Below are 243,793 nucleotides of genomic sequence, written 5' to 3'. Positions count from 1 at the left end.
TACTGCCTCAAGCAAAAAAGGACTGCCCTGAGCCAGCAAGACCCAGAGTGATTGACCCCAACACGTTGCTCTGACCTTCACTGCCTCCCTGTGTATACCTACGTGACCTTTGTCTCACACTTTCTTTATATAAACCTAGAAGTAGCTTCAGCACTTTTTTGTCTAAATGTTTTTATTTGAAACAAATAGTTGCACTGAGCAAGAGCTTACTTTCCCCACTCCAAATTAAAACAGAGTGTAATAGGGGCAAACGTCATTTGGCAGGATAGTTCCAGTACGTGAACATCCTTCTACTCACTGTGTCTGGGGCAACTTTATTCATCAGCAGTCATTCTTACACAAAATATTAACCCCAAAGTACCAATGTCACACAAAAGGAAGTGGTCTTAATTTCATATGTGGGGCTGTATGTTCTATAAGTGCCAAAAGGTAGAAGCACAAACACAACCCACTCTTTAAAAAAAACTAAATAGTTCAAAGAATTTTCCATCCTCCCCCTTACTCCCATAATAAAAGGTAGTGCTGGGTTCTGACACCCAGATTTGGTTTTTATCCTGGCCATTTACAAAGTATTTCCCCATCTGACTTGCATTATTAGGGTTATGGATAAAAGTTCATTCACTTTGAAGAGAGGTGTGTCTACTCCTTCCTCCTCTTCTTGCCTTCATGCTCATGTTCCTTGGGGGGGCTGCTATCCGAGGGTCTTTTAGAGCCACTGTGCTGTTTGGCCTCTTCCAACAACTTGTCCAAACCAAAAGGATCTTCCTCAAACTGAACTGGTCCTTCTCGGCCTCTTTGCCTACGGTCTGAACTAGAAAACTCCTTATTGGGAACAAATCTGTTGGTCTTTATTCTGGCTTCTAGGTCATCACCATACATGTCCTTGTCCAGATTTTTACTGGGCCTGTAAATATTTTGGGCCATATCTTTACCACCTCTCCAGGCTTGATCATAAATGTCGTAAATTTCATCTTCTCCACCTGCAAAACCACTGTCCATACCCTTGGACTGGTTGAAGAGCCTTGGTCATACTGAACTTCATTGGACATCCGCGGATTGGGCACACCACTAGCGATGACTTCACTGATATCTCAATTTTCATTTATCTGTAGTTTTGACCTCTTATCAGGAACTGCCCTGGAAAGATTCTGGTCGTGCTGTCCTCTTTTCACCTGTCATGCCGGATTTCATCCTTCTCACGTGCCTCCCCATCCTCTTTTTCCACATGGGTTTTAATCCCAGCTCTTCTCTCTCTAGCTTTCTGGACCATTTCTCTAAGTTTCTCTTCATGTTTCTCCTTTTCTTTTTGTGCCGTCCTTCTCTCTACTTGAGCACGTATTTCTACAGCTTCATGAGCCTTCCGATCAGCAATATAGAGGGCTTCGGCCAGCTTAGCAAAGTTCTCATTGATGTGAACTGTCTGCAGGCCTCTTCCATCAGCAGCCAGACATTTGTCTAATGGAATTGTATACCCCTTTACATCTTTCCAATTTGAAATACAAGGAGGAATCTTCCATTCTTGTTGCTCCTTCACAGTCATCTTTCGGCTAGGAGAATACATGACAGGTGCAGGAGGAGAAGGTGGTCCTCGGGGAATTTTCTTATTCATCTTGAACCTTGGAGGCTCCACTGGATCTTTCTGCATTTCCACCATCCGAGTAACTCTCTGTTTAGCTCCAGAGTTGAAAGCCACTCCTTGCTGAGATGGTGTGTATCAAATATACTGAGCAGGAGCCAGTTTATCAGCAGCTCAAACTGGCATGGCTGCAGCAACCTTCTGTGATACAGATTTTTCTAAGGCTACTCTTGTCTTTTCTGTTATCTCTTTAATGGCTTCTTCATCAGGTCTTTGCAGATCTGGATCATCTGCATTCATGACTTCCTTGGGAACCAGGTCAGTACCCTTGCTATAAATGACCTTGTCTTTTGACTGTCCTTGCTGAGCAATTGCATCATATTTAATTTTTCCTTCAGCATCCACCTGAATGGCCAGTGTATTTGACATTTTTTTCTTTCATCGCATATCCAGTGGATACTGGGCCTCATGGATCTCTGGAAAAGCATCTCCATTTTGGATGCTAATAATTGAGGTATCCAGCCTTTCCTGTATCTGTATTGGGGAAGTTATCTTCAGGACAAGACCAGTGAAGTCTGTCTTGATCTCTGGGATCTTGCTTTTTCTTCAGCCTTAAGCTGGTCCTGAGATAGCTAAGTCAGTGCAGGTAAAAAGCTGGTGAGGCCATCTTCTTCTGCTTAAGCTTCAGCACTTTAAAGACAGTGTTTGAGACACCAGCCTGCTGTCTTCCCGGTGTCGGCCCCACAGAAATCCTTTCTCGTTTCACCACCACTTGTATCTTTGCCTTTGGATTTTGTCACTGGAGAGTGGCTGAACTTGATCTGTCTGGGGCCCCTGGAGCCAGGTGCTCTTGCACCCCTGCACCTTGCTTAAAATAAAAGAAAACTAAAACTTGGAGGATCCCTGGGTGGCTCAGTTGTTTAGTGCCTGCCTTCAGCCCAGGGCATGATCCTAGAGTCCTGGAATCGAGTCCCACATCGGGCTCCTTGCATGGAGCCTGCTTCTCCCTCTGTCTGTGTCTCTGACTCACTCTCTCTCTGTCTCTCGTAAATAAATAAATAAAATCTTTAAAAAAAAAATAAAAAATAACATAAAAATAAAGGGCACCTGAGGATCCAGGCACTCCTAACTTCAACCTCATATTCTTGTTCCCTCATCCACTGTGAGTTAGCCACAGTATCCAAGTACTTTCCTGCCTTGGGGCCTTTGCAGTTGCTGTCCCTCTGCTAGTAATGCTCTTCCCCAGCTCTTAAGACAGATCCTTCAGATGTCAGTTCAATGTAACCTTCACAGAGAAGACTTCCCTGACCAGCCTTCAAGAGGAGGCCTCCTTTTCACACCCCTACTACCAGATCCCTGTTTATTTCTCTCCTAATATTTCTCACATCTAAAGTGATTGTGGGGGATCCCTGGGTGGCTCAGCGGTTTCGCACCTGCCTTTGGCCCAGGGCGCGATCCTGGAGTCCCGGGATCGAGTCCCACGTTCTCCCTCTGCCTGTGTCTCTGCCTCTCTCTCTCTCTCTCTCTCTCTCTCTATCATAAATAAAAATACATTTTTAAAAAATAATAAAAATAAAGTGATTGTGTTGGGGTGCCTGGGTGGCTCAGTCAGTTAAGCGTCTGCCTTTGGCTTAGATCACAATCTCAGGGTCCTGGGATCAAGTCCCACATCAGACTCCATGCTCAGCGGGGAGCTTCTCCCTTACCCCTCTCCCCTGCTCATGCTCTCTCTCTCTCTCTCTCAAATACATAAAATCTTTAAAAAAATATAAATAGGGATGCCTGGGTGGCTCAGTGGTTGAGCGTCTGCCTTTGGCTCAGGGTGTGATCCCAGAGTCCCAGGATCGAGTCCCATGTTGGGCTCCCTGCATGGAGCCTGCTTCTCCCTCTGCCTATGTTTCTGCCTCTCTGTGTCTCTCATGAATAAATAAATAAAAATCGTTAAAAAATATATAAATAAAGTGATTGTGTTGTGGGGGCACCTGGGTGGCTCAGCCTGTAAAGTGTCTGACTCTTGGTTTCAGCTCAGGTCATGATCTCAGGGTTGTGATATCAAGCCCCATGTTGGACTCTGTGCTCAATGGGGAGTCTGCTTGGAATTCTCTCCCTCTCCCACTACAACCCCCCCCCCCCCCCACCACCTCTCGTGCCTAAATAAAGTAATTGTGTTCAGGACACCTGGCTGGTTCGGTACAGAGCTTGCATCTCTTGATCTCAGAGTGGTGAGTTGGAGCTCCACGTTGGGTATAGAGATTACTCAAATAATCTTTAAAAAAAAAGTGTCTTCATTTTGATCTTGTTTACTTGCTCATTGAGGTCTTCCTTCAATTGTCAGTTCTTCAAGAGTAGGAATCCTACTGCCTTTTTCATTGCTATGTTCCTGACACCCGGAACAGTGCCTTAGTACCTAGTAGATGCTTAAGAAACACTTGCTACATAATGATTGTGCATCAGTTTGAATAAGGGTTACTATTTTAGCTCCAGATGTGTTGTCAAAAGTAGATTCTTTTTCTGATATGAGAGAGGCTTGTAATCTAGGCAGACTCACAAAGTATCTATAAAGCACAGGCAGATTTTTAATATCATTTTCCAAGACTAGGAAGAAAGGGGAAATCACTCAGCCAAAAAGGGGAAGTGGAGGGTTGGAATGTCTCACCACCGAGGAAGAGGAGGATGGGTGGAGTCAGGGCTGCCCTGCCCATGAAGTACATTCATGTGAACGCTGAAGACAGTATACTGACACTTCTCCTTGCCAGCACTATGCATCAGCATGCGTATGATCACATTCTAGGGTTGAGTCCCCTCTGACATCTATAGTGTGAACTCATATACCCAGGAGTTATTCACTGGCAAGCATAGTGGAGGGAGGAGATGAGACCTTCAGTGAACCATGTTATATGAACCCCATTGGCTTTAATGTAATCATGTAGGAGCTGCTAGAGGGAACCTTTTTTTTTTTAAGGAATGTGATTTTTTTTTTTAATTTATTTGAGACAGAGAGTGAGCACACACACAAGGGGAGAGGGCCAGAATTTCAAGCACACTCCCTGCTGAGCCGGGAGCCCTAAAAGGGCTCAATCTCACAACCCTGAGATCATGACCTGATCTGAAACCAAGGGGTGGTCACTTTACCAACTGGGCCACCAGGCATCCCCAGAGGCAACATTTTGAAAAGTATCCTTACTATAGAATAATTCAGTATAACAAAGGATTACCTAATATAATGGTATCTTATCCACTTGGAATAAACCTATCAGTACACCAGCCCCCAGCCACACATATTCTTTCTGGGTGTAGAGGCCACTTTTTGTCAACAGGATTGAACAATGGGATGTAGGAAGGGCCCACAGTGACCCCTTGCCTGAATACAGAAAGACCCATCAGAGGACCCACCTCAAAACATCCCTGAATGACCTATAGATGGGCTACCAACAACCAGGCACTTACCAAAAGAGGCAACATCCTGTCGGCGCCACACCTCCTCACCTTTCCTCTTTAAAAACATCCCCCACCCACTGTCTCAGGTGTAGGTCTCTTCTCTGCTCCCTTGTAGGGGTATTTAGCTAGCTCCTTTGTTCTGCCTCAGGTGAATTCATTCACCTCCCAGCTACCAGCTTACGCCTGATGGAAGTTGCCCAGCATTTGGGCCGGGGCTAGGGTGAAAGACCACCCCAGGTGGTGAGTGTGATGGTCACCTTCTCAGTAAGAATGTTCCTTCTCTTTCTCCCTATCCACTATCTAGACTGTCTGCTGATTGGATCTGGCAATGATCCATTGAGTAGAGCCTGACCCTCAAATTTCAGGAGAGTGAAGGATAGTGTGCACCCTTTTTAAAAGATTTCTTTATATATATTTATATTTTTTAGATTTTAGTTATTTATTCATGAGAGACACACACACACACACACACACAGAGGCAGAGATACAGGCAGAGGAGAAGCAGGCTCCACGCAGGGAGCCTGACGTGGGATTCCATCCCGGGACTCCAGAATCCCGCCCTGGGCCGAAGGCAGGCACTTAACTGCTGAGCCATCCAGGGATCCCCAAGATTTATTTATTTGAGAGAGCATGTGCAAGAGTGGGGGTGGGGGCTGAGGGAGAAGAATCTCAGGCAGACTCTAGACTGAGCACAGAGCCCAACGTGGGGCTTGATCCCATGACCATGAGATCATGACCTGAGCCCAAACCAAGAGTCAGATGCTTAACCCACTGAGCCACCCAGGTGCCCCCCATGTGCACTCTTGCTGTGGGAGCAAGTGGCACCAGGATCAGGAATCTTAAAATGGAGACCTCCCTTTCTGGGCATAATCTTCCCCGAGGGATGCCATATTAAATTACTACAAACTGAGTGTCTTAAAACAATAAACTTAATTATTCACAGTTCTGGAGTCTGAAAGTCCAAAATGAGGCTACCTGCACAGCATGGGCCCCCAGAAGTTTCTGAGGAAGGCTTCTACCTGGCCTTTTACATCATCTGGTGTCCCCCAACATTCCTTGGCTCTCCATCTTTCCTCTGTGTATGTCTCTATATGGCTTCTCCTCTTATAGGACACTGGTCCTTGGGGTTAGGGCCCACCCTAATCCAGTATTATATCTGGAAAGATCATATTCCTTTTTTTTTTTTAAAGATTGTATATATTCATTTGAGAGAGAGAACGAGAGCAGGGGGAAGGGCAGGGGCAGAGGCAGAAGCAGACTCTCCCCTCCACCCCCAACAGGGAGCCTGACTCAGGGCTCCATCCCAGAACCCTGATATCACAACCTGAGCCGAAGGCAGACACTTAACCTACTGAGTCAATCAGGCCAGGCACCCCTGGAAAGATCTTATTTCTAAATAAAGTCACATTCTGAGATTTGGGATGGGAGGGGCATGAGTTTTGGGTGGACACTGTCCAAACCATTAGACTGTTTATAATCATGTATTTGGTGTGTTGCTGTTCACACTCTTGCTCTAATTGGTTATTGGCAAGTTAGCAAGCCCTAATGTGTGGATCCTAAATATGATTACGGTACATACTGGCCCTTGCCACCTCACCATTGGACTATAGGTTTAACGCTAGTATTTTGACACTGTTAGGATGTGAGCTGGCCTTCAGTGGGTTGCAAGCAGCATTTAATAGCTGATATCAATAAGAAGCTGTGACAAGGGTGCCTATGTGGCTCAGCTGGTGGAGCATGCAACTGGTGGTCTTGAGGTCATGAATTCAAGCCCCATGTTTTCTTTTTTTTTAATTTTTCTTTATTTATGAGTCATAGAGAGAGAGAGAGAGAGGCAGAGACACAGGCAGAGGGAGAAGCAGGCTCCATGCACCGGGAGCCTGACGTGGGATTCGATCCCGGGTCTCCAGGATCACGCCCTGGGCCAAAGGCAGGCGCTAAACCGCTGCGCCACCCAGGGATCCCTCAAGCCCCATGTTGAGAGGAGACTTTATTTAAAAAAATAAGAAGCTGTGTCCAGAACTGAGATATAATTTACAAACATACTTGCTCTACAGTTCACACCCTGTTACGCATATGCTTTACAACAGACCTGATTAGTACCAGAATCATAACAAATAAGCATATTCCTTAAGTTTTTGATAATGTTGAAGTGTATCCAATCACCAGGGTTATATCAAGACTCCCATAAAATGTCCATGGCACAGAGTCTTGCCAAGCAGGAAGACAGAGACATAGCTCCATCCATTGCATTTTTTTTTTTTAGATTAAAAAAAAATGTTTTGTTTTGTTTTTAAGTAAGCTCCACGCCTAGTGCAGAGCCCAGTTCAGGACTTGAACTCATAACCCTGAGATCATGACCTGAGCTGAGATCAAAGATCAGATGCTTAACTTACTGAGCTACCCAGGTACCTCTTTTTTTTTTATTTTTTTTTATTTTTATTTTTTTTTAATTTTATTTTTATTTATTTATGATAGTCACAGAGAGAGAGGGAGAGAGAGAGAGAGAGAGAGAGGCAGAGACACAGGCAGAGGGAGAAGCAGGCTCCATGCACCGGGAGCCCGACGTGGGATTTGATCCCGGGTCTCCAGGATCACGCCCTGGGCCAAAGGCAGGCGCCAAACCACTGCGCCACCCAGGGATCCCTTTTTTTTTTTTTTTTAAAGTAATTTCTACATCCAGTGTGGGATTCAAACTCACAACCCTGAGATCAAGAGCCACATGCTCTACTGACTGAGCCAACCAAGTGCCCCTGTAGGAATATATCGGCTGTTTGAATAGCTCTAGGGTGTCAAGATAGTTGGTTATTATGTAATTTAGACCAGTTATTTTGCCAGAACACTGTTCCATTTTCTATTTATTTCACCCGGGGCTATGTTTAGGTGTTTCCTTAGTAACCCATTAAACTTTTTTTACCATTCCTGCTGCTGTAGGATTATGAGGCATCAGATTTTCTTCTTCTGGCCTAGACCCATGCACTTACTGTAAAGTTTGTTTCCTAGTTTGATTCTGTGACTAGGGAGGTTCCATAGATACTAGTGTCTGTATGTGTGGCATCGTGGCTGTAGCATCTAGGTAACCCCCAGCCCTGAGAAGTACCCACTACAGCCATTTCTGTTCTCCTGGTGACCCAGTCCTGGCTTCAGCATATCCTATCTACCAGATTATCTTCTGCTAGCTCTTCAAATTGTGTGCCCCTTTAACCTTTAAAAAAATTTTTTTTAATTTAAATTGAATTTGCCAACATATAACACCCAGTGCTCATCCCATCCAAAAATATGGAACACGTCATGAATTTGTGTGTCATCCTTGTGTAGGAGCCATGCTAATCTTCCCTGTATCATTCCAATTTTAGTATATGTATGTGCTGCCGAAGGAAGCACAGATGCCCTTTTTTCTATTGTCAACTGACACAGAAAAGGCTGGCAGATTTGACAATGTTTTAGCATGTGCGGTTTTAGGACTACCTTTCTCCCTTCATCCTTTAATTGACAAATTTGTGCCCAACTGTCCATCTGTTTGGGGAACCCATCTAGCTACAGTGTTGTCAATTAACCATTTTCAATGTTATACTTCTAGTTCATTTATCTTTTCTTAAAAAAAGGATTTTTATTTATTCATTCATGAGACACACAGAGAGAGGCAGAGACACAGGCAGAGGGAGAAGCAGGCTCCCTGCAGGGAGCCCGACATGGGACTGGATCCTGGGACTCCAGAATCACGCCCTGAACCTAAGGCAGATGTTCAACCACTGAGCTACCCAGGCATCCCAATTTGTCTACTTTCTTTTTCTTTTTCTTTTTCTTTTTTTTTATGATAGTCACAGAGAGAGAGAGAGAGAGAGGCAGAGACACAGGCAGAGGGAGAAGCAGGCTCCATGCACCGGGAGCCCGACGTGGGATTCGATCCCAGGTCTCCAGGATAGCACCGTGGGCCAAAGGCAGGCGCCAAACCACTGCGCTACCCAGGGATCCCTATTTTTATTTTTATTTTTATTTATTTATTTTTTTTTTCTATTTTTTTTTCTACTTTCTAATTGTATTTTGCTTAGTGAGTTTTACCTTTCTAGGTGCTGAGACATCATCTCCTGTTATGTAAGATTGGCTAAACCTGATGTATGTTCTTCCATATTGGTTTTCTCCCTACTGATTGTTTATTAGACAATTATTATTTTATTATTTTTTCATTTGGGGCACCAAAGTATTAGGCCATTGGCTACTGCCCATCGGTCATAATTCAAAATAACTTCAGGATGTCCTTTGCATACGTTCTGACTTACTGGCAGTTATACTGATTTTATTTATTTATTTATTTATATTTTTTTTATACTGATTTTAATTCATCATATTGAGCTGCCTCACCTGCCCCTCTGCCTGCCAGGTTTCTCCTGTGGTTGCATTTAGGGCTGCAGCCTTCCACTCGTCTTGTGGTATGAGTGAGGAGGCACTCCTTTCCTCGGGCCATCACATGGCCTGTGCCCTCGTGTCAGCTCAGACCAGGAGGGTGGCGGTCCAGGTCTTCCCCACCCTCTCTGCTCATGGGGCAAATCTAGCAAAGGCCGAGATGCTGTCTTCTCAGTGGAGGACCTTGCTTTGTCCTTTTTCTTATGTATCATTTCCATTTAGGTGAATAGGACTTTGTGCTACCCACTTAGTTTGGTCAGCACTGAATCTAGCTCATACCAAGAGGAGTTACTTCGTTCTTATTTTGGGGCTATCATCAGTTCCACTATACCCTGTAATGCAAGGAATGTAACCAGTATTCCTTTTTGTTAGGTTAGATTTTTTTTTTTTTTTAGATTTTATTTTTAAGTAAGCTCTACGGTCAATGTGAGGCTTGAACTCAACCCTGAAATCAAGAGTCCCATGCTCCTCCGATTGAGCCAGTCAGGTGCCCTGTCCCCTTATTTCTATCGGGTTAATTTTCTGTATCAGAAAATTTCTTTGTCCAGTAGGCTGAAATAGTGCTATGCATGACCCTCAAAGTCTAACCCAGAGTGACCAGGCAACATGACCATGAGTCACTGAAATCTCGTTTTCTTTTTATTTTTTAAAGATGATATTTTCTGGATTGGTGCCTATTGGCCTATGTTGTATGACTTACATTTTATTTATTTAAAAAATTTTAAAAGTTTTATTTATTCATGAGAGACACAAAGAGAGGTAGAGACCTAGGTAGAGGGAGAAGCAGGCTCCTCAAGAGGAGCCTGACGTGGGACTTCATCCCAGGACTCCAGGATCGTGACCTGTGCCAAAGTCAGATATGCTCAACCACTGAGCCAAGTTCCCTCTTGTTTTCTTTAGTACAGGTGCTCAGGATGATGATGTTGTGCTGCCCTCTTTAATTCATCTAAGGACCTGTGTTGTTTGATCCTGTGGGAAGTCTTGGGCTTTTTCTCTACTGATTTGACATTTTGTAAAAGAATATTTAGCATGGAATCTGTTTTCCCCGATAGTCAAATAATCCTATCAATTTTAGGTTTTGGGTTTTTTTAAATCCTAGACTATGTCCTTTATGTATCTATTGATTCTGATGTGATGCTCCCTCTAATGACTAGATTTTACCTAAAATGTGAACTAAAAACCTTTTTTTAGGCTTCTTTTTTTTTTTTAAGATTTTATTTATTTATTCATGAGAGAGAGAGAGAGAGAGAGACAGAGACACAGGCGGAGGAAGAAGCAGGCTCCACACAGAGAGCCTGATGTGGGACTCAATCCAGGGTCTCCAGGATCATGCCCTGGGCTGCAGGCAGCGCTAAACCGCTGTGCCACCAGGGCTGCCCCTAAAAAACTTAAAAAAAAAAAATTCATTGGAGAGAAAGCGAGTATGAGCAGGGGTGAGGGACGGAGGCAGAGGGAGAAGCAGGCTCCCCGCTGAGCAGGGATCCTGATGTGGGGCTCAATCCCAGGCCTGAGATCATGATCTGAGCTGAAGGCAGACACTTAACTGACTGAGCCACCCAGGCATCCCTGAATATCTCAGGATTTTTTCTGTTCAACTTATTGTATGTTTTCTCTCTCTCTAATTATGATATCATGTATGTAATCATGTAAAAGAGAGTTTAACATTCTCAAATCCCTGCAAGTACAAGACTATTTTATTTCATGTCCCTGGACTAATTTCTGAAATATCTATCGTTTTCTTTGCACAAAGTGGCCTGGTGATCTGGAGGTACTGGTATTGCAAAAAAAAACATGTTATTAGGATCTGTGGAAGACGTGTGTTTTCTTGGATATGTAGAGACCTTTTCTGGAATTGGATGAGGGCTCCCCATACATTTATCTTGTAATTTTGTACATATGGTTTTATTTTGCGCATTATATTTTACTTTTATTTCTATTTCCGCTGTCCCTATGCATCTTCCTTCCAGCCACACCAATAACTTGTAGGGGCTCAGGTCTGCCTAATTATACCTTCTTTTCGAATCCTGTAAAAATGATTGCGATCTCATTATCTCATCCTCGGGTTCTGTAGTGTAGACGATGAATAAGCTTGGCCAATATCTGGGTAACCAAAAGAGAAAAACTATCTCCTCACATAACTCAATATCGAGAAAGGTTTCTTAATATTGTTGTCATGGAATGAGCGTGGATTTAGACGTCAGAAAGACCCTAAATTCTGTCCCTTTGGGCTGGCTATTGAACCTGAACACCTGCTTGGCTTTGGGAGATGTGAGCCTGCTGTGACCAGAAGGGGGCACTGTCCCAGTTTGCCCAGTAAAAGCTACAAGGGAGGAGGGAAGAGGGAGGAGGGAGGAGGGCAGGGTGTGTGTGTTTGGGGAGGGGGGCAGGCTCTCCCAAGCCTTCTCGGATCTGTGCCTGCTTCCTCTTCTGCTGAGAACACTGCGGAGCCTCTCTCCACCTGCTGAGGTCCTGTTCAGACTTCAGATTTCAGGTCAGAGGATCCCTCCTCTCGGCAGCCAGGCCGCTTCTCCATTTCGTCGCTACATACCACACCTCTACAGAGTACTCAGCGCCTGAGTGGCTTAGCTCCTTCATCTGAAAAATGAGGCTGGTCCTCATACCTAGGTCCTGTTACTACTTTGAAGAATGAATGAACAGACACATGAAAACAATGCCTGGCGAACAGAAAGCATTTGATAAATTATGATTAATTTATTGTTAATAATAATTTTCGTTTGTAATAATGATCATTTATTCATTTTATTAACACTTGCTCATTTTATTATTCTCTGCCTTCTCTGCCCTGGCTGAAGCTGGCTTCACCCTCTCTGTTCCCACAGCCCTGGCTCTCATAATGCTGAGTTGTAGTTTTGTTTTGCTTGTCTGCTAGGCTCTGAGCTGCTTAAGTGCAGAAGTGTGTCCTTTACCACTGGACACCAGCTCCTAGCACAGGGCCAGGCACTTTAGGACTTATGAGGCCAAGGCACGTATTAGGATCAAATTATGACTCAAGGGATGATGTAATAAGAAGAGAATTGGGGTCTGGAGCTCTAAGAGAATGGGCAGGCCTAGATCTATCTCCTGCCTCCTGGGCTACTTTCAAGGCCCTAGGCTTGGATTTAGATCAATGAATAGTTATTTACTAGTAGCTTATCAAACTGTAAGCTGCAAGAAAGAATGACAGATGAGGGGCGCCTGAGTGGCTCAGTCGGTGAAGCGTCTTCCTTCTGCTCTGGTCATGATCCTGGGGTCCTGGGATTGATTCCCACTGCAGGCTCCTTGTTCAGCAGGGAGCCTGCTTCTCCCTCTGTCTGCCACTCCTCCTGCTTGTGCTCTCTCTATGACAAAAAAATAAAATCTTAAAAAAATTTTTTTAAAAATTTCTTCATGAGAGACACAGAGAGAGCGAGAGGCAGAGACACAGGCAGAGGGATAAGCAGGCCCCATACAGGGAGCCCGATGTGGGACTCGATATCCCGGGTCTCCAGGATCACATCCTGGGCCAAAGGCTGTGCTAAACCGCTGAGCCACCCAGGCTGCCCAATAAAATCTTAAAAAAAAAAAAAAAAAAAAAAAAAAAAAAGAATGACAGATGAGATGTGACACCCTTAATGCAGAAGCAGCAGCCCATATTCCAGATTCACAGAGGATCTCAGGGAAAGAGCCCTTAGAAATGATTCAGTCTTGCTGACCCATTGGACAGAAAAAGGACACATCAATTGAACAGGACACTTACCCTTTTCTACAGTTACCTGAACATGTAGGGAAGATATCTAGGACTCAGACCTGAGATGCGGAGCCCCTGGCTTCGGATGGAGCTGCCACCAGTGCCAGCCTCCAAGTTGAAGGGCATCCCAAGGCCACCCAACCGCCGGTTTCTAGGATGCACAGTGAGGTTCCTCGTCCTTGTATTGGCTTTGACTGCCCCCTAGGGGACATTTTTCTTCAGACCCATGGGTGCATTCCTCCAAGAAAAAGGGTTGGGGCCCTGCCCAAGCCTCCTGGTTATCTTCTCTCCTCTGTCTCTGCTCACTCCCATGACAGACTCACCCTGTTGTGTGGCTTTACACACCATCCACACGCCAACTGCTTCCCAAACTGTATCCCCAGCCCTCACTACCCCCCCCCAAACTCCAGAGAGCCACTTGTCATCTCCGCTGGGAAGTCTAACCCTTATCTCAATCAGAATGTGTCCAAAGCTGAGATCCTCATCCTCCCCATCCCAGTTATGGCAACGCCATTATACCAGATGCCAGGCTGAAGCCCACGGTGCCATCCCTGACTCATCTTTCCTTCACACAGAAGTCCAACCTGTCAGCAAATCCAATTGGCTGCACCTTCAAAATATATCCAGAATCTGACCACCTCTTGCCATCCTGCTTCAGGCTACCATCATTTGTAGACTTATTAAAAATGGCCTCCTATCTGGTCCTCTAGTATTTGGTTCTGCTCAGTGGTTCTTGTCTCATTTGGAGAAAAAGCCAAAGTCCTGGGACGTCTGGGTGGCTCAGCGGTTGAACGTTTGTCTTAGGCTCGGGACGTGATCTTGGAGTCCCGGGATCAAGTCCCACATCAGGGTCCCTGCATGGAGCCTGCTTCTCCTCCCTCTGCCTATGTCTCTGCCTCTCTCTGTGTCTCTCATGAATAAATAAATAAAATCTTAAAAAAAAAAGCCAAAGTCCTGACAATGATGACTTATTGATCTAACTCATCTCCTGTCACTCTCCCCATCACTGCATTCACTCCATGCTGTTGTTGCCTGTATCGGGCATGCTCCTGCCTCAGGGCCTTTGCACTTGTTTTTCCTCCTGCCTAGCATGTTCTTCCTTCAAATAACTACATGACTGGCTCCCTCGACCTTCAGATCTTCACTCAAAAGAACCTTCTCCATGAGTCCTAAGATATCCTATCAAAACTTCAACATCTGACATTTCACATCTCCCCACCTTGCTTTATGTTTTTCCTTCTTAATATTTATCACTATTTAATACACCACACCTTCGCTCATTTATCCTCCATTGGAATATAAGTTCCCTAAGAGTAGAGTTTTTGTTTGTTTCCTGAAATATCTCCAATGTCTACAACAGAGGTTTGTGATATTTGAAAAAGGAAATTACATCCTTCCTTTGGTTTTTTAATTTTTAAATTCTTTTTAAAATTATGTCCAACGTAGAGCTTGAACTCACAACCCTGAGATCAAGAGTCGCATCCTTCACCGACTGAGCCAACCAGGCACCCCATGACAAACATTGGTCTAATAACAAATTTTGGAAAAACCTGAAATGGGCCAAGCCCTTTCTTTTATACACAGAGAAGTTAAACCCAGCAGATGAGAGGTCATGTGCTCAATACTACACATTTTTCTTATTTTCTGGATGCCTGCTCTGTGCCGGGCACTGTGCTATGACCCGGGGCTCCAGAGATCAACAAGACCGTTGTGGATCACAATTTTAGTGGGGCCAATGGATCATATACCCAAGAAAGAAGTAAGCCAAGTAACTGGAGTGAGTGCCGAGAGAATAAATTGGGGAAGATGGGACTGAGCGACAAGGGGTGATGGCACCGATTCAGACTGAGAGGTGGGCTAGGGAGTGGGATCTGAGGAGGGGACATGTGAGCCAAAACCCAAATGACCTGAAGAAGCCAGTCATGCAATGCTATGGGAGAAGAGCACTCCAGGTGGACAGAACTGTGAGTGAAAAGGCCCTGAGGTAGGGACTCCTGGTCCAGTGCTCCTTACCACTTGCTGCCTCTCTGGGGCCCTGAGAACCGCCCTGTGATTGTCCTGGGCCTCCCTCAAGCTCAGCGCTAAGCTGTCAGCTTACCCAGAGAACAGCAGTTCTCTGAGGCTGTGGGTCCCCCTCCCAGAAGCCTTGTGGGTTAACCGGATCTGAGTTTCCTGGTTCCCGTCTGGCAGGGGATGAGTGGACATTTTCACTGCCTTCGTTCCCCAGGCTCCAGCCTCAGCCCCCAATCTCCATGGCAACCCTAGACACAATCCTAATCTGAAGAAGGATCTGGAGCATAAAGACCACTATAAGGAGGCCAGAGGGCTGGTGGACTCACCTCCTCTTGCTCCTTGTGTCCTGCCAGCCCGTCTGCTGGGTCCCCACACCCTGGTCTCCCCAGGGACATCCAAACTGAGGATTCTGCAGGTCTGCGCCACTGCTGGGCACAGCGGGGCTATGGAGGCCTGTCCTCTGCAGCTGCTTCTGCTGGGGGCGGCTGCCTTGGCTGCATCTGCTCTGGAGACAGGTGAGCATGGGGGGGGGCTTGGGGGGGCTTGGCGGGGGCTTGGCTGGGGCAGGCAGGAGATTCGATCCTACCACCCTTAGAGACCGTTTCTCCATGATGGGCTGGGACCCCCTTGACTTGAGGAGGCTGGGAAGCCCTGTGCCTGATCTTGCTTGGTGCCCCCAAGTCCAGAATGTGTGCGTGTGCGTGTGTGTGTGTGGCAATGGACAACACCGTGGGTGTTGGGGTCAGACAGTCTGGGCTCACACTCTCACCACCTCTTCCTACGTTTCCACTCTTGACATCACCGCCTCAACTCTTGGAGTCTGTTTCCTCAGCAGCAAAGTGGGAATAAGGGACCTCACCCCTTAAGGGACTATTATTATTGTGCATATGAGATAAGCGTGCAAGTCCTTCTGCACCTGGCACATAGAAAGCGCTCAATTCACTCACTCTCCAAACCTCCCTCCACCCCCGTGGGCGTCCAGGGCAGCCCCTGGCTTTAGTAGGTCTGCGCAGATTTGAGAAAATGCCTCCACGTCCTAGGCCCTGATGGTGGATTTCTTCCCCAAAGACCCACATCCTGGCTGGTCCTCAAGACCCACAGGTGCCCCTACTATGTACCAGAAAAGCCACCTCCTCTTCTCCATCCTTACAGAAATTAGAGCTACTTGGATTATTTACACATTAACTCATTCAATCCTCACAACAACTCTGTAGTGTGAGAATGTTTTGGGATGTAAGTTACAGACACCAAAGTAATGAGGCTTAACCCATGAGGGACATTATTTCACTTAAGAGTGGCCATAGAGGATTCCAGAAATGGTTAATTTAGCAGCTCAACCATGTCAGTACTTCTCCATGAATCTCATGACCTCACCCATGCAAGACGGCTGCTACGGCGCTGGCCATCACATCCTCAGTCAACCACTTTTGAAAGCAGGAAGAAGGAGCCTCCTCCTCACATAGCTCTCTCTTTTCTTTCTTTTTTCCTCTTTTCCTTTTTTTATTCAGAGACGGAAACCTTCCCTTCAGTAAACCTCTTCAGTCTCATTGCCCAGAATCAGGTGGCATTCCAACAAGCCCTACAAACAGAATTAGGATGACAGAGCTTAGTTTAGGCACTCCCGGTACCAGGAGGGCTGGTACGCTGCTCTCCCACAGCTGAGAGATATTAGGGTTTTTATAGGCGCAATAGGGAAAGGCCTGGGGTGGGCAGGTGCCCAGTTCCGTCCACCCTCTCCTCCAACAAGATGCTAGCAACAGCTCACATTTCTGTGCCACTCATGAAACGCCACGCACCGGCCTAAGCACCGAACCCTTACCTGCCCACAGTCCTCCAGTTCCAGAATATGAAAAGCTCTGGAAGACCAGAAGTCCTTCTTAACTAATTTACTGGCAGCACCTGACGTGAGCTGAAGGAGGCTGTTTCTTGTCTGTATTTGTCCTGCTCGGGGTTATGTCCCTATTAGACTCGCTCTAGAAAATGGGCTTGATCACCAAGGGCTGCAAACATAATCTCCTGCACACACACCACGTTACCTTTCTAAAATCTGGAAGATTCTGAAACACGTCCGGGGGTCTTTCACGAAGAGGCTGGGGGCCTGACTTAAATCACTCCCCCCTCCCCCCAAAGTCCCGAGATGGCGCGAGCGTCCCATTTTGCCGACGGGGAAACTGAGGCCCGCGGCGGGAGAGTGGGGCGCGCAGGGCCGGGCGCCGGCGGCGCGGTTCCAGGGCCGGTCTCTCCCCCGCAGCCGACCTGGCGGCCCGGTGCGGGCGGACGTGGCAGGGGGCCGGGCTGCTGCTGCGCTCTCACGCCGCCTCGCGCTCCTCCTACTTCGTGGCCCGGGACGCCGACTGCGCGCTCTGGATGCGGGCGGCGGCCGCCGGCGACAGGATCCGCTTCCAGTTCCGCTTCTTCCTGGTGTACAGCTTGGCCGCGGCGGCCCCGGGGTCCCCGGCGCCCCCCGCCAACCCCGCCGCCCCCGCCGCCTCCGCCGCGCCCGCCGACCCCTGCGCCCCCGGCTCGTACGTGCAGTTCTACGAGGGCCCGCCGGGGGCGCCGCGGCCCCTGGGCGCCCGGGTGTGCGGCCGCAGCATCCCCGCCGCCGTCGCGTCCTCCGGGCCCGTCCTGGGCCTCCGCCTGCGCACCCGGGGCCGCCAGCCCCGCGTGGCCTTCGTGGGCGAGGCCACCTCCTTCCGGCTGGGTGGGTGCGGGCGGGGCGGGGCGGGGGGAGCTGGGGGCGGGGGCAGGGGCCGGGGAGGGCGGGGGGGGCGGAGGGACCCCCCACGAGCGCGCTCCTGGCAGCGAAGGTTCCAGAACCCCGAGCCCGGCCCGTGCGTCCGTGCGTCCGACTGACGGGCCGCGAGCGTGCCAGCCCCCACCAGCGCCTGACGCCCGCGCGCACGCTCACCCCGCACGCTCATTCACACCACCGTGCACACACCCTGCACGCTCATTCACCACCGCGCACACTCACCCTGCACGCTCGTTCACCACCGCGCACACTCACCCTGCACGCTCATTCACAACACCGCGCACACTCACCCCGCACGCTCATTCACACCACCGTGCACACTCACCCTGCACTCTCGTTCACCACCGCGCACACTCACCCCCCACGCTCATTCACCACCATGCACACTCACCCCGCACGCTCATTCACACCACCATGCACATTCACCCTGCACGCTCATTCACACCATCGCACACACTCACCATGCACTCACGCCACAGCACCTCTCGTACTACACCTACCCCACCTATGCGGCACACTCGTTCACACCACCTCACGCTCATATGCTGCGCACAACCTGCACTTATTCACACAACTCCACACTTGCACACCTGACACCCAATGCCCACACTCACACACTCACACGTCCTGCACCGTTTCACACAATCCCACACACTGCACACCCAACGCTCACACTGTACACAGCCCTCACAGCCTGCGCACCCTCGTTGACACACATACTCCCACTTCCACACCTGACACCCAACACACACACTCTCACACCGTGCACACCCATTCACATGACCCCACGTTCACAAACCTCACACCTCCACACCCCTACACACTGCACATACGCCACACACCCTTCACACTCATTCACGTGACCCTACACTCGCACACCCATACCCCGACACCCACATTCACACACATTCTGTATGTACATAGAAGCCACAACATTGCACTCATTTACACAACACACATGCCCATGTGCCTCACGCAGTGCAACACAACCCGCATACCTCACAGACTGCACTCACAGTTTGCATTACACACCTCATACACACAGCACCCCTTTGCACACTTAGATACAACTTACCCAGTCTCAGGTTCACACCGGGCTCTTCTGTCCTGGCTCGGCCCCGCAGGTGATTGCGGGGGGCGAGTGGCTGTAAGCCACGCACCCCCCCCCCCCCAAGCACGTTAAGGAAACAGAGGGTGATTAATCATCATTTAGCAAGTGTGCCCTTGCTCTTTGGATGCTGTCTGTTCCTCAGGGCCACGCCGTGCGTGTCTTCTCGTCCTCTATTTGTGGGTGAGACCCAGGCTCGGGGAGGGGAGGGGAGGGGAGGGGAGGTGCCCAGGCCGCCTGCTCTCTGGAGCAGCGGGGCCTTAGCGGCCGGAGCACGTCCTCTTGCCCAAATGGGTTTAAGGCTTTAGCTCCCGCAGGCGCCCGGCGAGCGGAGGCTCAGCCTGTGTCGCAGCAGGCGCCGTGTCCGGGGAAGGCGAGCAGGCGGCTGCCGAGACTCAGAGGACTCCAAACGCGCAGAGAAGCTTTACCGCCAACTCTGGCAAAACAGCCAGGACTGCGAGCGCCCAGAGCCCAGAGCAGGGCCGTCCGAGCACCCATGGGCTCCCCATGCCCCCCGCCTGCGGGCCCTGGGCAGCCCTTCAGCACTGAGCCGGTCGGGGAGCGCCCCCAGGCGCCCCATGGTCTCTTCGGACCAGGCTCACCTTTCTCCTTCCCGGGCCTGGCGCCTGGTCTGAATTTTGGATGTTATTTAATTATTCAATTTTTAGCGAGTGCGCGTGAGCAAGAAAGAGCAGGGGCGGGAAGCAGGGGCAGAGAGGGAATCCTTAGCAGGCTCCAGGCCCAGCATGCAGCCCGTTGTGAGGCTGCATCTCACGGCCCTGAGATCATGACCTGAGCCGAAATCAGCAGTCCAGCACTTACTGACTCAGCCATCCAGGTGCCCTGAATTCTGGATTTTATTTTTATTTTTTTAAAAGATTTTATTTTTTATTTATGAGAGACACAGGCAGAGGGAGAAGCAGGCTCCATGCAGGGAGCCCGATGTGGGACTCGATCCCGGGTCTCCAGGATCATGCCCTGGGCTGAAGACGGCACTAAACCGCTGAGCCACCCGGGCTGCCTGAATTCTGGATTTTAGATTTTCTCTCTCTCTCTCTCTTTACCATTAGTCTCTAGCTCTGGGAGGAACCATAAATCCTTAGGGCCAAGACCAGTGGTGCCGGGGTCTCCTTTCTGGCTCCTGTTGGCAGTAGGGTGCCCAGGGACCTATTATGTTTTGCAAACAGTTCTTACTGGTGGATTGAGAATGAACCCCGCCCTCTCTCCCTCTTTCTCTCTTTCCCTCCCTTTCTCCCTGTGGCCTTGCCTGCTTGCAAGAGGTAGCTGTCGGCCAGGGAGCCGGGGTGCTATGGCCACTTTGTGCTTAGCAGGATTGGACTCCCACAAGAAGGTGGCAGTGGCAAAGCCCTGTCACAGCTCTGGCTTCCTTAGATCAGATTTGTCATCTAAATGAAGAAGGGTCCATTTCATATCCTCCGGCCACACACACAGTCCCTGCCACTCACACCTGCAGGCACAGCCTGCCTGCTGCATGCACACCCTCTTACATGGACACACACATGTGACTCCCCATACACAACCACACTACTGTTTGTGTTTTCTCTCATATTCACTCTTAAGCTTACATACCTGCTATGTATTATTCATTTTCATTTGTAGACAAAAGAAACCCAACTCTGGTTGGTTTAGCCAAAGGAGAATGGGGAGGAACCCCTGGAACAGGATATCAAATTGTTGGTTCAGATACAGCTGGATCCAGCAGTTCGAGTAAGGGCACCTGGGCTCTCTCTTTGATCTCTGTCTTTGCACTGTGGGAGTCTGTTTGGCTTCCATCTCAGGCAGCTTCTTTTTCCACCTGGCAGTAAGGTGACCCTGCAGCTCCAAGACCACGGTCCCCCTTACAGCTCTCACCTTGACAAGATAGCTAGCTAGCATCTTTTCTTACGGTTCTAGCAAAAGTCCCAGGGCCAAATCTGATTGGTCATGTAGGTCATGTGTCCATTTCTGTGGCCAGAGATGGGGCGTTCTAATTCCATGCCGAAAGCAGATAATTGAGTGAATCCACGTTCTGCCGGGGTGAGGAGTGCTGCCGAGGGACGCAAACCAGGACAAGGAGGGCTGGAGCGCTGGGGACACTGGCGTGCCGTTCTCACGTGGAGCTTAGGGGCCTCCTGTAAGGTAATGAGTGCGGACCCGAAGGGAGAGAGCCATGCACTTACTGCTGGGAGGGGATGCCGGGCAGAGCTGATGGCAGGGCCAGGCCCCGAGCGAGGAGTTGCTGGGAGCGGCCAGGCTCGCTGGGACACAGCAGACACCCTCACACCCACTGTGCACCACAGGGTTCATGAGCGGGGGACTGAATTCCACTCTGCTACTTAGGTACAGGCTGTGTCGCCTTGGCAAGAGACCTGAGCTCTCCTGTAGTTTGTTTTTTTTTTTAAGATCTTATTTATTTATTCATGAGACACAGGGAGAGAGGCAGAGACACAGGCAGAGAGAGAAGCAGGCTCCATGCAGGGAGCCCGATGCGGGACTTGATCCTGGGTCTCCGGGATCACACCCTGAGCCGAAGGCAGGTGCTCAACTGCTGAGCCACCCAGGTGTCCCTCCCATAGGATTCTTGTGAGAACTTAAGGAGATGGGGTGTGAGCCAAGTGCTTAGGGCCGTGCCCAGCACAGAAGAGGAACTCCATAAATGTCAGCCATCAGCATCATCTGGTGACCATGCACCTGTCCACCGTGACACACCCACCCATGCTTCCATCCATACACGTGGAAGCAGCCCTGCTGCTCGAAGCTCCCACGTTCCCTCCCCCTAGGGCTGCACATCCCTCTGTGTCACAGACAGACTCAGGGTCCTCATCTCGTGCGTCCCCTCTTGGCCCCAGGATCCTGTGGTGCCTACTTCCGCTGTCAGAACGGCAGGTGCATCCCCCCGAGCCTGGTGTGCGATCGCTGGGGCGTGGACAACTGTGGCGACGGTAGTGACCAGGCTTCCTGGCCACCAGCCAACTGCAGAGGTCAGTGATGGGTGTGGCCCGGGGGGGGGCCCTCCTGAGCAGTGAGGAGGGGCAGGGCCTCAGTGGGGAGCCCAGAGGTGGAGCTGGGGTACAGAAATAGGCAGGGGAGAATAAGATGAAGCGGGTAGTGGGGAATCTGTGGAGGCTGGACTGAGGATCAGAGCCGGTTAGAACCAGAATGATGCTGGAGAGGATCTAATCCAGCTGTGGCCAAATGGTATGCTAGTGGTGGGAGCTCTTCCTAAGGGGCATTTTGCACAGAGGACCAAGACCTCCCAAGGAGAGATGCTCTATCTAACTGGACGTGGAGGCCCAGGCCCTAGCTGACTGCTGATGTCCCCAGGGGTGGGGACCTTCGAGTCTTACTTTGGAAATCATTCATCCAGTCTGACTCCCACATTTTACGTATGGGGAAACCGAGGCCTAGGGAGGCGAAATGACTTGCCCAAGGTCATAGAGTCCGGGAGGAGCATGACCAGGAATGACCTCTGTGGACAGGGGCCCCAAAAGATCCTTCCTGGGAATCTAAGAAGCCGCATCCTGCAAACAGGGCTGCCATGTACTGTTGAACAGACTGTTCACTGCAAAAACCCACCTGGCTGAAGGGTGCAGTCCAGCTTCCTGGGACCCCACACACTTGCCTCCTAAGCCATTCTCAGTCTCCTTTGCAGGTTCCTCATTATCTCCCTGGCACTCTGTGCTTCGTGCCTGAGGCCCCGTTGCCATACCCTCCTTTCCTCCAGCCTTCACCGCACCAGTTCCCTCCGTGGTCTCCTTCCTACTGCATTGCCAGCTGGACTCGTCTTTTTTTTTTTTTTTTTTTTTTAGATATTTATTTATTTATTTATTCATGAGAGACATAGAGAGAGAGAGAGGCAGAGACACAGGCAGAGGGAGAAGCGGGCTCCATGCAGGGAGTCCGACGTGGGACTCGATCCCAGGACCCCGGGATCACTCCCTGAGCTGAAGGCAGATGCTCAAGCACGGAGCCACCCAGGCGCCCAGACACATCCTCCTTCTTGGGGAGACGCTCCACTGGCAAACCGCAGGCGCCGGAGCTGGGCCGCGTGAGCTCGTGTCCTTCCCTAGGACTTCCTGCCCTGCGACCTGGGCAGGGGACTTAACCTCTCTGCCTCACTTCCCTTATGAGTAAGATGGAAATTCTGAGAGTAACAAGCCCAATTTTAGTATATGTGCTGCCGAAGTGAGCACTGAGAGTAACAAGCCCAGATGGGTTTAGGGAGGCTTTACTGAGCCCAAGTCAAGCCCTGGAAAGTTCCAAGTGTTACTCTCTTATTTCCCGCTGCAGGTCCCTCGCTGGCGCCCAGCCAGGCAGGGAGTACAGACGGCCCTCCGCCCAGGCCCCTGACGCTCTCCCCGGCTCTCGGGTCTGCAGGTCCCCTCCAGGTGGCCGCCGGGAGGAGCTCCCCTTGCAGGCCGGGCCCCCGAACAGCAGGATGCCGCAGCCCCTCCGGGAGGTAGATGTCTTTTGCTTCCCACCTGCTCCCACTCCTCCCACCAGGCAGACGCTCAACCGCTGAGCCACCCGGGCACCACTCTCCCTTTCCTTCTGCAGGTCCCCGGCTCCGGGCCGCGGCGCTGGTCTCCTCGCTGGTCCTGGCCTCTGCGGGCCTCCTCCTGGGCCTCCTCTGGTGCTGCTGTGCCTCCAGCCGGCTGGCCCGGCAGGCTGGCGCCCGTGGCCTCTGCCCCCACTGCAGCATCTGTCCGTGTCTTGGCCAGGTGGCTCCTGGGGGGCTGCAGCCCAGTGGCCCGGCCTTCCAGGGCCAGGGAGGACGTCCCTAGAGGCTGTGGCTTCAGAAAAAGACTGGGCTCTGGGGTCCGATGGACATAGGGTTGTGCCTCAGCCCCAGGAGGGCCGTCTGACCTTGGACAGGTCACGTAACCCTCAGACTTGGTCTGCTCCTCTGGAAAATGGGAAGATTCCTGCCTCCTGGGTATTGTGAAATACATGGGAGCTAACCGGCCTTGTAGCCTTGCTGGATCCGTCAAGGGTGGGGAGCAGGGGCCTTGCTTGGCTCCCAGAGCTCACCTGCCCTGCGCTGCCCCACCCCAGCCCAGCCGCAGGTTCCACCGAGTCAAGCCCCCGTCGAAGGCGCAGGACACGCTCTGGCGGGGATAGCACCGTTTATTAAGAAAGATCAAGACAAAGACCACAGGAGGGTCCCTTCTAGGACACAGAGGCCAGGCATCCTGGCCCCACATCTGTGGGCTGCTGGTGGGGAGGGTACGTGCCCCCAGTTGGGCCCTCAGGCTCCCACAGATGGGGCAGGGCTGTCATGTCCCCTTCCTGTCCCTCCCAGTCATGAGTCCTGGCATCCCCCACCCAAGGCACTAACTCTTGTCAACCACCAATGCCCTCCTCCCCCCATGTCCCCTGGGCCTTCACTTCCAGATCAGTGGGGGGGCTATGGGCTGGTGTGGGCGGGGAGACCCTCTCAGTGCTGGGCTCTGCCTGTAGCAGCTCCTGGTAAGAGTTGGGGTGGAGTTTCCCTGGCAGCCCTGAGGCCGGGGGGGCCCTGGGCTAGGTGTCGGGTGGGGGCGGGGGTGGGGGGGATGCAGGCCAGGAGGGCTCGGTGGGAGGGGGAGGCTGCCAGGGGCAGGTGGCCCAGCTGGCTGGGCAGGGGTGACAAGGGCTGGGACGTGGGCTGGCGGGGGTGTGGTTGCCCGCCCAGGGGTGAGCTGCCTTTTGTTCCACAGTTGGCACTAAAGAGCTTTCCCCACCCGGAGGAGGGTGGTAAAGGCCATGCTCCTTGCTCCAGGTAGCTGGTGAGGCACCAGGCTACAGGCCGCAGTTGGCTCTCGTAGGATTGAGGGCTGCCCGAGGGCTGCTGACCCGGACAGCCCAGCTCTAGGGGAAGGGGGGGCTCTCTACTGGTGGTGACAGTTCTGAGCCCACTCAACCACCGTGTCTGACCCCAAGTCCTGGCGGCCCTCTGAGGCACCGGCTCCCATCCAACCTGCCTTACCTACCAGCCTGCGGCTTTGCCCAGGTGCGTTTGTGTATGGGGGGTGGCGTGCCCACCCTCCAGTCCAGCCCAGGGCAGTAGCAGCAAAGCGTGGCATTGCCTCAGTTTCTTACAAAATATTCATAATAATATTAATAATAATAATATAGTCGACGCTGTGGGGCTGGGACACTGCCCGGGAGTCCGTCTGGGGCAGGCGGCTGCCTACGAGGGGCAGGGGCGAGTGTTGGCTCCCGCCTGGGCGCCGTGCTGCAGGTCCAGCGGCTGCGGGGGCGGGGCGCCGGGCCGGGCGGAGTGCAGCACCAGATTCTTGATACAGCCCGTGATGCCCGAGGAGAACCTGCCCCCGGTCAGCGTGGTCACGTCGGGAGCTCCGCCTGCAGGGAGCCCAGGGCGTGAGGAAGGGGCATGCTCTAGCCCCCCTCCCTCCCTTGCCCAGAGGATGGTGCCCTAGGCCAGCACCGAGCCGGGACTTACCGATGTAGACGCGGCCCTTGGTGTTGACTGCCACGTTAGGGCCTGGGGACTGGCCGCTGACCAGCTCCTCGCCGTCCACCTGGATGGAGCCTCTCCGGCCCTCTCTGTGATGGGACGGGGGCGGACCCCTCACCACCAATCCTGAGTCCCCTCCCTTTGCCTCAGATATGCCAGCTAGGAAAGCCTGGTCCTGCTCCGAGCCCTTTCCTTCCCCCACTGGATGCGATGTGGCCCGGTGTAGCTTCCCAGCTCTCATCCATCATCCCACTCGGGTGCTTGCCGGCCCCCCCCCATGGCATTTTGTCCCCCCACTGGAAGTCTGCATTCCGGCAGGTGGGCTCTCCGCCCACCGTGGTTCAAGTTCTGTCTCCAGAGCTCAAAGCCTGCCTCCCTGCATGTGGTGGGCGGCGATCTGTCCCACCCCAGAACTCTGTGCCCCCCGCCCTAGGGCCCGGGTGGACTCCCTTACCGCAGCGCAGTCACCCGATGCCACTCGCCATCGTCAATGGGGTCCTCAGAGACAAGGCGGGCCTCCCCACTGCCCAGCTGGTAGCTGCAGACATGCAGGCCCAAGACAGTGTGAGCTGGGGCAGACGGTGGTGGTGTGTGGGGCTGGGGTGCCGGGGGCTGCAGCTTCTTTCGGGAGGAGCCGCGGCACCGAGCAGAGGGGAGGCCACTGAAGGGGTGAGAAGGGCCAGGGATGGGGGGAGGAAGGGCCAGGTGCCCAGACCCACCTGAAGACCAGGTGCCCGTCCTGAAGCCCAAGACTGATGAAGTCCTTGCCACGGCCGGCCTCGCCCATGTCCTGCCAGGGAAGCACAGGGTCGCTGGGGTTCCTGGTCTGGGAGCCAAGGCCCCAGCCGCTGTGGCCTCACAGCCCTGGCCACCAGGAACCCTAAGACCGGGCCAGACGCCCACACTCACCACGCCCTGCCAGAGCAGGAGGCCGTTGGCCGTGCTGGTCCGAACCTCCAGCTCGATGGTCTCCGGCACCTCAGGCACACTGGGGAGTGGAGGGGGCAGGTGAGGGGGAAGAAGCTGCAGATTCCTGCTGCCCTCCCTGGATCCACAGGCTCCCCCAACACCCATCTCACCTCCTGGAGAAGATGCGGCCTGGGAGAGCTAGGAAGCCATCGTCGTGGAAATAGGCTCCGTACTGCCCAGGGGCATCTGTGGGACAATGTGGGGATGGTGAGGCACCTGCTCGCCTTCATGGAGCGGCCACTGCACGGGCTCTGGACCCCCACCTCCACCCCAACGTGTGCTACTATGGGGGCCCTGAGCCTGCAGTCTCTGGAGACCGCAGAGGGCTATGGACACAATTCAGGGGCCTGTGAACTTGGGTGGGGAGACACTGTAGCTCTACCTTCACTCACTTCTCATGAGGTGTAGCAGTTCCTTTCATTAGGGCATGTGGGCAGCAAACCCAAGGAGCAGTAGCAGGACCTATGATTTATTACTAACAGACTTCCTTTTTTTTTTTTTTTAAAGATTTTATTTATTCATGAGAGACACACATGGAGAGGCAGAGACACAGGCAGAGAGAGAGAAGCAGGCTCCATGCAGGGAGCCCTATGTGGACTTGATCCCAGGACTCCAGGACCACTCCCTGGGCTGAAGGCAGGCGCTAAACCGCTGAGCCAGCCAGGCGTCCCACTAACAGACTTCCTTATCACGCCGCAGTAGTTACCAACACTTCAGAGCTTGCCGAAATCGTGGTAGCTATTAGGGCCACCACGAGGTCTCGTTTACTGCGTTAATACAGAACTACATATGTTACAAATCAGGAAATTTTACATATTTTGAGAACCTTATTTCAGTATAACTGGTTTCCTCTAAAAGCCTATGTATTTTATTTTATATAGTCAGTAGGGTCCAGATAGGGTGACCAATCATCCCTCTTTGCTGAGTCCTGTCCTGGGTTAGCTCTGAAAGTCCATATTCCGAGAAACCCCTCAGTCCTGAGCAAACGGGGAGAGCTGGTCACCCAGGTCCGTGGCACATGAAAAGTTCAGAACGTTTGTATTCCCTCCATCTTGCAGTTGGGAAGACAGGCTGGGGTGGGGGTGGGGGTGGGGGGCTGGTGGTGAGCGGCCTGCCCACAAGTGGGAAGCCTGCATGACACCCCGGGCCTGTTGGCCCCCACGTCCATACTGTGTGTGGCTCCAGCATCCTCAGCCCTAACTGCTCAGGCCCATCCCGCAGGCCAGCACTGGTCCCTGCGGGCCTACGAGGGTAGGGGACATTTGGCCACCTTCCACCAGATGATGCTAACAGCTAACATTTACCAAGCGCCTACTATGTGCCAATCAACGTGCAGGGAGCTTTACAGCCAGCTGCAAGCATGCTTTCATTTAAATGGATCCTCATAGGGGCACCTGGGTGGCTCAGTGGTTGAGTGACTGCCCTTAGCTCAGGTTGCGATCCCAGGGTCCTGGGATCGAGTCCCACATCAGGCTCCCTGTGAAGAGCCGGCTTCTCCCTCTGCCTGTGTCTCTGTCTCTCTGTGTTGCTCATGAATAAATAAATAAAATCTTTAAAAAAAAAAAAAAACGAATTCTTAAAATAATCCTATGGTTTAGACATAATGTTAATAAAAGCTAACATTCTGTACCCACTGTGGACCATTGTTCTAGGCATTCCAAGTATATTAAATAATTGTACCGTGACACAAATTTTTATCCAGCTCTTGTGGAAAGGATGTTTCTTCTCTTTACCTTACACACAAGGAAACTGAGGCACAGAAGGGTAAGTGACTCACCCAAGGTCACACAGCTAGTGGGTGGGGGGATTTGAATCCGGAGTCCGCGCTCTTAGCCACCCTACCACTACCTCTCCTATTACATTAGTGAGAAATAAGAAGATACCTACAGAGCCGTCAGCCCAGTGCCTGCACATGTTCAATAAGCACTGATTTTTAAGAAATGATCACTGCTCTTAAACAGATTGTGGAATCCTTGAGAATGAAGGTCTTGCCTCATTCATCTTATATTTCCCGTTTTCAGGGTGAGGATGGGCACCCAATAGTTTGTCGACAAGCATGAATGTAGAGGAGGAAACTGAGGTCAGAGTGGCTCAGGACCCCACCCCGGGTCACCTGGCCTGTAAGTACACAGCGGGACCGGGCTGTGTATGGCTGGGCTCTGTTCTGTCCCTCTGAGCCCAGTGAGCCTCTCACGTGGCCTTGTCTTGCTCACAGGGGTACCTGGGAGAGGGGCCGAGACCGGAAGCCAGTGTGGCCATAGGAAGTACGTACCATTGCCCCCACTGCCTTCCAGATGCCAGTCAGACTCCACTGTGCCTGTGAGGAAAGGCAGCTGCAGACACTGGGCCAGGATGGCCAACCCCAGATGGCCCCCAGAGGCAGGTGGGGGGAAGCCAGGACGGTTACCTTGTTGGCAGCGCAGGCCAGAGAAGCCGGGGGGACAGAGGCAGCGGGTGCCCTGGCAGGTGCCCCCATGCAGGCAGGGCTCACGGAGCTGGCAGGGGTTCTCCTCGAGCTCACAGAGGTCTCCTGTGGGCCAGGGCGCAGTGAGTGGGCGTGGGCCGGAGTGGCTGCCCACCACCCCACGCCCCCCGCCGGGCCGGCTGGGCTCGCCCACCTTTGAAGCCATCGAGACACAGGCACTGGAACTCGTACTCGCCGGCAGGCATGCACGTGGCGCCGTTCTGGCAAGGCTGGCGCTCGCACGGGGAGCTGGTGTAGCACTGGCCGACGCCCCGGCTGCCCAGGAAGCTGTAGGTGAGGTCCAGCCGCTTCCCGTTCACAGACACCTGTGGGCACAGGGGGCGCTGAGGGGCCCTGGCCCAGCGGGGAGCAGGGCGCAGCGGAGGGTGGCTGGGAACCGGAGCTGGGGCGTGAGCGGTCACGGGGCGTCCCAGCCTAGGTGACGGAGGGACCCGAGCTGCGTGCCTCCCGGGCATCGGGGAGGTCCAGGGGTGCAGCCGGTCCTCTCCAGGAGGCGTCCTCATCCCCGAGTCACAGAGCAGGGACCTGAGGCCGCAGGGAAGCATCTGGCACCCCGCCCTCCCCTGCGGTCCTGGGGCTGCTCCTCACCTCGCCCACACAGCCGTGGAAGTGAGCGCTGACGTTGGTGGCCGGGGGCAGCCGCACGGAGGGCTCCACGCCCCCGAGGTAGAGGAGGGTGTGCAGGTTGAGGCCCTGGCTCTTGCCGGGCGAGGAGCGCAGCACCGGGCGTCTGCCGTTCACACGCAAGCTGCCGTCCTTGTTCAGACGCTCCGCCGACACTCGGTGCCAGTGGCCCAGGGCCAGCGGCTCGGGGCTCCGCAGCACAGCCAGCCCTGGGGGGATGCCGGGCAGGGATGGCACAGGCACGGAGGACCCCCGGTCCCCATACGGGGACTTGAGTGGACATGGTGTTCCGGGAGGAACCTGGGAGGGGTCTAGGGGACTTGCCTAAGGTCATGCATGGAGAGAAGGGACGTGAATGAACAGGGGACTTCAGTGGATCTGAGCCCTCCTTTGGGCACGGGGACCTAAAGCCCATCTGCTTTTGGTGTCTGGTGCTCACCTGACCCTAACTCGTAGCGGAACTCCAGGTGGCCGCCGACCATTGCCAGGGACACGAAGTCCTCCACGGGCCCGCTCTTCCCCCCGCTGAACAGCAGGATGCCGTCGGGTGCCAGCGGCTTGAACTCAACGTCCAGGCGCAGCTCGTGGTGTGTGTTGGTGAGGGCGGGCAGTGCCAGGTAGGAGCCGGTGCCCGACATGGAGGGGGTGGTCACCGTCACACCTGCAGCAGCCACAGCTCAGCCGGGGTAGTGGGGGGGTACTGACATCCCTGCCCGGCCCGCTTCAGGCCCAGCAGCTGCAGCTGCACAGGAGCCCCTGCCCTTGGGCACCGCAGACCAGGCTGGAGGTGTCTCTAGGAAGGAGGGGGCCTTCACGGACTCTCATGGGAGGGATTCAGACTGGGCAGAGGCTTGGTCAGGTGACTTTGGGGCCCTCTGGGTCTGGACTAAGTGTTGTTATTCACAGGGGACTTTGTGGCCTCAGGGTGCCCTGTCCAGCTTCCTCCAACTCCCGGGCTCCCTGGGGACTCAGGTCTGGCACCACTCACCTTCCTCACACCTCACCCCTGAGCGGCCCAGGTGGCAGCGGCAAGTGTAGCCTCGGCCATCAGGTCGGTTCACGCAGGTGGCATCGGGCCCACAGGCCTCTGGGGGACAGAGGGCAGCAAGAGGAACATTGAGGTGGCCCGGGAGAGGGTGGGGTCCTGATGCTACAGCCCCACCTATAGCACCCCAGGGGCCTTGGCCAGCCTGGGAGGACTACATTGGGAGACTGGGCAGGAGGAATGGATGGCGGAGGGGTAGGGGGCACCCAGGAGGCTGGGCAGGGGGCAGCATGGGAGGGAGGTGCATGAGTGGCCAGGGTAACAGTGTGGGGTGGTGGGTACCTGGGATGCAGGTCATGGGGTGAGTGCTTTGGTGAGGGATGAGAAGGTGGTGGGTACCTGGGGTAGTAAGAGGCTGGCGGGGGTCGGCGCCTGGGAGCAGTGATGGGGGTAGGATGAGTAACTGGGCACCAGTGATGGGGGTGAGAACTTGGGGGGCAGAGCTAGGGGGCAGAGTGGGTGTTAGGGTAGCAGTGATGGAGGTCAGTATCTGGGAGGAGTGGTGAGAACCTGGGCGAGTGAGATTGTGGGTGGACATGGAGGGGCAGCTACGGGCAGAGGCGAGCACCCAAGGGTGGCAGCGGTCACAAGGGTGGGTCACGCACCTGGGTGGCAGTGCAGGGCCTGCGAGTGCTCACAGCGACTCCCGGTGAAGCCAGCCGGGCAGATGCACACGTAGCTGCTGCTCTCTGAATCCTGACATTGGCCCCCGTTCTGTGAAGCCGGCCCCAGAAGTTAGGTGGAGAACACCCTGGCTCTCCCCTACTTCCCACGGGGGCTTCCCTGGCGGAGGGTAGCAGCCAGGGGCAGTTGGGTGGGCTGTGTGGTGCGGGGTTACCTGGCACGGCCGGTCCCTACAGGTGGGGCAGTGGGAGATGCCGTGGGCGGTCAGGTTGAGGTCGTGGAAGATGATCTCCTCGCCCTGGATGCGTAGCTCCCGGACGCAGCCTGCGCGGTGGGCAGCCACGATGAGAGGGGTGGCAGTGCCAGGGGCCTGCCCTGCCCCCCCTGCACCCTGGGGTGCTCTCCCAGGCCCCCATGGGCTCAGCCAGCCAGCCGGGGAGGTGGGACAGGGGCTCACCTATGAAGCCGCTGCTCAGCCCGGCCTTGGGGATGGCACCGTAGTCGGGGTAGCCACCCAGGTAGAGCTCCTCATTTAGGTCCAGGCCCTGGAACTTGCCCTGGGGAGTGGAGAAGCCGGGATGGGGAACAGGGGCTGGGCAGCGGTGGGCAGGTGGCTGGAAATGGGGGGGACTGGTGGGGCCTCACCTGAGAGGTCCCGTTGACGGGGGCCAGGCTGCCCACAATCAGGGAGCCCTGGGTAAGGCTGCGCAGCAGGGTCACGGTGTGGAACTGGCCCAGCGCCAGCGGTGTGGGGTGGCGGATGGTGGCCATGCCTGAGCCTGCGTCAAACCTGCTCCGTGGGGTGGGGCCAGGGCAGGAGAGAGCACACACTGGGCTAGTCAGAAGGGCTGGGCAGGGGGCCCGGCCTGGGGAAGGCGATGTCACCGTTTCCTACAGTTCTGATCTAGTTCCTGTCCTTGCCTTGTCCATCCCCAGCTCACCCCATCCTTGCCCCTTCCTCGGGTCTCCTCCTCCACCCCCCATCCCCAGAGTTTATCCAGAGCAGCCCCCGGGTGTTAACTGCTCTATGGCCCTAGAGATCACCTTGCTGCTTTCCTCCTTTATGGCTGCTCTTGCCCAACTAGGTTATGGATTTCCCCAAGGCCAGAACTTGATCTGTCTCTACCGGTGCATGGCACAGAGGAGGAGTCCAGTCCAGCAAATAATTTTTGAGCCAGTGAATGAATGAATCCTGTCTGCAGGAGTCCTACCCGGTAGACACGCGCTCAGGATCACCGAGCATCTCTGCCACGGTTCTGAGCAAGTCTGGGGCTGCTTCCTCCTTTACCCGGTCGGCACACTGTCCCCGCGCCACAGATCATGCGGTCACCAAGGGTGACGGCCGCATCTCCTCCTTCATTCAACTCAGGGCAGGGTGCTGTGTGCCTGACCAAAGCCCCGTGGTCCAGTCCTCTAGCCCCTTCCCTTGTGAACGGGGTGGGGGAGAGTCTCACCGGAACTCAGGCCTGCCCCCCACGAGGCCGAAGGAGATGAAGTCAGGCTGCCTGTTGGCCAGGTTGGTGGGGCTCCCCGGGCTCCGCTTCTGCCCGTTGTACAGCAGCATCCCTGGAGGGCACAGCCGTGTGAGGGCCTCCCACCAGCCACGGGCCCCCCGTCCGCCCCGCCCCAGGAGTGAGTGACCACAGCCGGGGAGCCTTCACTGTCTAGCTCCCGTCCCTCCCTCCACACACCCCCGAGCAGCCAGGGCCCTTCTCACTGTCTCCAGAGGCGCCCTACCCAGGGCTGGCTCCCGGTCCCTACAAACACATGGAATCTGCTTCATTCACACCGGAGGGCCTACCTGAGAGGACAGGGAGGCAGAGACTCACCCGAGTAGAGAAGGAGGCCTGGACAGTGAAAGTCAGAGCCGTAGGAAGATGGGGGAGAGAGAAAAAGAGAGAGGGAGAGAGAGAGAGAAAGAGAGAGAGGAGGAAAGGCTGAGAGATGGAGACAAAGGAGGAGGAGGAGGACAGAACCAACAGGAAGCCGGGCCAGGAGGCTGGCTGTGGGTGTACCCATCAGAGGTGGGAGGTACTGAGCAGTGGGGATAGAGACAGGAGGGGGTGTGAGAGATGGCCCCGATGGCAGGCCAGGGGTCCCGGGACAGGGAACTGGGGGAGATAGGTAGGACCGGGGGCCTCCAGGGCTCAGACAGTGGTGGCGGTTAGCCCAGGAGATCCCCACCCCACAGCGGCCCCTCCCCTGCTCACCATCAGCTGAGTCAGGCCGGAAGGTGATCTTGATCTCGAACTTCCTATAGGCATCTTTGATGGTGGGCAGCGGCAGGAAGGAGTGCGGGGTCTGCGTGAAGTAGGGGACCACCCGCTCTGCGGGCAGAGAACGCAGCTCGAACCCATGCCTCCCAGGCAGTGGGCAGGGCGCTGCCAAGTGCGGAGGCTGTCGTCTTACCCGGCACCTGCAGATGGGCGAAGGCTTTGACCTTGCCCTGGCGGTTAGTGGCGGTGCAGACATAGGTGCCGGCGTCCTGAGGCCGGACAGAGGGCAGCAGCAGCATGTTGTTTTCCAGGCGGCTGTCGGGTGGCAGGTTGCCGTCCAGCTGCAAACACAGCCGCACGTTGGAGCCTGGCCTCGGCCCGCACCTCTCCAGGGCCTGCCTCCCATCTCACCTCGGGCCCACCCATAAGCACTGCGGACGTGCTCTGTGCCAAACCCAGGCCAGGTCCTGGGGGCACCGAGATGGTGAAGACTCGGTCCCCGCCCCTCAGGCCCGCGGCGCCCCTGCCTGGCACTTACCTTGCTCCAGGTGATGTCAGGAGTCGGGTAGCCAGAGGCCATGCAGGGGAAGGCGGCTGCAGAACCAGCAGGCACACGGACCTCTGGGGGTGTTGAGATCTGGGGCAAGGCTAGGAGTGGGGAAGGAGACACAGGCCATCAATCTGATGACACCCACCGTTTCAGAGCCCAGACTGTGTCCTGACTCCTTCCATCCCCACAATAGCCCCCCGAAGGGAGGCACTGCATCCCCATTTCACAGATGAGGCTCACTGCTGCTTGCACACTCAGGGACAGGTCCATTGGACTCCACAGCCCGAGACGCTTCAACACATCCCGGTAGAACATTGTGTTGCCCCCTCAGGACCTGAGGAGGGGCACCAGGGCAGTATGCAGTGGTAAGTTTGGGGGCAAGTCATGCGGGTTGGGGTGAAAAGGAGCTTCCTTTAAAGACAACACAGATATGTGTCAGCCCTTGACAACTGCTCTTTGTCACTCTCCAGTGTCTGTGTTTATGTAGTCTCTGCCATCACACTGGGCTGTGGGTCTCCATCAGCATCTCCGGTGCTTTAGTGTGTGATGCCCCCCATCCCCGTGGAGGTCCCCGCCGGCCTTCACCTTGCACGAGCAGCAGCACGTGGGACTGGGTGGTGCCCGCAGAGTTGGTGGCGGTGCAGCGATACTGTCCTGCATCGGCCAGCTCCACGTGGGCGATCCTGACAATGCCTCCGCTCTGCACGATGCCGGGCCGCAGGCGTCCCCCAACTTTGCTCCATGTCACTTGAGGCTTGGGGTCACCCAGGGCCAGGCACTCGAACTCCACGGCATGGCCGACCACCACGGTCTGCACGGAGGTCCGGATGTTGATGAGCACCGAGGGCAGGGCTAGGGAGGAGGGAAGCAGGGGCAGAGTGAGGCCAGCCTGCCGCAGGCCTGGCCCGAGGAGGGGAGAACTGGGGCTCCTGGCGTCCATTTACTTTCTCGTGCATTCACTCATGAACATGCTCACTTGTCTGCTCTCTTTTGTAGGTTCACCCTCTTGGGTATCTGCTGTCCTTCATTGGTTGGTCTGAGCACCCACTTGCTCCACCCATCTCCTTTTCTCCCCTCCTTGCAATATTTGTCAAACCCCCTTATGCTATGCTAGACACAAGCAATAATTCTCTTTCTTCATAGAAATTTAAGGTGCTTCCTGGGGAACACCATCCCTGTACCCCTCATCTCTGTCTCCTGCTCTTAGGAAAGGCCTGAAGGCACCATCCTACCTTGGACAACCAGTTGGGCACTGGCCTGGGCCTGTCCCCACGGTCCATGGGCCTGGCAAATATATGTCCCTTGGCAACTCTGGTCCAAGTTCTGGATTCTGTAAAGAAAAAAATAATACAACATTAGTGAATACAAATAAGTGACAAGAATGCTTTCCAGTGGGGGCATCTGGGTGGCTCAGCAGGTTAAGCATTTGCTTTAGGCTCAGGTCATGGTCCCAGGGTCCTGGGATTGAGCCCTGCATGGGGCTCCCTGCTCAGTGGGGAGCCTGCTTCTCCTTCTCCCTCTGCCACTCCACCTGCTTGTGCTCTCTCGTTCTGTCAAGTAAAATCTTTTTTTTTTTTTTAATTTTTTTTTTAAATTTTTATTTATTTATGATAGGCACACAGTGAGAGAGAGAGAGAGGCAGAGACACAGGCAGAGGGAGAAGCAGGCTCCATGCACCGGGAGCCTGACGTGGGATTCGATCCCGGGTCTCCAGGATCGCGCCCCAGGCCAAAGGCAGGCGCTAAACCGCTGCGCCACCCAGGGATCCCTGTCAAGTAAAATCTTAAAAAGAAAAAAGAATGCTTTGCAATGGTAGGCAAGCTCAAAGCCATCAGAGGTTAGCACGTGGCATAAGCTTCTGGTCTCCCACTAACCATGTGAGGTAGGGAGAAGGTGAGGTAGACAGGCAGGCAGGCCGACTAATGTCACCACAACCATTTTTTTTTAAGATTTATTTATTTATTTATCAGAGAGAGAGAGAGGCAGAGACACAGGAGGAGGGAGAAGCAGGCTCCATGCTGGGAGCCCGACGTGGGACTCGATCCCGGGACTCCAGGATCACACCCTGGGCCAAAGGCAGGCGCTAAACCGCTGAGCCACCCAGGGATCCCCACCACAATCATTTTAGGTCAAGACCTTATGGTCAGATCTCAAGAACCCATAGTTACAGAACAGCAGAGCTGAGATCTGGGTCATGTGTATGTATTTGGCCTCAGAGCCTATTCCCTCTCCCCTACTGATAAGGATACAGATATGAGCCACTGTTTACTGAAAGCCTTCCATGTGCTTTAGTAATCCCATTAATCTCATTTGGTCTCACGTAATTCCTTGCAGGGCTAAGAGCATTCAGGCTCAGAGAATAGAAGTGACTTGTCCAAGGACATGGTTTCATGCTGAGCCCCACAGGACAGGTGTCCTAACACCCCCCTCTCCCTGGGCATCCCCACCCTATGCACCTTGGACTAGGGTGCTCAAATTCAGTCTGGCTGCCCTTCTCGACTCACCGGAGCACCCCATCCTGCACACTGTGGCCAGGAGGCAGCTGACCCCCTTCCTTGATCCAGCGGAGCTGGGTGCCCCGGTCACTGGGCACAGCACAGTGGAACTCGACGCTGGCCCCTATGCTCTTGGTCTCCAGCTGAGGTGTGACCTGAACGGTGGGCGTGGATCCTGCTGGGATGGCAGTTGCCAGGACAGAGCCAGAGGGGCCTGTGGGGACATGGGAGAGGTTCTCTGTGAGTGTGCCCGTGTGTGCACGCATGCATGAGAGTGATATCCATGATGCCTCCCCTCCCAGGACCCAGAAATTCCCCATCCTAATATCCAAGGGATGTTCTTTTCGTAGGACCCCCTTCTGCGCCTCCTGAGCCAGGGCTGCTCACCTTGAACAAACACCTGGGCGAAGGCCTCTGCCGAGCCCACCTTGTTGGTGACCTGGCAACGGTAGCGGCCCGAGTCCTCAGGGGCCACGGACTCAAAGCGCAGCAGCTCGTTCCTGGCGGTTGCCCTTGCAGGGAGGCTGCCACCCACACGGCTCCACTGGAAGGTGAGCGGGGGTGTCCCATGAGCCAGGCACTGGAGCTGCACTGTCTCCCCTGCCCGCACCGAAGTGTGCTCCGGGACTGTGGTGGCATACGGTGGGCCTGGGGTGGGGGGGACACAGAGTCAGGGCAGGGAAGATCAGTGGTCAGGTGGGAGCTGGTGCCTGACCCAGGCGACTTGCCAAAGGACCCGAGATGCCCAGCAGTGAAGCAGAGGACAGGATGAGGGGAGCCCGGGTCCTGGGAGGAGAGGTGGGTCTCAGACTAGGGCGGGCTCTGGGGGCCTGAGGTGCACGGGGCCCTCTGGATGGCATTCCTTGGGTTCTGTCCAGGGTGTAGCCTGCCTGGGCCTCAGACCTGCATGCAGGGCAGAGAGGGGAGCCCAAGGAGGGCGGATGAGCGCCTTACTCTCTACGTGCAGGGCGATGGTGGCCTCAGCGTGCCCGGCAGGGCTAGTGGCATTGCAGATGTACTGGCCCGAGTCCTGCTGGGCTACTCGGGGGATGATCAGTGTGTCACCTTGCAGCTGGTGCTGCCAGGGCAGCGGGGAACGCAGCTTGGACCAGTGGATGGTGGGCATGGGGCTGCCTGCAGAGTGGAATAAAAGACCACAGAGGTCAGTGGGCTGCCCTAGAGACTAGCTGGGCATGAGGCTGGTGTAGAAGTGATCGGGTGACCTTGTCCCTTCACGGGGGTCACTGAGTGGGCACCTCAGCCATCACTGGGTGGTGCCAGCAACAGAGTCCCCTCCCGGTGTATGATGCCATCTTCAGATCTCTTGTGTCTACAGTTCAGGCCCCAGGGCAGCACTGCTCTGCCTGCCTTGTGTGCCAGCCCCCGTCCACACCTGTGGCTGAGCAGCGCAGGGTGGCTGTGTGTCCAGCCTCTACGGTCAGCTCGGCTTCTTCAACTTGGACCTGGGGCGCCCCTGGGGCCACAGTGCCCGTGTCCACAATCACCTCCACCCGCTTCTGTGCTGTGCCCAGTGCATTCTGAGCGAGGCATACGTAGGTGCCTGCATCTGATGGTTTAGCTGATGAGATCTGGAAGAAAGCAAGGATGTTGGGTAAGTGGGCACAGACAAGCACCTCGGCATCAGCCCCCAGGTCTGGCTTGCTTTCACCTCTTCCCTCTACCCTTCCCTTTGCTTTTGGTTCTCCCATTGGGCTGCTTGAGGACTTACAAACTCAAGACATCCAGCCCATTAGTCTATCCCATCCACTTGTCCATCAACCCACCCACCCCTCCCCCATCGACCCACACATCCACCCACCCACCCATCTACTCACCATACATCCACCCACCTACCTGTCTACCCACCCATCCACCCATTCATTCAGCCACCCTTCCACCCACCCACCCTCTACTCACCTACCCATCCACCCATCTACCTACCTATCCACCCAACCACCCACTCCCCCATCTACCCACCCACCTACCCACCCATCCATCTATCCTTCCAGCCATTCTTTCTTCCTTCCCTGTCTTTTACCTTTTTTCTTCTTGCCCATCTTCCAATCTACCCACCAAACACTTATCCCATGCCCCTCTTTCTCTATCCATCCATTCATCACCCATCTGCCCATTCACGTCTCTTTCCTCTAAGCATGTGCTCCAGGATGGGCCCTGGCTAGACCCTCAGACCCAGAGATGAAAAGGCCCTGGCCTGTGGCCAGGGGAAGGCTTGCCTCACCTGCAACACCGTGTGGCTGTCCACGACCCCATACATCCGCTGCTCCACATTGTTGGGGGCGCCGATCCGAGTCCAGCGAGCTGAAGAGCGGGGCTCCCCAGCACTGACACACTCCAGGGTGACGGACTTGCCCACTTTCACCCGCACGGGGCCCTCGGGGAGCACAGACACAGTGGGGGGTCCTGTGCAGAGGAATGGCATCATTGATGCACCTGCGAGGCTCTGCCCACCACATGCACCTCACGGCCCCTGTCGCAGTAACTGCCCAGTGGGCACTATTCTGCATGGATGTGGAAACCGAGGCCAAGAGGGAGGACGCCCGAGAGGGAGGCGTTGGCTGAGGCGGGATGGAGATCTGGAGGTTGCAAGCTCAGAATCAGGGCTGGAAACAGGAAGGTGGAGCCTCCAGGGCTGAGGCCGCTCACCGTGCACGCTGAGGTTCACGACACTCTGGGCCACACCATAGGCGTTGGAGGCCACGCAGCGGTAAGTCCCGTGGTTGCTGGGCCGGGTGCCCACGATGGTGATGATGGAGCCGTTGGGGCTGATGTGAACATTGTCTGCGGAGTTGGCGCTGGTCAGTGAGGTGGTCCTTGTGCCTTGGTGTTGCCGTAGGCGTGGCTCTGCCCCACGTCCCCACCCCTCCAGCCTGGCTGTGTCCAGCTCACAGGGGCCCAGGCCTCCACCTTTGCCCATTCACTCCTGGGCATGATCACACCCTCACACCCGCCTCCAGGATCCTCCCCCCACCCCCCAGCTCACCCTCCAGTTCTTGGTTCCGAGTCTTCCACTCGAGGCTGATGGGGGCTGCCCCGTCATGGATGAGGCACTTGAAGCTGGCATCTTGGCCCTGCTGCACGGTGCTGCTGGGTGGGTCGATAGAGATGACGGGGCTCCTGAGGCCTGGGGGATGAGGCAGGCGGGGGGCTGGGCTCAGCAGGGCTGGCTCGGCTTGGCCTCCCCGCCTCAGCTCCACGGTCTCCCTCCTCCCCCTGCCCGTGGCATCTGCCACACTCACGGTAGGAGGACCCCGCACTGGGCAGGACAGTGACTGTAAAGGAAGCCTCCTGCTCAGGGCCCGAGCCTCCAACCACACGGCACACGTACTCGCCCGAGTCAGCTGGGGAGACGTGGTGCAGCCTCAGCCGGGAGCCGTGGGTCTGTGGGAGTTAGGAGGGGGCAGCTGTCAGGCCAAAGCACTGGGGCAGGGCAAGTCCCCAAGCCCACTGTGCCATGTTGGTTCTCCCTAAAGTCCCAGGAGCTCAGGGCTCCAGCGGGGAGGGATGAGGGAGTGTCATTTACTGGATCCTACATGTCTGACCGACCCACTTTGCAGAGGAGGAAGCTGCCCCGGGAACACTGTGGCAGCAGGGCTGGGATACCCAGGTCTCCCACTCTCATGCTGAGCAGCTCTGCTCCAAAAACTACACTATCCCCTGGGGTCCAGGAGGAGACTGGGGTCCACGTGAGGTTTGGGGTGCAGAAAGCAAATGTAAGTCGAGCCCTGCCTGCCCTGGAACGCTTCCCAGCAGGCCCCTGTACCTGGTGCCGGGCGGGGAGGCTGCCCCCACGCTTGTACCATGTGACCTGGGCGTGGGCCTGCCCGGGCACCACGCAGTTCAGGTCCAGGCTCTGTCCTTCGGCCACATGGGAGGAGGAGGCCTCGATGTAGATGGGCTGGGCCAGTCCTGGGGCTGGGGACACAGAGGGTGGGTAAGAAGGGTGAGGCTCTGGGGCATGGAGGCAGGGACTGAATTTGGTGGTAGTGACAAGACGCCATGGGCTCACGCCACCCAGACCCAGGGCTGGTCCCCAGTGGTGGGGGGAGGGGCTGGACGACCTCCAAGGAGCAGAGAGCCAGAGCCCTGCTGGAAGAGTCGGGAGGAGCAGGGCCAGGGAGAGGTCCCCAAGCTTCACCCCCTGCCCCTGTCACTTACCAGGAATGGGGCCTGGGCTGGACGGCTCAATTGTGACAAGGACAGAAGCCTCCAGGGTGCCTGAGCTGCTGGTCACTTGGCATGAGTACTCTCCAGAGTCAGCCGGGGACACCTGATTCAGCCTCAGCAGGGGTCCGTGGACCTGGCCAGTGTCAGGGCAAGGGTGGGGAGGGTGAGCTGGGGGCCTGGCAGCCATGGCCTTCAGATGCCCAAGCCCTCTGGTACGTGCACCCCAGGACCGTCACGTATAGTTGTGAAGGCTGCATCCTGTGCAGGGTGACCCCCTGAGACTTCAGACACCGTGGAGTACATTTATAACATTTTGTGGTAGGAAGAAGTCTAGCATCCTGAGTAACAGGTGCCTTTTTTTATTGCACCAAGGTGCTGAGAAGCTGGTGGCGGCTCTGCTGTGCCCAGCCTGTTCTCCACCTCCTGGATGTCAGTGACTTCCTGCTGCAATTCCCCCAAAGCCCTGGATGGTGGGGCCACCTTCCCTCCTGGCTAGTTTGAGGCAGGATTGTCGGGCAGGGGTGGGGTGGGGTGGGGAGGGCCCACATCCTGCTTTCTCCAAGCCCCTGTACCTGGTGCCGGGCAGGAAGGCTGCCCCCGCGCCTGTGCCATGTGACCTGGGCGTGGGCCTGTCCAGGGACCACACAGTTCAGATCCAGGGTCTGCCCCTCGGCTACGTGGGAGGAAGAGGTCTCGATGCGGATGGGCTGGGAGCCACCTGGGGCTGAGGCACAGGAAGAGATCAATGAGCTGTAATTCCCACCCCTTTGCCATCAGTCCTACCCCCGGGTGCCCAGATTTTCAGACCAGGGGCCAGACCGCATATGGAGAGATGGCTTCGATCCCCCCCACTGCCTATTCTTCTGAAGCCTGGGGCAGCTGGGCTGGCCTGGAGGAAATGGCAAGCCCCAGACCACGGCCCCACCACTATCTCCTCTTGTGCTCCCAGCACCTCCGGTGGCCAGGGCACAGGGCCAGGCACCTCCACATAGGTCACTCATTTTTCTCAAACTTGAGCGATGTGTGGCTAAGAACCCAGACTCTGGGGCCAGACTCCCTGGGTTCCAAACCCAACTCTGCCACTTATTAGTTGTATGACCTTCGGAGAACTACTTCACCTGCCTGAGTTTCAGTTCCCCATCTGTAAAATGGGGAGAACAACCATACTGACCTCCAACAGTTCTTGTGAGGACGAAATGGGTTAATATGGGTAAACAGAACAAGGCCCAGCACCTCGCAAGTGCTAGATCACATTTGTTACTTAGCACTTCATGTACTATCATGTCTGCTACAGCCACGTATTAATCACGTTATGTTACGTTTTCCTGTCAACTGAGTCGCTTAACAGAACCCTTAAATACTTGGCCCCATCGTAGGCAATGATTTCCCTGAAATCATGGTGGGTTTCATATGTGGCTGTTTTTCTCTGATATAACACCACTAATATGAAAGATTTTTACCAGGGCACTGCTCCAGAGCACCCTCCTGTACCCCCAAAAGCACGGTTCCAGCCTTTAGGGAGCTCATGGATTGTTGCAAGAGTTCTGCTAGCCCCACTGTACGGACAAGGAAGGTGAAGCATGGAGCCTCTTGTGCAACATCTCAGAGTGTGGACAGAGGAGCTGGGACTCAAGCCCACCTATGCCAGGCCGAGAACCCCAAGTCTGTTCTCGGGCCTTGGACATCCCAGTTCACCTGGCTCCCGACTCTGCCTGCTGGTCACTGCCACCCTCCCTACCCCCCTGCTGCCTTCCTGCTCCAGCCTCCCAGCCCCACCATAGAGACTCTCACCAGGAGCAGGAATAGCGCTGGAGCCAGAGGCCTCGATGTTGACCAGGACTGAGGCCTCCAGGGGGTCTGAGCTGCTCCCCACGCGGCACACGTACTCGCCCGAGTCAGCCGGGGACACCTGGTACAGCCGCAGCCGAGAGCCGTGGGCCTGAGCAGGGGCAGGACAGGGGAACAGGAGCAGAGCAAGAGAGAGTCAGAGGGTCAAGGTCTACCCTCTGACCTAGGCAGGCATGTGGCCTCCCTCCTGACTAGCTCTTGGGGGAGGGGCCTCTAACCGGCGCCCCCACATTCAGCAGCCCTCCCATCACTTCCAGCCCCCTGACTCCCATACCTGGTGGTGAGTGGGGAGGCTGCCCCCGCGCTTGTGCCACGTGACCTGGGCGTGGGCCTGCCCGGGCACCACACAGTTCAGGTCCACGGTCTGCCCTTCGGCCACATGGGAGGAGGAGGACTCAATTCTGATGGGTACAGCACCACCGGGGACTGTGGGCACAGAAGCAGATTTGGGTACAACCGGGTTGGTAAGAGCCTCAGCCACAGAAACCCCTGGGGCCCAAGGTAATAACAATGGTTAACACCTCTTAAGTGCGTATAGCGTGCCAGGCACTGTCAGAAGCACTGGGTGTGTGTGAACTCATTTAATCCTCACAGAATTCATAAACTTTCTGTGATCATGGAAACATTCTATATCTGCACCATCCACTACGGCGGCTACCAGCTGCGTGTGGCTCTGGAGCACTTGAAACGTGACGACGTGAGTGTTAAACTTCAACTGTAATTGCCATGTGCGGCCAGTGGCCACCGTCGTGGACAGTGCGAGGTCGGGATGACCGGCATCTCCGTGCTGCTGACGAGGAAATGAAGCTGAGGGAACCCAAGTCTCTTAGTGGTACAGGCAGGATTTGAGCCCAGGCATCTTTCTGCAGAGCCCTTGTCCCGGATTGCCACCGTCACGTGAGAGCTCTGACTGCTGACTCCCCAGGGAGCACTGTTCCCGGAGTCTCCTGGTCCCTTCCCGGGCCTTTGTCAGACTCACCGGAGGGGCTGCCGGCGCCGGGGGAGACGGAGACCATGATGGAGGTCTCCTGGGCATCGATGTTGTTGTTGGCACGGCACACGTACTCGCCCGAGTCAGCCACAGACATGTGGTGCAGCCGCAGGCGGGAGCCGTGGGCCTGGGGGCAGATGGGGAAGAAGGGGGACAGGGGTGAGCGGCCAGGAAGTCACCAGCCGGCCCAGGCCTCCTTCCAGGCCGCCCTCTGCCCACCCAGGGTGGGAGGGAGGACTTCACTTCCCGTTCTCTGCCCATGGAGGCTGTCCCTGCAGTGCCCGCCCCGGGGGCAGGGGCTCTGCCCTCACGGCCACGGCTCCAGTCTGTACCTGGTGTTGGGTGGGAAGGCTGCCGCCACGCTTGTACCACGTGATGGTGGCCTGGGGCTGCCCAGCCACCACACAGTTCAGATCCAGGGTCTGCCCTTCGACCACCGTGGGGGACGAGGACTCGATCCGGATGGGGGGGGAGACGCTGGGCACTGGAGACAGAGAAGGACGGGCCCCACAGCCGGAGTCAGGCAGCAGTGATGGCACCAGGGCCCTGTCCGCCTCCCCCTGCATCACCTGCCTGGACCCCCTGCCCTGTGCCCTCTCACCGTGGGAGGGGCCACTGCCCTCGATGGTAACAATGAGTGAGGTCTCCTGGGAGCCGCCACCGTTACTGACGTGACACACATATTCACCCGAGTCGGCCGGCGTCACCTGGGGGATCCGGAGTCGGGAGCCCACGATCTGAGGGAGAGCAAGTGTCGGTGGGTGGGGGCAGCACCTCCACATCTCAGGTGCCGCCGCCCTGGCCTCCAGGAGCCTCCCGGAGCCTCCCCTGCCTTGTCGGGGCTGGCCGCCACCAAGACGTCCTTCAGAACCCCTCGGTGGCCTCCCCACGGCCCAGCTGGCACGGACAGGCCTCTGTAGCCTCTGTCCTGTTCTCACCTGTTACCTGGCCCTAGAGCCTGCGGAGGCCATCCCTGGTGACTCGAGTGCCCTGCTCTGACTTCTATTACACTGCTGTCACAGGACATGTCTGCCCCATCCGCTAGCCTGTGAGCTCCCGGAGGGCGGGCACCTGTCTCATTCTACCTGGAATCCTTAGTGCCAGGCACACGCATTCGGCCTGGAGCAGATTCTCAGGGACATTCAGTGAGTGAGTAAATCATAGAATGTTCTGGTAAAATATGGGCTCCACTGAGGTCAGTAGTGCCCATCAAGTAAGAACGCTCAATGTTTGCTGAATGGCTGAATGAGCACAGGGAAGGGGTTGAGAGCCGCTCCTGAATCCCGTTAGAACCCGTGTGCCCAGTTTTTGCACCCACACCCAGTGCCTCCATACCTGGTGCCGGCTGGGAAGGCTGCCTCCACGCTTGTACCAGGTGATGGTGTGCGGGGCTTGGCTGGCCACCAGGCAGTTGAGGTCCAGGACATGTCCATTGGCCAGGGAGGCCGAGGAGGACTCGATGCGGACGGGGTACACCACACCCTGGGCTGGGAGGCCGAGACAGGAGACAGGGTGTGGGAGCTGCTGAGGTTGGAGCCACCCTCGAGGTCCCCCCACTGCTTGTCAGGACCGCCCCCCCAGATACTCACGGTGGGAGGGGCCATGGCGCTGCTGGATGCTGACCAGGACGGAGGCTTCTTGCGTCCCCGAGCTGCTCACCACGCGACACACGTACTCCCCAGAGTCGGAGGGGGTCACCTGGGGCAGGCGCAGCCTGGAGCCGTGCACCTGGGTGGGCAGGAGGGAGCCTGGCTCAGGGTCAGGCACCAGGGCTCCGGGCCAGGCTCCTGCTCCCTCCCCTGGCCCTGCTCCCAGCCCAGTCCAGCCAGCTGGCCTTGCGAGGCGCTCTTGCTGGAAAGACCAGCATTCATGGCCAGTCAATTCCCCTGCTCCAGTGTGGGACTGGGCCCAGTGAAAAGGAGTGGGCGGCCAACAGTTGTTGACGTGCTATGGGGCAGGTGAGGTAGGCAGTGGGAGCCCACTTGACGGAGGAGGGCACTGAGGATCGGGGAAGTCGAGTGACTGGCGTAGAGCCACACAGCAGGCACAGGGCAGAACAGTGTCTGAACTCAGGTACGCCTGAATTCAAAGCCTGGATGCCCTACTCTGTAGTCACGAGGGTCCTTCAGGCTCCCCCCTAGCTCTCTTGCTTCCTACCTGGTGCCGGGCGGGGAGGCTGCCCCCGCGTTTGTGCCACGTGACCTGGGCGTGGGCCTGCCCAGCAACCAGGCAGTTCAGATCCAGAGTCTGCCCTTCCGCCACGTGGGAGGACGATGATTCGATCCGGACAGGGGGGGTGACCCCCAACGCTGGGGACAGAGGGCAGAGGGTGAGTCCCTGGCTAGGAGGGGAGGGTGGGGGGTGGGTGTGTGTGTGAATGTAAGGGCTACTGGTCTCGTGGGGTCCTGCCAGTATCTCCCACGGCTGGGCCCCTAACCCTGCCCTACCCCCAGGACTGCTTACCGGGTACAGAGCCTGCAGGCTCAATGGTCACCAGGACAGAGGCCTCCAGGGGCACCGAGCCACCCACCACGCGGCACACATACTCGCCCGAGTCAACTGGGGACACCTGGTGTAGTCTCAGCAGTGAGCCGTGGGTCTGGCCAGAATGGAGGTGAGCTCAGAGGGGGCCCTCACGAGGCCCCTACACCTGTAACCTACAGCCCTGCCTCACTCTGACCCTTGGGGCCTGGCCATCCACTGTCTTGCTTAGGGAGAGACTTGTCCCAAGAGTAGGAGGTGGCCAGGAGGAGCCATGGAGAACTGGGCAAACATTAATTCCACTTTCTGTTGCTTCTAAGACACTTTTTAATGTCTCTGAAATCAAGATGTGTCTTACGGTGAATAATTTGTCTTATGGGGAATAATTTTACAGTTACAAATGGCAGCTTTTCTTCCTTAGAGGTACAAAGAATAATAGCACACCTTGCAATCGATAGCATCCTCAACTCTTTAAAACACAGTAATATTAATAACAGCTAACAGTACGGTAATAACAGTTGGGCAATTTCTACGTGCCAGAGCTCTGAGCACTTTGCAGGGATGTTAACTCACTTCACCCTTAAAACAATTATATAAGACAGATACCATTTTACAGATGTTGAAGCAATGGCACAGGAAGGCTAAGCAACTCGCTTAAGGTCACAAGCTAGTAAGTGGGGGAAATAGCATTCACACCTAGGTTGGCCAGCCCTAGAGTCTGGGTTCTAACCATGGTGCTAGACACCTGGACACCCTTGGACAATGGGGTCCAAGGCTTCCCTGACTCCGAGGAGCTTCCAGTCCTTCCCATCCTTGACCTCCACCACCCAGGGCCTCCCTCCTGTCTCCTTCTTGGCCTGCCCATCTTCTAGGCCTGTACCTGGTGTCGGGCGGGAAGGCTGCCCCCGCGCTTGTGCCACGTGACCTGGGCGTGGGCCTGGCCGGGCACCACGCAGTTCAGGTCCAGGGTCTGTCCTTCGGCCACGTGGGAGGAGGAGGACTCGATGCGGATGGGCTGGGAGCTACCCGGAGCTGGGGGAAAAGACGGTCACCGGTCACTCCAGTTCTCTACAGCTGTTCCCGCCTGGCCCTGCCTTCCGTCCCAGCCCAACCTGCTGGCCCCACTCACGGTAGGCGAAGTTGGCCCCCTGGGTCCTGGTTACTGTGACTGTGATGGAGCCCTCCATCCCGTTGCTGGCCCGGCAAACATACTCGCCTGCGTCGGCTGGCGAGGCCTGGAAGATGTACAGGCGGGAGCCGCGGACCTGGGCAGACAGGGGCAGGGATGTGAGATGGGGGCTTCCCGTAGCCCAGCAGACGCCCCTCTGCCCTGCTCCTCCGAGCTGGGAACTGCCAGCCGCTCAGCTCATGGGCGAGGACCCCCTCAACTCACTGCCCAGAGCTCGGCCTGGCCAGCCCCTCCCACCTTTCTGCCAGCACGCACCTGGTGCCGGGCGGGGAGGCTGCCCCCGCGCTTGTACCACGTGACCTGGGCGTGGGCCTGCCCTGCCACCACACAGCTCAGATCCAGGGTCTGCCCCTCGGCCACCGTGGGGGATGTGGACTCGATCCTGACAGGTGGGACAGGTCCTGGGGCTGTGGGGAAAGAAGCAGCGGTAGCAGGTGCCCCCAGAAGAGTGGGCAAGAACGGTCCACCTCTGAGCCAGACCGGCCTGGTCTTCTGAGCTCAGGCTCTCATACGTTTGGGGTTTGGTGGCCTGGGTTTGATGTCCTCAGCTGAGTCGCCCTGAGCAGAGGGCCAGGGCAGGGGCTGAGCCTTGTAGAAGGGAGCAAGGAAGTGGGGGAGAGGAGGGTAGCTGAGGCTGAGAGAGAGGAAGAGGAGACCGTTGCGTGGTCAGAGAAAAGTGATAGGAAGATGGCAGGTTGCTTAGAGAAGTGGAGTCGCCAGCTCCAGTGTGGGCCTCTGTCCCACCCTCCCGATGGCAGCAGGCGTCGCTAGGACCTCAGCCCCTTGGAAGGCCCTCCTGCTTGCCCTGTCCTGGGCAGTTACTCACCAGGGATGGAGCCCGCAGGGGAGCTGGTGGCCTTGATGTTGACCAGGACAGAGGCCTCCAGGGGCCTAGAGCCAAGGATCACGCGGCACACATACTCGCCCGAGTCGACCGGGGACACCTGGTGCAGCCGCAGCAGCGAGCCGTGGGTCTGAGGGCAAACAGAGAGGGTTGGAAGGGGGCCGGAGGGGGCCGGAGGGGCCCTGTCCACCCCTGCAGCAGGCTGGTCCCAGGGCCTGCCGTACCTGGTGCCGGGCGGGGAGGCTGCCCCCGCGCCTGTGCCACATGACCTGGGCGTGTGCCTGCCCGGGCACCACACAGTTCAGGTCCAGGGTCTGCCCCTCGGCCACGTGGGAGGAGGAGGACTCGATGCGGATGGGCTGGGAGCCGCCCGGAGCTGGGGCTCCCTCCGGAGCTGGTAGAGAGGAACTAGTGAGAGGCCTGGGCTCCTGAGCCCCAGTCCCGCAGCCCCGGGGCAGAGGCCGAGGCCCTAGCAGGGGAGGGCTGACGGGAAGCCTTTCTGAGCCTGGGACCCTGCTTTTCTATCTTGGCATGGCCAGTCAGGCCCCTCCTTCCCTCACCCACCTCTAACTTCGAATTCGAGGCCCATTTGTCCACCTATGACTTCCTGAGCTGTGATGAGCTACTACGGCCTGCAGGCAACCAAAGCAGGCCAGCGGATGCAGACAGTAATGTCACAACTCTCCTCTAGCCAGTGTCTGTCACCCGCTAACAACACATGGTAGTGGTATTGTCCCCATTTTACAGGTGAGGGCACTGAGGCCCTAAAATGTGGAAGTTCAACTAGTTCAAAGCTGGATACAGGGTAGAGGCAGGATTGAAATCCAGGTCAGCCTGACTCCCAGCTCAGTGTAATCCCGACTCTGCTGCCCCCCACCCCCCGACGCCGTCTGAAACAGCATCCTCATTGTCAGGCCCCAGGTAAGCCAGGTCAACCTCACCCTCACTCTCAGTACCCCTCAAGTGACCAGAGCCCGTCTAGAGCGCCCCCTCTTCCCCGAGGTTCCGGAAGAGACCACAGGCACCTCCCCTGGGAACAGTGGGGAGGTCCTAGGACGCGGCCCCGGCCCAGCCCCACGTGGCTCCTCACCTAGGGTGTAGCTAGAGCCCGAGTGGGTGCTGTGGAAGACAGAGACGATGATGGAGGCCTCCTTGGCGCCTGCCTCGTTCTCCACTCGGCATACGTATTCTCCAGAATCAGCTGGTGAGACCTGGGGAAGCCGTAACCGGGAGCCGTGCACCTGGGGCAGGGGGGGATAGAGGCGTGAGGGGACGAGGCCGGTCGTCGTCACGACTCCCTCTGAGCCGTGGTGAGTGGGTCATGGAGCTCCCCCTGGCTCCGCCCTGAGCTGCCCCACGACAGAAGAGGCGAGGGCCGGCAATAGGGCTGGCCGTCGCTGGTGGAGGGCGTCGGGGCTGTGTGAAGCATCTGCCCGGAAGGATCGGCCCCGGGTGCCCTCGTACCTGGCTGTGGGGGGGCAGGCTGCCTCCTCGCTTGTACCAGGTGATGGAGGTGTGGGCCAGCCCTGCCACCACACAGTTGAGGTCCAGGGTCTGGCCTTCGGTCACGGTGGGTGAGGAAGACTCGATTCTGACTGGCGGGGAGCTGGCGCCTGAAGCTGGGGCCAGAGCGGGGGCGCGGGGGTTGAGTCAGCTTTGGGGGAGCCCTGGTTTGCCCTCCCCACTCTTTCAGACCCCAGAGGCCCCGCACCTGGAAGCACAACCACTTGGATCCTGGCCTGTGCGGTGCCCGCGGGGCTGGTGGCCACGCAGAGGTAGAAGCCGGCGTCGGCGGCCGTGATGGCCGGGATGAGCAGCGTGGCGATCTCGGCGCGCTCGGACCGGGCCTGCCGCCCAGGGGCAAGGGTCAGCTGCCCGAGGGGGCGAGGCAGCCCGGCCAGGCCCGGCCCGCGAGGGGGGGTAGGGGCGCCTAAGGGGCAGAGGCGAGCACGGAGCCGAGGCCAGGGCCCCGCTGGACACGGAGGGCAGGGCCAGGCGGCGAAGCAAGAGGCCGGCAGCTGCTACCCACCAGCGCTACGCTTTGGGAAGTGAGGAAAACCAGGAGAGGAAGAGACGGGGCAGGAAACGGGGCGGGAAGGCGGCAGTGAAGGTGGCAGGTGCTGGGACTCTGCCCCGGAAAGATCTCCTCACCTGCGGGGGGAGGCTGCCCCCCTCCTTCCTCCAGGTGATGGTGGTGCTGGGCACACCTGCGGCCCTGCAGTACAGCCTCACGGTGCGGCCTTCGTGAACCTGAGTCCTCTCTGGGCTCACCTGGACCCTGGGCCCGCTGCCCCCTGCACACAGAACGCCGTGACAACCCCTCTCCGCGCTGCCAGGCGCCCCCGCGCTGCGCTCCACCCTCGGCCCTGTGCCCTCACCATGCACGTGGAGCACGGCCCTGGCCACGTGCTGCCCGGCGCTGTTATGGGCACGACACAGGTACTGGGCCTGATCCGAGGGCTCGATGTTTGGCAGACGCAGGATGCCGCCGTGGATCTGGGCCTTCTGAGGGATCTGGCCACCGGGGCCCCCTGATGGAGACAGGTGGGGTCAGCACCACTGGCACTGGCATCGCCAGAGCCTTGGCCCCCCACGTCCAGGAGCAGCGATCCCCAGGGGCCGTCCTGCCACGGCGTCACCTGTCCACTGGAGGGTGGGTGCGGGGCTCCCTGTGGCGCTGCAGCGGAACTCGGCCAGCTGCCCGGGCTGCACGGTGAGCTGCGGCGGATGGATGGAGACCACGGGGGCCGATGGGGTGCCCGAGGCTGACAGGGGCGGAGAGGGAGGAGGTGGTCAGGGTGGGGAGGGTCCCCCTTGCTGCTCTCTCTGCCTCTGCTCTAGCCTCCTATGGTCTGTTCACGGAGTGGCCACAGAGAGCTTTTAAAATGTCCATGGGCTCTTCATACGTCCCTACTCCAGGCCTGTCCGTGGCTCTCTAAGGCTTTTAGGATAAAATCTGAACTCTGCTGTGATCCACTTCTGGCCACATCTTCAACTTCCTCACCTACCCCCCCTTCCATAGCTCAAGCTACGTTGGCCCTGCGGGTCCTCCAACGCATCAAAACGCCCCTGCCTCAGGGCCTTTGCACATGCTGCTTCCTCTGCCAAGAACACTGCCAGTTCTTCCAGTGGCTGAGCACCTCCTCTTCCTTCAGCTCTCTGCCCAGATGTCAGCTCCTCAGAGAGGCCTTCCCTGACCACCCCGCTGTCTGTTCCTATCCCAGCCCTCATCACCATGTAGCATTATGTTGCTTCTTCATTTGCTCCCAGGCCTATTGTATCCGGATCAGAGCCCCCGCTTGTCCTCTCCCCCACTGCTTCAGAGCCTAGCCAGGACCTAGCACAGCGCAGAGGCTCACACACCGTCAGCCGACTGAAGAAATGGTCACGGTCCTGGTGGGCCAGCTGCGGAAATGAACCGCGTACCTTGCACATGCAGCGTGGCTGTGCCCTGGTCCATGGCAAACATGTTGGAGCCAGTGCACACGTAGGTGCCCGCGTCACTCGGCTGCACGTTCCGAATGGTCAGGATGCCGTTGAAGTCCATGGCCCGGGTTGGCAGTTTCCCGTTGTGCAGGCGGGTCCAAACCAGGGTGTAGGCCGGAGACTGTGGGTGAGGCAGGGAGGTGGACGGCGGGCGGGTCAGAGGTGAAGGCGGGAGACACCCACCGGAAGCCGAGCCTCCCTTCCTGATGCCCACGCCCTGCTCTGCCCACCTTGCTCTTGGCTGTGCAGATGAAGGTGACGTCGGCTCCGGGGCGCACGCTCTGGCTCCGCTGCTCCTCCACTGTCACTGTGATGGGCTTGCTCGGAGCTTCTGCGGGGACAGGAGGCGCCCCGTAAGCTGGGTGGTTCTCTCCTGTGGTTCTCTCTCTCTCCATCGCCCTGTCTGGGTGGTGCTGCCCTTCCAGGCTCGCTTAGATTCCACTCTGTTCCCTGGTGTCTCCCTCCTCGGGCACCCTGGCTCAACCCCATGGTCCACCTTCTTCCTGCTGACCCTGAGCAGCCGCGGGCTGTGATCAGAGAGCACTGTGCCACGAGTCCACCTGGCTCCACTTCAGGATCACAGAGCACAAAATTGCTCCTAATACTTCGTGCTTCATTGCAACTGGGCTTCTCTGTCTGGTTCGAGTTTCCATCCTCCCCAACGATTTCGCACCTCCTCCCACCCTCTCCACCCACCCGCACCCCCCTTCCACATCCACAGCCAAGAGCTTCAATTCACACTCGCTGGGCAAATCGAAACTACGAGGCAGGACTTGGCCCATCTTCCCAAGCCTGCTCCCTGCAGGATGGACCCTCCCCTCCCATCACCCCAGCCCCATTTTGTCCTTCCATCCCCTCCCAAGGACTCCCCCCACCCCGGGGCTGGGCACTCTCTTGCTACATCAGTCCCTTCTCTCTCTCTTTCTCTCCATGGATCATTCTAGAATTTTCTACCTTCAAAAACACTCCTTTGACCTCATGCTCCCCCCCGCTACTGCCCCATTTTTTGGCCTTCCTTCAGAGCCAAGACTGTTGAGAGTGCTGTCTATATTTGCTGTCTATACTTGGCCTTCCCCTCCATTCTTTGCCTCCGTCCAGTCTGGTTTCTACCCTTCCTCTCCACTGAAAATGGCTCTTGTCCAAGTGTGACCTCTGAGGGTAGCCCTCTGCCCACATCTGACCTCCCCAGGGTGTCTGGTGAGGCTGACCATGCCTCTCGGGAGCCCCCTCTCCTCACGACCCCCAACACATCACATCCCCTGCTCTCCTCTTATCTCACCGGCTGCACCTGCTTTGCCCCTTTTGCTGTCCTTTGGCTTCTACTTGACATGTCTGAGCAGGAGCTCCTGGGGGCTCCGTAGGCCCCGTCCTTGGGCCATACTCTCCCTGGGTAATTTCCTTCTGTTCCATGGCTTTAAACACCATCTCTGAGCCAACAGTTCTCGAATTCATTCCCTGCCAGGGCCTCTCTCCTGAATTCCAGACTCATCCCCAAATGCCTGCCTGCTGTACCTGCTTAGATGTTTTCTCAAACTTTAACTAGTCCCAAGCCAACGCTGTGATGCCCTCTGTAGCAGGTGTTGTGGGTGCCTTGCCCACATCCCCTGGCCCTGTCTCTCCAGGGCCCGCCTGTCTGACTTCTGTCAGCTGCTGCATTTCTAAGCCTGAGGTCTTTCTCAGGCAGCTGGAGACTACCGTGCCCACCCCTCAGGTGGTACAGTGTTCAGGGGGAACTGGTGCTCCTCAAATAGGCCTCATCACTTAGACCTGGGGTGGGGTGACTCCAAGGTAGATATTTTACTCTAGAGTTTCCCAGAATTTCTTTGGCTGCATTCAGCAATAAACACCCACGGTGGGAATGTGCTCGGGAACATGCCTGTTATGGGATGCCCTCTCTTTCCTGCCTCCCCTTCCCCTCCCAAATAAACCACTGGCATGTGGATCCTCATGCCAGACTCAGCTTTGGGGGAGCCCAAGTGAAAATATTCTATCTCATTTGCCTACTGCTGGAGTCCAGACCCGAGGGGATTAGCCTAGCCTCTCTTTCTCCCTCGGTGACGACAACCAAGTCCTGCTGAATCTGCCTCTAAAACTAGCCTCTGCCCCATTATCTCTCCATCTCTGTGGCCGGCACCCCTGTCTAAGCACCACCACCCCCTCCAGCAGAGGAACGTGCTCTCCGCCTGTGTCCACGGTCCAGCCCAGCACAGATGGGCGTGGGGAGGTGCAGGCGCAGGGACTCACCAGTGACCAGCAGCTCGGCCCGGCTGGTATTGGCGTGATGGAGGTTACGACAGGTGCAGATGTAGACGCCGGCATCTGAGGGCTGGACGCTGGGGAAGTGGAGCTCAGAGCCTGGTGGGAAGAGGATGGGAGCTTGTCAGTGCAGATGCATCCCTTCCCCCACGTGGCCCTGTGTGTAAGGATAGGATCCCAGTGAATAGGCCTGTGCCTCCCCTCCCAGCAGGGTGAGCTCACAGGGCTGAGGGGCTTGGGGCTATGGGTACCTTGGTGTCGCTGCTGGGTGCTGCCTGGCACGGGACGCCCATCCTCACGAGACCAGTAAAAGTAGTGAGGTGGGCTCCCACTGACCTGGCACCGCAGGGAGTGGGAGCCACCTTGGGGTACTATGCTCCGAGCTGGATGCACCTGGACCACCAGCGGGGCTGCATCTGCTGGAGAAAGGGCAGGAGAGGCCGCTCAGGCAGGCGGCTCCCACCGCATGGCATTGTGGCAGGTCTGTCTTCCCAAAGACTGGCAGGCCCCTCCCTCAGCCCTGTCTCCTCTCTTTGGCCTTAGTAGTCCTCCAACTTCCTAGGCTCACTGCTTTGCCCATCACCCTCACCCAGGGCCACAATCCCACTTACCCTGTGGCAGGCATCGGCCCCCCCGCACACTGGGGTTACCCACGTAACCGGGGGCACACCTGTAAGGTAGAACAAAGCCCAGCTCTGGCAGGCCCCTGAGCCCAGGGGACTCCACGCCTCACGGTGGGCTTGGGGAGCCAGAAGCCCGTGGGGAAGGGAGGCTCGCAACCCCGGTGGGACTTTATAGATCAAAGGGACCCCAACACACGGTCTCACTGAGCTGAGGAAGGGGAGCAGAGGGCAATGTCATCGGGTTGGGTAACAAGGCTAATAATAAGGCCTGTATTCTCCAGGGAAACATTCATTCCACAAGCATTTATTAAGCAACTATTATGCTAGGTTATGAAAATAGGACAGTGAACACCATGACACTCTTAGAGAACTCAGTTGTGGGGAAACCAACATGGAAACTGTAAATGAGAATGAGGGACAGTAGTTGCTCAATAAAAACATGCTGAATGAGTGCATGAGGCTGAGCTTAGAAGGCCAAACAGGAGTTAGCTGGGAAGGGGAAGTCTGAGGGTTGAGGAATGTTCCAGGTAGAGGGAACGTGGAAAGACCTGAACATTGGGAAGTCAAGAGGTTAAGCCCACCTATGGTAGGTCTGGGTGTCAAAAGTGGGATGAGCTTGGGCTTGGCTCAAGGATAATGGGGACTCCTGGAAGGGTGAGTTTGGGGCAGGGGAGGGATGTGATCCTGGCAGGGACCTTTCTGAGCAACAGCACCCAGGGCTCTTACCTAGGAGTCTAGCACATGCCCCACCCCCCCGCCCCGCCCACCATCCGTTCTATTTGCAAACTTACTGCTCACAGTACTGGCCAGCGTAGCCAAGTTCGCAGGCTGTGCAGCGATACCCACCAGCCCCCAGGCTCTCACAGGTGCGGGAGAACCTGGGATGGGGGAGGCAGAGGTCAGGCCACAGGACACCCACTCTCCACCCTACCCCCTCCGCTTCTTTGGTGCCCTCTGCTCCCCAGTGGGAGTTCCTCCTTGGGCCCTGAGTGAGGGCACCCACATGTTCTCCGGGTTGGTCAGTGGGCAGGCACAGGGCTGGCAGTCCTCAGGTGTCCCAGCTGTGGCATCTCCATAGTAGCCAGGTGCACAGAGCTCACAGAACTCCCCAGCGGCGTTGTGCTGGCACTGCTACAAGGCACAAGGGTGTCGGCCGCTCACCATTTGGCAACATTTACCAAAAACTGTACGATTCTATAATCCCTTGACCTGGAAATTCCAGGTTTGTAAGCCTACTTAAAGAAGTAATTGTAGAGTGGCACAAAGATCTCACTACAGGATGTTCACCTCAGTGATGTTTATAAAAGCAAAATGCTGGAAACAAACATAAACAGGGAGCTGGATAAATTAAAATGAACATCCACCCCCAGAGCTATCAAAAAGGATGATGTTGGGGTGCCTGGGTGGCTCAGTGGTTGAGTGTCTTTGACTCAGGTCGTGATCCTGGGGTCCTGGGATCGAGTCTCGCATTGCACTCCCTGCAGAGAGCCTGCTTCTCCCTCTATCTATGTATCTGCCTCTCTCTCTGTGTCTCTGAGTTAATAAATAAAAATCTTAAAAAAAAAAAGGATGATGTCAATATATCACTGTATATTAACTATACTGGAATTGAAATACAAATTTAATAAAAAATTTAAAAAGATTAATTTATTTCTTTGAGAAAGCAAGCACGAGCGAGTGCATGTGACCTGTGAGGGGGTGGGGGGGGGAGGAGAGAATGCCATGGAAGACTCTGTGCTGAGTGCGGAGCCCACCTTGGGGCTCAATTCCACAACCCTGAGACCACAACCTGAGCCAAAACCAAGAGTTGGGAGCTTAACTGACTGAGCCACCCGGGCGCACCAATAAAATATTTTTTTCAAGAGGATGATGTTGATTGCACTTGTCACATTTTTCTACCCAAATGCCTGTGACATCAGAGAAAAGTAAAGGCATACACTTGGGTGGGTGGGGGCAGAGCTTTGTAATTCATGCTTCATCATGAAAATATGTGTGGGTTGGGCAGCCCGGGTGGCTCAGCGGTTTAGTGACGCCTTCGGCCGAGGTGTGATCCTGGAGACCCGGGATCGAGTCCCATTTCAGGCTCCATGCATGATCCCTCTGCCTCTTCCTCCCTCTCCTTTCTGTGTTTCTCATGAATAAATAAATAAAATCTTTAAAAAAGAAAAGAAAATATGTGTGGGTTTTATGTTCTCCTCCAATGAGATCTGTGTTTATTTTATTAACAGCCCCTGTTCCTTGCTCTGGGTTTAGCTGTGGATCTGTCAACCACCCAGTCCCTGACCACACACCTGGGGGGAGCCTACGTGCGTGTGCACCTCTCTGAAAAGTTCCCAGACAAACACGCATTTAATGATCTGGGAAGATGTTCATGAACTTGTTAAGTAAATAAAGCTGATCATCAAACACAATGATGATATATTTATTTGTAAAACAAAAGGCATATTGATATGTGTAAATATTAGCCCAAGAAAAAAACAAAAGAGTTCCACTCACACTAATGCTGACAATGATTACCTTCAGGTGGTAGGATTATAGGGGATTTTTACTTTCTTTTTGGTTTGTCTCTGTAGCCTGATTCCTCCACAGACAACAAGTGTCACTCTGGTGATATGACATAGCAGGAACCAACGTTTTTTTTTTTTTTATAAAGAAAGATGTTATTCTAACATTCTGGCCGACCTACCATGTCTGCAGCACTACCTCCCCCCCACTCCACAGACTGCGGGTCCAGGAGCTTTGTCCCACCCCTGGGCCTCGGCCTACCTTGCCAAGCCCACCTCTCCCTGCCTCTCGGGCAGCCCCAGTGCCCCCCCCCCACCTGGCCAGAATAAACTGACCCCTGCCCCTGCCCTGCTTGCAGCTTACCGAACAGGCCCCCGTCTCTGGGTGGCACACGTCTGAGTGGCCGTTGCATTCACACAGCTCACAGTGTCCGAGGTAGAGCCCACTGCCAGTCCGCGTGTAGCCCGGGGCGCAGTCCTAGGGAGAGAGGAGGGCTGGTCTCTATCTCCACTGTGGTACTACAGACCAGAATCCTCTCCCTCCAGCATCTCTCCAGTCTAGGCTCCCATTGGCTCCAGGCTGGGAAATCCCAGGCCCAGCCCTCCCCCCACCCCAGCATCCTCTCTCTGTCTTCACTCTGGAAGCTGGGGACCCTGTCTGTCCCCATCCTGCCTGCCACCTCCAGCCACTCTGAAGTTACTAAAATTGCAGGTCACCCTTAACGGAGAACCCTTCTCCATTTTGCCCTTTTTGTTTCTGAAAATTCTTCTGGCAGGGTCTCTATTGAAAAACTTCACTCTCTGATGAAAAACCCAGGTTCAGGAGACCCAGATTTGGAATGAGCCCCTGGAGATTTTCACAACTGCCTTACATTCACTAAATGAAGTGAAAGAGGCAGCACACATACGATTGAGGATGTTTTTACACATTCTACGTGAGTAATCATGGGTTCTGGAAACAAAGAATTTCTATTCACTACCCCTCCTTTGAAACCCCTCCAGACCCTCCCACCCCAACCATTTCAAAGGGATGTTTATAAATCTGCGTTGCTTCGCTGCAGAAAATGTGCACACGGGATTATTCTGCTCACCCCAGGACTTCTCCTTCAAAATGTGCTAAATTTTATCACTTCAAAGGATGTGCAGTTCATCTATTTGGATTTGAAAGTTCTTGTGGCCACAGCAAAGGGGCACAGATGTAAGACTGCGGAGGTGTGCGCTTTCCACTGGGGGGTTCCTGAGTCCGGGTGCTGGCTGTTCCCCCACTTGACCTCCTGGCCGCCCACCTAGCCTTGCAGCCCGCCCCCTCCCCTCCCGCCGCCCCCCTTGCTCAGTTCCAAATTCACTCATCTGGTGTTGACTGGGTGCCTGCCGTGTGCCTAGAAACTCGGTGGTACGGTCTCCAGCCAAACCCTGAGGACGCTCTCTTATGTTCTCTGCGACTGACACCCTCTGCTCCCCCCCACCGCCCTCCCTCTAAATAGGACTCCTAATCTCTCCCCGGGGCAGAAGAATTTTCCAGAGGCCCAGCGCAGATCACAGCACTCCCTTCACAGCTTGGCATGCCCTGCTGAACGGAGCCTTGTTCTGGGCCCAAGGAAGTGGTCCCTGCCCCCCACCCACGCCCAGCTTTCCAGGGGTGACCCTTCTGCATTGCAGGCTACATACGTACCCTACATACATTCCTCCTTCTGAGTTTCTGCTAATCCTGCCCTCCTGCCCGGAATCCTACCCTGCTCCACAGTTTGCCTCCTTGAGGCAGGCCTATGCTCTGCTTTGGCCAAGGGTAACCTGTGTCTGGTATTGTCTCCCTGTCTCTGGGGGGCACTCTGGGAGCAAGAGCTGGGTCTTAGCTTGGGTGAATGTAGCTGTATGCCCTTGGGTAAGCACTCACCCTTCAGAGCCTCTACTTAAAAAGAATCTGTCAAAAGGGGATAATTACACACTTCTCGGGGGTGTCAGGAAGAATGAGATTCTGCACCGTACGCTAGTTATGGCAGTAATCACAGGTCATGGAAATGCCAGATGACCAGCTTGCTGCCCCGGCCGAACTAGAGCACAGGTGTCCGGGCTGGCCCCACCCACCTGGCAGGATAAGCCAATGTAGCCCGGAGGACACCGACACTCCTCCACCTCCAGGGCCCGGGGTCCCTCCGAGGGCCCCGGCTGGGCGACTTCCAGGCTGACTGAGTTGATGCTGGTTGCCAGGGGCATCGAGGAGAACGTGGCCCGGACCAGGAGCTCATCCAGGTCAGCCAGCGCCATCAGGAGGTGCTCACGGGTGGCCGGCTGCCCATCAGGCCGGCGCCAGAATTCCTGGGTGGGGGAAAGAGCAAGCATGGGTGCGGGGTGTTGGGCTTTGTGAGCTATTCGTGCAGCACCCCCTACCCGAACCCCCAGCCTCCAGGCACCGGCTGGGGACAGGCAGGGGTGGCTGGTGTCAAAGCAGGGTGGGGATGGGGGAGTGTCAGACACGGTACTGTCGGGCGCCTCTTACCTCTCGGAAAATGATCTCAAAGCTCTTCCTCTCAGAGCCCTGCAGCGCTGGCTGGGAGGCCACCAGCATGATGTTGTTGCCCTGGGGGAGATACCAGCAGGATTGGGGGGGACCGAGGGGCTCTCAGGGACACAGGAGTCCTCCACTGGTCCCAGCCTCTCCGTCACACCAGCCTCCCACCTCTCTGATTTCCCAAGCTCATGTGCCCAGAGCAAGCGGGTACATGCTCACTGCCGCCTTCTCCCAGCAGCTGGGCCTCTGCCCGGCTAGTGTCTAACTGGATGGTGGCAGTGGGGGGCATAGGCCTTAGCCCTCCAGCTCATGCCAGGCCGGCTGAGTGCTGGGCTGAAAGGACACCGAGGGTGCCCACGGGACTGGGATCCATGTGCTTACCGTGATCTGGACGTCAGGGTCAGAGAGCGGGCTGCCCTGCCCCGCTGCTGTGTAGGAGAGGGTATACCGCAGCTTCCCACCATAAGCCGCCACCTGCAAAGACGCAAGCCCTATAGTCATGGCCTGACTCTGCCTTCAGGGACCCTACAGGTGAGTGGGCGGAGCCCCTCAAGGCGCTTTTGCACCTGCGCTGTCCCCTCCATTCAACCAGAGGTCCTCGTGCATGGCCTCTGCTTGCCCAGGAGACAGGACACCTCTCAATCCCTTCAGAGCCTTGGGCCAGCTGGTGGTGACCCTGCGCAGCTTGATGACTCAGCAAACAAGCTCCAAGTCCCTTTCCATTGGGAGAAATTTCCCATACAGTAGACGGGGATCCTGACGGTGACCAGCACGAGGGCCTGCAGGCCGCAGAAGGCCCAAAGGCTCCGGTCGTGGGGGCAGGCCCGAGGGTGGGCCTTCCGAGGTCTTGTCTCTTGGGCAGCTGGGTTGTGTCTGCTTAGGATCCATTTGCCCGCTTTTTGCCAAACTGTGGCCTTGGTTTCCTTGAAAGAAAATTATGTCCTGCATGCGGGCCATGTGGTTTGAGGGCAGACACGAGCCAGGCCTGGCGAGTGTGCCATCTTCTACCGCTCTCTCTTCCACTCCTCAGGGATGGACACGAAAACCTGGCACTTCTGCTCTTTCCACTGGAACAAAGACACTTCCTTTTACTAGCCAGAGTGGAAGACAGAGAATGATGCCAATTGAGATAAAAGCAGCAGGGACCCGGGACCCAGCCATGCCTGATACCAGCATCCTTGGATTTTGTAGTTACAGGAGTCAGTAGATTCTCTGCTGCATACCAGCCAGCTGGACGTGAGTTTTTTTATTGCTCATAACTGGAAGAGTCCTTAGGCCTCCTGCTGGGGGCTTTCACATGGGCAGCCAAGGCCCTGGCTCTGCCCCAGAACTTTCTCTCCTCTGCCACCAGGGCAGATGTTCAGATCGGTATCACAGTATGTCAGGTCTAGCACATTTGTTCATTCAGTTGGTGAGCATTTATTAAATGCCTACTGACTACATGCCAGGCCGTGAGCTACACCAGTCCTGAGGATGTTCTCCATGAGATCAGAGTGAGGTAAGGAACTGTGAGGTGTAACCGGACAACGCCGAAGCAGTTTCCTGCTTGCTTTGGATGTCGGCAAGTCCGTTGCCACATCTAGGACCAAGCCACAGGCATGTGCAGCAGGGTGGTTCAGGGAACAGACTGTCAAGTGTAAGACTGGAGTTCAAGTCCAGCTGTACTGGCTGGACAGCCTTGGACAAGTCACTTACCCTCTCTGAGGGTAATGGAAGTGATAATAAAATGTGGAAAAGTACCTTGAAGAGGGTGCCCAGGTGGCTCAGTCAGCTAAGGGTCTGCCTTTAACTCAGGTCATGACCCCAGGGTCCTGAGATCGAGTCCCACATTGGGCTCCCTGCCATGCGGAGTCTGCTTCTCCCTCTGCCCCTCTCCCCTGCTTGCACTCCCTCTCTTTTACACGCACTCTCTCTCTCTCAAATAAATAAAATTTTCCTTTAAAAAACAAAGTAACTTGAAGGGTAGCACAAAGATTAAGTAACATAGGCTGTGTAAAATACTGCACTGAGCAGAGTGCCTGCGGGATGCACGGCCTACAAGCTTGCCAGCTTCTCGTGACCCCTGGCTCTGCCCTCGGCTTTAGCAAGTCTTTTTCATCCTCAGTTCCCCCTGGACCGTGTGGTCCTATCTGCTTCTCTGAATGTCATTTTACTGCATGTTATATGTATTCTTTTCTTTTTTAATATTTTATTTATTTATTCAAGAGAGGCATACAGAGAGAGGCGGAGACATAGGCAGAGGGAGAAGCAGGCTCCCTGCAGGGAGCACGATGTGGGACTCGATCCTGGGACTCTGGGATCACGCCCTGGGCCGAAGGCAGGCACCAAACCGCTGAGCCACCCAGGCGTCCCTGTTATGTGTATTCTTAAGAGGCATTCTGTCTTTTGGAACAACATAGAGCTGATGTCAATCCTAACGCTACGCCAACGGTAACAACAATGCTATTATTGACGATGCTGACAATGACAGGAGCCACAATCGGAGGAACAGTGAGCTGGGGAGGCCAGGGTCGTCTTCTGCCCACACACAACACAGCGCACAGGAAGTGCTAAATGAACGTTCCCTGAAGGAGTAGGTGCGGAGCCAAGGGCTAGGTCAGTGATCCGGACACAGGGTAAAGCCTCCTGGGTGAGACAGTCTCAGCTCCACGTGGGACCCAGGCAAGTCCCTTCCTCTTTCTGGGCCTTGGTCTACCCGTCTGGGTCTTTTTTTTTTTTTTTAAATTGATCTTCTTTTTTTTTTTTTAATTTTTTTATTTATGATAGTAACAGAGGGAGAGAGAGAGAGGCAGAGACACAGGCAGAGGGAGAAGCAGGCAGAGGGAGAAGCAGGCTCCATGCACCGGGAGCCCAACGTGGGACTCGATCCCGGGTCTTCAGGATCGCGCCCTGGGCCAAAGGCAGGCGCCAAACCGCTGCGCCACCCAGGTATCCCCCGTCTGGGTCTTAACAAATTTTTTTTTTTAATTTTGTTTACTTATGATAGTCATACAGAGAGAGAGAGGCAGAGACATAGGCAGAGGGAGAAGCAGGCTCCATGCACCGGGAACCCGACGTGGGATTTGATCCCGGGTCTCGAGGATCGCGCCCTGGGCCAAAGGCAGGCGCCAAACTGCTGCGCCACCCAGGGATCCCTCGTCTGGGTCTTAAAGGGCTTTGACAAAGGGCTCTTGAATATTCTAGGATTCGATGACACCCTGCTACCCCCCAAGTCCTTGTTACCTTGTTCCCCAGGAAGGCTTGGGGCAGCTGCCAATAATAGAGGCTCCCAGGAAGCCGAGAGAAGCCTTTGTAGGAGAGAGAGAACTAGGAGAGAGAAGGACAGGCAGTGACAGCTGCTGAGAGGGCTGGGGGTGGGGGGCGGGCAAGAGCACAGCTACAGCCCTGGCAGGGATACACACACATGCACACGCACGTAGACCCTCGAGGCAGGCCCAGAGGAGGAAGCCCCCCACCCAAAGCTCAAGTTCTGCTCTTGGGACAACTTGCTCCCCAACCCTGAACCCAGACACCACCTCAACTGCTCTCACTGAGCGTGGCTGAGTTGGCATCTCCTCGTGTCTGCCCTGTGCCTCCTGGGGACCCCACAACGATGGATACGGCGCACCAGAAAACATTTAGAAATTCCGTGGGTATTGTCTATTGGAAAATGTATGACTAGCACAAAGGACTTGGTACGGGGTTGATTTAAAGGGAAAGCTGAGAGGCCCCTGGCTGGCTCAGTCAGTGGAGCATGCGACTCTTGATCTTGGGGTTGTGGGTTCGAGCCCCATATTGGGTGTTAAGGTGACTTTAAAAATAAAATCTTAAAATAAAATACAGGTAACTAAGAGGTAACTAAGAGTCCAGGTAGTGGGCAGAAACAGTGGAATTTGTTGAGTTGGTTCAGAACCAACTGAAGTCTAGAAAACATGGCAGGTGGGGGTCTCCTGGCGGGTGCCTCGGCACATACCTGAGAGCCTGCTGAGGAAGGCCCAGAAGCTGAGGAGGAGGAAGAGAAGGAGGAGGAGGAAGAAAGTGGAGCTGCTTGCAGAGCAGCTGCAGGCTGTGGACGGGATAAGAGCCCCCCGGCGGGGGGGTGGGGGTGGGCAGCAAAGCTAGAAAGGAGCTCCCAGATCTCGGCATCCATCCGCCTCTGGGCCTCATCCAGCTGGGGGACCGGGAGAGAGGGAGGACAGAGGGAAGGAGCAGAGAGGGACAGAAAGACATCATGACGCTTCGCCTCCCCTCAGGCCACACGAGGCCCAGGGAGCCCCCTACTTCTGTGCTAGCTCTTCTCGAATACCTGGCCTTCTGGCCCTTGCATCTGAAGTTCTCTTGCTCCTCATGAACCTGAGGGAGGGGTCGTCCTGGGATGGGCCCAGATGCCCACGGGGAGACGGCCATACAGAGGATATGTCCTGGCCAGAGGCAGGTCGACAGCTCTGTCCAGCTCAGGCGAGCGCGGCTGGTGGCTGCCCAAGGGGCCTCTGTGGTTGGGGAGGCTGCTCCTTGGGCCTCACCTACAGGCATGCCCATGGTGCCAGCCCAAGCCCTTCACAGCTCTGGAACGTTTCCCCAGGGCAACCCTGGAGTGGCCTGGGCATTAGGCTGGGGCCTGGGTTGGGGGAAATGGTCTGGGAAGGTCAGGACCTCAGCTCAAGGCTCTTGCTTGAACTATACTCTCTGGTCTGAACGGGGCCCCAGACGCAGCCTGTCCCGGCCAGACCCGGAGTTACCTGTGATGGCCGCTGTGCCCGGCCCCTGCCCTTCGGGGGCCCCATGGTCCTCCCAGGTGTCATAGCTGTCCGCAACTGCTCCTCTGAGAGGGACGTGCGGTTCTGATGGGGGAGGGCACAGGCCAGCTCAGATCTCCCAGGGCCCCAGCGCTGGAGCCCGGGGGAGTGACCTCTCCCCATGGATACAGTGGCCAGAGAGGCCCACACTGGCTGGGGAGGAAGATGCACACTCCCCGCTCCGGGCTGGCACACAGGGGTTAACTCCAGGCTGCTGAAGGGGCATACGCACACACACAGAGAGTTAGTGGAGGTTGCTTGGGAGGCAGTGCTAGGGTAACCTGGTGGGCCAGGTATGGTCATGTGGTTTAGCATCGAGTCAGTTTCCCTGTCACCTCGGCCACCACTCTGGCCACAGACAGCAGGTGCCAGGACCAGACCACGGAGCAGATGGGACACACACCCTCTGAGCTCTAATTCCTGGCATTGCAGGGCTGGGGCACACCAGTGCCCTGACTGCGGGGCCATCAGGCACTACCTGGGTTCATGCAGACCCACATTTCCTTGGGCACTGGGCATTTCTCCATGCGGGACTGACAGCCTCCAAAAACACCACGACTGTGTCACATCCATTTCACACCACTCGGATCATGGGCCTACCTTGTGAGCCCGGCGCATCTGTGCAAAATATGCCTCCCTCTGCGGGGCATAGGGAAACGCCAAGAGAGGGAGTCAGGGAAAGAGGTCTGTGAACTGCAGGCCAGAGCAGTAGAGAGGCAGACAGGGAAGCCAGGAGTGGTGGAACCAGAGAGGGAGAAGGGACTAGAAAGAAGGTCAGCCTGGGGAGGAGGCTGCAATACTTGGGTCTGTCCACGGAAGGACAGGGCAGCTTGGGGACTGTCCCTCCTGTGTCCCTGACCTCCCTGGAATCCTGGGTGAGGGGACACAACTGCTTGAGCCCTGACCTCAGCCAGCAGGGGACTCCTATACCAAGACCATCTTTCCCTGGGTGCCACTGGGGGGCATGGACAGTTCGAGGAACATATTTGGGCAGGCTGCTCTGGAGTCTGCCCCTAAGATCCTGTACCCCACACCACCACCATCACCACCACCTCCCCACCAAACCGCGGCTCCTCCCTGACCAGTGCAGTATCCCAGGGCAGCCTCTGACTGTTTTCCCATGGGACATGGGGCAGTAGAGGTGATTTACAAGTACAAACACTTGGAGCAATGCCCGGGACAGTGAGGGCTCAATAACGATGACCTATAATCAGAATTAGTATCACACTAGACACGGAGCCAATAGCACAGACGAGAGAACGTTGAGGGAGCAAATGGATGAAATTGAAACTGTGCTGTGTCATTTGTCCCTGTGTTTCCAGGGCCTCACCCAGGACCTCTTTGTTGCATGAAAGCTAATAATCATTAACAGGAGGGCACTTCTCGTGTGCCAGGCACGGCTTCCCATCCTCCCAGCCACCCTGGAGCTGAGGTTTATCAAAAGGCAGTCAGCTGATAAATGGCAGAGCTGGGTTTAGACTGAAGCCTATCCGACCCCAAAGGTCACACGCTTATGCACAATGTGGCCGACGCCTGCTCTGAGGTCAACTTGTGTCTGAGTCCCCGCTGGCCTCGGGGCTCAGCAGGGCCTGGCTCGGAACCGGGGACCGGGGAGAGCCTGCCCGCCCTCACCGCGCATCACACCTTGTCTCCCTGGTACGGCTCCGGCAGCTGCCAGTAGAAGGACTCATGGCCAAGGTGGGCGAAGTTGCTAAAGGAGAGCTGGGCGCCCTCGGGCACAGGTTCCACCGAGAAGCCTCCGGTCAGGCGGCTGTTCCGCTGGGGGTTCACCAGGGCAAAGCCTTGGAAGTCCCCGGGGGCAAAGTGGGTGGAGATCTAGCAGCAGAGAGAGGACAGGGTGTCAGCGTGGGCTCAGGGGTGGGTCATGGGGTGAGGGTTGCTGAGAGCAGGGCTAGGACAGAAATAACAGGGCAATGGGGAGGCCACTGGGGAGAAGAAAGGGGTGCTGGGCTCTGTGCTGACACAAGCAATAACGGGGTCGGGGGGGTGGGTGCCTTCACAGGCATAGGGGACGCCAGCTTTCTGCCCAGCCCCAGGGGTGACTCGGAGAGGGGCGGCGCACACGCTCTTACCAGGTGGCGGGTGTAGGAGGAGCTGACACACTGCTGGGTGATGCCCATGCAGAAGCAGGGCAGGCAGCCGTCGGGGTTGCTGGCACTCAGGTAAAAGTGGTGGGGCCGGCAGTGACTGCACGTGAGGCCTTCCACCTGGGCCTGGGAGGACGGACAGAAGGGTGGGTGTGGGGCTCGGGCGGATCTCTGGTACCTCCAGCCTCCCAGCCACTTCCCGCAGTTCTTGGGGAGCCCCTGCAGCCCCCGTGCCTAGGCCCCGCTCCCATCAGAGGCTTCCTGATTTCCCACCGGGCTCTGAACAGTGGGGCAGAGATGGGGCCTCGGGATAGGTGGTGGGGGCTCCGGGACGGCCCCAAGGGTACGGTGAGAGGGAATAGCAGGGCAGCCACCATGGCTGTGGTTCGGGGACTCAGAGGCAGCAGGGGGTTGAGCTAACCTTGCAGTGGCACTGGCCAGCGGCGTCACACTGGCTGCTGACGCTGCCCTGGGGGTCACAGCCACAGCCGATAGGCTCTGGCAGTTGGCCGTCTCCTGAGGTAGAGGGAAGCCAGAGCTGGAAACCCAAACCGCCTCCACGCACCCTCACTTCCACCACCGTCTAGGCGTCTAACTCACCACCCAGGGAGGGAGTATTTATTTCTGACCACCTACCACACGGAGGCGTTATATCCATTCATAGCAGCTCTCTGGAGCCAGTGAGCTTTTTACTACACCCATTGTACAGATAAAGCAGCCGAGGCGCAGAAAGGTAAAGTCACTTGGTGCAGGTCGAAGGAGAACTGAGGCTCTGACCCAGATCCACCCCTGGGGGAGACAGGGGAGCCCAACCCCAAAGGCCTCCCCAACCCTACTCACTTTGGCATGGCTGGCCCTGGCTGGGGTTGCCATAGTAGCCTGGGGCACACCTAGGGAGAAAGCATGGGGTGAAGGGAGGGCAGAGCCTGGGGAGCCTGCTGTGAGCCCAGGACTGCCAGGGGCCCTTGTTGGACTCAGGCTGGAACCAGGCCTCACAGTGTGGGAAGGAATCAATCAGCCTAACTCGCCCATTTTACAGATAGGGAGATGGGGGGAGAGGGCAGGGACAGGCCTGAGGCCACCGAGCCAGTGAGTGAGCATGATCGGGCCCTGAACCCAGGACCTTTTGCAGGAATGAGGGGTTTTCTGGGAAAGCCCTGGCCTGGCCGGGGTGGGGGTGGGGGCAGAGGCTGGAGGTGAACTGCAGGCTTAGATCTCTGAGGTTTTAGGTTCTCGGGGAGGGGAGCTGATTGTCCTCTGGGGACCTGAGTGAGGGGAGAGTGGGAGCTTCTGGGGCAGCCCCTCCCGCACGCTCCCCATCTGCCCACCACCTGCCTCACCTCTCACAGTGACGCCCGCTGTGGCCTGGGGAGCACGCGTCACAGGTGGGGTGGCCGTCGGTGTCCAGAAAGCAAGTATGGGTAGCCCTGATGGGGGGGGGGGACAAATTTCTAGTTAGAAGGCCAGCAGCCCTTCCTTTAGGACCAGGGGAGCAGGGAGACAAAGAGTGGGCAAGCGAGATATGTGCCAGGCCCTGTGCTAAGAGTCTTCATTCAGCTCTCACACGGGTGGCCAAGCTGGGGTGTATCATTATCTCCATTTCACAGATGAGGAAGTTGAGGCCCAGTGACGGAAGCATATCTCACACAAAGTGACACAGGCCCCTGGTGGTGGGGAGGCCAGGATTTAACCACTGCCTCTCAGAAGGGACTGGGACGAAGGGAGTCTGGAAGGGGGCAGGGGATATTTCAGGAAAGGGCAGGTACAGGCAGGGGCTGGACGCACTGGCCACCAGCGGGGGCTCCATAGCATGGGCATGGCTGGCAGTCCTGCGGCGTCCCCCGCTGGGCGTCCCCGTAGTATCCTGGCTGGCACTGCTCACACTGAGGGCCCTCCGTGTGGTGTTGGCAGCCCTGGAGGGGCAGAGCGTAGGTTGAGGCTGGGCCCCTGCAGGCCACAGATCCCTGAGGTCGGAAGGAAGGAGGGCAGGACTCACCTGGCAGGTACCTGTTTCAGGCTCACAGACCTCCGTGTGGCCATGGCAGCTGCAACGCTCACAGGTGCCCAGGTAGAGTCCGCTGGGCATGCGTGTGTAGCCTGTGTCACAGTCCTAGGGGCAAGAAGGTGGCAGTAGGAGGACCCTCCTTGGCAGGGCCCATTCAGGGCAGTGCCCACGGGGTGGCGGGGCTGGTGTGGGCCTGGGGATGACGGCAGAGCTAAAGGGGGAGGAGCCGGGAAGCACTAAGGAGGTGGCTGGCGCACGGGTGGGCAGGGCTGCAGGCCTCACCTGGCAGGATGGGCCACGGTACCCGGGTGGGCAGGTACACTGCTCCACTTCCAGCGCGGGGTCCTGGCCGGTGTCCTCAGGCACAGCCACGTCCATGCTGATACCAGAGACCCTGGAAATGACAAGACCCACTATGAACAAGCACACGTTCTGGGCCAGGCATCCCTGGAGCTCCACGTGTGATCATGTCGTTAATTCTCCCATCAGCCCTGCTGTGATATTGTGGGGCCCCGTCTGGCTCCCCAGCTGGGGGTCCATCCTCCAGCTGCTGTAAGGGCCGAGGCGAATGCCTTACACCTGCAACTTTCTCTCCGGGGACTGAGCTTTCCTTTCCTGGGCAGAACATACCACCCTGCTCACCCTGGGGGTGACAAGGACAGGGTGACCGAGCATACAAAAGCCCCTTTGCTCTAAAGCAGAGCTCCCTGTGGGGTGAGGCTGAGGCTTGTCTTTATCTGAGACTGCTTCCTTGTCTGGCCACTTCCCCTTCCTTCGTCCGTCTGTCCTTCCCTCCCCCTCCCTCCCACGTTCTCACTGTGAGTGGTGTGCTGCCGCAATCCTCATCTCAGCTTTGCTTCTAGGGAGCCCGACCAAACAGAGGCCCCATGATCTTGATTTTACAGATGGGGAAAATGAGGCACCAAAGACCACACAGCCTGCATGTGGGAGAGCTGGCAGTCTGGCCACACCACATCGCACTGCTTAGACTGGAACCGCTGGCCCCAGCCCCTCTGTCCTCCCGCCCTGGCCCCAGACACCTGCTCTCGGCTGGCCGCTGGCTGAAGGACGCCTGGATCAGGAGGGTGTCGATGCCCGCCAGGGCCATCAGCAGGTGCTCCCGTGTGGCCGGCTGCCCATCAGGCCGTTGCCATGCTTGCTGCCAAGGAGAGGACACATGTGCTGTAAGCCCTGACGTCCTGAAATACTGACACCCCTGAGTGAGACAGGCAGGGCGCCCACCCCTCCCCAGCAAGGCTCCGGGGCGTGTTGCTCACCTCCCGGAAGGGCACGGTGAAGGTGCTGGGCTGGCCGGGGCTGGGCTCCTGGGAAGTGTGATGCTCCAAGACGATGCCATTGCCCTGCAGTACAACCAGGGGCTGCCCGTGCAGGGGCGTGGAGCCAGGCTGGGGCCTCTGGGTCACTGTGAAGCGCAGCTCTCCTCCATAGGAGGTCACCTGGGACACAGGGTAGACATGCTCAGCTGAGGTCCCGCATCCAGCCATGCCCCTGCACCAGCCACGTCTTCCACCTTTTCTCCGAAGGCACCATAATACTCTTGCTTCCCGGCCTTTGCCTGTGCTGTGCCTGCTGCCCAGAATGCCTTTTCTCCCGCCAGCCCCTGCCCACCTTGTCCCCACGAAAGCGTGAGGGGAGGCTCCAGAAGTAGGGTCCGGTCAGGAGGCTGTGGAAGGAAGAGAAGACCAGCTCCCCAGGCAGGGGTGATGAGATGCCCTCGCTGGTGGTGTGGGTGCCTGCGGCGTTGGTCAGACTGAACTGCCCGGGCTCCTCAGAAGCCCCCTGCACCTGTGAGAGGGAGAGAGACCGGCACGGTGGCTGGGGGCTGGGACCGGCTCATGGTCCACCCTGGGGCTCGGGGATCCCAGTTGTCTCCCCTCCCACCCACGTGGGTACCTGGGCACGTCTCCAGGAGGAGCTGGTACACTGGCGACTGACGCCCATGCAGAAGCACTTGAGGCAGCCATCAGGGTTACGAGTGCTCAGGTGGAAAGAGCCGGCGACACACTCATTGCACAGACGCCCCACCACGTTGTTCTGCAGGCACAGAGCTGGGAGCTGCAGGATGGCCCACGGGAGGGGCTGCCTGGAGCTTCCAGCTTAATCTGCCCACATTCTAGATGGGGACCCAAGGTCAGGAAAGCCACGGAAAGAGCACTTGTAAGCAGGGCTGCCACCATGGGAACAATTCCCAATTAATGGGAGCTTATGCAACCTATCTTTTTTCCCTTTTCTCTTTGGTTGGTGGGAGGCTCAGAAACACATGTAGATCTGAAATACAGTGGGACGCCTGGGTGGCTCAGTGGTTGAGCATCTGCCTTTAGCTCAGGACATGATTCTGGGGTCCTAGGACCGAGTCCCACATCGGGCTCCCTGCAGGAAGCCTGTATGTGTCTCTGCCTCTCTCTCTGACAAGGGGAATAAGTAAATAAATAAAATCTTAAAAAAAAAAGATCTGAAGTAAAGCAACTCGGTTAAAAGTTGCTGCTACTCTTTATGGAGTGTTTCATGCACTGTGCTGGCTACTATTCATCCATCGTCTCATTTAAGTCTTCTCAGTACTTTGAGAAGTATATGACACCTCCATGCTTCACATGAGAAAACGGAGGCTCAGGGATGGGAAATGATTTACACCAGGTCCCTCAGCTCACTAACCCACTTTGGGATTTAAGATGAGGAGTGCTTAACTCCAAAATCTGTCCAGTTCTTTTTTCCATTGACACCTGATTCTCCCACTCTTTTTTTTTTTTTTTAATTTTTATTTATTTATGATAGTCACAGAGAGAGAGAGAGAGGCAGAGACACAGGCAGAGGGAGAAGCAGGCTCCATGCACCGGGAGCCTGATGTGGGATTTGATCCCGGGTCTCCAGGATCATGCCCTGGGCCAAAGGCAGGCGCCAAACCACTGTGCCACCCAGGGATCCCTGATTCTCCCACTCTTAATGCAAATCATGTCCCGCCTCTGGGCCTCCGTTGCTCAACTGTAAATTGGGGCTGCTAATACCCATATGGTCACGTCAGTGTGAGAATATAAAAAGCAAAGGTACAACAACACAGATACAACAGTCACGCTAAGAATGACTGGCAAAGGATCCAGGACTTCAACCCAGGTTACCTGACTCCCCAGCTGAGGCTCCTTCCTGAGGGCAGGCCACCTCGGTGAGGGTAAGACAAGCCGGCCAGGCCCCGCAGCCTCTGGCTAGGCCACCACCCACCAGCCAAGGAGCCATGGAGAAGGTGGAGCCTCCTTCCTCCCTCTCTCAGCTGTGCCCACTGGAGGCCCCTGGGTGGTGGGGGGAGGGCATGCTTACCTTACACTGGCAGGCCTCCCCAGAGGTCCCCACACTGCCTCGCTCGTCACAGCGCACAATCTCCTGGTCTGAAAGCACAAAGTGGGTGTTGGCAAGGCAGGTGGGAATGGGATGAACCCAGTCTGGCCAGACAGGTGGCAGGATGGGATGGCTCCCCAAGGAATGAGGGGCTGGGGCTGGTCTCCAGGACTGGGGCCCAGTGGGCAGCCCAGGGAGGTGCTGAGGGACGGTGGCTGTGATACTCACTGGTGGGTTTGCACTTCCCGCCTGGCTGGATGGGGTTGCCCTCGTATCCAGGGGCACAGCTGGTGGAGAGAGGGAGGGTCGTCAGCAGTGCTTCCATGTCCCCACCCAGGACAGCACCTGCTTCCCCCAGTCCCCGCTGGCTCTCCCTCACCTCTCACAGCGGCGGCCTGTGTAGCCTGGGGCACATGCATCACATGTGGCCTGGCCATCCGTGTCCAGGAAGCAGGTGTCTGAGAATCTGTGGGTATCAAGTGGCAGGACATGGGGCAGGGCTGCAATGAGGGGCCAGGCCAGGGCTTACATTCCCACCTTGGGAAATGACTGTTGCCTACATGGCACAGTTTGCCATGAGACATGATGCCGTTTCTTTGCTCACCTCTTCCTTTTTTTGTTTTTAAGATTAAAAATTTTTTTTTAAATTTTATTTATTCATTCATGAGAGACACACAGAGAGAGGCAGAGATATAGGCAGAGGGAGAAGCAGGCTCCCTGCAGGGAGTCAAATGCAGGACTCGATCCTGGAACCCTGGGATCACGCCCTGGGCCGAAGGCAGATGCTCAGCCGCTGAGCCACCCAGGTGTCCCAAGATTTTTAAAATTTTTAAGTAATCTCTCCAGCCCAATATGGGGCTCGAACGTACAACCCTGAGATCAAGAGTTGCATGCTCTACTGACTGAGCCAGCCAGGCACCCCTGCTCACCTATTCTTGCTCTGCAGCCTCATAGCAACGCTAGAAAGACAGATGGGCCCATTATATGGGGAGGGAAGCTGAGGCCCAGAGAGGTCAAGAGGCACAGGACAATTTAGTGACCAGGTTAGGATTTGAACCTGCGTCTCCCACCTCCCTGCCCAGAGTATACCCTAGCCGCTGTACGACCCGCTCCCCCCAGCATATCCCCGCCTCCCCAACCCCGAGCTGGGTCTGACCTGCGGGAGGCATCAATGTATGGGCAAGGGCAGGGCCGGCAGGCAGTGGCTGTGGCCTTTGTGGCGTCCCCGAAGAAGCCAGCCTTGCATTTGTTGCACTGTGGCCCTTCTGTGTTGTGCTGGCAATTCTGGGGGGAAGGGGAAGGGGAAGGAGTGGTTCAGGTCCCACAGAGCAGTCCCTCTGCCCCCAGTGTAGAGCCACACTGGATTCTGAGGGTGGCCCTTTGAGGCTGGCCCAGCCTCCTCCATCATGCTGGAACTACTCCCTAGCTCTGCAGACAGGGGAGCATCCAGCTGCATCTGGATGGAGAATTCATCACCTCACACGGGCAGCCTGTTCCACAGAAGGCTCTAAATGCCTGCCTTACACTGACCTAAGCCTGCCTCCCTCTTCTAACCTGTACCCATTGGCCATTTCAGCCCTCCGGAATCGGTTTCTTCCCACCCTATGCAGCTCTTGAGGAACTGAAGATAGTAGTTTGCCCTGCTGGAGCCTTGTCTTCTGTCAACTTCATGATCCCAGCGCCCTCTACTATTCCTTAGAGAGATGATTTCCAGGCTTCTTCCCCTTGGGGCCGCCTTGCTAAGGACCATCCTTAACACAGTACTCTCCAGGACTGTTCTGGCCAGGGTGGAAGAGAGCAGGACCTTCACCTCCCTTATCTGGACGCTCTATCTCTGTTAATGCATCCAGAGGTCATGATAGTTTATCCAGCAGCCATGACAGTCATTCTAGAGGCTCATGCTAAGCTTATGGGCACCAAGAGGCTTCAGCCTGGGTTTCCCACCCTGTCTGTGCCCTCTACTCCAGTCCAAGTGCCAACTGGCACTACTCACCAGGCAGTGGCCATACACAGGGTCACAAGAGCTGGCGTGCCCATTACAGTTGCAGCCCGAGCAGGTGCCCAGGTAGGGCCCGCCAGGCACCCGGGTGAAATGGGCATCACAGCTCTCACAGGATAAGCCGGCATAGCCAATGGGGCATCTGTGGAGGCAGGATGAAGACAGTGGTTACAGGAACCGTGAGCCTTGCTGTTTCTCCCCTCACCTTGCTGGGGACCCTGTGGTTCCGTCAGGCACCTGCACTCCTCCACACTGTGGGCCCGACCGTGGCTGGTGGCGTGGGTGACGGTGGTGTCCATGGCAATGTCGCTCAGGCCCACGCTGGCCATCTTGGCATTGTACACGGTTTGGATGAGCACGGCCTCCAGGCTCTGCAGCACCTGCAACATCTCAGCCCGCTGTACCGGCCGGCCAGACTCGTGGACCCAGTGCTCCTGGATACGAACAGAGGTGTGTGGAGGCGTCACGCCTTAGCACCTGCCCAGACCATAGCCCCTTCCCCCCACAGCCCAGAGAGCCCAGGCACCACCTACCTCAGAGAACTGAATCTGGCGCTGGTTCAGAGTGCCGGGCTGTGTGGGCACGTGCCCTCGGGAGAGAAGGCGAAACCCGGCGCCCACAAGAACCACATCCGGCCGCTGCACTGGCTCCAGCATGCCACGCGCCAGCTCATAGCGCACCTTGTAGCGCAGGAAGCCGCCGTAGGAATCCACCTGGCCGAGACAAGGCAGATCAGGGAAGGGAAGCTGGGGCACACCCCATGCCTGCTCTGTGTCCACTTGGCCCTTCTCCGTCTTCCCTGTGTGCCTGGCACTCATGGCATGCCTGGCACAGGGCAGGGCCCAAGGAAGCAGAAATGGGTGGGACATGGCTCTGCCTTTGGGGTACTCGGTCCAATGGGTAGTAGAATAAAAGGTGCCCAGGGAGGCCAGAGGAGGGGCACTGACCCCATCCCAGGTGTGGGGGAATGGTCCAGGAACCCTTCCTTTTTTTTTTTTTTTTTTTTTTTATGATAGTCACACACAGAGAGAGAGAGAGGCAGAGACACAGGCAGAGGGAGAAGCAGGCTCCATGCACCGGGAGCCCGACGTGGGATTCGATCCTGGGTCTCCAGGATCGCGCCCTGGGCCAAAGGCAGGCGCCAAACCGCTGCGCCACCCAGGGTTCCCCAGGAACCCTTCCTAAAGGCGGAGTCCGCATTCCTTCTAACCTGAGGGTGGTGGCCAGGCATCCCGAATGAATGAGCCACTGCCCACCTTTCCCCCAGAGCTGAGTCTGTCCTGCTGCCTACCAGCTCCAGAGGGAGCGGAGCCCAGGGAGGTTCTGGGCATGTGAGGGGGGCTTGGCTCCTTCCCCACCCAGAGCAGCAGGCTGGTCGCTCACCTTATTGCCCAGGAACTGCTCGGGCAGAACCCAGAAAGAGTCATGCACCAGGAAGCGTCGAGACAGGTCGACCAGCTGGAACTCCTGCAGAGCAGGGTCGATCAGCAGCTGGGTGGAGGAGAGGGGTGGCATGCCGGGCTGCGCGGGCATCGTCACATTCACCCCTGCGGACAGCAAGAGGGAGGGATGAGCGCCACAGCACGAGCGGGCCGTTGACACCCACCTTGAGAGGTGGTCATCCAGAAAGACAGGAAAGTTCTGGGAGAAATATGATTGATTAAAGATTCTATTTATTTATTCAAGAGGGACACACAGAGAGAGCCAGAGACACAGGCAGAGGGAGAAGCAGGCTCCCTGCAGGGACCCTGATGCGGGACTTGATCCCAGGCCTCTAGGATCACGCCCCAGGCCAAAGGCAGGCGCTAAACCACTGAGTCACCCAGAGATCCCAAGAAATCTGATTTAAAGAGAACTTTAGTGTTTCCCACCCCCACCCCCACCCCTGCCAAAAAAAAAAGCAGTGTTTTCCTTTCCTACGGTTTTGGAGCAGCATTTCCCAAAGCACACTCTGGGGAAAGTCAGTGCTGAAGAATGACAGCTGGGAACCATTTGGGAACCACAGGGTCAAAAGAAAGGTCAAGGGGATGCTTTGTAGCAGGACTTCTCAGAGCCTTTTGTTGGAGGACAGCTCCATGGACTGTCAGGGTTGGAACGGCCCTCAGGGGGCGGTAGAGAGCTGCCCAGGGCTCAAGAACAGAGGCCGAGTCCTGGTTCTACCACCCTTCAGCTGTGTGAGTCTGAACAAAGGCCTCAGTTTCTTTATCTGCAAAATGGAAGTAATACTGGCTTGCTTCAGTTTATTGCGAAGATAAAATGAGCAAATTGATATGAAGTGCTTCAAACAGAGTGTGACACAAAAGGAGTGTTCAAAAACAGCTGTCATGATGAGGGTCATCTAGCCCAACCGCCCCCACACCCCCATGAGTGTGCACATGTGCACTCACGCGTGTGCACACACACACACATACACACACACACAGAGGACTTCTCTCTACAGCATGCTTCCAGGTCTCTAGGGCAGCACTAACCATCTAAGAAAATGTTTGTGAGGATGGACATGTCCTATACTTGCCTCTCCAATACGGTAGCCACTAGCCATATGTGGCTACCGGGTGCTCAAAATGTGGCTAGTGCAGCTGAGAAAGTGAATTAATTAAATTTTAAAAAGATTAATTAATTAATTAATTTGAGAGAGGGAGGGAAAGCCCGTGTGCATGGTGGGGAGGGGCAGGTGGAGAGGGAGAGAGAGAATCCAAACAGACTCCCTGCTGGGCATGGGGCCCGACATGGGGCTCGATCTCACAACCCTAGATCATGACCTGAGCCAAAACCAAGAGTCAGACACGTAACCACTTAACCGACTGAGCCACCCAGGGGTGCGAGTTAATTAATTTTAATTTAAATACCCACGTGTTGCTAGTGACTGCCACACTGAAAAAGCTCTAAGGGATGAGAGGCTCCTTACCTCCAAAGGCAGTCCCTTCCAACCCTGGACAGATTTGTCTCTTAGAAATTCCTTCCTTGTGCTAAGTCTACATCTGTGTGGTAACAGCTTCTCCCCTTCATCATAAATGTAAGCCCTGTAACCATGGAAGAGTCACACCCTCATCTGCAGGATGACCATACATAGCCCCCAAGCCTGGGTCACGCTCCCCCAGGCCTGCCCTCCTCCCTTCCTTCCAGGATGTTTTTGGGTCCCCTGTGTCCTAGTCACCATCCATGTCCAGGCCACCTGCTCAGCCTGGAATCCCTGCCTACCCTGAACCCTGATCGTTCTGACTCCGATTAGACAGGCCTGGGTTCCAGCTCTAAACAGCCTCTGCAGGGATGCCCCACAGTCTCTCGGAGGGCCTCAGGGTCCTCCTCTTAAAGGAGTAAAACCAACCCCAACCCTGCAAGGACCACCAGCTGCACGATGGCTGTGTGTTGGGCCACAGTGCTGAGAGTTTACTATGGAGGCAGCCGAGTCCCTTCCTTGCATCCTTTGTGATGCAGGAAGTGAGATGGGGTGCAGCTTGAAGAGAGGCGGGAAACAGGAGCTGGGACTCGAACCCAGATCGGTGTCATGCCTGGGCCCCTGCCCTTCTGTCTTTCAGAGCCAGAGAGAACGGAGGTTTGAGGAAAGAGGCCTAGAGAAGCGAAGAGCCCCATAGACGGTAACTGGTGTAGCTGGAGGTCAGCCCCAGGCTAAGAAGATGCCAGAGCCTGGCTCTGGGGACACGGGCACCTCTCAGTCTCTTCGGGATGAGGATAATGAGGATGATGGCAAGGACACCAGGGGATGTATACTGGGCACCTACCATGGGCTGAGCACTATTCTGAGTGTTAACCCTTAAAGTCCCTACAACAACGTGGGAGGTAGTTCTTCTTTTATCCCCATTTAGTAGATGAGAAAAAGGAGACACAAGGCAGTAACTTGACCAAAGGCACACAGGCAGTAAGGGAGCATCGTGATTTACACCAGGAATCTGACTCCAGAGGCACCCGGGTGGCTCAGGGGTTGAGCATCTGCCTTTGGGCTCAGGTCGTGATCCCGGGGTCGTGGGATCAAATCTTGCATCAGACTCCCCGCAGGGAGCCTGCTTCTCCCTCTGCCTGTGTCTCTGCCTCTCTGTGTCTCTCATGAATAAATAAGTAAAATCCTTAAAAAAAAAAGGAATCTGGCTCCAGAGCCCATTCTCTTTGTAACCCAAGCAGGCAGACATCAAGTCTGGATTTGGTTTTTCCTAAAATGTTTGTTTCCCCCTGAAATGCTATTCCTACACGGCTCAGCCTTTCTTCAGCAACCCTATGGCCATCCTTGAACCTGACCCCATCCACCCCACGCATACTGCTCTCCCTTATCTGTCCCCTCCCTGAGCCCACTGGAACCTGGTTACCACCCCGCAATGCCACCCCACACCCCCGCTCACCATGGCGCCTGCCCAACTGTCCACCCATCAACGCACCCTTGAAGTCATCGGGCTGGTCAAAGCGCAGCCGGATCTGGTCTCGGAAGCGGCGGCTGCTCTGGCACACGTTGGTGACCCCAAAGCAGAAGCAGGGCAGGCAGGAGGCGCTGTGCTCCAGGTAGAAGTGCCCATCGGGGCAGGGCCCTGCCGGGTGGCACAGGAGTATGCAGCCGGTCACCAGCAGGCAGCCTTGGCTCCACCACACGCCCAGGACCCATGTCTCCACCGGCCATACCTCGCTTTGGAATGAGCTCCAGGACACCGTCAGGAATGCCGAACACCATGCCCCGGGCATTCATGGCCTCACAGGTGTAGGCACCCTGGTCTGCCTCCTTCACGTCACGGATGGTCAGTGTGCCACGGCCCCCTTCGCTGGTCACTGTCACCCTGGAGAGCCCCGAGACAGAGGCAGGATCAGGTCGGGGCCACTGGCCCAGTGTCCCCCATACCCTAGGCCCTGCCCAGGCTTAGAACCATACCTGGGATGAGAGGGGATGTGGCCCCAGTTAAGCCTCCAGTTGATGATGGGGGTGGGGACGCCAATGGCCACACAGGTGAAGGTCACTGTCTGACCCCGGGAAACCTGGATGGACTCCTGGGGAGGGGTCACCACCTGGGGGGGCACTGGGGAGACCAGAGCAGGAGTGAGGGGTGTGAAGGGCAAAGGGAAGAGGGGCAGATGAGGGGAGCAGGACTAAGACTCTGGACAGGGGGACTGGAACCCACCCCGGGCCCAGGGCCCACAGCTTGCAGCCCCCCAACCCCAGCCCCTACTCACTGCAGCCAAATTCATCACTGCGGTCGGGACAGTCACTCTCCTCGTCACAGTGGAAGCTGGCCGGGATGCACGTGTTCGTGGAGACACAGCGGAACTGCGTGGGCCCGCACACATCCTCGGGGCGCTTGGCAGCTGGGGGACAGAGCCAGGCGGTGTGGGCAGCAGACACTGCCCTCAAGGAGGACCACCCAACTCCCAGGACACACAGCTGCCCTGATGAGACCCACCCACTGTCGCCACAACACTGCCCACTGTCACAGCCGGCCACCGAATGGCTCATCACATTACCCCGTGCCCCCCTCACTCCACCTGCATTCCCTAAAACAGAGGTATACCCGGCACATCATGGTCACCAAGGTCTACCCGCACTCGGCACCCTCAGAAACACAAGACCTTTGTCAAAGGCACAGGCCAAGTGGCCGGTATCCCTAGACACCAGGTAATGCCTGGTGCAGTTCTCTCTACCAGGAAGGCCTTGCAGGGGGCCTGTACCCCTCTGACTGGCCCAGGGGTGGCACCCGACCCGAGGCTACCACCAGTGGACTACCCAGAGGCAGTCTGGCACCAGGGCTGGGCCCCAGCTGGGCATCTCTAGGAGGTGATGACTGGCATTCCTCCTTGGGGAGATGGACTTTGAGACAGACACACGGACAAGGCCAGAGAAGGCCGAGCCTGAGGGGAGGCGACACACCCACAGGGAAGGAAGTGAGAGAGGCCAGGAGGCAGCCATCTATTGACCAGCTTGGGGCTTCTGGCCCAACACTCTATGAGTTCCCAAGGCCACTCAGCTTTCACATTCTCCATCCTGCTCTGCCATCAATGACTTGGTCTCCTTTGCCTTTTCCCCAGCTGAGAACGGCTTTTCAACTAAAGCCCTAAATTACTCCTCTTCCCCAAGGGGATGTCTCATCAGGCAAGCTCAGCCAGAGGAAGGACAACCTAAAACCCTCGTCAGTTTGTGGCATGCTGTCGCTTCCCTCCAGCACCAATAGGGGACAGGGAAGGTGGAGGAAGGAGGGGAGGAGCTGGACTCGAGGACAGAAGGAAGGCCACCATGTACCCAGACATGGGACCCGGGATCGCAGAGAAATAGTTTGAAGATCATCCTCAATCTCAGACTAATGATCCCCAGGGTTCCCCTATGGGACAGGACACTCGAGATGCTACGCAATAGGGTGTCTGGCTCTCCGGCCTCACCCATTTAACTGTCAGAACATCCTTAACGCTGGCTGAATGGATGGATGCCAGCTGGGCGGATGGGCAACAACCAGACGGTTGGTCAGACAGATGGATAGGAGAAAGGAAGGATGTGGGGTGGACGGGTGGACAGATGGAGGAAGAGCTGTGTGGACAGACAGCGGACGGACGGAGAGTTGGGTGAATGGATGGACGGACAGGTGAGCAATGGGGGACGGAATGGGGAGATGAGAAGAGCTGGGCAGATGCACGTGCAGAAACCTCAGAGCTAGCTCTACGTGAAGAAGCCCTACGCCCGCCGGGGAGAGGCTCTGACTCCCCCATCCGCCAGGAGTCACTTCACTAGCGGACACAGTGGTATCAAGCCCTCTCGGCTTGTCTGACCTTTACTTGAGCGTAAATAACAAAGAGAATGTTATCAATGGTGACAAAGTACAGAAAAGAAAAAGGAGACATTAGCCACGGGCAGTCTGGCCACACTGATTTCTGCAAAGTTTAGCTCAGAGCCAAGAGCCCTCACTGCTGGGGTGAGAGAGCGGGGGTGGGGGGAACCTTCTAGTCTGTCCCCAGGGCCTCTGAACTCAGCCAGGGAGTGCAGACAGTCCCAGGGGCAGGGCCGGGGCAGGGGGGCTGGGTCCGGGGGGGCCCCCCCGGCTCACTCACGGCAGTCCACCTCGTCGGTGCGGTCCTCACAGTCAAAGTCCCCATCACAGTGCCACAGCTTGAGGGCGCAGTGCCCGTTTCCACAGGGGAACTCATTGGGTTCACAGGGTGGGGTGGGGCCTAGGGGACGAGGCCAGGTTCAGCCAGCGGTCCTCCGCCCACCCCCTGGACGGCACCCCTGCCCTCTGCCCCCCTCCACCCCTGGCCAGCACCCCTGCCCTGCCAGTCCTCACCGCAGTCCAGCTCATCGCTGCCATCCTTACAGTCCTCCTGCCCATCACAGATGTAGTCTTTGGGGATGCAGTGTCCGCTGTGGCAGGTGGCCTCGTGAGGCCCACAGGGCAAAGGCCTGCTTGGACTGGGGAGCAGAAGCTGGGGAGTGGGGCTGCCTGGGAGCTGCCTTGTGGTGGTTGCCTCCGGCTGGGGCTCTACGGGTGGTGGTGGTGTCTCCACCAGGGCGGGGGGTATGGAGCTGAGCTCTGGGACTGGCTCCTCTGTGGACAGAGCCCCCCTGGTGTCAGCACAGGGTGGCAGTGTGTGGCTCCTCACCCCCCTGCTCTGCAGGCCCTCCCCATCCCTCCCTGCCACACACGGTGCCCCCACCCTTCCCATATCCCTGCCCACCTGCCTCAGAGCCCCCCCACCTGCACCAGACCCTCACGCTCCCAGTTGGCTTGGAGGCCTCGTGCACCCTGGCCCTGCTTGGTGTCTGCAGGGCCACTTGTAGCCCTGGATGACAGCCCCTCACCACAGTTGAGCTCGTCAGACATGTCCCTGCAGTCAGGCCTCCGGTCACAGCGATACTCCAGGGCCACGCACTCGTTGTGGCTGTGGCAGGCAAACTCGGCCTCGGTGCAGACTCTTGCGAACTGGGGCACTGTGGGGGTTGGAGGGGGTCAGAGGGGCAGGGGGCAGGGGGCGGACGGTGCGGGTGGTACGGGCAGTGTGTGGCTGGGAGCAGGCTCTGGTGCCCCGTGTCCGGCTTTCCAGCAGATTTCAGCGAGGCAAAGAAGCACACAGTGGACACATCACAGCACACATGGGACATGGGACATGTGGCGGTGGCCTCACCCATCCCTTCCGCAAACCCCACACACTGTTAACAAGCCACACGCGTGCAACCACCACATCACACACGTGCAGGCCACAGCCTGGCCCAGTGAGGATGAGGGAAAAGCAGAAGGGGCGGCTCGGCTCGAGCTCTGCCCAGCCATCTTGCCCTCATCCTTCCTTCTCCTCCATCCACGAACTTGTCCAGGTACCTGGCTGGGCCTAGCTCTGGCTTACACTCTCACCTGGTGTCACTGCGGCCGCCACAGCGGCCGGAGGGGGCGGGGGTGTCTGTGCTGGAAAGGAAGGTGTGATCAGCACCGTCCCCCTGGGACCTGGGAGCCGGGGGCTGCAAGGCTGAGCCAGGCCCATCCCACCATCCCTAGCCAGGAAGGCTCCCTAAAGGGTGGGGAGAAGAGAGCTGGGCCCCCAGCAATCTTCAGATCTGAGGCTGGGGAATGCCAAAAAGAACAAATGATCTTCAGGTGCATTCACTGGGTTTTTATGTGCAGAATGAGAGAGATGATAACTTCACTGTTTTTTTGTTTTGTTTTGTTTTGTTTTTGTTTTTTTTTTCTGATTGGGCTACACCATGGTAGGGAAAGAGTCTGCTCAGTTCTGGGTTCCCCCAAGTCAGGGACTGTGATGTGCTGGAGCTTTCCCAGAGGGAGAGACTGAGATGGAGTCGGGCCTGAGAAGTGGAGCCTGTGGGGGAGTGAACAGAGCCTGTCTGGTCTGGGAGTCAAAGCAGGAGACGGGGTGCCAGGCCTTCGTCTCTGATAGCTGTGTGACTGCGGGCCAGTTTCTTGATGTCTCTGAGCCTGAGTTTCTCATCTCATCTCATCACAGGTTCTGGCAGGACTGGCACAGACTTGGGGTTTGGTGTAAGTTCTGGCTTTTCCAGAACTGGAAAATTGTGTGAATTGGGACAAGCCACTTGTCCTTCCTGGGCCTCAGTCCCCTCATCTCTGCAACGGGAAGAATATCTACTTCATAGGGATGATGAAGGCTGAATGGGAGGCTGGATATAAGGCCCCCACTGAGTGCCTAGCATACGGTCAGCAGTCAGTAAACATTTGTTGGTTATTATCAAATGTAAGAGTGTTTGGATCTGAAAGTATTAGATGCAGAAAGGAATTATCACCTATTGTCAGTGTATAGAGGTCCAGAGAGAAAGAACAGAAATTGTGTCTAATTTGGCTCATGATAGAGGAAACAGATTACACTCAACCCAAGCCAGGACTGCATAGAGACCCATGGAGCAGACTCATGGAGTAGTGAGCCCCCCGCCCCTAGTGGTGTACAGGCCCCAAGCCAGAAGAGCCCATGGTGGGGATGGACACTGGAAGGGGACCCGTATGAGTCTGAGAAACGAGGAAGCGCCCCAGGCCCCAGGATGGGCTCACCTGTGCCCAGGCGACGGAACTGGAATCCCTGGGGAGAGGTGATGTAGGAGGCCACGGAGCCGCTGGAAATGACTGTGTGCAGCACCTCCTGAATCTGAGCCCCGTCCGCGTTCCCCTCAGAGCCCACATCCAGCTCCACAAAGACCCAGCCGTCCAGCTCCCTAGGGATGGGGATGGGGCAGGAGAGCAGGGTGAGGTAGATGCCTGCAGCCTCGGCTCCTCCCTCGTCCCCAGCCTGAAGCTCAGGCCTGATCTCCTCCTTCCCTGTTCCTGGAAAGCCTGGACCCGAGCGGGGCTGTTTAAAGTCTAATTGTCCTCCCAAATTCCTGAACTTCCACTCCATGTGTCCCTCTCTTACTTCCCCTCCTTGTCACCTCCCTCCACAGCATCCCCCACCCCTGTCCCTCACCGGCCCCCAGGGGACCCTTCTCACTTGATGAACACCACACTGACAACCTGGTCTCCGGGAATCTTCAAGTACTCCGACTCGAGCTGGAGAGCGACACAGCCCCGTCAGCCTCCAGATACCTTCACCTCACCCCAGTCCCGGCCCCCATGCTCGGGGATCCCGAGTCCCTTCACCTCACCGTGTCTACCACAGCCTCGGACACCTCCCGGAACTCCTCGGAGCCTGCATCCTCCAGCTGAGGACTGTAGTGGATGGAGCGAGTGAAGTTTACCAGGGCCCGGAAATAAACTGCAGAGAAGAGTGGGGTGTCACCGTGAGGGGTCCAGCCTGGTATGCGGTGGCTTCAGGCAGCTGGGCCAGTGGGTGGACATTCAGGGATGGTCTCTAGCGGCCTCTTGCCCAGGTTGACACCTGTGTGTCCACAGCCATGCCCAGCACTGCCCGTATGAGCACTTGTCGCGGCAGCCCTGGCAGACCTGCCCAGGATCAAAGCTGAGGCTCCCCACCCTTGAGTGAGGACCTTCAACCAACAGGGAAGTACCCTGAACCAGAAACTACGCGATGATGCAGAAGAGACCCCCAGTGGCACGGAGGAAGCTGGACAAGAAAGGTCGGCTTCCAGAAGAGGCTGGCCTGCAATAGGGATCTTCCACAAATGACCGAGCCATGCCTCCCTCCTCTTCCCTGGCTGGTTCTAGTCATCCCTCAAGGCTCGGCTCAGCCATCACCTCCTCCGAGCAGACCACTTGAACTTCCCTCCTTCCTCAACCCTGCCTGGGCTAGAGACCCCTCCTCTGGATCCTCCAGCCCCCAGGCTTCTTCCCTCATCAGAGCACCTCCCACCCTGCACTGCATAGATCCCGCCTGGTTATACAGATTCTGGTGAAAACCATGGGTTCTGAGGTCAGCCACACCACAGGCACTGACCTCACCTCTCTGAGCTTCGGTTTTCTTCTCAGTCAAATGAGGATATTAATTACATTTACCACACTGGGCAGCTACATGGAACAAATGACACCGCGCCTGCATGCACCATCTCCCCGTGCACTTAGAGATGCGGCACCTGGCACAGAGCAAGTGCTAGAGAATCAGACGCTGGTGTCACCTTTCTCTTCTGCGAGACTGTAAACCTGATGAGAGCAGCTCTGGTCCTCATTCACCCTACATCCCAGAGGTAGTGTAGTGCTTGGCCAGGTTGGTGTCTAATAAGTGACGGCTGAATGAATTCATACCAGATCGGTGTGAGCGTATACATACAACTGATTCTATATAAGATGTTTTATACACATTAAATCTCATAAGGTTCATGAGTTCATATAGCAGTTATAAATTCGAGTCGATATGAGCTGCAAACGAGTCATACACATACACATGCACGCACAAGCGCACACATACAGGGCTTAGAACCTGGGCTAAGAACCTGGGCCTGGCATGGAGTAGATGCTGAATCAACGTGTATCCTATGCTTACGGAATACACAGACTAGTATGTACGTGTGCATGTCCATCCAGATAGACACACGCACAGTTTCTTGAGCACCTATTATATGCAAGATTTTTCATGCATTAAATCTTATTCAGGGCACCTGGGTGGCTCAGTGGCTGAGCGTCTGCCTTTGGCTCAGGTGGTGATTCCGGGGTCCTGGAATCGAGTCCCACTGCTTGTTTCTCTGCCTCTCTCTGTGTGTCTCTCCTGAATAAATAAATAAAATCTTGAAAAAATCTTACAATATTCATGAATTTAGGTGTAAATTATCAACGCCAAGTTAATGAGTTACAAATGTCTAAATATGTGTAAGTGCTTAGAACAGGGCCTGGCACATAGTAGGTGCCATAAACATGAGCTTTCACTATATGAGAAGCAGTGTAGCTTAGTGGTTAAAAGCTTAGTTACTAGAGTAAAATCCCTACTTCTAGCCCTGTGACCTCATGCGAGGTACTCAACCTCCCTGAGCCTCGGTGTCAAATGGGGATAATAGCAGTGCCCACCCCAGAGGGTTCTCTTAAGGACTGAATAAGTTAGGAAATGTAAAGTACTTATAACAGGGCCAAGTGCATACTAGGGGCGGCCTGGGTTAGCTTTAGTGATTGTCTCTGGTCTTTACAACTTTTGATATTTCATTCATTCATTCATGAGAGACACAGAGAGAGGGAGAGGCAGAGACACCGGCGGAGTGAGGAGCAGGCTCCATGCAGGGAGCCCAACGCTGGACTCGATCCCAGGTCTCCAGGATCACGCCCTGGGCCGAAGGTGCCGTTAAACCGCTGAGCCACCCGGGCTGCCCTAACAAGTCTATATTGAGGGCCTACTACATTCTAGGTGGTGTTCTCAGGGCAGAGAATATGGCAATGAACTGTCCCATTCCTGTCCCCACAGAGATCACTTTCTAGTGGGGAGCAAGGAAATAAATGAACGAGGAATACATGGACCAGGGGGAGAGAGCCAGGGCTGCGGGAGAGGCCTGCTGGGGTAGGGGTAGGTTGCTCTTCCCCAGGGTGGCCAGGGAAGGACTCTCCTCAAATGGGATCCTCAAAGGAAGAGAGTGAGCCATGGAGAAGCATCTGGAAAAAGAGCATCTTCTGGACAGAGGGAACAGCAGCTGCAAAGTCCCTGAGGCAGAAGCGGGCTCAGAGAGGTGACCAATGACAGGGTGAGGCTGGTAAAGCAGGGAGCGGTACCGGCTGGGCCGGACTACAAAGCCAGTCCCCCTTCCACTTCATTCTGGCAGGCCCGCAGGTGCACACGCCCCCGAGCAAGGACCCTCTCCCTCTGTGGCTTGGGCTAAGCAAGCCCTGGGGTGTCAGGATGGGGCAGGAGTGGACTCCTACATTGAGAGAGGGTGCTTGTGACGGCAGCGCTGCCTGGGCTGGAACACAGGGACAGTGCTGGGCTGGGCTCCTGGGTGCCGGGTGGGTGGGGCTCTGTGGGCTGGAGCGTGGAGACCGTGAGCTCGGCCACAGAGGCCCCTTGTGAGCAGGCACAGAGGCCCATTGAGAGTCCCCCACCCCAGCCCCTGGCCTCAGCCCCATGGCCCAGCGCGGGCGAGGAGGCCGGGCCTCTGCCCAGGAATGTGCCCACTCCTGGGGGAGGGGGCTGGGGCTCCACAAAGCCCCTTTCTCCTAGGCCCTGGGAAGGGCTCGGACCCTGCAGCCTGACCCTACCCCGGCCTTCTCCCAGACCCAGGGTAGGTCAGGGCGAGCACCCTCCCTCTTCTACCCTGAACTGTCTCCCTGCGGCCAGTGTCTGAGGCTTAAGGCAGAAGGTAAAGCCCTATCTATTCCAAGAACCAGCCCCTGGGGCGGAGGGTACTGCAAGTGAGTGAAGCTCCCCAGGGTGGGTGTGCTCTCTGGGTGCCTACCCTGGCCAGTCCTCTCCCTGCTGGCCCTCATCTTGACCCCATCCAGACAGCTCACTTGAAGCCAGAGGCTGGAGGGACAGGAGGCCAGAGCTGTCTGCGCCCAGGTGGGTGTGGGAAACACACACCTGACTCTGCCCGGCCCTGGAGCAGAGCAGACCATCCCACCAACTCCCTGCTCAACAGAACTCCTCCGCCCCACACCCATGCCCCTCAAGCCCCAGCTCCAGGACCCCCTGGGTTCCTTGGGTGGGCCCAGCATCAGCCAGTCCTGAGGTGGGTACAAGTCATCTGCAGCCTCTAGGGCCTTGTTCCCTGAGGGATTGTTGCACTCATCCCTGAAGTGGGGGGACACTCAGGGTCCTGGCCCACTGTGTGTAGACTTGGATACCCAGATGGAGCCTGGCTGTGTCCTGGGCAGGGGCCGGCAGGGCCCCCAGACTCAAAAAGAAAGTGCCACAGAGCCTTGCGTGTGACAAAGTATAGGCTGGGGAGAAAGGGGAGAGGGAGAAAGGACAGGCAGGGAGAGCAGGGAGAGGGAAGTGGGAGGGAGACAGAGGGAGCCCCCCACCTAGGCCGCTTGGCCTCACTTACTGGGAGGAGACTCCTCACCAGCCACAGGACGGTAGCCCAGGGCCTGCAGGGTAGAGCCACAGAGAGAGTGGCCAGGAGGAACAGCAAGGGACGTAGAGGGTCCCCCAAGCAAGAGACGCAGAGATGAGACAAAGGAGAGAGACCTGGACCAAGGCAGGGGAGGAGGAGGAGGGGAGCATGAGAGACTAGACAGCTATCAGAGCAGGCCAGGCAAGAGATGCAAAGAAATTGGGCGAAAGGAGGTGGGTAGGGGTCCCAGAGATGGAGAGTCAGAGCCAGGGGCTGTCCATCAGGTTGGGGTATCTACACACAAAAGGCAGGGTAGTGGGACTGGGCTGGGGTGGAGGCTATAGGAGCCACAGCCCTGCCCGAGGAGAGGGTGGCACCGTCTCAGCGCCTGGACACTCCAGGGTGTGGGCCGCATCTCCGTCAGGATGGCCCTTGCTGGCCAGCACAGAGAGGGCACAGCTATGGGGCAAGACTGAAGTGGGCACACCAACACTCCGCATGCCTCCAGGCCTCAGCCTCGGCCCAGCTGCCTGGACCTGCCCCAAGGGCGGCAGGTGGGTGCCAGGGTCGGGCCTGGAAGGTCTGAGACTCCGTGTCTTCCCACGGATAGGCTCCACTCACAAGCACAGGCTTCTGCCCTGCCAGCAGGCCCTGCCCAGCTGCTGCTCCCCATTCCCCTCCCTCCCCTCCTTTGCCCCTCCTGCCCTCACAGCTGCATCTCACGGGGGAGGTGGGCTGGCAAAGACTCCTCAGAGAGGGCCGGCTGCCACGGTAGACAGCCTCAGAGGAAAGGCCATAGACATTTCCAAATGGACAGTATGGACTGGACCAGGGCCTCAGCAGGAGGCAGCTCTCCCACCCTCCCCCCTGCCCCACCCCTGATCCTGCAGCCCTGGAAGGACCTCCGTGTGGAAAAGCTTCAGGCAGGACCTGAGCCCCAGAGGCTGGGAGGTCACAGTCAGGACCAGGACACCTAGGGGGCAACCCTCCTGTCTGCACTTGCCCAGGCAGGACACTGCCCTCTGGCAGGTGGATGCCCCTGATGCATCAGTTAAAGGGGGGTGACCCCATCCCTGGGGAGGCGCAGGCCCACCACTGTGGGCGGCACTGGACACAGCGCGGGCGCCCAGTGGCCCCCCTGAGCTGAGCTCCACCCTTGGCCCAGACCACAGAGTGCTCAGCGCTGGCTTCCAGAGAAGGCATATGGAGCTGCTGGGCTTTGTCACCGGTAGTTCACTCTCTACTGGGGTGGGAAGAAGCGGGGACTCTGAGTCCTAGCACTGGCCTGGCTGCTGCTCCAACGTGCACAGAGTGCTGGCAGGGCAAGCAGCTGATGGAGGCCTGATTCTTTTCTCTCCACCAAGCACAGCTCTCTTCCCCAAACCAGGAACCCTTGGCTTCCCAGCAGGTGACCCAACCTAATGGCAGGGTCCCTTCTGGGTCCAGGGCAAGGCTACCTCCATCCCTTGCCAGCTCTGTTGGCCTGTGCAAATGTCCTATGCTGAAGAGCACCTCTACCTGCCCACCCCTGCCTGGGGTCCCCAGTTCTGCATCCCCAAGAAGGGCTCTAGGGAAGGACTTTATATTGAGCTGCCCTGGGAGATGAGAATTTTGCTTTGAATGCTGAGGGTCTGGCTTTCAGTACCTATTACAACTGGGTATTTCCAGCCTGCTGCCCCATGCCTTGTCCCTGTGGCAAAGTCACAGAGCCCGGCCATCCCCTACCTTGCAGGGACCTGCCAACCAGGCCACAAGACTGTCACTCAGGGAGTATGAGACCACCTGCATGGCAGATCTTCGAAGCCCTTGAGGCCCTCAGCCCTGGTGATGGGACCTCTGTGGGGGGAAGACCTCTGGGGCTTCTGCAGGGGTGAGGAGGGGGGCCTGTGCCCTCAGCAACTTACCCATCTGAAAGTCCCCACTGCCCAGGTCCCCGCTCCCCAGGCCATCTGCAAGCAGAAGAGAGATTTAGGCAGCAATAAGTATTTGTTGAGTATCTACTAGGAGTTGGGTGCTATTCGGGGCACCTGGCACATGGCGGGCAAGGTCATAAAGCAGAGAACTGTCGCCGCCACTCAAGCCTAAGGAGGCTGGCTTGTAAAAGACAGCTCGGAAGCCTCCATTGGAGACGGTGTGGGCCAAGGCCACACATTCTGGGGACTTGACCATCTGCCCTTGCTGGGGCGGGAGGGGCCTGGTCACACTGGCCACCAGGTGAGGCCAGGACGGGGTGCAGTAAGGGGCGGTAACTGTCCCCTACCGTGCCTTGTCTGCCATCTCCCAGATGTCGGTCCTAATCACCTGTGCTATGAGGACACAGCAGTGGCAGAGGAGTGGTCAGCATCCCAGAGTCGCATGGGTTGCAAGCAGAGGATCTTGGAGTCATTGGGACCATGGCCTAGGATGGCCATCTCTTGAGGCATCCCCTGGGGCAAGCTTCCTGAAGCCTCTTTAAGGACCAGTGGGAAGAATCCTATACCCCCTTACCTCTTCCACTCCCTACCACCAGAACCCTCTGCTCACCTCCAGAGGCATCGTCTGCCAGCAAGTCCTCGTCATCAGAGAGGTCTGAGTAGCTCCAGCCAGCCCGGCCCACCGTGACTGTCTCCGCATCCTCGGGCAGAGACAAGCCATCATACGCCCGCAGCCCGTGGGTCACCTGTGGGAGTTCACACAGCCGATGGTCACAATCTCCAGTCCCTTGCCCAAACCAGGACCCCTCCCCTCACTACAAGGGGGACCCAGAGTCCCACCCCAAATCCCTGTAGTGGTTAAGTCAGATGTGGTCTGGCTAAGAGAGTCAGGCTGGGGCTGAACCACTATTTTTGACTCCATTTCCCCAAAGCCCCATTAGCCCCTGGAGGCCTCAGAGACCAACCCTACAAATTCACAGAGTCTGAATGAATCCTCAAATGAACAGAGAATAAAATTAAAATCACTTTGGTAAGTGATGACAGACTTCTCTTCCTCTGGAGAAGGCAAAGGTTGTCCAAGACATGAGGCAGTATGTACTCACTATCATACGGGGACATGGGCAGGTACAGGGTGACCTGGGCCAGCAAAGATTGGGGGACACAGGGCAGGAAGGGCAGCCAGGGTCAGCATGGACAGGGTGAGTCCACCAAAGCTGCTGTCTCTAATGACAGCTTCCCACCGGGCCATCTTGGCCACCTCTCTCTGCCTTTGTCTGGCTTCCAAAGCTCCAAGCCACAGGAAATACATTCCACCCATGTTGGACAACTAGCTCTGGCACTTGTGGCCACACTGACAAGCTCATCTGTGCACACAGCAGAGGGGGTGGAGCCCAGGAGCTGGGCTGGATGGGGGCAGGACAGGCGTGGTGTCAACTCTGCATGACCTCGGGCTGATGCTGAGCCCAGCACAAGTTCCACCCCAGGCTCCCACTCCACAGAGGGCCTGCTGAGACCCTGCGCCCTGCAGGCCAGGGCAGAAGGGCCCCAGTGGCCAGGTCGGGGAATGGGTGGTGAACACCTCCCTCCCCTTCGACAAGATCAAGATGTTTCCAAAGGAGTTTTATCAGATAACCCAGAGGAAAACACCAACCCAGGGGAACCCTGGGGAACCTGAGGGAACCCCAGAGCCCCTAAGCACAGTGCGCATGGATTTGCTGTGGCCCCGTAGTGCACGTCCAGCCCCAGATAACCTGGCCTGCGTGTCTCAGGCCCTGCCCTGCCCTCAGCCCTCTCTGGGGAGCCCAGCCCAACCAGAAGGAAACGGTCTTGCTTTTGAAAACCAGACCCAACCCTCCCTGGCTAGACAAGGTGATGGCAGCAGGAAAGAGGCCCAAGGAGGAGAAGAAAAACAATGAGACGGCCAGTCTCTCTCCCTCCCTACACCGCCCAGCTTCACCCAGTCCACAACCCTGGGAGCCTCTGGCCATTTCTCGTGCCAGTCCCTCCACTGGAATGCCCTTCCTCCCTTTGTTTTTCTGGCTAAATCACCCTCCAAAACTCAGCTAAGTGTCACCTCCTCTAACTGCTCAGGAAGAAAAAGGCACAAGTTACTGATATTCACAGCGACACGGCTGAGGTCCAATCACACACGATGAGTGAAAGACGCCAGACACAGAAGGCTGCATACTGTGTGACCCCACTGATACGAAACTCTGGGGAGTGGCATGGGACAGTGTAATCGACAGTGACAGAAATGTCACTAGTTGCCTGGGACAAGGGATAGGGTAGGCTGACCCGGCAGGGACACAAGGGAACCTCTTGGAGTGACAGTTCCCTGGGTATATACATGTCATGATTGAACTGTAAACTTAAAATGGGTACATTTTATTGTGTGTGATTTGCACTTCAAGAAAGAGGACTAAAAAGAAAATCTAAATTAAATTAAATTAAATTAAATTAAATAATTAAATTAAATTAAAAAAGAAAGACAATGTTCTCTGGGAGACCTTGTCCTGACCCTTGGCTGTCACAGTGCCCTCTGTGCCCAGGCTGGGTTCTGGGCACTCCTGGGTCCACACTCTAATCACCTGTATCTCCACTAGAGCGGAAGCATCCTAAAGGCAGGGATGGGGATTAAGTCACCTCTAGGGATCCCTGGGTGGCGCAGCGGTTTGGCGCCTGCCCTTGGCCCAGGGTGCGATCCTGGAGACCCGGGATCGAATCCCACGTCGGGCTCCTGGTGCATGGAGCCTGCTTCTCCCTCTGCCTGTGTCTCTACCTCCCTCTCTCTCTCTCTCTCTGTGTGTGTGACTATCATAAATAAATTAAAAAAAAAAAGTCACCTCTACCCTCTCAGCAACCCATGTTCAATAAGTACTTGAATGAATGAATGAGTGAATGGTCAAAAATGCTATCACCCATATAATCTAGTTGCTTCCCGAACTCGATTTGCTTTGCGTACCACCTGCCCCTCCATAGTTTACATGCCACCTCCCTTCCTAGGCTGGGAGCTCCGGGGGCAGGGACTGGCTGCCATTTGGTCACCTTTGTGTCTGCAGGGCTACCAAGCCAACGTCTGCATTGCCTGCAACTTACCCCCTGCTGTGGCCTAATGCCCCTTCCCCTCCCATCCATGGGCAAACCCCCCTTCCTGTTCCTTTTCCTTCTCCACCCTCTCTCTGTACAAAGGCAAAGGCCCACCCCACTCCTAATTGGCTAGTGGACTTCTGGGCCATGCCCACAGGGTCTGTATCCAGGCGAGAACTTTAGGCTCCCCAGGAGCTGATGAGAAATACGGATTCCTGGGCCCCTTCTCATCCAGGTGGGAGGGATGCAGTGGCATGTGCTCAGAGAACTCTGACACTTGCTAGCTAAGAACCACAAGATCAATCCCTAAGAGGGGTTCTACTCCCTTCCCTGCTGCAGGTAGAGGGCAATATTTCCACTGGGTGGGAGGGAGTTCCAGAGCAGGCCCTGAGTGACCTAAGGAAAGTGCGAGGCTAAGACTGGCAGAGGGGCACAACATAGGGGCTGATGGGGTTAGAGGGGCAGGCTTGCATCCTCCCAACCTGCGGAGGGCTCTCCTCTGTGTCACTGCCACTCCCTCCTCCTCCCCGTGCAAGCCAGGCCATGGGGCATAGAGATTCCCAGCACCCCCTAGACACGGATGTCTGGAAAGGAAAACTCTGGTGGTGAGTAAGGTCCAGAGAGCTTCTCCCAGGCCTGGAGCCGGTGGGGGGAGGTGGTGGTGTCGGGACTGGACAGGAAATAGCAAAGTGAGACTCAACTTGGAAAAAATGTCAGGAACACACATCTGCAGTGAGAAGGGTGGGAGAATCCAGAGCACGTCGGCCCGGATAGAAGACCTCCCACCCCAGGGGCTCCAGGGAATGGGCCATCCACATGCCAGCCTGCCCTTGCTTACAGCCCCCTCCCCGCGGCCCAAGGCCCTGGGGTCAGATCAGGGCCTGTAGCAAGGGCCAACCCAGCAAGGGCAGAGACTTCGTTTGTGAAAAGCTGAAGATCAAAAGGTTCTAGCAGCTGTATTTCACATCTGGGAGGGGAGATGGAGCCAGACCGGAAAGAGGCTCCCAGAAAGAGCCCAAAGGAGCCTGAGACTTGACCATAGAAGGGAACTCTGATTCAGATCTGGAAAGTCCGGTATCTACTTGGAAATAGAAAGAACTAACATTTATTGAGCACTTGCTATATACGCCAGGCACCCCTTTAAGGATTTTTATGAATGCTAACCCAGGTTACAGGCAGGGATGGGGACATGGAGCAGTCAGGTCATCTGCCTGAAGATCTAGCAGGTGGCAGAGCTGGGATTTGACCTCTCTGGTCATTCGGTTCTAATGTCTAAGCTTTTGCCACTGAGTCGGAACCGGCTGAGGTCACTGAGAGTCACTCCGCAAAACCATTTAACCACAGTGCTGTTTCACAGTCTACAGAGCATTTCCTCAATCTTGGTGTCATTGGACCTTGACAATGACCCCCTGAGGTGGCTGAGCAGGTGTGAAAGGCCCCCTTTCACAGAGAAGGGAATAGCACCTCGCTTTCCCCATGTAACTTGCCCAAGGATCACAGGTGAGTGGCAGTGGAGCCAGGACAGACCCAGGACCTCCAGATTCTGCGCCTGCTGACCAGGAAAGAGGCAGGGCTGAGGCCGAGCCTCCAGGCTGGCCTTGAGGCCTAAGCAAGGGGGCAGGGCCAGAACGTCCAGGGCTGGCTGGTTCCCATCCCCAATCCAAGTAGCTCCCAGGATGGCCCTCGGATGCCTGAGCTGCCAGTGGCCTGAGCCTGTGCAATGTGTGCCTAATGTCCCAAGGAGGGCCACTGGTGGCTCCAAGGTCAAAGGCAGAAATAGAACCCAGGTTTCCTGCCCTCCAGCCATCTCCGGCAATGAGAAAGCCCGGCTTCCTCCCAGAGGAACGCAGTACTCAGGCAGGCGTTGGAGCCGGATGGCGGGGCCAAAGAGGAAGGGTCCAGAAGGCAGACCCGGGCCAGAAAGGAAGGAGCCAAGCAGAGAGGGGGATTTTCCAGACCTGGCAGGTTCCTGATGGGGGAAGTGGAAGCAGCTGACTCATACAAGGCAAGGCCAAAGGACTGTTTTTTCAAGCACTGGGAACAATTGCTTGGGGCAGGGGTGTGGGCACAGTGGCCCCTCAATGGGGGGTGGGGGGTGGGGGTGGAGGGGACCCAGACAGGCGGGATACCAGACAGACAGGGAACTTCTGGGAGACAGCTCCTTGAGGCTGGGTTGTATCGCCACTGGAGACGGGAACAGAAGGTAGAGAAAGTTTGGGGTGCAGGGGGAGGTGCAGCTATGGATATAGGATATCAGGTCTGGGGTTTTTGAAGGATTTCTTAAGTGAGGATCATGGGTCTTGCACAGGACATGTGTGCAGGTAAAGGTTTCCTGTGCTGCTAAAATCAAAGCTGTAGGAAAGTGGCAGGAGGGTGAGGACAACAGGGATGGGCCGACGCCACGGAGGGCTTTCTCCTTTCTCCTTTCCTCCTTGTCCTCAGCACTGTGTGGACCACCTCGATTAATCCTCATAGCAACTGGGGGGCAGGTAAGGTGGGGGTGCCACTGCAGGGCTATTAACCCTCGTCTGTAGCAAGGGAAATGCAAAGAGCTCTGAAAACCGAGAGTGTTTTCTTTTTTAAAATGAGTTTATAACAAGCTCATTTGGTGCCAAGTCCTGACCTGAACTGACAGGAAGCTATTAACATCCTATTTACTCCACTTAGGGGTGAGGAGTTGTATGTTTTGCTGCAGCAATATTACTGTGTTTCATTAGGGGCGTTGCCCCAGACTCCACCAAGTGTTCTCATGTGCTCTATTGTAACCTTTCTCCTATCTGGAAACTTCTGGATTCCAAAGCAGCTTCGCGGGTTTCAAGGTGCATTATCATTTCCATTTTGCAGACGAGAAGAGGGAGATCACAGGGATCACCTTGTGAACGAAGTTGAAAGCGTGTAAGGAGCCCAGCTTGATGCCTTATAGACTGTAAGTGCTCAGTAAGCGTTAGAATTAGTACCATGCAGGGGACGCAGAGTAGAGGTGAGGGGAGGGTACCGACAAGGGGTGATGTGGGGGGTGCGGGGCATGGGCTCAGGCCCGGGGTCAGCCTCCAGGTCTGGGATGAAGGGAAGGGCCTGGCACTGCTGCCTAAGCTCTGGGCGGGCTGGCGGGGTGGCTCCCAGGTCGGGGGTGACAACAAAGTTTGGTGCCAAAGCTCAAGTTAACTGCCTGCTCTGAGGTTGACTCTGGGACCACAGGGGGACTTTGGGCTGCTGCAGAGATGTTATTCATATATGACTCGGGCCGCCGGCCCATCACCCCCTCCTCATGGCCCAGGCCTGAGCTGAGCCCACCACTACCCCCGCAGCTGGGCAGGAAGGTCGGAGCACGGCAGTCCCCAGGGTGGCTGCAGCTGCCCAGGGCAGGGCTCCAGGCATCTGGGCTGGAGTGAGCTCACTCCATCAAAATCCAGAGACTGTGTGGGGGCGGGAGACAAACGAGCCCCTGCCTGCCCACCTGCCTCCTGCCAGCACAGACTTTGCCTCAGTGTCCCTTCCCCCATCTACGGTCCCCAAATCTTCAGAGAAGGACCCAGACCTCAAAAAGTTCCCACTCCCACTCTGTGACGATAGAGGCTCCCAGGTGACCCCATAACACATGCTCCCTGATTCTGCAATAACCCAGGCCCCCAGATACAGGGTCAAGGTGCCCTGCCCCACCCCCAGACTGCCCAGTGCCCTGTCTATGGGCAGCAGACGGCAAAGGGGAAGGAATCTGTCAGGGCAGCACTTTGTTGTGCAAACTGCCAGGGGCGGGTGAGCCCGACACAAAGGCCAAAGGCCTTTAATCCCCTGGCAGGCTAAGAGGGGCGCCGGGCCGGAAAGGAGGCGGCCACAGCCTCCTCTGGCATGCCTACGCTGCCCGTGCCACTCGGGAGGCCGGCCAGCTTCCCACACTCAAGCTTCCAAGGTGCAGGAGCTTCGCCAGCCCGCTGGCCAGAAAGAAGCATGACCCCCCCAAATAAGGAGAATAGTGGAGGCACAGCAAGCGCTCACTGGATGTGGGTGCCAAGATAAGGCTCTCACCAGGCTTACCTCGTGCAAACCCATAACCCCATAAACCAGATACGGGTCCCCGGCCAGCCGCGCTCCCACCATCCCCAGTTTACAGATGAGAAAAGAAGCTCAGAGAAGTGAACTCATCTCCCCGAGGTCACACAGCTAAGGCAGTGGGAATCCAGTTTGAAAGCAGGGCCCCCGCTTCTGCACTCTGCTAGCTTGGAGGCACAGCAGCCAGCAAGCCCCTGCTTCCCATCCCAAGGCCTGTGACCCGCAAAGTCTGTCCTCCATCCAGGGCCATGTCGGAGCACTGAGGGAAAGCAGAGGCCTGGGGTCTCTTGTCCCAGCTCTGCCCCAAACTCACCATGTGGCCTTGGACAAGCCCCTTGGCACCCCTCCCATTTAGCAAACTGCAGTGAGACCCCACTCTATGCACTAGGCTTCCACACCAGCCATCTCTGTTGATGTGAAAATACCAGGAGGGCCGAGATTTTTGTCTATGTTGATCATTGCTGCATCTTCAAGACAGAAAGCACATACTAGGTGCTCAATTAAGACCTGCGGACACAGACAGAATGCGAGAACGAACAAGCGAACCTGCTCAACAACCCCGAGGTGGGAATTAGCCTTTCTGACAGAAGAAGAAAATGAAGTTCAGAAAGATAGAGTGAGGACTTGCTCAAGATCGCATAGCAAAAGCTGCATTTCTGAGCCTCAGTTCCCCAGCATTAGAACTGAGGCCGGGGCCTGTGGGTGCCTCATTCGGTCAAGCATCTGCCTTCGGCTCAGGTCGTGATCTTGGGGTCCTGGAATGGAGCTCCCCGTAGAGCTCCCCGCTCAGCAAGGAGTCTGCTTTTCCCTCTCCCTCTCCCTCTCTCCCCCTGCTCATGTGTTCTCTCTCAACTAAATTAAAAAAAATTTTTTTTTTAATTATAAGGAGCACCTGAGTGGTTCAGTGGTTGAGCGTCTGCCTTTGGCTCAGGTCGTGACCCCGGGGTCCTGGGATCGAGTCCCACATCGGGCTCCCTGCAGTGAGCCTACTTCTCCCTCTGCCTGTGTCTCTGCCTCTCTCTCTCTGTGTCTCTCATGAATAAATAAATAAAATCTTTAAAAAAATTTTTTTAAATAAAACTGAGGCCATAATACCTTGTCCCAAGGGAAAAGGGAATCTGAATAACATCCTCCTTGAGATGGATAACACTCCCTCCACATCTCAGGTTCCTCAGTGATGAAACAGGTAGAGGTCCCTTGTTTGCCTCCTGCCCAGGGCTATTGGGAGAGGCAAGGGGAATAAAGGGTGATCTGCTTTGGAAAGGGTGACCAGAGAACTGGCTGGCCCTTTACCAGGTGGACCTGACCCTTTACCAGGTGGGCCTGACACGGTCTCTGCCTTCAAGGTCCCTATGCACACAGCTGCGGTTGCACCCGAGCAGGGCTGCCACCATCACCGTCAAGCAAGAGCACTTTATGAGTCTCAGAGATGCGGCCAGTGGGGCAGAGGGCAGACTTTACTGGGACAACCCTGATTCCAGGCCGCCTTGGCCACTACCTCGCTGGGCAGCCTCAGCTTCCTCCCCGGTAAGGAAAGGATAATCAATCCCACCTTCCCTAGAAGGTTCAATTCAAGTTGCTTTGATCTTTACTTCCCGTGCACCTACTATGTGCTGGGTCCTGGGGATAAAACGGGGAAGTTAACAGACATAGAGCTCTGTGTTCCCAAGGGAGATGCAGGATGAAATACAGTGCATGGAGGACTCTACAGAAGAGGGGCGGGGGCTGGGAGGGCCCAGAGGACAGTCCCCTCAGTGACCGAGGCAGGTGGGAGTTTGGGGAAGGTTTCTCCGGGGTAAAGGACAATTCAGCTGGGTCTGAAAGACCGTCTCACCTAAGTAGGGTGGAGAAGGGGCAGAGGGCGTACACCAGGGAGAAGGAAGGGGCACATGTGCCCAGGCCCAGAGGTGGGAAGAGGACACAGCACCGTCAATGGACCAGCCCTGAATGGCTTTTTCCACCCAAAGACCAGTGTCCCTTGACTATGCTGGTGTCACGGTGCTAGTCACAGCGCCCAAGTACCCCGGTCCCCCCAGAGTCCATGCACTCTCCTCCCGCCCCACAGACACCCCAAGAATGGGCCTCCCCTGGTGGTGGATGAGCTGCCTGCCAGCCTAGAGGGAAGAAGCAGGAAGTCACGGGGAAATGCCCCCGCCCCCACCCGTGTGCCAGGTGGGGGTGGCCCAGTGGGAACGGCTTCCGGGCTGGGCCGCCCAGCAAGAAGGTCCCCAGGGCTTGAACACTATCTGCCAAGCATGGCTGGTGCCAACAGCGCCTGCGGTGTTCACGTGCCTGCCTCCTGCCTGCAGCCTGGCGTGGTTCTCAGATTCTCTGGCACCCAGGAGGCCCTGCTGCCGCGGAGTGCTGGAGTGTCTGTGGGCCTTCCAGGCCCCACCGACCTGTTTGGGCTGGCCCATCCTCTCTGGGGTCGCCACCCATAGATTTCATGAATGAAGCCCCCAGCACAGTGCCAGGCCTACAGGAGGACAGGAGGGATCCCGTTCCACAAATTTTGGTTGAAATGAGACACTACTTACAACAATGACCACCTCCTGAACCTATTGGGTTAGGCCTTTCCATTAGTCTTGATTCATCAAAGGAGGAGAAGAAAAGCCCTTACAAAGGGTGACCAGGTCCTGTGTGACCTATACACATACACACACACCTCTCCAACCTCCTCCCCTCCTATGCTCTCCCCACTCCCTGTCACATTTATCTCAATAGCTTTCAACTACACCTCTCTCCCCTCAAGGCCTTTGCACCTGCTGCATCCTCCACCTGGGACACTGCTCCCAGATGTGCCCACTCCTCTTCTTCTTGTTTCTGCTCAAAGGCCACCTTTACAGAGACCCACCCTGGCCATATCCCAGGTCCAGCATCTATTCACTAGCCCTGTCACTTCCCTTGTCCTGCCTCCTAGCACCTCACCACCTACATTCTACCCACATTTACACATTTATCTGTTTATCATCAGTCACCCCCACTAGAACATCAGTGCCACAAAGGCAAGGGACTCTGTCCATTGTGCTCACTGTCGTACTACCTGGCACAGAGTAGCTGCCCAAAGACACTTTTTAAGTTAATGAAGAGGTGGAGTTTATAAATGAAGACTTGGAGTCTCGGGAAGACCACTTGCCCAGAGTCAAGAGCTGGAAGAGCCAAGACTAGGAGCCCGACCCCTCCCTGGTTCCCAAGCTCTGTACTGCCCGAGCCCTCTTCCTGCCATCTCTGACGCCTGAGCCTTCAGCCAGGGGGCCCATTTTTCCCGTCACTGAGCAGGGACCTGCTCCCAGGGATTGGGTGGGGGTCTAGGAGGTGAGCGGGGCCACAGCCCAAGCTCAAGGGCCTTGCACAAGGCAGCCCGGCCCCCAGGCTTCAGTGACCCTACTCCTGCTTGATCCCGTGGGCATCGGCAACAGGAAAAAACAGGCTGGAACGGCAGCTGCTTGCAGCCAAGGAGGCCAGCACCCCCTGCCCCCCAGGGCTTTCCTCATCTGCTTCCTGGACGGGGAGGAAGGGGCCGGCAGGGCCGAGCCCATGACTGAGGACAGGCCTGGTGGAGGGGGCACAGAGCTGGAAATAAAAGGAAGGGCCCCTTCCTTTTGAAGTGCCCCACCCCTTTTCCTCATGACTAATGTCCAATCCAAGACACAGTAAAGCTGGACGTGGCGGGAGGGTCCTGCAGACAAACACACCTGGGACAGGCTGGTGACACAAAGGTGAGCTGGTTCCCTAAGTCCTCAGCGTCCCGAACACCATGACGGGAGGAGGGGGAACGATTCACTGTTTCCCAAACGTGCATAACTTGGAACCCTTTCTTCATGCTCAGGGGACTAGGGTTCCACGGAGCACATACTGGGGGCACCCACACCGAACCTACCGCCTTCCCTGGGCGAGCAGCCAACGAGCTCTGCTTCAGCGAGGCTTTGGATGTGAGATAGGGCCCGTCAGCGACACCACCGCCGCCACCACCACTGCTGCCACGGCCACCACCGCTGCTACCACCGCTGGCACCACAGACACCATGGCCACAGGGGTTTTGAAAAAGGAGCTCTGAACACAGAAAGCCCCGAGGCCCCACGCAATGAAGGGCTGGTCGAGGAAAGGCAGGCCAGGTGACACCAGGGGTATCTTCTCTCCTCGGGGAGAAACACTGTCAGAGCCTGAGAAAAGCCAGACAGAAGCCGCCCTGTCCCTCCCTGCCAGCAGCCTGGCCTCTGGGGAGATGAGTCCTGTTGGAGGGGACAGAGGGCATGGCCCAGCACCTGGTCACGCTGGACCCCGAGGACCATGCAAAAGGTCACAGGGTCCCTGCACCCACGAGAGTGGGTGGGAGCTGAGGTCTCTGCGGGGAAGTTCAGCTGCTGGCGCTCCTCGGGCGGCAGAGTGGGCCGGGAGGGACTGAGAAGGGCTTCCAGCTCTCCCCACCGTCGGGGTAAGCCCCTTCCCCTCTCCAGGCCTCGGGCTCCCTCGGTCACATGAGGAAGCAGGCCTAGAACACTGCTTTCCAGGCTGTCCTCGGCACCTCGGGGACCACTTCAGACAGCAGGTGACTGGATGGGGGGACAGATAGAACTTGGGCCCCCTCCCCCAAATACTTGCTTCAGTGAAAACAAATCCACCTTTTTCCATTTTATATTAGGACCCTCCACATAATACATCCGGTGTGGCCCCTGGTTAGCTGGGTGCAGGCCGCTTTACCCCTCCATGCCTCTCCGTTTCTCATCTGTAAAATGGGCATGATAGTTCCTGTTAAGAGTATCTACCTCATGGGATTGTTGTAAGGATAAGACAAAAATGTAAAATGCTACAAATAGCACCAGCACCCAGTGAACGTCCGATGTTTGCTGTTATTTATCAAAATATTGCAAGATTTGGGCAGCCCCGGTGACGCAGCGGTTTGGCGTTGCCTGCAGCCCGGGGTGTGATCCTGGAGACCTGGGATCGAGTCCCACGTCGGACTCCCTGCAAGGAGCCTGCTTCTCCCTCTGCCTGTGTCTCTGCCTCTCAGTCTCTCTCTCTCTCTCTCTGAATAAAATAAATAAATCTTTTTAAAAAATATTGCAAGATTTAACCAAAATACTATTACTTGATTGGCATAAGGGTTTCACTGCTCATTAAGAAGTTTGAAAGCTCTCAACTAAAACGATCCCAAAGGTTCCCTCTGCCTTTGACATTTTAGGACACTGAAATCCCAAAACCTTAGGTTTGTAGAATTCTAGGCTATGCCTCCACCGGCAAAGAGGGCGAGGCTCGCAGAGGTAATCACGAAGTGAGATCCAAGCCTTAAGGAGTGGCCTGCAGGGAACTGCCCAGCACAGGGTCGCCATCATCCCCATCATCAATCATCATCATCATCATCATCATCATCATCATCATCATCATCTATTTATACTTCCCCTGACACCCTCTTCCAGAAAAACTCAAAGCCGCTTACAAAGATGTACACATAATAGCAGGAGAGAATGAACAAAACATACGTAAGAAAAGCTCACAAGAGCAAGCTGACAGTCTGGAGGGAGGTGAGTAGATAGACAGTATGTGCTGAATTCTGGAGGTCTGGGAAAGCAACAATTCATTTGGCTCTGAGCTTTCCAGTGGCCAATGGGAGGAAGGAAACCTGACCAGTCCTTGGATTCCATGTCCCAATGAGATCAAAACAAACCCGTTGCTTAGAGGAAGCACAACTATTCCTGATACCGAGAGCAGAGAATGTCTCAAGGGCAAGGTCTGTCTGGTGCCCTTCTTCCCCCTTGCCAGTGGAGCTGACATCCCATAGGGGTCCACGGACTGGGACCCCTTGAGGCTGAAGTCAGGGGCAGAGGCTACAGCCATCGAAGATCCAGGAGGCTGGAATAGTCGTCCAGAGCCTGCCCTCAGCATCCTTGGCCTGGGCAGGATTACCCATCCCTCCCCAAACGTGAACACAGCCAGTGCCCAAAATAGCCAGAGCACCAGAGGGTGCCAGGAGGCCCCGGGCAAGGGACATGGCTAGGCCTGCCCACAGCGGAGGGCCCAGTGGGCCAATGCACACACGTCCCTGGCGCACAAAGGAGCACCTTCACTCAGGCACACAGCCCTCCTTGGGAGTCCCCCACCCACGGAGCTCCCCCTTCAGCCAGCACGTTGCTCACGCAGAACCAGGCAGCGCTCCGCCCTTCCCACAGGCAGCCTTTCTTGCAGGAGCCAAATGGAAAAGTCTGCCCAGAAACACCACCCCTGCCATATAGGAAAGACCTCCTCCTGCTCCAGGATCAGCCTCCTTCAGCATCCTCCAGGGTCCCCCCGCTGCAGGCCAAGACAATGGGGGCTATTCTGGGCTGCATGGGGTATTTAAAGCTCTGGCTGGGCCTCCTCCCTGGGGAACAAGAAGCCTTGACCTAGGCAAGACCTTCCTGAAATTGTTGCTGCCCAGACTGTGATAGCTGCATCCCAACCTCTCCTGCCAGGCCTTGAGGCCCTGAGGGATGCAGCACCAGTGTCGCCTCCTCTAAGGAGCCCACGGGACCACTGCTCAAGACCCTCAGGAGAGCTGGGTCTTGGGCTCTGCTCCGCCAGTGACCTCAGCCCATTTTCTCGTCTGAAAATGTGGATAATACAGCAGTGTGTATAAAAGTGCTTGGCGGCTTCTGTGGTTAAGATGAAGTTCTGTCTCCCCAGCCACCGCGTGGGATAGAATGTAAGCAAGGATGGGAATTTTGTTTGTTTTGTCTCTGCTCTTTTTCAAGCACCTGGCACACAGTAGGTATCAAATAAATATTTATTGACTGGTATAAATATTTGTGGAATGTGTCTGTAACCTCCATGAGCCAGCCACGGTGCTGGGTGCACAGGTGGCCAACAGTCCTTGAGGATAATATTGCTAGATCTCAATTTGGGTACTTAGAACACTCCAGGCCATATGCTAAGTATTTAACATTGATTCTCTCATTTTAATTTGCTCAATAATCCTAAGAGGTAGGTATTATTCTTATTTTATAAGCAAGAAAATGAGAGTTCCGCTCCAAGCAGTTAAGGAGTTTGCCTGGAAGGGCGCCTGGTTGGCTCAGCTGGTGGAGTGTGCAACTTGTGATCTCAGGGTTGTGGGTTCAAGCCCCATCCTGGGCGTAGAGACTACTTAAATAAATAAATCTTAAAAAAAAAAAAAAAAAAAAAGCGCTTGCCTGGAATCCTCAAACTACTAAGTGGCCAAGGTGATAGGCCCAGGAACCTCAAAGTCTCTATTGTCCTACACAACACGGTCTAAAGAAAGGCAATGGGGTAGGCACTGGGCCAAGAGCTGTGTGATTTCAAGCAAGTAGCTTGGCCTCTCTGGATCTGTTTTCTCTTCCGTAAAAACGGGCTCATTAATTCCTATTTCTCCGTGTTAGTAGGATCAAAGGAACTCAGGGATGCAACCCTGTCCTCCGTATTAGCCCCAACCTCTCCCTAGGGGCAGTGGCTGTGAAGGATGGTGGGAAGATGTCCTTCGGGAGGAGGGAGGTGCCCACTGCTGGCTTTGGAACAAAGCTCAGCAGCTGCTGACAACAGCTGGTAAGAGTTCTGGGCCTGGTCCAAGCAGGGGGAGAAGGGGCAGGCTGAGAAGTCACCTCTGGCCCTTCTCTATCACCCTTCCCTGCTGACAGCTGCTGGGGCACCGGGGGCCAAGGGCCGCACAGCAGGAGGGGGTTGGGAGCAGCAGGGCTGGGGTCACCTCAGTCCTCATGCTGCCAACTGCTCAAATCCCAGGGTCCCTGGCCCTGCTGGGCCCACTGGCCAGGACTCAGGCCTCATTCCTGTAGCCCTTTACCCAGTTCCTGGGGGAAGTCTGGGCAGGGGAGGGAGGGGTTGGAGCAAAGGTCTATGGGCCAAGGATGCCTTGCCTGGAGCCTGGGTGCCCCAGAGACCCTGGCTGGGAGGGGGGATGGGCAGGGCCGAGTGGGCAGGGGGTCCCGGGAGAGGCCTTGTGCCATTCCTGGCAAATGGCCGGGGGTTGCAGGCCCTGCAGGGAGCCTTCTTGGAGCCTGTGGACCTGGTCCTGCTCTGCCCCACCCCAGGCCCCTCTCAGCCCCACAGCCCTGCACAGTGCCAACCCTTTCCAGTTCCCTGCAGCCCACGCGGCTCTCCCTCCTCTGAACTCTTGCATCCCTATAATTACGCCTGGCCATATTTTCCAAGGCGAATGTGGAGAAACAGTTTAACAAAGGATCCCTGGGCCACTTCCAGGTGTCAGAGGCAGCCTGGGAGATGTAGTTTGGATGCACAAGTATTCCAAGTCTCGGGCACGGTCACAGTTTTTCAGGAAGCCTATTTTTATTTTATTCATAAATCAAAGCCATCCTAGGAAATGTGTGTTGGTCACATGCCACTCCACGGCACTTGGAGCTGACCACACGCCCTGAGCCTGGTAACTGCCTAGCTGTGTAGCCCTCGGCAAATCACTTGACCCCTCTGAGCCTCTGTTTTCCAGTCTGTAAAACAGTAATAAAAATGACCCCCTTACAAGACCGCTGTGAAGATTTCACAGGACAACCTGTCACTTCCTCCCTCCCCCGCCCGCCCCCCACCCATCCAAGAGCTCATGGGCCCAGAGAGTGAGCTTTCCAGAAACCCGCCGCCAACCCCCCAACCCTGGGGAAGAATAATTCCTGATATGCCTGCCCCCCTTCCCCTCTACCAGGTGAGGTAAGGCTCAAGCTAAACCTGCCTGGGAAGCTTTCCAACAGATTCCTGGGTCCCAGGCTGCCAGGGCTAGGAGGGATCACCTGGCCCAAAGTTCTCTCTTTTGCCAAAAGAGAGCCCAGAGAGGGTAAGGAAGGACTTCAAGGAAGACCAGCCAGTATGGAAGAGCCTGAGTTCAAATCCCATTCTGTGACACAGCCCACTGGGTCAGTTCCCCCTTAGCTTCATTTTAGTGACACCCCCCCCACCCAGGTGCTGTTAAAAGGATGAGTTGGATCATGTGTGTGAAGGATAAGACAGATCGTGTACGGAGAGTACTTAGAGAAGCGCCGGGTGCTCAGAGAAGATATGGAAGCTCCAAGAAGACAAGTCCTGGCAAGTCGATGGTAGAGGCAGACACAGGCCCCTTCTCCTTCCATCACGTCACCTCCTTCCCCTCCTTCCCCAAGGCTGGGGACTCCGGGAGGGTGGCATTAAGCTGGGGCTGATCAGGCCCTGAGACCCTGGTCTTGACCTCTGGGACTTACAGCTGGTCCCTCCAAGTAGGTCCTAAGCCGCAGGCAGACCAAGGCCGAGGAAAGGGCAGGGCTGGCAAGCCAGGGGTGCATGTCCTTGGCAGGGAAGACCTGATCTCCCAGGGACTCGGGTTACCGGAAATGGTAAATCTCCCATTGCCTGCCACCTCCGACCAGGAATGTCTGTTGCCTCAGGGAACATCCTGTTCACTTGCCCCCAGAGAGACAAGGGATAGCCCAGGACCTGGGCCCCCCTCCGCTCCCTACCCCACCCCTGAGGTGTCCAGTTAGCCTCTGGGGCTCCCCAGCCAAAGGGTACCTGTCATTCTGGGGCAGTGAGAATGGTTATAATCAACCGATCACAGGAGAAGAGAGAGCTGGAAGGGGTGCCCCCCCAAAAAAGATTGAGAACCACCCTACGATCTGGTCCATTCACTCCTGTCAAATGTAGAGTCCGAACCCCAAATTTGGGTAAAAGTTGTGATCTCGTTACCCCGATGCTGGAGGTAGCACAGTGGGAACTTTGGGGCAGAAGTAACCTGGGTGGAAGCCCGGCTCCGTGACCCTGCAGCTGGGGAGCTCTGGGCGAGTCGCTGCAGCTCGTGTCTGACCAGTGACAAGGCTGCGATGGGGACCCTACGAGATTCATGGAGCTGAGACGGAGTTGCTGGGCACAGAGCCTGGCGCAGGGCCCGGGCCCAATTAATGGTGGCTCCGAGAAGCACCCGGTGGAGGAGGGAAATGACCAGTCATTGTTACGTGTGCAGGTATTATGCGTCACGTGTGTTTTCTGCCCTCATGGAGTCAACATTCAACTTGGGAGTCAACTGGACCATAAACTACTATTTGTCAAATGGTGAGAGAGTTATAAGGAAAAACACAGCGGGGGGGTCGGGGGGCAGGGACCATCGTGGTGACACCTGCTATTTTACAAGGCCAGTCAGGGAAGGTGACAGCAATGGGAAGGCAGCGAGTGCACAGGGGAAGGGGACTCCAGGAACAGGGAACAGGAGCTGTATCTGCACCAAGGCAGCAGTATCCTTAGGATGTTCTAGAAACAGCCAGGAGGCCAGTTGCCTAATGCTCACAACTCTGCCCTGAGAGTGAGGTATAATTATCCCCATTCCCCAGGGGAGGCCCAGGACACTCAAAGAGGCTCGCCCCAGGTCACGGAAAAAGTGGCAGGGCCAGGATTCCAACCCTTTTTCTTTCTTTTTCTTTAAAGATTTTATTTATTTATTCATGGGAGACAGAGAGAGAGAGAGAGAGAGAGGCAGAGACACAGGCAGACGGAGAAGCAGGCTCCAGGCAGGGAGCCCGATGCGGAACTTGATCCCAGGACTCTCGGATCATGGCCTGAGCCAAAGGCAGACGCTCAACCGCTGAGCCACCCAGGCATCCAACCCTTTTTCTCAGCTAGATATCCAGGGGTTACTGTCCCCAGAGCTCCCACAGGGAGAGAGGCAGGATGGGAAAGGCTCCTAAGGTGATCAAGTCAGAGTTCTGACTCCTCCAGACTGGCTGTGTGATGTCAGACATCACATCTCCTTGCTGGGCTCAACAGCCTCGGCCCTCGTGGACAGAGATGCCTGTTTGTCCACCTCCCAGCTGATGAGGGAAGGAACCACCAGGAGAAGGAGGACAGAACATGACACTCAGAGGTGACCCTGAGCTTCTCTGGCATCTCAGACCCAGTGTTCCTCCCCAGACGAGTGTGAATGGCGCGTGCAGACCCTACCAATCTGAATCGCCAAGGGTGACTTCCTGCCAGGCACCCAAGAGTGTTCACCCTGCCCAGGCCTGCCCGGGCCTTGTCCCCACTCGGTGGGGTGTCCGAGATCTGGCCACTGTTGCCAATCTGGCCTGCACTCCGGCTCCAGGTGTCAGGCATGCCCCTCATCCCCAGGACCCAGCCCAGGGACAATTCCTGGTGTCCTGACCAGGCGGAGGCCCATGATCAGCCTTTGTAACCAGGGGTGCCAAGTTAGGCCAGCCCTTGAGGGCACTGTGCCAGACCCTGAGGCCCAGCCAAGTGCAAACAACATGCTTGGTGCCCAGATACAGGAGTGTTAGAGCGGGCAGGCTGCCCACTGCCCCCGTCACAACAAACCATCATCTCTGTCCTGCCGAGAGGGGCCCAGGCACCTCAGCTGGGAGCAGGGGACTGCCAGGGGAGGCCTCCTCCCCCACCTCCACGCCCAAGGAAGGGCAGTGGGAATCTCGGAGCCTGGACATGGAGATTCCAGATGCCAGCAGCTAAACAGGCAGATCTGCAGAGACAGCTGAGGGGAGTGGGTGGGAAATTAAGGAGGAAGGGGGGACTTTTTTAGCATTATGGGTGGAGTCAGGGGAGGGAGAGGGAGAGCTCCCCAGGGACTGAGGAGAAAGTGGGGAAGGTACAGAGGGACAATCCTGTCCACCTCTATCAAGGCCTCCGCAGCTTGTGGAGGGGGGGCTCCCAAACCAGGAAGGGGAACCAGTCACAACAGCCACCCCTTACTGAATGCATAGGCCACCCAATGGAACTTTCTGGAGTGATGGAAATGTTCTGTCCAATAAGGTAGCCACTAGCCATCTGTGGCTACTGAGCACTTGACATGTGACTGAGGCCTCAGAGAAACTAAAATTTTTTATTCAAAACTTTGAATTTCATTTTATTTTATTAAATCTTAAATTTATTAAACAGCCATCGAACTGGACAGCGCAGATCCCACCATCACCAATCTTTTAAAGCGAGCCACGGAGGTAGAGCTGTCTCCACTCTACCAAGGAGGAAACTGAGGCTTGCCCAAGGCCACACAGCTGGTAAGCCGCAGAGGGAAACCAGAACCCAGGCCTGGCCTTCCACTGTGCTCCCCACCCAGTGTCATTGTCAACGCTGGAAAAGACTCACGGAAATTGTACATGTGTGGGTGATAAGGCTGCCCAGTTAATCAGGACATCAAGTCTCTTGCTTTTGGCCCAAATTCTGTCGGCTATGCCCGTTATCACACATTGACCAGAAGCTCAGGCAGACCATTTATTAAAGTCTTTGATTTCTTGACATGAAAAAAAGTCAAAGCGGTGATGGAATAATCCCAGCTGGCGGAGGAGCCAGTCTTGGAGAAAACTGGAAATCTTCAATGACAAGAAAGCTGGACTTGGCCTTCTTGGCCTTATCTCCGCAGACCCCACGCAGCCCCTGGCCCCCAAATGCTGTCCCCTCTCACGGGGCACATTTCCTCCCTCTAGGCCTCCAAGAAGGCTGTTCCCTCCTCCTAGAATGCTATGCCTACGCCTCGCAATCTAATCTACTCCGTCCTCCGAGGCCTGGCTAAATTACCACCTTGACTCTGAGGTCTTCCGGGACCCCCCACAAAGACATCCTTCTCCCGCACACATCCATAGGACCTCATTTCTTCTAACTTTTACAGGACTAGAGATCCGGTCTTAATTATAGCCCCTTGAGTAAATGTCTCTAACTGTCCTGCTGGAACCAATGCTTCCAGCATTGAGGACAAACACCAGGATGGGTTTTCTCACCATTTACATGTATTTTAACCTCAGGATACATCCCAATGCCGAGCAGCAACTAGCAGATAATAAACATTTACCAAAGTGAACTGAATTATAATAGTGGCTTAGAAATTTGGGGACTCAATTTCTTATGGCTCTGTCCTCATGTCTTGTGATCCCAACAGACGGGTCCCCCTCTTATTCTGGACCCTCAATATGCACACCTGTAAAATGGAAGGCAGTAACGGTACCTGCTTGGTTGGGAGATTATTTGTACTTATTATATGTATTTAACAAACACTATGTGCCAGGCCCTTTGACAAATATTATTTTCATAACAATCCCATGAGATAGGTATTATTATTATTATTCTCCCATTTTATAGAAGAGAAAGAAACAGGCAGTGGAATTTAATAGATAAAAGAGAGAATGCAAGTGTGTGGCACGTGTCAAGTGGTACACAAAGTGTAGTTAGCATTTTCATTTCTGGATAATAAAGAGTCTACAGAATTGGGGGAAATTTAGAATACTTCCTTGAGGCTGGGCACATAGTAAGTGCCCCTCAAATTATTTGCTGCTAGATGAAGTCAGTCTCAAATGTACCAGGGATGTGCAGGGTGACCCTATCTAAGGCCGGGGCAGGCCCTGCTCTGACCCCCTGACTGTCAGGCAGCGGCCACTGTCTGTACCACTATCTCTACATTGATAGAGAGCCCCTTCCCTGTCCCTATCTTTCTCCAAGGACAGGAAGAATAGAATGACTTTGGAATGATCCCTCGTCTAGCTGTGCTGATCCCATGGGTGCATGCAGATAGGAGGGTCTGATTAAGTCTCAAAGGCAGGAGATACTCTTGACTTTCTCCAGTCCAGCCAGGGATTTTGACATATCTCCCCGCAGCCCAAGCCCAGTCGAAAAAGAGGAGAAGAAAGGACAGATCCAGGGAAGAGAATGAACATGAATGGAGCATCTATGCTGGCCATCTCTCCATGCCTCAGTTTCACAACACATGACAGTGATTCCCACATCACAGGGGTAGTTTTCAAGATAAAATTAGACCGTGTATGTAAAGCAGAGTTTCTCCGACGGGGATCTCTTGGGGATCCTGTAGGTCTGGATCAGTAGGTCTGGATAAGGCCCTGATTCAGTAGGTCTGGATAAGGCTGGTGTGTGGACCATCCTTGGACTCAGAACACCACCTTGCACAAGTTATAATAAAAGTTAGCTCTGCATTCTCTTCTAGAGATTTAATCCTTAAGGAACATCTCCAGGGGGCTGGAACCATGTTCACTACTGGTAATTTCAATACTGATAATACCTCAGGTCCACTGAAGTGGAGTGACTTGCCCAAGCACAGAAGGCTAGAAAGAGGCAGAAGCAGGATTCAAGGCCAAGTCTGTGGATCCATCCTCCCCATGCATCACGCCACCCCAAGCCCCACCCGCCTCAAGCAGCAGCCAGAGGCACAGAGCTGAGGACACAGCAGCCCTGCCCCTTCACCACATCGCCAGCCCCTGCTGGGCCAGCCAGGCCTCCGGGCAGGGGCCCAGGCTCCCCCAAAAGAGGCCCTGAGCCATCACCTCCACCCCCCCCCCCAGTGGCCTCCCCCTCCATCGCCTTATAAAGTGACCCGAGCAGCTCTTCTCCAAGTTGCAGTTAATTTTATATGGAGCGAACCCACTGTCCTCTCACTGCGGCCTCAGCCCCACAGCTTCACACATTCCTTCTGGAGCAACATTACCTAATTTAACCATAGCCCCTGCTCTCCAGGGCTCTCAAAATAGCAGCCGCCAAGGGGGGGAATATGCCCTAATGTTATCAAAATAAACAATTATCCCTCCTCCCCCACTCAGCAGGCACCAACCTCAGGACCCAGCCTTGGGGGGGTGGACAGGGAGCCGGTGGGGGGGGGCAGTGAGGGGGCCTGGGGGAGACCCAGAGAGGCTGCCAAAGCCCTGTTCTCTCCAGCCAGCCAGCCCTCTCATACATGACCTCTTCAAACATGTTCCTGGGATCTCCCCATGCCCTGCCTCCTCCCAAATCCACCAGCCACAGGCCCAGAACCCATGGGCCACTGTGGCCCTGGTTTTACCCAAGACTAGGATTCAGCTTTCACTTTCTCCTGATAATAAAAATTATGATAATAACAATTGTTTCCATTCCCCAGGAATTAATCATGAGCTACAAACTTTCTGCAAGTTGGCTTGCTGATGCCCACAAAGGATTGGTAGTCTCTTGTTTCAGACGAGGAAATGGGTGCTCGGAAAGGTAAAGTGACTTATCCAGGGTCACACAGCCAGGGTTGGGGCGGCCAAGCCCAACTGCCCCAAAGCCCTACCCATCATAGCACCTTCCACCTGGGACTCCTGGGACTCCCCTGCAGGGTCCGAGCCTGGGTGAGGAGGAATACAGGGGTTCTTCTGTGCTGGCGGGTGGGGGGGGGGGGGCTTGCTCACCTGGTATATTATTGTAGGGTCTGCTCACATGGCTGGCAACAAACCACAGGGGCCTATTTTGCCTAGCTCACATTTCACCCAGATCCTATGGGCCCTAAGTCTGTCCCCAGGGCCCCAGGGGCACAGCTGGCCTGTCAATCTGTGACTCCAAGACCCTACTCCCTGTTCACCATCCTCCCCTCCCGCCCCTGGCCCATGTGCCTCAGAACTGTGCTGCCACATTAAAGCAGGGAACACCCAAGCCACTTGCTGACATACCTTGGGTGCAACCAGTGGTTAAGGCGCTGCGAGGGCGGGCCTCCCAGTCCCCTGCTGCCCAGAATAATCATTAACTGTGGCAGAGCCACGACAGAGAGCAGAGGCAGGAGCCCCAGTGGTGGTGAGGGTGCTGAGGCCCCTGGAACTCCAGGGAGTGGCTTGGACCACCCGGCTTGCTGAGGCTGGCCTGGAAAGATTAACCTTGTATCACTAGGGCAGGTGGCCTGGCCGGTGCCTTGGGGACACTTAAAAGAGCCCGAGCCTCCTCTTCACTCACAACCTGTCCTGCCCCACTCCCCTCTCAACACTATGAGGACCCCTAAGTGAAAGGTGCTGGACAGAAGGATGGACCCTGGGGCCTGGGCCTTTCTCAAAGCAGGAGAGAGGTGTGCAGAACAAACTGGAGCCTTTGGGTTTACCTAGGACCAAATACCAAGAGGCAATCTTCAAAGGGAGGGAAAGAAAATCATAAAATAATGGTTCCTGTTATTTGTCAACTGTCTCTTCCAGCTATAGGAGATTTATATGATCTCTAATCTTCTCTAAAATCCCACCAAGAGGGTATTACCATTCTCAGCTGACAGATGAGGTTCAGAGAGGCTAAGCCACCAGCCCAGCATCACAGAGCAGTAAGTGATGGAACAAGGATAAGACTCAGGGCTGTGCCTCCCGCCCATGACACTATCCCAAAGTACAACCTGCAGAGTTAAATGGAGCAGAATAAACAGAGGAGGGGGCTAACAGGCAACTGAAAGAGCCCCCTGAATCCTAGCCAGAAACCCCAAGGATGCTCCCCTCCCCTTCCCCCCCACAATCTGGATGTACCAAGTAAAGGTAGTCCCTGGGGCTTCTAGCACCTGTCAGGGCAAGAGCGGAGCCTTCTGGAAGATGGGGGGGGGGCATGTGAAGCTACCTGAGGACCTCTTTTGGAGTGCTGGAGGGAGGAAGGTGGGACCTACAACCCCCTCCCTCCGGAGTCCGTCATCCTCCTCCTCCTCCACCAACGTTTAGAGTTGAGAATTCCCTTCGGTTGCTCAGGTGAAACCAAGGTGAGGCCCCGGCAGGCTGAGAGCTTTGATCTTATCACACATTCCTGCCCCAGCCACCCCTTCCCTTCTCCCCACCTCCCCGCCCAGGCTGACTTAACCCTTTCCTCCACTTCCCGAAATCAAAACCAGGACAGAGCTCGTCTTCCCCAGAAGAGGGAGGAGACAGGAAAGAGAAGGAAGGTGGAAAGCAGGGCCCACGCTCTTCACTCAACTCCACATCACACAACCCCAAACCCGAGCCCTGTGCGCTGCTTCCATTTCTCCTAAATTCAAATAACCAGACTCAGCCTAAACAGCCCCCGTGATTTCCCCCGCATCCACGAGCTCATCTGAGACTCCCAACAAAACCGGCCTGCTCTCTTCTCCAGCCCTGGGGGTCTTCTCTTCTGCCCTAGCCCAGGGGGGAGCTGTGTCCCCAGGTCCCCTCTTCCTACAAGGGAAACAGACTGAGAAGCCACGACTAACAAATGGGGGCTTAGACAAAATAATGAGACTCCAGGTAGCTCCCAGAGGTTGCATGGCCCTGAAAACCTGCTCTTGCAGACCTCTCCCCCAGACGCCACACTTTTTATGGACTAGTCCACCACCCAGCTGGTCTCCCTAGCAGACTGTAAAGCTCCATCAACCCCTGGCTGGATTACACCCAACACCGGGCTGGGCATAGAACTGGCACTCCATAAATGTCTGCTGGATGAATGGATGGTCCCATTTTGCATCTGGAGGAAATGAAGCTCAGAGAAGTCAAACGATGTGCCCTGGATCACACAGGTAGGGCCAGGAGGAGTACAGGAACCTCGTGACCCCTGAACTACTGCTCATTCACTCAACTGACAATACCCCAGGTGTTAGCTCAGCAGCAGGTACCCAAGGGCACGGAGGGAGACTGATGTGGGCAGGCCGCCACAAGAGGGATCCCAGGTGCGCAGGAGAGGCCAGGTTAGATCTAAGGGAGCAGCTTGCCATCTCCTCCATCTGTTCCCTGGCTCGGGGCCTGGCACCTGTGGGGGCTGGTAGCGTCAGTGAAGGAAGATGTGGAGTTGGTAACGAGGTGGCTACCTCCCCGGCTCCAAAGAATGCCCCGACGGGAAGCTACAATTTTCTCCAAGAACTCAAAGTTCTGTTCCTCTGGGTTGGCAGGTGGCCAAAGAGAAAGGAAGGAGTCCATTTTGTGGATAGAAAAATTAAGGCCCAGAAAAGAGGGTCAGTAGCTGGCTGGCAACTAAGTGGAAGCCCAGGCCTCGACCTCCGGCCTCCTGGTCTGGCCAGGTAAAGGGTGGGGGGCTGGGATGGATGTCACCTCAGCTATCTTGGTGGCTTCCTCTCATTCTTTTCCCCATGTTAATGACTCCAGCAGCAGGCCCGGGCTTCCTGCCCACACACTTGACAATAATGTGAATCTAGGGACAATGGGGGCAGATGACTTCTAGACCCCTGCCCCGGATGCATTCCTCCTTCACCAGCCAAATCCTCTACGCTCTTTAGGTCTCGCTGCCTCCAGGAAGTCTTCCATACGCCTCATGCCAAATGGATCTTTTCCTTCCCTGACTACCTGCTCTTGTCTGTACTCTGAGTGGCACTGGGTGCTTATGGCTCATGCTTCCTGCCTCTGAAGGACCCAGAGATTCTGGCGAGGAGGGACCCTGCCTCTAATTTCTCCCAGGAGGCCTGACAGATGCGGACTCAGCTCCTACCTCCCTCTGCACTTGGCTGTGTGATCTTGGGCAAGTCACTGCTTTCCACTGAGCTGTTTCCCATGGGAAAAGAAGGGATAATCCCAAATACATGGGAGAGTGGACAATGCAGATAAAACACCCAGTACAATGTCAGCCCACAGTCGGTCCTCAAGCAATGAATGAACGAGAAAATGAATGGATGAAAAAATTCCTGACTCTTCCACTGTACAGGGATGCTCAAATGACACAGTTTGGGCCTTATATGTAAATCACGCCTCCCAGCTGGGCCGTGTGGTTCTGTGCCTTGTATTTCACCCAGGTCCCCAGGATGGAGGTGGGCACACGGCTGGCTCCCAGCAGGCCCTGTCCGGCAAAAATTCACTGAACTCCAAATGACAAAACCTGTAGGCCCCACCTGTAGGAGCCTGGGACCTGACTGAGCAGGATCCAGGTTCCCAAGGGTCTCAATCCCAGGAAAAGCCAAATCCATCTCCCTGGGGAATGTTATCAGTAAGTTGGGATGGAGGCCAAGGGGCAAAAGGCACCCAAGTCTCCCAAGTAGGAGTGAGATAAGCCCACATGGCAGATATACAGTTTGCTGTATCCTCTGTCAAGGCCAGCCCAGTCTGCCTCCACCGCGTGGCCTGTCCTATGCCAGCCCTCCCCGACTACCCTCTCTTTATACCCAACGGGCTGGATCCACTGAGGGGGAGGGATGACAGCTTTGGAGGCAGACAACCTGGGCCCCACTCCCTAGTATGTAGCTGGGCCACCTACTAGACAGATGAATTGGGCCAGTCATGCCCCTGCTGTGCCTCAGTTTCCCCCTCTGCAAAATGGAGATAATAATGCCAACCTTGAGATTTCTGGGAGGATTATATGCAATAATGCCAGCAGGAAGAGGGCCCCGTGTGGGGCTTGGCTGAAGATAGGGTGGTGGTTCTCAACCAAAAGAAGGCGTGCATGCTCACTAAGCAATGGCTAACGATCTAGGTGACTGAGGTCATTGGGGAGGAGACCCTGAATGTCCCAGGGCAGAGAAGACACTGGTCTGTCCTCAGGAAACTCCGAGGTCTCTGTTCTTCTGGCCCAAGGGTCACAGGAAGGCAAACAGAGGAGAGAGAGAAGAGCCTGTGGAGTGACAGAGGCCACTGGGGCCAGGATTTATGAAGCCAGAATCTCAATCCATCCAGCCAAGAAGAGGCATGATCCCAGTTCCCAACTATTTGAAAACTGGAACCGCCAAACAAGTAGGGGGGATGAGTCAGCTGGGGTGAGGAGGAGAGGCCAGCAGCAGCAGGAGGTGGAGGCCAGAGCTGGCTCCTTGGGGGTGAGCATGGGGAGGCGGGGAAGGGAGAGATGGGGTCAGGGACCCGGAGGTGGGCTGGGAAGGGGCCAGAGGCAGCTGGGAATTCCCAGCCCCATGCCAGGAGACCATCTGTGAGGTCACCCAAGGCCACCTCTGAAGTCCTCCCCCTGCCAAGCCCCAGGCTGCCTCCCCCAGCCCACTGACGGGGACCAGGGGGAAAGATGGGGAAAGATGCCAGATGTGAAAAAATGAAACACCTGGACATGACACACCCTGGTGGGGAAGAGGCATGTCTCTACCCAGCAGCCCAAGGCCAAGGCGACAGGTCACCACATACTTGTGTGTCTCTTCCCCTTAGCTTAGCCCTGCTGCTTTTCTGAGGGTCCACGGGGGTCAGAGCGACGGCTGTGCAGCCCTACCATCCCTGGCAAGGGACCCGCTACGGGCTCCCTCGGGGCTCCCCGGGCAAGGTCTTCTGTCCTCTAGCAGAAGGAGGATGGGGCTGGGATGGGGTCCCAGGAAGCCCCCTCGCCAGTCCTGCTAAGATGCACGAACATCCTCTCTGCACCCGTGGGAGCTACTTGGCCACACCACTTGTTGCTCAGAGCCCACCAACTGCACACATCTGGGAAGGGGACAACGCGTCCACAGGCTCCAGCCTTTCCCAGGCCACACCCTGGGGTGTGCTCCCCTCCTGCTCCCCCACCAGGAAGGAGCAATCAGGGTGGAAGGGTGGACTCTGTCCTGCAGCTGTGGCCTCAGTGGGGGAAGGGGGGCAGTGACAGATCAGATGCAGTTACATCCAGGGCTCTTGGACTTCGAGGGAGCAGAGAAGCAGCGGCTTCCATTGGCTCGGTCACTGATTCCACAAGCAGAGCGCGGGGCCTGGTAAATAGTTGGCAGCAGTTTTGATCAGGAGAAGGTGTACCGTGCCGGGTGCTGGGAACCCTTAATCAAATATCACTCCGGCCTTGCCCTCAGCAGGAACAACACGAACAGAACAGCCACCATTATGTTTCACACCCTGAGTGAGGTGCATCCGCAGGGTCTCACGTCCATTGGGCAAACAGGCATCATGTTCCCTATTTCTGACCTGAGGCCCAGAGAGATGAAGCAACTTGCCCAAAGTCACAGAGCCAGTTGGAGCCGAGCTAAGACTTGTGGGCAGGGCCCTCTGAGCCCAGTGCCCTTGATCACAGTGCCCGGAGAAAGGGGCTCCGAGTCCGCTGAGGAACCAGACAGCACTGTGGGCGTGCCAGCGTGTGCCACACGCTCCAGGTCTCGGCAGAGAGCAGTGGCTGGAAGGACAGGTCCCCCTGAGCCTGGGCGGCCAAACCACCCCCTCTGCAATCCTCAGCAAGGAGCCCGGGCCTTCTTGGCCTGCTGGCTTCTCCCAAGGCCATTAATTTATTCACTTGATAAATGTCCACCTACTGTTGCCTAGCACCAGGCAAACTGCAGTGAACAAGATCTGAGGCCAGGTCCTCATGGAGCGTCCATGCTAGACTGGGGGGAAGGCAGTAAATTCTAAATAAGCACATAAATATCTAAGCATGAGCTCAGGCTGTCGGGTGTGAAGGGACCAGGGCCTGCAGCTCCTTAGATGTGCATTGGGAAGACCCCCCCCTCCCCCCGGCACCAGCTCCCTAGGCCAGTGTAGAGGCCCCAGCTCAGGCTGGGAGCGCGTGTGGTGTAGGAGGGGGGCCGACTGCTGTCGCTCTGAGTCAGGCAGGGCCGCCCCATCCCTAAGCCTTCCCCTCCAACGCCTCCTGGAGCGTTCCCATCTTAGTGGTCCCCCCCCCCCCCCCCCCCCCCCGCTTCTTCTGGACGCTCATCCCACAGACTGGAGACTTCCCTGACTCCTCTTCTGTCCCAGCCCAAACCTCATCCATCAGCAAATCCCATCGGGCCTAACTTCAAAATATATTCAACAATCAACTGCTTCTTCCCACTTCCATCGCCCTGGTATGAGGTCCCATTGTCTCCGGCCTGGACCTTGGCTCTCTGGCTTGTGCCCTTGACCCTCCACATCCTCTTCTCCGCACAGCAACTAGAGTGGCCTCTCATCTCACTCAGAAGCAAGTCCAGAGGCCTTCTCATGGCCAAGGCTCGGCACATGGACCACGCTCCTCCTCACTCCCACTGCTCCAAACACGTGGGCTTCTTGTTTTCCGCAGATATGCTGAACACCTCTGGGCCTTTGCACTTGCTGTTCCCTCTACCTGGAGTGCCCTGTCCCCAGGCCTCTGAAGGGCTTGCACCCTCACTTTCTTCAGTTGCTTCTACTCAAGTATCATCTTCTCAGAGGCTTTTCCTGACCGCCCCGTCCTACCTCATCACTCTCTCTATCCTCTTCCCTGCTTTCTCTTTTCCTCTGAGTACTTCTTGCCATCTGACATATTATATTTATTATCTGTCTTCCTGCACTAGCTATATTGCAAGTAACACAAGGGGGGGGGGGGGAATTTGACTTTTTGTTCCCTGCTGTAATCTCAGTGCCAGGAACAAGGTTAGGTCCTTAGAAGATGCTCAACAAATACTTGCTGAGTGAATTTTACGTCCACCATGCACCTGTAGGGGGACTTTAGTCTGTGGGACATTTAGTCACATACATCACTGGTCCATTCATTCATTCCCCACACACTGCAGGCTTTTGTGGACCAGGTACCCTCCCCACCCCAAAGCCAGAGCAAGGGCTGTGGTAGGTGGCCAGGAGCTGGACCTCAGGACACCTCAGGGATGCCACAGAGATGCTCTTAGGTCCCTGCAACTCTGGCACAGGGGGCCATGGGGGAAAGGAGGGAAGGGTGGGTTCTGGGGGCGGCTGATGCTCGAAGGCCCCACATTCCCAGGCCTCAAAAAGCAGCCTTGTTCCCGGGGCTCTCAGGCTTTCTTGATGGTGCCCCTAGCCCAGCCACCCCCAGCAGCCACAAGCCACTCCCTTCTCAAGGCCACTATTGACAGGGACCCAACACCAGCAGTGAGGCTGGCGGCTCCCCGCGAAGTGAGTTCCACACATTCTTCTAGGTTTCAGTCAGCCAGCCTGGGCGCTGGGGCGGCCGGGACCGGGGAGCAGGAGGGGGCAGCAGGGCCAAAGAGGCCAGGGCCTGGGTTGGGGCAACATTCCAGTAGGGCTGGGATCCTCAGCCCAACCTCCCTCTTCCTGGAAGGAGGGTGATGGGAACAAGGCCAGGGTGGGCCCTGGGAGGCGGGGGCACTGTGCTCGCCATATCCTTGGGAAGCTGCTGGGGGACAGGGTCAAGTTCACCCATTGGCTCTCCAGCCTGATGTCTCACAGCTGGGATGGACTGGGGAGGGGGGCCATGGGCCAGAGCTGAGAGCCCTTCCCACACATCCCAGTGGTTGAAGATCCAGGATCTACATGTCTGGCTTCCAAGTGGCCTCTCAATCATGGCTCTGTATCCTTCCACATCTTGGGCAGCCCCTCCAAGAGTCTCCCCACGAGGCCAAGGAGCCTTGAAGCCTCTGAAGACTCACTCTAACCCTGAGGCCCCAGGGAACAACCATGGTAACCCCGTGAGAGATCCATGCATGGTGGCTAGCCTTTCTTCCCCCCTCACTCCCTGCACAGGGTAGGGCCCAGCCTGGCCCCCTTGGGCCTAAAAGCCCTGGGATTAACTCAACCCTCTATAGGATCTCAGGGAATATTTGATGAGGAAATTAACTAACAAACCTGCAAATAAACAGGTAATCCCACAAGTGGCCACCCTGGAGTTCCATCTTTCTAGGCTCCTGCCAGGACAGGCATCTTCAGGGGGCCTCGTGGACGAGACATATCCACCCTGAGTGCCTCTGTCCCTGAAGCCAGACCCAGATATTCCTTGTCTGAGGCAGCCTCTGTACGACCTCAGACCTGAGTTCTTACTTTTATCAACATCAGTGACAACAGTTTTATCAACATTAGTGCCTGCTATAAGCAAGTGGGCTGCTAGGCAGAGTGGTGAGGAGAGAAGTCTGGTTTCAAAGCCTGGCTCTTGGTACCACCGAGGATATATGTAGGTGACCCACTGGGCAAATTATGGAACTTTCTTTTTTTTTTTTTTTTTTAATTTATGATAGTCACACACACACAGAGAGAGAGAGAGAGAGAGAGAGGCAGAGACATAGGCAGAGGGAGAAGCAGGCTCCATGCACCGGGAGCCCGATGTGGGATTCGATCCCAGGGTCTCCAGGATCACGCCCTGGGCCAAAGGCAGGCGCTAAACCGCTGCGCCAGGGATCCCAATTATGGAACTTTCTGTGCATCAATGTCCTCTGCTTAGAGAATGAGAACCATACTAGGAGCTATGGCTTCGTGCATTCAACAGATATACTGAATGAGCACCTACTACCTGCCAGATGCTAAAGATAAAGCAGCAGCAAACAAAAATACGCAAGGTCCTGTTCTCATGGAGCTTAAATTGATTGGGGGGGTGTGTGTAAATAAATAAACAAATACTTATCAGATAGCGACAAGAAAAAAAATAAAGCAGTAAGGGGACAAAGAGTGTTGGGCAGAGTAGTCAGGGATTTAAAGGAAGGGAGGCAGAGGGTCACATAGATATTTAAGGGACAAACGTTCTAGGTAGAAGGAACAGCAGATGCAAAGGCCCTGAGGTGGGAGTGTGTTTGGCATATTGGAAAAACAAAGACCAGTGTGGCTGGAGTGAGTAAGCAAGGGGAAAGTTGGCAAGAAGAGAAGTTTGAGAGGGAGCAGGGGAGGCTGGATCCCAAAGGGCCTCGTAGGCTATATTAGGGCAGGGGCTTGAGTCTGATGGTGAGCAGCAGGGGGAATGCAGGGAGGATCTGACACGTGAGGATTTGTTGAGAAACTCTGTGTCTGGCAAACAGTAGGCACCAATAAATGTGAACTGTCCATATGATTTTTGTCAGCATCTGGCCTGGCAGCCCAAGACTTACCTCCCTACCACTGCAAGCCCTGAACCCAGTCACCTTCTGCCACCTTCCTTCCACCCCTCTCCCCGGCTGCACCTCAGATCCACAGATCCCAACATGCCTGCGCTCAGACTAAGAACAGGTCCGGGCCGAGCCAGGTGGGGGCCACTACTCCCCAGACACAGGGAGCTGGGCCCCATGCATGGAGGGGTGGGGGTCCCTCTCTGCCCCTTCCAGCCTCCACCTCCCTCTATGGCCTGTAGCCCTCCCTCTAGAAATCCTCAAGGCATACTCACAAGCTCCACCTCCCCACAGCAGGTCTGGAGCAAGAGGGGCGGGGGCTGGGGCAGGGGGGTGGGCAGGGCAGTCAGTTATGTCCAGGGAAGGGCTGAGGTAGCACGACCCCAGGGGGGGAAGGGGAGGCTCCTTTAGCTCCTCCATTTCCCCTCCGCCCACAGCCTCCCTAGTGAGGAAACCCAGCAGAGGCAGGAAACAGGTATCTCAGTGACTTCCCTCCTCAGTCCTGAAAAACACCGTAATCATGGCAGCCCCCTCAAGATTCCTGTCTCCTGGTGGGGCTGGCCCCAAGAAAGGAAGGGCTAAGGCCCCAGCAGGAAGAACAGGGATCAGCAGGCCAAGGCAGGCACTGAGTCACCCAGGCCTGGCCCCCACCCCGAAGCAAGCCTCTCCACCTCCTCTGAAATTACTCCCACACTTAATCACAGACCACTGCTTCCTCTGCCTCCTGCCCCCAGTGAGGTCTCGAGCTCCCTAAGGACCACCTTACCTTCCTCTATTGGCTTGTGGATGTGAACCAAAGGGCGGAAAAGATAAAGGACAGTGTGGGTGAGGAGGAACCCAGGGCTTGCTGGGGCCCTGGGCTAGGAACCTGATTTCATGTAAAATATACAATGAACTTCTTATCCCATTTTACAGATGTGGAAACTGAGGCCGAGGAAGAAGAAATTGCCCCATATCACAGGCTAGAAAATGACTGAGCTGGGATTCAAACTTCTTGGGTCCAAGCTCTTTCCAGCTCTCCGCCATCAGCGTGGGGAAGGACTCAAGTGAAGACCTTGGTGTGGTTGCTGAGGAGACTATAATCCTGCAGGGTCGGAACTGCGTGTTGACCCATCTCAGTTCTGGGAAAGCAAAGACGGGGCCTGTTCCTGCTCACCCATAAACCCCAACCCCTAGCACAGTGCCAGATGCACTGGTACACAGTAGGTGCTTAGCAACAGCTGCTGAATGAATGAACCCCTGAACTCCCACTGACTGACTGTCATGGAAGGCTGCTCAATGAAGATATGTTGAATGAACAAGTGAGTGAGACGATTGGCTGCCATCTGGAATTTCTGTGTAAATTCCTCCAGCACACAGCACATAGCTCCACCCTCCTCCTCACTCGGCCCTGTGGAACCCTGTGGAACCCTTGTGGATCCCTGTGGAACCTCGCATCCAGGAGCTCTCAGCAGGGAGCAGAGCTGGGGGAGCTGCAGAAAAGGAAGACATCCTATGTGCTAGGTTCGTGCCTACTTTCTGGAAAGTAAAGATCAAGTTTGGATCAAGCCTGGGAAGCAAGTGGATGGGCATCTGCTGGATACCCTGGGGTGAGAGGCTGAGGTGGGGAGTGGGGGAGGAGAGGTTCTAGGCGGGTGGGGCATGTGAGCTGAGGGGTCAGGCCCAGGGTGGGGGTTAAGGAGTGACTCAGGAGGGCAGAGGTGAGACACAGCGGGCCAGGCCAGGACAGGGATTCAGTCACTGGGTAAACACTGGCTAAGAGAAAGTCCCTCTCTTGGCTCTGAGAAGGGGCTGGGGGTAGGGGGCGGGGGGTTAGGGACAAGAACCGCCTAGGACCACCTCAAAGAGGGTGGGGGTAGCTGTGTGGTTCTCCAGGGCAGGCCCAGCTCCCAGATGTGCCCCCACCCACAGCTGCCACCAGCTGCCTGCCCACTGACCCCGCCCCGCCCTTCTGGAGTTCACTCAGGTCCTCGGAGCGTCCCTGGTCAAGCATTCTTTGCACCGGCCCGTCCAAGCTCAGAGCAGGGAACCTGGCTGTCGGGGCAGGCCTCCCCTGCACCTGAGGACCCCGGAAGAGGAGAGCTAGGAGACCGACCTAGGTCCCGTACCAGGCACTCTCAGGCTCCTTCCACGCAGTCCTGCCACGCACCTTCCAGCTCGACACTTCGAGGCCAAGCATTCTGAGTTCTCTTTGGGCTTGCCCGAGGTCACACAGCTCCGGGGCGAGGAGCAGGGATGGATTCAAGTCCGGGGGTAGGGCTCCAGGGCCCGGGGAGCGGGGGGGTGTCCACACACACCTCACTTCGGTCCGGAATGGCTTTTCAACTTGTGCCTGCCTGGTCCTAGCTCCCCAGGGGGCCGGACGGCCTGGTAAAGTTCCAGCGAGGGCTGATAGGCTCCCCATCACCAGTGAGTGCCCCCTCTCCAAGTTGGCACAGAAAAGGGTGCCCCGGCCCGGCCAAGTTCCCGCCCTGCTCCAAGTTTCTCCGCCTGGTCCCCAGGAATGGCAGGCCGGGCCATGCCCAGCGCGACCGGGAGGCTCCGCAACGTGGCCGGGCGACCCGGGGGCTCTCCCGCGGGCCGGCCCCGCCCCCGCCCCCACGCGGGGCTCCCCGGGCGCCTCTCGCCACCGCCCCACGGCGCAGGGGGGCGCAGGCCCGTGCCGGCCCGGGGTTCCCCCCCCGCGGCGGGCGCCCCCGTCCCGGGCCGGAGTCCCGGCCAAGTTGGCGGGCGCCCCCCGCCCCGCACACTCACCGCGAGCAGCCGCCCGTGCAGCAGCAGCGCCAGCAGCAGCGCGCCCGCCGCCCGCTGTCCCATGGCCCGGCCCGCTCCGCTCCGCTCGTCGCTCGGCGCCCGCCCGCAGCCGCCCGCTCCCAGCCTGCGGAGTCCTCGGGACGGCGCGGCCCGCTCCGGCTCCCGCTCCCGCCGCCCCCGCCCCTCCCGCCGCCCGCCCCGCCCCGCCCCGCCCCGCCCCCGGCGCCTGGCCCCGCCCCGGACCGCCCCGCCCCGCCCCCGGCAGGCCCCGCCCCCGGCAGGCCCCGCCCCCGGACCGCGGGCGCCGCGAGCCCGAGCCCGAGCGGCCGCGCTGCCAACTGGGCCTTTGTCTGGGCCCCCAGCCCCCTCGGCGCGGGCCGCGGCCCCGCCCGGCTCCCCGCCAAACCCGGCCTGGAGTGCGGGATGGGACGGGGCCCGCTGTCACCCCCTCTCACCCGGGACCCCTCACTCGGGCCGCTAGGGCTCCCGCGCTCTCGCACACGCGCGCACACCCCGCGCTGGCCTCCCCACGACCTCTCACACTCGGCCTCGCCCCCACCCCCACCGGTGCACACCTGCAGACCTCACGCCCTCCCGCGTTCCCGCGCTCGCCCGCTCTGTCTTCAAAACTGTCACCCGCAGGGTGACATGACTTACACACACACGCCACCGCTCAGGTTCCTGTTAACTTTTTTTTACGCAGACTCACAAGTGTGAATCCCCAGACCCGAAGCATCAGGACGTGTTTTCGCACACAAATTCGCCTGTGCCTTATACACAGGCCCGTATCATCGGCTCATGCACGGGTTGGCTTGTCTTTTTTGCATTTTTCTCCCGCACTAACCACAGCGCCTTACAGTGGGCACTTGAGAGTGAGCTGAATTGCCCCGCACACACGCACCATTTTCCCCATAAACCACGACACATCAACTTGTATTGACATACATCAGAGACCGAGTGCCAGAGACACACCGTTCGCACACCCAGGCCCAGACACAGATGCTCCAGTGGCAAATCCCAGTCCCCGCTGATCCACCACTGACACAGACCCACAGACAGCACACTTGGCCATGCCACTGGGCCTCTCTGCCTGCACTCAGGTCTCCTCTCTGCCTGAAAATTTCCAGGGCAACCCAGGCTGCTGATGGGTGGAGAGAAAACTGGTGTGTGTGTGCGTGTGTGCATGTAGCTTAGAGGAAAACCTTTTGAGTAATGATGGAGGGGAATAAAAACTGAAGTTTCCATTGTTTCCTATGAGAGTTGCTAGGTTCCAGGGACTCAGGGCTGGGTTTGAGGCCAGGAGTGAGGTGAGCTGTGGACAGAAGGAAATGCCCAGCGACCTAGGCGGCACCAGGCTGGGCTCCGGAAGGCGTGTTCCCTGTGATAGGAGCCTGCAGGCTCCCCAGGCACTCTGTGGCCTCCCATCCAGGCACAGGGGGGTGGAGGTGGGGGACAGACTAAGAGAATGTTAGCATCCTGACCCCCACCCCCAGGTAGATGTTCCATTCCCCAAAGATTGGGTTCTTCGCCCCTTGGGGTATATTTCTGGGGGACCAGCTTAGAGCTGTAAGGGGCAGAAACTACATCTGCAGTGGCTTGGCCAACTACCCGGCGCTGACCCAGATGCCAGGCACAACACTGAGTGAAGGCTGTTACTGCTCCAAACAGCGAGATACAGGTAGATGAAGAGGGGTTGTGTGATCTTGGCTCTGAGTGACCCCTAATCTGGTGGAGGCAAAGGGCAGGATATAGTCTCTGTCCTTGTGTTGTTCTCAGCCTGATGGGGAATCCTGCCTGTACCACCTTGCCATGTAATCTTGAGCAAATTACTCCACCTTCTGATGTCTCAGTCTCATCGTCTAGAAAACAGGAAAAGGAGAATAATACTAAGACCTCTCTCACAGTGTTGTTGAGGGCAAAAATGAATTATTTTTTTTTTTAAGATTCTATTTATTCATGAGAGACACACACACAGAGAGAGGCAGAGACACAGGCAGAGAGAGAAGCAGGCTCCATGCAGGGAGCCCGACGTGGGACTCGATCCCAGGTCTCCAGGATCAGGCCCTGGGCTGAAGGCGGCGCTAAACCGCTGAGCCACCCGGGCTGCCCTTAATTTTTAAATTTTTTTAAAGAACAGTTTTGGGCACAAAGTAAGCACTACGTAAAGGGTCCCATCTCTCCTGCTGTTTCTGGGTGAGCTCCTAATCTGAAGAAGGGGACACACTTCTGCAGTTAGGGGGCTCTAGTCTGATGGAGGAGCAGCTTCTACACCCAATGTGTTGCTCCTAATCTGAAGGCTAGATGCAGCCTTTACCCCGAGGATCTCCAGTCTGATGCGTGAGTACAGCCTTTGTGCTTGAGAACTCCCTCTCTGATGAAGAAGGTTACAAAACTTCAGTGACGTCAGAGCTGGCAGGTGGCCAGCCTTGGTGGCAGGATTTTTCCAAGGCCTTGCCGGTCTGTGGAGGGTCAGCCTCCATGACAAATCACATTTTGTGAGCTGCCTCAGTGTCTTTTCCCCACCTCGGGCCCTTTAAGTCTCAGAGCTTTGGCTTCTTGGATGATTTGCTCATGAGCAAAGGGAAACGGGGAACAAGCAAGCCTTTGTAGATGTCTGGTCAAGACTAAACCCAAGCTATAAGTCTTGCTTACTAAAAGGGGTTGGGGAGAGACATGGTAAAGCTGGGCTGACACGGAGGGCAGGAAAATATGGCCTGTCTAGAAAGTCTTCCAAAGTAACTCCACCCACCCTGAGGATTGGTCACCCACCTATTTATTCTGCATCCTTTCCTTCCCACTAAGGGATTTGGCTAGCTCTGTTTTCTTTTGCAGCCCTTGATATCTTTAGTAAATGTTCTCAAGTTGCTTTGTCTAGGGCCTGGCTATCTCCTCATATGGCTTCGAAGAGCAACAGAGGCAGGGCTTTTGGGCTTTGCTGAGTCCCGGAGGCGCCTGTAATCGCAACTGTACGTACTCATAGCTCAGGGTGCTCGTCATCCTCTTGGAGAGAAACAATCCAAGTCTTGCACAAGGTGCCTTAGATAAGGAGAGACAGCAAGAGTTTGGATAGGTAAGAGCAGCCAAACAATCTGGCTTGTACGAAACAGCAGTTGGGTGCCTTCAGGAACCAGGAGCTAGAGTTTGTGGGTCATCTGTCTGCCGCTCCAAAATTGACAGGACTCAGCTTTTCCTGGCTTCCACTTCCACTCCAAATCTTTTCTCTGCCTCAGAGCTTCTCACTTGTTTCATTTTCCTCCTTCCTTCCTTCCTTCCTTCCTTCCTTCCTTCCTTCCTTCCTTCCTTCCTTCCTTCCTTCCTTCCTTCCTTCCTTCCTGGCTGCAGTGAATGGTTGGGTAGGTTGTTCACTGAACAAAAGTATGCAGCCAAGTAAGTGGGCCCTGCTTTGGGGCTATGTCTGCCCTGAGGGGTGACCTTTTGCTCATTTGAGTAAAGGCACCGTGTGGGCTAGCTGTGGACTTGTATTCATTTAATTATGAAATAAACACCTATTTTGTACAAAGGTTCCAAAGCCTGTGTGGGCAAACAGATGCTGGCAGGGTAGGGATATGTCCTTGGATGAGAATGTAGAGCTAGAAAATTGGTATTAAAAGGGAGTGGAGATGGAGGAGAGGAAACTTGGAGGTATTGGGAAGAAGAGGAGGACACAGTCTAAGCAGGCAGTAAGTTAAAGTTCCTGTGCAGAGGGGGAGGACCCTACAGGCCTGGCAAGATAGAGCCCTGCCCATTTCTCCAGCCACACCCCTCCCCCAACCTGGTCTCTGTACATGCTTTTCCTTCTTGAGTGCTTTTCCCACCCAATACCCACCCCACTTGTCCTACTGTCTTGTAGCATTTAGCTCCAAGATCATGCCACCATAGGAGCCTTCCCGCCTTCCCTGCCTTCTCAGGCTAGGTCATGTTCCCTGCTGCACTTCCCCACAACCTGCCTCCCCCAAGTTGCTCTTGCAACATTTTTACAATGACAATAATTTGGAAGATCATTTAATATTCTGAGCATAGGGGGCACCTGGGTGGCTCAGTGGGTTAAGCGTCTGCTTCAGTTCAGGTTGCGATCTGGGAGTCCTGGGATGGAGCCCTACATCTGGGGAGCCTACTTCTCCCTCTCCCAGCTTGTGCTCCTTCTCTCTCTCTCTCTCAAATAAATTAATAAAATCTCTTAAAAATTATTATGAGGAGTAATAAAGGCAGGGAGCATGATGGTCTGGTTTCTGTATTGTTCCCAACCACATCTCCTGTGAAGGGCACAGTGCCTGGCAGGGAGCTGGCACTTGGATGATTTCACTTGAATGAAAGAACAAGTTGGTTCAAGCATGGCATAAGATATAAATGTTCCCCCTTCTGGTTTGTACTCCAGGCAGATAAACTCCCCTTGCTGTCTGATTCACGCTGAATCGCATTTGGTTACTAGAACAGTTCTGGGGAGTTGGCAAGTGAGTGTGTTTTATGACTGCCCTCCTCAAGACAGAGAAACTGAGGCCCCCGAGCATGAAGCAGCTTGCCTAGATCACACACAGTCAATAGGAGGTAGAGCCAGGCTTCACATCCACATCTGTCAGACTCTAGAACTTTCTTGACCATATCCATTTCTGCCTCCACCTGGGTTATTTGCAACTCTGCCTAGGCAGAAATGTGACATTTCTGAAAATAGCCTTGATTCGGTCCCTCTGCCCCTTCCAGATATCCTCCCCACCAACCCTTATCATTCTCAATCACTTTCTTTCTTTTTTTTTTTTTTTTTCTCTCAATCACTTTCTTGCTGAACTCCCCACCTGGGGTCCCAGGCCCCAGGGCAGGGTTCCCACTCTGTACCTCATGGATCACCTGCCCTCTGAGATGCTCCTTCAAAAAGGGGTTCCCTGCTCAAGAAGTTTGGGAACGCTGTGCTCTTTCCTACCCTTTGGCCATCTCAAGGGATACCAACACAGGAAAGTTTCTGAGCAAGCCTCCAGCAAAATCGGCTTGCCCAACTCTACTTAATCCAGCATTCCTCAAGATACTTGAGAAAGGAGCCATTTGTTTTTATGAAAAAATCTTTTAACATCGCACAAGACTGGGGTTTCTCATAACACACTTTGCAGATACTGCTGCAGAGCCTCGCTCCTGAGCTGACCATAAATGGTCTCTATAATTTGAATTTGTCACTCACGCACCCCCCCGCTCTCCAGCCAGGCTGGAATTCTTATGGCCTGCATACACCCCCCCTCACATTCCTACCCGCACACTCTTGCTTCAGTTATAGAAGACTTCTGTGCAAGGCCCGTAGCTGGTGCTCTGTTCATTTCCCTTCCTTTGCTCCCGTACACACATGCATTTTACCGCATGTGCTCAGTGTTATGTGTACCATTTCATGTCTTGCTCCCCTTGCCTAATTCTTCAGAAACGCAGTTCCATGTGTCAGTCAACGCCAGGGCTACTTACAAATGTCTCTACGGCTCGGTGCCAGTCCCCAAACTATTTATTACCAGTCTGAGATGAGATAAGAAACGTTCGCCGAGTGTAGATCAACTGTAATTGGTAAGCACTCTGGTTAGCTCAGCTGACCATTTTTTTTCTTGCCATATTGGCTCCAGATTCCAAGCAGTGCGGGGATTTACATACTACTACATGGTCTTTTATTGCAAATGGTAACTGTTGGCGATTTGTGGGACAGCTCCTTTGAACAGCACTCACACTGACTTTGTACATCATAGTTCTCATAGTCATTTGGTATAGTGCCCCCTAAACTCACCATACTTCGTCAACCCTATCCTATTGTTGGATATTTGGGCTGTTTCCAGGTCGTTGTGATTAATAAAGCACTGCTGTGAACGGGTACGCATGCATCTGTGTGTTTACTTCTGCAACTCCCTCAGTTTTTAAGGACCACGAATCCGAGGCCAGAAAGGTGGACGGTCATGAACGGCAGAGGCCAGCCTCCCACCCTGGCCTCCTGACCCCGGCCCCCTAATTCCTTCCTCCAGCCTGAAGGGCCCTTCCTACTGGGCAGATTTTCCGTCCCTTTCATGCTTTTCTTTGCTAGGTTATGAGGTTTCTGCAGTGTTCCCACATGTTGTCTTTTGGAGCTTGAGAGAAATCCTTTTGGAATGTCCTGTGCCTTCTCCCTCGAGTTCCCGGCTTTGTTCAATTGTTCACGATAAATTCCTGCCCTGCTGGGAGGGGCCCAGAGGCTGTTAAGTTTGCCAAAAATGGTGGTACCAACTCAGGCACAGCACATGTCTGAGGCTCTTTGCTTCTACTGAGATTTCAACCTAAAAGAGGGCAATGTGGATGCGGTTGGGGGTGAGGGGGTATCGCCCACCCCTGGTTTTCTGCTTCCTTTGTAGAGTAAGCAGAGTGAGTTGTGTGCAGACAGAAAGGACAGTGAGGGGTAAGGTGGGCCTCAGGAATGAGCTGGGGGCTGGGGAGGGCTAGAGTGGGGGAGAGTCAGGTTCATGAGGTTCAGAGACAGGAAAGGTGGGTGGAGGAGTGAGGGTTGGGAGCAGGACAGTGTGTCACTCCAACATGCGCCTTGGCAGTACACATGTATTTTCTGGAATCGTAGAATAGTGATATCAAATTATCTGTCTGATAAAAGCGCTATGGTAGATTTTCAAAAAATATATACAAAAATCATTCTGATGTCACGCACCTATCCCCAGTGGTCCCCAACGATGCAGGGACCAGTGGATTGGGCAATTGAGACACAGGTGACCTTTGAGGAAATTTCTCCCTTTGTTTCCTATTTCCCGGAAAGAGCATATCCCGGGTTAACACTGCCCTGTCTGGAACACTGGTGTTGAGGAGCAGCCCAAACCCCTGGAGTTAAACACCATTTTTGTTTTGTCTAATTTACCGCATATTTTGGATACCAAGATTTACCTCTCTTTCTTTTGGAGTCCATTCAATAAACACTAAGAAAAGAAGCAATTTGGATAGAAAGGGCATTGGCTGAGGGTCAAGCCCCAGGTGGGAATCCCAGCTCTCCTCCGAACCAGCTGGAGGAGCGTGGGCATGTCACTTCTACTCTTTGAGTCTCAGTTTTCCCCTCTGCAAAATGGGGTACTAAAACCGAGCCTCACAGGGAGCAGAGAGGGCTGAAAGCCCATATTTCTGGCCTTGGTGGCATGCCTGGAACACAGTGTGGGCGCTCAATAAATGATGAGGTACTTCTGCAGCGTGAAGGACTTTCCCCGACCGCCCCCAGCGGTGGGGACACCTAGCTTCTTCTGTTTACAAGCCGGACAGCACACTAGGCTGTGGCATTGTTCTGTAGCCAGCACGCTGCTTCCTGTTTACACAGACCTTGCAGATGCATGGCTTGAACAGTGGACGTGGAGGACTTCCTGTGGCCTCTGCATGGCCATGTGGAACAGAGAGCCTTCTCTAGCGAAGAGCCTTATTTTCTCAGGACTTGAGCTGAGTGACTGGTGCAAGGGGTTTGTGAGCAGTGAGTATCCAAGGAGCAGTTGGGCTAAATGCAGACATCCTGTCCCTTTCACGTTCAACCCAAACCCCCACCAATGGTCAAAGTTCATTTGAGCACCTACTATGTATTGCGCTCTGTAATGATATTTGCCATTCATTGGGCATCCACTGTGTACTTTTGCAGAGCATCTACTACTTGAAAGATGTTATAATCATGAAGATAATTATTGAGCACCTACTGTACACATAATACTCTAGAATGACGGCTGCCATCCAGTTTTAGAAGAGTCACTGTGTTGTATGCGGTGTAATCATCTTTATCATAATCATTTATGCCTAACCTCGATGTGCATCTCATTCATACAATAAGGACAATAATACCTTCCTTGAAGGACTGATATGGGGATTAAATGAGTTGATATGTAGAAAGCGCTTAAAACAATGACTGGTGTATAGGGAAGAGCTTAATAAATGTTGGCCACCATCATGGATAATTATTAAACACCCATTGCATGCAAGACACTCTAATCATCAGACAATTGTAGTTATCATTGCTGAGCATCAATTGGGCACACGGCCCTATAATCAGTATTTATAACTGAGCCCCTGTTGTGGGCTAGACACTGGGGAATTCAGGAACAGTGTCCTAGGCAAGGATCTTATGCTCTGATTAGGGGAAATTAAACTATTTGGGTGGTAGGCATCTCCAGGAGAGTCAGGGACAAATCCTATGCAAATACCGACCTAAAGCAGGAAGGGGATGGCTTTGAGCGGCCAGACAGAGGATTTGGGAATCAGGACACCCTCTCCTGAGTCAGGCCAAAATGGATTCTAATAAGCTGTATTCCTACAAGTGTTCACCTGGGGGATGGGTCACTGGAGAACCCACCAGACCCACCAGACAAAGGCCAAAGTCTTCTCTCTTGGGAGGGAAGGAATGCAAGAGACAAGGAAAGGAGTGTGCTACACTGCTGAGCTTTGGACCTAGAGAGGATATCCCAGGTTCTCCGGAGATGAAATACAAGTGAGGGTGAATTCAGTAAACTAAAATCCTATTCCCCCTTTCTTCCTCCTATCCTGAGACCTCCATGGTGAACTCCTGGCAGGGATATTCAGGCTTGCCACTTTCTCTTTTTGGCCATAGAGCTCAGCCAGAGCAGGCCACTCCCTCCAAGAGTCATGGAATCTTGTAGAACTGCAGGTTCTGCATTATTTCAAGGTCAGCCCCATTCCACACTCTGACCTGCCATTGGCCCTCATATTTCCAAGGAGACAGGAAAGCTCCACCAAGAAAAGGGCCTGGACCTGAAGTTCAGAGCCACACAGAAATGGCCTTGAGGGCTGAAATGGGAAGTTGGCTCAGGACTCAGGTGGCCTGAGTTCTCAAGGGTCAAGGGGGCGGGGGAGGGGTGGTGGTGGGGAGACACTCTTGATTCTTAGCCCAGGCCTGGCTTGGGACTAGGAGGATAGACTCAGAAATATCAGAGCCTGGGTCCCTTAGAGCCCATTAAAGCTACCCTACTCATTTACAGAAGGGGAAACAGGCCTAAGGGGGAGAAAGCGATGCACCCAAGGTCTCAGAGTAGACTAGTGGCACAGTCAGGCTGGAATCACAGTCTTTATGGTCCCTCAGCCAGCAGGATGGTAGAGAACTGGGTGCCTTGTGGGTCCTGACTTCTCATCACCCAAATCAGTTAGGTCTCCGAAGGCTTGGAACCCTCAGTGGCCCAGAGAACAGTTTCTCAGACATTTGCAGCAAGATACTTGGGACCTCCTCATTCTGACCCTCCTGGCCCTCATCCAGCCTGGATAGAACCATTCATTAGAGATTTCCCAGGAAGGGCAGTACCTCCAGTGGCAATGATCCCTGGTTGCCTCTCCCACTCGGCATCCTAAAGTTTTCCTCTACCTCCACCCTAAGCCTTGGTCATTAAAACCACATCTTTAAAATAATATAAAGGGGCACCGGGGTGGCTCAGTGGTTGAGCATCTGCCTTTGGCTCAGGTCGTGATTCCAGGATCCTGAGATCGAGTCTCACATCAGGCTCTCTGCATAGTGCCTGCTCCTCCCTCTGCGTATGTCTCTGCCTCTCTCTGTGTCTCTCATGAATAAATAAATGAAATCTTAAAAAAATAAAGAATAAAATAAAAGAACATATAGAAAGCACTTAGAACAGCACCTGCCACATAGTAAGTGCTCTAGGAAGTTCTGCTATTACTATCGTCATTATTATTTCTGCTCACGATGAACAGTGCTGAAGTCAACATCAACAACAATCTCAAAATCAGAAGAGGATGAAGAGGGATTGGAAATGAATAGCTAGTCCATTTCTTCCCATGGGGAAACTCCCCGGTGACCCATTCAAGATGTAAACCAGATATTCCAAACCGAGGCCTGTGTGCTTCACATTCCACCTGCAAGTATTTTTCTTGAGCCCACAGAGCACTATGACATTTTTGAATTTGTTGTTAGCATATAAAAATGAGATTCCTGGCTTCTCTTGAAAAAGCAACAACCCGTTGGAGAGCTGGGTTTAGACCAAGTATTTCCTCCCCACCCAGCCCGGCTCACCCGTTAGCTTTTACCTTCCTGGCTCTGTAGGTCCTCGAGTTCATAAACCTCCTGTCGAAACCACTGCCCGCCCCCCCAAACCTCCCCAACAGAGTCTTGGAAGGAACATTTTGCCACAATTTATTTTCTACACCTGCAGCTTGATGGACATGTACCCATTTCATGGTCGATGTTACCACCAGCTACAGGGTTTAGAGATGGGCTCGGGGGCTCTCAAGCCCGAGCGGATTGCTTCCCAGAGCTTGGGAAGGCGACCTAAGGAAAAGATCCCGTTGCCGAACAAGGGGAGCTCGGGCAGCTTCATCCCGGGCCTCTGCGGCAGCACAGGTGTGAGGCTCCGGCTCTGAAGCCGGTGCGGGTAACTGGTGCCGGCAGGCTCATCCGTATACTGCAGCGTGTTGACACCCCTGGGGGAAGGCACCATGCAGGTGTTGGTGTAGTTGTCAGAGGCAGCCGTGCTGGTGATGGGACTGGAGTTACTGCGGGGGAAGGAGTGGTCTGGGTGGTCCAGGTGGATGGAGTTGGCCACGCGTTCCAGGTAGTTGGCTGCAAGCCTTGGCAGGCTCAGTGATGACTTGGGACCGTTGGTACAGAAGGCATTGGTGGATCTGTCAAGGTAGTTGATGCCTCTGATGAGTTGGTCCAGGAAGGTGGGGCTGCAGGGGCCCGAGGGACGTTCTGTACAGAGCAGGCAATGGGGGCTGCTGCGGCAAGAGGGCCTTCTGGCCACCTTGGGGTGGTTTGCGAGGTGGCTCGTCTCCACGTACTTGGAGTTGTAGGGGCGGCCCATGCAGATGTTCCTCACGGGAAGTCTGGGGGAGCTGGGGCCCTCCGATTGCTCCAAGGGGCCACTGCTGTTACTGAAATCCGAGCCACTGGGGGTGTGGGGACACTTGGGGCTGTGGGGCCAGGCGGGAGTCTGGGCTGAGGAGGACAGGCTATTGGGATGGCTCAAGCGGCTGCAAGCATTGGAACGGCTCCCTGGGCGTCCAGACATCGTCCCAGCTGGGCAGATGAGCTTCGTGGTGCCGACCTGCTCTGGGCTCACCCGGAGGCTGGCTACCTGGGCCTGGAGAAGACAGTTGGGTCGGCTCTCCATGGCTCCCTGCCCTCTCCCTGCACACTTTCTCCGCATGTGCTCCCTCTGCCTCCCCAACACCACCCTCCTCCCTCTCCTCCTCCTCCTAGACCCAGGGATTTTCACACTGGAAAACAGACATCCTATTCTTCAGAAAGCAAGAGATGAGGAGGAAGGCAAGACCCTTAGAACAACTGAGGCCAGAGGACGACCCTTAGGGACAAGTGAGGCAGTCTCCTTGTTCCTTGAACTCACACCCATATTCTGAAATTCCCATTTGTCTTTTAAGTAAAGACTCCAGGAGACCACAAAATCCAAAGACTGAATCTCTAATGGGGAAATTCCAAGCACTGAGAGACCTTCTCTCCAGGTAATATTAAATAGCTAATCATCAACAACACAATGCACCTGATACTAAAAAAAAAAAAAATGTGTCCTGGAAGTGATGTAACACTATATGCACTGTCCCTGCGCCTGGAGCTTTGCTTGTGTCTTGCATGTAGTTGTTGCTATGAATCAAGGAGGTGGTCACTATTCTATTTCTGGTTGACAGAAGGGAAACTCAGTCTCAGAGAGATGATGTGACTTGCCTCAGATTCCACAGCTTGTAAGTGGTGCGGCCAAGGTACTATCTTGGGTGTGTGTCTGATAACCCCTCAAAGACAAGGCTATGTTGGGGTGACTTCGGCCCCCCTCACAATCTCTTTAGGAAGAGTTCTCACCACATCTCCTCTGCCTGCTAGATGGGAGCACTAATGGGGAGAACCAGAGGCGGGGGCACTTGCTAAACTCCAGCACTAAGTTGATCCTGACTTTAGGAATCCCAAATGAGGGGAGGGGGTAGTATGACAAGTCCACCAACGGGGCTGGACTTGTAAGGTCACAGTCTTCCAGGATATGTGGTCTTGACCCTCTCTGGCAGTAGGAGGTCTCCTCATCCACTCCACAAGAGCAGGGGGCATTGGGATCCCTACTCGTTGTGGCCTGAATGTGGGCACTTCACTGAGATTAAAGCCTGGCCAGGCCCAGAAGATGCTCAGTCCATGTACCCCCATCTCCTGTCTCAGCCTGTCTCCCCTCCTTGTCCCCCTGTCCCTGGGTTCCTTAATACTCCCCTACCCCCAACCAGGAGGAAGGCTCCACTCTCTCCCCCTCCCCAAGACTGCCAGCTTGATGCTAATTTCCCACTTCTGCCCAGTGAGGACAGAGCAGTATCTGAGCCCGTCCCACCCAGGAAGCAGCTGCCTGCCCCTCTTCCAGCCCACGGCCCTCAGCTGCCGTTGTCTTTTGGGTCTGAATCGAGTGGAATGTACAGACCCTTGGCTCTTCCCTTTCAGGTCCAACCCCACCCCGTCTCCTCCTCTGGAAATACAGGAGGTGGCTGAGGGCTGACCCGCACAGTGCCCGACCCCTCCCTCCCCGGCTGACTGGGCCCCATCTGCCGCAGGGCCCCCTCCCACGCTCACTCTGTCTTTAGGAGGTAGATGACTTAGCCCTCCTGTTGCTCTCCACTGGAGATACCTTCATGCCACCACTCCAGACTGCTGGCCATGTCATAGAATCATGGAATCCTAGAGCTGGGAGGGGCCTCCAGAGGTCATCCTGGCCAGGCCCCTGCCTCAGGGCCAGCACCACATTAAGCCCTCCAGGACAGATGGGCCCTATTTTTAAAACGAGACTAGGGTGGATGTTTTCCTGCATGTCTTGTTGTTTTCCTAGTGTTTAATTATGCTGAGAGTCAAGAAGTTTTATGCTGGCCCTGATATAACTCCCATTGGCCGTGGTCAGCATCAATCACTTCCCTCTTCCCACTGGCTCAGCAAACATTTATTGAGTCTCCCCAAAGTGCTAACCCTTGGAGTGACCCATTCTTGACCATAACTGCTCTGTGTCTCCTGCCCGCTGAGGTCAGCGATCCAGCGTGGAGTATCTAGCACACGGCGGGCTCTGGCCAGAGCCTGAAGACTCCGGCCAGCAAATCTCAGGACCTCCATGGCCCTCACCCAGCCCTGGTCCCTTGGGGGCATCCAGTACATTTTTGCCAAGAAAAGCCTCCCTCCATCCAGTCCTCTCAAATATTAAAAATACAGTTTTAATTTTTATCTTTGAAAAATTTTCAAACTTCCTGAGAACTCACAAGACAACAAATTCTGTAGTCTTTATCCAAATCCACAAATTATTAATGCTCTTGCCACGTTTATCACTGCATGTGCACACAAACACACACACACAACTATTGTTTGAGAGGACGTTGCAGACAACACCATCTTTTACCCCTGAACACCTGGGCATGGATCTCCTACATGCTGAGTAGACAGGGACATTTTCTTTTTTCTTTTTTCAAGTTTTAGATATTTATTTATTTGTATAAACCCCAACACGATACATCAACATGATTTCTTTCTTTTTTTTTTAATCTAAGACTTTTTTTTTTTTTTTTCACGAGAGACACAGAGAGAGGCAGAGACATAGGCAGAGGGAGAAGCAGGCTCCTTGCAGGGAGCCCAGTGTGGGACTCGATCCCTGGACCCCGGGATCACACCCTGAGCCAAAGGCACTCAGCCACTGAACCACCCGGGCGTCTCCATCAACATGATTTCATGCATTAGAGGGGAAATACTTCCTGGATAAGTGGAAAATTGTGCAAATGATTTCTGGAAGACCTTCATTCTAAGTAGCTTTGTAGTGAAACCTTTCATTTGGAAGTCTGGACCTTCTTTTTTTAGTTTGCTGTAATCTATCTTCACTGAGTAGAGCTTGTACTGATCATGGGGACCCAGTTTTTTCCAGGGTTCTGGGTAATTCTTCCTATCCCAACTGACCTCTGGATCGAACAATGCCAGGCCCAAGACGTACAGCACTGCTCCAGTACCTTCCACGCCAATAAATACGAAGAGGAGGATCAAGCTCGGATGCTTCATGGCCTGACCCAGGATCTGGTGTCACATGATTGTGCCAGGGGCCGCCGGTCCAAGAGAAGAACAGATCAAAGCTGGACACTAAGTAGTCCCTACACCAAGAATGAATGGATGTCTCGAACATGTTCTTACACCCCCATACTGCAGTGGCCAAATACAGGATGTTTGGCAGGGGTCGAGTACGACCGACTAATATACAGTCCACATTGACATTTCACCGATTGCCCCTGTGATGTTCCTCGTGGCAACTCTTCATCCCACACCAGATCCAACCCAGGAGCACGCGTGGCCTTTGTCCTCAGGTGTCTTTGGTTTCCTTCACCCTTCCTTTGTCTTCCGTGACAGGGACACGTTTGAAGAGCACGGCCACGTTGTTCTGGAGAGGGTTCTCTGGTCTGGGTTTAATCTGATGTTTCTGAGTGATCAGACCCAAGATCATCGAGTGCTGTAACATGGAAGCCTCAGCCTGGGCCCTCCACAACCCACAGCCACTAAGGGTGAAAGAAAGTCCTTTCTGCCTGGGGTGGGGTGGTTATAGTTGCTGAAACGGGGAGCCAAGAGGAAGGATCAGAGGGCCCCCAAGAAGGAGGAAGAGTGGGGAGCTCGGTGGACCAGGGAAGTGGTGTCAACAGTTCTCTTGTAGGGCGTCAGCCTGGCCTGGTTCTCCTCTGGCCTGGGGGCCGGGCAGGCAGGCAGGCAGCCAGCGGAGGGCTGGGCCTCTGCCGTCTGTCCTGAAGGTACCCAGGCATCGAGATCACTGGCCATTTCTGGCCTGGGCACTAAAAGCCTCTGGAAATAGCTCCAGGACAATTATTTTAGGAGGAATGTGCTATTCCTCCATCTTCCCAGAAAGCCAGGCTGTGTCCCAGAAGATCAAGACCGTCCCTCTCTGGCCTCCCCCAACTCCAGGGGCTCTCTAGGTATTCTGGGGACCACAGAGGCCTCCAGAGCCAGAAGGGGCAAGGAGCCAAAAGTAGAGTCAAGGAGACTAAAAGCGCTTTTCCCAGGTGGGGGTGGGGGGCGGGGAGAAGGGGAGGTTCTGTTCTTAGATCCTGAGCTCTCAGAGCCCAGTCTTGAGTCATGCCGGCTGGTTAGGGGCCAGCTGACCCCAAGCATGAAGACACATGAGGAGGAGGGTATGGGGAAGCTGCCTGCCCTACCCCGTGCCCAGCCCCATTCCCAAGAAACTGATATGCATGGTGTACGTGCTAGGTGCCAGCACCTTCTACCCTCCCATTTAATCCTCACAGTGCCCCTAAGAAGTGGTAGTTGGTTTTTCCAATAAGGTCATTGAGACACAGAAAGGGCAAGGGACTTACCAAGCTCACCCCACATTCAAAATTAAAACCCAGGGTTCTACTGGGTTCTACTCTAATTTTGCAGAGGGGGCTACTCCTCTCACTCAGTGAGGACACAGTAAGTGACTCTGTGAACTGAGTGGCACTGGGAGCGGTCCAACCTGGAGACACAGGCTGGTGGGCCGCTTTAGCTCTGTCCCCCGCCAAACCCCATCCTCCACCACCCAGTGAGCCCAGCTGCCTCTCCCTCTCTAGCACTGTAGGGATGAATGCTAGAGTCTCAGAATGTTCTGGGTGGGTGCCCTACACAGTCTCCAGCCACAGAAGCCCCTACCCTTGCTCCACTAGGTCCAACTCCAACAGTGGATCCTTAGCTCCATTGCCAAAGCCAGCTGGGCTTTGCTTCATCCCTTGCCCCTCCCTCTCCCCTCACCCCCCTGCATCCCACCCGGGCCGTTCAACCTATCCCCTCCTGTGTCCCACCATGTCCATTGGGGGCCCCTTCTCTATCCTAGGCATGAGGAGTTTCCCGAGAGCATCTCATTCCTTCGGGCTCTCCCAGAATGGAGGGAACAGCCTCCTTCTCCAGAGACCTTAGGACCCTGCCCCATTACCCTATATACTGTTTATTAACCACCCCCCACCCCCACACCTGCCACTCAGCAGCTGCTCTTCTCCCCTGTGGACTGTAATGGTGTTCCCATGTCCTTTCTGTCACATGGCTCCTGGAAGCATCAAAGATAAGGAGCAAGCAGAGCTTGGCAGTCCCAAGCATGAGCTCAGCGGCTGCAAGCATGAGACCCCCACGTCAGTCCAGGGGACAGCGAGAGCCAAGGGCCATGAAACTTTCTTGGCTGTCCCACCCTGCCTGAGGACTTCTGTGCCCGGCCTCAGGCAACTATTAGCAGTGTGACTCACCTGAGTTCTTACCTGGCATGGGACCAGCTTGCCTGCAGGAATGAAAATCTCTGCTGGGCTGGGTTCTGGCCCTCCCCGTAGCTACAGGCTTTCACCCTCCCAAGCACAGTGAGTCACACACCCTCATTCTCCCAACACTCTCAAGGATAAAGGCCCTCTGCTCACCAGCTGCCAAAACAGCCTTCCTTCCCCGAGCCCACATGTGGCAGGTACAAGCTGGGACAGATTTGAGCTCAGAAGCACTGGGGCAGGTGTGGCTTGGCAGGAGCCCCAGCCAACAAGAACTTCCCTCCTGCCAAGCCACCTTAGGGATTTAGGTACAGTAGCCAAGGTGGGAGGGCACAAGGCTCCTGTCATCAGGAAATTCCCTCCAGGGGAGGTGGGGACGATGGGCATCCGTAGGTTTATCAACCACCTTGCTGGGAGAAGACATAGGAAGTAGACAGCAAGTAACTGGCTCATGCTGCGCCCTTGGGTGAGTGGTTTCACGTCTTCAAACCTCAGTCTGCCAGTCTGCAAAAGGGGCAACGAAGGTACCCAATGGACCCTGTAGACTGTGTGAGAAATGCCCCCTCTGCTTACAGGTACTGTGGAGCAGCAGGGGCATGCCGGAGTCAGCTCGTCCTGGCCCCTGAGAGCCAAGTTGTTCAATATTCTGGAATTTGATGAACAGGCTGCTAAACCCCTGGTAGCTTGAAATCAGCCATGGCGGGAATGTTCATATCGCAGGAATTGGCAGAGCAAGAAATCAGGTGCATCTCTTTGTGTTTCTTTTCTGAGACCCAGTTCACCAGCATAGCATCGGCAGCTGTGCGACTGTGGCCAAGTGGCTGAACCTTTGTGAACTTCTGTTTCCTTATCCATAAAACCATCATAATAATGGCCTGTGTGTATCTAGTCCTCACTGCATCCCAGCTGCTATATGTCTGTGTCACTTTCTGTGTCCACTTGGTTAGGTCACCTTGATGGGTGTGCCTGCGTGTCTGGTTAAACCTTATTTCCGGGTGTGTCTGTGAAGATGTTTCTGGAAGGGGGTAGTATTTGAATTGGTGGGCTGAGGAAAGCAGACCCCAGCGTGGGTCAGCATTACCCAACTCGCTGAAGGCCGGAATAGAACAAAAAGGTTGAATTTGTTCTCTGGAGGCCCTGAGTCTGGCCATCACCCCAACATCAGACCTCCTGGTCCTAGACCTCCAGACCTGGATTGACATCTACACGACTAGGTGTCTGGTTCTCAGTCCTTTGAACCACACCACCTGCTTTCCTGGGCCTTAGCCTCATAATGCGTGAGCCAAGACCTGACAATAAATGTCTTCATATAGACAGACGATAGATAGATGATTGATTGATATGCACATGTATCTATGGACTGAATACGCATCTATATATACTAATAGTTTGTGTTCCCTCAAAATTCCTCGGTTGAAACCTAACCCCCCTGGGATCCCTGGGTGGCGCAGCGGTTTGGCGCCTGCCTTTGGCCCAGGGCGCGATCCTGGAGACCTGGAATCGAATCCCACATCGGGCTCCCGGTGCATGGAGCCTGCTTCTCCCTCTGCCTGTGTCTCTGCCTCTCTCTCTCTCTCTCTCTCTCTGTGACTATCATAAATAAATAAAAATTTAAAAAAAAAAAAAGAAAGAAACCTAGCCCCCAATGCAGTGGTTAAGGGGGGGTGGGGTCTTGGGGAGGTGAGCAGGTCACGAGAGTGGAGCCCTCCTGTCATTAGCGCCTCAGAGAGCATCCCCATCCCTTCCTTCACGTGAGGACACAGCAAGAAAGCGCTTCTGTGCCCCAGGAAGCGGGCTCTTACCAGACACTGAGGCTGCCAACGCCTTGATCTTAGACTCCCAGGCTTCAGCACTGTGAGAAATAAAGGGGTGTTATTTCAAGGCCCCCGAGTCTGTGGCATTTTGGTATCACAACCTGAACCCAGGCTAAGACATCTCTCTATTTCTCACTGCTTCAGTTTCTCTGGAGAAGCTGCCTACTGTACTGCGCTAAGCGCTCTAGGCGCACGCATTCATGTGTCACTCGTTCCAACCTTACGAGGTACATATGACTAGCACCCCCATTTTTCACATGAGACTCTGAAGGGCAGAGGTGAAGTAACGCACCTAAAGGAACAGGGACAAGGTTAGGAACCCAAGCAATCTGCCTGCCAATCGCAGTACCTACCACCGCTCGGGCTGTCACCGCTTTGTCATTTGTGAAGCATCTACTGAGTGGAGACGCTGTGCTGAGCGTTTTCCACATGTAACAGGTCCACCCCCAAGCCGTCCGGCCTTCTGGGGTTCCTTTTCCTTTATTTTATTTTTTTAAAAGATTTTATTTATTTATTAATGAGAGACACACACAGAGAGAGGCAGAGACACAGGCAGAGGGAGAAGCAGGCTCCATGCAGGGAGCCCGACGTGGGACTTGATCCTCGGTCTCCAGGATCACACCCTGGGCTGAAGGCAGACGCTCAACCACTGAGCCACCCAGGCTGCCCCTTTTCCTTAAATAATCAAATAAGGCAGCTCAGGGGTGCCTGGGTGGCTCAGTCCATTAAGCATCTGTTTTCGGCTCAGGTCAGGATCTCAGGGTCCTGGGATCGAGCCCCACGTCGGGCTCCCTGATGAGCAGGGAATCTGCTTCTCCCTCTGTTCCCTGCCCCCCCCCCATTCATGCTCTCTCTCTCTCTCAAATGAATAAATAAGATCTTTAAAAAAATGAAAATAAAACAAATACAGCAGAGCAGTCCCGATGGCCTGGCGGTTTGGCGCCACCTTCGGCCCAGGGCCTGATCCTGGAGACCCAGGATCGAGTCCCGCGTCGGGCTCCCTGCACGGAGCCTGCTTCTCCCTCTGCCTGTGTCTCTGCCTCTCTCTCTCTCTCTCTCTGTGTGTGTCTCATGAATAAATAAATAAATAAATAATCTTAAAAAACAAAACAAAACAAAACACACAGCAGCCCAAGCCTCCGTTCCATGTGCTGTGGGAAGTTCGGAACCTCGCCCACTTTTTCGGAGGAAGCCCAGGGGGCTGTTGAGGTCTCTCGTCCCCACTCACTCTGTCTCCCTCCTCCTGGACCAGTTCTCAGACCCCTCTTGCTGCCTCCCCTTCTGTGACTGTCGCCTTCTCTCGGGGGCACCCCCCTCCCTGCACCTGGCCACCATGACCAGGCCACCATGACCACTAGTCCCTCCTCAGCAGTGCCTCAAACCACCACAGACACGCGGCTATTGTACATGACAGACTTTCCCAAAGGCACAGGGTGACAGAGGGTGACAGAGGGGTGACAACGCCGCACAGGACGACAAGCAGCCCACCTGGAATAAGTGGAGATGACTCAGTTCATGTGTCTTGGCCTCCTCTCTCCTCAGGCTCAGGCCTCCCACCATGAAGCTGGCAGGAGACCCTGCTCCATCTCGCCTCCTCCCCTACCCCCATTCTGGGGCATCTCCCCCCTCAGGCTGTGCGTGGTGGGGTTGACATTTCCGGTTCTTGGCTGTACCCTGCAAAGCTGCTGCCTAGATTCTCAGCGGAGGGGGGGGTCACCTTCCATTTGAAGGGGTTTCCTCCTCCTGCCCCCACTGAGACGTGGGAAGCAGCTGCTGACAATTTCTCGCTTCCTGTAAATCTGCTTTAGATCACTTAGATCCTTTCAATTAGAGAGTGAGGTAAAAGCCTTGTGTTCCCAGAGAACAACTTCCCGGGGAGAGTCTGGCTGGTACTGGCCCTACCAGCTGTAGGACCTCGGGCAGCTTCCTTCTCTTATCTGAGCCTCAAATTCCTCATCTGTAAACTGAAGATAATAAGAACACCTGCCCTACAAGGCTGAGCCCTTGGTATGTTGTCAACTCTCAATAAATACTGGCTGTTCATTATTTGACAGATGAGGAAATTGGGTTCTAGGCCAGGCTATGTTATTAACTTGCTGCATGGCCCGGGCCTCCGTTTGCTCAACTGCAGAAGTCTCCAGAAGGGGCTGCCGAACGGTCTCTAACGGCCATTCCAGACCCGCCGTTCTCATGAACCGTATCTGCGCCTCTTTACATCACGCACCCCGTGTAGCTCTTCAACTGGCGGCTCACTTGAATTCTTTACATACTAAATTGGTAACCATGAGTAGTGTTTTTCTGAGTTCTGCAAGACATTCTAGCAAATTATCAACCCAAGGAGGGAGTGGTGGGATTTGTGTCTGAAGTGGGGACAGTCACATGGACAGAGCCCTTTAACTTGTGGGGTCTGACACTAGTACCGGATAGACAGTGCCAGGATTGAATCAACTTGTTGGCTACTCAGCAGGTCTCAGAGACTTGGCTGGTGTCAGAAAATACCTCAGAGCTTCTGTTTCAAGAAGCTCTTACGTGGAGCCTGCAAAAGAAACGTGTCCCAGGAAGCAAGGAGAGCAATTGATTCAGGCTGGGAAGGGAGGCGCCCGTGGTCACTGGGAAGATGTGACAGAGCTTGATGCTGAATTTCTAAGGGGCATGGTACTATTCTTTCTTTTTTTTATTTTAATTTTATTTTTTTAAAGATTTTATTTATTTATTCATGAGAGAACAGAGAGAGAGAGAGAGAGAGAGAGAGAGGCAGAGACACAGGCAGAGGGAGAAGCAGGCTCCATGCAGGGAGCCCGATGCGGGACTTGATTCTGGGACTCCAGGATCACGCCCTGGGCTGAAAGCTGGCATTTTAACTCCTGAGCCACCCAGGTGTCCCTCTTTTAATTTTAAAAAATATTTTATTTATTTGACACAGAGAGAGCACAAGCGGGGGAGTGACGGAGGGAAAGGGAGAAGCAGAACAAGGATCCCCACCTGGGGCTCGATCCCAGGACCCAAATCATGACCTGAACCAAAGGTAACTGCTTAACCGACTGAGCCACCCAGGCGCCCTCCTTCTCCTCCTTCTCCTCCTTCTCCTTCTCCTCCTTCTCCTCCTCCCCCTCCTCCTCCTCCCTCTCCTCCTCCTCCCCCTCCTCCTCCTCCCCCTCCTCCCCCTCCTCCTCCTCCTCCTCCCTCTCCCCCTCTCCCTCCCTCTTCTTCTAAAATATTTTATTTTTGGGAATCCCTGGGTGGCTCAGCGGTTTAGCACCTGCCTTCGGTGTGGTGTGTGATCCTGGAGACCCGGGATCGAGTCCCACATTGGGCTCCCTGCATGGAGCCTGCTTCTCTCTCTGCCTGTGTCTCTGCCTCTCTCTGTGTGTGTCTCTCATGAACAAATAAACAAAATCTTAAAAATAAATAAAAGATTTTATTTTTAAGTAATCTCCATACATTGGACTTAAACTCACAACCCCTAGATCAAGAGTCACATGCTTTACCTACTGAGCCAGCCAGGTGCCTTTCATGAAACTTTTTTGTATACCTGAAATATTTCACAATCATCAACTTGAAAAACAAATAAAAAGTGGAGGTGGGATGCAGTAGAAAGAGCTTAGACCGAGTCTGGAGTCCTGGGCCTCAGTTTCCGTTATGTCGTTGGGCCACTCTGTGACCTGAGCAAGTCACTGTCCTTCTCTGGGCCACATGGGCCAGTCTCCTTTACTTTGATCCAAACATGTATTGAGTGTCTATTTGGTGCTTATCTATTTATACCTCTGACATCCCAAGCAGACCCTGGGCCCCTGAAAGTTAGGGTCTGTCTCTCATCCCTGTCTCCCAGTGACCAGCATGGGCCCTAGTGCTTAGCAGGTTTTTGGAAAAAAAGGGAGGTAGGGAAGGAGGGAGGGAGGGAGGAAGGAAGGAAGGAAGGAAGGAAGGAAGGAAGGAAGGAAGGAAGGAAGGAAGGAAGGAAGGAAGGAAGGAAAATGAAAGAATGCCAGGCCATGTCTTGGAATAGTTGGAACATCTGTGCCCCTGACAGGTATGGAGTCTGAGGCTGAGGTCCTGGTTGGGCATCCTGATGTGTCCTCAGGACTAGAGCTCACTTAGTGGCAATCCTCCTGCCTATACCCTTGGGTTGCTTGTGCTTGGGGTGGGAAGTGGAAGAGGCTGTAGGAGCAGGAGAAGATCCAGTTCAGAGACCAGAAGGCCTCTCCCTCCTACTACAGAGACCCTACCAAGGCTGGCTTAGAGCTCTGACCTTTGACCCAACCAGGAGGGCACCAGGAAAGATTGGAAGGTGGGAAACCTCCCCTAGGTTGGCCTGGGCCTAAGCACCTACCAGGCATGGACCAAGCTCTGAGCCCAGTGGGTCAGAGCCCTCCTTCCTTGACTAGCCCAGCAGAGTTGAACTGCTCTGCCCCAGCTCCTTGGCACTTTTTTTTTGTCCCTGAGATCACTGCCACCAGTTTAGTAAAAACCCAAGGAGCCTGCTTGACAGGGAGGGCAGCTGGGATCAGGAGACCTGGGTTCGATTCCCACCTCTGTCTCTCTGAGGCTAAGTAAGCGTGGACACTTTACCTTGCCTCCCTGAGCTCCTTCTTCATATTTCGTGCTCAGAGTTGTTGTGAAGATTGAAACAGAGAAGGTCTCATACCATATTCAAGAACTCAAAAATAAGCTCGCAGATACAGTTGAAGTCACATGAAGACCTTGCCAACATTGCTCCTTCCCGTCTGGGAGGGTGCCACCATCCTGATCTCTGATTGATCATTGCTCTCCCCATTTATTCTGTTCCTACACGTTGCCATATGGCATATCATCGATTTGCATGCTTTCAAATGCTATATATATTATGGTGTACTGAATGCATTATTCTATAATTTGCTTTTTTATTCAATGAAAAGCTTTTGAGATCTATCCATGTGGGCATATGTAGCTCCAGTTCAATCACTTTCACTCTTTAGTATTGCACTCTACAAATATACCACAATTCATCCACTCTCCTGTCAGGATACATTTAGGTTGTTTCCAGTTATATTTTATTTTGAGCAACACTGCCACAGATAACCTTGTACTTGTTTAAAAAATGAATTAAGCAAAGATGAGTGTTTCAAGGAGCTCACATGCATTAACCAGTGGTGCTCACTATTCATTTTGATGACCCAAGTCAAGTATTTTCTGAACCCAAGTCAAGACAAGAGGGCAGATCATTTGAGGTTGGGACTCTCTGGAATGCAAGAGTAATAATTGACACCTTCTTTCTGTTCAATGCATCCTATATGCCAAGCCCTGTGCTATGTGGTTTTTTTGTTTTGTTTTTCTTTGTTTTGTTTTTTGTTTTGTTTTGTTTTGCTCAAATGCTGACTAAAATCCTGGGAGGGAGTGACTGGTATTACCCTGGCTGAGGACATTGAGGTGTAGAGAGATTAGGTCTTCTGGCCAAGGTCACACAGCAATGGTTGAGCTTGAATTCAAACCAAACCTGGGTCTCTCTGACTTCACACATATTTTAACCAGACCAGAGAGGTCCCCCGTAGCATCTCCCAGAGCTGTGGGAGCATAAAGGCAAGAAGAACAGACCCTCACTGAGGGCTCTGGGAGGCCTTCCTGGAGAAGGGGCCAACTCCAATTGGCCTGAAAAGATGGGGGGAACATTGTGGTGGGCAGCAATGGGGGACCTGTGGGAGAAGAGACATTTCAGACCAAAGCACCGAGGTAGGCAGGTCAGCACTACACCCCTTCACTCACCACCTTGACTCCCACCTTCTTTGCATGTCTGTCTCCCCCGTCTACCATCATCTGCTTTTCACATTTCTTCCTGATTCTCCTCTCTTTACCTTTTTCTCTTGAGTCATCCTTTCTCTCTATTCTCCCAGTCATCCATCCATCCGTTTATTCATCTATTCACCTAACATGAAATAAGCACCAATGTCGGACCAGGACATTGGAGCCTGGGTGATGTGGTCCCTAGCATTGGTGGCAAGTGCACCCATCACACTCAGCTCATGAGGATCCCCTGAGACCTACCTTCTCCCTCAAACACACCCAGAGACAAACACACCCTTACACAAACCAAAGAACCTGCTAGGGGAAAAAAAAAAAAAAAATATATATATATATATATATATATATATATATATATATATATCTGAAACACGATTGTGGCTCTTGGGCATCCCCTGCTGGTAACTTGAGAGATTACACCTTGGGCTGGAGAATCCCAACTGGCCGCCTAGGAGGGGCTGCTGGGGCTCCCCTCACTTCTCTCCAGCAATTCTTCCTTAGGTGGGGCTCCTGAGGGTGGGCTTCTTATCAGAAATGTCTGATCTTTGCCCGGCCCAAGCCTAAGATCAGAGTAAGGAGCAGAGAGAGATTGTTATGAACGGAATAACATCCGTCCCCCCCACAACTGTGTATGTTGAAATCCTAACCCCCAGTGTGAGGCTGTTAGAAGGTGGAGCCTTTGAGAGGCGACGAGGTCATGAGGGTAGAGCTCTTAAAAATGGGACTGGTGCTCTTTTTTTTTTTTTTTAAAGATTTTATTTATTCATGAGAGACACAGAGAGAAAGAGAGACAGAGACACTGGCAGAGAGAGAAGCAGGCTCCATGCAGGAAGCCTGACGTGGGACTCGACCCCGGGTCCCCAGGATCAGGTCCTGGGCTGAAGGCAGCGCCAAACCACTGAGCCACCTGGGCTGCCCGGGACTGGTGCTCTTATAAGAAGACACATGGCAGCTTCCTGCCACGTGAGGATGCGAGACGGCCGTCTGCACACTATGACACCGGATCTGCTGTCACCTTGATCTTGGACTCCCCAGCCTCCAGAACTCTGAGAAATAAACATTTGTTGTTGAAGCCACTGACTCTATAGTATTTTGTTACAGCATCTCAAGCAGATTAAGGCCGGGATGTTTGTTTTAACATAGAGAAGGTGTCTACTCTCTAGCACGCACGTGAATCACATATGTGTGTGCTCTGGTGTGTGCGGAGGTGGGGGGGGTGTATGTGCTCAAATTCTGAGCACGTGCTTGCACACCATGCCCCAGGTGTGATGAAGCTGTGTGCATGAGTAATCCAAACCCGTGCACACTTGGTACTGTCTTGGGATGCAGGTAGGAAGACCCACGGGCAGGCTCCTCACATGTAGATGGGATGGACGGCTCTGAGGCATTGGCTCCCAGAGTTCCCTATGGGATCGGGCCTCAGTTGTCCACTACCACACCTTGTCTAGGCCTCCTTCCCTGTCGCACTTCCCTGCTCCCGACACGTGCTTCTCAGGATCACCTCCTCAGTCAACTACCTACACCCACATTCTTATCTCAAGACCTGCTCCTGGGACAGCTGCAGAGGAGAGGCCAGTGCGCGCCGAGGCGGGCCGAGTGCAAGGCAGTAAGTGCCCGTGTCCGCTGTGTCATCGCTGTGCCACTGAGTTAACTGACTGGTCCCACCCCCACCACCCATTCTGGTTAGGTGAGAAGAGCCTTACATTTAAGTCATTTTGATTGATTGATTGATTGATTGATTGAGGGGGGAAGGGCAGAGGCAGAGGGAGACAGAAGCTTAAACAGGCTCCACACCCAGGACAGAGCCTGATGCGGGGCTCGATCTCATGACCCTGAGATCCCGACCTGCACTGAAACCAAGAGTCGGATGCTTAACCGACTGAGCGACCATCTGTTGCTTGTGGCTGAAAGCCTTCTGAGAATATACTCTTCAGGGGTGTATTCCATGGAAGGGCGGGCGGGCAACCAGGTGAGGACGAGCCCAGCGGGTGCGGCCCTGCCGAGTGCGTGTGTGTGCACACGTGGTGGCTGCATCTGCACACCATATGCACCGAGCCAGTGTCTGCCCTGTGCAGGTCCCTGTGTCCTGGCTGTGTATCTGGGACACTGAATTGGGTCGCCTGACATACTTGTGCATGTCCTGCGTGGTTCTCCCGTGAATACCAGGCTTCGTCTTTCTTGGGCCACTTCCCTTGTCCTTGGCCATCTGCTTACCCACGGCCGCCATCCTGGTTACCCGGACAGCCTCTGCAGCACCCCAGCGAGGCTCTCAGAAGGCATTCTTGTTCTTTAGACTATTTTCCACTCAGCAGTCGGGAAGACCTAGTTTGAAAGCATACATTAGATCATGTTCTCTCATTGAAAACCCTTCAAGGGGCCCTGGGGCTCCGAGGTGCCTGCCCTACAGAGGCCTCCAGTCCCACCTCTCTCCTCCCCTTCCATGGAAGCTCTGGCCTTGGGTTTATTTCTCAGCATTGAGGTTGGGGTGGGGGCAGGTTGCAGGGAGGAGGGAACTGACTCCTATGGGCTGGATTTCCCAGGTTCCGTGACAGCTGGTCTCCAGCTGCGTTCAGCCAATGGGTTGGAGGCACTGGTGGGAGGCAGGAAGGCTGGAGGAAGAGAAAAACGAGGCTAGTGTCTCCCTACACCTCCTCCATGGCTCCCACTGGACGGCCCTGGGCGGGGCCCCGCTTTTGCTGGGCGGCTCTGGCTCCTGCCCTCCTGCCAACAGCACCCCCTTCCTCTATCCCTCCATCCGGGGAGTAGCTCAACTAGTCTCTGGGTTCCTCCACCTTTCCTGCTGGCTTCTCAGCACTTCCATCCCCTGGGGAGCCAATTCCCTGAATTAAATTGAGATTCCTGTTTTCTGGCTTGGCACTGACAGCCATGTGACATCCAGCCCCAGGAGACAGCCAGCAGCGGGGGGTCGGGCGGAGCCACCGAAACCCCCTGCTCACCTGGCCTCTGGACTTGAAGTCAAGTCCTGGGAGAGAGTACATGTCCTCACTGTTTCCCTTAGGCGGGGTTTCTTGCCGCTCACATCTGAAAACGTTTGTGGTATTTGGTGCCAGAGACCTGTAGCTGCCCCCAATACCCATACTTCCTTTCTTTTATGATACCAGACGTTCTCCTTGCGCAGAGGGCATTTCCAGGCTCCTGGGCAGCCCAGGGGAGGCCAGGAGCTGATTTCTGACTCGGTCAGAAGAGATGTATGCAGATTCCAGGTTGGGTGCTTAAAGATAAAGCACATGCTTGCCCTTCCCTTTCGCTGTCTGGAATGTGGGTGTAGGCTAGGAGCCTTGCACGCTGTGTGAGTCTCCCGGGGCCACTCACTGGGCTGCTTCAGCAACAGGAATGTATCCTCAGAGCTCTAGCTTCTGGGAGCCTGAGACCAAAATGTCAGTGGGGTTGGTTCCTTCTGAGGCTGTGATGGCAGGAGCTGTTCCAGGTCCTTCTCCCTGGCTTGTCGATGGCTGTCTTCCCTCTATGTCTGTCTCTGTGTCCAAATTGCCCTTTTATAAGGATAAGCCATATTGGAGTAGGGCCCACCCAAATGACCTCATTTTAGCTAATTGCATCTACAACGACCTTATGTCCAAATAAGGTCACATTCTGAGGGCCAGGAGTTAGGACTTCCACATCGGAACCTGGGGGAGACAGGGCTGAACCCATAACAAATGCCTTGCAGATGAGGGCACGCTCTAGGAACCTCGAAATGGAAAGAGCAGATGCTTCACAGAGCGAGGCTGCAATGCCAGCTTGGACTTTGCGGTTAGAGGGGAATCCACTCCTACCTTCGTTTATGCACCGCTATTAGGGGGTCTCTGTTGCATTCAACCAAAACGAGGTCCGGGAAGGGAACAGAGGTCAACCCCAAAGGGTGATAGGGGGCTATTTAATCGAAGCGCAGCCAGGGTTGGAGAAACTATAAGAGATGGGGAAGCACCCCAGGACTAGCAAGGATGGGGAGCTGATACCATTCGTAGGCCTGAAGGGGCAGAGGGAGGAGGGGTTCTGGAGCCCAGAGGTAGTAGCTGTGGGGAAAGGAGGCCTCCTGCTGGGAGCCAGGGCCTTTGGTGGAGGAATGTGGCCACCACATACCTGAGGCCCTGCAGAAAGGGGGCTGGCAATAGACACCCCGACTGTCTCTTCCTGTCCTTCGGTCTCTGCTGGTAGCTTCCCCTGACTGAACCAAACCCTGAGGACAAGTGAGCCTGCTGACGTCATCCATCAGGGCAGCCAACGCGACAGGGTGGGGCCGGGCGGAGAACGACGGAGAGCATCCAGCAGACTGACCCTGAATTCCTGCTGCCACGCTACCCCACCCCTGCTGGCTGTGAGCGTCATCTTTGCAGAAGGGCCGGTGACCAGGACGGTGCCTGGAATCCAGCAGGTGTCCCACATTTGTTGGACGTGTATGTGCCAGGAAGGCAGAGGAATGAGGGGAGGGAGGGGGCTGCACACCTCCAGGCTCCCACTGGGGGCCAGGGGTCCTCCCACTCCCCCTTGCTCAGCCCCAGAAGGGGTGGCGCTGGCTGTGGGATGAAGGCTGTCCCTGCTCCCCACCCCTCGCCAGCTCAATTGCCCAGCAATCTTCTTGGGTCCCAGCTGAGGCAGTGGTTTCCTTGGGGCAAGAGAACCTACATGCCATTCCTGTCTTGGGTCCCCTTGGTGCCATTGCCATGGGGCACCTCCCTGATCCTGGGCCTCCCTGACATTGTGCTGTCCCATCTTAGAGGAATGGGGCTGGTACTTGGGGAACTACAAGGTGACGAAGCACCAGAGAGTCTGGACTTAAGATCATTATGTGTGATTAACAGTTAACGCTGGTACCTTAAAGGCTCTGAAAAGTCCCGCAAGAAAGAACTATTTGGGGATCCCTGGGTGGCGCAGCGGTTTGGAGCCTGCCTTTGGCCCAGGGCGCGATCCTGGAGACCCGGGATCGAATCCCATGTCGGGCTCCCGGTGCATGGAGCCTGCTTCTCCCTCTGCCTATGTCTCTGCCTCTCTCTCTCTCTCTCTCTCTCTCTCTGTGACTATCATTAATAAAAAAAAAATCTTTAAAAAAAAAAAAAAAAAAGAAAGAACTATTTGAATTTTGATCTCATGTCTCCCGATCCCATCTGATCTTTGATTCTTTGTTGCTTGCCCGTTGGGTTCTGTTCTGAGAGCTGAGCCCATAGCAGTGAATAAAGCAGATGAAAACCCCTGCCTCGTGGGGCTCCATTCTCATGGGCCCAGTTGTCATGGAATATCTATGAGTATCCTCTAGAATGCTGGTCATCAGAACCACCGTCCAAACACCACTGCTGAGCATCTCTGGGACACATAGAGGTGATGGCCGCCAGATGTGCCCTTTCACGAATGTCAAGGTCAACTGCACTTTCAGGGTAGGAAGAGTCAGGCTTTCGAAGTGTCCTTTAGTGCCATTCATTCATTTTTTTGCCTCTTTTAAGGTAATGTGCACATTGCTCAGTACCTGCTATGTGCCAGGCCTCTTCTGGAACTTCAAAGATGCATAAGAGAAAGTTTTACCTCCATGGCACTCCTCATCAGGTGGGAACCAGAAATAATGGAAACATCTTCCCTCTAAGAAAAAGTCTCCCCAGGGACGCCTGGGTGGCTCAGTGGTTGAGCGTCTGCCTTTGGCTTAGGTCGTGATCCCAGGGTCCTAGGATCAAATTCCGCATCGGGCTCCCTGCAGGAAGTCTGCTTCTCCTTCTGCCTATGTCACTGCCTCTCTCTGTGTGTCTCTCATGAATAAATAAATAAAATCTTAAAAAAAAAGTCTCCCCAGCTGCACCCCCACCCGACCTACTTCCCAGTTTCCCATATTTTCCTACATACCTGGACCACTTAGGACATGGCTTGCAAAGGCCTAACGTATGTAGATCTGGCCCTTCCTAGGAGTCAGGAGGAGGTTCACCTTTCTGGATTTTGCTCCAGGCCTGCCTGGGGCAGAAGTCTCCAGAGGTTCAGCAGTAGCACAGCTGACAGTGTTCACAGGGCCTTGAAGGTGAGATGCCCCGACAGGGATTGTGCTGGGAGATGGCCCGTCTCCCTCGGGACCAAGCAGAGGGCCAGGGTGGTTGCATATCTGTCTGCAGGGCTGACAGAGGAACTGGGAGCTGCGCAAAGCCACCAGGATAGAGGCTGGGCGGTTTATCCTGTGAAGTGTTGGGGGCAGGTGGGCCTTCCCCAGACCATCGATTACCCTCTGCCAGGCCAAGCAGTGACCAACCAGGGGCCTGGAGCCAGGCCTCACTATTCTGGATCTCAATGTCCCCGCCTGCCAGAAGGAGAGAAGGGTCCGATCATCTTGCAGGCTCTGTTTCAGACTTTCTGTGGCTGAGTCTGGATGTATCTGACCTGCCCCTCGTGTTCCCCTGCCACCTCCTTGGCTTTCCCTCTTTCTTCCACAGCTCAGGGTCTGGGGATTGGCTCTGAGCTTCAAAGCTGAGCAAACAAACATGTCCAGGCCCATAGAGAACAGGGGGTAAGAGAGGCCATGGCTATTTTTATCACCGTTTGAAGGATTTTCACAGCTGCTCCCGTTGCTCCCACGCTCTTTCCAGGGGCCAGGCTACTGGAGCAGTGGACACGACCGTGGCTGTGATGGCCAGGGGTGCTCCTGAAAGAAACCCTGCCTAGCTCATGCCTGACATTCCACCCTTAGGAATCCATGAAGCAACTGAGCGTTGCCCTTCTCCCATGCTTCCAAGATGTAGGAACCCCAAAGGAGGGCTCTACACTGAGTCAGTAACACTAGCGGGGGTGGGGGGGGGTGGGGGGGTGGAGACTGGCGATTCTTAGAGCATGAGGAATGGGGAATGTCAAGGATTACTCAGGAAAAGCTGCAGACCCAGTTTGCCCTATTTAGCAAACAGTTACTGAGCATTTACAAAGTGCTGGCCCTGGGCTGGGAAGCTATTTCCAACAGGCAGTAAAGATGTGTGAAGTCTTTTCTACATTTTTTTTTTTAAGAGAGAGAGAGCATGTGGGGAAGGGGGTAGGGTAGAGAGAGGGAGAGAGAGAATATCAAGCAGGTCCCTTCACTCAGCACAGAGCCCTATGTGGGGCTGGATCTCACCACCCTGAGATCATGACCTGAGCCTAATTAAGAGTCTGATGCTTAAGGAACAGAGTCACCCAGGTGCCCCTTTTCTGCAAATTAATGTGAATTAAGTTCACTGATTTAGTGCCAGGTGCTGTGCTTCATACTTCCCAGAGGCGATCTCTGGGATTGCCTACTTCCAAAATATACCCTGATCCCACCCATGTCTCTCCATTTCTGTCTCCACCACCCCAGGCCCCACCCACTTTGTTGGGCGACCAAAATAGCTCTAGCTGGCTCCCCTCACTCTTACCCCATAATCCTCCACTGTCAGCAGCAACCAGAAAGAGATTTTTTTTGAAAGTATAAATAAGATCCTAGGTCCTTGCCCTACTTAATCACTTCCCCCTTGCCCCGTGGTTTTTTCCTTAGACTAAAGAGCCAAGTCTTTATGATCAGACCTGCTTGACAGATCCTGCAGGGTCTGGCTCTCACCCAGTTGTTTCTCTCTTTTTGTCTTATTCTCTCTTTCTCAATTTAGATTTCAGGTAACAGAATTGGGTCAATCATCATGCTCAGTCTATGAAACACTCTCATTGTAGTTTCAGGTATCATTAGGCTACTCATGGGCTATTTTTATTTAGTTAAGCATATAGTTCTTTTCTTTTTAAAGATTTCATTTATTTATTGAGAGAGAGAGAAAGCACAAGCAGGGAGAGCGGTAGGAAGAGAAGGAGAAGCAGACTCCCCACTGAGCAGGGAGCCCCATGTGGGGTTTGATCCCAGGACCATGACCTGAGCTGAAGGCAGATGACTGAGCCACCCAGGTGCCCTGCTATATAGTTATTTTAAAGAATATGTTAGTGCATCTAACATACTTGGATGAAACTTGAAAGCATTATGCTAAATAAAAGACACCATGAAACGAAAGCTGAGTGCCCTATGCTTCTGTTTGTGGTGTAGATTCTAGAAAAGGTGAGACTAAAGAGAGAGAGGGAAGACCACTGGTTGCCAGGGGCCAGGTGTGGGGATGGAATAGAAAGCAATTAGGCAGGAGGGAAATTTTGGGGGTCATGAAAATGTTCTATATGCTTGTGGTAGTGGTGGTTTCATGGCTTTATATGTTTGACAAAGCTTACTAATTTTGCAGTTCAAACTGATGAACTGTATTGTGTGAAAATTAACCCTCAAGAAAGCCGAAACAAAATAAAAACTACCAAAGCAAAGCTAGAACTCCTAGCAACATCTAACCTATCCTTGCACCCACCACCGGCTTGAGTCAACCATTATCTAGAACCCTACGCTCATCACACCTTTGCTTGCCTTTTTATACAGTCTTATTCATCCAATATTTGCATTCCTTAAAATATATTTTAAGTTTTAGTTGTTTTAAATTCTGTAATACATGTATTAAACATTATTTAACTTGTCTGAAACTTTTTTTTCTTAACTGATATTCCTAGAAATTGTCTGCATTGTGGCATGTCGCTGTGATTCATTCTTTCCAACCACTGATTAATAGTCCATTCTGTAACTGTCCTACGTATTTTCATCCATTTACCATAATGGACATTTGAGTTGTTTCTAGAGTTTTCCTATTGCAGGTTGAAGAAAGGGCTGCTGGAAACACTTTTGTGCCCTCCTGGGGCACACATGCAGGATTCTCTCCAAGGTCTATGCCCAGGAGTGGAAGTGCTGAGTCACATGTGAATTCAGCTTTAGGAGTTGTTTCTCCTTTGACCTCATCCCCTATCACTCTACTTTCTCTGTTCTGCTCCAGCCATACTGACATCCGTCTCCTTGAACAATTCAAACCATCCAGCTTCCAGACCTTTGCACTTGGAATCCTCCCTACCTGGAGTGCTTTTCCTTCAGGGCTTCCCATGGCTGGGTTTTACTTACCCTTTAAGACTCAATCAGGCACTCCCACCTCAGCCAGAACTTCTCTCTCCCTGGTCCCCCCTAAATGTGCTACTCCCATTCCCACCCCAGCTCCTCACATTTCATTCTTCTCAGAACACCCACCACCACAGTGGGACATGGCTTCTATTTATTTTTACTGATTTGTCATTGTCTCCTCTACTAGCTCTAGGAGAACTGGGACCATGTCTTGTTCATGGCTCCATCTAGAACTGATATGGAGAAAGCACTCAAGAATTTTTTTTTTCTTTGAGGTGGATATTAATATAGCTTCCAACTTAGAGATGAAAAACCTAAAGTCCAGAGAAGTTAAGCCATGTGCCCAAGGATGAAGACTCTGCAGATGGCTGAGCAAGGATTTGAACCTGAGTCTGACCAGTTCCAGAGCCCATGTTCTTTCCCGGAGGAGGTTGGCTTGTTCTAATGAGAACTTTCCTTCCCCTTCCCCTGTTATCAGCTGGCCACTCAATGTCACCTGTGTAGCCACAGGTTGGAGGGAAACTTGGTTCTTGCTGTTGGCTGTCACTCCCCCATATGCAGCAGGTGGGGGCCATGGCCTTGGACCATGAGAGAGCTGGCGTTCCACCACCTGTTCCAGGAACGGGGCCCAACCTGCCTCCCCCCATCTGCTTTCTGCCCTATAATAAGTCCCCAGGCTCTGCATGTCTTTCCTATTACCTCAAAACTCATGATGTTCTGGCTGCTGCCAGTAGAAAAGCTAAGCTTTAGAATAGAATCAAACTTAGGTTGTTATCAAATAGACTGTTGTAGATACAAGCTATAACATGTAAGCTTCATGGTAACCACAAAATAAAGACCTATAATAAATATACAAAAGATAAAGAGAAAGGAATATAAGCATATTACTAAAAAAAGTAATCAAACAACAAAGGAAGAGAGCAAGAGAAGAAGGAACAAGAGGAACTACAAAAGCAGCTAGAAAACAACAAAATGGCAGTAAGCATATAACTATCAATAATTGCTTTATTTTTTAAACTTTATTTTTTAAAGATTTTATTTATTTATTTGAGGGACGGAGAGAGAGAGAGAGAGAGCACCACAGAGTGAGAAGCAGACTCCCCACTGATCAGGGAGCCCGATGCTATGTGGGGCTCCAACTCGGGATCCTGAGTTTGTGACCTGAGCCAAAGGCAGACGCCCAACTGACTGAGCCACCCAGGTGCCCCTCAATAATTGCTTTAAATGTAAATAGACTAAATTCTCCAGTCAAAAGATAGAGAGTGGACAAATGAATATATTAAAAAAAAGACCTATCTATATGCTGCCTATAATAGACACACTTTAGGTGCAAGGACAGACATGGACTGAAAATGAAGGGATGGAAAAAGATATTCCATGCCAATGGAAACTGAAAGAAAGCTGGAGTAGCTATATTTACATCAGACAAAATAGACTTTAAAACAAAGAGTGTAAAAACAGACAAAGGACATTGCATAATGATAAAAGGGCCAATTCAACAAGAGAATATAACATTTGAAAAGATGTATGCATCCAACACAGGAGCATCTAAATGTATAAAGCAAATATTAACAGGTATAAAGGGAGAAACAGAAGGCAATACAACAGTAGAGGACTTCAGTACCCTACTTAGGTTAATGGATAGATAACACTTTCAGACAGAAAATCAATAAAGAAATATTGGCCTTAAATGAAATGTTAGACCAGAAGGTCTTGGCCGATATTTATAGAACATTCCATCCAAAAGCAACAGAGTATGCATCCTTCTCAAATTCACATAGAACATAGATCATATGTTATATCACAAAAAAAGTTTTAATAAATTTAAGAGGATTGAAATTGTATCAAATGTCTTTTCTGACTACAATGATGTAACCAATTATAAGAATAAAACTTAAATTCACAAATATGTGAAAATTAAACAATATGCTACTGAACAATTAATGGATTCATTCAAAGAAGAAATCAAAAGAGAAATAAAAAAGTACTGAGACAGATGAAAATGGAAATGTAATATGCAAAAATTTGTGGGATGCAGCAAAAGCATTTCTCAGAGGGAAGTTCATAGTGACACATGCCTACTTCAAGAAACAAGAAAAGTCTCAAACGACCTAGGTTTACACCTCAAGGGACTAGAAAAAAGTAGAACAAATGAAACCCAAAGCTAGTAGAAAGAAGGAAATAACAAAGATGAGAGCAGAAATAGAAATGTAAAGAAATAGAGATTCAAAAGTCAATAGAAAAGATCAATGAACTGAATCCGTTCTTTGAAAAGATGAACAAAGTTGAAAAATCTTTAGCTAGACTCACCAAGAGAAAAAAGAATTAAATAAATAAGTAAAATAAAAAATAAAAGACGAAATGTTACAACTGATATCACAGAAATACAGAATCATAAGATTGCCCTAGATAGTTATATGTCAAAAAATTGGATTACCTAGAAGAAATGAATAAATTCATAAAAATAATAACCTATCAAGACTGATTCACAATGAGGTAGAAAATCTGAACAAATCAATTACTACCAAGGAGATTGAACCAGTCATCAAAAATCTCCAACACACAAGAGTGCAGCACCAGATGATGTCGTTGGTGAATTCCGCTAAACATTCAAAGAAGAATCAATACCAATTCTTCACAATCTCTTCCTAAAAATGGAAGAGGGGGGAACTCTTCCAAACACATTTTACAAGGCTAGCATAACCTGATACCAAAACCAAACAGGGATGCCGCAAAAAAGAAAATTACAGGTCAATGTCCCCAATGAACATAGATGCAAAAATCCTCAACAACTTATTAGCAGGGGCACCTGGGTGTCTCAGTGGTTAAGCACCTGCCTTCAGCTCAGGGCTGATCCTGGGGTTCTGGGATTGAGTCGTGAATCAGGCTCCGTACAGGGAGCCTGCTTCTCCCTCTGCTTGTGTCTGTACCTCTCTCTGTGTGTCTCTCATGAATAAATAAAATCTTAAAGAAAAAAAACCCAATACATTAAAAGGATCATACACCATGATCAAATGAGATTTATTCCAGGGATGCAAGAATGGGTCAACAACCCACAAATCAGTCAATGCGATACACTACATTAATAAAATGAAGGGTAAAAATTGATCCTTCTGAAAATATTGATCATCTCAATAGATGCAGAAAAAGGCTGACAAAATTCAACATCCGTTTATGATAAAAACTCTCAACAAATCTGGTGTAGAGGGAACTTATCTCAACATAATAGAGGTCATATACAACAAGCCCACAACTAACTCAGTGGTTATCATACTCAATGGTAAAAAGCTGAAAGCTTTAGCTTTTCCTCTAAGATCAGGAACAAGTCATGGATTTCCACTCACCATCTTTATTCAACACTGTATTTGAAGTCTTCACCAGAGAAATCTCTGAGGTAAGAAAAAGAAACAAAAGGCATCCAAATTAGAAAGGAAGAAGTAAAACTGTCACTATTTGAAGATAACATATTATATATGGAAAATATTAAAGACTATCAAAAAAACAAGCTCAATGAAGTTGCAGGATGCAAAATTTGTACACAAAAATCTGTTGCATTTCTTTACACTTATTTTTTTTTTTAAGATTTTATTTACTTGTTTGAGAGAGAGAGACCGGGGAAGGAGCAGAGGGAGAAGGAGAGAGTGAATCCCAAGAAGACTCCACATTGAGTGCCAGACATGGGGCTCCATTCCATAACCCTGAGATCACAACCTGAGCTGAAATCAAGAGTTAGATGCTTAACTGACTGAGCCACTCAGACCTCCTGCATTTCTTTACACTTATAAAAAACTATCAGCAAGAAAAGTTAAGAAAACAACCCCATTTAAAATTGCATGCAATGGGGATCCCTGGGTGGCGCAGCGGTTTGGCGCCTGCCTTTGGCCCAGGGCGCGATCCTGGAGACCCGGGATCGAATCCCACATCAGGCTCCTGGTGCATGGAGCCTGCTTCTCCCTCTGCCTATGTCTCTGCGCCCCTCTCTCTCTCTCTCTCTCTCTCTCTCTGTGACTATCATAAATAAATAAAAAAAATAAAATTCTAAAATTGCATGCAAAAAAAAAAAAAAAGAATAAAATTAACCAAGGAGCTGAAAGACCTGTATATTGAAAACTACAAGATATTAATGAAAGAAATTGAAGAAGACAGAGTAAATGGAAAGATGTTCTATGCTCAGAGAGTGGGAGAATTAATGCTGTTAAAATGTCCAGACTACCTGAAGCAACATACAGACTGAATGCAATCCTTACCAAAATTCCAACGGTATTTTTTTACAGAAACAGAATAAACGATACTAAAATTTATGTGGAACCACAAAAGACTCAAATACCCAAAGCAATCTGGAGAAAGAACAAAGCTGGAGACACCATGCTACCTATTTCAAACTCTATTACAGAGCTGTAGTGATCAAAACAGTATGGACTTGGTGTAAAAGCAGACACATAGATCAGTGGAACAGAATAGAGAGTCCAGAAATAAATCCATGTATACACAGTCAATTAATTTTTGACACAGGAGCCAAGAATATATAATAGGGAAAGGACAGTCTCTGCAATAAATGATGTTAGGAAAATTGGACAGCCACACGCAAAAGAATGAAACTGAACCACTATCTTACACTGCACACAAAACTCAAAATGGATTAAAGACCTGATGTAAGATCTAAAACCATAAAAGTCCTAGAAGAAAATGTAAGCAGTAAGCATCTTGACATAGGTCTTGGTGATGATGTTTTTGAATCTGACACCAAAAACAAAAGCAATAAAGCAAAAATAAACCGGTAAGACTCTGTCAGCATCTGAAGCTCCCCTGTGAACTCCTCTAACATCTTAGCTTGAGTTCTGTCTCGGTCTCTGTTCATTCAGCAAATATATAATGTGTACCCAATGTGCCATGCCCTATTCTATGTGTCACACTGTGGTGCAGTGTCCAGTCTGTGTCCCCAGGCGGATTGTGAGCTCCGTCAAGAGGGAATTTTTTTGTTCTCAACCTCCAACCCAGGGCCTGCTCATGGTGGATCCTCAAACAAAAGGCAACCTACCAAATGGGAGAAAATAATTGCAAATCATATATCCGTTAGGGGGCAAACATCCAAAATACATAAAGAATTCATACAATTCAATAGCAACAAAATTCTAATTAAAAAATGAGCAGAAGATCTGAACAGATATCTTTCCAAAGACAGAAGATTCTATATATAGAATCTGAACAAAGAATCTGAACAAGTACATGAAAAGAGGCTCTCTATCATTAATCACTAGAATTAATTAATCATTAATCACCATTAATCATCATAGATGCAAACCCAAACCACAATGAAATATCACCTCACACCTGTTAGAATGGCTATTTTTAGTAAGTAGGTTCCACACTCAATGTGAAGCCCAATGTAGGGCTTAAACTCATGACCCTGAAATCAAGACCTGAGCTGAGATTAAGAATCAGACATTTAACCAATTGAACTACCCAGGCATCCCTAGAATAGTTATCACCAAAAAGATAGAAATAACCAGTGTTGGTGAGGAAGTGGAGAAAAGGAACTGTTGTGCATTATTAGTGGAAATGTACATTGGTGTAGTAACTATGGGAAACGGGATGGAAGTTCCTCGAAAAATTAAAAAAAGATTTCCCTATAACCCTGCAATTCCATTTCTGGGTATTTATCCAAAGAGAATGAAAAATGAACTCAAAAAGATAATACGCACTCCATGTTCATTGCAGCACAATTTATAATACCCAAGCTATGGGAACGACCTAAGTGTTCACCAAATGAATGGACGAATAAAGATGTGAGATATGTAAAATGGAATATAATCCAGCCAAAAAAAAGGATGAAATCTTGCCACTTATGACATGATGGATTCTGAGGGCGTTATGCTAAGGGAGATAAGTTAGAGAAAGATAGATACCATATAATCTATTTTATATATAGAATCTGAACAAAGAAAACCCAGGCTCATAAATACAGAAAACAGGTTGGTGGTTGCAAGGCAGAAGGGGGGGGGGGGGAGGAACGGGAGAGGGAAGAAATGAGTGATCAGCTCTTCTAAAAAGTTTTAAAAAGATTTTTTTAAATGATGGCAAAAAGACATAAATAGGCATTTCGTGCACAATGAACTACGGATGTACAATTTATTTTATTTTTTATTTACTTTTTACAATGAACATTTTAAAAGATGCTCAATTTCATTTTTCATAAATTCAATGCAAATTAGAGTCACAATGAAACACCATTTCACACCTCACAGTTGGGCAAACAATTAAGAACGACAATAAAAAAGTTGGCTCAGATATGGAATAACAGGAACTGTCATTTCCTGTTAATGAGACAATCAACTCTGTTGTTACATAGTACAGCTGGACCATTGCATACCCTGTTTCATTACTTTTTAAAAAAATTTTTGTTTACTTATACATGAGAGAGGCAGAGACACAGGCAGAGGGAGAAGCAGGCTCCCTGTGGGAAGCCCAATGTGGGACTCAATCCCAGGACTCCGGGATCAAGCCCTGAGCCAAAGGCAGACACTCAACCACTGAGCCACCCAGGCGTCCCTGTTTCATTACTTCTTATCCAAGGCATAGAACAGATATATGTGACCCACTTCCACAAAAGCGAAGAATGAGTAACACTCAAGTATCTGTTAACAACAGATTGGATAGATGTTGGAATATTTGAAGTATAGATACTAAATAGTAGAAATAAATCCATTGCATGCATCATTACGGATGAATTTCAGAAATCAATATTGAACACAAATAAAAATGACATCACAAATAAATAATCACTATGTGATTCTACTCACATAAAAGGCCAAAAAGAAAGCGGCTGTATTGTTTAGGATATATATATATATATATGTATGGGGCGCCCAGGTGGCTCAGTGGGCTGGCTAAGTGTCTGCCTTCAGCTCGAGTCAGAATCTCCAGGTCCTGGAATTGAGCCCCGCGTCAGGGTCGCTGATCAGTGGGGAGTCGGCTTCTCCCTCTCCCTGTCCTCTTCCTCTGCCCTTCTTCCACCTCGTGCTTGCTGACTCTCTCTCTCTCTCTCTCATATAAACAAATAAAACCTTAAAAAAAAAGGAATATATGTGTATGTGAAAATCTAATGAAAGAAAGGAAATGTCGTAGGGTTGAGATACACAGGGGGATGGTAATGTTTTATTTCTGAAGCTGGGTGGTGAGAATGAAGGCATTTGTTTTACTATTATTCTTTAAATGACACACGCACACACAAAGTAGCCTTTATTTATTTTTGTTGATTTGTCATAGTCTTCCCTACTGGACTTAAGCCCTAGGGAAACTGGGAGCATGTCTTGTTCATAGGTCCATCTCCTAGAACCTCCTGATACAGAGAAATCACTCAACGATTTTTTTTCTCTAGTGGATATTTATATAGCTTCCAACTTAAAGATGAAAAACCTGAAGTCCAGAGAAGTTAAGGCATGTGCCCAAGGATGAAGACTCTGCAGATGGCTGAGCTATGATTTGAACCCGGGGTCTTACCAGTTCCAGAGCCCATGTTCTTTCCTGGAGGAGGTTGGCTTGTTCTAATGAGAACATTCCTCCCCCCTCCCCTGTTATCAGCTGGCCACTCAATGCCACCTGTGTAGCCACAGGTTGGAGGGAAACTTGGTTCTTGCTGTTGGCTGTCACTCCTCCATATGCAGCAGGTTGGGGCCATGGCCTTGGACCATGAGAGAGCTGGCGTTCCACCACCTGTTCCAGGAACGGGGCCCAACCTGCCTCCCCCCATCTGCTTTCTGCCCTATAATAAGGCCCCAGGCTCTGCATGTCTTTCCTATCATCTCAAAACTCACGATGCTCCGGCTGCTGACTTCCCTCCTATTTGTGGCCCTCGGTAAGACCCCAGCCTGTGCTGCCCTGGGCCAGGAGCCCTTGAAATCTGTCACCCACCCTGGGTCTCGTGAACCCAACACCTATCTCCACAGAAGGGGTCTCAGCTTATATCTTGGCATGTTTGGGGGGGTTCACCTTGGTGCTGGGGTAGGAGAGTGGAGGGGGAATCATGGCTGGGACAGCTCCGGAGAAAGACTGGGGTACCCAAAAACTGTGGTGGGACTCCTCTTTGGAGGCAGTAAAGAGGCTAGTTGTGAAGAGTTTGGGCTCTGTGGTTAGACTGAGGGGGTCAGGATTTCTGTTCCTCCGCTTAACCCTCCACCTCTCCTCTCCTTCCCTCTTCCCTACTCCATATCGTGTGGTCTCACCCTTTCCTAGTCTCTCTGCCATATTCTATCCCCGCTCAGGGCCACCTCCTCCAAGCAGTCTCCCTACACTGATAGCAATAGTAACAGATAATGTTTATTGAGTGCTTGCTATATGCCAGGGAGTACTAAGGATTTTTTTTCTTATATTATCTCTTGTAATCCCCATAACACGTGAGCAGTACCACTATTAACCCCATTTTACAGATGGAGAAACTGACCCTCAGAGAAGTAAAGCAGCCCACCCTAGAAGTAGGGGCAGAGCTGCATTTTGAACCCAGGCAGTCTTATTCCAAAGCCATCGCTTTTCATGACAATAGTTATTATCACTTCTCAAGGGCTCACTGGACACCAGGCACTGTGCTAAGTGCCCCAGCTCCTTCAATCCTGCTGTGGAATGAGGTCACGTCTCCATTCCTCCCTGGGACTCTGGAAAGCCCTGCTCTAGCCCAAATGTTCATTGTTCATATGCGGCTACAGAGGTCCAGAGAGGGGAAAGCGCTTGCACCAGGGCACGCAGCCAGTTTGTGGTGCATCTAGACCTGGGACCCAGGCCTCTTCTCTGCCTCTGGGGACTTCCTGACTGATTGCCATCTGTGCTCTCCCTTCCAGCCTCCGGCTGTGGCCGACCCTCCTACCAGCCCTCCTCCCGTGTTGTTAATGGTGAGGACGCAGTCCCCTACAGCTGGCCCTGGCAGGTAAGAGGGATACCAGCGGCACTATTTCCCACCATGGGTGCTGCAAGGCATGCAGTCATGACCCCACTGCTTCGCTTCTGGTATCCTTTTTGGCTTCCAAAGGCCGGGAAGCTCTTGGACAGTCTACTTCATGTGGAAGTCTTGTCCACTCAACCCGTAACACTTGGCAAATTGCAAGTGGAGTCTGGGGAGAAGGCAATGCTTATCTGGCACTAATAGCGGAATTTCAGGCACTATGTTTAGGGACAGAGATTTTGGGGTATACATACCTAGACTCCTCAAATTATACAACAGGGCTACAAGGTCTGAGAGCACTAGAGGAATGAATGAAGGGCTTTATAGAGGTCAGTGGGGCACAGGGGGCTAGACCACATGTGTTTGGCCACTAGCCACATGTGTTTACTTAACTCAAAATTAATTAAAATTAAATAATGTTAAAAATTCAGTTGGTCAATGTTAGCCACGTTTCAAATTCTCAATAACAACATATGGCTAGTGGCCATTGTATTGGACAGCCAAGATATAGAACATTCCCATCATCATAGAAAATTCTATTGGATGACATTGGTCTACAGGAAGGGTCAGCTAACTTGTTCTGTAAGGGACCAGAGAGTAAATATTTTAGCTTTTGTCAACCATGTGGTTTCCATTGCAATGACTTAACTCTGCCATTGTAGTATGAAAGCAGCCATAAATGGCACAGTTTTGAACACTGCACATTTCTAAAGGGTGCCATTCTGCATGGATGATGCCCTCTAGAGTTGTACGGTGCACACAACCTATAAGCCCCCGATGTCAGCCCTTACTGGGGGCTCAGACCACTTAGGTTCCTTCCTCCCTTGCCACCAGGTCTCCCTACAGTACGAGAAGAATGGAGCCTTCCACCATACCTGTGGCGGCAGTCTTATCGCCCCCGACTGGGTGATGACTGCAGGCCACTGCATCTCGTAAGTTCTTTTACTGGCCCTTGTCCCTGCATGAGAACCTGGGGCAGTGGGTGGCTGTGGGAGGGGAGGGAGGCAGGCCAGTCAGCCCCAGACTGATCTCACTTCCACCGGCAGGAGCTCCTTGACCTACCAGGTGGTGTTGGGCGAGTATAACCGGGCTGAGGAAGAGGGCTCCGAACAGGTGATCCCCATCAATGCGGGGGACCTCTTCGTGCACCCACTCTGGAATTCCAACTGTGTAGCCTGTGGGTGAGTGAATGCTTTGGTCTAGAACCAGAGATTACTGGTTGCCCCCATGACCCAAAGATGATTCTGAGGAGACTTCCGGGGACAGTGGGGCTGGATCCAGCTGCCTGGGACCTAGTCCCACACACTGAGGGGCAGAGCGAGGAGAGTCATCTACACCAAACTTTTCTGCTTTTGGAAGGACATCAGGGCTCAGGGAGGGTCAGGAACTCCTCCAAGCCTAGGACATCTCTGCATCCCTTCTTCCAAATCGAAGGGTTCCTCCATTCAATGGACATTTGTCCAGTGCACTCTGGGTTCCCAGGAATGTGGGCAAAAAGAGGAGCACTGGACCAGGAGTCAAGCCCAAAACCAAGTTGCTGTGTGGCTTGGGCAAGTCACTGCCCTTCTGGGCTTCAAGTATATCATATGTCAAGCATGACTTTCTGGACTTCCTGGGTGGTTTGACGACTAGGGAGGTGATCACTGGGTCAGAACACTGAAGCAGGGCTTCCTAAGGCCCTTAAGCATGTGCAAAATCATGTGTCTGGGTAGCTCAGCAGTTTTCTGGTGAGGGTCAAAGAAGGGTGTGGAACCCCTGAAAGTGCAGTGCAGGAAAGAGGGGTCATGATGATCATGATCCTGATCATGACCTGATCATGACCCATGAACCCATCCTCACAAGACTCCTGGGGTATGTGGAGAGGAAAGGGGACCGACGTGCAATGACTTGAGTGACAAGCAAGCAGGGGTTCTCAAAATGTGGTCCCCAGGCCAGCAGCATCAGCGTGAGAAATGTGAATCCTCAGGCCCCACCCGGACCCACTGCATCAGGATCCTTGGGGGCAGGACACGGCAACCTGTGGGGTTTTTTTGTTTTTGTTTTTGTTTTTTGGCAACCTGTGTTTTAACAAGACCTCCACGATCCCAACACAGTCGAAGTGTGCGAACCTCGGTGTCAGAGCCGAGGACAGCTGGGAAGGCCAAGGGTCTGCATCAGCACAAGGGGTGGGAGGTTGCTTGGTCTTAAAAACATGTGCCATTTGAAGGGACAAGAACAGTGGGGACATCCTGGTGATGAACTCTCTGCAGCAAGGCCAGGAAGGTGAGGCTTGGTCTGGCCAAGGACCAGGCTCCCCTGACTCTTCCCGACTTTTCTCCTCCCCCAGCAATGACATCGCCCTCATCAAGCTCTCCCGCAGTGCCCAGCTGGGAGATGCGGTCCAGCTCGCCTGTCTCCCTCCTGCTGGGGAAATCCTGCCCAACGGGGCACCCTGCTACATCAGCGGCTGGGGCCGTCTCTACAGTGCGTGCTGACCCCTCCTGCCCGTCACAGGGACTGTGGGCAGAAAGATAAGGCCTGGAAGTGGGGTGGGGGGCGGTCGAGCAATCAGGATGCATCACTGTGCTTGCCCCCCATTCCTCCTCCAGGAGCACTTTCTCCTTCCATTTGCCCAAACACTAATATGTTCAACTGAGCATTTTATTTGTGTCTCTTGGGTAGCCAGGTGCTGGGGATGTTATGGTGAATAAAGTAGGCAGGACCCTCTGGTGGGAGGAGAGTCCCCATCAGACTAGAACTGCCTTCCTCAACCCCCCACCCCACTCTGAGTCTCCCAGCCCTGCACCCCCATGCCACCCCACTCAGCATGGTGTATCCTGCAGCCGGCGGGCCACTCCCGGACAAGCTGCAGCAGGCTCTGCTGCCCGTGGTGGACTATGAGCACTGCTCCAAGCTGGACTGGTGGGGCATCTCTGTAAAGAAGACCATGGTGTGCGCTGGCGGGGACATCCTCTCTGGGTGCAATGTGAGTTGACTCAAAGTGCATGGTCCCCGGGAACCTCTGCCATCTGCCTGGGAGGCGGAGGAGAACTCCTCCCTGCTTGCCCCACTCAGCCTCCAGGCCAGGCAAGACTTGGAGGAAGTCAGTGAGGTCCAGACATGCTGCCCTGGCCTCTGTCTTCTGGTCCCAGCTCACACTGCCTTGACCTGGTCCTTAGGCTTCCCCCTGAAGCACAGCAAAGGATCATGATCCTAGACTCACCTTCACCTCTGTGGTCCTGAAGTCATGATAAAACGGTACTATCATTGTATTAGAAGTGAGGATGAAACATAATAGGATAACTGGCTTTGGAAATAATAATGGGAACAACCACTCATCTATTGCTTCCTCCCTGCTAGGTGCTGTGCTAAGATCATTTATTATCTCACTTACTTCTCACCAAGATCCTGTAGGTCAGATATAAGTTCCCATCCCAAACAAGCCAACTGGGGCTTAGAGAGGTCAAGTCACACAGAAGGTTCTCAAAATCCCCGCGGTCTGAACTGATTCTTTCAATCTCAGACATGGCTTAGCTTGCCAGCACTCTCTCTGACCATTCTAGGGTGACTCTGGAGGACCTCTGAACTGCCCCACAGGAGATGGCTCCTGGCAGGTTCACGGTGTGACCAGCTTTGTGTCTGCCTTCGGCTGCAACACCATCAAGAAGCCCACAGTATTCACACGAGTCTCAGCCTTCAATGACTGGATCGAGGAGGTGAGCGAGATAGGGCAAGCAGGAGGGTGTCCTCATGCCGGGGCTGGGTGAGAACAGCAGATCCTGAGGAGGGGCTGAAAGGATCCCCAAAGGTCAGGAGTGGAGGGGCCCTCAGATACATTTCAGAGGGCTTTGGGGATGTTTTCTGCTATGGTGTGACCCCAACAACTCCAGCGGCTTTTGGATGGAGCTTTGAACTATGGCTGAACTGCCTTATTTCAACAAGTGTTTATGAAATGTCTTCTTTGGTCCAGGTCTTGTCCTGTCCTGAAAGATAGATTGATGTGTCAAATCAAAGGGCTGCCTTGTGGGGAAAGAGATGATTAAATGAACAATAATCATGAAATGTGGGGAGAGCTGTGACTGGGATACTCAGGCCCCAGCAAAAGCGCTAATCTCTTCTGGGAATGAATAGTCAGGGAAGGTTAATATTGTTCATGATATAACAGTAATAGCCACCATTTATAAACTATGTAAACATCCTTAGTTAATAGTTTCATCAACCACCCCCATGAGATGAGTATTATGATTACAACCCATTATACAGACAAGGAAACTGAGGCTCAGAGAGGTCAAGTCACTCTCCCAGGGTCATACAGCTGATGAGTAGCATGGCTGGAAATCTAACCCAGTTCCATATGGCTTCAGAATCTGCTCATAACTAGACTATTCTGGGTCTCTCCACTTTTTCTAGGTCATGTCAAGCCACTAGAACTAAGGCCTGGGTGGCAGTGCTGATCCAAATTCTTTGTAAAAAATAAAGATCTCTCAGAAACCCCCAACATGAGTCTTCCTTCTTTGACTTGCCTGCTCTGTTCGAAGCTATTCCTAAAATCTTAGATCTTTTTTTTAAATGATTTTATTTATTTATTTATTCATGAGAGACAGAGAGAGAGAGAGAGAGAGAGAGAGAGAGAGAGAGAGGCAGAGACACAGGCAGAGGGAGAAGCAGGCTCCACTCAGGGAGCCCGATGTGGGACTCGATCCCAGGACCCCAGGATCATGCCCTGAGCTGAAGGCAGACACCCAACCACTGAGTCACCCAGGCATCCCTAAAATCTGAGATCTGATATATGGGAGATGAGACCAGATTCAATCCTTTCATGAGAATGAGAAAAACAGCTCGTTATTCAGATAGAAATGAGCGTATCAGAGTTGTTCATTAAACATTTACAAGGCACCTTCTTTGTGGCAAGTTTGGGGGCTTGGGGTACAGATGTGAGTGAAATAACAAACATTGGGAGCCCCTGCTGTGGTGGGGAGCAGACACACACCCAGAAGCACACACGATGCCACAAACAGGGTGGGAGCCCACTGAGCTGCTTCTGAGGCCCAAAGGAGTGCAAAAGCAACATAAAAACAATGGAATTCCTTTACTTGTGTTCCTCCTGGATACTGTGAAAGCAAATAGGAGCCCAGCAAGGATATACATTTACAGCTTTGTTTTTGTTTCGTTTTGTTTTTAAGATTCTATGTATTTATTTTTAAGAGAGAGAGAGAGAGAGAGAGAGAGAGAGCGCGTGCACAGGAAGGTGGGAAGGAGTAGGGAGAAGCAGACTCCTTGCTGAGCAGGGAGCCCAATGCGGGGCTTGATCCCAGGACCCTGAGATCATGACCCGAGTCTAAGGCAGACGCTTAACTGAGCCATCCAGGCGCCGCACGTTTATAATGTTTAATATTACTCTTGCCCCATTGCCCCCTCCTGTTAAAATTTTACTTCTAGTTTTAAAAACTTTAAAAAGATACAGCACGGAGAATCACATCAGAAACACCCATGAAGCCTCCCTCCAGAATTAACAAATTCCACATTTTTGCTTCATATTTTCTAAAATAATACCTACATTACTAAGCTGCATGCCCCTTTGTACTCAGAGGACATCATCATGGCTGTGGGGTTGTTCACCCAATGGCACTGGTTTTCCTTTGGGGCACACAGCAGGATAATCTTTGCCTGCCCCCATGAAGGTGGGTTTGGCCATATGGCTGTCTCTGGGCGAGGTGAAGATCTGAGAGGTGGGACGTTTGTGGAGCTCTCTTTCCCTCTGCCATGGCAATGGGTGGCTATAGGTCAGCCCAGTCCCACAGTGAGGACATGAGGAAGAGAGGGAGCCTCCAGTCCCCCCGGCTGGACATGCAGCACAAGAAAGAAATAAACTCTGTTAGTATAGGCCACTAAGATTTGGGGTGTTCGTTACAGTGGCATTGACCTAACTTATCCTTACTAATGAATTGGGTGTTTATCCTTCCACTCCATGCTGTTACATATTTTTAAAATCACATATATAATATCTATAAACAGTGTATTGCGTTGTTTAGGTTTTTAAAAGTCCACACATGGCTTCATGCTGTATGTATTATTCTGCAACTTGGTTCATTCACCCAACTTTGTTTCTTTAAGTGTCTCCATGCTACTTTATATATCTCTAGCTCATCGCTGCTAGTTTTGAAGAGTATCCTATTGCATAACACTACTTCCTTATCCTTTTCCCCCTACAGATGGACATTTAGAGCAGGGCCAATTTTTTATGATTACAAATAGGGCTTCAGTGAATGTCCTTGGACGTATCTCCAGGTACAAATGTGTGAGAGGTTCCCTAGGGTATATGCCAAGAAATGGAATTACTGGGCGGGAGAGTGTGCTCATTTTCAACTTCGCCAATTGCCAAGTTGCTCTCCAAAGTGATTATATCAAGAGTACTTAAATTTTTCTTTCTTCCTTTTTTTTTTTTTCCTTTTCCCATCCACTATCCCCACACATTATAACTGCCTCCCCGCTTTTCTCCATAACCACTCCTGGACTCTCAACCCTATACCCCTGACTCCAGCTCCTACAAAAGCCCAAGAACTGGTCCGGCAAGGCCAGAGTGAGGGCAAGAAAGGAACAGAGTCAGGCAGAGCAGAGACCTCTGCATCATAAGGGTGTGGGGAAGGATGAGAAAAAAACTGGAACCAGCATATGCTAATCATTTGTGTTGAATCAGACTGATAATGCCAGGTGACATATGTGTAATAGTCAGATGTGCTCAGGGCAGAGCAGGGTTGCAAAAGTTGAGTATCGACTTCTTTCCAGTGGGGCAGGGAAAGATCCTTGGACAATTTTCCAAAATAGTTTTAGGATAAAAGGCAGTCAGATCTGTAAAATTCCACCTTGTGGCTGGGTAGTAGGCCCTCGGGGAACCACCCCCCTCAGAGGGGGCTGACACACTTCTCACATGTGGGCAACAGGGAGTTAGGAAATCTTACCTAAAAGTGTGAACAACTTGATCAATAATTCAATATTCATTTTTTAATCTCCAAGTCTTGACAATGCAAATTCTTTAAAAACCATATAGTGCATAATTAATTTTTTTGACTAATGATTAGTGTCAATGCCAACAACTTTTTGTTTTTGTTTTCTAAATCACAAAGAAGGGACGTCTGGGTGGCTCAGTGGTTGGCATCTGCCTTCACCTCAGGGCGTGGTCCTGGGGTCCCGGGATCGAGTCCTGCACTGGGTTCCCTGCGTGGAGCCTGCTTCTCCCTCTGCCTGTGTCTCTGCCTCTCTCTCTCTCTGTGTCTTTCGTGAATGAATAAATAAAATCTTTAAATCATGAAGAAAATCCACAGCTTGCAAAAGCACAATGTCAACACTTCAACTCCCATTTGGAAAATATAAAGGATCCGTGCTGTGTTGCCTTCTCCTTAATCACAAAGTGTCAACAATTTCTCTCTCATTTAAAACACATTAAGAGGGATGCCGGGGTGGCTCAGTGGATAAGCATCTGCCTTAGGCTCAGGTCGTGATCCCGGGGTCCAGGATCGTGTCCCACATTGGGCTCCCTGCAAGGAGCCTACTTCTCCTTCTGCCTGTGTCTCTGCCTCTCCCTGTGTGTTGCTGGTGAATAAAGAAATAAAATCTTTAAAAAAATAAAACTCATTAACAGGTCAGTGATTCATTTTTCTTAATTCTTAAAAGAGTCAACAATCCCATTCTCTGTTCCTTTTTCATAGCATTCATTTTCACTACATTTTATGAACTTCCACTTTGGGAGATTTTAAAAAACCACCCACGTCATTCCCACATCTCTTGTACAGCTACTGCTTCATCATACTACTTCCTTTTCTTCTACTTCCTTTTCTTTACATTCAGAAAACCCATCAACAGTTAGATCAATGGACATCGATTGGGTGGCTATGTATATTCTGTGGCAGGCATGAACAGAAGAAAATGACCCAAACTTGGGCCAGACTCTTGGGCCCAGAGTCTGGCTGAGAATCTGACAGGTACACCAAGAAGGGACGGAGGCTTGACTTGGTGTTCTAATGAAGACCCAGAGTGAGGTGGGACCCAAGGAACTCCAGTCACCTTGGGATGGGAAGCTTGGAGCTCTAGATGACCCTCACATCCAGATGATTGAGGCCTCAAGAGATTCCTGTCACATGTGAATCTGCCAAACCTTCTTTTCTCAATTAACACCAAAGACAGTGCTGAGAAACTCTGCTGTTCAAGATCATGTCAGTGAGATGAAATATTCCACTCTTGTCCAGCGAGTCAGAGCCAGATTTGACATAGAAGCAGCCTGGATTACCAAATCAGGTGCAGAGCTTCAGCGAAGAGTTTTTTGGACACAATAGTCCATATTTATCTTAACATTGTGGTATCCAAAGATACAGGACTATGTATGAGTCTATTTCTCATCTCAAGCTAGATGTTAACCCCTTCCTATTAAGACCAGATTTGTCTTGAGCCTATCAACACTGCTTCATTTCAATTTCTTCTAACTTCCAATCTTCCCCCAAATATTACAGTGACCCTGTTTCTTCCTTTATTTCGTGGGACATCCATGATTTCTTTGGGTGCTTTCTGCATCAAATTAATAATCCTAACTTTGTTAAACTACACCTGTGTCCCTCATGGTCTTTACCAGATTGGCTTTACCATAAAATTCAAGCCTTCTCTGTTCATTCATTCATCAATTCATTCGACAGATGTTTACCCACCCTATGCTCAGTTTTAGGTGCCAGAGACATGGTGATGGGACAATTAAGGTCTCTGGCCCTGTAGCCACTGCTTCCAGTGGGGGAGATAGAAAATAAACAGATAATAACAATACAGAGTAACAGGCTCCAAAGGGACCGCATGGATGCCTTTAGAAGAGGGGGGACAGAGAAGGCTGCTCTAGAGAGGCCTCATCTGAACTGGACGCTGGAGGAGCAGATGTCAGGAAAGAGAACCACAAGCAGAGATCACCAAGGAGGTAAAGATGAGCTTCTTGGGTTTGCAAAATAACTAGAAGGCCAGTGTACCTGGAGCAGGGTAAGTGAATAGGAGGGCGGGGAAAGATGAGGAATATGGGGCAAAGTACCAAGTTTACATTTTATCCTGAATGATATGATAATCTGACACAGAGCCACAACATATATACTTTTCACATGAATTTATAAATCTTTAAAATTCGAGCTGCTCTAGGACCTAAAGCACTGCCCCATCTCCCACCCCCACTCCATTCCAGCAGTTTTCTGAAGCATTCCTAAGGAATCTAAGAATTGGATGGGGGTAGGGGGAGGGCTACTGGAAGTCCTTCATGTGGTCCAACCCTCACACTTTACAGATGAGGAAACCAAGGCTGAAGGGAGGTGAAAGGTGGAGACTGCTCTGGAGGGGTGAGTGGGGGAAGGGCTGCAGTCACTATTGGAGGTAAGAGTAAGGCCATGGCAAGGAGCTCTGGTTATCCACCCACGAGCTGGAGTGTCTGGCAATCTTGAGGTTTACCGACCGGCAGCAGCAGTATAGACAAAAGGTACATCTTCTCTTTCCCAGGGACATTGGCTAGGGGTGAGCTGGGATGGAGTGGGCCATGTGGGGGGTTAGGGTGGAGAGTAAGGAGAGTTGGGGGGCCGTGATAACCCAGCAGGGGTCTTTGGAGTGCCCCCTCTTAATTCCTTAGCCTGTCCCACTTGGATAGGGCAGATGGGAGGAGAGATGGGTGGGCTACCTGAGTGCCTGTCCTTAACAGCCAAGTCCCTTCCCCTTCAGGGTTAAGAGCAAGGATGTGGGAGGGTTGCTTGGTTAGCATCTTTGCACTTCCTTTCACAGGCTGTGCTATTTTAACATGTGTGCTCCAGACTCAAATCCAGGCTAAACCCGGACTCGCTGTAGCTAAATGTGACTTCACATCTTCAGTTCTTAACCATCAGCCATTGGAAAATCTTGGGAAAGAGGCACTCAGGGCCAAGATTTGAGCCTTCTTCTTCTTCTTCTTCTTCTTTTTTTTTTTTTATTTTTCTTTCTCTTCATCTGTCAAAGGACATCATGGCTCCTTCCACAGTGGATGTTGTGTACACAAACACAATGGAATATTAGGAATCAGGAAAGTTGAAATCCTACTATTTGCAATGACGTGGATGGAACTGGAGGGCATCATGCTGAGTGAAATAAGTCAATTGGAGAAAGGCAATCATCATATGGTTTCACCCCTATGTGGGCTATAAGAAATAGTGAAAGGGATCATGAGGGAAGGAGGGGGAAAAGGGGTGGGGAAACATTAGAGAGGAAGACAAACCATGAGAATCTCCTAACTCTGGGAACCAAACAAAGGACAGCAGAAGGGGACGTGGGTGGGGAGATGGGGTAACTGGGTGATGAGCCTCAAGGAGGACACCTAATGAGATGAGCACCGGGTGTTATACTATATGTTGGCAAACTGCATTTAAATAAAATTTATGGGACGCCTGGGTGGCTCAGCGGTTGAGCGTCTGCCTTTGGCCCAGGGCATGATCCTGGAGACCCGGGATCGAGTCCCGCGTCAGGCTCCCGGTGCATGGAGCCTGCTTCTCCCTCTGCCTCTCTCTGTGTCTCTCATGAATAAATAAATAAAATCTTTAAAAAAATAAATAAATAAAATTTATTTTTAAAAAACTTTCTATTGGAGTTCAATTTGCCAACATATAGCATAACACCCGTTAAAAAATAAAATTTTTAAATAAAATAAAATAAAATTTAAAAAGAGATTTTTTTAAAAAATTAGAGATTTGAAAAAAATAAAATTTAAATAAAATTTAAAAAGAGATTTGAAAAAAAATAAAATAAAATAAAAAGAGACTTGAGCCTTCTACACGCAGGGGTCTTCCCCTGGAGACACCGGCAACCCCACGCGCGCACATGCCCACTTCTCCCTGGGTAGACTGAGGCACGGGAGCTTTCAACAGACGGCGCCCACTGCCTCCCGTGCACTGACTCCACCGGGGGCCACACGGTCCCACTGTTTCCAAGCAGCAGCACCCAGCCCTCTTCTGGTTTCTTTCCCCTGGGTGGTGCAAAGGCTCAAGGGTGCAACCTCAGGGTGGGGCGCTGAGTCAGCTGCGGGCGGGCTCCCGGAGTGTCTCAATTCCCGCTTCACCCTCTTTCCACTTCGCAGCTGCGCAAACCGCGGCTTAGAAGACGTAGGAGAGCTTGGCCTCCGCGGAGAAGCGGCGCAGGCGGCACCCCCAGCCGCGCACCGCACGAAGCCCACGAAGGGGTTAAAACCACCGAGCTGCGGAGCTCCCGCCACGGCCTAGAGAGACCCCGCCCCCCTCTACCCAGTCCCTCCCTCCGCCCTTCACGTCCAACTTCCGGGCGGGGCGCGACTTCCGGTTCCGGCGGCGGGCTACAAAGCTCTGCGCCCGGTGGTTGGTTTCCTCTTCTCGGAGTCGGTTTCGGGCTCCGAGTCTGGTGGCGAGGGGCCCCCGCCCCCGTTCCCCCCTCCCCCCGCCCTCCGAGGTGGCACCTGCGCAGGTGAACGCCCCCTCCCTCCCTCCCTCCCTCCCTCCATCCTTCCATCCCTCCGTCCCTCCCTCCCGCCTCTCCTTTCCCCGCGCGCGGTCTGTTGGGAGCGGCGGCGGCGGCCCGCGGAGCGGGGAAGCGAGGGCTCTGCGGGCCGCTCGGGCTGGCGTGGCCTTGGATCTCGCTTCTGCTCCGGAGGAGGAGGAGGTCCCGGTCTGGAAGCCCAGAAACCCTTTTCCGGCCCGACCGAGGCCCTCCAGGCCGCGCCCATGTGGTGGGAGGAGCCCGACCCCGCTCCCCGCCTGGAGGCCGGGATTTTCCTACTCGGCGGGTTGGTCCCCCCACGTCCCGGCCTCGTGACCTTGGGCACAGTCCCCGCTCCTCGAGCCTCAGTTTGTTTACGTGTGAATGGAAATGACCGTAACCGCCCTGCTGGGTTAAGGGCAGGACTGGAGGAGGGAAAGCTCCCGCGGGGCGTCGGGCGTGTCAAACCCCGCAGATAGCGCCGGCGGCTGCTGTGCTTGGTAGAGACCGCTGGGGCGGTAGAGGGTCGGGTGGAGGGTTTGACCAGAGCGGCCCGGAGGATGGCGTGGAAGAGAGTGAAATGCTCAGCACAGCGTCAGCGAGGGCTTCTGAAACTGATGGGCTTTGTAAGCGGGGTGACTCGTGCAGCTGGTGCATCTTTCAGATCCAGCCTTGAGAACCTGGCCTCCTGACAGTGGGGGCTGCTCTTACAAGTCGGGGTTGTAAGGACCTCTGGAGCTGGGCGTTAGAAGAATTATACAAGGGTTTTTTTTTTTTTTTTCTTTTTTTTTTTTTTCTTTCTTTCACTCGGAAAGGCTTTGAGCAGGGGGGGACATTGCTTCCTTTAGAGTTAAGAAAGTGATCCATAGTTAAAAAGAAAGCCACATGGGAAGGGGATGATCCATGTTCCTCCTGTCCCTGCCGCTCACCAGTAAATACGGTCGGAGGTATTGTTTGTGGATGGAGCAGGTCGTGGATGCTGCTCTGTGTGTATTTTAGTTTCCTCAGGTGAGATGGTGCTGCTCACGGATCTGCCCCTTGGTCAGGTGGTGTGTTAGGGAGGTGGGTCTGTATCCGCGCTCACAGGCCGAGTTCATGCTTTAGGAGCCTGCACTTTTGTTCTGCTGAATGTCTGACAGTGCTTTAGTTACTCCCCTGTTGATGGTCACTTTTGCTTTCTCAGGCTTTTTTTTTTTTTTTTTTTTTTTTTTTTAAGATTTTATTTATTTATTCATGATAGACACACACAGAGAGGCAGAGGGAGAAGCAGGCTCCATGCAGGGAGCCCGACGTGGGACTCGATCCCGGGACTCCAGGATCACGCCCTGGGTGGAAGGCAGGTGCTAAACTGCTGAGCCACCCAGGCTGCCCATTTTTCTCAGGTTTCATCCAGCCTTCCCTTGACTAAATGTTTTCCTTTTTCTCCAGAGGCTATATTGCTTTGGGCTTCATCACTCTAGGTTAGTGACAGCTTACTTTTAGGGAAGAGTACATGCTGTTCATTGAGCAAAAAACCCCAGATAATATGAGAAGAATAAGTATACTCCCAAGAATATCCAAACTGTACGGTCTAGAATCAATTCAAGGTTCCTAGAAAATGGGTCGTGAAACCTTTAAAGAAGAGGTGATGAGGAGCGGTGAGCGAGTTAAGGCAAGGCAGCTGGTCCGTGTTGTTGATTGTTGGCCTCTGCCAGTTGTTACCCAGGAAACATTTGAGAGAGCCTCTGAGGTGGGAGGGATCTTAAATGTCAACACTCCTGCTTTGTTGGCCAGGGAGGGATTAGTTCTTGGGGGAGGGGGTTTGTTAATGAAAAAAAGAGATGGCCTTTGAAAAATGACGGTGTCATCAGCGTTACAGTTTTTGGACATAGCCCGATGTGGAAATTAGTTATTTCTGTATTGTCAGATACAATATTTCTGTATTGAAGAGTGTGTGTGTGTGTGTCTCTCTCTTAATAACATCGATTGTGGTTTTCCTGTACATAACCTTTCTCGTGGACTGGGGCCCTAACCCCAATGGAGCAAAGCCTATTTTTTTTCTGACATTTTACAGGTCTTTAATGTGCCCCTCCTCTCCTTCCCCACTACTGCTGGTTTGCTAATTCTAGAGCTGACAAACATCGCAAGAGTTGGAAGTCTATGGTACTAGGATTCTGACTACTTTGGTTTCCCATATACTGAGGAACTTCGATATTTTATCTATTTATCTCAGAGAGAGAGAGAGAGAGAGAGCGCGAGCGCCTGCATGAGAACATGAGCCCATGCAACTGAGGGGAGGGGTGGGGGCGTGGAGAGAGAGAGAATATGAATCTCCAGCAGACTCCCTGCTGAGCATGGAGCTCAGGATTTGCAGCCGAAATCAAGAGTCAGATGCTCAACCAGCTGAGCCACCCTGGCAGCCCTGATTAGAGGAACTTAGGATCTTGATCTTAATATAGAAGCTTTTTTGTTTTTTGTGAAGTGGGAGCTTAGATTCCACTCTGATGGTAGCTCCTAAAGTACTTTATATTTTTTTTATTTGAGAGAGAGCAAGTGAGCAGGAACACAAGGTAGGAGAGGGAGAAGGAGAAGCAGGCCCCCTCTCTGAGCAGGGAGCCTGACGTGGGTCTTGATCCAGGACCCTGAGATCATAACCTAAGCCAAAGTCTGCTTAACCAACTGAGCCACCTACGCATCCCCTAAAGTACTTTTTAACATTCATTATTTCATCATGAAAGGGATTGGAGGGTGGGTAGAAAAGATAGCAGAGTAGATATCAATGAAAAGACCTTTATCTCTTATATTTTAGTACTCATAGCTTGCTTTTGGACACACATAACTCCATAAAAGACATTGGAAGAAGCAAACATCCATGATTTTAAAGATATTCTTCCCCTATAAGTCATGCATACATAGTTTTTTGCTTTAACATAATCTAAAATACTTTGTAATGCAGGGAAGATGGATGAAAGATTTTGTAGAAGACTCTAGCTAGGAGACTTGCATTCTTCATTTTTATAAACCACTGACACATTTTTCTCAATTGTGTCAATTGATCCAGAAGAAACAAAAATAGAATTTCTAATAGCTTTATTAAGAAACCCTGTTAAGGATCGCCTGGGTGGCTCAGCGGTTTAGCACCGCCTTCAGCCCAGGGCATGATCTTGGAGACCCAGGGATCGAGTACCACGTCAGGCTCCCTGCATGGAGCCTGCTTCTCCATCTGCCTATGTCTCTGCCTCTCTCTGTCTCTCTGTCTCTCATGAATAAATAAATAAAATCTTAAAAGAAAAAAAAGAAAAGAAACCCTGTTAAAGGACGCCTGGGTGGCTCAGTGGTTCTGAGTCTGCCATTGGCCCAGATCGTGATTCCGGGGTCCTGGGATTGAGTCCCACATTGGGCTCCCTGTGAGGAGCCTGTTTCTCCCTCTGCCTGTGTCTCTGCCTCTCTCTGTGTGTCTCTCATGAATAAATAAATACAATCTTTAAAAAAAAAAAAAACTGTTAAGATTGAAAAACTGATGAAACCTGGGTCTGGATCAGATCCATGAGATCAAGGTGGTTTTTAGAGTCTCTGTTTTTGTTCTGTTTTTGCTGAGCCTGTCTCCTCTCTGTGTTTAGGAGTCCTCCTTTTCCAGAGTTCCAGAATGGAGACTGAAGGGTACCTAGAGACACAAAGAAGTAAAGAAGTCCAGAATGATAAAATAGGCTCACCTTCAAATGAGATGATGGCTGAGGAGCCAGAAGCTGTCCTAATATCGGCTCCCCAGGTCCAGGCTCCACCAGAGCACCTCGATGCAGACTCCGTTGAAGACGTGGAGACCATGCCACGAAGGAATCCTCCCAATGCGGCAGCCTCTAGGCAGAGGTTCCGGAGATTCCGCTATGAGGACGCAGCTGGGCCCAGGGATGTCCTCAGACATCTCCAGGAGCTTGCCGGACAGTGGCTGAGACCCGATATTCACACAAAGGAGCAGATTGTGGAGATGCTGGTGCAGGAGCAGTTCCAGGCCGTCCTGCCTGAGGAGCTCAGAGCTCGGGCCCAGAGATGTCAGCCTGGGGTCAGAATCACTGGCTAAGTCCTGCCACTGGGTTCTTGCTCAGCCTACATGTGAGAAGTAGGCAAATGTTCTCTTTGTTGCAAGATCCAAGGACAGTCATGGGGGAAATGTGAACCTCGGTTTTTTTGAGCTTGCCTTTGACTAGTTGTAATAAGAATCCATCAAAACCCAGTCTGGACCTCTCTGGCTGAGGCAGCTCTAATTCCTGGGACTGAGCTCTAGAAAGAGCTTCTGTTAGGACAATCAGCCTGTTGCTTGTTTTTGCTCTGCTGAATGCCTCCTTTTTTGCACTTTCTGACATGCTTTAATATATTGTTATGTATCCAAAGCAGTAATTGCTTCAACTTTCAGAATTCTTGACTCTTGCTGTGGTGGCATGAATGGCAGCTTCTGTAACCCCACCAGTAACTCACTTGAGATGTCCTTGAAATATTAAAGTTTGGTCCTCAATCACAGTGTCCTGTGGTGATTTACCATGTTAGCTTTTACTCGACATTTGAGGAGTTGAGATAAGTATCGGGATGTGAGCTAGAGATACGATAGGAATAGTCTAGGCCTTTGTGTTTGGTCACAATTTAAATTAAAACAAAGAAGGGGCTAAAACAGGGTCCTTACAGGTAAGGAGCTCTTAGATCTGTTTGATTTTTTTTTTTTTCTTTCCCCACTTCCATCACATGTGTTCCACAGCTTCTGTCCCCACAAGAGAACTCACTCTGAAGCTATTTGACTGTTTTCTTCTGCTCTTCCCGAAAACCGGTCACCCGGGCTTTCTGTGTGTGGAGAGCTGTGCTTTGGTTGACCACTGAGACAGAGCAGTCTAGCTGTGGTGGTGACAAGCACAGAGTAAACTTAGCAGCTGCTTTTCTTCAGGGTAACCCAGTCTCGAGTAACCTTTCTGCTTCTGGCCTGGATCTGCTCCTGGAACCATCTAGGTGCCAATTCAGAAACTAATTTTTGGTAGAGGGACGAGTTAGCCCTAAACTGGAACTCTTCTTGATTTTGCTGGTGTCTTAATACTTCCTGTGCCTTTGGAATGGGTCTAGATGTGAGAATACAGATATAAAGCCCAGTATAAAGGAAACATATAGTTTGGAAGAGAGAGGAAGACCTTGAATTATATGAGTAGGATCATTAATAAAACTAGTCTTTTGGTATTTGGTTTGGAGATAGCACTAAGAAAACACTTTTTTCTTTTCTTTTTTTTTTTTTTTTTTTTTTACATTTATTTGAGAGAGAGAAAGGGGTAGGAGCAGTGGGAGCAGTGGGAGAGGGATAAGCAGACCCCACTCCCACTCGGGGGGGCTCTATCCAAGGACCCTGAGATCACTACTTGAGCTGACATCAGATGCTTAACCGACTGAGTCACTCAGGCTCCCCAAAACCCATTTCCTATTTTAAAAAGTACATTAGAAGCAGAGGAGAGAGGAAATAGCCAAGTAAGGGAAGTGAGGTTTTGGGGGGGTTTTTGTGGTTTTTTTTTTAATTTGAGGAAGGGAGAGAGCATGAGCAGGGGAGGGGCAGAGGGAGAAGCAGACTCCCCACAAAGCAGGGAGCCAGACTCATGACTTGATCCTGGGACTCCTGGATCATGACCTGAGCCAAAGGCAGACACTTAACTGACTGAGCCACCCAGGCACCCCTGGAAGTGAGATTTTAATTGAACTTGAGTGGGAGATCACTGGACAAAGTCACACCTTGAGCAAAAGTATAGGAATGCTTGGAAACAGCAAACGAGTGAACTGTCCCTTGTATTGACTAGGTTAAGGTTTTCTTTTTAAAACCATTTTATTTCAAAAGATTTTATTTTTTGGTAAGTCATTTCAACACCCAATGTGGGGCTCAAACTCAGAACTCTGAAGTTAAGAGTCTCACAGTCCACTGACTGAGCCAGCCAGGCGCCCCAGAGGTTAAGCTTTTCTAACTCTTCTAATTCTGAGAGTAAAATTTAATATGGGGAAAGGAGTTAGTGACCGTGGTAGGGTCAGAGTATCTCCCATACAGTTTGTTCAGAACATTATGAAGATATTTCCTTAGTCTGCAAAGATCAGGAACTCCTGGTGTTAAGGATTTCCAGGCCTAAAAAAAAAAAAAAAAAAAAAAAAAAATTTCCAGGCCTGTACCAGTTTCTCAGCTGCTTCGATGATCTAGAATACAGCATACAAATAAAAGAGCTGACTTTCCAGTTGGACTAAAAAGTTACGACCTTAGGGATTTTGTAGCTTGATAGCTGAGTCAACTGAGGAGTTGACTGAACTTAGCACAGATTTTCTCAACGTTAGCTGTTTGGAGCCAGATAATTTCTCTTTCCTGGAGGCTTGTCTTGTGCGATATACGATGTTTAGCAGCATCCCTACCCAGATGCCAATAGCACCCCACTGATGTGACAACCAAAAATGTCTCCAGCCATTGCCACATGTTCCTTAGGGGCAAATTTGCCTTTAGTTGAGAACTGCTGACTTAACAGTTCATCACAGGTAGGCCGCAGATGACCTTTGGATCCCTGGTCTCTTAAGCTTAATGTTGAATTGAGAAAGCTGTAGGAAGAGTGGTATAAATTGGGTTTCATATTGGAGTACCTGGCTAGTTCAGTTGGTAGAGCGTGTGACTTAATCATAGTCTTGAGTTCTAGCCACACATTGGACGTGAAGCCTACTTAAAATTATTAAAAATTCGGTTTCATATTCCCTGTATTTGGGTGATGTCTCCTAGTCTGGCAAATCTTAAATTCTTTGATACAAAGGTTAATATTACACCTCCAACTCCAACTGTTCTATTGAGATGGTTATTGTGTGCTAGGATAGATGCATTTGTGATTTATTTAATCCTTATTGTCATCTGACCTTACCTGTTCATATAAATACACCTGCTTTACAGATAAGAAAACTGAGATACGCAGTTACACAACATGGCCCATAGAATGGGGGAGCTGGGATCTAAGCTTGGGATATCTGTACCCCCTAGCCTTGGGCTTTTTCCATCATGTTTGGAAGTGTGAATTTAACAAGCATCTCTTGAGAATCTCCTGCAAGCAAGATGTTTCTTTGGCTTTTTTTCATCTTTATCTTAACATTTACAATAACATTTCTTAGCTTTCTCAACTCCCATTGACATTTTTTTAAATTTTTATTTATTTATGATAGTCACACAGAGAGAGAGAGAGAGAGGCAGAGACATAGGCAGAAGGAGAAGCAGGCTCCATGCACCGGGAGCCCGACGTGGGATTCGATCCTGGGTCTCCAGGATCGCGCCCTGGGCCAAAGGCAGGCGCTAAACCGCTGTGCCACGCAGGGATCCCTCCCATTGACATTTTTAAAACAAAAGCTATATTAGCACATGGATAGAAAAGTCCCAACAGTATAGGAAGGAATAAAAGTAAAATTTAAAGGCTTTCTTCTCATGAATAGTCTGTTACATATACTTCCAGAAAACATGAATTATACAGATGTAAGCACATAGATGTGTGTATGCACACATATATCCCTTTTTTATTTGCACAATATACATACAATGCATGTTTAGGTTATATATTTTTCTTGCCCAGTAAGTCTTGGGGTCTTTTGCTATCAACATACAAAGATGTGCTTTAATTTAAAAAAATAATTTTTTTAAGTAGCTGCAGAATAATTCCTTAAATGGCTAATACCTAGCCTTATACTTTCAGTAAAAAACGCATACCAGAGGATTTAGGGGTGGGGTCAGACCTCCAAAGCCTAAGAGCTTTGTGACAGAGCCATGACTCAACCTCTCGACCTCCACATCCTGAAACCAGAATGGTACAATTCACAGTTTCACAGTTGTCCAGCACAGTCTCCAGGCAACCCTGTGGTACCAGCTTTTTCTCATGGAAGTGAATTTACAGATGAGATCCTTTGCCCCAAACAAACCTGGTAAGAGGAGAGGCTGAGAGTCCATCTCTATTTCATCTGGCTCCAGCCCCATGCCCTTGCCATGAGGTCACACTGCCTGGATATCAAAGTGCAGACCAAGTCCAGTGTTTCAAGGGCTCTGTGGGGATTTGAGAGCACGGTAATTCCCTAACTCTGTTGCCACTCCCTGAGATGATTCTCGTGCTTTCTCTTTGCGGCCCAGCATTACCCAGCTACCACTAATGCCGGTTACTGTCACGTCTTGAGTCCATGTAGAGCCTAGTTCTAGAGAACCCTAAACACTTAATTCTGTGAGAGGAAGGAGGAGGAAAACGTAGAGCAGCCAGAGGGAAGTTCTAAACTATCTCCTACGTCTGATTTCCCCCCTGTGATTATTTTGACTCCAAGTTCTCCAAAGGATAATTTCGTCTAGTTATTGAAAAATGCTCCTGCCAGATGGCAGCTGGTGAAAACCAGTGTGGGGACCACAAGGTAATATCAGATTCCTAGCAACTGGCTGGTGCCATGGAAAAATATGTCATCTATTGGGCAGCTACTCCCTGAGCTGTGAGTGGGTGCCAGGGCCTGGCTGCTGGAGAGGAGGCCAGCTCTGCGGGGTCTGGGGGCCACGAGGAGTCCACTGTGATGGCGGTGGTGGCTGGAGCACTCCAGTGTAACTGGCCCTTCCAGGAGCATCATGTGTGGTCATTTTCCACAGGCAGTGCAGTTCAACACATTTGACAATAGCTTGACTATTTTGCTAACTATTTTCCACCCACGGCCATGCATTTATTGGACATTTTCCCTTGGCCTGGAATGCCTTTCCCCCATGCCTCCCCCAATCTTGGCCTGCCTACTCCTACTCATTCTTTATGACGCAGATAGGCATGGTCACCTTCATGAAGCCTTCTTTGATTTCTGCCTCGAATTGGCATCAGAAGCCCTCCTGTGAGCTCTTCTAACACCTTAGCTTGAATTCCAGTCCCTGTTCATGCAGCAAATGTATGTGGTGTACCTGATATGCATTGCCCTGTGGTGTGGTGTCCAGTCTGTGTCCCCAGGCAGATTGTGAGCTCCATCAAGAGGGAATCTCTATGCCCTCGGCCTCCAACCCAGGGCCTGCATGTGATGGATCCTCAAGGAATAGTTTGATTTTTGTAGGAGACATGACCACTGCCTGGTTGAAGGCTCTTCCTTCCGGTGAACACAAACAACTAGAATTCATGGCAGACCATGGGAGGGGGCAGGTGGGAGGGTTAGGGATGGAGGTAAACAAAACAAAACAAAAAAGGAAAGGCTTCCCTCAGGTGGCTGGCTTCCCTTTTGGTTCTGCACCTGACCTTGAAATGAGGTGAAGTCAACAACCCTTGGCTGCCCCTGCTTGAAAGCTCAAGGGCCCCCTGGGTGCCTAGCAACAACCTGACTGCCCAGAATGGTGATTTAGAAGCTGGGTGTGTCTCCTGGGCAGGAAGCCACCGACACCACCAAAGCAGTGGGGCCTCCCCTTCACTTCCTCTGAGCCAAAACTCCACCTCCAAGTGGGGCCGATACTTAGCGTTAGCCCTGTCTTAGCATAAATTGGAGGTTCTGGCAAAAAGAACTCCAGCGCTTACAAGGTGTGTCATCTCCGACCAAGTGTGTGATCTCCGACCAAGTCATGTCACCCCTCTGAGCTTCAGTTTCCACACCTGTCTTGTTCCTGTCTTATGCCCAGCTAGAGTCACCCTCACGCAGCACCAGAATCACAGAAACATCCAATAACTGCTGTTGTAGCTGAATCTGCCCAATCAGGGGAAGGTTCACTTAGTGACTCTTCCTCAGTCTGTTGACCCTTTGATCTGTTCTTTTCTTCTGAGCCCCTCTCTGAGCTCTCCATCTTCTCATTTCTAACTTCTACACATTAAATCTTGTTCTTAGCTTCTTGTTTCTTCAGTCACATTTCTCTGCTTAAAAAAAGGGGGGGACGCCTGGGTGGCTTAGCGGTTAAAGCGTCTTCCTTCGGCTCAGGGCATGATCCTGGAGTCCCAGGATTAAGTCCCACACCAGGCTTCCTGTGTGGAGCCTGCTTCTCCCTCGCCTCTCTCTCTGCCTCTCTGCCTCTCTGTCTCTCTGTGTCTCTTATGAATAAATAAATAAAGTCTTTAAAAAATAAAATATAAAATAAAAATAAAATAAAGAGATTTAAGTAATCTCTACAACCAAGTAGGGCTCGAATTCACAACCCCGAGATCAAGGGTGGTAGGCTCCACTGACTGAGCCAGCCAGGTACTCCTCTTTGCTTTTCTTATTTGCAGTCTTAAAACCTCACCATTAAGACTCACAAAAATTCTACACCTCTATGAAAAAATCGCAAGTGTTTTGGTTTTCAGACCAGTACTATTGCTAAAGTGACCTTTAATTTTTTTAAATGTAAGTGTAACATGCATCCTGGAAATTGTATGACTGGATGAATTTGTATAAAGTGAGCATATCCCTATAACCACCATCCAGATGAAGATACAGAGGATAACCAGCATCCCAGAAGTCTCCCTCAGGTCCTTTCCTAGTCATCAATCTCCTGAAAAGTAAGCTATGGTGATTTCTACTGCCATAGGGTAGTGCTGCCTGTTTCTGAGCCGAATGGAATCACAGAGTGTATACTCTTTCATGTGTTTTCTTGTGTTCAACATTATGTCTATGAGGTTCATCTACTTTCGGAGCCTCCTGCTTTTTCCATGCCTGCGTACCCAGACATGCCTGTTCTTTCCGCCCGTGGTCAGCATGCGTGCCCCACCCTGGCCTGGCCAGCCTGCACCGGTCCTCTAGATTTAGATCAAACCTCTCTCCTTTGGGAAACCTTCCCTTATCAGCTCCGGGTTTGAATCTCAGCTCTTCCACCTGCCGGCTGTTTGACTTTAGACAAGTGGTACTAATAACCTCTTCATGCTCCATTTTTGTTGAAGGTAATAATTTCCATATTCCAGAGTTCTTGTGAATTTCAAGTGAGATAATACATATTAAATACTTAGAACAATGCCTGGAGCAGAGGAAGTACTTAGTAAATATTAAGTATAACTCTTATGAATGTTCTGCTTTTCTTTGATTCTCCTAGATTACTTGTACAAACCCTTGTCCTAGCACTTGTTTTGATTATTGTTTGTCCCACTATGAGACCTTAGCTCCTTGAGTAGAGATTATGTCTTCTTTCATTGTATTTCTTCAACAGGTAATTACTGAGTGTACACTACATTATAGCACTGAGGGTACAGTGGGGAAAGAAGTCCTTGAATTTACTTTTTAATGGAGAGAGACAGTAGGAGTATTAAAGAGGTGAGATCATTTTGGAGAGTGATAAGGTTAGGAAAACAAGAAAGCAGTGTGGTGTGGTAGTGGGTTGGAAGTGCTTCTGTAAGCTGAACGGGGAGATGTCATCTTAAAGAGTTGCTATTTGAGCAGAGATGTACAGGGTGAAAAGGAGCAGGCTTGCACAGAGCAGAAGAGCTCAGGACAGCAAGCACAAGGGCTCTGAGGCAGGCACAGTAAGCTCAGTTCTGTCTGAGGATTGACAAAGAAGGCAGCATGGCTGGAGCCCAGTGAGTGAGTGCATGGTTCTGAGGACGTTGGAGAGGTAGACAAGAGCCAGGAGAAGCCATTGAAGAGGTTAAGCAGAAGGATATTGGTTATCTTTGCATTCGAGGTGCCTAGCACATAATATACTCACTAACTGTTGAATATTAGTCACAACACACCCATGACCAATTGGTTCACATGAACGATCCTCAGATTGTTTTCAAATTAAAACTTCATCGCTGTACCATGTGCCCCTGGGTACTTGCTAAACTTTACCAGTGCAGATGGAGTTGCTCAGTCATTTCTAGGCTCTTCTCTCCCCTATCCTATCTCATGGCACCCTTCTTCAGTGACCTAGATTGTCTCCACCAGAGATCGTAATAGAGATGAAGGAGGCAAGTCTGGGCCAGTTAGAGAAAAGGCAAGTAGGAAACAGGTTTGGTCAGTTCCTCTCCTTTCTCTGACTCCAAGAAGAGTCCAGGTCCCTGGACAAGCATAGTGATACAGCACAAAGTGGAGGAGGGAGGCTGAGTGGTAGGAGGGGCTGCAGAAGGAGTAGGTCCCTCCATGGGAGCTGATGGAGTAGAGCTGCAGCTGTAGCAGCCCTAGCCCCTTACAGTGTGGCAGGCCAGATCAGGAGCACACCAGGAGTCCTAGCAGCAGAGTGGGGCTGCTGGCACGGCCTGAGCCATGACCATGACCAGCCAGAGAGAGGGGAAGACCAGCCGGTAAATCAGGATGGAAGGGTAGGCTTGCATCTGAGCAATAGGAATTTACACAACAGCAACCCTTCACTTATAACGTGAGACTTTGTTTCCTTCCAACTTTTATTTTTATGAAATATTACACAGGAGGGAAAGCACATAAAACAAATATATAGTACAACAAATGATTATAAAGCAAATATCCATGTAATAATCATCACCAAGGTCATGAAACAGCCCACTGCCAACACCGCCCCCCTCCATCGCTTCCAGATTACAAATTCCTTTAGAGGCTGCCAGCAGCCGGATTTTTATAATAATTACTTCCTCGCTTTTCTTTATAGTTTTAACGCCTGTGAATCACACAGAAAGTCTTAAATTAGGACTTTCTCGTGTAAATCCTAAGACTGAAGACCACAAAGGAGGGACTCTTTAATGGGGATCCTCCTCTTCTTGAGTAAATCTTGGCAGGCCCTGGAGAGATGGTGGTGGATTTGTGGTCTTTGGCATTTGGCAGGGAACGCAGTTTTGAGGTTTTTCTCACTCCTTATGTTTAAGGCACCTGAAGAGCATGTGAAGGGGCACGAAAATGTACCCCAAACTGAGCCCGCCCCTGGGAGCTTCCAGTAGGGCAGAGAAAGCACGGATGAACATGACAGAGTGGGGTGAGGGCCTGAAGAAATTCTCAGGTAAATGCTATGGGAGTTGAGAAGAAGCAGAGATCACTTTAGCAGCCAGAAGCTGAGCATGCGTTGTGGAAGAACTGGCGGTATGCTCATTCATGCATTATTTATCAAACATTTTTGAGGGCTGGCAGTGTGCCAGGAAATTAGGTATAAGGATAGAAAAATGAATAAGATAAAATCCCTGCCTGCTCATGGCTTAATGGTTTCGTTAACACAGATACAAGTGATTTTAATATAGCATGCTTTAAATACAAAGGGTAGGGGTCCCTGGGTGGCGCAGTGGTTTAGCGCCTGCCTTTGGCCCAGGGCGCGATCCTGGAGACCCGGGATTGAATCCCACGTCGGGCTCCCGGTGCATGGAGCCTGCTTCTCCCTTTGCCTGTGTCTCTGCCTCTCTCTCTCTCTCTCTGTATTACTATCATAAATAAATAAAAATTAAAAAAAAATAAATAAATACAAAGGGTAATGGGAGTTATTGGTTGCCTGGGGTTGTCAGGCAAGGTTTAGGAGCTGAGGTCTATGCTGACCCTCGAAGGAGAGAAGGAGTTTGGCACACATGGAAGGGGACCACCGAATCTTGGTGGTCAGTGTTGGCCAAGGGTGGGTAGGAGAGTGGGACTTGATTGGTAGGATGGATCAGCTGGGAAGGTGTTCTAGCAAGGGGACCAGCATGAGCAGGGGCATGGAGGCAAGAAATCATGGTACCTACATACATGATACTAGGTAATTCAGTCTTGCCGCATACACATACATAAGATGTGTGATAGAGGAAGTGATGGTTACTTTTAAATGGCAACTTGACTGGGCCACGGGTGCCCAGATACTCGGTTGAACGTCGTTCTGGGTGTACCTGTCTATTAGGGTGTTTTGGGATAAGATTAATATTTGTATTGGCAGACCTTGTAAAGGAGATTGCACTCCCTAGTATGGTGGGTCTCATCTAATCAGTCGAAGGCCCAACTAGAACAAAAAAGGCCAATCTTCCATCAAGTAACAGATTTTTCCTGGCTTTGGACTGAAATATTGGCTTTTACTGGGTCTTGAGCCTGCTGACCGTTAGACTGCCACTGAAACATCAGTTCTTGTTCTCAGGCCTGAGGACTTGGACTGGACCCATATCATCCGTTCTCTTGAGTCTCAGCTTGTCGACTCACTTCACTGATCTTGGAACCTATCAACCTCCATAACTGTGTTGAGTCAATTCCTTAGAATAAATCTTTTTAGATGGATAGAGTAATACAAATCAATCTCTCTCCCATTCCTTCTCCCCCTCCCTCTGTTCCTCCTGTTGGTTCTATTCCTTTGGACAACCCTGACTAATACAGAAGGGAAAGGGAAATCACTTTGGAAAGGCAAGTTGGTGACGGATCACAGAGGATACAGAAAGCCTGGCTAAAGGACTTTGAATTTTATTTTGAAGGCAAAGGAAAAAATGCCAGGGTTCCTGAGCTGGAAAGTGACTTAACCGGAGCCAGGATCCTGGAGGTTGAAGGTTGTGCTGTATAAAATGAATTAAAACAGAGATTGTCAAAGGAAGCCTCTAGAAATGGGATATCAACTTTGTGGGTATAGGACCTATGATGCAGAAAGGTTGGGAGCCCCTGGATGTGTAAGGGTGTACGGACCCAAAGCAATTGGAGGAGCCTGAAGCAGGTGGTAACTGGAGATGGTGTCCGTGGCTCTGATGGGACTTGTGAGTAGGTGGAAATTTGGAAGTCGGGTTGGGGATAGGGGCTGGAGGAGGTAGAGATTTGGGAATCATCTAGAAGGTGGTGTCAAGTACCACACCAGGGTGGACGTGGTGGGTAGGGAGGCAAAATCTTGCATTGGCAAGTGACAGGCACCTACTCAACCTGGCTCAGGCAGGAGAGGGAATTTATCAGCTAATGTGCCTGAAAATTGAAGTAAGACTAAATCCAAGGGCTCAAACAGTGGCAGTGGGATTTGGTTTCACCAACTCTATCTCTCTGCTCTCTTTTCACCCTGTTTGTTCCCATTCTCAGGCAGTTTCTCTCCTTGCAGCGGGAATATGGCTGCCAGCAGTGCCATGGTTACATCCCGCCCTCAGCAGAGACATTCATCAATTGGACCGTTTTGACCAAAGTCCCAGAATTGAATCTCACTGGTTCTCATTGGGTCACATGCCCAATCGCTGAAATGCTGCTAAAATTCTCTGATTGGCTAGGCCTGGGTCACCGCGTCTACTCCCTGTACTGAGGGTTGGAGTCCTCTCCTCTAGAGCCACAGGGATTGAGAATTGGGGAGGGGCTGCTGGAAGGGATGTTACCAGAAGGAGGAATGGACGCTGGGCTGGTGACCACAGGAGAAGGGGAGCTGGAGACCCTCCTGTTAGTACGAGGTGGCTGTAGCCACAGGGGCAGGTGGGGATGAAGCCCCTGGAGGCTGTGGCTAGGCTGGCAGCAAGGAAGGGGTGGGGGGAGAGACTGGGGCCTAGTAGTAATGCTACTGCCTTTGGGGCTGTGAAAAGGTTGGTGAGGGCCGTTTTGACAAAAACTTGACAGCAGAAAAGACAAAGTGCTAAGTGAGTCCTTGTTCTCAGAATAAAGGCAGGAAAAGTCAAGCGGTTGGGTGACACCCCATCAAGATATTGCTGCGCATGGAAAGGGCAGACATTGTCTGGGGACATTCATGGGATTGTGAGAGGGGATGAAGGAAAGGTCACTGCCAACCAGTCTTGCAGAGGGGAGAAAACACAGCCAGTTTTCCTCAAGTTTCAAAAATCAAGCTTATGCATTTTATAATAGAAAGTTACAGCAGCTGAAAACGACCTAAATTCCAATTGTAGATGGGTTCGATATATATTGTCATGCCCGTACAGTAGGATATAGCCTTTAAAAATGTTTCGTTTGAGAGGCAAAGATACTCACAATGTAGTTTTGAAAGAGAAAAAACAGAGTACAATCAGTTTTTGTGCAACTAGATGCGGTATACATCTCTACATATCTGGAAAGGTGTACACCAAAATGTTAATATTTTGTAGGGATAAAAAAATATTTTGTAGGGATAGGATCACAGGGAAGGTTCTCTTCTGACTTCTCTATAATAACCTTCTGATAGTGTAGTATGACAGTGTAGTGATCAATTAGAGCCAGCACCTTGGGTCCAAGTCCCAACTCTGTCACTGCCTGGCTTGGCAACCTGGGGGGGCAATTCCTTAATACTTCTGAGCCTCACTTTACGCATCGATGAATGGTAACGGTTCTTAACTGATAGGGTAGTTGTGAGCATTACATTAGCTACTATTACGTGCACAGCTGTTAGCACCAGGCCTGTAGTAAACACTCAAAAATGTAGTTATTCTTCCTGTGCAATCGAAAAGCCCAGAAGAAACTATGTTATATCAGATGTATTGGAAACAGGTGTCTTGCTGGGCCAACTGTCTGTGGTGGTCAGCAGTAAATGGCATCGTTATTAAGCGATTTTCCTGGGGAAACACCTGAGACGAAGATGGAGCGTTCGGATTCTCCCGAAGCTCGCGCACTAGCAAGGACGGACAGGTGATAAGCAGGTGCTGGGAGCACAGGGTGAGCAGAGGAAGGAGCCGGGGGAAAGAGTGCGAGGCCTTGTGGCAGGAAGTCCCGAAACCAAGATACTGCCTAAGTGTCTGGGGCAAGGGACAGCGTGGTGCAGGCGGATGAAGGACCCAAGGCAGGCAGGCAGGCCTGGGAGGGGGGTGTCCCAGGCAAGTAAGTCATTGCCTCCACGCAAGTCCAAGCCTCCGTCTTTTTTTTTTTTTTTTTGCCAAAGAGGGATGATAACACTTCAGCCTCAGAAGGTTGAATGGAACAAAATCTTTGTGGGTGGCCGAGCTTTGCAAACAGCGGTGGCTCAACCGCTGAGCTTCTAGGCAGCCGCGCTGGCCGGCGGCGCATGCGCGGTCGTCGGCGTGAACCTGGGCGGGGGTGGGGGCGGGGGAGGGGGCGGGGGCGGGGGCGGGGGAGTGACTCAGGCCCCGCCTCCAACCGCTCGGCCCGGGCTCGCCTCTGGACCCCGCCCACTTCCGCGGGCACCCAACCCTGCGTCGCCTGCGTGCTGACGTCAGGCGCGTGCCCCTGTCCGGCAGCCGAGGAGACCCCGCGCAGTGCTGCCAACGCCCCGGCGGAGGAGCTGAGGTGAGTGCGGGGCCCGAGGCTCCCCGCGGGAGCGGCTCCCCCGCCGTCCCGTCCCCGCCGCGCGGCCCCCGGCCTGTCCCCGCCCGCGGGCGAGGCGAGGCGAGGGGAGCGTGTGTGGGGGAGGCACCGCGCCTCTGGGGCCCCGGGGAGCGCGGGGAGGGGTGCGCGCCCCTCGCGGCGCCGTCCGGGCTCGCGCGGGTCCGGGTTCTGTCAGGGAGCGGGGCGGGCGGGGGCGCTCGGCCGGCGGGACGTGCGCGGCCGGGGCGCGGGGCGCGGGGCGCGGGCCGGAGGGCGCGGGCCGGAGGGCGCGGGCGGGGCCCGGCTGTCACCCGGCAGCGGCGGAAGGAAGGGGTCACACCCATCGCGGCCGCCTGGGGCCCCCTCCGCCCCGGCCGGGCCCCGCGGACGCCGAGGGCGGGTGGCTCGGGCTCCCGGGCCGGGTGTGCCCCCCGCGCGCCCCGGCTCGGACTTCCTGCTTCTCCGGGCGCCGCCGCGGACATTTTGCGGCGGGGGGGGGGGGGGGACGGGGGGGAAGGGAAGGGAAGGGAGGGGGAGGGGAGGGGAGCGGAACCGCGAGCGCGGCGGGGAGGCGGCGGCCCGGGCTGTGCCTGCGGCGCGCCCCCCTGCGCGCCCCCCTGCGCGCCCCCCTGCGCGCCCCCCTGCGCGCCCCCCTGCGCGCCCCCCTGCGCGCCCCCCTGCGCGCCCCCCTGCGCGCCCCCCTGCGCGCCCCCCTGCGCGCCCTGCAGGGCCGGGGGCCTGAGCCTCCAGCCTCCTTCATTCCAGCCTTCAGGTCGACTTCCTAGCACCATTTCCGCTCGCTTCTCCAGGTCTCCCTGCTCTCTTCAGCCGAGGCTTCCCTTGCAGGGAGTTACCTAAACCGCCTCTCGAAACTGCCGTTCGCCGCTTGCTCAATTCCTCTTATAAGGGTGAAATTTTCTTTGTTCGTTTGTTTTTTGTTTTTTTTTTTTTTTTCCCTCCCCTTTAAGTCCAAGAGAAATGCAGTGTGGAGGATTACGTCATCGCAATATAAGGGGCGAGAGCTTTAACTCCTACAAGTCAGGGGCTCGCCGAATGAAGACAGCGTTTTTTTTTGGTTTTTTTTTTTTTTTGTTTTTTTTTTTTTTTGCAGCCTCCGTTGGGCGCTCGGTGGCACATCCTGCCGGTCTCCCAACGCACCGTGTGCATAAACGAGCTTTCTGAAACCCTTCCGGCTGTCTCACAAAGCATCTAAAAAAGCCAGGAAGGTTTAAAATCCTCCAGATCAGCCCGTGCCAGGGAGTCTAGCGTTAAGACAACCCCTCCTCCGGCCGCTTGTGTAGGCAATAACTTGAAAGATCCCTTTGCAGTCGAATGGAGTGACCCGTGGGAGCCTCTCTCTGGCCCAAAATGACTTTTCCGAGGCTGCTCAACGTCCCCCGTATGATGCACTTACTGATGCACAGTACAGACCTAAGTTGGCTCACGTGCACTCTGTGTGGCGAGGGGTGTGGTGGAAAGAGAATCATCAGTTTCCGCCCACCTTTCTTGCTAGACCATTTAATTTTGCCATCAAAAACGAATTTTGGATTCTTAACCAAAAAGTAAAAAAATAAAAAAATAAAAAACAAAAAAAAACCAAAACCACACGTAAATGACATTTTTCAGACTTTTGGGTGATTACAGTGTTTCTTCCCCAGCATAGTAGATACACCGCCCTCCCTCCCAGTTGTATATCCTTCATTGATTACTGGGATACAGCGCAGAAAAATGTTAGCATTGTAGAGCAATTGTAGAGATCCCATTGTGTAATGGCATTGTTATAGGGTAGTTCATGTTGGAACAAGTATTTTCCCATTGTTCCTCTTGTGTGTAGAGGGAACAGCGCTTGTTAAACGTTTAAAAGAAGAAATTTAAATCCACTTCCTGTGGTGTATATGATTGGATAGGTATTGAGCTTGGATCTTCTGAAATACATTTGTCATAATGTGGTTATCTTGTTTTAAAAACACTCTCTGCTGAGCCCTGTCTTGAGACTCTTCTACGTTTAAGAAGTCTAAACATACATAACATCAGTTTGTATCTTCCCTTTCAAAATATATAGGAGAATAGTTTACATTTGCAGTTTTTAAACTCAGGCAGGGATTCAAGAGATTGATAGTTAAGTGAGTGTTAAAAATGAGCTGTTTTCCAGTAATTCCTTCAAGATCCGGAAGGTATCATCACATCCTCTTAAAATGTTTTCAGATACTAACTAAGACAGTTAAATTTAGTTTTTCGGGAATTTAAGGCCCATGTTACAGCAGCAGAGGTCAGGGGGCTTAAGTCAAACATCCATGAAATTCTTAAAGCACAGTAAGACTAAATCTTGACGTTTTCTGTAATTTCAAGATTGGTTTTCCTTTATTCAGTTGTTTTTTATCCACTTAGAACTTTGTGGTCTGTTAGGCATTTCTAGTTATTTTTAAGTTGGTTACACTAATCAGATGTTTTGATCCAAGAGCTGTCACATATGGAAAACTTTGAAGTACAATTTATTGTGCCTGTCTGGGAGTCGTGTTTATAGGCGTTCTTGGGAGTAAAAGATTGTTCTTTTATTTGTAGATACATTTTAGATGCATTTCTTTAGTGTTTTTAGGGTCTTTTTGAGAGCTTAGGGAACACAGTGAGAAGCACTTCAATCTACAAGGGCTTGCTCTGCAGGGGAAGGAGGGGTTACTATTTTCTTAACTTAGGTCACATATATAGTTCCCTATATCCTATATTAAAGGGCTTCGTTCTAGGCTTTTATGATAATGCCTTATTCAGTGTTTGCTTTCAAAACTATTAGTGTTCTCCACCGGAATGTATCTGATATGCGGACAGGACTTTGACCTGGCATGGGCTCCCCTGTGTCCCTAGCCCCTAGAATAGTGCCGTATGTATAGTAGTAGGTGTCAAGAAGTGTTTGTCAAGTGAGTGAATTTAATGAGATCTGTGGGTTAAGATTTTCTCTTTCTGCATATTCCATGTCTTGTTTACTGTATTTCCTGAGGCTGGTGCTTGGTCAGCCATATCCGTATTCCAGCTCATTGAAGTGATGATTCCTAATCTGCTCCTGCTTGATCTTATCCTTCTGTTTAGTCCAGTATCTTCCTCAGCTGTACTGTTTGGGCTGTTCACTGTCGGCTTAGAAAGTTTTTTCTGATGACCAGTTCTTGTTCTTCTAAAAATTATTTAGACTTTAATGTTAGCTTCTTTCCTCTATTTTCTTTTGTTTGCTGTTGCAGCTTATTTTTGCCACTTTTTCCACCCTGCTCAACAGTATCAAATTCCTGGTCATGTTATGCTTTGTCCTTTACCAGTTTCTACTTTTAGTTACTCATCCTTTCAGTCCAAAATATTTTTGCTAAAGTAACTTTTGTTACTTGTTTTTTTAGTTACGTCTGCTACTCCTGCTGTTGTAAGTCCCGGATGTCAAAACTTTTCTTTACTAGTTGTCCCTGGGACATTGGTCTCAAAAAGCTTGTGCATGAAGTTAAACCAGGTGTGTGTGTGTTTTATTTTTTTATTTTTATTTAAAGATTTTTATTTATTTATTCATGAGAGATAGAGAGCAGAGACACAGGCAGAGGGAGAAGCAGGCTCCATGCAGGGAGCCTGATGTGGGACTCGATCCCGGGTCTCCAGGATCATGCCCTGGGCCGAAGGTATGTGCTAAACTGCTGAGCCACCCAGGGATCCTCATGGGTGTGTGTGTTTTTTTTCTTTTTTTAAATTAGGATTTTATTGTTCGTTCGTTCATTCATTCATTCATTCATTTATGATTTTATTTTTAAGTAATTTCTATACCCAGTGTGGGACTTGAACTCACAACCCCAAGATCAAGAGTTGCATGCTCTACCAGCCAGGTGCCCCATGAAACCAGGTGTTTTCCTTCTTTAAAAAATATTGTAGGGGCGCCTGGGTGACTCAGTTGGTTAAGTGCCTGAGTCTTGATTTTGGCTCAGGTTGTGATCTCAGGGTAGTGAGATTGAGCCCTGCGTTGGGCTCGGTGGTCAGTTCCCAGTCAGCTTGAGATTCTCTCTCCCTCTGCCCCTTCTCCCACTCGTGTGTGCGTTTTCTCTCTCAAATAAAATAAATTACAAAAAATACTGTAGAAAATATTTCTTTGGCCATCCGTCACCTCTGTTGCTCACTCAGTTCTTTAACTTGTGCATCAATTTCTCCCAAAGTAAGTCATTTTGGTTTGCCATCTTAATTCTGCTATCTTGGGAGCTATACTGCTAGTATCATAATTAAAGGTATAGACTCTCGAATCAGCTTGCCTGGGTTCAAATCTTGCTAATTACTAACTGTGCAAAGTAATGTCTTTGTGAAATCAGGTTTACCTTCTGTAAAATAGGGCCAGCAATGGTCCCTACCTCGCAGTGTTGTTATGAGAATCAAATCAGTTAATCTTTGTGAAGTACTTAAGACAATTCACTGGCACATACTAAGTGCTCTGTAGGCGTTTGTTCTTATTATCATTATCACCTCTCTTAGGCCCTCATGTTTGAGAAGCTGAGTTTTCCCCCCAAATCAAAATTTTAATAACTGTCCCTTCCCTAGATTAATCTCATGAAACTGTAAAAATTATTAAGTGGAGATTGTTGCCTGCTTTAAGTTTTTGTCCACTATCTTAACTAGTGTTACATAAATGAGAGTGTATAATCAAATACAATGTGTGGACTATGGACCAGAAGCATAAGATCACCTTGGAATTCCATCCCAATCCCACTGAATCAGATTTTGCATTTTAATGCGATGCCCACATGATTTTTATGCACACTAAAGTTTGAAGCATGCTCTTAAAGACTGCTAGAGTGATGTCTTATGGGATTTCAGAAATAGCATTGAGTGCTTTATTTTTATTTTTCTTCCTACTTAAGTATGAACTGGTTTCTTTAAGGCAGTGTACCAGAATTTATTGCAAGGATCCTAATCTGAAAGTGGGTGAAACCAGTGTGGCATTTAAATAAGTGAGTTATAGTATCTTGCCTATCGTGTAGAGTCACCTCATGTCTGTGCTCACTGTTGAGTGTAAAGTTGTTAAAGTACAACTGCCCGTTTAGTACTAATTAACCATAAATTCTAGTGTAGAATATCAGTTACACATTTGAACCTAAATGATGTTTTATTGAAAACATTGTTAGGAAGAGCCTGTGATCAGGATAATTCCTATGATTGTTGGATAATTCCTAAATGTTGGCATTTAGCTGGTGAAATATAACATCTTTTCTATTTTCTTTCCTAAAATAAGCCATATCTCTAATCTCAAGAGAAAATAGTGATAATAAAATCTAGTCTTATTTAGCTGCCATCCTTTTTTCTTTCCTTTTTTTTTTTTTTTTTTTTTTAAGATTTTATTTTTTTATTCATGAGAGAGGCAGAGACACAGGCAGAGGGAGAAGCAGGCTCCATGCAGGGAGCCTGACGTGGGACTCGATTCCGGGTCTCCAAAATCACGCCCTGGGCTGAAGGTGGCACAAACCGCTGAGCCACCCGGGCTGCCCAGTCGTCCTTTTTTTTTTTTTTTTAAGGATTATATCGCATTTTTCTCTAGTAACTTTTCCTTCAACTATTTGGTGTAGGAGGTCCACCAGCACTATCCTTGTGCAGTATATGCTTTAGAGTATTCCTAATCCTTTTCAAATCAAGACAGAAGTAGAAAAGTATTCGTATGCCACATGGAAGTGAATGGATGAGGCTCTTCTTGGCTGGCTAGGCATGTTACAGACCCCAGGAGAGTTGGAGAGCAGTGTCTCAGGCACACCTGTGTCCATTCTGTATCAGGTGGCAGTATGAAGCCATCTAGTGTTGGATATTAAGGCACAACCATCTTTTCAGCTAAAAAGATGATCATTGTTTGCTACTCCTTGTGGAAACAGAAGAGATTGAGAACAGACCAAATGAAGAGAAAATGAAGCCGGTGTGTGTGTGTGTGTGTGTGTGTGTGTATGTGTATGTATGTGTATGTGGCAGAGGTAGAACATAAGAACGCTGTGTTAATTTGTGTTAAGGAGTAGGAGTTAAAGATAGCTTGTAGAAGAAAGCATAAGCAAGGTTTCAGCTACAATCCATTTGTTTTGTTGATAGGCAGTTTAGGAGTATTTGAAATTTGGTTTGCTTTGAAATCTTTTTAAAAGCAGAGGAAGAGAAATGGGAAGTAATTCAGTGAAGTTCCTTAGCAAGTAATTGTTGGGATTTTCATTATACAACTGCACTGTAGCGACTGGTATTTATTTCACTAGCTGAATGCTATTTGAGAGGAGCTTGATTTTAAAATCTTTTGAGGTGGAATTAAACATCTATATATCAATTAATTCCTAGAAAACCATATTTTTATTGTGGAGTTTCACAGGTTTTAAGTAAATTAATAGATCTTATTTTTAAAAATATTTATTTTTAGGGAAAGTGAGGCGACCTGGGAGGAGGGGGCAGAGGCTGAGGGAGAGAGAGGGAATCTTAAGCAGAATCCACACTGAGCATAGGGCTCAGTCTTACCACTCTGAGGTCATGACCTGAACCAAAATCAAGAGTCCAACACTCAACTTGACTGAGCCACCCAGGTGCCTCAGACTTAGATTTTTTTTTTAAATATAGATTTAATTTATTTATTCATGAGAGACACACAGAGAGGCAGAGACACAGGCAGAGGGAGGAGAAGCAGGCTGCATGCAACGAGCCCGATGCGGGACTCCATCCCAGGAATCTGGGTTCATGCCCTGAGCCAAAGGCAGATACTCAACTATTGAACCACCCAGGCATACCACACTTAGATTTTAGAATGTAAATTTTCATTTATCATATAACTAGGAAAAAAAAATGAGTAGTTCCTATGATTATTAGAGTCCTAGGGTTTAAATCAATATCTGATACCCTCATTTGTTTCAGAAAGTCCAAGTAGAATAAATAATACCAAGTATAAGTTATGGAAGTTTGAATTATTTTAGGGTCATGTTATTTATTTGCTCTGGTCACCATGGGGCCAAGGGGAATGTTAGATCATCCTGAGAGTTTATAAACCAGTAGAAATGGGGTAGGGGATAATTTTAATGTTAAGAGTAATGCCTGTGTTTTTCTAGTGTGTTTCAGAATGCCTGAGAGATGTTTCGGGGAGGGGCGGGTGACAACAGGTTGGAAACCATAGTCATTATATCCCCATCTTGGAAATTCCTAATCTATGTTTATTAAAGGTTCAGAGAAGTTAGTTAGGAGTCTGTTTAATTCAGTGTTTCTTAAGCTTGTTTAATGGAGCCCCCCCCCCCCTTTTTTTCTTTTTTCCCCTGCTCCCATGAAACATCCTTTAAAGTTTTGAGAAAATGGACTGGGAGGCATGGTGTCTAGTGGTTTATTAATCTCTATTAGAGTCCAGGAATATTGGTGTGACCAAACAGTGCTTGTGGTGGGTAGAAACATAGGAACAATATTCTTAAATTTCTGAAGCATGTAAACGATAGAGACTTCAGCAGAGGCTGTGGATGATCTGTTCTTGGTGTATTAAGTAAGCCCCACTTGAGACATTTGCATAGAATTTGCTAATTTGCAATTTCTTGGGATTGAACTGAGTATGTTATATATAAAACACATCTTTGTGTGTTATATATAAAACACATCTTTGTGCACTCTGGGCAAGTGGCTCCATCTTAACTTAAAATTGGGGCAAGGTATTGGAAGGGAGAAGCAGACCAATATTAGGAACTGGGGAAGTGATTGTCCAGTGACTGCAAGGGAATGCTCTGAAATGGGGTCACGATCTCCAGTTTCTTTTGTTCTTGAATCAGTTATCCTAGTTACAGTATTTTACTGCCTTCCAATATTCTGAAAAGCCGTAATTTCAAAGCCAACCTTTCAATGTTCTGGAAATCATAGAATTCATAACTTGTTTTTGTGATCCAAAAAATTTGTGAAGTTTTTAAAAAATAATTGTTCACATATATGAGAAATCAAGTTTTTTAAGGAGCTTGTACAGTAGTCTGTAAAGTCTTTGTATTTTACCATTTGACCTTTTTTTTTTTACTTTCTCTTCCTTGTCACACATATTGCCCCTCCCTGCCCCCAAGAAAAACCCCTACCTCAGATCCTGTCTTTTTAGTTTTTTTTTTTTTTTCCTGGTTGCACCTAATACATGGCAGTGAAAGTATATTATCCTAAAAACTTATCCTTGGTTCTAGTTAAATCAGAGCCAGGAAAAATAATTTTACTTATAACTGTGTTGCTAGTTATCCAAGAGATGAGAGAGAGGGGAAAGATACAATTTTATATAGTCAGGTCAGGGTTAGATACTTAGGTTAGGCTGTCTTCTTAAAAAAAATTACTATTTTTTTAGTAATTGGGGACATTTTCTTCAGGAGGAAGATCGATTTCTGTCCTGAATGTGACATGTGTTAAAGATAAAAAAGTTTGTTTTCTGCTGAAACCAGATTCTTTATCTCTGCTACTTTCATTTGGAGAAATTGGTATAAGTTTTGTTCTTATAAAATATAAATCCCTCTCTCTTTCAGTCTCTATTTTTAATATGAAAATGAGATGATTCTTTACAAATATTAAAAAAAAAACCCACCACGTAAAAATCTATCTAAAAAAGAAGCAATACATAGAAGCAGCTTTTAAAAATGGAACTAATCAATGGTAAAGATTTTTGTGAAGACCTAAATTCTAGAGATAATTTTTTGGCAGTTTTGTGATTGATTCTTTAAGTTCATTATACACTATATCAATGAACTTAAATCTAAGTGTATTGTTCCAAAATTAGACTAGATATATTTTCATTATCTAGAACTACTGAGTGTATAATATACACTATTTCACTGTGGTACAGTTGCCATCACAGTGTGATAAACGTAATTCTTAGGGATTTTGTTTTTTAGGAGTTTTTGTTTTGCTAGTTTAAAACTTGGTAGAATTGTGTATTCCTAGAACAGAGGACAGAGTATAATACTAAGTGGTTTCAAACACTTGGTGTTAACTACTTCAGCTAGTTCAGGTTGTGGACTTGACTTACACCTTAGGAATTTGAGTTTTCTCTTCAGAAGGGTAGCAATTAAATTTTTTGTTTTTCATTTTTTTGTCCAAATAGTAACAGAAGAGGGTTTAGGAGCCTAGAGGACCCGTTAAAGGGGATATTCTGAGAACAAAGAACAAGGTTGTTGACCTGCTGCATTGCTCACCCATACTGTCTTACTAATTTATGAATTGAGCAACTATTTGAGTGCCTGCTCTGTGTCAGTCACTTTTCCAGGGGTTGGGGATATAGCAGTGAATGAAATAGGCCCAAGCAAATCTCTGCCCTCGTGATTTACATCGTAGTGTATGAGTTGGAGACTAGTGTTTGGAGAAAAGCAAAGAAGGGGAGGATGATAAGGGAGGGCTGGTGGTCAGGTACAGTGGAATGCTTCAGAGTTTGGTTGCAATTTAAAATAACTTAGAGGAGTTCTCCAAAATGACATTCAAGCAAAGACCTGTGGGGATGTGACTGAGCTATCCAGGCAAGAGCATTCTAGAGGGAGCAACTGCAATGACTTTTTTTTTTTTTTTTTAAGATTTTATTTATTTGAGACAGTGTGTGCACCCACATGGGGGTGGAGGTGGCAGAGGGAGAAGCAGATTCCCTGCCACCATGCAGGGAGACTGAAGTGGGACTCTAGCCCAGGACCCTGGGATCATGACCTGAGCCAAAGGCAGACAAGCTTAACTGACTAAGCCTCTCAGGCACCCCCGTAACTGGTTATAATCAGTAACAAACTTGAAAATTGAAAATTAAGCAGGTGCATTTTGTAATGCATTTAGATTACCATTTTAGTAGCTTAGTTTCCTAAAATATGATGTATGTGTATAATTAACCTGAGAAACAATTGATGGTCAAGGTAGAAGTTTGTGCTTTGATGCTGTTGCTTTTGGTTTCAAAGTGCTCTTGAAAAGGCAGATTGTTGCCAACACATATTGGTTATTTTTCAGAGTATTTGCTACTCTATCTTTATTATTTTTGTTTCTCTTGCTTTCTTATAGTGGATAAAACTACACTTGAGCTGCTGTGCAACCATGCTGAAATGTCTGTCCTTATGTCCTCATGTCGGCTGTACTGCATTGCCACCGACTGGTGCAGATGTTACAGCCTCTCTTATTCTTTGTCAAACTATTCCTTGAAATATATGGTTGAATGCTTCTGTAGAAGTTCACCCCATTAACAATAAATTCCACATCAAAGTTGTTAGAAAATTGGTAGATTTAGAGTCTTGGTAATCTTATTTTTTAAAAATATGGCTTGTAGTTTATAAGACATACTGTACGATAATCTAAATGAAGGTACCGTACGTCTGCCTCATCAGGTGTAACAAAAGTCATGCATTAGGTTTGTGGTTGGCATCTCACTTGGTAATTTTTCAAAAGAATGATTCTCTGCCATTCACTTTACAGTGTATATTGTTGCCTTGGTAATATAGTGACTTATTTTTTGCTGCAAATGTATGCTTGTATGTGGGATTTCTGATACAGGCTGGCACATGATTTCATCCTTGATAGACTTAGGACCAAATTACTGTGTACTGATTGTGAAAAGGCTATTCTTTTGTGTGTTTTCTTACAAGAGAGCTTAAGAACATATAGCCTGACCTTAAGATTTCTTCTTCTAACTTCTCCATCTGGTGTACAAACCAATCATCTGATTTCCTAAACTAAAAGACTTCCTAATAATTGACCATCTTCTTAAACCCATCCTCCACTCCCACACCTCAAGTATTTCTTCTCTTTTTCCATGCTACTACCCTAGTGCAGATCCTTCATTTAAATCGTAGCTTATTAAATAGTTTCTTAGCTGAGTTCGTTTCTTATCTGGTTACCTTTGACAGTCCACCTTGGACTACAGGTACAAGATTGATAGTCAAAAACAAAGCTGAAAAAAAAAAAAAAAAAAAAAAAAAAAAAAAACAAAAACAAAAACAAAGCTGTTCTTCGTAGGAAATGGTAGCCTTCTGTTTCCCACCTAGGTTAAATGAAAACTCCTCTGCTTAGCTTTTAGAGTATGACTTGTACTTACCCATTTTAAAAATTTCTTCCACTTTTCAGGCTGGCACTACCTGTACTCATTCTACTGATACTCCATGTGACTAGAGATTTATTCTTACATTCTTCTAGACTACTCTTCCCTATTAATTATTATTCTTTTGAAAATCTGTGGCACTTGTAGTTTATAGTGTAGTTTTGTTAGCAGACTACTACAGCTGTGTTCCCCTGTAATGCTTATAGTCAGTAAAGTATATGATGTGATATATGATGTATGTAAAGCTATTTTGCATACTGTTTGGCACAGAGTTGGTATTCAGTAAATTATTGAAATGTTTTGAAGGCCTTTAAAGGCAGGGTTTCTGTCTTACCAAATGTAGTGCTATAACAGGCACTTAAATATCTTGCTTAGAGTTAATAGAGTTGTTTCTTGGAGGAACAGAAGCCTATTGTAACATGCTCTAGGTCCCAGTTTGTGTCCTGATGTGGGGAAGATTGGGTCAGATCTGTTAGGTGCTTGAGTCTTGTTCTTTAACTGACCCCATACACATGCCAACACAGCTACTGTTTAACTCCTTTTGCTTTTTTTTCTTTTTTCTTAATACATGAGAACTCAACATTTTAACAGTGATAATATGTTTGTTTTTAAAGATTTTATTTTGAGAGAGAGTGTGCAAAGGTGCGCACATGAGTCAGGGGGAGGGGCAAAGGGAGAGGAAAAGGCTTGGTGGGGAGCCCAACCCCAGGCTATCCCAGCACCCTGGGATCATGACCTGAGCTAAAGGCAGATGCCTGTCTGAGCCACCCAGGTGCCCCAATAATATATGTTTTTAATAATATTGTGTTGTTATGTTGGTAGTCTTCGTGACTATTTTTAATACGCACAGCATTTCATCCTGTGGTATTCTATTACTTAATACCTTTTTCTTGTATTAACTATTTTAATGTTATAGTATTCCATTGTATTTTGATAAAGTATTTTCTTCATTTTGGATACATTGTTTGAAGTGGAGTTTTTTAAGTTTTTTATTTATTAAAGATTTTATTTATTTATTCATGAGAGACACAGAGAGAAAGAGGCAGACACACAGGCAGAAGGAGAAGCAGGCTTCATCCCGGGACCCTGATGTGAGACTTGATCCCTGGACTCCAGGATCACACCCTAGGCCGAAGGCAGGCACTAAACTGCTGAGCCACCCAGGGATCCCTGGAATTATTTTTTTAAAGAGGGATACAAATATTTTGAGATGGTCCGATGGAGGGAAAGAGAATCTCAAGCAGACTCCCCACCGAGCACATGGAGCTTGATCCCAGGATCCTACGCTGAAATCAAGAGTTGGATGCTTAACCATCTGAATCACCCACGTGCCCTATGTACTTTGCATTTTATTTTATTATTTTATTTTTTTAAAGATTTTATTTATTTATTCATGAGAGACACAGAGAAGCAGAGACACAGGGAGAGGGAGAAGAGGGCTCCTCACAGGGAGCCGGATGTGGGACTCCATCCCCAGACCCAGGATCGCACCCTTGAGCCCAAGGTAGATGCTCAACCTCTGAGCTACCCGGGTGTCCCTTATTTTTTATTTTAAAGATTTTATTTATTTATTAGTATGAGAGTGAGAGCGTGAGCAACAGTGCACGAGGAGGAGGAGGGACAGGGAGAAGCAGACTCACTGCTGAGCGGGGAGATCCAATGCAGGGCTCAGTCCCAGAGCTCTGGGATCATGACCTGAGCTGAAGGCAGATGCTTAATCGACTGAGCCATCCAGGGGGCCCCATGTACTTTGTGTTTTAAAAACAATACATTTGGGGTTCTTCCTTGTTGACACTGTATTAGTTTGCTAGGGCTGCCATAACAAAGACTAGAATAGGTGATTTAAATAGTAGAAATTTATTTCCTGACAGTTCTGGAGGTTAGAAACCCAAGATCAAGGTGTTGACAGGGCTCGTTTCATCTGAGGACTTCTCTCGGCTTATAGGTAGCTGACTTTTAGTGTCTGCACCTGGTCTTCCCTCTTTGTGTACTAATCTTTTAAGGATACCAACCATGTTGCTTTAGGGCTCACCAGTATGACCTCATTTTACCTTACTTTAAAGGCCCTGTCTCCAAATACAGTCAGTCATATTTTGAGGTACCAGGGGCTAGGACTTCAACATAAATTTTGGGGGGTTATAGATAAAACTGCCTCTCCCAAATTATATCTATAGTAGGCACTATAGTTCATTTTAAAATATTTTTATAATTATAATATTCCTTTGTTTTGTAACTTACCAGTGCCCTGTTAGTTGACTTATAGTCTCCTGTTTTTGCTTCTGTAAGCAAGGCTGTGGTAAATATCCTTATGCTTACCTCTTGAGAAATGGAGTTGCTGGGTCAAAGAATGTACGTGTTAAATTTTGGTAGGTGTTGGCCCAGACCTTGTAAGTCTTGTTTCTGTTGTTTTGAAAGCAAAAATTTGCCTTGTGTATTAGGTACTAATCTAAAGCCAGATTTGGTTTGAAGAGTACGTGATTTGCTTTCACTTAGCACTTTGATGGAGTATAAACACAGCCCCCTCCCTATACAAGATTGTCTAGATAATCAGATTCTAAATTGATCGCTTATCTGGGTTACTTTATGATGATAAAAAAGACCTCGTATTTCAGTATTAAGTGCTGTACAGAACAGGAACTCAGTTAATTCTTAAGCCTGTGATGTTAATACTATTTCTGTTTTATGGATGGAGAAACAAAGTCTTAGAGATGATGACTAGCTTGCATAAAGTTGCACAGGAATGGAGATATGGGTTTAGGATTACTGGACTTGAAAGCTTCTATGCTTTGACTACTACTCTTAGATTGTCTTCCTTGGGCTAATTAGAGACTTGATAAATACTTGTATAATTAAGTTATGTTAATTTATCTCTTCTTAAAATAGAGGCGGATTACAACCGTTTATGTAACATTCTGAATCCTCTGACTACAAACATGACGTTTAGTTTTAATTGTTCTTCAAGATCAGAGTGTGGGGATTTCAGAAAGGATTAATTTGGCAAATAAGGCTGCAAGTAGAAGTGAAGATTTTTCTGAATTTCCTTTTATATATGGTGTTTCGATGCTTTCATTTAATAGTTATAGTTCTGATCTTTATCTTAGGCCCATTTTGGTCTTTGCAAATTTTAATTGGGGATGAGAATGCTATATATTCTGTGACAGGTGATCTATTAGTGGCTTTATATACATCATTTCTTTTAATTTTTTTTTAATTTTTATTTATTTATGATAGTCACACAGAGAGAGAGAGAGAGGCAGAGACACAGGCAGAGGGAGAAGCAGGCTCCATGCACCGGAAGCCCGATGTGGGATTCGATCCCGGGTCTCCAGAATCGCGCCCTGGGCCAAAGGCAGGCGCTAAACCGCTGCGCCACCCAGGGATCCCACATCATTTCTTTTTATGGCAGTTTTGTAAGTTAGATGTGACTGTGTAGATGAGAAATTTAAGATGTAGAAGTGAAGTGACTTCCCGGGATCACACACTGAAGTGGAGCTAAGATTTGAACCCATATTTGCTTGTCTTTAAAAAATCCCATGCTTTTTTCGTATTAACTTTAGTCAGGAAGATTAAAAAAAAAAAATAATTAGGGCAGCCCGGGTGGCTCAGCAGTTTAGCGCCGCCTTCGGCCCAGGATGCGATCCTGGAGACCCGGATCGACTCCCACATCGGGCTCCCTGCAGGAAGCCTGCTTCTCCCTCTGCCTATGTCTCTGCCTCTCATTCTCTCATGAATAAATAAATAAAATCTTTAAAAAATATTTTAAATTAAATAAAAAAAATTTAGTCAGCAAGACTTAAAATTTTTTTGAATTTAATTAGATTAAAAATATATTATTATATATTTAAAATATATTTTACCCTTAATATAAGGTCAGTACTGCATTAGGTGTCTTGGGAAGTACAAGCCTAGTTTTTCAGAGAGCTTAAAATCTTTTTTTTTTTTATTTTTTATTTTATTTTATTTTTTTATTTTTTATTTATGATAGGCACACAGTGAGAGAGAGAGAGAGAGGCAGAGACACAGGCAGAGGGAGAAGCAGGCTCCATGCACCGGGAGCCGACGTGGGATTCGATCCCGGGTCTCCAGGATCACGCCCTGGGCCAAAGGCAGGCGCTAAACCGCTGCGCCACCCAGGGATCCCAGAGAGCTTAAAATCTATTAGAATAAACACATGTGAATAAAACCAGTATGATCAAGTACTTAGTTGTGTGATTCATTTGTTAAGTGAGTGCCTGTTTTGTATTTAGTATTGAACTGTTTTCTGGCAATACAACGGAGTCCCTACCTTTACAGAGATTTCCTTATTTTTAATGTCTCCTTCATTGCACTGTAACAAACAAGATAATTATAGATTATGACCATACTATAAAGGAAATAAACAGGGTAATATGATAGAAGTAAGGAGGGGGGGAAGCTGGATATTCCTGTGGATAGTGTGTGCCCAGGGGAGGATTTTCTGAGAAGAGGATGATTTGAGCTGAGATCTGAAGGAGAAGTCAGCAGCTTTAAGAGGAGGGGGAACAGTACTGGCAAGTATAAAGACCTGCAGGAAGGACAGGGCATATTGGAGGAATAGAAAGAAGTCTCTGTAGTTAGAGCATGGGAAGCAAAAGGGAGAGGAGTATAAATGAGATCTAAGAACTAAGCAAGGCCTTGCTATGGGGGTTCAGAAAATTGGGGCATTTTTTGATAGCCGAAATAGGGAAGGTGTCTCAGATAAGGTAGGAATCGGGGGTGGAAAGTTAGGATAGAATTAGGAGTTGTAAGGCTAGACATCTGTCTAGGGTTTAGAGAGATGATATGAATAAAGGCTTACACTTTGAAATAAGTACAAACCACACTGGATAATTTAAATAGTACCAGGCGATTGGCAGCTGTTTAGATGGGCAGAATAAGATGCAGACAAGCTGGTTGAACAGTTTTGATCCTGTTATTACCCCCTTTTTTCCTTTCTGTGTAGACCTCAGAGCTATGGCAAATTCAGATTTGAGATTTGGGATAAGCAAAACGCCCTTATCCTTAGTTATCTTTTTTTTTTTTTTTTTTTTTAAGATTTTATTTTTAAGTAACTCTATACCCAACGTGGGGCTTGAACTCACAACCCTGAGATCAAGTCTCATGCTCTACCGCGGTGCCCGTAGTTATCTGTTCTTTTGCATGAAATGGAGGGGGACTTTGAATGTGTTTAATATCTCCTTGGCCTTTCATAAGAGAATAAAATGATAATTGCCCTAATTAAGAGACCAGAATGGGAAAATTGCATAGGAGGGTGTCAGTAATGTTACAAAGGAGAAGAGAGTTTGTTTGGGATGGTGGTGATGGTGTTGTGTTACTTGTTCCTTGTCAGATACTCCACTTAGGGTTGTTGCCCCAGAGGACATGAGCTTTGTTCCAGGCACAGGAGGGATATGGCTATGTATAGGCCAGTACTGGCATATAGTAAGTGCTTATATGAGAAGTCCCCTTCTATGTGGAAAAGTAGATCAAGACTGTTATCAGAAGTTTGTGTTACTACACAGGACCCTAGGATCCAAAACATTTTTTTTCTTTCTTTCTGGAATTTTAAGTTGAACACAATACTACTAATGCCTCTTTACACTGTGAAGGGGTTCTTATTACAGAGAACACACCCAGAGGCTTTCTCACTGTTAAGCAAATATGCCTTGTGAATGTATGATCTATGGAAAAACTCCTGTGCTGTCTTGTTGGAGAATAAATTTTAGATATCCCACCTCCCCCCTTATTTACAAGTCTTGAATATTTTGAGGAAAAATCTTAACTGTAATTTCCATTCTCCTCCTCCTCCTTCTTCTTCTTCTTTTTTTTTTTTTAAGATTTTATGTATTAGAGAGTGAGCGCGTGCACATTAGCAGTAGCAGAGGGAGAGGGAGAATCAGGCTCTCCGCTGAGCAGGGAGCCTGATCATGACCTGAGCCAAAGGAGGTTGCTTAACTAACAAGCCACCCAAGCACTTCATTTCCATTCTCTTCTAATTAAATAGTACTCTTAAACATAACTAAATACATTCTTCAGTTTTACCAAATTTTTTGGAAATGTTAAATTTAAAAATTATCTTATTTAAATATTTATGAATTATATTTTTTAACGTTATTTTTTGATTCACAAATACAATATAAAATGATCACTCTGGCTAGTATCTCTTTGTTTTTGCCAATTTGAGGAAGGAAAACTCAACATTACAGCAAAAATAAGGACTTAAATTCTTACTGGATCAGACATTTTGGAATGAAGTCATTTTCATAAATGAAGCTGCCACAACAAACTTCTAGCAACACTGAAAACATTTTTACCACATAGATTAGTAATCTTTCACTTTATGAGCGCTGCTGTCAGCACTTTTCCCTGTAACAGTGGCTTCGTTTTTGTCATCCTGAGGACTCCTAGAACCTTAGTTTGAGAGCCCCTTCTTTCTTAGGTAGTTTGTGATTTCACACATAACAATTTCTTAAACAAGTGGCAGAAAATGGAGGAATTTGAATAATTGCTTTAATGAGTGGTTAATTTTGCTGTCCAACACTCTGAATTAATTAATGCTGCTTTTTTTTTTTTTTTTTTTTTTTTTGAGAGGGAGACAGTGTGTGTATGTGTGCGCACAGGCAAGTGGTGGGTGGGGGTGGGGGCAGAGGGAAAGGGAGAGAGAAAATCCTAAGGAGGCTGCATGCTCAGCATGGAGCCCGATTTAGGGCTTGATCTGAGGACTCTGAGATGACAACCTGAGGTGAAATCAAGAGTTGGACACTTAACCAACTAAGCCACCCGAGTACCCCTGTAAGTAATGCATTTAATTAGCAGCTGAAGATACTAGGAATTTTTTTTTAAGATTTTATTTATTTATTCTTGAGAGAGAGAGAAAGAGAGAGAGAGAGGCAGAGACACAGAGGGAGAAGCAGGCTCCATGCAGGGAGCCTGATGTGGGACTCGATCCTGGGACCCCAGGATCACACCCTGGGCCAAAGGCAGGCGCTGAGCCACCCAGGGATCCCTGGCCTTACTACTTTAAAGCAAAACAAATTAAAAACACATAACTTCCCTCTTTTTTTTTTTTTTTTTAAGATTTTATTTATTTAATCGTGAGAGACAGAGGCAGAGACGTAGGCAGAATGAATGAGAAGCAGGCTTCCTGTGGGAGCCTTATTTTGAACTCAGTCCCAGGACCCGGGATCATGACCTCAGCCACTGAGCCATCCAGGTGCCCCAATCTCCCTCATTTTTATATACTCACTATGAGGAACCACGTCACTTGCCACTTTTCCTTTCTTTTCTTTCTTTTTAAAGATTTTATTTATTTGTTTGACAGAACGAGAGAGCACACATAGGGGTAGAAGGAGAGAGACAAAGAGAAGCCGAAGCAGGCTTCTCCCTGAGCAGGAAACCTGATGCGGGGCTCCATCCTAGGACCCTGGGATCATGACCTGAGCCGAAGGCAGTGCTTAACTAGCTGAGCCACCCAGGCACCACCTCTTACCTTTCTTGATAGTGGGATTCTGGCCTTCACTAATTTCTTCCTGTTAGAATAGACACCTAGAAGATGGAACCATAAACAAACTAAAACCAATTTCTAGAGAAGATGTGCTAGCTGGCTTGGAAGTGTGGAGGAGAAAGTGGGGAAAAAAGATAAAATTTGAATATTGAATGAAATACTTAAGATGATGTATTCTTAGCTCCCATTCCAGTAATTAGTGTAAGAAACTAAGCTATATTGTTTACATAAAAAAACTTAAATTTGCAACAAGATGATGTCTAAAAAGCTCAATCAAGTAAACAAGGTCTGGGACTTTTACTCTCCTTATAAGCCTTGTTGTATTAGCCTGGTATTGTTTTATGGATGCGAGCCGAAGACATGAGACTCCTGGGTGACAAAGAATTTAATTATTAAAGGAACAGCCAGTAGCAGGTCAGTGTCTGTGTTGCTTCCCTTTGCCGCCAAGACTTCCACATGGTAGATATGGTGGGTTTGTGTCTCAGCTAAGGAGCATTGAGCTTGGGAACCCACTGTTTAATAGTAAGCAGGAAGTAAGCCAGCTCTTTGTCCTAGAGAGACACATTATTGTATTCTTCAAGGTTATTTGCTGCAAAAACCCTACAGTGTCACCTGGCCTGGGTGGGCTGGTCAAGACCTTGCATTTCTTAGCATACTCAGCCAGCTGTATAGGAGCACAAGGGACCCATGGGAGACTGTCTTTCCTGACTCAGGGTTGTCTACTTTTTAGTAATTGAAAGCTATTTTACAGGATTCTAATTTTATTTTTCAAATTGGAGTGGATACGCTTACTGAAAACTGAGGCAAACTGCTGTTCATATGAAGCTGCTTTTGGATTTTTATTAGGGCAGATAACTTTGAGCAGTAGCTATATTGCTTTGGCTTTTTGAATGAATGCCAAAGTTTTCTAAGATTATTTGCTATTTACTGAGGACTCTGAAAACAAATTATAAAGTTTGAAAAGAATGGTCTTTATGTGGTTTGTTCTTTATTTGCCTGAAGGCTTAAGAGTTGGAAAAGAATATCAGGATACATGGGCGTTAACAATTTAGCTTTGGGGGAAGTCCTTTGCTTTTAAGCCAGAAAATCTACAAAAAGATGGGGTTAAGTTAGTTTATGAAAGGGTATTTCAATTCTAAAAAAAAAAAAAAAAAAATTCTTATTATTTATTTTGGTTCTTTTATGTAATATTGGGTGAGCTCATATAATTGACCTCTTAAATTTTGTTTGAAGCTTAACATTTATTTCAAGGTTTAAAAACATTCCTTTTATAGTGTATTGTTTGTTTTGCGGGAGAAAGGTAATTATGATGGTGTAATAGGATTTTTGGGTAGGATTTTCTCAACAATATTGTGTGTTTAGTTCAACATATAAGGTTAGCCATATTTGAACCATATTTGGTTCTGACTCAAAACCAAACAAGATGATGTGTTAGAACATCTGCATACATGTGAATGCATGGGATATGTCTCTAGTTTGAGTATTTTGTTTTGGGTTACTTAACAGTTGCATGGGCAGATATTTTAAAAATTATGCTTTGGGGCAGCCCTGGTGGCGCAGAGGTTTGGCGCCGCCTGCAGCCCGGGGTGTGATCTTGGAGACCGGGATCGAGTCCCACATTGGGCTGCCTGCATGGAGCCTGCTTCGCCCTCTGCCTGTGTCTCTGCCTCTCTTTCTCTCTATCTCTCATGAATAAATAAATAAAATCTTTTAAAAAAATAAAAATTATGCTTTGCATCTGATACTATAATGTATAGCAGAAAGTTATAAAAAATACCCTCTGAGGTGACTGGATTTGGGAGGAGAGACAAGTGATGCTGATTTTATTTGTTCTATATAAATTCCTGTAGCCAAATCATTGGATAGGTAAGGAAGGCTTGTGAAATTCAGGGTTACTATTGTCTTAATTTATGTAGTGCCTTCTTCCTAGGTATGAAAATGGGTTACTTCAGGGAGAAATGTATTTAGAATGAAAACAGTATTATTTTTGATGTATTTTGTGTTAGTGTAAAAGCTGTTTGTTTTGATACCACTGCTGTCAGTTCAGTTCTGACACTGACTCTGAGAGTGAGTACAGACCCCACAGTTTAAGAGCTTAGGCCCGTCCCATAAGACTGCTTCCATTTCAGGCACTGGTTGTGAATGGAGTGCTCAGGCTGTCTGCCTTTCTGGCTCGCCTGTTCCCCTAGCCCCCGCTCAGTTTTGACAGTTCAGTAGAATGACTCACAGAACTCAAGAAAATATATTTACTCATTTACTGTTAAGGATACAACTCAGTCTAATGAAGAGGAGATGTATAGGACTGTGGGGGTGGGGCACAGAGCTTCTGTGTCCTCCCTAGGCGCATGGCACACTCTTGCACATCCTTGTGTTTACCAGGTTGGGAGCTCTCCAGATCTCTTTGTTCAAGAGTTTTCACAGAGCTCAACCTCCAGTGGGCTTCCCCAGCTCCCCTTCCTGAGCTTGGTAGGGTTCCAGCCCCTTAATCACTTAGTCTTTCTGGTGAGCAATCCCTTCTAGAAGCTGTCTGGGGACCCCACCCTAACGTGGCCCTGTTATGTTAGCATATACTCTTGTGTGATTAGGAAGGGATCATTATGAAAGACAAAAGATGCTCCTATCATCTAGGAAATTCCAGGGGTTTTAGGAGCTCTGTACTAGGAACCCAGGAGAAAGACCAAAACTTATTTTACCACATTGAAATTCTTGAAAAATTTACTTGCTTTTCTTTTTTTGTTATTTTTTTGTTTTTATTTTTCCCTTAACTTGCTTTTCATTTATTTTGTTTACTGTTAATATTTGACATAGTTCTTTGAGAATATATATATATATATTTTTTTTTTTTTGCAAAAGATGCTCATTTTTAGTAAAACTTAATCTTCAGATCTTTTCATACACTGTGCTTTGTACCTAGAATGAACCTACTGGGCAGGGGCATCTGTAGCTAGGAGCTTCCTCTTACCCCGTACTGATCTTTTCCCTAGGGATTGGATTGTCTGGTGGGGTTCAGTGGGCAGCCAGCCAGTAATAATGGTATTATAGAGAGGGTTCCATGGCTTCTTTAAACTTAGAGCTCAAGAACTCCAGAAAACTTAAGGGACTGTAGTTCTGAGATTCTCAAGAGGGAATTGGACCTCTAAAGCATTCAAGAACCTAGGAGATAGGGGTTTTAATGTCATCATGTGGTGGAATGGTGGGTACTGGGAAGGAATGTGGAAAGATACACCTTATTTCACAATTTATTTTGCTTATGATTGGCAGAATCATTTTTTTTTAAAGGGCACAAACCCTTTAATTATTATTATTATTTTTTTATGATAGTCACACAGAGAGAGAGAGAGAGAGGCAGAGACATAGGCAGAGGGAGAAGCAGACTCCATGCACCGGGAGCCCGACGTGGGATTCGATCCCGGGTCTCCAGAATCGTGCCCTGGGTCAAAGGCAGGCGCTAAACCGCTGCACCACCCAGGGATCCCCGGCAGAATCATTTTTATGCTTAAAGTTCCCCAGCCCCAGTTCTAAGTGCTGGTACAATTGAACTTCAGTGTTAAAGAGGAAGAGTATTTAGTTATTGATGTAAAATAACTTTTCTAGCTGCCCTGGATAGCAAAATGGTAATTAGTACTACGTAGCCTGTTTGCTGCTATAGTGATTTGACGTTTTTAAAAAGGAAGCTAATGTAGGATAGAGACATGTCTGGCCTAGTTATTTCCACGTTGCTGAAGCTGGCATTGTAGGTGTTGCAAAGCCAAAGTCTTCCATGGTTGCTTGCCCCCTTCCCATCTGTGGGTCATCTGCTGATATTTTAATATGTGAAATTACTAATTAGTAATACATGTCAAATGCTTTATAGAACAGTCTTAATTAAATTGCAACTTGACTTTGAAATGACCACCTTTGTAGTTACAGCTAAATTTGACTGTATTTGTAGTAAGAACAATGAGTACTATAATTATTTTGGCAATAGAAAAATTCATGTGCTCTTCTCTAAGTGGTATGGAATTGTTCCTGTTTAAAATTTATATTGACTAAAATAAAATAAAATAAAATAAAATAAAATAAAATTTATATTGTCTTGAAAAGTGCCTTTAATCATTCAAGAATAATAGCTAACACTTAGTAAGCATTTATTGTATGCCAGGCAGTGTTCTAAATTCTTTACATATATTATTGTATTCAATCAACGTACCCTATGAAGAAGGCCTTATTACTATTTTCATTTTTGGAGGGAAAACAGCCACAGAGAAGTTAGACCCAGTCTGACTTGTGAACTAATGCTTTTAACTGGGGACCCACAACCAGTTTCTAACGTTGCTGAGCTTAGATTAGGAAGCCTAAGAAATGGAAGATTTATGGAAATAAAGAAAGGGGAAGAGCAAACTCTGCCTTACTAATTCTTCCCTTCTCCCCAATAAAATTTAGTAGTTTGCAGGGTGAAGAAACAGGAAATGAACTTAACTCCTGTTTCTTGCTTCCTCTTCTCCCTTCCTCTTCCCAGTGCTGGCAGCTGTTATAGGTATATACTTGCCACTCCATTTGCAGTGATCATGTTTTTTAATCACTGTTACTTTTCAGGAGAGGTAGTGGCCAGTATAGTATTTTAGAGTAGGTGCATGGCAGTCATACCACTAGGGTTTAAATTCTAATTCTGCTGTTAACTACCTGAGTAATCTTGGTCTACTTAACTTTACTGTGCTTCATTTTTCTTACCTGCAAAATGGGGATAATATAGTACATACCTTGTAGGGTTGTTGGGAAGATGAAATGTACAAAAATAGGTAATATGTTTGGAACATATATAGCACATATTAAGTGCTATGTAAGTGTTTGCTATTATTATTATTATTATTATTATTATTTGAGAGCACTTTTAGGTTGAACTAATAATTGAAATGCCTCTGAAGTATCTTGGTTCATGCTTTCTCAATATGTAATGTGAGTTTTTCATTAGTAAATGAAATGTAATGTAAATGTGAAATGCCTGACTAATACAACTAATTCATGTTGGTAATTTTGATTCTAGTTTAAGAAAATCACTTCTAGGTGATCTGAAATGCCAGTAGTGTTTATCTTTGCTTAGATTCTTGTGTTACTGGTATTCCTTGTCATGCTGTCATGTAAGATAGTAGTTCTCAAGCTTTATTATACGTTAGAATGACGTAGGGAGTGTTGAATTCTGATTTATTCGATTTGGGGTTTGGATCTGGGAATCTGAATTGTTAAACCCATTCGAGGTAATTCTGGTGGTCTGATAATTTTGGAATTGCTCATTTAGAGGCTAAATTCAAACATGTAGGCAGTGATGATTTGTAAACTAAAAACATTTATTTTGGCATTTAACAGTAGTGATTGGGTCTGTTCTTATACTAAATTATTTTGTTAACACCTGTTAGGTAACTTATTTTTAGAAACTACTCGTTAAATACATAAATAAGATACAGGAAATAGAAAAAAAATAATACAGAAGTCTTCACACTTGATCTTAGCCAAAAGGCAAAGAAGCAATTAATACAGAAGTCTTCAGATGAAGAAGTAGTTGGGTGGATTTCTTGTTTCGTGTGTGTGTGTGTGTGTGTGTGTGTGTGTGATTAGCTAAATAGCAAATATATTCAGTTCATTTTAACTTAATGTTTTTGGTGTACCAGCTTGTGCAAAGTATGAAAAGTTTTGATTAGGTAATAATCCACCAAAGAGAAAAAGTACTAAGTTTTGACCCACTGGATGAAAATAGGTGTGAAGTAGGATTGATTTAACTACCACACTTAGTAGATGAATTTATGTATATTGGGTATGTGCTGTGAGCTGTAAAGTCCTTTTATGTTATTTAATTTTTATTACAACTATGCAAGGTGTTGACATAATTCTGTATTACAAATAAGAACTTTTAGGCAAAAAGAGGTGAAGACCCTTGTCCAGGTCACAAGTAAGTGCTGAACAGAGATTAAAACTCAGAGTTTTCCTGACTTCAAAGTTAAGAAAATTATTTATATGTGAAGCTTATGGATTTTGGATAGGTTTTCCAACTTTTTAGGCAGGACACACAAAGAGTGGCCCCCCAAAGAGTGGCTTGGGGGCTGGTTCTTTTGCTGGGACAAGAAAAGATAGAAACTTCTAAAAGTTCTCAAAGTAGTAATGTTTGTTTAATGATCTAGCCAAACTATATGCAGGGCACATCTCTATTACACGAATCCATTATCTTCCATTGGAAAATCTTAAAAAAGATTGCCTTCAGAAAGTCTGTCAGTTAGCTTTAATGAATTTGTGCTTAAGAATGCAGAGAGGGGAAGCACCTAGGTGGCTCAGTTGGTTATGCATCTGACTCTTGATTTTGGTTTGGGTCTTGATCTCAAGGTCATGAGTTCAAGCCCAGGATATGCTGGGTGTGAAGATTACTTAAAAAAAAAAAAAAAAAAAGAATGCAGACAGATTTATGAGCCCATTTGAAATATTGTTACCTTTGTTCCTAAACTTACATTGTAGATTTCTTCTGGTACAAATTGTGTTGTATCCATGTGTTTTACTTTATAGTTGAAAGTTTCCTGGTGGCCAGAATGATCTCTCTCTCTCTTAAAGGTTTATTTATTTGAGAGAGAGAGAATGGTTCCCAACGTGGGGCTTGATCTCACAACCCATGAGATCATGGCCTGAGCCAAAACCAAGCGTTGGGCACATTTAACAACTGAGCCACCCAGGCACCCCAAGAATGATCTCATTAACATCTTCTTATTCTTGCTGATATGAGAGAGAGGTACTGCATTTAAGGCTTCCACAGAAAGAACCAGTATTCTGAGACTACTATTTTTGTGAATGGCCTGCTGAGGACAGCTAATTTGGGTGGAATTTCCAAACATATTTATAATATAGAAAAAAGGAAATTCAGTGTGAATCAGATTTAAATGATTCTTTTTAAATACAGTTATTAATGAAATCTCTTTTTTGGAATGTTTTAGACCAGCTCCGATCTTGTCCATCATAGGTTGTGATAGTTGTGATTGTGATTTCACACGAGACAGTCATAGCTCTGATCATGGGAACTTTTTTGTTTTCAGTTTCCTCTTATTCCCTCAGGAGTCCTAATGAAAATTTCAAGAAGCAATGGTCTTCTTCCACTAGGAGTTCAGAGCTGTGGCCTATGATTTTATATTTGTTTGTTAGTATGGGTTATAAGTCTTAAAAGTGAATACCAGATATAGGATGAAGATAAGGAGCTTCATATTTGGGTATGACAATTAATTTGATTGCAACCACAATTAAAATTTAGGAGGAGGAGGCAGCCCAGGTGGCTCAGCAGTTTAGCGCCGCCTTCGGCCCAGGGCATAATCCTAGGGACCCGGAATCGAGTCCCATGTCGGGCTCCTTGCATGGAGCCTGCTTCTCCCTCTGTCTGTCTGTCGCTCTGTCTCTCATGAATAAATAAAATCTTTAAAAATAAATAAATAAAATTTAGGAGGAGGTTTTATCTTAGATGTTTTTGAGTCAGAGTCTCAAAAGTGATCAGCTTAACTGTGAAGTTACTTGATAAATCCAGATATTACTATAATTTCAGTGATTCTAAGACCTTTTTCTCCCACATTTAGCCCTTTTAAATTTAGGTTGTATTTAAAAACTATTGGCTTCTTAGAATCTATGAAATATAGTAATTAGGATATCAATTCTGCTGCTGTAACATAGAAATCCAAACTACTAGGGACTTAATGAAAGAGAGGTTTCTTTCTATCCTGTGTAAAAGTCCTGAAGGCAATCCAGGGCTAGTCCTTCTTATTGTGTTACTCATCCTTAACATCTAATTTGTGTCTTGTGGTTCAGTATGACTGCTTCAGCTCTCATCATCATGTCTGTATTCTAGCCTACAGGCTGGAACAGGGAGACTATTCCCTTGCTTTTAAGGCTAGTCCTGAAAGTTGCATCCATCATTTCCACTCCCATTAATCACAGTGGTCACATCCAGCTGCAAAGGAATTTAGGAAACGTAGTCTGTTTTTACTGGGGACCATATGCTTTGGTGAAAATTCTTTTGCTAAAAAAGAAAGGAAGAAATGGTAGACTGCTAGCAGTCTCTTCCACAGTGGTCAGCCATTACTTTCTGCCCAGTATTTATGATTAAACTCTATATTAAAAAGTCACCTGGTAATAATGATTGGGAGAAGTAGAAGGTATAAGAACTGAACCTGAAATAGATTTGTAGGCATCTGGAAAATATTCTGTAGAATGATCAGAACTCTGTTTACCTTTCTTTTCTTCACTGTGAGTTGAAGAGAAATTCTATAGGAGAGCTTTTTTTTTTTTTTTTTTTCCAGCAGAACGTTTATGCTTTTCTTCAGTGATGGATTCAGGAACCATGAGAAGACAGCTGTTTCCTCTTTTTTATTGTTATGTAAAACACTTTTTGCAAAACACATTCTTTAGGAGTAATTCTTTACACTTAGTACTCAGTGTGCTTAGTTATTTTGATAAATAATTTTGATTTAGTTTAGAAATTAAGATTTTAACCTTTAGTGCTGTACTAGTATGAGTGATTCTGTAGTGCATTGTAAGGAAAAGAGAAGGAGCAAGATAAAAGGTTAAATAAAGAGAAATATAATAGGATGATTTTGAGGAAAGGGAGAGTGTATATTTCCTTTACGTTACTCCTAATGTATGTATAGAGATGTTAATAGATATTTATATTAAGAGTACTGTAGGATGACGTAGGCATGACATCCAGCCCAGAGTTAGGTGGTTCTGACATTTTTATGGTTAGTAAGGTGGTTGCTCTCGCCACTAAGAAATTGTAATCCCTTCAGGATTGTAATTGAAATAGGACTTTATCTTAAAATGTAGGTATACAGAGCATGATGTTTCTTCATTCTTCCCAAAAAACTTAAAAGTTTTCATTGATGGGATGCCCAGGTGGCTCAGTTGGTTGGGCATCTCTGGCTCTTGGTTTCAGCTCAGGTCATGATCTCAGGGTCCTGGGATCGAGCCTGCTTTGTGCTCCATGCTCAGTGGGGAGTCTGCTTGAAGATTTTCTCCCTCTTCCTCTGCCCTTCCTCCTGTGAACACACTGTCAAAGATAAATAATTTTATTTTTATTTGATTTATTTATTTTTTATAAAGTTATTTATTTATTTGAGAGAGAGCATGCACACAAGCAGTGGGAGGAGCAGAGGGAGAGGGAGGAGCAGAGGGAGAGGGAGAAGCAGGCTCCCCACTGAGCAAGGAGTCCGAAGTGGGGCTTGATCCCATTATCCTGGGATCACAACCTGAGCCGAAGGCAGATGCTTAACCAACTGAGCTACCCAGGCGCCCCAAATAAATTTTTTCTTAAGTTTTCATTGACTATAAGATGCCATTTATCGTAATTTCTTAGATGTCAAAATGTGGGGAAAAAATGATAATGATTTTAAGAATCCTTCAGTAGAGACATGTTCTGATTTTAAAGATGTTTATTTACAGAATATTTATTAGAGAGCTTGTGAGTGGGCATGAATGGGGGAGGGGCAGAGGGAGTACATCAGTGTGTTTTAGAGTGATCTGACTCTTCATTATAAAAATGTAGGTTTTAATCTTTCCATGCCATGAATATTGAATTAGTAACTAGGCAACCTGGTGTTAAAATAGCTGCTAAGACTGGGGATCACCTTGACCTTTCCAATTCCTCATATTGCTTTTCTCTTTGTGGTGGTGCTCTTTAGCTTGTTGGTTAAAGCTGGGTAACAATAGCTGTAAGATTGGATAAATGGACCATTCTTTAAATCAGTGACGTCAGTATTGCAGTCTAGGACACATACATCTGAAGGAAAAGTTTCACACAGTCATACTTGGCTCACTACATGGGATTCATTCTTTTTTTTTTTTTTTTTAATTTATTTTTTTTATTTTTTTTTTATTTATGATAGTCACAGAGAGAGGGAGAGAAAGAGAGACAGGCAGAGGGAGAAGCAGGCTCCATGCACCGGGACTCGATCCCGGATCTCCAGGATCGCGCCCTGGGCCAAAGGCAGGCGCCAAACCGCTGCGCCACCCAGGGATCCCTTTTTTTTTTTTTTTAAAGATTTTATTTATTTATTCATGATAGTTACACAGAGAGAGACAGAGAGGCAGAGACACAGGCAGAGGGAGAAGCAGGCTCCATGCAGGGAGCCCGACGTGGGATTCGATCCTGGGTCTCCAGGATCGTGCCCCAGGCCAAAGGCAGGCGCCAAACCGCTGCGCCACCCAGGGATCCCTACATGGGATTCATTCTGAAATAGCTTCTTTCTTTCCTTTTTTATTTTTAATTTTTAAATTTTTTATTAAAGAGAGCATACATGCAGTGGGGAGGGGCAGAGAGAGAGAGGGTAAGAGAGAATCCCAAGGAGGCTCTACATCCAGCATGGAGCTTGACACAGGGCTTGATCTTGCAACTCTGACATCATGACCTGAGCCAGAATCAAGTCAGACACTTAACTGACTGAGATACCCAGGTGTCCCCTCCTCTTTCATTATAGAAATAAATATGCTCCTCTTTACACTATTTTGAACTTTAAAAAGAAAACCATTTATGTTGGAAACCATCAGAGATGAGAAACTTAGAAAATTGACTCTTATTGTTACTTTGAGCTAGTCACTATTTCTCTTTTTAGGTTCTTTCTTAGTTGGGGTGCTAGTTCTGTTTTTGGTCTGAGTGAGTGAATCTATTGCTAGTAGAAGAAAAAAAATACACGTATCACTACGAATGAAACCGGTATCTTTCATCTTTTTGTAGGTCATCATCGAATTTGATATATTTAAAGTGGATACAAAACTGTTTCAGCAATGCAGACAATTAAGTGCGTTGTTGTGGGCGATGGTGCCGTTGGTAAAACATGTCTCCTGATATCCTACACAACAAACAAATTTCCATCTGAGTATGTACCGACTGTAAGTATAAAGGCTTCCATCTGTTAGTGAAATATATTGTTTGAATATCTTGAAAACTGTGTGTACTGAAATTTCTTTGTTGTTTGCCTTTGTGTCCTGTTTTTAAAGATCTTCTCATGGGTAAATTATATACACTTTAAAATTAATGGCTGAAAAATCAGTGAAGAGTCAGAAGGGGTGACACAAGGGTATGCAAGAAGTGCTGGGAGACAAAACTCCAATAGACAAGATTCTAAAGAGTGGTGGTCTCAGTTTGGAGAAGTATGCTCTATGTCTTGGAATGAGGTGACTTTTTTTTTTTTTTTGTAACTTGGCCAATGAGTAATCAGAGCTTGGAGGTCTGGGATGCTTTTTGGGACCTTGTAACTTCAGAGAAAGTAGTGTCTGTCTTCATTTATTCTCCTTAGGGGATAGAAGAGAATCTCATGGAGCCGATGTCTTAGCAGTAATGGAGCTCCAAATTGGTTTTTAAGGCAGAGACCTGTTTTTGTTATGAGAACACTAACAGAAGCCTCTGGGGATCCTCTCACACAAACGCTTTTTATCAGCTCCTTAGAAGAGTAGAGGGAAAATGGAAATAATAAAGATGATGAAGAGGGAGAGGAGAATTATTTAGAGTAACACTCACTTGTGAAAGAATGTATTTGGGGATCTGTTTGTCCCAGGTTGGGTGACCCATCCCAGTGGTATAATTATGTTAAACACAGACGTTCCTTCAGTAATGAGGGCCGAGCTAAGGGTTGGCCTGGCTTGGCAATGACCACCTCTGTTAAGTGAGTTATTTTAGGGGTTATGAAGAACATCTATATAATTAAAATGGGGTTAGTGTTGTTTAGAAGTAAAAAGGAAGAAAATGGATACTTTAGGTTAATCTTGAGAGACATGAACATTGATAAGAGGATGAGTATAGGTTAAGGGTTTGGTGGTTATGTTTAATTAGAATTGACAATCTGTAATATCTCAAAGTAGGTAAAGTGATTGAGGTAGGCCAAGGCTGTAGGAACAAGGAAGGTTAGATTTCTTGGAGGGGGAGAATTTGAAGATATAATTCAATATAAAGTCATATTTTTGGGTTGGCCCATTTGGGGACAAGGTAAGTGAAAGAAGTTCTGAGATTGAGAGGGACTTTTAGGGGACTTTCAGAGATTCGTGAATCTTGTTTCACCATGAGGGCAGCTATTGGAATTTTGGCATTTCAGTTTCCATTAAAGTTATTGTCTTGTAAACCTGATTTCTAAGCCTGTGTTATGACTTTGGTCACAAGGTGTTCTATTTAAGACGGGTTGGTAGATATTTCATACATGTGTTTGTATGTGGGTCTCTGGAGGAGGGTTAGATGTGACTTAAAATAATGTGTGGTTGAGAGCTTAACCACATTCATTATAATTTTCCTTGTTCTTGGTAGCAAGAATTGACTTTCCTTTAACTACCACCTGCCCCATGCCCTTGCTTCCACTCTTGTTTACATTTAAACAATTCATTAAAGCCTGAACCAGAAGGTTAGAGTTAGATAAAACAGGGCTGATCTGAAAATATAACATCCTTCTAGTTGGGAGATTGCTTTTCATTTGTCAATTCAGAGGAATCTAGGAATTAGTGTTGGGTCTTTTCCATTTAACACCATTTCTTCCCATTTTCACAAATAATTTAGCACAACCAATATTAGTATATACTGAGTTTGTCATGAGTTTTACAGTGTTCAAAAATAAAAGCATCTAGTCACAGAAGATCTCTTAGGTCATGTGGTTTCTATCCAGTAACGTAAGTTTTATTCATGAAATCTCAAATAACCTGCCAGCCTTTTCTTGGACACTTTTCTTGACCTTGAAGGAACCTTTATTTCTCTCTAATGGGCTTGTTTTGCAATAAGGCACTTCTTGTCTTGAACCCTGAAAGGAAAAAGATTATCATGGATCTAGGATATTTAACTATTTAACTCTAGGTTAAAATGAAATGATCTGTGAAGAATTAATTTCTTGGAAATCAGATTGAACATTAAGGTAAACTATAAACTTACTGTCTCAAAGCTTTAAACTTGAACAGGATCATTTTGTATAGCTAGGGGATTTTGCTTCTGTGACACCTCTGGCTTTACTGTGGGTAGAGTAGACATCCCAGAATATGTCCCCTGTCACTTTTTCCAAGAATCATTTAGTTCATGTCAGGGGTTAGTTGGGAAGGTTGGTTATATAAGAACCACATGGACTAAGATAGGATTAAGTCTTAGGAAAGGAATATTGCCTTTACTTAAGATTTGCCCTATCTCATTTTGATCATCCCCTTGCATACTAACAGTATTGTATTTTTGTGTTTTTAGGTTTTTGACAACTATGCAGTCACGGTTATGATTGGTGGAGAGCCATATACCCTTGGACTTTTTGATACTGCAGGTGAAAACTTGATGTCTTTTATTTTTAGTCTATAACTATTAACAGTTGCGGGTTGTCTTTTTTTGTGGACATTTTGGGAAGCTAGCATATTAGCAAACTACTTGGCCTTTTGTTAATAATTGGCAGGATTGAATAGTGTGATGGTTGATGTTTGACTCAAGAGGCAGTCCCAGTCCTGGCATTGCAATAGGAGTTTGGAGTTCCTTGGGTGGATGGTGTGGAAGGAGATAAAGTAGGGCAAGAACAAAGTACATTAGGCAAGCTGTATTATCAGTCTTTGAAATTTGAAGGTTTACTTAGGATTTATGGCTGTATAATATATGCACAGATAGCTTCTTATACAGAGAGCTTGTTATTCTATACTACACTTGAAAATACTTTGGATGTGAACCAATATTTAGCTCACATTGTTGAACATTTGTGGTCAACTTTTGAAATTTAGGGAATAAATTGCTTTCTTCGTTAAGTGTACCCAATTCCTCAGTGTTATTTCCTCTTTGTTTTAACAGTGACTATACATCTTAATATCTGACTTCTCTCTTTGCAGTCTCTGTAATTATCAGCTTAATTAGCCAAAGGAAAATTTCAGAAAGATAATGTTTGGTATTTAGGAATTCTAAGTGTTTCACTTTTTATGAGTTAGCCTCTCCTTGTCTGCTTTCTGACATATAGCTCTTAGGGAGTATCTTACACTGCTCACTTTGGAGGGACTGTCTAGATTTAGTTGGGAGGGTAAAATGGAGAGATAGTAGTAAGCAGTTCAGTTTAGAGACCAGTGGCTTCCTGAAGGTGGTTTAGACCTTTAGAATATTTATGAATCAAAAATTACAAGAGTAATGGTATACTGGAGGAAACTTGAAAATAGAAAAAATAAAATGATGACTTCATCTCATGATAGATAGGTGAGGGATTTTTCTGTGTTTTTTTGTGTGCCCTTGGAGGCAATCTATGCGCAGAAAAAAGATAATTTATTGTCTCTCGGGGTTAAAAATTAATTTAAAATTTTAGTTTTGAATTTCAAATCAGTAATCAGTTTAATTTTACTGACTGTATGGCCATGTAATTTCCACCATAATCAAGATCTGTCCCCTAAAACATTGCGTTGAACTCTTGAAGAGCCCCTTCTCGATTTGGCCTCAGGCAGTCCCAGATGTGCTTTCTGTCACTGTGCTTTTTTTGCTTTTTTGGAATTTCATATAAATGAAATTCTGGAATATGGAGTCTTTTGTGCTTGATTTCTTTCACTTAGCATCATGTTTTTGAGATTCATCTATTTGTATGTATCAATACTTTTTTAAAAAATTGCTGAGTACTAGTCCATACTGTGAATATAGCACAATTTGATTATCCATCTACAAGTTGATGGATATTTGGGTTCCAGTTTTAAGCTATGTGAATAGTGGTGCTGTGCACATTTGTATTCAAGTTTTTGTATGGACATATTTTATTTCTCTTTAGTACGTAGTTTTGGAGTGGGTAAACCTTTAAATTTGTTGTATAACAATACATTTTTTAATTAAAATAGTCACTTTTTAAAAAAAGATTATTTATTCATGAGAGACACAGGCAGAGAGAGAAACAGGCTCCCTGCGAGGAGCCTGATATGAGACTGGATCCCTGACCCTGGGATCATGCCCTGAGCCAAAGGCAGGCGCTCAACCACTGAGCCACCCAGGTGTCCCTAAAATAGTCACTTTTAATGAATCATTTTCAAGGTGGCCAAGTGTCCTTTGATTAATATTGGTTTATTAACTTATATTGACAAGACTTTAGTCCCAGTCAGCCTCATTTACAACTGTGTTAAATTTTTTCCAGCACTTTAAATTGTGTTTTTATTTATTTTTTTTATAAAAGTAGTTCTTTCTTTCTTTTTTTTTTTTTAATATTTTATTTACTTATTCATGAGAGACACAGAGACAGAAGCAAGGCTCCATGAAAGGAGCCTGATACAGGACTTGATCCTGGGACTCCGGGATCACGCCCTGAGACAAAGGTGGACACTCAACCGCTGAGCCACCCAGGTGTCCCTAAATTGCATTTTTAAATTTAATATATTCAGTTTTCTGTTTTAATCAATTCAGTTTGCTTGGTCTGACAGTGAACATTCCCATACTTTTACACACATAGCCTCAGTAAGCCTGATAGCTTATTATTTCCTGTATTTATGTTTTAATTTATCATAAACAGTGTTATTTATAACCTTTATAAAATTCTTAACATTTTTCAACAAAAAAATCTCAAGGTTAAGATCAGTTACTCAGTTACACATTTTAAATTGGAATCAGAACAAACTTGTCATGTTCCTTAATATAGCAGATTATTTTGAATATTATAGGCACTGGGTGTTAGAAAGGATAGATTGTTCCTAAATGTAATTGAAAATTAACAGTAATAGTATTTGATTTTTTTCATCTTTATATTAGATTCTGAATCTTTCTGGGGATTAAAAACATTCACTAAGGAAATGATTTTACCAACCCAGGCAATTTGGGGGGTTTCCATCTTCGCTTTTGAGGTCACTCTAAGCCAGAGATACTTTTTTTTTGACAGGCATTGGAGAATTGGGGCAGTAGGCATCCACGTGAGTTTCTATCTTTGATACACTTAAGAGGAGACTTGTATACTTCTGCAGAGGCCTTAATCTCAGAGCCCTTGTCCTTAGTTCAAGTCATGCCATTAACTTAGTTTTCTTTCTGCTAAAGCTTTCATCCCCACTGAGATGGCCTCAGACTGTTCGATTGTGTTTAATCTGCTTTTTGTTATTTTGTTCTGAATTTTTTTTATAGCTTTTCCTATCTCACCTGTGGCTAAAACTCATTCTCTCTTTCTCTTTCTCTCTCTCTCTTTTTTTTTTTTTTTAGTGTGAAATAAAAACTGACAAGGGAGAACTATACTTTTCATACTTCTAAACAAAGCTGATGGCTGATGTATAAGGAGTTTGGGAGGTGCTGGCTGCAACTCTTACAGTTATATTTAATACCATTTAAGATCAGAGATGGGGGGACATCTGGCTGACTCAGTCGGTAGAGCATACAACTTTTGATCTCAGGGTCATGAGTTCAAGCCTAGGTTGGGGGTAGAGCCTACTTAAAAGGGAAAAAAAAAAGAACATGGAGCTCTGTCTTGTGAGGTTTTTATTTATCTCTGTGATCATAACGGTATATTCTTGTTCATGAGTTCCCTCCATAGTTATTTTCTTCTTTCTTTTTCCTTCACATGTTGTTCTATTGTGTATTTTGTTCTATATTTAGCTTTTTTTACTTAATGTGTTTATCATACTCTTTCCCATGTTGCATAATCACCCCACTGTCCGTTCCTTTCTGTGTGAGACTTTTAAATGTTACTCTTTATTACAAAGATGCAGGTTTTACTTATTATAGGGGAAAATAATAAAAATATAGATAAAAGAAAATGAAAAAGCATCTGTATTCAGAGACTGCCACATTTTAGTGTATGTCCTAAACAGAGCTCCTCCTATACATTTACTGTATTTATCCTTAGGGAAAGGGGCTGTTACTATCCACCCCCCCCCAATCCCTTTAGCATCTTTTTTCTCTTAAATAATGTGGTGATGTCTATCAAGGTTGTACTTATATGTCAGTCTTCATGGTGACATAGTAGTTTGTTGTATGGCAGATCACACCATGGTTTAGTTTCTTCTGTTAAAATTTGGGGTCTGTTTGTGGTATTTTATATTAAGACCTTTTCTCTGGTCAAACGTTTTTATATTTTGACATACATTCTTTTTTGTTACTACCTTTTTTTTTTTTTTTTCCCCCAAGTAGGCTCCACACCCAGCATAGAGCCCAATGTGTGATTTGAACTCAGAACCCTGAGATCAAGACCTGAACTGAGGTCAAGAGTCAGACCTTTAACCAACTGAGCCACCCAGGCACTCCCCTTTTTGTCACTTTTTATCCTGATTGAATTTCAGACTTTTCAGAATTTCAGAATAGTTGCCAGTACAAAGAACTCCTTAACCAGATTTACCACTTTTTAACGTGACTTTCTCTCGCTCTGTGTGCATGTTGTTTTTGTTTCTAAACCTTTTAGGAGTAAGTTGTACACATCCTGCCCTTTTGCTTTTAATGCTTCAGTGTATGTATTTTTTAAGAGCAAGGATATTATCTAACGGTATACTTACTAAATGCAGGAAATTTTAACATTATATACAGCATTTAAAATTTTAATCTACAGTCAGTACATAATTCTCTCATAGCAAATGTTTTTTCTGGTACATGTTCTGATTTAGTATCCTATATTACATGTAGTGGTTACTCTCTTTAGTTTAGTATCCTTTAAGGATACTAAATAAGAATATCCTTACTAAATAAGAAGAATATCTTAAGAATATCTTACTAAATAAGAAGAAATAAATAAGGAACCTCAGCCCCTCACAGCCATCGGCATTTTTTAAGGAAACATGCCAGTTATTTTATATAATGTTTCTCAGTTTGAGTTTGTCCATTTCCTTACAAGCGGATTCAGAATATGCATTTTTTTTTTTAAAGATTTTATTTTATTTATTCATGATAGTCACACAGAGAGAGAGAGGCAGAGACACAGGCAGAGGGAGAAGCAGGCTTGGGAGCCCGATGTGGGATTCGATCCCGGGTCTCCAGGATCGTGCCCCGGGCCTGATGTGGGATTCGATCCCGGGTCTCCAGGATCGTGCAGGGAGCCTGATGTGGGATTCGATCCCGGGTTTCCAGGATCGTGCCTCGGGCCAAAGGCAGGCGCCAGACCTCTGCGCCACCCAGGGATCCCCAGAATATGCATTTTTGGTTTGAATACTGGATTAGTAATGTTATGTCCATCTTACGGTATCACTCTTTGGTAAAATAATTTTGATCATTTGGTTATGGTATTCAGTTTTTCTACTGTATGTTTAGAATTTTTATTTTTAAAATTTTATTTATTTTTAAAAAGATTTTATTTATTTACTCATGAGAGATATAGAGAGGCAGAAACATAGGCAGAGGGATAAGCAGGCTCCCTGCAGGAAGCCCTTTGGGGAATCACTTGTCACCAAGACTAAGTGAGTCAACATTTAGGGTTAATTCAAATGAAATTGAGCAAAAGCTCTTAAGCTTCTTGCTACTAACCCTGAGTCACCTCACATTGTCCTGTTTAGGGGAGAGTTTTTATACGCGAATAATATTTGTGAGAAGATAACTTTAGAACTGTGTGAATACTCTGGTCTCATTAAATGGTCTCTCTCTAGATTTAATAACCACTGACAGGGGTGGTCACATAGGAAGCAGGATCACTAAGTGCCATTAAATTTTGAACAATTGGTTATAGAACATAATGATTAGGTTTGAATCTCTAGTGGTAAATTGTTGTGAAATGTTTAATTTGCTTTCTTCTGGTGTTTATAGTGCCTGCTGGAATTCTCTAAAAATGTGGCTTTTAGCAATATATTCTTATTTTTTATACCATGAGATTCTTTCAGACTTTCATTTGGACCAGAGTCCTCAGTTCAAGCTGACCTTGTTCCTCTTGAATTTCAGTTTTAAATAGATTCTAAGCAAGTGAAAGGTCAGCAACCCATGAGATATATCCCTGATTTTTGGCAAATGTTGGAAGTTAAGCAGTGAGCTGGCGTGCTGTTAGAGTAGGTGTAATATAAGACCTGTCGTCAAAATCTGACTTACATGTAGAGTGAGATTTTCTTGATCATGTTGTGTACCTTAAAGGATGCTAAGTGATGACGTTGCCTCTATTGAGTAATAGCTATTTGTGATATACATAGAGGATACATTTTAGCTGGATAAATTGTGCTTGGATAGTGAAGAATCTTGCTCATCTTAAGGAACCATTCTTTTTCTTTTTCCTTAACTTCATTCTTTTTCCTTAAATGTAGCACTTGAAGCAGAAGTAGAGGTAAGGTAGCATACTTTCTGTTGATTGAACAATTTCATTTCTGATTTTATTTTTCCTTGGGAGAGGAAAAGAAAGGTATATATAGCTTTGAGGGCTAGTTTATCACAAATAAATGGACTGACCAATACTTCTGTTGACCTAGTATTCTAAAAGAATGGCTATGTTTGTTTTCTGTTTCCATCTGAGTAGAAAGTTCCTTGTATGTAACACGTTGGACACTCATTTAGATGCTCTTAGTGGTGCTCAGGAATATAGAGTTGGATCTGTTTTTAATGTGCACTTACACAGATTGATTGCAGTGGCTGAATGATTAAAAATAAAGCCTTTTCTAGTCTAGGCCAGGATTAATTTTTTTGAAATATATTCATTTCAAAAAAGGCTGAAGAACTGATCCAAAATAAGAGACTAAAAAAAAGACATGACAAGTAAATGCTATACATGATCCTGTACTGAAAGCAGAAAACACTGGACTTGGTTCAGCTGACAAAGCTGGAATTAGAGATGTTGGAATCAAATTCTACATCAAAGTTAAATTTCTGAAAGTTTATAATTGTTACACAAGAATGCCTCCGTTCTCAGGAAATACATACTTACATTCTTAGGAAATACAAGACTAAATGGCTATGCTGTATATAACTTACTCTCAAACAGTTCAGGGAAAAACAATTCATGTGCGTATTATATTGAAAGAGAATAATAGAGCAAACAGGGCAAAATGCTAATTGGTAAATCTGGTTAAAGGGTATATGGAAGCTCCTGGTACAATTCTCTCAACTCTTCTGTAGGTTTGAAAATTATTTCCAGATAAAAACTTTTTAAAAATATCTATATACATTTCCATAATCATGAGAGGAGGAGAGGAGATGCCAGGACAGGGTTTAACATTTCATTTTCAAAAATGAGCTATAGTAATCCTGTGAATAGTTAAGGGCAGCCCTGGTGGCCCAGTGGTTTAGCGCCCGCCTTCAGCCAGGGGTGTGATCCTGGAGACCCGGGTCGAGTCCCACGTTGGGCTTCCTGCATGGAAGCTTGCTTCTCCCTCTGCATGTCTCTCTCTCTCTCTCTCTCTCTCTCTCTCTGTCTCTCTCATGAATAAATAAATAAAATCTTTAAAAAAAATAAAGGAATAGTTAAGTACTTAATGCCACTGGACTGTACACTTAAAAATGGTTAATGATAAATTCTATATTATATATATTTTACCACAATAAAATATTTTTAAAGAGGCAAAAAAAGAGAGTTAAATAAAGAGAGTTAAATACTTGGTAGGCTAGTGAATTTTTTTTCCCCAGCATTGAAAGAGAATACAAGAAGTTAGGGTCACTATCAGAACATGACAATTAAAGATATTACTTGTTATTGCCACTTGAATAAGCAATACATTGTGAATGGTGTAAATAAATAAAGGTATCTATCTTTAGGACAATACAGAGATTAAAATAAAGGTTAAATGAAAAGGGAAAGAGGAGGTTATAAAAAAATAAAATCATCATCAGCTCCTCTAGTACTGATTGCATGCTTACTCTAACAGTATGCTAGGGTCACAGTCAAAGACTTTAAAGATAAGCACTTAGAAGTGTAACTTTCACTTCTTAAATTGTGTAATTACAGACATGAAAGAGATTTATTTTTATTTATTTATTTATTTATTTATTTATTTATTTATTTTTAATTTTTATTTATTTATGATAGTCACAGAGAGAGAGAGAGGCAGAGACACAGGCAGAGGGAGAAGCAGGCTCCATGCACCGGGAGCCCGACGTGGGATTCGATCCCGGGTCTCCAGGATCGCGCCCTAGGCCAAAGGCAGGCGCCAAACCGCTGCGCCACCTAGGGATCCCTGAAAGAGATTTAAAAAGAAATGACTCGACTTAAAGAAAACAAAATCAGCCAAACTCCTTAATTCTCTCAATCTAAATAGCTGGAGCTCTGACACTGGCTGGAGCTCTGACACATTTGACAATATACAAAAGTTCCTATAAAACAAACAAACAAAAAAAATAAGATGGTAGGGTGCCTGGGTGGCTCAGTTGGTTAAGCATCTGTCTTCAGCTCAGGTCATGATCTCAGAGTCCTTTTATTATTTCTTTTTCTTTTCTTTTCTTTTCTTTTCTTTTCTTTTCTTTTCTTTTCTTTCTTTCTTTTTCTTTCTTTTTTTTTTTTTTTAAGATTTTATTTATTCATGAGAGAGAGAGGCCTCAGAGACACAGGCAGAGAGAGAAGCAGGTTCCATGGAGGGAGCCTAATGTAGGACTCAATCCAGGACTCCAGGATCACGCCCTGGGTGTGAGGGCAGATGCTCAACCGCTGAGCCACCCAGGCATCCCCCTTTTATTATTTCTTTTTTTTTTTTTTTTTTTTTTTTTTTTTTTTTTTTTTATTTATTTGTGATAGTCACAGAGAGAGAGAGAGAGAATGAGGCAGAGACACAGGCAGAGGGAGAAGCAGGCTCCATGCACCGGGAGCCCGACGTGGGATTCGATCCCGGGTCTCCAGGATCGCGCCCTGGGCCAAAGGCAGGCGCCAAACCGCTGCGCCACCCAGGGATCCCCCCCTTTTATTATTTCTTAACCAGATCTGAGTAGGATTGATTTAACTATTTCTGTAGCAACAGCTTATTTTTATTACATTATTGTTGTGTTGCTGATGGACGCAAAGATTGAAAACTACACAAATTGGTAATAAACAACTAATGTATAATGATTCATTGCTATTTTCAGGGATTGAAATATTAAATAGAACTAGCTGAGTAAGAATGTTCATTGAGTACTATTATATTACAAAAGCCATACATTTTATTAGATCAGTTAAGTTGCTTTCTCAGTAATGGTCATTGTGCTCTTAGCCATATGCTTAGTCTGTTGACTGACTCATGGTTTTGATGCTGTGAGGACACCAAGATTCAGTTTCTGACTTCTCCAATTTTTTCCCCCCAGGGCAAGAGGATTATGACAGATTACGACCGCTGAGTTATCCACAAACAGATGTATTTCTAGTCTGTTTTTCAGTGGTCTCTCCATCCTCATTTGAAAATGTGAAGGAAAAGGTGAGTTGGTCAGATACCCTTGCCCTGAAAAAGGTGGTCATAGAACTTCTACTGAGTTGTGAAAAGCCTTAGAGTCTTGTGAATTAATGCAGGTGTATTTTTAAAATACTTTTTCTCTAGTGGGTGCCTGAGATAACTCACCACTGTCCAAAGACTCCTTTCTTGCTTGTTGGGACCCAAATTGATCTCCGAGATGACCCCTCTACTATCGAGAAACTTGCCAAGAACAAACAGAAGCCTATCACTCCAGAGACTGCTGAAAAGCTGGCCCGTGACCTGAAGGCGGTCAAGTATGTGGAGTGTTCTGCACTCACACAGGTGAGGACTGTGTAACCCCATGTTTATTTCCAGTTGGGTAGTTTCTTAAGAGTATTAGGATTCGGGGGTTATTTTTAACAGTGGTCTGCAGTGCTCAAGAAAGCTGCCTAGGAAGACTTAGGACCAGCTTCATGGTATATATTCTTTTCCTAAAAGTTTTTTGTTTATGGAGAAAATTATTAGTCTGAATAAAACTCTTAGTTGGTGAGCTCCCGTAATGTACTGACTCATTTGTCGTGGTCAGGGATTGTGTTAAAAAAAATTTATGGGAAAGTTCTAGATTAGCACTAATTTACAAGAAAGTATGTGGATGATCCCCCCCCCCCCCCGACACTTAAATTTTTAGCTAAATGTATCTGATCTTTTCTTGTCAATTTTGACTGCTAATGCTACAGTTTCTGGGGTAATTCAGCTGACATAGGGAATTAGTTGTAATTGAGACTTTGATGTCAGAGAAAGCTGCTTTGGCTATTTCTTAAGCATGCTTTATAAAAGGATGTCAGTTCCTGTGTGTTTAGAGACATTCCTTCATCATATGATCCTTTCTATCCTTTTGTCCCTTTCTGAATAATTTAATTGGAGCTCCTCTAGTTTAATGGGAAACATCAGATTCTGAGGATAGGGGGCAGTGTTAGAATATTTAGAGGGACCTGTAACTGACCTGTGGTTTCATCTTTTCCACCCTCATGGTTTTACTGACCAATTTTCCCCTTGGAGTACTGTTTTGGGGACAAAGGAAAAAATGGAAATAGCACAGAACTATTTTATTCTATTGGTACTGGTGCTTTTGAGGTTTGAACATTGAGCAAATATGTCTAATTAAAATAGGGCAGGGCTGAAGAGGTTTCTTAAAATTACATTAAATCCACTTTGATTTATCGTGCTTACTTTTTTTTTAGGTAATAGGCTCTTTTTATTAAGTTTTTTAAAAAACATGTATACTGATTGATTATATGTATACTAAGGCAAATAGCATATATAATTACCTATTATGCATGTACTAGGTGTTTAGTATGTATGGCCTAGACATAATTTAATAATCTCCAATTCAGTGCTAGGTTGGATATTTGAAGATAAAATTTTTATGCTTAGCTGGATATTCCACAGGATTACTTCCAGGTCTAAAGTCATTCTCCCAAACCCAACTTTCCTTGGCAGTTCAGTTCTATTGTAAAAGATTTTTTAAAGTTCAGAAGATTTATATCCATAGCACTGAGATTTAGAAAAAAAAAAAAAAGCCCAATGTTTCTGTTTTGATACAGAAAACTGTGAGAGGGGTGTTTGTGTGTGTGCATGTGTGTGTTGGGGAAGGATGTATGTGAAACGTGTGTCAGATTATAACTATATGCATCCGTTGCATACCCTTGTTCTCTAAATATGGGTTGCTTTTGGGGGAAATGGAGGCAAATAGACCATGTGAACCCAGTTCTAGGTCACTGGTGAAGTTTATTTAAAGAACTGGATGCTTCCATTTAAGATTTTCTTACAGTATGAACAGGTTTATACAGTAAGTCACTTTGCAGACAGTAGGAAATTGAACAGATTTAGCAACTTTATTTATTTATTTATTTATTTACTTACTTACTTATTTATTTATTTATTTATTTATTTATTTATTTATTTATTTATTTATTTATTTATTTTAAGCCAGATTTTGGCATTTGGAGAAGTCAGAAGATAGAAAATGGGGTGTTTGGTTGTATTTATTTGGGAGATAGAATTTTTAGGACTTCAGATTATCTTGTTGGTTCCTCTAAAACTGGATTCTTCATATGATCAGATAGTGTGGGTAAAGCAAAGATTAGTTTTCTTTTGTAGAGCAGTAGCTATCTTTGTCAATAAGCAAGAAAGGACTTGCTTTTTATGAAGGGGTGCCCTAGTTTCACATGGTTGTCCTTTTTTTTTCTTCCACCTTATAAAAGGAATTTCCCTTTCCACCCTCCTCTTTTCCTTTTATTTTTATTTTTATTTTTTTTATTTTTTATTTTTATTTATGATAGTCACAGAGAGAGAGAGAGAGAGAGAGAGAGAGAGAGAGGCAGAGACACAGGCAGAGGGAGAAGCAGGCTCCATGCACCGGGAGCCTGATGTGGGATTCGATCCCGGGTCTCCAGGATCGCGCCCTGGGCCAAAGGCAGGCGCCAAACCGCTGCGCCACCCAGGGATCCCCTTCTTTTCCTTTTATATTTGACTACCAGAGTTTGCTCTGAGATGTGTAGAAAGAATTCCATAGGAACTTTTGTTTAGCATTTTTACTTTGTAAAAGACATAGAAGAAAACTTTTTAACCTCTTTGCTTCTGTATAAGTACTTAATGTTATTTCTCATTTATTTTGTACCTCATGGGATATATAGGTGCCAGTCCTCTGGGATGCCTAGGGTGGGCGTGGGAATACCTGGGATTGTCTGGGGCTGGTACTTGTTACTGGAGTGGTATTCTGGGACTTTTGGGAAATTTTTACCAAACTGATCAAATTGACTTAAAGAACACACGAAACCTCTTTGGGTGGTAAACCTGTGGCTTCAGATTTAGGTGAGTTTAAATGAGTCTATAGACCTGGGCCCAAGGTACCAGTGCTACTGAGTCACACTGTCACGTTGGAGTTCTGCCTGAGGTGTAAGTGTGTTTCTGCATCTTAATCCCTGTAGATTCGAGAATATTCTTTGTTTTCACTCCATGCTTTATGCTCTGATATCCATGCGGACATCTTAAAGCATTGGACTGCTTGCTAAAACTCATTCTAGGACCCCATTCTTTGTTTTCTTATGACTTGGGTGGTGGTTACTTGCTCTAATAACATTACTGAATAACTGAAGTGTATGCTGTTTCTAGAGTCTGTTCCTTAAACTTCTCTTAGGTGGTACTGTTGAACAATTAACACTCTTTGTAAATATCTGCACCATTTTGTTCTGGGAAACGGATTTACTCTAAATCTTGATTAATCCCATCCAGTTATGTCATTGAATCTAGAAACATGTGGCATGCCTGTTAGTCTGCTATTTGTGTCCTTCAGTTATTCAGGGGCTGAATTCACAGAAGCCTGAAATTGTAATTGAATTAGTTCCAGAATGTGTGTGCCATTCTTCTCACTGGAAATACTGGGGAGTTCTACAAGGCTTACTTGATTTATCTTTCGCTTACATATCTATTTTTTCCTCCTGGCATTTTCATTAAAATGTTGTTTTTATAGCACTTTCATAAAAATTGCTTTCTTGCTCAGTTAACCTTTTTTATGTAAGAAGTTTCTGTTCAATTATCTACTGTCCTGATAATGGGCTTAAGATCTCGCTTTCTGGCAGTTATTTTTCTGAAGGCACATTGCTTCTGTGAATTCAGCCCATTTAATCCGGACTGCTATTGTATCTGCTAGTCTTTCTAATCCTCTAACCTGGCTGCTATTCTCTCTCCTCCCCTCTGTCTTGTAGAGAGGTCTGAAGAATGTGTTTGATGAGGCTATCCTAGCTGCCCTCGAGCCTCCGGAAACTCAACCCAAAAGGAAGTGCTGTATATTCTAAACTGTTTTCTCCTTCCCCTCTTTGCTGCTGCTTCCTGTCCCACTACTGTAGAAAGAGCATTTAAAAACAAAGGAATAAAACCATCCTGTTTGAAAGCCTCTGCGTCTTTTTACTCACCACCTAAGAGCAACCTCTGTATTAGTTTTTGATCAAGAATGCAATATCTTATAGAATATTTTTTGTGATCAGTAGTCAAGTTGGACTTGTTTAACTTTCTGCTTCTTGAGTTGCCTGATGCTTAGAGCTTTTGGTTTGGATTACTATTTTAAAAGGGAACTTGGTGTGGCATTAAGAATGTTCTCTTGGAAAAAATAAGAGTTCTAACACTTCTTAGCTCTAGATGGAGAAGGTAACACAAACATCATTTTACTCTTATGATCAATTGTAATTGTAATTGCATGACAAACTTTATGGAAAAAGGGTGACCTGCTAGTAGAGTGTAATGGGGAAGGGAGGATTCTTCTCTGGTTTTCCTTTGTGCAGTGAAACTTTGTGTTGCTATTGCTTTGGCTGTCTGTGCTTTAGTGGAGTATTTGTCAGTCTGGGGTGGGAAAGGTATCAATGTATCTGCTACTGCTTTATGAAATCATTTGTTACACTATCTTTTAAGAATAGCATCCATTTTAACAGTTGACTTAAGGTTTGTTAATGTTGAGATGTAAAGCTGCCACCTTTATATTTTCCTGCTTCTGATTTTATTGTTCTGAGGGAAACATAAAATTGTGGTTACCTTCAAATTTTGAAATTAAAAATATACAGTTGTTTGTATAAATGCCTGATGAAGCTTTATTCTTGTTGCACTGACTGGTTCTAGTTTTACATATGTATCAGGTGCCCACATTTTGCTTCCTTGAGCCCCCTGGCTCTGTCTGATTGGTGGGATGCAGGGAGTTCAGAGTGAAGGTCTTTGATGCAGCTGCGGTAGCCGCTCTCTCCATCCTTGCCTGCGCCTTCCATGTAACAAGGATGCTGCTGCCCACTGCCGGCCCTCTTGGTCCTGTTCCATACTCCGCTGTTTCATTGGAATGCAGAGCTGCTTCACTTGTTTTTATGTAAAATGTTTCAGCAGCATATTATACAACTCATATTGAATGAGCAAATGACACATGTGGCTTGTTTGCTTCTTGTGACATACATTGGTCTGCAAAAAGCTTTCTCAAAGGACCACTGTCTCATTCATGAATATCCAGTCCTCTGCTCCTGAATTGCTGGATCCTTCCAGTTGTCCTGCCTGGACAAAACTTAATGAAATGGGATGATTGTGTTGAGATTCAGAGTTGTTTTTAACGTTTTGTTCTTTGCCGACTCTTGGGGGTTTGAATGTTTTAATTTGATACTGAAAATCAGACTGCCCATTTTTTTCTCTCTACCCCTTTTCAGAAAGGCCTAAAGAATGTATTTGACGAAGCAATATTGGCTGCCCTGGAGCCTCCAGAACCGAAGAAGAGCCGCAGGTGTGTGCTGCTATGAACATCTCTCCAGAGCCCTTTCTGCACAACTGGTGTCAGCATCGTACTAAAAGCAATGTTAAATCAAACTAAAGATTAAAGATTAAAATTCGTTTTTGCAATAATGACAAATGCCCTGCACCTACCCACATGCACTCGTGTGAGACAAGGCCCATATAGGTATGGTCCCCTTACCCCTCTCAGTACTAGTTAATTTGAGTAATTGTGTATCGTCAGAAAAGTGATTAGTACTAGTTTTTGTTCTGTCGTTTCAAAAAAAAAATTTTTTTTTTGTTTAAAAGCAAGGCATGCTTGTGATGACTCTGTAACAGACTAATTTGGGTTGTTGAAGCTGCTCCCGGGCTCCATCCACTCTGGAGAATGATCTGGGACATTTAGTTTTTGTTTTTGTTTTTGTTTTTTTTTTTGTTTTTTTTTTTGCGGGGGTGGGGTGGGGTGGTGGTGCGGGGAGTGTGTGTGGGGTTTGTTTTTATTTAGTCATGTTTTTTAAATTCATTAACCATTGGACAGCCCTTAAGGGGAGGAGGACGGATTGATTCCACATTCCACTTCCTAGATCTAGTTTAGAAAACTTGTTCCCCACCTGGTGCTCTTAGGAAGGAGTATAGTAAATGCCTCATTTAATAACATACTCCTTTTTGAAAGTTGCCTTTTCTCTCCACCCTTGAGTAGGTCCAGTATTTGATGAAACTCATGAAAGTGGGTGGAACCTGTCTTGCCCCTCCTCTTTTCTAGGATGCACTATATATGTGACTGTGACTTTCAAGGAAATTTGTTTGCCATTTACTGAATTTTTTTTGAAGTTAATTTCTAACTTCTTTCACTGATAAATGAAGAAAAGTATTGCACCTTTTGAAATACACCAAATGGATTGAGTACGTAATTAAAAAACATTTTTTTCCCTGTCAGTCATTGTCTTATATGCTTAGCATAGATGTCCAGCTTAATAGTGTATGATAACAGTGTTCCTAGAACACAACTGAAGACCTGGTGAATCGAAGAAATGTGAGAGGTGGCGCTAGGAGACAGATGTCTAGGGGAATGATGCACATCCTCTTTTAAGTTGGGAGGATGGAGACCTGCTTCATGAAGAAGCTGGGGGTGGGGGTGGGGGTGGGGAGAACATTTAACAACATGGGGACCAGTCAGGGGAATCCCCTTATTTCTGTTTTGCATATGAGGAACCCTAGAGTAGCTAGTTAAGGCTCTCTAGTTTAATAAAATCATGGAGTCTTATGAAGACTCTTCATAAGTGTTAATAGGGATATTATCCACTTATTTTGGTCGCAGTTTCCAATTTTTAAAAATATTTAGGTAATCTTCTCCCCCTTCCCCAAATCCTAATTCTTGTAGATTCATTAGTGTTGAACCAATGCTTTCTCATGTCTCAATTCTTTGTATATGCATTCTTTTCAGATGTATTAAACAAACAAAAAACCCTTCACAAGCCAGCCTGGGGGTTGTTCTTTTCCCTCCGCCTGTTTTTAGATACTTAGGAGTGGGAACTTGACTCTTAGTAACCTCAATTTCTAACAAATTTTGGGATAAGATCTTAAACTTTTTTTTTTTTTTTTTTTTTTTAATGTACTGATTTCCTTTCTGGCCTCAGTTTGAGGTGATGGTTTTCCCTCTGTATGTTCAGGTTTGTGTCTTCTCCCCTAAGTTTGGCGGGAATACCAGCACACCTCTCTCATCCATTGGTTAGTTGGAGAGCAGCCAGTTTTCTGTATCAGTGCTTTTCAGATTTTGTTACTAACTGGAGTACAGCTTGAGCAATGGGTATTTAAAAGTTTTCCATGTATTTCTGTAACACATCCTAGTTGGAGAACCATTAGTCCTAGGTTGTTACTCAGATGTTTCCATCAGATTCCAGATTCTGTGTTGTGAATCTGAATATGGGATACATTTTCTTTAGGTGACAGGAATGATTCATCTACCTTCAGGGCATTATACTGATCTGTAGGAGAGTCTTAGAAAACTAAGAGCTTTGGTGTAACATAACCTCATTTTGGTGGTTTTCTTTTTTTCTAAAGATTTTATTTATGAGAGAGAGAAAGAGAGAGGGCAAAGACACAGGCAGAGGGAGAAGCAGGCTCCATGCAGGGAGCCCGACATGGGACTTGGTCCCAGGTCTCCAGGATCAGGCCCTGGGCTGAAGGTGGTGCTAAACCACTGAACCACCCAGGCTGCCATCACTTTGGTGGTTTTCTAGGTGGAACCATATTTGGCTTGATTCCATGGTGTGCTGGAGCTAACTAGGTAGCTTGGTTGGGAAGGGTTGAGAAAGAGGCAGATTTAAGTTTTACTGATTTTAACCAGTGTTTCTTACTTATTCTTTGTTGACTGTGCTAGGGAGAGGTATAGGGTTGTGCTCTGAGATCCTAGAGAGCAGGGACCATATATCCCTGGTTCTTAGTACAGTGGCACATAGGTCCATCCTGATTATTGCTCTATCCCTGGCCTAGATTATTAGTGTTTGACACATGAGAGATGGCTCTAAAAATAGTCATTAGATGGTACATGATTTTAAGAATGAATGAAATAAAGCAGGTCACATGATTGGGTCAATGAAATCATACATCAGAACAACAACAAAGAGAAGGGGACTGATTGAAGCTAACATCATTTTCTAATTAAATATTTTCTTATAAAGATCTTACCTATTTATCTGATAATTTATAGAACATGAGCCAGGGGAGGGGCAGAAGGAGAGAGAGAGATTCTCAAACGGACTCCATGCTGAGCATGGAGCCCAACATGGGGCTCAATTTCCTGACACTGAGATCATGACTTGAGCTGAAATCAAAAGTCAGATGCTTAACCAACTGAGCCACCCAGGCACCCCTAATTAAATATTTTTAATTTGACTTTCACATAATCAGAAGCACATGGGTGACAAATGGATGAAGCTGATACTGTGGTTTTTTTTTTTTTTTTTTTAATACTGTTTTCTATTTGACTTAAACTTGTTTGTCATCTTGGCTTAGTGAACTGATACTGCTCAGGGAGTGTGATCTAGAGGTTGGAAAAGTGTTCTTTAAAAACAACCCTTAGGGATCCCTGGGTGGCGCAGCGGTTTGGCGCCTGCCTTTGGCCCAGGGCGCGATCCTGGAGACCCGGGATTGAATCCCACATCGGGCTCCCGGTGCATGGAGCCTGCTTCTCCCTCTGCCTGTGTCTCTGCCTCTCTCTCTCTGTGACTATCATAAATAAATAAAAAAACTTAAAAAAAATTAAAAAAAAAATAAAAACAACCCTTAGCAGACTTAGCTTGTGGCAAAACGTACAACATTTAGGCTAATATGACACTAATACATCTCTGGTTTTCTAAAATATCTGTTTTATTGAAGCTTTTAGAAATAGGTTCTGTAGTTTGTTAAAGTTGTACCCTTAGGGCTGGATTTTATGCCAATAGGGGAGCATATTCCAAGGGGAAGGGAGGATGATGGTATGAAAACACCAATTGTAGTATTTCCTTCATTCTGAGTTATATATATCCTCAATCTTCACATTGTCAGAATATCTCTTAAAATTTGTAGTTAATTTAGTAGTATTTTTACTATTTTTTTGTTTTTGTTTTTTGTTTGTTTTGAAAAGCTGTCATTAACCCCCGTGGTGTCTTCTAATTGCTGTCTTCATAGAATGGATAAAAATAATGGTATTTTTTTCCTTCATTGTTAGTTTTGTAATATTTTCTTTTTTTCTCCTCCCATTTTGATATTATTGGTAGCTTTTTGGATACTCAGTGCTAAGAAACTGGTACACAAGGACCCTGCTTCTTGAGGAGGATCGCAACTTAGTGCTGCTGGGTATGGCTAACCTCTGTTAGAGATTTGGTGTATAACCGGTGGATAAGGGACAGCATTTCACCAGGAAGTGGCAACTTCGTTATCTTTCAGGAGGGGCTGAGCTCTTCCTGTTAGGGTCATGACATGTTGAGGGAAGTAGCTTGAAATTGCACTTCTTTTTTTTTTTTTAAAGATTTTATTT

The 243,793-nt window shown here is 50.4% G+C and overlaps 6 protein-coding genes, 2 long non-coding RNA genes, 1 other non-coding gene and 2 pseudogenes across 27 annotated transcripts; 5 read left to right on the top strand and 6 right to left on the bottom strand.

The window, feature by feature from the left end:
• Positions 1-639: 639 nt before the first annotated feature.
• Positions 640-13,271, bottom strand: LOC100688249 (annotated as a pseudogene).
• LOC119870604 lies at positions 8,288-8,398 on the bottom strand. Its single transcript, XR_005356255.1, has one exon. It is a non-coding gene; the product is annotated as a U6 spliceosomal RNA (small nuclear RNA).
• Positions 13,272-15,234: 1,963 nt separating the features above from the next.
• Positions 15,235-23,805, top strand: LDLRAD2 (low density lipoprotein receptor class A domain containing 2). Its single transcript, XM_038529596.1, is given in 6 exon segments — positions 15,235-15,673; positions 17,410-17,862; positions 21,871-22,002; positions 23,312-23,433; positions 23,435-23,480; positions 23,579-23,805. Coding segments are annotated over 6 exon segments (1,050 nt in total). The 5' UTR covers positions 15,235-15,603.
• A 325-nt stretch (positions 23,806-24,130) lies between these two features.
• Positions 24,131-123,721, bottom strand: HSPG2 (heparan sulfate proteoglycan 2). 14 transcript variants are annotated; one of them, XM_038531680.1, is made up of 103 exons: positions 123,631-123,721; positions 90,019-90,154; positions 89,400-89,444; positions 83,716-83,825; positions 83,562-83,620; positions 83,129-83,289; positions 81,968-82,018; positions 81,421-81,549; positions 80,906-81,166; positions 80,673-80,792; positions 78,813-78,944; positions 78,514-78,658; positions 78,270-78,421; positions 78,032-78,178; positions 75,024-75,187; positions 74,174-74,353; positions 73,878-74,074; positions 73,635-73,782; positions 72,798-72,925; positions 72,021-72,107; positions 71,870-71,928; positions 71,624-71,691; positions 70,208-70,369; positions 69,923-70,099; positions 69,571-69,750; positions 69,334-69,452; positions 68,576-68,687; positions 68,285-68,398; positions 68,074-68,201; positions 67,629-67,715; positions 67,129-67,178; positions 66,710-66,804; positions 66,274-66,414; positions 65,825-66,016; positions 64,781-64,819; positions 64,124-64,225; positions 63,358-63,555; positions 62,628-62,711; positions 59,787-59,879; positions 59,394-59,474; positions 58,982-59,212; positions 57,261-57,374; positions 55,396-55,523; positions 55,184-55,270; positions 54,381-54,439; positions 54,021-54,188; positions 53,758-53,868; positions 51,744-51,844; positions 51,454-51,634; positions 50,667-50,792; positions 50,406-50,558; positions 50,179-50,321; positions 49,739-49,874; positions 49,492-49,646; positions 49,118-49,268; positions 48,252-48,421; positions 48,010-48,157; positions 47,439-47,590; positions 47,124-47,259; positions 46,875-47,026; positions 45,977-46,112; positions 45,671-45,822; positions 45,103-45,241; positions 44,849-45,000; positions 44,115-44,250; positions 43,846-43,997; positions 43,502-43,640; positions 42,797-42,948; positions 42,466-42,613; positions 41,247-41,398; positions 40,666-40,807; positions 40,271-40,422; positions 39,747-39,888; positions 39,491-39,631; positions 39,154-39,288; positions 38,729-38,910; positions 37,883-38,078; positions 37,444-37,623; positions 36,877-37,137; positions 36,499-36,703; positions 35,227-35,324; positions 34,580-34,846; positions 33,983-34,092; positions 33,638-33,785; positions 33,439-33,555; positions 33,058-33,075; positions 32,683-32,794; positions 31,874-32,018; positions 31,686-31,785; positions 31,443-31,552; positions 31,210-31,318; positions 30,548-30,646; positions 29,999-30,220; positions 29,524-29,768; positions 29,069-29,240; positions 28,858-28,980; positions 28,723-28,767; positions 26,561-26,636; positions 26,391-26,469; positions 26,201-26,271; positions 25,936-26,019; positions 25,467-25,570; positions 24,131-25,366 (listed from the first exon to the last, which is right to left on the bottom strand). In XM_038531680.1, the coding sequence occupies exons 1-103, from the start codon at positions 123,691-123,693 to the stop codon at positions 25,194-25,196; spliced, it is 13,719 nt and encodes a 4,572-aa protein (XP_038387608.1). In that variant the 5' UTR covers positions 123,694-123,721; the 3' UTR covers positions 24,131-25,193. The 14 variants fall into 14 exon arrangements, with proteins under 14 accessions (XP_038387608.1, XP_038387609.1, XP_038387611.1 ...); XM_038531681.1 differs by having other exon boundaries at positions 54,021-54,185; XM_038531683.1 differs by having other exon boundaries at positions 70,208-70,348.
• LOC102154703 lies at positions 94,609-97,384 on the top strand. The gene is made up of 3 exons (XR_005356054.1): positions 94,609-94,698; positions 95,340-95,421; positions 96,934-97,384. It is a non-coding gene; the product is annotated as an uncharacterized LOC102154703 (long non-coding RNA).
• A 10,009-nt stretch (positions 123,722-133,730) lies between the features above and the next one.
• LOC102154497 lies at positions 133,731-135,319 on the bottom strand. The gene is made up of 2 exons (XM_038531679.1): positions 135,296-135,319; positions 133,731-134,696 (listed from the first exon to the last, which is right to left on the bottom strand). The coding sequence occupies exon 2, from the start codon at positions 134,622-134,624 to the stop codon at positions 133,800-133,802; it is 825 nt and encodes a 274-aa protein (XP_038387607.1). The 5' UTR covers positions 134,625-134,696; positions 135,296-135,319; the 3' UTR covers positions 133,731-133,799.
• A 1,766-nt stretch (positions 135,320-137,085) lies between these two features.
• Positions 137,086-137,653, bottom strand: LOC100687942 (annotated as a pseudogene).
• A 10,578-nt stretch (positions 137,654-148,231) lies between these two features.
• LOC102154438 lies at positions 148,232-151,751 on the bottom strand. Of its 4 annotated transcripts, XR_005355098.1 has the most exons (6): positions 151,539-151,750; positions 150,771-150,949; positions 150,395-150,479; positions 149,956-150,046; positions 149,567-149,759; positions 148,232-148,483 (listed from the first exon to the last, which is right to left on the bottom strand). It is a non-coding gene; the product is annotated as an uncharacterized LOC102154438 (long non-coding RNA). The 4 variants fall into 4 exon arrangements; XR_005355100.1 differs by lacking the exon at positions 150,395-150,479 and having other exon boundaries at positions 149,861-150,046; positions 151,539-151,751; XR_005355097.1 differs by lacking the exon at positions 150,395-150,479 and having other exon boundaries at positions 151,539-151,553.
• Positions 151,752-164,165: 12,414 nt separating this feature from the next.
• LOC478196 (proproteinase E) lies at positions 164,166-169,799 on the top strand. The gene is made up of 8 exons (XM_038531678.1): positions 164,166-164,245; positions 165,222-165,307; positions 166,157-166,254; positions 166,369-166,503; positions 167,649-167,785; positions 168,145-168,287; positions 168,865-169,017; positions 169,712-169,799. Exons 1-8 carry the CDS (start codon positions 164,206-164,208, stop codon positions 169,727-169,729), a joined length of 810 nt encoding a protein of 269 aa, XP_038387606.1. The 5' UTR covers positions 164,166-164,205; the 3' UTR covers positions 169,730-169,799.
• Positions 169,800-176,625: 6,826 nt separating this feature from the next.
• Positions 176,626-181,274, top strand: LOC100685822 (SCAN domain-containing protein 1-like). Of its 2 annotated transcripts, none has more exons than XM_038531677.1 (2): positions 176,626-176,773; positions 180,385-181,274. In XM_038531677.1, exon 2 carries the CDS (start codon positions 180,411-180,413, stop codon positions 180,840-180,842), a length of 432 nt encoding a protein of 143 aa, XP_038387605.1. In that variant the 5' UTR covers positions 176,626-176,773; positions 180,385-180,410; the 3' UTR covers positions 180,843-181,274. The 2 variants fall into 2 exon arrangements, with proteins under 2 accessions (XP_038387605.1, XP_038387604.1); XM_038531676.1 differs by lacking the exon at positions 176,626-176,773 and adding an exon at positions 176,866-177,092.
• A 12,380-nt stretch (positions 181,275-193,654) lies between these two features.
• Positions 193,655-241,250, top strand: CDC42 (cell division cycle 42). Of its 2 annotated transcripts, none has more exons than XM_038531674.1 (6): positions 193,655-193,762; positions 223,025-223,179; positions 225,497-225,569; positions 234,392-234,501; positions 234,622-234,819; positions 239,715-241,250. In XM_038531674.1, exons 2-6 carry the CDS (start codon positions 223,075-223,077, stop codon positions 239,802-239,804), a joined length of 576 nt encoding a protein of 191 aa, XP_038387602.1. In that variant the 5' UTR covers positions 193,655-193,762; positions 223,025-223,074; the 3' UTR covers positions 239,805-241,250. The 2 variants fall into 2 exon arrangements, with proteins under 2 accessions (XP_038387602.1, XP_038387603.1); XM_038531675.1 differs by lacking the exon at positions 239,715-241,250 and adding an exon at positions 238,245-238,432.
• Positions 241,251-243,793: the final 2,543 nt, after the last annotated feature.

Source organism: Canis lupus, chromosome 2 (genome assembly GCF_011100685.1).
Source record: "Canis lupus familiaris isolate Mischka breed German Shepherd chromosome 2, alternate assembly UU_Cfam_GSD_1.0, whole genome shotgun sequence".
NCBI classification, from domain to species: domain Eukaryota; kingdom Metazoa; phylum Chordata; class Mammalia; order Carnivora; family Canidae; genus Canis; species Canis lupus.
This window is presented reverse-complemented; position numbering and strand designations above follow the sequence as displayed.

Coding starts and splice junctions, on each gene's coding strand:
- CDC42 (XM_038531674.1), top strand. CDS start 223,075: ATGCAGACAATTAAGTGCGTTGTTGTGGGCGATGGTGCCGTTGGTAAA. Junction 223,180..225,496: donor CATCTGAGTATGTACCGACT/GTAAGTATAAAG, acceptor TTGTGTTTTTAG/GTTTTTGACAACTATGCAGT. Junction 225,570..234,391: donor TGGACTTTTTGATACTGCAG/GTGAAAACTTGA, acceptor TTTTCCCCCCAG/GGCAAGAGGATTATGACAGA.
- LOC100685822 (XM_038531677.1), top strand. CDS start 180,411: ATGGAGACTGAAGGGTACCTAGAGACACAAAGAAGTAAAGAAGTCCAG.
- HSPG2 (XM_038531680.1), bottom strand. CDS start 123,693: ATGGGACAGCGGGCGGCGGGCGCGCTGCTGCTGGCGCTGCTGCTGCAC. Junction 63,556..64,123: donor GGGCACAGCGGCCATCACAG/GTAACTCCGGGT, acceptor CCGGTCCCCCAG/CTGGATGAGGCCCAGAGGCG. Junction 45,242..45,670: donor GCCTCCCCGCCCGGCACCAG/GTAGGAAGCAAG, acceptor CTGCCCACCCAG/GTGCACGGCTCCAGGCTGCG.
- LOC478196 (XM_038531678.1), top strand. CDS start 164,206: ATGCTCCGGCTGCTGACTTCCCTCCTATTTGTGGCCCTCG. Junction 166,255..166,368: donor ACTGCAGGCCACTGCATCTC/GTAAGTTCTTTT, acceptor TTCCACCGGCAG/GAGCTCCTTGACCTACCAGG. Junction 167,786..168,144: donor CGGCTGGGGCCGTCTCTACA/GTGCGTGCTGAC, acceptor TGTATCCTGCAG/CCGGCGGGCCACTCCCGGAC.
- LOC102154497 (XM_038531679.1), bottom strand. CDS start 134,624: ATGTCTGGACGCCCAGGGAGCCGTTCCAATGCTTGCAGCCGCTTGAGC.